Below are 256678 nucleotides of genomic sequence, written 5' to 3' on the forward strand. Positions count from 1 at the left end.
AGTGCAACTGGAGTGTTGTGCGATCGTAGAATGCCATTGCGGTTGAAGGGAAAGTTTTATAGGACGACTATTAGGCCCACTTTACTATATAGTACGGAATGTTGGGCTGCCAAGAGACATCATATTCAAAAAATGAGTGTAGCTGAGATGCGTATGCTGAGATGGATGTGTGGAAATACAATAAAAGATAAGATTCGGAACGAGGAGATACGTAAGAAGGTAGGCGTTGCTCCCATTGAAAATAAGATGAGAGAGAATCGTTTACGGTGGTTTGGACATATTCGACGAAGGCCTAATGATGCTCCAGTTAGAAGGATGGAGAAATGGGAAAATATATTAGTTAAAAGAGGTCAGGGTAGGCCTAGGAAAACATGGATGGAGGTGATAAGAAAGGATATGAATGCTTTGAACCTCACCGAGGGCATGGCATTGGATAGAAATGAATGGAGGAGAAGGATTCATGTGGAAGACCCATAATGATTTTCTTTGTTGGTTCATATCGCCGACCCCAATTGTTTTGAGATGAAGGCGTTGTTGTTGTTGTTGTTGTAATGTGATTCCAAATCAAATAAAAAACCTAAATTTGATATTTTGGTGTAAAATGTTTGCCTAAAATATCAAAGCAAAAGAAAAACCGATAATGCAACAATCTGTATACCCTACCAATTAAAATGTGACACATGTACCAACAGGCTTCGCTCGTCGGGTAAGAGCCGCTAGTGCACGTCACCTTGTGTTGGGACCTTTCAGGTTCAAAACCCAGTAATATAGCGTAACTGGATGGGGTCTTTGGGAAAAAAAATGCAACACCTGCACTTATTTGGTTTTAATAAGATTAAGTAGACCCTACCAATTATGCAACAATCTGTATACCCTTAACCCCTTAGGCCTTAGGTATTGTCAACAGGTAGGGTTTGGTTCGGACCCAAGTGAAACTAGACTTGGACCAGATTTTTTAGTATGATATCGGGTTCAAACTCGGGTCTAATCGGATCCACTAATGAAAAACTATAACCAGACCTGATAATAACTACATGAACCAAACCCGGTAAAATCATATTTTTTGTCATGTTTACATTAAAAAATTCTGAATCTTAATCAGAACTTGGGTCGGGTCCAGGTCGGGTATACAATTTCATAAACTATACCGAGGTCCATGTATTAATAGGACCTTCGGGTCAGGACCTGGGTCTTCTTATTGATCACCATACCCGGACCCTATAGAGTTTGGTTCAGGTCGGGTCCGGATAAACCAGGCCCGTTGGCACCCCTAGGTACGAGGGAAGCCCTTCACACCTTGAAAACTTTCAACAAGGACCACACATTGCGTGATCTGGGTGCTGGTGTTTGACGGTCAGGATTAGTATATAATAAAGCCCATCATATGCCATATGATCTGGCAGTTTTTTGTTTTTTAAAAGAAGAAGCCAGCAGTTGATTTCTAGCTACGCAATTACACCGGAATAAATTAAAGTCACTACTTTTTTGTTTTTCTTTTTTGGGCTCTGTGCGCCTTTTGCCGATGCTTTAATATGGAGTGATGACATGTTGGTCTTATTTTTACCTTTTTTTTTTTTTAATTAACGCCACAAGTTGTTTAATTTTGTGCAAGTGACAACAATAAATAACGAAGACCTCAAACTATGTCACAGACACATAGACACGAGGACGCGTGACACTAGTTAGACTCACAAGTTGATTTTTTTTTAAAACAAGACACGAGGGCATTAAATTTTTATGTTTTTTAATCAATAAGAATTTTTTTTTATATTTTAATGTTAAAGATATATTTATGTTGAAATAAAACCTTTAAGAAATTATACATGCGCATCCTGTCCACATCTACGTGTCCGACCATGTCTGCATGTGTCACCAAGGACATACCACCAAAAAGGCGTGTCCTTGTGACGGTTTTTTTTTAAATGGTCACGTAAGAACCTACTTTGACCTGCACTTACCCTCATCTAACCTATGTTAATTATTTTAAAGTACTCAGAAAACCCATCTACTTTATCCTCCACTAATTAACTTAAGTTAATATATTTAAATACTTTAGTTAAATATATTTATCCTGAATCTGATCAAGATGCTCTCAACAGAATGAAAACTGATACAAATTCATCAAGTAGGTGAGATATTGAAATCTCTCTCAAAAAAAAAAAAATTATATATATATATATATATATATATAGAGAGAGAGAGAGAGAGAGAGAGAAATGGGTAGGTGGCCGAGACTGTCGAGCTCTGGAAAGATTGTTTATGTTTTTTTTAAATCTGACCATACAGATGTTATCTACATGCTTAATTTTAAGGGAATTGACGTTCGGATTGTTCGGTTCCAATACAAAGTTAGGTTTTAATTGTTGGGATAAACCACCGTGAGTGGTGGTGGGTTACCCACGATGTGGATAACATCCCCACAAAAGATGCTCCTTCCGATAAACTTGCACAGAATTAGGGGGAACGATTACGCAAACAGTTCCTACTCTGTACCTATAAAAGGAGTATCATGAGCGACCTCCAAATACGATGAAACTCAGTGTGAAAAATAGAAAAACAGGAGAGAATCAAGGGTTGTATCCCTTACCTTTCTATTCGGGGGTTTTCCATTCGGTGAGAGAACAAATCCTGCTCACCGAGTGCATTCAGTAGCCTGCGCTCGTGGAGGGCAGCAATCCAACTGAGGAGAAGCTTTCTCCTGCTCCAGCCACCACCAGCAGCTTCCCCTGCTCCAGCCACCGCCAACCATCGATCTCGGTTCAACGATGGCGACTTCAGGTATGCTACTGCCCCTGCAGCTTTTTGCATAGTTTACTGTTTATGTTGTTTGTGCGCAGGCTGCCTGATTCACCCAACAATGAGTTATGGGCCCACACTTGCACTGTTGCGCCTATGCTGGTGAGACCGGAGTTTTTCCTGCGGGATTGTTGGCTGATGTCTACCCAGCAAACCCCTTTTTCCCTTATTGTCGACCTTGATAGGGTCGACCTTTTTTTTGGGGCTGAAAGGGGGTAATGCCTCCAGTGGGTCCAGGCTGGCGATCCGTCGACATTCCTTCTGGTGATGCCGGTTGTGTCACCTTTTTCTTCCCGAAAATGCAAAAAAAAAATCTTACCTTTGTTTTTGGGCATTCAGTCGAGAAGGACGTCGCCGACTGTTTTCCTTCCTTCTACGTCAGGGCGCTGCAGAGCCGTCGTCGGCGACTGTCGAGTCGCCGAACCTCTGCATTTTTGCTGCGGTTGTTGTCGCCCCACCTTCGAAAGCCAGTGACCATTGGACCACTGACGGTGGTGACTGCCACCTCCTTGCCACCGGGGTCGTCGACGATCAGCCGATTGTCGGACCGTTGAGGCCGACAACGGTGATCTGCTTCAAGGGAGAAGAAGAAGAGGCAAAATAGGGTTTTTTGAAAACCCTATTTCTCGTTTTGGGTTTTCTTTTTACACCGTCTTCGGGTCAGGTCCAAGTTTGGATCCAGACCTGCCCCACCTGAACCGATCCATAAGGTTATCTAGATCGGATCCAGGATTCAAGTGGAGGACCCAGTTCTGTAAGGATTCATGACCCGTAGAGATTTGGGTACGGATCGGGTCCATAACTGGATCCAATCCATATTACCCGATCTAATCCATAAAAGCCTCTTTGGATCGGATCCGGTTCTCGGGTAATGGATCCAAAAACCATTTGACCCTGACCCGTTATGATTTTGGATTCAGGTCGGGTCTGTGAAATCCGTTTTGGATTTCTGGAATCTTACCCGATCCACTAAGTTCTTTTGGATCGGGTTACGGTTCAAACCAGATCTGTTGACCCGTACTGACCCATGATATTGATTTGGGTTGGATCCGAATACAGATCTTCGAGTCTCAGATTCCAAATCCAAAAATCAATCTCTGGATCGGATCTGGGTAAGTCAGACCCATTTTTTTTAGTGACAGATCCAGAATTCGGTTAAAACCGGATTATACGGTTTTGGATCTGTCAGCCTGATAGAACTGGATTCGAATAGTCTGTAACATAGCCTGAACTGGCTCAGCCGATTCAACCTGTTTCTGAACCGATTCGGGTCTCTATGAAACCGGTTCTCAAACAACTGAGACCGGTTCACTGTAACATAGACCGATTCAGAGTGTTACAGACCCGACTCAGTGTATTCTAAACCGATTTAGAGCTTGTTTTGACCGGTTCATCCAGTTTTGGAATCGGTTCAGGGGTCATTTGACTGGTTCATCCAGTTTTAGAATCGGTTCGGGGTCATTTGATCGATTCATCCAGTTTTGGAACCGGTTCAGGGGTCATTTGATTGGTTCATCCAGTTTTGAGACCGGTTTGAGGGTCCTTTTGACTGGTTCTTTGCATTTTGAGACCGATTCAAGGGATTATGTCACCGGTTCAGAGCTTTTATAGTCGGTTCATAAGGATTGAGAACCGATTCAATAAATTGGTGACCGGTTCAAGCTTTCATTTCATCGATTTATCAATTTTTTGATATGGATATTGATTTTTTTCTTCGGTCTATGGGCATGAGCATTAAGTTACATCATGTTTAAAGTGTTATTTCATTATTTTATGAATATTCAATATTCGCATTAAGGATAGTTAGATGATTTAGTGCATTCACGTCACCAAAGTGACTGAATACACGTATGTTGTCGAAATTTTTTTAATACTATCATACAGTTTTAGCCAATATAAACATTGTACTTAGATTCGTGAAACAATGAAAGACTCAAATGAAGTTTTATCGTGTTTGAAATTTAAGTAGGGTAAAATAAAGTAAATGTGTCGAGATACATCGCACATGTGTATCCAAAAGTACCTTATGTTGATGGTCTAACTTCACAAGAACCTTAGTTTTACCAAATATGGTCGGTAGGCAAAGTGATCACGTGTATTGGAGTTCTTACCAAAGTAAGGCTTTAATGACTCTCTACACTCGCCTGAAAATAAGCATATTAAGGACCTATATTCATTTGCTTTTTTCATTAAGTTTTGACTCGTACGAATGCCTTTTGATATATGTCTTTTGTCGTGCAGTTTTTAGTCCTATGATTTTAGATGGCTCTAGCTGTATTCTCTTTCTAGATGGATCGAACTTTAGTGATTGGAAAGAAATTGTTCTCTTTACATTAGGGTATATGAATTTAGATCTGGCTCTAAGGATAGATGAACCCGCTGCCCTGACTAATCAAAGCTCTGCTGATCAAAAGAGTACTTTTGAGAAGTGAGAGCGTTCAAATAAGCTTAGCCTGTTGCTTCTGCAATCTAAGGTGGCTAAGAATATTCGAAGTGCCATCCCGCAATGCAGGATAGTGAGAGAATTTTTGAGTGCTATTGAAGCACAATTCGTGAGTTCAAATAAGGCCAGAGCCAGTACCCTGAAGTCAAAGCTCATATCTATGAAATATACTGGAGGGAGAAAAATTTGCCAACACATTTTGAAGATGAGAAACATAGCGTCTCAGCTAAATGACATGAAGTTGACCATTTCTGATTCTTTCCTATTGCATTTAGTTCTAGTGTCCTTACCCTTAGAGTACAGACCTTTCAAAATCTCTTACAACATACATAATGATGAATGAACGTTTAATGAACTTATGTCCAAGTGTGTTGAAGAAGAAGAAAGATTGAAATGAGAGAAGGTGCAGAGTGCACGTATGACTTCTCATGCTCCAAAGATAGGACTGAAGAAGAATGCATTAAAGAGAAATGCTAAGAAGAAGCCAACAGAGGATAAGACATCCCAAGGCAAACAATCCGACTCTGCTCCCACAAAGTGCTTCTTTTGCAAGAAGAAGGGATACAAAAAGGCAGATTGCATAAAGTACATGAAGTGGTTGGAAAAGAAAGGTAATTTGTCATTTGTTTCTCATGAATATAATTTATTACAAATTCCTGAAAATAGTTGGTGGATTGATTCTGGTGCTATTGTTCATATTCCCATCTGTCTACTGTTGTTCCTGAGCAGAAGAGAACTAACAAAGCATGAGAAGAACATCTATTCGGGAAACAAGATGTGTTTACATGTGAAGGGTGTTGGGACTTGCAGGATTACTTTAGATACAGGCGTAGATTTGGATCTTCATGATCTCTTTTATATTTCATCATATAGTAGAAACTTGGTTTCAATTTCAAAATTGGATAAATTTGGATATTGTTTTAAGTTTGAAAATTCCAAATTATTCATTTATAGAAATTCAATTAAAATTGGTTCTACATCAGTTTATGATGGTTTGTATAAATTGAACGTAAAGATCCAAACTCAGGAGTCTTTGACTTCTGAATACGCATTGGTTGGGAATAAACGTAGCATACGTAATGATAAATCTTACATGCTTTGGCATCGAAGGTTGGGTTATATCTCTGAAAAGAGAATAAAGAGACTCGTAAATGAAGGGATCTTGAAATCTCTAGATTTTACCGACAATGACCCATGTGTTGATTGCATAAAGGCTAAGCATACAAACACATATACAGAGGGTGCCAAACGCAGTAGTGAGATATTAGAGATAGTCCACATAGATGTATATGGACTATTTACCCCCTGTTACACAGGCAAAAAATATTTTGTCACTTTTATTAATGACTATTTACGGTATTTGTATCTCTACTTGATCTTTAAAAAATTTGATATTTTTCAGATGTTCAAGGAATTTAAGAAAGAAGTAGAGAAACAAACCGATAAAATTATTAAAATAGTAAGGTCTGATAGAGGTGATAAATATTATAGTAGGTTTACTGAGATGGGGCAAAGAGAATGACTATTAGCGTAATTCTTAAAAAGGAAGGCATTGTGCCTCAATATACCATGCCTGGTAGTGCCTATCAGAATGGTGTAGCTGAAAGAAGAAATTATACGCTTAAAGAAATGGTCAGGGCCATATTGAATTATTGAACACTTCTCATGAAGTTGTGGGGTGAAGCCTTAAGGACTGCTGTGCATATTTTGAATAAGGTTCCTACGAAATCTGTACCTAAAACTCCCTACGAGTTGTGGACAGGTAGAAAACCATCTTTGTCTTATATGCACATATGGGGATGTCCTGCAGAGGCTAAGTTGTATAACCCCCACATTAAAGCCCTTGATCCAAGAACAACCAGTGGATATTTTATTGGTTATCCAGAAAGATCAAAATGATACAGGTTTTATTGCCCTTCTCACTCACCATAGATTGTTGAAACGGATAAGGCAAAATTCTTAGAAGATGGTTCAGTAGGATTAAGTGCAATTCAAACCCTTGGTTTTGAGGAAGTACATGATCCAGTTTCATCACTTGTTAAAGAAAATACCAAAATATACCACATTATTATTCCTAATGATGATGTGGTTGATCACCCAGTTGTTGATGCACAAATCTAAAGTGAACCTATTGTGGACAATGCAAAAGAGCATGAACATGATGATCAAGTTCAATTTGAGCCTGAAGAACAACCTGTTTGGAGATCCACAAGAATTAGGAGATCTGCCATACATCGTGATTATGTGGTGTACCTTCAGGAGCCTGGTGATTTCATAGATATAGATGATGACCCATTGACCTTTATGGAAGCTGTGGAAAGCAAACAATCTACACACTGGATAGAAGCCATGAAAGAAGAGTTAGACTCTATGGCTAAGAATCAAGTGTGAGATCTTGTCGAGTTACCTAAGGGAGTAAAACTCGTAGGGTGTAAATGAGTCTTTAAGACCAAAAAGGTAACATAGAGAAACATAAGGCAAGATTGGTTGCTAAAGGGTTCACCTAGATGAAGAGCATTGTCTATAATGAGACATTTTCTCCTGTCTAAACTAAAGAGTCAATGAGAATAATTTTGGCCATCGTAGCTCATTATGACTTGGAGCTACATCAGATGGATGTGAAAACAACATTCCTCAACGAGGATCTGAATGAAGAGGTATACATGGATCAACCTCTTGGTTTCTCTGAAAATGATCGTCTGGTTTGCAAGCTCAATAAATCTATATATGGACTTAAACAGGCCTCCCGACAATGGTATATTAAATTTTTCTAAGTCATTATGACTTTCGGGTTTACAGAAAATATTATTGATTAATGTATATACCTTAAGGAAAGTGGGAGTAAGTTCATTATATTGATGTTGTATGTGGATGACATTTTGCTTGCAACCAACAATATAAAGTTGCTTTCAAAGACAAAACAGTTTCTTGCATCACATTTTGATATGAAAGATATGGGTGATGCTGCTTATGTACTTGGCATTGAGATCCGTCAAGACAGAGCAAAAGGTTTTCTAGGCATCTCTCAAAAATCCTATATAAATAATGTGTTAAAGCGATATGGGATGGGGAATTATTGTCTTAGTTCAACACCCATATCAAAAGGTGACAAGTTGAGCCTAAAGGATTGTCCACAGAATGATGTTGACAAAGCACAGATGAGTACTTACCCATATGCATCAGTTGTTGGCAGCTTGCAATACGCGCAGACTTGTTCTTGTCCAGATATCTCTTTCGCAATAGGGGTTGCTTGGTAGATTTCAGTATAACCCAGACATACCCCATTGGAAGGCTGCCAAGAAAGTCTTGCGGTATTTGCAAGGGACAAAAGACTATATGTTGACGTATCATAAAGTTGATCACCTCGAAAGTCATTGGCTACTCAGATGCGGACTTATGAGGATGCCTTGATAGTAGAAAGTCTACTACTGAGTACATCTTCTTACTTGCTAGGGGCTCAATCTCTTAGAGGAGTGGGAAGCAGACGATCACTGTTGTTCACACTATGAAGGCAGAATTCACAACATTGTACGAGACTACCTCGCAGGCCATATGGTTGAAGAACTTCATATCACAGTTAAATGTGATCAATTCCATTGAGAAGCCACTGAAGGTCTACTGTGATAATGAAACTGCGGTGTCCTTTTCGAACAACAATAAAAGTACTACGTCATGCAAGCATATGAAGTTAAAATATTTTGTTGTTAAAGAAAGGACAAAGAATCACCTAGTGCATATTGTTAATATTGATATCAAAGAGATGATTGTTAATCCTCTTACTAAAGGGCTAGCACTAGGTAGGGGTGGCAAAATCTAACACGACCCGCCAACTCGCTTCTTAGGCGGGTTCGGGTTTGGCTTAAACGGGTTTGTCTCATAAATGTGTCGACCCGCCTAACCCGTTTATTAAACGGGTCGGGTTCGTGTTAGAGGTATGCCAACCCGACTGACCCGTTTAATAAACGGGTTAGGCGGGCGGGTCAACCCGTTTACCCGAACCTGACCCGCCAACCCGTTTACCCGACCCCGACCCGCCCGTCAATCGGGCCGCTAACCCGCCAACCTGCCCGCTAACACGAACCCGACCCACCAACCCGCCCGCTAACCTGCCAACCCGCCCGCTAACCCGCCAACCCGCCAACTTGTTTACTTGACCTGACCTGTTTATTAAATGGGTTAACCGTGTTATGTTGGGTTACCCGTTTAATAAATGGGTCGGGTTCGTGTTGAGGTATGCTGACCCGCCAACACGACCCGATTGCCACCCCTAGCACCAGGATTATATTCTGAACATGTATTGAGGATGGGCCTGTTAAACTCTTTTTGACATATGCATATGAATAAAGTGATCATATTCAGTTCATTGATTCTCGTTATTACTTGTTTGTTGTTAATCTCATAAGGATTAGAGATTCAATTAAGAATCTACAAAATAGATAATAAAGGCCAATCTATTCATCAAGTCATTCCCATAAAGTTTTCTGGTTTATTGTCGGAATAAGTGAGAGAATGTTGGGATAAACCATCGTGAGTGGTGGTGGTTACCCACGATGTGGATAACATCCCCATGGAAGATGCTCCTTCTGATAAACTTGCACAGAATCAAGGGGAACAGTTACGCAAACCGTTCCCACTTTGTGCCTATAAAAGGGGTATCATGAGCGACCCCCAAATACGGTGAAACACTGTGAAAAATGAAAAAACAGGAGAGAATCAGGGGTCGCATCCCTTACCTTTTCATTCCGGGTTTTTCCATCCGGTGAGGGAACAAATCCTGCTCATCGACTGCATTCAGCAGCCTACGCTCATGGAGGGCAGCAGTCTGACTAAGGAGAAGCTTTCCCCTGCTCCAGCCACCACCACCAACTTCCCTTGCTCTAACCACCACCAGCCACAGATCCCGGTTCAGTGATGGTGGCTTTAGGTATGCTACTACCCCTACAGCTTTTTGCACAGTTTACTGTTTCTGTTGTTTGTGCGTAGGATGCCCGATTCACCCAACATTAATAAGATTCAAAATTCAATAGTTTATAATTTTAAAAAATATTCAATGCTTAAAAAATCATCTTTTTTTTTAAAAGACATGATCCAAGTGTGATTTTCTAGCAAATCGATCATGCGGAACACATTTATAGGGTCAGATTTTTGAAATACAATATCCATTGGTTGTAGGTAACCATTAGGTACAAAAATCTGACAGTTACCTATATATATTAATAGGTAAATGTCATACTATTTTTGTACCTAGGTATATGGGTGGGTGCTTGATGTTTTTTGTGTCTACCGAGCTTGGATAGGGTTTTCAGGTTGTTTTTCAAAAATTTGATCCTAAAGGTGTGTAATGCATGATCAATTTGATAGAAAATCACACTTGGATCATGTTTTTTGAGAAAAAAAATGATTTTTTAAGCATTAAATATTTTTTTAAATTGTAAAACATTGATTTTTGAATCTTATAAAAACCTAACTTGGTGTTGGAATTGAATGATTCAAAAGTTGACTCACACAAAATCAAGCATGTAGACCACATCTGTATGGTCAAATTTTAAAAGAAATAGAAACAATATTTCCAAATCTTGGAAGGCACAAAAAAGTGCCAAGCACCTACCCATCACAATATATATATATATATATATATATATATATATATATATATATATATGAAAAATGAAAACCTACAAAATACAAAACCTACTAAATAAGACATGCTATTGGATTTTCATGAATTTCTGGTGCTTTTTCAAAATTTTGACCATGCAATTGTGATCTATGTGCTTGATTTTATAGGAATCACTTCTTGGAACATTTGATTGTGATGAAAATCAACAACCCAATTTTCATAATTTGTTGATACTCCAAATACTATTTTTTTCCATCTAAAATGCATGATCCAAGTGTCGATTTCTCGTAAATCAATCGTGTTGAACATATCTATGGGATTGGAATTTCAAAAAAAATACCAAAAATTGACTATCATGTTATAGTAATGATTGCATTATGTACAAAAGCCTATAGATCTCCCATGTGCCTATTGTTTTGATCCAACCCGACCACATGGATGAATTAAGCATGTTGAATATAGTGGAAGCCAACTTTTAGATTATCTTTTTTTATGAAAAACATGATTTTATAACTCGAGGGATAAGGTATATAAGGAGGTTTATGACAAGTTGGATACCAAAGAGGGTGAGAAGGATATTTATAGGCTTGCAAAGATGAGAGATAGGAAATCGAGGAATCTGGGTATGGTTAGATGTATCAAAGATGAAACGCAAAGGGTTTTAGTCAAAGATGAGGAGATTAAGGAGAGATGGAAAGATTATTTTGATAAGCTATTTAATGATAGTCATGCTCAAGATCTTGGAGACTTCTCCATTCCTTTTCATGAGATAAATCGTGACTTCATGCGCAAGATTCAAAAGAAAGAAATTGCAGAGGCTTTGAAGAAAATGAAATCAAGAAGGGCAGTTGGCCCAGATGGTATACCTATCGAGGCTTGGAAATGCTTGGGAGAGAAAGGTTTAGAATGGTTGACAAAGCTTTTTAACAAGATTTGGCGGACAAATAAGATGCCTAACGAGTGGAGGAAGAGTACTTTGGTGCCTCTATATAAGAATAAGGGTGATATACAAGATTGCACAAACTATCGTGGTATAAAACTCATGAGTCATACTATGAAACTTTGAGAGAGGGTGATTGAGTCTAAGTTGAGGAAGATTGTCATGATATCGGAGAATCAATTTGGTTTTATGCCTAGAAGATCAACTATGAAAGCTATACATCTTCTTAGACAACTTATTGAGAGAAATAGAGAGAGGAACAAAGATTTGCATATGGTTTTTATTGATTTGGAGAAGGCTTACGATAGAGTACCTAGGGACGTTCTCTGGTGGACAATGATGAAGAAAGGTGTTTCTCTCAAGTACATTAGTATAATTAAAGATATGTATGAAGGAGTAGTAACCAATGTCCGCACTTGTGGAGGGGTGACAACCAATTTTCCTATAACGGCTGAGTTATATCAAGGATCTGCTTTAAGCCCTTTCTCATTTGCTATAGTGATGGATGAGCTTACGAGATCAATTCAAGAAAATGTGTCGTGGTGTATGTTGTTTGGTGATGATATTGTTTTGATTGATGAGTCTAGAGCTGGGGTTAATGCTAAGTTAGAATTATGGAGACAGACATTGGAAGCAAGAGGTTTTAAGTTGAGTAAGAGTAAGACAGAATACATGGAATGTCGATTTAGTAAGCAACGAAGTAGTGATGGGAGTGTAGTGAAGCTTGGTGAACACGAAATACCAGTGGATGATTCTTTCAAATATTTGGGATCTATCATTCAAAAGTATGGAGAAATTGATGGAGATGTAAATCATAGGATAAAGGTTGGGTGGATGAAATGGAAGAGTGCAACTGGAGTGTTGTGCGATCGTAGAATGCCATTGCGGTTGAAAGCAAAGTTTTATAGGACGACTATTAGGCCCGCTTTACTATATAGTACGGAATGTTGGGCTGCCAAGAGACATCATATTCAAAAAATGAGTGTAGCTGAGATGCGTATGCTGAGATGGATGTGTGGAAATACAATAAAAGATAAGATTCGAAATGAGGAGATACGTAAGAAGGTAGGCGTTGCACCCATTGAAAATAAGATGAGAGAGAATCGTTTACGGTGGTTTGGACATATTCGACGAAGGCCTAATGATGCTCCAGTTAGAAGGATGGAGAAATGGGAAAATATATTAGTTAAAAGAGGTCGGGGTAGGCCTAGGAAGACATGGATGGAGGTGATAAGAAAGGATATGAATGCTTTGAACCTCACCGAGGACATGGCATTGGATAGAAATGAATGGAGGAGAAGGATTCATGTGGAAGACCCATAATGATTTTCTTTGTTGGTTCATATCGCCGACCCCAATTGTTTTGGGATGAAGGCGTAGTTGTTGTTGTTGTTGTATGATTTTATAACTCGAGAAAGTATCACACATTATGCAAACAATGATCATATTGTACAAAAAAAATGATGCATTTTTTGAAATATCCTATAATTTTTGAAATCCACCTTATATTTAAATTCACAATTTTTTTGCTATAAAATAACCTCTTTACCCTTCACACAAGTTAATTTCTTCCATATATGCAAACTTCCTTCCAAATATCTTAAATATGAGAATTTTCTTTCAAATATGTAAATTTTATCTTAAATATGTGATTTTTCTCTTAAATATGATTATATTTGTAAATGTCTTTTATGTGCCATTTTTTTTACCAAGGTTTACAATGGTTGAGGACATTCACAAATGTTAGAGTATTTAGTAAAAGGAGGTTTACACATTTTGGGGACATTCACAACAAAAAAAAGTATGGTTATTTAAATTATATATATAATAAGTGGTAGTTGCCTACCATTCACCTAGCGAGATGAGAGTGGACTCATGCACGCTAAAATGCAAAAGGCCTTTAGGGGTAATTTTGTAGATATCAAGAAAGAGGCCTTTTATGCTTTTGAAGTGTCGCTAAACACTTTAACAATACTTTTGAAATGTCATTAAAGGATTTTTTTTAACCTTTAGCGCAAATATTAGGCACAATGCCATATCCTGACATTCATAAATATAATACGACATTCACAACCATGAGTTGATAAGGTTCCCAAAATGCACAAACTCCTATTACTAAAACAACATAAGGGACACAAGCAGGAGGATGCTTGCAAGTGTGTGAGGACTTTTGCATGCTAAGGCTAGAACATTCACAAATGTTGACGTATTTAGTTGAGAAAAGTGTGCACATTTGGGGGACTTAACTCATGATTGTGAATGTCCTCAAAATGTGTGTCTCCTTATAATAAAAATCACATAAAAGGCACAAGCACGGGGACATTAGCAAATGTGTGAAAAAATTCATATATTTAAGAAAAAATTTACATATTTGAAAAAAAATTCACATATTTATTTGGAGAAAATTCATTTTTACAAAGAGTAAAAAAAATCTTTTTAAAACTGAAAATTTGTGAATTTTAACATCAGAAGGATTTCAAAAATTGCAGAACATTTACCAAAATACATCTTTTTTTGTTGTACAATACGGTTATTTTCCACAAAATCCTGCTTACATGTTATAATCGGACTATTCAAAGAGCTGATTCTCACTAAGTGCATGCATAACACATCAGTAATCAAAAAATGAAAAAAAGAGGAGGCATTCGGTAACATAGGCCATATATATATATATATATATATATATATATATATATATATATATATATATATATATATATATATATATATATACAACCATGCACTAGTGCAATTGAAATCCGGTTTATCACCTGGATTCTTTTCTGCAAGTTTTGCAATGTGTTTATTGTTTGTCTGTGGCACTTGGCAGGTCTGTTTTCCATAATTTAGCGTAAGTCATAGCCTGTGCGTCTTGGGGTTACCTGTGAGTCATGTCAAGGTCTTAATGAGTTTGGTTATGGTCGCAGGCTCGCAGCAGAAATAGATCCAAAAGAGCAGCCACCTGATTGGGAGTTTGTTGGTTCCAGTGTTGTGAGAGGCGTACGCCTCAGTACCTGAAGCGTATGCCTCAGAGGCGAGGCACACGCTCAAGGTACTGAGGCTTGCTGTGATGTGCAAATTGCCCCTCATCAACCTCCAGAATCCCCTCCTTCATCCCCAAGTCTTCCTTCTCCGCCCTATTCGCCGGCTGTGCTAACCCCAAGTGCCGGTGGATCCACCGCCATGTGCCGGCCAACTGCTCCTCCGCCACTCCCTGCCTCCCCTCCCACCACTTCACTTCCATACCAGTTGTGAGAGACGTACGCCTCAGAGGCGAAGCGCAGACTCAACGCCTCGCTTCGCCTCATCGCATTTAACAACCTTGGTTGGTTCATCTCCATAAGGTCATGAACACGTGATTCCATAAATTTTGTGACTATACCAAAGAGCAGTTCCTTAAGAACCATGAGGGCTCGGCTCATCTGGTAAGAGTGACTTGTGAATGTCATCAAACTGAAGGAGCTTCATGAATTCGAAACCCAGGGATTTGTTTGAAGGGAGGTTGAAGCTAGGTGTACTCCTTCACCCACAAATGAGACTTGGGTTTTTTTTGCGCTAATGAGCTGGTGAGTGAGTTATGCACTAATATATTTGTTATGGTTCTAACTAGGGTGTTTACCGGGACCCGACTCGGACCAAACCTTATGGGGTTCAGGTATGGTGACAAATCAGAAGACCCAATTAAGACCCTGGTTCGGAGCCTACGGTCCAATTGATACATGGACCCGGGTATAGTTTGTGAAATTTTATACCAGACCCGAGCCCAACCAAAGTTCCGATTAAAACCCACAATTTTATAATATAAAAATAATAAAAAATAGTATTTTACCATGTATAGTATGAGTCTGGATCATGTAGTTCTTATCGGGTTCAGGTATGGTTTCTCTTATAGTAGACCCGATTAGTCTCGGGTTCGAACAAGATACTATACCCGAAAATCTGGCCCATGTTTGGTTTCACCTCAGTCAAAACCAAACCTGACCCATTGACACTCCTAGTTGGGCTTAGACTGTCAAACAGACAACTGAGATTTGAATTATAAAGACATTAAAGTACCAACGAGTGCTCATATTGTTTGGTAGGAGCAGCTAGTGCACATCATCTTGTGTTGGGACGGTGCAAGTTCAAATCCCAATGGTACCGTTGTATAACTTGTAGGGGTCTGCCTAATCCCACCTTGCCTTTTAAAATATATATAACCTTAGGAGTGATGGCCTTAGACTCGAAGTTTTATCCTTTGATGTTCGATCTGTGACCTACTTACCACCAAGACCAGAGTTTCTCTGTAATCCAGGTGGAAAACCTAACCTGGTTTTGGGTTGGGTGCTAAACCAGGGTTTGGGTCAACCTGGTTCGGTTTTACAAAACAGGTCAACACCCTCTCCCCCTGTTTTTTTCAACCAGGTTTATCGAAGGGAGCTGTTTCCCAGCCCCTAACCCCCTCTATCCCCCTTCTTTCTCATGGAACCTCTACCCTCATATGTGTCCAGTCATTTCTGGCTGACCGCTGTCCGGAAAAAGTTGTTTTTTACATTTTTTGAAAAAAAATAATGACCAAACACTGACCAAAAACATTCAAACGAGTTGGCTAGTCACCAACAGGGAAATGGTTGGGTCAGTGTCTCCTACACCAAGCGACACTGGCCCTGCCATTTCCCAGCCGATGGATTGGCCGGAAAATGGCCAGCCATAGTTTGTTTTTTTTCTTCTTCTTTTTTTGGTTTAATTTTTGCACATGAAAGGCCATTTTTGGCACAGTCACCTGCCGGGAAATGGCTTGACCGATGTTACCAGGCAAGGGGCAACATCGGCCAATGGCTAACCGAGAAATGGCTGACTATTTTTTTTTTTTTTGGGTTTTCCAAGTTTTTGATCACCCAAGCAATTTTGTTCATGTTCTTTTGACAAACCAGGTTTGAGGCAAAACCCAAGTCTTAGCTCCTGTCATCCAAACAAGGCTTAAAAACAATTAGACTTTCCATTTCAGCTTGCATTCAAACCAAGTTTAAATGCCACACCTCACTCTCATCTACTCGCCCTCTCTCTTAATTCGACAACAAATCCAACCGGCCTCTCTCTCTCTCTCTCTCTCTCTCTCTCTCTCTCGTGAGGCCTTGACCAGAAAGAGTGATGGTATAAGAAGAGGAAACGAAGGAGCCTGTATTGTTGGTTGCCTTCTAAGGATGGCCAAGAGAGAGAAAACCTGCGTATATCGCTCCCACATCCTCCTCTCTGTCATCGCTCTGCTCTCCATAGAGCTCCTCTCCTGCAGGGCGTCCCCTCAATTCGAAGGTTTCGGCGAAGAAGACGAGGACCCAATCGACGAGTTGGAAGGACTCGACGAAGCCATCCGTTTCATCTCCACCCCACGTCCCCCCATTACCCATTCATCCGATTTCGAGCCCCTTGAAACAATCGACTCAACACAACAAGAACAGCATCATCATCATCAACAACAAGAACAACAACCACCACTGTCTCCGGTTGCGTCGACGTTCGAATACTGGGATGAAGACGAATTTGAAGGTATTCCCGTCCCCCACCAGCCCACCAAGGAAGAAGAGCCGCAGCCACCTTCAGAAACCCCGAAAAATCACACCGCCGAAGAGTCCCCAATTCCTCCTTCCGGCAATCGACGGCCCTCATACCACGTCGAGGTGATCTGCATCAGCTTCCTGATCGCCTTCTCCATCAATTACTTCACGGGGAAGCGGGAAAACGAGAACATCGCGTTGGCGTGGGCGACGCACTTCGCGACCAAGGATTCGATCTTTGAGAAGAATTTCAGCCTCTTGGGTATCGGCGACGGCAAGGACAACCCTCTGCTGTTGAAGGAAGGGCAGAATGTCTTCAAATTCTACGCGAGCGGGCGGAGGTTTTGCCAGGGCCTCCTGGCGACCATGGAGTTGCAGAACCGGCACGACGTCATCTCGAGGCTCTACAATTTGGTCATCCCTTGCAGGGACGAGATCACCTTCCAGGTCTTCATGAACGATGATAGCATGGATCAGGTGGTGTTCGCGTTGGCGAGTAAGAAGGCGGCGAAGGCGATGCACAAGGAGAACAGGGATCTGCAGAGGTTTGCTTCCTTGCTCTCACCACCCGCAAACCGGAAGTGGGTGCCGGATGATTTGGTTGTCGTATCGGAGTCGAGAGAGGTCGCTTCAGATCTGATCAATGATTCTGTGCTCGATCAGGTAATCTGATTAGTTATTATCAGAATACTTGATTCTCTGGTGCATTTGATGTTGTCATGTTTGGTTTTGCTCTTTGTTTCTCTCTCACTTTCATACATTTAGATTGGTGCAAGTTGAGTGTTCCTTGTGATGCTTTCAGTTTGGTACGTCTAGCTTTTATTGTTCAACTTTTTCTTCTTTGTTCATCTGGTTTGCTATTGTTTTTACATTCAGTTATTTTTTTTCTCTTTTTTCTAATAAATGCTTCGTCTAGGTGAAACGATGGTTAGTGCTTTAGAGTGAGCAAAATTTTAGACTGTGATTCATTTACATGCCTTACCAAATAAATATACGAGTGAAAGGAAGCAAATTCACTGATTTTTCTTTGGAAAGATGTGCTAGAAAGTACTAAGGAACAAAACTGGCTAGAGAACCCAATATAGAATTCAAATACTTTTCTTGAATTATGGCAGATTTGGGCTTATCAACAGTGTATTGGAGATGAAATCCAATCAGCGTGGTGCTTGCCCCAAAGGGGTTTGGTGCAGTGGGATTGAGCCTAGGCAGCTAGATGGGTGATCTGGGTTCAAATCTCACGGGCGTCAGCCCCTTGCACATTAAGCCGAAGCAAGGCGACACCCTGGGGGCGAGGGGTGCGCTACTGTTTTACACCACCAGAGAAGAGATCCCAGATTTGACAGGCATAAGTCCAGCACGGCCTGGTCTCTTACTCCAGGGGTGGTTTCTCCATCTTTCATGGCAAAAACAGCATGGTGCTTTTCCTTTTTCTTTTTTTTTCTCCTCCAAGTTCTGTGGTGGAATGTGGAAAGCAAGCTAATTGTAAAATTAGATCAATGCTTTCTTTGATTGTTTTAATTACAATTGAGACTTCAGAGTATCATGGCTCTCTCTGTTGGCTTGCTGCTTGTTTTGTAGGATATATGAGATCTTATGAGTTACACTTTTCCTTTACTTCCTTACACATTTTTTAATGTGTTCTGTATCAGGAGTGTGTTTGGGTGCGCACATGTGTATGTGTTGTCAATTGCGTTAGAGAGTGTTTAAGGTACATGCAGCTAAATCAACTTTAAATGTGAAAACTGCAGGTGAACTAATTTTATCCTTAAGGATATAAGAATCCATATTTGGATCATACAGAAGAATGACATTCTGATTTTGTGATTTTTTTCTGTGAAACCTTAAAAAAAGAAGAAGAAAAGAAAGCCACCATCCTACTTTGAAGCAATTTAACATGAATGCATCTAGATGTAAGTGGGTCTGCTAGGTAGAATGTATGTAACAGAAGCATAGAGAGATATAAAGCACATATGGTCACAAAGGGTTACAAACATGGTTTAGCAAGTTTAAGTATAATGCCATCATTTGCATTGTCATTTGATTAGTCATTTTATCAATTAGATGTCAAGAATATGTTTCTGCATGGAGAGTTAAAAGGGATGTGTATGGAACAGTCAATTTGATTTTAGCAAGCCAATCCTAAGAAATACATGTGCAAGCTTAATCAATCTATATAACTTAACAAGCTTCAAGGATGTGGTTTCAAAGTTTCTTCAATGCAATCAAACATTGATTCATTAAGATAGTAGTTGGTAATCCACCTTTTCTATATCATGGATTACATGGTATGATTGGACCTTATACAATGAATAGTCCACTGCTTGAGATGTGACCAGAGTTCAGTCTGCATAATTGTGAACCATTAGATACACCACCAACAGTAGTTATTAAAGAAATTATCATCACATGATGGAGATCTTTGTCGTGAGCTTGAGGAATTCAGAAGCATGGCTGGTGCTTTATAGTATCTAATTATAACAAGAACAGACATAGCATACACTATAAATCAAATTTGTCACTTTATGCATCTTATATGCACATGGTGAGGCATGTTAAAAGAAACACTAAATCACAGTTTAGTTTATCATAAAAAATGATTGCATGAGCATTCAAATGTAACATGTATTTAGTTTTTCTGACACAGATTGGGCTGAAGATTCAGATCAAAGAAAAATTGTACCAGGTTATTGTATATATCTTGTTAAAGATTTGATTTTGATTTCATGGAAAGCATGAAACATAAAACCATTGCTAGATCAAGCATGACAACAGAGTATAAAACCCTTGCAAGTGTAGTGGATAAAATATTTTGGATTGGAAGACCCATGAATATGTTGGAAATGAAGAACGAAAGATCAGTGATTTATTGCAATAACAAGTGGATAGTTGCACTGACTTTTGTTTTAGCATTACATGATCGTTGAAAATATTTTCAGATTGATTATCATTCCATTTGGAAAAGAGTTGAATTTGAAAAGATTGGTATGAAGTTCATTGCTTTGGATCATCATATAGCTGACATATTAGATAAACGGTTATCTAGAATGAGGCATAATCAGTGACAAGTTATGCATGTTTAACCACTGCGTACAACTTGAGGGGGAGTGTTAACATGAGATATGTCATTCCTATGCCCAATAAGAGTAATTTTGAATTCGAGTCAAAATATAATTGATTGTGACATTTTATTTTGTGTTATTTTGTTACTGTACATTTGGGGGTGATGCTTATTGTGGCATACATTGTATTGTACTTGTTATGGTTGTTCGTGTCTACCCGGATTAGGGTTCTTTGGTACAAATTAAAACTTGATAGGTGTAGCCCCTCGCATAAGAGGAATACTAGGGGCCAAGAACCAGCTGCTTCTTTCTTTGTTTTTTTCCTCATTTTCTTCAGCTACTAATTTAAGATACCAAGGGTTTTATAGGATCTGCATGCTACATTCAAATTCTATTCCTTACACAAGTCACACATACTCGAGGCTTAAGCACATCCCAAGCAGGTCATAATCTTTTCAGAATCTTGAAACTAGAAAACCAGAACAAGCCCAAGGTCATGATATTGAAAAGAAAAAAAATGCAACGTGTTGTACAGCCCTGAACCATGTGGTAAAAGGCTTCAAAAATCTCTAGAATCAGGTTCTTTCAGTTGCATATTAACTAGGGTTACCGGAAGTGCCTATAGGAGTTGGGAAACGTGCTCCCCCAAAATGTGCTTCGAAAGCACGAAACACAGCACTATTCCCAAGATTTAAATAGGAAGTGAGCTTCCCCAGGAGAAGGAAGAAGAAGAAAAAGAAAGAGGAGGAGAAGGAAGAAGAAGAAAAAAAAAGAAAGAGAAGGAAGAAAGCCGTGGTGTATGTTGTTTGCTGATGATATTGTTTTGATTGATGAGTCTAGAGTTGGGGTTAATGCTAAGTTAGAATTATGGAGACAGACATTGGAAGCAAGAGGTTTTAAGTTGAGTAAGAGTAAGGCAGAATACATGGAATGTCGATTTAGTAAGCAACGAAGTAGTGATGGGAGTGTAGTGAAGCTTGGTGAGCACGAAATACCGGTGGATGATTCTTTCAAATATTTGGGATCTATCATTCAAAAGTATGGAGAAATTGATGGAGATGTAAATCATAGGATAAAGGTTGGGTGGATGAAATGGAAGAGTGCAACTGGAGTGTTGTGCGATCGTAGAATGCCATTGCGGTTGAAGGGAAAGTTTTATAGGACGACTATTAGGCCCGCTTTACTATATAGTACGGAATGTTGGGCTGCCAAGAGACATCATATTCAAAAAATGAGTGTAGCTGAGATGCGTATGCTGAGATGGATGTGTGGAAATACAATAAAAGATAAGATTCGGAACGAGGAGATACGTAAGAAGGTAGGCGTTGCACCCATTGAAAATAAGATGAGAGAGAATCGTTTACGGTGGTTTGGACATATTCGACGAAGGCCTAATGATGCTCCCGTTAGAAGGGTGGAGAAATGGAAAAATATATTAGTTAAAAGAGGTCGGGGTAGGCCTAGGAAGACATGGATGGAGGTGATAAGAAAGGATATGAATGCTTTGAACCTCACCGAGGACATGGCATTGGATAGAAATGAATGGAGGAGAAGGATTTATGTGGAAGATCCATATTGATTTTCTTTATTGGTTCATATCGCCGACCCCAATTGTTTTGGGATGAAGGCGTAGTTGTTGTTGTTGTTGTTGAGGAGAAGGAAGAAGAAGAAAAAAAAGAAAGAGGAGAAGGAAGAAGAAGACAAAAGAGGAAGAAGACAAGAGAGAGAGAGAGAGAGAGAGAGAGAGAGAGAGAGAGAGAGAGAGAGAGAGAGAGAGAGAGAGAGAGAGAGAGAGAGAGAGAGACACGGTGGGGCTAGGTCCTCACTTAGCCCCTTCTTCTTCTTCTTCTTTGTCTTCTGGTTCTCCTTCGTGGAGCGAGAGAGATGGTGGGGAAAGGGGTTATTCGTAGTTGCTTCCCCTTTTATATATAAAGAGAGAGAGACGAAAGAGTTTGGGTTTGGATCATATGTGGATCCAGACTCAAACTCTCTCTCTCTCTCTCTCTCTCTCTATATATATATATATATATATATATATATCATACCCTCTGTACCCTTACCCAGTTGACATATTTTAGCCTTTAAAAATATAAATTTTACTAAAAAATTAAAAGAAATACCCTTTTTTCCTTCTTTTTTCTGTTTTTCCTTTTTTTCTTCTCCATGTTTTTTCCTTTTCTTTTCTTTTTTCCATTTTTTCTTCTTCCTGTTTTTCCTTTTTCTTCCTATTTTTTTCTTCTTATTCCTATTTCTCTCTCTCGGTCTTCCTGTTTTTGTTATAGTTTATGTTTTTCAGTTATATATATAACTGATAATCTTGTGTTTCAGTTATATTATATATTCTGTATTTCAGTTATTATAATATGTATATTATATATATTCTGTGTTTGCATGTTTTATATATATATATATATATATATATATATATATATATATATATATATATATATATATATATATATATATATGTGTGTGTGTGTGTGTGTGTGTGTGTGTGTGTGTGTGTGTGTGTGTGTGTAATTCATATATAATCTGTTTGACTGTTTCTGAGTTTTATAATAAAAATCTTATATTTTGGTAAATTAGGAAAAATATAATTACATTTTTGCTTCCCACTTGAATTCTAGGTCTTTTCCTTCGTTTTCTTTTTTAATCTTGGTTCGCTTCCGGTTTGCTTCCTAGGTCGCTTAGTGTTTGCTTCCCTTCTCGCTTCTGAGATGATTCCTGATTTGCTTCTAAGTCGTCCCGTGCTTCCCGCTTCCTAAAATTTTAGAAGTGCCTCGCTTCCCACTTGCACTTCCCATTCATGCTTCCTCGACTGTCAACCCTGATATTAACACCTTTCATTCTCTCCCTTAGGTTGGTCATTCAATTTTGGGGTGGCATCAACTATATATATATATATATATATATATATATATACTAAACTTGATAACTTTAGGGTGATTGTGGCTTTGGTACCATTCTACATATTCTGTAAGGGTTTACATTTTGAACAACAATACAATAATGAAATGAAGTGAAGATGGATGAGAAAGTGAGAGAGGAGAAGCAGCTGGTATACTCTCATTCTATTCACTATCTTAATACTAGAGGTACTTACGGCATACCTTTGGTTACAAATAATACTTCATGTATGTCAAAGATGTAGAAGTCTCTTCATGAGCAGTTAAAAAGACAAAATACCCTTGTACCCTTCATCACAAAATTTGTTGAGAGGTCATGACATGAGGGTGGTGATACTAAAATTTTCAGATATCGTACAAGTGAAATGACATTTCTTTCCATTGAGTGCTCCTCGAGGATCCATAATAAGTTCTAGACTATCAAAGATGAAATGCATGCTCAAATCTCTCTCGAGTCTCTCCATCTGATGCAAGTAGTGCAATTGATGACATCATTCAACAATATTTGACTCATTTGACTGAAAATGAATGATTTTTCCTCTTGACAAATCCCATGATCTCTTCTCCTGTTTGTGTCCCTTTGTGTGCTTTCATATTTGTTACTTATCTCCCCCTCTTCATATGGTCTACCTTCATTTTTCTTAGTAGTGTTCCTTGCACAAAGGATTCTGCTAGCCTTGTCATGGGCATCTTCACATTTCTTCTCATCTTCCATATTGTTTTTTTAGGACTCTTTGAGCGTTGCACTCCTCCATGCAAGACATTTGGGCCGCTACATTGAAACAAAAATCTTGATGTTTATATTTGACAGTGATGAAACCACATAAATTATTCATATTTTAGCATTATATTGGATTCGGCTTCTAGGGCTGAAACTTGAAAGAAAAGTTGACCGTGAATTGCCAATGTAGTGACAATTCTTCATGGTCAATATTTGCTTAATGGGACCAGACTGTGAAAATTATTGGACATATATCTATGTTAGTTGAGGTCCAACTCTGTTGAAGAAATCATTTCGGGCTTGACCACCCCATCATGCAGATTTTCTAATGGACATCTCAGTGTAGGGAATCATCCTCAAATGGCAGTGGGGGCACTTGTACCTAGGGGTTGCTTCGTCTTAGTCAAGGACATGTGTCTAATCTGTGAAGGATTAAGATACCTTTGGAGAAACTAAAGCTTTATTACAAGAGCCCATTTGGGGCTTGACCACTCCATGCAGATTTTTCCAATGATTCATCCTAGTGTAGGGGACCCATCAACCTCAAATGGCAGGAGAGGCACCTGTACTCAGTAGTGCCTTCTCTCAATTAACTTGACATGAGTCACCTGTTACCTTGACATTTCTGGTGGGCCAAGATATCAGTGTTGGATACTTCAAGAGTCTAGACACCAACATTCTTTAGACAGCGCGGAGTTTACATTTTTCAACAGAAAAGTATCCCTGAAAAAGTGGACACTCAGTGTCATGCTTCTCACACTTTTGAATTTCTTAGACATGAAGTTTCTGGCATCGAAATACCCCAAGGTGTCGAAGAGTTAAGCTTGGCCATGGAATCTTGCTCTAGGTCCCATAACCATGTACTTATAGATTTCTCCTTCTTCTTATTATGTTGGGTCTCTCTCTCTCTCTCTCTCTCTCTCTCTCTCTCTCGTAGGGTCTCAACCCAAGGAATGGGTGTCAGTAGGTTCGCCAACCCAAGAAACTAATGCTCCATCACAATCAGTTCTAAAGAATGTTGGAGCCTGCAAGCAATAATGTTGTCTTTTCATTGGCCATCACTCAAAGTCATGTTTGATTGGCAAAAATACATGTATCTAATGAAACAGTGTGCCACCATTGAGCACTAAAAGTGGCTAACTCAGTTCTTTTACAGGAGTTGTCCATTTGTCCAAGGACCATCCATCACTTTTCAGGGCACCACTAGCCCCTTGGCCATCACTAAGGTAAACAACATATTAGTAAAATAATAATCTTACTATTCATGCCATATGACACCCTGTCATCCTAATTTCAGGTTGGAGTCATATGCATATCTACTTCTACTAGGGGACCCTAAGGCTACGAGAGAGAGCGTTGCTCTCTAACTGAAAAGTTCTTGCATTTAGCCACCTCAACTTGGGGAGGGAGAGGTGGAAGGGGATTTCTGTTAATACATGTAAATATATATACATATATGTGTGTGTATTGTACACATATATGTATGTATGTGTAGTGTATATATATGTACATATGTATTTTCATTTTTAGAATGTATTTAGAATATAAGTGTAATTTTATTTCCTTTTATTTTTTTTGTTTTTTCTGCTCAAGGGCATTCTGGTCTTTTGACAAGTCTAACCATTGGGTGCTCCCAGTAGCCTTCCTCTCTTTTGTATCTTCAATGCATTTTTGAGCATTTTATAGTTAATAAAAAATAATTCTTTATTTGTGTGCCCATAATGGCTTGTGCTTTTGCCCATAATTGGCTCTTGTGTGTGTGTGTGTGTGCCCTCCGTGTCATTGTGATCTCGATCCTTGAAGACTCCCTCATTACAATTTCAAGGTATGTGGGAATTGGGGGATGGGTCAGATATTCCACGTCTTGCATATCCTCTTGTTCTTTCGTTACATGTTTCTGAACAACTTGCTAGTTTCTTGCATGTAAACTGGCTACCAATGAGAGAGAGAGAGTATTATGTAAATATTTGTTATTTTGTTATTTCATGTCGCTGGTTTTGCAAGCTAGGCTCTTTTCCTGAATTTCTTTTGTTTCTGCTTCATGTTCTTTTGTCACTCCACGTTGCACTTTACAATAGTTGAGGTGATTTCAGTCTAAATTGAAGCCAACTCCTAGCCTGTCCAGTATATACCAATTATCAGGATCTTATATTGCTGCATGCAGGTTTTTGGTGAAAAGGCATTTAAAAAATTTGGAAAAAGTTTCATTTCATTACATTTTTCTGATCAATATCCCGGTAGTCAAAGGAAAATGCTGGTTTTCAAGTTCGTCCTTCCTCAAGCAAACAGAATGGCTGATATGACAAGATTGGTTCTCCTTGTACCATACTATATTGATTTAATCGGGCGTTATAAGCTTAGTTCGCAGGTCAGTTGTTCACCTGCTGCTTTTATCTCTGGTAAATAAAGCATTTAGTAGGCAGATGCGGCCATTGGACTTTATTTATTGGTTATGCTTCATTAGTATATTTTCTATATTTCTTTCTTGCAGGCTCGTTCTAAGATAGACTCCGCTCGAGCCAAACTAGCTCAGGATCTGTATAAAGAGCTTCAAAATGCTAGGCAGGAAGCTATACAGAAAAAGAAGGCGGAGCGTAGGAAATTGATGGAGGAAGTTGAGGCTAAGCTCAGTGCAGAGGTAATTCGTAAGAAAGAAGAGAAAGAGCGTGCTCGGCAACTGAAAAAAACAATGCCAAAGGTCAAGATGACTCGTGCCCACTAGCCTGCATCTTGACTCTCATGATGTTTGAAGCATAATCTCATATTCATCACTTCAAATCCCATCAGCCAAGCTTCGTATCTTATCTTCTTGCCATGGACCCATCAATCTCAATAGTTTGTTACCTTCTCTGAATTATTTCTGTTTTCCACCTCTGTTCGCATGCCACATGGTGTGGAATAGGTGCTGATAACAAGAAGATTTTGGTTTTCCATTTCTTTGTGATTGCGTTGGAGGCCTTAGTTCTGCTACTTCTACATGTTAAATGAGGGAGTACTTGCACTCTTGCAGCATTCATGTGCACGATGATACACTGAATTATGTAGATCATGGTCAATATTTTCCTGCAGGCACAATCAGTTACAAGCTATGTACTTTTAGTTTGTTTCTTTGGAGATAGACTGGAATTATGCAACTTCAATCCAACCGAAATTAGGCTGTGTTTGGGAGGAAGGTGTCGGAGGAGATGAGATGGTGTTTAAGATAGTTATCTGAGTTGTACCACTCCAAGAAAATTTGGATGATGTTTGGGAGAAGGAAATGAAGGGAGGCATGAAGTTCGGCTAAGAATCCGCCAAACCCAAATCCCGTAAAACCTCAATTTCAGCTCCCTCTGTGGGGAGGAGGTATTTACGACTCCCTGGATGAGGTGGAGTCCGGCGGGTGCCTGATTTGTTGGTTTGTGGAAAACTGAATAACTGCTTTGTCACGTTTTACACTGTGCTTTTATAAATATTCATATTAGCCCTATCTAACTAAATGTGGTTGTGCAAGTGGAGGTATTACAGGTGAAATGTAGCAATATTTTTTATAATATCATTTTGAACTACCAAAAAGTGTATTGACATGATATTTGACTCCTTTTCTCCAACACCTTGATGAGTTCTCTCTTGTTTAAATAGGTGGTCACACGCACCATTGGTTCATTAACTTCTATTATATTCTTATTTTGTGGTTGATTATTTTAGGATGTTTAATTTTGATATTTTAATAGATTTACTTAAATTTTCAATTCAACTTTTAATTGCACTTATGCATTTATTACTATTTTTTGGGTATTTTTTTATTGAAGGTGAATGCTTCAATAAAACCTGGTAGATTTTAATCAAATATAAATTTTTCTATATATTAAATCTTATGGAACTCTAGTCAAATCCCATTTTACATTAAATTGCTTTCCATGGTAAGGAATTAGAAGCAATTTAAAAGCCTGAATCCTTCAAGGATTTACTAGTGTTTCCAAATAATAGTAGTTTAAAACTCCCTTGAAAACCATTTCCATTGAAATCCAGTATTTGTACTTTTTTCAACTCCTTGCAGCTCCCCCCAAGTGCCTTCTCCCAAACAGAGCCTTATAGGGTTTGATTAGATTGTCTTGTATATTGCTTCATTATCTGAATTGGCAGTTTGTTACCCTGCTGGATTAAACAAAGCTAGTAACATGGTTATCCTGACCAAGTTTTTTATGTTTAGGCATGTGGTCACTTATGTAGTGAAACATTTTATTCAAACTTACAGAAGATCATGACTTTTTTCTGTTTGACTTACCCTGATGAATCTTTGGAAAAAGGAGAACCTACTAATGAATTCTCTAAAAATGCATGATACATGTCAAACAGATGGTGTTGAGCCCATCCAGTGAGAATTTAAGGCTCCATGAAAGTCCTCAACGTAATGGGATTATATAAACGCCTATTATTTAAGTTTTTTTTTTGTTTAAAATAAAAACATTCTTCATTTATTTTTGAATAATCGACGATGCCTCGCACATCCAGTTTATCAGGTAATCTTTACCCACAAAGGAATACACTCAGCTTCAGCCTTGCAGCATGGGACATGCACCCCTTAAGACATCTCTCATCAACTTGATGATGTTCACAAGTCTTTACCGCGCCCTCATTGCATAAATGTGCTAATGCAATAAATCCCCATCAAAATTTTGAAGTTAAGCATGCTTGAGCAAGAGTAGCACTGAGATAAAAATTCTATTGCTGGGACAAATTTGTACATGAATTTTTGGCATCGGCCGATACTTATCATACCGGCAGAAAATCGATACGATACTAACCTAAATCGGTCATTTTTAATAAATATAAAAAATACTTAAAATTAATTTTTAATATTATTTTAGTGGTTTTAACACGTGATTGATACAAAATATTTTTTAATTATTTTTTAGTCGATTCAGTATGATTCACTTTAGAATTGGTATAGCTATTCACCTAAAGAATGAAAAGTGTTTGTGAATGTGTGCAAACAATGATGGTTACATACAGCCTTTGTGACTCATTTGTCTCTTGAGATTTTAGAGAACCACTTATTAACCCAAAGAGGTGAACATTGATGGTTATGACGATATTAACATCAAGGTGGCACAATGGCTTGAAATTAACGTCTTGCATTTTTTTTTTTAAAAGAGGCTTTTGAAATTGGTATTTAATTTTTCAGCATAATAAAAAAAATCACCAATGTTTTGAAAATTTAAGAATGCACCTAAACTTGTTAGAAGGGATTATCAAGTAGTCGGGTATTCATGGCGACTCTGTGGAGGCAAGGGGTAAGCCCACAGAGTTTTATGCTGTCAGGACAGTGATCGTAAGTATGACAAGCAGAGTCAATGCTGCTAGGTGTCTGATCTTAGAGGTGGTTTCTCCGTGTAAATATAAAAAAAAAGGCCAGTAGGTGCTTGGTTTTTCAAAAAAATATACTTACTAAGTGCTTTGGTCAATTGCCTACGAGGGCTTGCCTTCCTGGTTAGGGGTGATGGTGGTTTGTCACCTGACATGGGACGAACATGGTTTGAAAACAATAGCATGATTGACAAGCTGGAATAAAAATGAGAGAGAGAGAGAGAGAGAGAGAGAGAGAGAGAGAGAGAGAGAGAGAGAGAGAGAGAGAGAGAGAGAGAGAGTCCTCTGTCAAGTAGATAGATGGGCAGAAAGTTTTATAAACTCTCATGACATCTAAGTCTAACACCCCTTTTTTTAGCTAATGCCTTGGTCAAGAAATCATTTTCCTTGTGTACATGGTAACCCAAGCTCAAGTGTCAATCTAAACCCCAAGTAAGATTCATAGCTTTACAACTACCCACATATCCTTGACTAAATCTTTATCATTTAGGGTTCATTTGAATGCCAAGGATTTCAAAATCAGAGATCCACCGATCCACCGATCCGATCACCCATCAAATGTAAGAAATCCTTAAACCTAAGATCCCAAATACAACTGAAATCCAAGGATTTCCAGTTCAACGGGAGGAAGTCTGACTAGAAACCCATGAATCCAAGATCCTAGACCTCATACTTGCATGCATCAAACACACCCTTAACAATTATTCAGTTGATACAGCCCCAAAGGGGTTAGCGTAGTTGGAGCAGGCCTCGGCAGTCAAACGGGCAGTTGGGGTTCGATTCCTACAGATGTTACCCCTTTGCATGAGCCGAAGCCCAGTATAAGCCCTTGGGACAAGGGTCCTAACCACAGAGTTTTACCCTTTGAGGGTTGGCCTATGATCTATCGGCTATCAGGGCTTGGGTTTCTCTGTGTGATAAATAAATAAAAAAATTCATTTGATAACCTTTTTGGGGGTGGGTGGAAACTCTCCATCACCGGTCACACATTGGTAGGACTCCAAGGTACACCTAGCTTCGACCTTGCAACAAAAAACACCTCCAATGAGTTTCGAACTTGTGATGTTTCATCAACTTGGTGATATTTGATCATGCATAATTTTTACGCATAATTTCATACATTTTCATGCATGATCATGTGCGATAATTGATTAATAATGCTTGTTTGCAAATGTTTTCATAGTTTTTATAAAAAATATAATTTGAGTAAACTGAGCTTTTTTGGAGTAATTTGGGAAGAATAATTAAGTTTTTAAAAATTACTTTTTGAAAAAGAGGTCTTTTAAAAATATTGAAAATTCATTGAACTCTTTTTGAAATAATCTCTCAAAACCTAATTAACTAATATAAATAGATCTTTTGAGGCTAGGAGAAAATGTTTTTCCCTTTTGTAGCCTGCATCCCTTCTCTCTCTCCACTCTACCTCTCCTTCTTTTCTCTCCCTTGTTCGATCGACCAGTTGCCTACTCTGCACTTCTTGCTCACTCTTTCTTCTAAACCTTTTCGTTGTCGGTTCTTCTCATCCCCTCTCTCAAAGAGAGAGCGGAGTTCGTATGATTGCAATGGAAAAACCACATTCTTCTTCTCAACCCTTCCATCGAAGGTAAGCCACAAGGTATACTTCTCCTTCTCTGTAGTCTTTAGAATCATGGCATGCATTGTTTTTAATTCTTATTCACCCTCACCGCATATAGCATGATTCAACTTTTGCTTTATTTTATTTGCAGCATATTGCATATAGAATAATCTAGTTTTTTTATATATAGTCGCTTTTTTTTCTTGCTTTCTGCTTAATAAGCTAGATTAAATTTCTTTATAGAATTTTGTAGTTTCGATTTTAGAGTAGTTCTTAAACTTGTTTTTCTTTAGAAAACACAACACTATTCTTCTTCTTTTAAAGGTTAAGAGCTGACCCATGCAGCCACATACATTAGTAGGTTAAAACATTAACTGACTACCATAACGTTGCAGTATCTGGTTATATATTTCTGGGCGTCTGATCAGATCACGTACCTCATCAACATGAGTTGATCAGACTGTTCACATTGATCAAGATCTATCTAGCGCTATCATCGAATACATTGTGACCCAAATGCAACAAGTCATCAATCCCGATTTGCATAGGATGACCTAGTCAGTGTTGAAGTTTTCTCTTTGTTGATGCTGCATGTGAACTACTTGCTGTAGGAAAATATTTTAGTTAGTAGCTAATTCATTGTTTGGAGGTGCAGTTTTGCTTAGTAGTTTAACATAGCATGTTAGTTAATAGTTAGTTTTGATTTAGTATTATAAGTTGGTTAACATTAGATTCACTAATTGTTAATTAGTTAATTAGTATTTTATTTGATTAGCATAATACATTAGTTTTATTAGTTCTTAACGTTATTCACGTTTTCTTCTTGGTAGTTAATTAATTTAGTTTATTTCTTTTATTTGATCTTAGTTTGTTTCTTGTTCATTAGTTAGTTTGTTTGTTTTGCTAATTTGTCTTGTAATAATTTATTTAATAACTTAGTTCATGTTAGTTATAGAGTTAGGTATGCTATTTTGTATTGTAGTGTAGTGTTATTCCATAGCTTATTTAGTATTTTTGTGATTTTTCATCATACTAACCTTTGATTTTCTCATAATTTTTTTGTATTTTTGTGTTCTGTGTTTTTGTTTTTACAGAAGAGCATTTAGACGTGCGGTGAACCCCAAAATGAGCCGTCAAAGAGCCCTCTGGGGTCCAAAAAAGTCTCCTCAAAAGGCCCTCAAGGATCAATAAAGAAGGAGTAGAAAGATCACAACAACTATCAAATAAAGAACTAGAGCTCGGAGCACTGAAGACTTTTCCTTATTTTTTAGCTTAGGCTTTTATTTTATTTCAATTAATTTGGGTTTGTAATAAGGCACTTATTATTATTTTTATTTGTTTAAGCCCTTCGCAGAGAGCCATATTTTTTTGTTTAGATTAATTAATTAATTATTTCTATGTTATTTGGCAATAAAGAGTAGCTTAGTTATTTTTGAAATACAAAGTATTTTTTCCGTTCCCTGAGATCGACTCAGACTCCACCATTCGTGCGAGCCAGTTTTTATTTATTTGGTGTCTGGCTTTCACATTTTTTTTACATAAAATATCTTTTAAAAATCTATTTCATAAAACTTATACCAAATTTTTGGTGTCATTGCCGAGGAACGACGATTAAAATATGAGTATTCACTTTATTGTCATTGTGTGTTCTCATTTACTTAGGTTGCTAGTTTCTTTTTTGTTCTTTGCTTAGGATTGCTAGTTTATTTTCATGTTTAATTGTTTAGGATTGTTAGTTTTTTTTTTCAGTACTTAGGATCTAAAATCACGTGTTTGCAAACCCTAGATGCCATCTTACCTTTCTTGCACAACCCACCTATTAGGCTTCCTCTAGGAGGTGACTGCACACGATTGGTACCATGATCATAGTTTATTTTCGAAAGATATCTGTTGGGTGCAAGTGTGTGATGTATTTATTGCTTTTTAGTTTTTTTTTCTTTACCTTCTTTGTGGTTTATTGTAGTTTGGTCGCTCTGCATGTTAGGTAGATAGAAAATCAATTCTTTAGAATGGTTGTTGTACCGATCTACCCTCAGGTGCATGCAAGGATGACGCTCGCTTGACTTCGAGCTTGCTGAGTTAGTTGAGGACCTCGAGTCCCTTATTAGGAGAGCCCGTCGATCCGGCCTTATGGCAGAGGATCAACAGTTCACCCGTCCTTTGAGTGGGTATTTCATTCCTAATAAATATACTCCTGCCTCCTGCATCACTAGACTAGTTGTAGGAGCCTCTCATTTTGAGACCAAGGCCAGTATCATCCAAATGCTATCATCCTTTTATAACCTGAGCAACAAAGACCCCTATCGTCATCTCGATGATTTCTTCAAGAACTACTCTACAGTGCGGATCAACAATTTTGAGGATGACATGTTAAGGTTAACGTTGTTTACTTTCTCCCTCAAAGATAAATCCAAGCACTGCCTGAAGGCTCTAGATATAGTTCAGATTACCACTTGAGAACACATGTAAAGAGAGTTTCACCAGAAATACTTTCTGATTGGTAAAATGAACCAATATAAAAAAACCATCACAAACTTTTTGTAAATTAAGAAAGATGTTTTATGAGACATGGGAGAGGATGAAAGATCTTCTCTAGAAGTGTCCCCACCATCAGGTGCCCCATTGGCAACTGGTGCAATATTTTTATGATGAGTTGACCAAGAAGAACTGTCAAATAGTTGATGCTGCCTGTGGGGCACTTTCATGCTAAAGAGTGAGTATGAGGCATGGGCCCTGTTTGAGACCCTAAGTGGGAATTCGATGCACCACGCTTCAGCTTCACGGTCTAAGAGGGTTACACCTGCCCCTATTGGAGCCAAGAAGGTTGGTATCCTTGAATTAGGAACAAACCTCGAGTTGCATAACAAGGTCGACCTGCTGACCTAGAAATTAGATCAGTTGTTGTCGAATCCCTCCCCAGCCATGCAGGTGTATGCGTTGTGTGCTAGACCAACACACCATATCTTTGACTGCCTTGTGGCATCACATCACCCTGAATTTGTCTAGGAGCAAGCTCAAATGGTGCAAGGTTTCGCCAACCAGCACCCAACTTATTTTTCAACACCTATAATCTAGGTTGGCGTAACCATCCCAATTTCTCATGAAAAATTCCACAAGTCCAACCCCCTCCCTTCTCAAAACCAACCCAGGCAAGACGGCTATGCATATGGTTTTCAGATATCTAGCTACCCCGCAGCCAGCCTTCCTATAGTCAGCCTCTGTCCTAGGAGTCTGCTTCTAGCAAGTCCTTCGAGGACAAGATGCTACATGCCTTCTTGGATCTCAAGGCGAACTTGAGTTTCTACACGCAGTCTATTGCCAAACTTGAAACGCAGATAGGACAACTCGCCAATGCGCTTAGCAGGCAAAGAGAGGGAGCATTACCTAGCCAGTCGTTGGTTAACCCTAGAGGTAAGGAGTTAATGCATGACCTGCACATGACAAAAGCCATCAAGAGCAGGCTTAAGTGGTTATAACCCTTAGGAACATGAAGTAATATAGAACGATGGAGGCTGCAAAAGAAAGTGAGTGATCTAGTGAAAAACAGTCAGTCTCTACTGTCATACCTTAAGAAAGTGAGAATACTTCCCTATCTGAGCCTTCCAAATCCTATATCCTTAAAACCCCATTTCCTAAGGCATTAGAGAGCCGAAGTCATTCGGCAAGCAGAGAATGAACATGCAAGAGATGCTTGAATATTTCAAGTACATTCAGATAAACCTTCTCTTGCTAGATGTCATCCAACAAGTCCCTGCATATGCAAAGTTCGTGAAGGAGCTTTGTATGTAGAAGAGGAAGTTGAGGTTCCATGTGCTGAAGATTTATCTGACTAAGTAGGTGGGTGTGGTGTTATAGCACAAAACCCCATCTAAGCTCAAGGACCCAGGAACTCTCATTATTTTATGTGTCATAGGAGACATCACTGTTGAGCGTGCCTTGCTTGACCTTAGGGCAAGTGTGAATATTTTGTCAGGTTACTTTTATGACAAGTTCATACTAAAGGAGATGAAGCTGACACCTATGACTTTACAGCTGACAGACAGATCAATCAAGGTCCCGTGAGAGATTCTTGAAGATGTTCTAGTCAAGGTGGAAGACTTCTACTTCCATGTTGACTTTATCATCTTGGATATGGAGAGAGTGGATGATATGAGGCAGACCCCCATTATTTTAGATCGCCCCTTCCTGGACACTGCCAATGCGTGCATCAATTATCGCACAGGCAGAATGGATGTTTTATTCGACAACAGAAAGATGAGGCTGAATATTTTTCACGCTGCGATGGGCCCTACAGGTGATGAGGCTTCTTTCGAGGTAAATCTCATTCTGGACCTCAAAGAAGCGGAGCATGTTTGGACGTTGAGTGATCCACCTCAGAAGGAGGTTGATGGATCACTCAAGGGAGAGAGCCTTGGATTGATTGACAGACGATCCAGTGAGCTGAATTGGACTTGGCACTTCGATCCACTCTCTGAGTTGGTAGAGAAGCCTGCCCGACCTTCCATTGAGAGTCCACCTGAACTTGAGTTAAATCCTTTATCAGATTCGCTTAAGTATACTTTTTTAGACAAGGATCAGACTTTCTCTATCATCATTTTCGCAGATCTGACTGACACACATGCGTGTCAGCTTCTTCAAGTTCTGTATGCGCATAAAGAGGTGATTGGATGGTCGATGGCATATCTGAAGGGGATAGAGTCCTCCTTTTGCATGCATCAGATTATCAAAGATGAGGGTGCCAAGCCCTCTAGAGAGATGCAAAAGAGGTTGAATCTCTACATGAAGGAGGTGGTGAAGAAGGAGGTAGTCAAATGGTTGGACGCAAAGATTATTTATCTCATCTTCGATAGTCAGTGGGTGAACCCCACCCAGGTTGTTCCCAAAAATTCTGGGCTCACCGTTACGGTTAATGAGAAAGGACAAAGTGTCTCCATGAGGACTACCATGGGGTAGTGAGTGTGCATCGACTATAGAAAGTTGAACAGTGCAACACAGAAGGATCACTTCCCGTTGTCGTTCATCGATTAGATTTTGGAGAAACTCGTCGGCCAACATTATTTCTATTTTCTGGATGGGTATTCAGGTTACAATCAGGTGGTCGTTCACCCTAAGGATCAAGAGAAGATGATGTTCACCTGTTCATATGACACCTTTGCATTTAGGAGAATGTCGTTTGGGCTTTGCAATGCCCCAAAAACTTTTTAGAGATGCATGATGGCCATTCTCTCCCATATGATCGATGACATCCTTAAGATATTTATGGATGATTTTTTGGTATATGACTCTTCATTTGATGATTGTCTCTAAAAGTTATTGAGAGTGTTGATTCATTGTATGGAGATAAATCTCGTACTTAGCTGGGAAAAGAGCTATTTCATAGAACAACAGAGGATTGTTCTTGGTCATATTGTGTCCGAGAAAGGGATCGATGTCGATAAGACTAAAGTGGAGTCTATTGCAAAATTATCTCCAACGACCTCAGTACGGCAAGTGAGATCATTCTTAGGGCATGCAGTTTTCTATCAGTGATTTATCAAGGATTTTAGCAAGATTTCTAGATCGTTATATAACTTGTCAAAAGATCAACCATTTTATTTTGATTATACCTGTCTGAAGGCATTTCTATCTTTAAAGGAGGCCCTGACCATAACTCACATTCTTTGTTCTCCCGATTGGTCAGTACCATTTAAGATCATGTGCAACGCTTTTGATTACGCGGTAGTAGCCATTCTGGGCCAGAAGATCGAGCGACAATCGCATGCCATTTATTATGCTAGCAGGACCCTCTCCACTGCTCAAATGAAATATACGACTACTGAGAAGGAACTGCTAGCTGTAGTATTTGCCCTTGAGAAGTTTCACTCATATTTATTGGGCTCCAAAGTTATCGTTTACTCTGATTATACCGCTTTACGGTACTTGATGAGTAAAAATGATGCTAAACTATGTCTTATCTGTTGGATCCTCTTGCTATAAAAATTTGATCTTGAGATTCGAGATAAGAGTGGATGTGAGAACTTTATAGCAGACCATCTGTCCAGACTGACAATGGAGACATCCACTGCTCAGGGACCAATTGATGATTCATTCTCAGATGAGCAACTTCTTCATGTCAAGTGTTTGTCCTGGTTTGCGGACATCATCAACTATCTAGTGATCGGTCAGTTCCCTACGCATTGGGCCAAGTGTAAAACCCACATAAAAAAATTCAGACCCGGGTCGGATCCAGACCTGTCCTAGGCACGAAGGGGCGAGGGATTCTTTTAAACCTTCTTCTCCGCCCCGTGTGTCGCACTCCCCCCTTACAAAAAAAAGGAAAACCCTTTGAGGGTTTTCTGAATCTTACCTCCCCCTGAGCTTTTTAAGAGCAACGCAGAGGAGAGGGAGGACTCACATCGCATGTGCCTCCCTCCTCTTCTCCTCCCGACGTCTCTCTCTCTCTCTCATTGAGGTTTTTGGCAAGCCCCGATATTGCTGCCTGCTTCTTATTTCGATCATTGTCACCAGCGACTTTGCAGGTACCCACTTCCTCCCTGTCTTCTTCTTCCCTTGTCTTCCTCTCCCTCTCTGACGACCTGTCACAACTATCACCAACCACTCCACAAGGGAGCCCGACATCGACGTCGCCTCCTCTTTCTCTCTCGTTCCTCGCTTTCTGTGTGCGATGACACTGACCCTCTCTTAGGTAAGCATCATCTCTCTCTCTCTCTCTCTCTTTCTTCTTTTGTTCCTTCATTCTCCCATCTTCTTCTCCGATCCTGTTATCGAAGGGTCGACAGGAGACCGAGCCCCCCTGTCGTGCTCTCCCTTTCTATTGCTAGCAGGCAGAGGCTCGTCCCCTGCTGCCTCTCCAATTTCGGCAGACTGGGGCTTGCCCCCTATCACTTCTCTATTTTGGGCAGGCAGGGGACACCCCTGTCGTCTCTCTGTTTGCGGTAGGTAGGGGCTCACTCCCTACCGCCCCTTTGATTTCAGCAAGCAGGGACACGCCCCTGCCACCTCTCTTTTCCGGTCGGTAGACATGGGTGATGCCCTTGCCCGATTCCCTTTTTTTGGTAGAACCAGATGGGTCTCCGATTGTTGGTAGGAGTTGTTCAGTGCATGTCACCATGGGATGAGACATTGTTTATCCAAAACCTATGGTGTTGAATTTCGGGTTGGGGTCAACCCCAACTTGGTCGACGCTTGCGGGGTGTTAATAACCATGTTTGTTTGTTTGCAGTTCGTACGACAGATTTCGCTCGTGCTCCGCGGCCTGAACCCCGCATCACCTATACTTGTAGGCGCACATAGCATCGCAGTCTCTCGAAGTAAGGAAAAATTGCATGAGGACTTTGGATGAATTAAATAAAGATTTAAGAAATTGTGATAATGACAGATGATACTTATATGACTCATGATTTATTGTTCCTTGCTTGTCTTTATATTCCTGAAATTATATGCTTCCTATAGCCGACATATTTTGCATGCTTATTTAGTTCTGTAGTTAATTCTTATCGTTAATTTTCTTCACTTGCTTCTTGTTGTCGTTACACTGCATGCGATTAGATTTGTTATTACATTTCTGTTCTACCTGCCACCCCCAGGCAAGCCTCGCGGGGCGTGCAGGTGCACATACCATATTTTATGCCTTTAAGAAAGGTGCAAAATTATGTACAGGCGCTACAAGCTCGAGAAGGGGATCTTCCTTGTTCAAGGCTCGATTTCTCGAGTATAAAATCCTGTTTATAAATCTTGTGTTCCATCTGTACATTGCTCGATGCAACTAATTGTACCCCGAGTCGGTTACTCAGAAGAAATGATTGGATCCACGATGATCCCAAGACTTGTTTGAGATTTCTGGTTTCGTATTGATTAAGCATGTCAAGTATATTACTGCTTTTAAGTCATACGAAACACTGGGGTTATCCTTCAAGAAACCCATGATCTACTGTCATCGCCTGACTTTTTTTTGATAGGTACGGTATATTCACTACAATGAGTACTATGAGAGATCGTTGAACACCTCGAGCTATGCAATAAGCACTCTGTTGAAATAAATATAGATAATAATATTCGCCTCCACAGGCCAAATGCTCAAAGTGCTATGCATGTCAAGATTGAACCAAATAAAGTGCAACATATTGAATGTTCTCCTTTTGTCATAGTTATACTTTCAGAAAGGTACGATCGTACTTTTAGACAAGTATGCCACACTGGTGTTACGATGCTTGAGATGTTGAGGTTGTGGCAACCTCAATGCATGCAAATAATACAATATTGAGATCACATAAATGGTGATGATTTTCCTTCACAGGCAAGATGCTCCAGTTGGTTGAAAGACCAGAGCATGTAAAATGGGTCTTCAGTTAACCAACACCTGACATACCCATTCGAACTGCTGACTCCTGTCAAAAGAGAGGACGAAAAGGTACAAAAACTTTGATGGACAGACCATTAATGGTAGTTACGGGCAAAAGACTCGGCTTCCTCAGTCATCTGAGTTAGGAAAAATATGCTACAAAAGATAGCTTTAAGGCACTTCTATAGAAGTTGGATGCATCCATTGGAACAAGTGGCCTTTGAGAAATTCTCTCTCGGTTACCGACCGTCCCCTTAGGAGCGGACTCAAATAACTATTTGGGGTATTGAAAATACATGGCATAATAGACCCCCGAACTAGTCTCAGTTGTTTTTATGATTCATGCATTGTTCGTACCCGCAAGGCCAATTAATATCAAAACATAAATTAATCTGTTCTCATTGCTAGTTGAATTATTCATGCCTGTTGTGACATTACACTTGTTAGTTAAACTACTTATATAGTTCTTTACTTATATTAATTAGCTAACCATGCTAGTTAATTGCACATAATATTGCTTACATCTTGTGTTATCTCTTTTCTTTAGTTTAAATGTTCTTTGCATATGTTGTTCAAATTTAATTTCTTGTAATTACAAATGCTACTACTGCTTTCAATAAAATAAACTGCTTATCTTGTGATATCTTATTTTATTTATTTTACATTGTCTATTTGTGCACCTACTAGTTTGTTATGAAACTGACCCATTTCATGGGCAGGTGGCAAATATGACTTTACAGACGGCTGATGGCACGATGCAGTATGGCTCGAGATCACCCTCTTTCTGTTGGCGTCCTGACTATTCTTTGTGGATAAGATTGGTTTATAAGCTAACATGCCTAAATTTGTCAACTTATTTTTCTTTCTAAAAAGAAATTGCTTCTAGTGAAGTCTTTAAAACAAAATCTTGAAATTTAAAAGGTTTTCTCTAAATATTTTCAAAATTTACAAGTTGAAATTTTGGGGCGTTACACCAAGAATGAGCGAAATTATTTTCTAGTGCAGTTGAAACATTATTTCTGGAAGGATCCAGAGTTTTTTTTATTATGTCCCGATCAAGTGATCCGAAGGTGCGTTCCTGAGGAGGAGTACAATTTGATTCTATCTTTCTGTCATTCCCTGGCCTGTGGAGGTCACTTTTTTAGTCGAAAGACCACTGCGAAGGTTCTCTAGTCTAGATTTTGGTAGCCAACACTTCATAGAGATGCTCATGATTTTTGTAGGAGATGCCTACGCTGTCAACAGACAAGTAGCATTTCTAAGCGTGATATGATGTCTCTTTTGCCCATTCTTATCGTAGAGATTTTTAATGTCTGGGGCATCAATTTTATGGGTCTCTTGCTGCCATCGTTTGGTTTTGTATACATTTTAGTGGCAGTCGATTATGTGTCCAAGTGGGTCGAGGCTGTGGTCACCCAGACCAATGATCATAAAGAGGTGATTTGATTTATAAAGCACAATATCTTTAGTCGGTTCGATGTTTCGAGAGCGATGATTAGTGATAGAGGTACGCACCTCCGGAATGTACATGTTGCTTCCTTACTTAGAAAGTATTATGTGCATCATCAGATTGTCACACCATACCATCCACAGACGAGTGACCAGGTCGAGGTCTCCAATAAGGAGATCAAGTGAATTCTTGAAAAGACAGTCTGACCATACCGAAAGGACTGGTCCCAATGCCTTGACGATGCGTTATGGGCATATCAGACATTTTTCAAGACTCCAATTGGCATGCCCCCTTACTAATTGATTTTTGGAAAGTCATGTCATCTCTCTGTTGAATTGAAGCATAGGGCGTATTAGGCTATCAAAAAGTTCAATTTTGATATGGTCCAAGCTGGCGCAAAGAGGAGATTGCAGATGAATGAGCTAGAGGAATTGCAAAATGATGCGTATGAGAGCACCAAAATCTACAAGGCTCGAGCCAAGCATTTTCATGATAATCATATTATGCGAAAACAGTTCAAGCCTGAGCAGAGGGTTTGACTTTATAATTCGTGACTCCATTTTTTTCAGGGAAGCTGAAGTCTAGGTGGGATGGTTCGTTCATAGTCCAGAGAGTTTCCCCGCATTATGCTACTGAGATTTTAGATCCACGAACAGGTGACATGTTCAAGGTTAATGGGCAACGGCTGAAGCCCTATATTTCTGATGTTGTGGTTAGTCAGGACATTGAGGTCATTGATCTCGTTGATGAGTGAGGAAGTGCACAGTGTTTGTATGTTGTATTTTTAGGGTTAGATTTTTGGGTTCTTTCATAGTTTTCTTAGGATGCGTTTGGTTATGTCTTTGTTCATGAGCATGAATTTTAGATCACGTATGTATTATATTTTATACATTTTTATGAGTTATGGACATTGAGACAAGTGGAATCTCTACAGAGCCAGTACAGAACAACATTAGGTAAGATTCCATAGTGCAAATCAGGTGACTTCTACTACTTTTCTCTTATTTTTTCTGTTTCTCATGTGCATTCATCTAGTTTCATGCAAGCATGTGGGAGTGTCACTGAGGACAGTGTCATTCAAGCACGAAAAAGTGTGTAGTTTGTACACCCAAATCTTTTTATATCTATGTAGTTTCATATTGATGAAAACTCATAAAATTTGGGCTTTTAAGGAATGAGTTTGACTTTATATGAATGTTTTACAAAATCTAATGTTTTTAGAGAATTTTTAAGCCCCACAATTTTTTTTCTAACATTGATATAGAAAAATATGGTCATTTATGTAGATTTCAAAGAAATGGCGATAGATGCATGTTAGAGTTTATTTTGAATCACAAGTATAAATATGCATAATTTTATTTTTTTTTAAATTAAACAAACGAACAACATTGAAAATAAGAGCTCACAAAGTGAAAAAGAGCATATGTTTAATTGTTGATGTCTTCGTAGTCCCCAATAGCTAGGCTCAGATACAAGTTGAAGTGTTTGATTCCCATGTCAAAAAGGATAATAAAGAAAATCACTTCTATATCTAAGTTAATATTTGTTGCCTATTTGGTTTGAGCAAGTAGAGCCTGAGGGGTGTTTACACCTGGTGCCCTAAAATCATCTGGTTTGGTAGCCACCGGCCCAAAAGCCTATTACATGGACTTTATAGAGAGCCCAATGGATGTTGACATTGCACATAACAAGAAGCAAGCTATACGCAAACTATGAGAATTGAAGGTCTAGTGACTCGAGCAATTAAGTTTGAGGGATACTTTATATCTGGTGCCCTAAGGTTGTCTTGCCTAGGAGTCACTAACCTAAAGCTCATTACACGGGTCACGAAAACTGAAAATTTAAAATAGTGCTCAATAAAAAAAAAGTGTGAAAAATTAAAAAATCTGGAAAAAGAAAAAAGAAAGAAAATTAAGAGCAACGAAGAAAAAGTTCACTGCTTAGTAATAAATATTGATAAAACCTGTACATAAAATATATGAGTAAGGATAAGTAAACAATGACATGTGTGTATTTGATTTTTCGAGAATAAAGCATAAATGATTATGATATTTAGAAAAGTAGAAGGAAATATTTTATTCTGTGGTAGCCTGTAAAAGACCCTAATTATGTTTTGAAAGTATAATAACATGAAATATTTAAGAAAACAAATTCCTTAGTTACTTATTGCTTCTTCAATTGAAATCTTTATGCATACATGATAGAGATGTTTGTGGGTAGCATCACTGCAAACGCTCATGAGACCTTACTCATCACTGGGGTAACTCAGGGGTTTAAAGGGCTAGTTGCATATGTTAAATGCAACCATGATTTTTACGAAAGCGAGTTAGGTTCTTGCTTTGTTAGTTTTCTTTTTTTGTTTAGGGTCAGTTTACTCGAGTACCAGCAAACGATAAGCATGTAGAATGTGATCATGCATAATTTTTATGCATAATTTCATACATTTTCATGCATGATCATGCACGATAATTGATTAAAAAGGCTTGTTTGCAAAGGATTTTATGGTTTTTATAAAAAATATAATTTGAGTAAACTGAGCCTTTTTGGAGTAATTTGAGAAAAATAATTATGTTTTTAGAAATTACTTTTTGAAAGAGAGGTCTTTTGCAAATACTAAAAAATCATTGGACTCTTTTTGAAATAATCTCTCAAAACCTAATTAACTAATATAAATAAATCTTTTGAGGCTAGGAGAAAATGTTTTTCCTATTTGAAGCCTGCGTCCCTTCTCTCTCTCCTTCTTTTCTCCCCCTTGTTCGATCGACTGGTTGCCTACCCTGCTCTTCTTGCTTCTTTTTCTTGCTCACTCATTCTTCTAAACCTCATCATCGTCGGTTCTTCTCATCTCCTCTGTCGGAGAGAGAGCAGAGTTCATATGATTGCAATAGAAAATACACCTTCTCAACCCTTCCATCGGAGGTAAGCCGCAAGGTATACTTCTTCTCCCCCTTCTCCGTAGTCTTTAGAATCATGGCATGCATTATTTTTAATTCTTATTCACCCTCATTGCATATAGCATGATTGAGCTTTTGCTTTATTTTATTTGTAGCATATTGCATATAGAATAATCTAGTTTTTTTTTTATATAGAGTCTCTTTCTTTTCTTGCTTTCTGCTTAATAAGCTAGATTAGATTTCTTTATAGAATTTTGTAGTTTCAATTTTAGAGTAGATCTTAAATTTATTTTTCTTTAGAAAACACAACACTATTATTCTTCTTTTAAAGGTTAAGAGCTGACCCATGCAGCCACGTACATTAGTAGGTTAAAACATTAACTGGCTACCATAACGTTGCAGCATCCGGTTATATATTTCTGGGCGTCTGATCAGATCACATACCTCATCAACGTGAGCTGATCAAATCGTTCACATTGACCAAGATCTATCCAACGTTGTCATCGAATACATTGTGACCCAAACGCAGCAAGTCATCAATCCCGATTTGCATAGGATGGCTTGGTCGGAGTTGAAGTTTTCTCTTTGTTGATGCTGCGCGTGAACTGGCTATCTGATTAGACCTACATTTGATTACTTGCTTCAGGAAAATATTTTAGTTAGTAGCTAATTCATTTTTTTGAGGTGCAATTTTGCTTAGTAGTTTAACATAGCATGTCAGTTAATAGTTAGTTTTGATTTAGTATTATAAGTCGGTTAACATTATATTCACTAATTGTTAATTAATATTTTATTTGATTAGCATAATACATTGGTTTTATTAGTTCTTAATGTTATTCACGTTTTCTTCTTGGTAGTTAATTAATTTAGTTTGTTTTTTTTATTTGATCTTAGTTTGTTTCTTGTTCATTAGTTAGTTAGTTTGTTTTGCTAATTTGTTTTGTAATAATTTGTTTAATAACTTAGTTCATGTTAGTTATAGAGTTAGTTATGCTATTTTGTACTGTAATGTAGTTTTATTTCATAGCTTGTTTAGTGTTTTTATAAATTTTTATCATACTAACCTTTGATTTTCTCGTAGTTTTTTTTTCGTATTTTTATATTCTGTGTTTTTCTTTTTACAGGAGAGCGTTTAGACGTACGGTGAGCCTCAAAATGAGCCATCGAAGAGCCTTCTGAGGTCCCAAAAAGGTCTTCTCAAAAGGCCCTTCAGAGAGCCCTCAAGGATCAATAAAGGAGAAGTAGAAAGATCACAACAACTATCAAATAAGGAACTAGAGCTCAGAGCACTAAAAACCTTTTCTTATTTTTTTAGCTTAGGCTTTTATTTTATTTCAATTAATTTGAGTTTGTAATAAGGCACTTATTATTATTTTTATTTGTTTAAGATTCTGCAGAGTGCCACACTTTTTTGTTTAGATTAATTAATTAATTAATTCTATGTTATTTGGCAATAAAAGGTAGCTTAGTTATTTGTGAAATACAAAGTATTTTTTCCGTTCCCTGAGATCGACTCAGATTCACATTACTTTTACATAAAATATCTTTTATAAATTTATTTCATAAAACTTACACCAACATTCAAAAGTCTGCTCTTACCAAATGAGGATAGGCGGGTTTCATGTATAATCGATAAAATGAAAAAGAGGAAAAAAAGAGAGCTCTCAACGTCTTGTATCTAAGTCATGCTTAACAACCAATTCATTTATACATTAATAGTTGATTTTGGTGCTATAAATAACGCATACACTTTCTCTAATAAGTCTATCCAAGCTTACTCAAACCAAGCTGAGTCTGACCTGGTTCAACCTTGGCTCATCAAACCTAGTCAACTATTTTATGAAGTCAGACGAGTGTTTTTTGTCGAGCCAAACCGAGTCAATTTACAGGTGATTTGGTTCATTTACTAGTCTTACTACTTTTCATATTTAATAGAGGAGGCGTCCGTTTTTAACGGAAAAAAAATAAACAAAAAGTTTTATAAATAACACGCCCGGTGGGACTCGAACCCACAATCGCCTGATTAGAAGTCAGACGCCTTATCCATTAGGCCACGGGCGCTTGTTATTCATTTGGTATCGTAACAATATTTTATACCCATTATTATCCCCCTTGGCCCCCTCCACCATCCCGTCTTTTAAGTATCCGTTTTTCTTTCTTTTTTTATCCTTTTTCTTGCGAGGGGATTACCTGCCATTTTTTCTTGATGCCCACCAGACTTGTCATTTCAGCTACAAGTTTATTGCTAGGACAAGAGTCACAAGATGACCAGTTTTTTTTTTGTTTTTAATTGGTAAAAAATATTTTTTTGGCCTTTTATCTATATAAAATAGCTATTAAAATAATGTAAAATTTATTATAACTGGCCACAAAACCATCGCCACCTGTCACTAGATACAGCGACCTGAATAATGTGTCCCTGTGACAGCTGATGGTCAGCTGGCCCCGACGGCCCGGTTGCAGGCCTACCATCGTTTGGAGACTGGGTGCATGCCCAATATTTTTAATAGTGTTTTATATTTTTAAGATATTTATATTAATAAATAGATTCTTATGTATTAAAATATCATACATATATCATATTATCAATTAAAAGTAAAATATTCGTGTTTCCAAGAAATTTATGTATTGGTGTCTCGAACTTGTACCGAGTCCTTATCAGAGTCAGTATCCCTGTTAATGAAAAGCAGTTTTCAACCTTCTTTTCCTAGAAATCATTTACTTTGAACCATAACAAACCACTTTAAGGGATAAAAAGAAAAGGCAATTTACGTATAAGCGCCTAACATATGGAATATTTATGTTTAACGTCTTCATCGTTCAAATACTTAAAGATAAAGGCCTACCTTTTCAACAAATTGCTCCCCTTGAGTTCCTTTTTATGCCACCTAACTCTAAATAACTCGTTAAGATGACACCTTTAACCTATTTTTCTTTAAGTTATTGAGTATCATTTTTATAGTTCCTCAAGTTTGCAGCTGCAATTAAGGCCAAATATGTAATTTTAAGGAGTAAAAGCATAGTGACAAATATCGCGAGATTTATGAAAATCTCACGATAATATCATGAGAAATTGCTTGGAAGTTTAAATCAACAATTTCTCTCTCGATTTTCAAAATATCACTAGATTTATGAAAAAACATAAATGCCATGATTTAAATGTGATATTTACATTTCAAATGGCTATTTATCATGAAAATTTGCGTATTTTTATTTTTAAATAATTTTTATTTTTAAATAATTTTTATTTATATTTTCTTATAAAAAATAATTTTTATATTATTTATTTATTTATTACAGAGATTTTGCTGAAAAAAATGTGAGATTTATGAAAAAATTCCAATTTCTAATGAGTTTTTGAAAAATGAGATTTTGCCGATAAAAAATGTTTGTCACTATGAGTAAAAGTCATCCCATCAGCCATCTGAGCAATTTTTGGAAAAGGTTGGCATTTGTCTTATATATGTAAAAACTGAGGCAGTTGGAGGTAATTTTCCATAGGTTAGGTGTCTATATGTAAATTGCCCGAAAGAAAGGAATAAAAGAAAAGATAAGAGAATTTGAGACTTGTTACATTTACTGTAAACAACTCCGCCTGTGTAGTTATACACTGCCGGTCCCAAGCCCGGATAAAGGAGGAGGGTTGCGGTAGGCCTGTGACAGCCAGCATAAAAACTGTCATATCCTATGAAAATGAACCAATATGAGAATCAATGTGGAATAAGATAGCGGGTGGTATGAGGAGGATTCAGAATCAATGTGGAATAAGATAGCGGGTGGTATGAGAAAAGTAGCTAAGGAGGTATTGGGTGAGTCTAAAGGCGGTGCACCACTAGGTAAGGATACATCATGGTGGAACGAGGATGTCAAATTAGCTATTAAGGTTAAAAGAGAGTGTTATAGAAATCTAAGTAAGAGTCGTGATAATGAGAATTTGGAGAAGTATATGATAGCAAAGAAGGAAGCTAAAAAAGTTGTTCGAAACGCGAGGGCTAAGGTATATAAGGAGGTTTATGACAAGTTGGATACCAAAGAAGGCGAGAAGGATATTTATAGGCTTGCAAAGATGAGAGATAGGAAATCGAAGGATTTGGGTATGGTTAGATGTATCAAAGATGAAACGCAAAGGGTTTTAGTCAAAGATGAGGAGATTAAGGAGAGATGGAAAGATTATTTTGATAAGCTATTTAATGATAGTCATGCTCAAGATCTTGGAGACTTCTCCATTCCTTTTCATGAGATAAATCGTGACTTCATGCGCAAGATTCAAAAGAAAGAAATTGCAGAGGCTTTGAAGAAAATGAAATCAAGAAGGGCAGTTGGCCCAGATGGTATACCTATCGAGGCTTGGAAATGCTTGGGAGAGAAAGGTTTAGAATGGTTGACAAATCTTTTTAACTTGATTTGGCGAACAAATAAGATGCCTAATGAGTGGAGGAAGAGTACTTTGGTGCCTTTATATAAGAATAAGGGTGATATACAAGATTGCACAAACTATCGTGGTATAAAACTCATGAGTCATACTATGAAACTTTGGGAGAGGGTGATTGAGTCTAGGTTGAGGAAGGTTGTCATGATATCGGAGAATCAATTTGGTTTTATGCCTGGAAGATCAACTATGGAAGCTATACATCTTCTTAGACAACTTATTGAAAGATATAGAGAGAGGAACAAAGATTTGCATATGGTTTTTATTGATTTAGAGAAGGCATACGATAGAGTACCTAGGGACGTTCTCTGGTGGACAATGATGAAGAAAGGTGTTTCTCTCAAGTACATTAGTATAATTAAAGATATGTATGAAGGAGTAGTAACCAATGTCCGCACTTGTGGAGGGGTGACAACCAATTTTCCGATAACGGTTGGGTTACATCAAGGATCTGCTTTAAGCCCTTTCCTATTTGCGATAGTGATGGATGAGCTTACGAGATCAATTCAAGAAAATGTACCGTGGTGTATGTTGTTTGCTGATGATATTGTTTTGATTGATGAGTCTAGAGTTGGGGTTAATGCTAAGTTAGAATTATGGAGACAGACATTGGAAGCTAGAGGTTTTAAGTTGAGTAAGAGTAAGACTGAATATATGGAATGTCGGTTTAGTAAGCAACGAAGTAGTGATGGGAGTGTAGTGAAGCTTGGTGAGCAAGATATACCGGTGAATGATTATTTCAAATATTTGGGATCCATCATTCAAAAGTATGGAGAAATTGATGGAGATGTAAATCATAGGATAAAGGTTGGGTGGATGAAATGGAAAAGTGCTACTGAAGTGCTGTGCGATCGTAGAATGCCATTGCGGTTGAAGGGAAAGTTTTATAGGACGACTATTAGACCCGCTTTACTATATGGTACGGAATGTTGGGCTGCCAAGAGACATCATATTCAAAAAATGAGTGTAGCTGAGATGCGGATGCTTAGATGGATGTGTGGAAATACAATAAAAGATAAGATTCGGAACGAAGAGATACGTAAGAAGGTAGGTGTTGCACCCATTGAAAATAAGATGCGAGAGAATCGTTTACGGTGGTTTGGACATATTCGGCGAAGGCCTAATGATGCTCCAGTTAGAAGGTTGGAGAAATGGGAAAATATATTAGTTAAAAGAGGTCGGGGTAGGCCTAGGAAGACTTGGATGGAGATGATAGGAAAGGATATGAATGCTTTGAACCTCACCGAGGACATGGCGTTGGATAGAAATGATTGGAGGAAAAGGATTCATGTGGAAGACCCAAAATGAATTTCTTTTTTGGTTCATATCGCTGACCCCAATTGTTTTGGGATGAAGGCGTAGTTGTTGTTGTTGTTGTTACATTTACTGTAAACCTCTTCTTCACATTTAACTGCTCAGATTTTTACCTGTCATGTAAAACACACCTATATATATATATATATATATATATATATATATATATATATATATATATATATATATTTTGGATAATCCAAGGAACCCCGCCCCCCCGCCCCCCCCCCCACAAAAAAAAATATTACCGACTGCACATTGGCTGGCTTCCGGTTGGTAAAACCTTGAGGTCCCTCGTATCCACCGAGTGCACCTAGCTTCTACCTTGTGGCAAGGAATGCTGTCCGAGGAGTACACCTAGCTTCGACCTTGTGGCAAGGAATGCTGTCCATAGGTTTCAAACTGTTATGTTTAGTCAACTTGGATGCATTCACAAGTCGCTCCTACCATATGTCTCTTGTGGCCATTAGACACACCCATAGTTAGCTACATGTCAAATGGAAAAAAAAATTAAATAATAACTAGATTGTTTGAAAGGTTCTGCATTAAAAAAGATGGCCTATAAAAACGATTTAAAAAAAAATTGAGTTGAAAAAAATAGAAATACAACACATACAGATTTAATTTGCTTTTAATCCTATAAAAGGAGCTCAAAAGACAAATGTATGTATGAGATTTTTCCTTGAAAATCAAGTTGAGGTACAGGAACCATGAGATTCAGATTCAAGAATCATCATGATCCGAACCTAAGATCCAATTCAATTATATCTATAATTGAGCTTTTTCAAAAGTATTTTTAAAATAATTTTTTGTTCTAAATGTTTTTCTCAAAAGAACGCATTTTTTGCTGATTTTTTTAAAAGAGCAGAGTTTCATTTTTTTTCTTATTTGTAAAGTTTTACTGAAAAGGACGTGTTTTAAACAGTTTTGCTAACTAGAACACACCTGTATCTTAGTTCAGCCAGTTGAGCTTGATTAAATCAAGTGGCTAAAGTACGGCCCCAAAGGGGTTTATCGTACTTGGAGCGGGCCTTGGCTGTCATACAAGCAGTCGGAGTTCGATTCTTGCAGGCGTAGCCAATGATACCACCTTGCATAAGCCAATGATATCCAACAATTGTTTCCTTTTTCTTTACAAATTGTGAAAAGAAAGAAGCACAGCAAATTGTACATAACTGTTCAGTACTTGGCAATGGACTCATACAATACAATCTGTGAACTACCAGAGCTCCTACCATTTACAAATTGTGAAGGAAAGAAAAAACGTACAAACATGTGCAAAGTTATATGCATGGGCACTCCATAAAGGCTTAGAAGCAGATCTGACTGCACAAATCGCTCATTCTCGTTACCGATACGTCAGTGTATGGAAAAGTTCTGAACTTGCCATTTGCCTGACAAGTCAGTGTCAGGCGACCACTACTTACTGAAGTCTGAAAGATTACATATGAACATATCACGAGGAAGCATAATTCATCGTCTTAGCACTAATAATGTAAACACCTTTGACACAAAGAAGAAGATAAATAAAAAAGCATTTGCACCAGTTTGTTTTTTGGTATATTTTGCTGTATCAAATTTTGTTAAGAGGACCTTCCCTAGTAGTTATCTTAGTTATATTCAGTAGCACAGAAATGTTGGTCATACTGAGTAGCATAGAAATCTTGGCAGTATCACTCTAAGTCTAATGGTTTTTGATAAAATGAAATTAAATACACAAAGCATAAGTTTCAATAGTTCATATAAGAGAACCATGCATAACGATTTATTTTAACTTGCTGAAACAGACCATGAGAATCTTACCACTGCTGGTGACTTACATACCTCACAAAGGACTTCTTTCTCATTGCAGGTCCAGCCTCTGATGGGAGCACAATTGAGATAATGGAACCAGCCACAGTACTTGTTTGCATTTACACCATATAGGACAGCGAGAAGAACTCCAGTAAGACTGCAAACATGTATAAGCCCCAGACCAACAGATCAAACCAAATGGGTTCACTTGCATGATACTTACCAAAGAAAGAATACAACTATGGCAACAATCCTTGATATTGGTCTATCAAATTTGGAAATTAACTTGGGCAACACATCCCCATCATTGCAATACATTCCTTTTTTCCTGTCAATCTGCCTGCTTTTGGGATCAAAGGCAAGCACTAATCCAAGAAGAGTTCCAGATACAAGGGCTCCCATGTTTGCGAAGTTGTCCACATGAGGTAGCAACCCAAGCATGAAATTTATTATTGCTACGAAGGACTTCACACCCAATGCTTCTAACTGTGATCATGTGTAAAGCATTCTTTTAATTGTAAGTTAATAAAACTATCCGAGTGAGAAATCAAGGTCCAGGTACATTGCCTTATTATCATATCTCATACATCTTTGAATTAGTCCAGAAAACATGGCTCCTAGTAATCCAAATAGTGGACTAGATGCACCAACAGCTGGACTATTCTGTAGAAACAATGCTGAAAGCAGGCTACCAACAAATGAAGAAAGCAGGTAGATGGTCATGGTCCTCCCTGTAAACAAAAGATATCATTTTGAAAATGCTGAGAAAAGAGGCCTATCAGTGTAAATTTTTTTTTCAGAACCAATTGACATAATAAATAATTTAAGAAGAAAAATAGGAGTTCTGGAAGAGACTTTATAGAATAAGTTAGGTGTGGCAACTCGTACAATTGGTGGCAGAACACTTTATAGAATATGACAGATTTGAATTGGCACCACAGCCTTTCTGTGTAAGCAATCCATCCATTAGTTCGGTAATATGCGGTGTCTAAACAGTAGTCTCACTAGCATTAGCCAAGGGTCTTGATTTGATCTATCAGGCACTATGCTTTTCTGTCAAACATATAAAATAAGTTTTGGAAATATTGAAAAATGAGATACTTACATGGCCCAAAATCCTGTGCTAAACGTATCCCTATGAATAACATGCTCAAAATATTGATAACCAGATGAATTACTCCTCCATGCAGCCATGTGAATGTCACCATGCGCCATTTTTGGTTCGGTGCACTTGTCTTGGTACCCCTTAGAGCACCCATCGCATCCAACCTGTGACAAAAAAAAGCAATGGAACATCTGGTTACAGGAAATCTTTGCCCCCATGCATATGTTGCATAAATTGCAATCATCACCGTTGCATTGGCTTAACTTGCATTTTGTCTGAATAACTAAATGTTTCAACAATGAAATAAAGTACATTGCCAATTAGTGTGCACAAATATTGCAATTGAACAAGTAACTACAGTTGAATGTGTGATTCTAGAACTTTAGCTTGATTGACAGTTAGACATAGTAGGAGAAATAGTTTGATACAAGAGAACGAAACAAAATGCCACATGTTATCACAAAGCAAAAAGAATGGACCTTCAGAATGGTCTCTAACTAGTAATCATTTATATGATGATTAATAATGGTAGAGAACATCGCTCAGGAGGTTATTAGTCCATGAACAAAAGAAATATGCTGACAGCCTGACACTATGCATGGGATGGAGGAAACCCATAACTGAGCTAGAAAAACTCTAGGACTAAAAACTCACCATGATATGAAAAATATAGTTTCATTTTCATTTTCCAAGTGCAACTGAATGCTATCTAGTTGAGTACATAACGTGTTTGGCATTGATATATGGATTGAGTGATGCACCTTAGACTTAAGCAAACAAAAATAGATAAACCTAGAACAAAGATTTGCCTGTAACTGTGACATACGACGTCCACAAATCACATTGTTCAAACATAGAGTTTTCCAATCAGGTTATGCAATTTCACAGTGCTGCCATGTTGCAAGAGAATTTTCATAGTATGGTAACTGTAATGAAATAAGCGGAAGAAGCCAAGAATGCTAAAGCATTCACTATGTCCCACACGGACAAGTGCAACAAGCACAAGAGAGGAAATCCACTAAGGGATATACAAAGGGCCTTATAAAAAGGCTACACACATGAAAAATAATATCACTATTATTGAAGAGGAGCTCTCAAGAGCAATACAACATACATGGGGGGTTCCCCCTATTTATAAGAAAAGGAGACCAAAGGGGCTCCCAATAGAGTCGTTGGGAGCCCCCAACGGTCACATATGTGACCGTTGGGGGCCCCAACGACTCCATTGTGGGCCCCCTTTTCGGTATCCAAAAAATACATATTAAAAAATAAAAAGAAAAATAAAAAACAGTAAAATAAGAGAAACAAAATAAGTACCCCTATGGGGTACTTTGTGAAATGACCATAATACCCCTATCGGGTATTATGGTATTATTACATATGTTTTAACACCCCCCCTCAAACTTTACGGGGGAATGACCGAAAGTTTGCCAAGAAGGAACAAGAAGCGAGGAGCAGGCAGGGCTTTGGTAAAGAAATCTGCAAGTTGATATTCTGAAGTGACATATGGCAGTGTAACTGTCCCACGAAGATATTCATCACGTACATAATGACAGTCCATCTCAATATGTTTAGTCCTTTCATGAAAGGTGTGGTTGCTGGCAATATAGATGGCACTTTTGTTGTCGCAACAAAGCTTCAAAGCACCGGTAATTTCGACTCCCATATCTTCAAGAAGACTTCGAAGCCATACAAGCTCCATTGTAGTGGTTGCCATAGCCCTGTATTCTGCTTCAGTAGAGGACAACGAGACTTTCTGCTGTTTCTTGCACCTCCAAGCAATTAGCGAATCTCCTAGAAAAACACAAAAGCCAGTAGTTGAGATTCGATCATTTGGGTTTCCTCCCCAGTCAGCATCAATATAAGCCAGTAAGTCTAAGGAAGAGATTGAGGATAGGAATAGCCCTTTAGTCAAAGTATTTTTGATGTATCGAATGATCCGGAGCACAACACTCATATGCACAGATGTAGGAGCATGCTGAAATTGACTTGCAGAGTGCACAGCATGAGCAATATCCGGCCTGGTGATAGTCAAATAGGTGAGGGAGCCTATGAGTTGCCTGTAGGGCGTAGGATCATCCAACAGAACTCCATCATCCAGTTGTAGTTTAGCATTGATAACCTCGGGAGTCTCCACCTTTTTGTCATCTGAAATCCCAGATTTGGAACATATGTCTGCAGCAAGCTTCATCTGTGACAGTATATACCCTCGAGGAGAGTATGCTACTTCTATACCAAGAAAGTACCTGAGAAAACCCAGATCAGACATATCAAAATTATGTTTTAACATTAAGAATACCACTTTCATCATTGCCAGTGATGATCATATCATCAACATAAAGCAGAAGGATGATGATACTATTACCTGCACGTTTAACAAAGAGAGCAGTGTCAGTATAACATGAACGAAATCCCAATTTTAACATGATAGCACTAAATCTATCATACCAAGCCTTAGGAGCTTGTTTAAGACCATATAAAGCTTTTAATAACCGAAGAGTTTGACCTTGGTTAACATTAATTCCCGGCGGAGGGTCCATATATACTTCTTCATTCAACTCACCATTAAGAAAGGCATTTTTAACATCTAATTGAAATATAGGCCATTTCTTAGATGATGCTACTGCTATTAGAGTTCTAACACTTGTCATGCGAGCCACGGGGGCAAAAGTCTCCTCATAATCGATGCCATATTCTTGTGAATATCCCTTAGCAACTAATCTAGCTTTATAACGTTCTAGGGAACCATCACTTTTTGTTTTGACTTTGTAGACCCATCGACATCCTATAGCTTTTTTATTTGGAGGAAGATGAACTATTTCCCAAGTTTTAGCCTTATTTAAAGCATCTAGTTCAACTTTCATTGCTTCAACCCAATGAGGAATATTTTTTGCTTGATTATAGTGGGAAGGTTCATAGTAAGAATGCAAGGCAATTAGACAAGCTCTATATTTAGGTGAGAGAGTTTTATATGAGACAAACCTATTTGGTGGAATGGATTCTCTAGAAGAACGCCTAAGAGAGGTTTCTTCTAGGGGTTCATTAAGCCACAAGAATTTTTCTAAAGCACTAATAGGTTGTGCTTCCTCACGCCGAGTGTATACTTGGAGATTGTCACCATTAGTTGGTGATACATCATTATCATGAGTATTTTCTAAAGATTCCGGATGACTCAAAAGATCATCATTTGAGTCTTCTAAAAGATCATTGATAAACATATAATCAATTTCATTTGTTTTTTCCAAAATTTCAAATCCATTTTCATCTTCTAAAAACGTCACATCTTTGGAAACAAATAATTTATTGTTCTTATAGTCAAAGCATCTATAGCCCTTTTGATTTTCACCATATCCTAAAAATACACATTCTATTGCTTTAGGTGACAATTTATCTCTTTTATGCAAAAGAACAAAGCATTTACACCCGAAAATACGAAGACGATTGTAGTCGGGTGTCATATTGAAAAGTTTTTCATAAGGAGAGATATTATTCAATTTTGAAGATGGCATCCTATTGATTAAATAGGTGGAGGTCAACACGGCTTCGGCCCAAAAATTTTTAGGAATATTTTTATAAATGAGTAAGGATCTAGTGGTTTCTAAAATATGTCTATGTTTTCTCTCCGCTAGACCGTTTTGTTGAGGAGTCCTTGGGCAAGATTTTTGATGACAAATGCCATGTTGTTTTAGATATGATTGAAAATCATTTGATAAGTACTCTCCACCCGAATCGGATTTAAGAATGGATATTTGACTTTGAAATTGATTTTGAACTTTTGCATGAAATTCTTTGAAGAAGTTAAAAACTTCTGATTTAGCATTAAGAAAATAAATCCATATGTATCTAGTATAATCATCAATAAACGTAACATAATACGAATAACCACCTTTGGATAAAACCGGAGATGGCCCCCATACATCGGAATGCACCAATTCAAAAGGTCTTGTTGTCACAAAAGTTCTAATAGGAAAAGGAGTAGACTTCATTTTTCCAAAAATGCAATCTTTGCAATTGATATCTTTTTCTTTACAGAACTTGTTTCCAAAAGGAAAAAGATACATTTTAGAGTAACTTGGATGTCCAAGTCTTTTATGCCAAGTTTCAATATTTTTGCCTTGGACATAAGTACAAAATGAGGTATTTGGAAGTGTTAAGTTATCCATAAAATAAAGGTCTCCCTTCCTATGGCCTTGCCCAATCCGCTTCCCGGACCGGAGATCCTGCACAAAGCACCCTTGGGATGAGAAAGATATTTCACATCCATGGTCGGCTATTTGAGAAACAGAAAAGAGGTTAAGATTTAATTTAGGAACTATTCTAACTTTTGGAACAAGAAAATTTTGAATATTTTTAGAATCAAGAGTTCCAATACCATTTATTTTGAGAAAAGTTCCATCGGCCGTAGAGACACAAGATAATTTTGAATTGGCGTGCACATTGGTTAATGCATTTTCATGAGGAGTCATGTGAAAAGAGGCTCCAGAATCTAAAATCTAAGAGTACGTACCGGGAGGTGATGATGAGGCAATGGCGGCACCGGAGGTGGAAGAAGTGACCTTTAGAATTTGTTGAAGAGCCAAGGAGATTTGTCCAAGAGTATCTTTGAGATCCCCGTTCTTGCCGTCATCTTCTTGGGTGGTGGATTCTTCAACGGAAGCCACCTTTGGCTTGAATGCCCCATTTAGCTTTGGGCAAACGGGTTTAATATGTCCCGGCTCATAACAATGGTGACATATAATCATTTTTCTTCCACCACTCCCTTGCTTACCAAAATGAGGTGGTTTGTATGTTTTAACATGATTGCCGGGTTTAGATACGGCAAGAACTTCCTCTATGCTTTTACCCATGCTATGCCTAGTCTCTTCTTGAGTAATCTCGGCAATAGCTTCTTCTAAGGAAGGAAACGTGGATCTATGGAGAAGTGAGGATCTCACTTGTTCAAATTCGGGACGAAGCCCAAATAAAAATTGAAACAATCTATCTTGTTCCATTCGTTTTTGTCTTAGAACCACATCCTCCATAGATACCCATTTAGGCTCTAAAAGAGCCAATTCATCCCACAAAGGATTTAGAGCACTATAGTAATCTTGTATGCTCATGTCACCTTGTTTTGTGGTTCTTACTTTTTCTTGCAAGAAATAAGCTCTTGCAAGATCCTTTTGGGTAAACATACCCTTCATAAAAAACCAAGCTTCATTTGCCCGGCGGAATTTTGCAATATTTGCACATACCTTGAGTTCGACATTATTCATAAACCATGCTAGGATTTTTGCATGGTTGTTCTCCCAATCTTCCATTTGATGATTATAATCTTCAATGGCCTTGAGACGAGCATCGCCTTCAAGTGCTTTCTCTTGATCTCCTTCCATCTTTGTGAGCTTAAGTTGGGGTTCCGGAACGGTTCCCATTACATAACCCCAAAGCTTCTTGCCTTTGAGATTATTCTCCATTGCGGATGCCCACATCATGTAATTTTTTCCATTGAGTTTGAATGATAGATCGATCTTGACTTCCATTGCTACACAATGAAGATGTGAGAAAGAAAGGAAGTAGAGAGAGACAAGATTTTACCTTTAGAAGATCGTATGGCTCTGATACCATGTAATGAAATAAGCGGAAGAAGCCAAGAATGCTAAAGCATTCACTATGTCCCACACGGACAAGTGCAACAAGCACAAGAGAGGAAATCCACTAAGGGATATACAAAGGGCCTTATAAAAAGGCTACACACATGAAAAATAATATCACTATTATTGAAGAGGAGCTCTCAAGAGCAATACAACATACATGGGGGATTCCCCCTATTTATAAGAAAAGGAGACCAAAGGGGCTCCCAATAGAGTCGTTGGGAGCCCCCAACGACTCCATTGTGGGGCCCCTTTTCGGTATCCAAAAAATACATATTAAAAAATAAAAAGAAAAATAAAAAACAGTAAAATAAGAGAAACAAAATAAGTACCCCTATGGGGTACTTTGTGAAATGACCATAATACCCCTATCGGGTATTATGGTATTATTACATATGTTTTAACAGGTAACATCATCCAAAAGTAATACAACAACAAAAACTACGCCTTCATCCCAAAACAATTGGGGTCGGCGATATGAACCAACAAAGAAAATCATTACGGGTCTTCCACATGAATCCTTCTCCTCCATTCATTTTTATCCAATGTCATGTCCTCGGTGAGGTTCAAAGCATTCATATCCTTTCTTATCACCTTCATCCATGTCTTCCTAGGCCTACCAAAACCTCTTTTAACTAATATATTTTCCCATTTCTCCATCCTTCTAACTGGAGCATCATTAGGCCTGCGTCGAATATGTCCAAACCACCGTAAACGATTCTATCTCATCTTATTTTCAATGGGTGCAACGCCTACCTTCTTACGTATCTTCTCGTTCCGAATCTTATCTTTTATTGTATTTCCACACATCCATCTCAGCATACGCATCTCAACTACACTCATTTTTTGAATATGATGTCTCTTGGCAGCCCAACATTCCGTACTATATAGTAAAGCGGGCCTAATAGTCGTCCTATAAAACTTTCCCTTCAACCGCAATGGCATTCTACGATCGCACAATACTCCAGTTGCACTCTTCCATTTCATCCACCCAACCTTTATCCTATGATTTACATTTCCATCAATTTCTCCATACTTTTAAATGATAAATCCCAAATATTTGAAAGAATCATCCACTGGTATTTCGTGCTCACCAAGCTTCACTACACTCCCATCACTACTTCGTTGTTTACTAAATCGACATTCCATGTATTCTGTCTTACTCTTACTCAACTTAAAACTTCTTGCTTCCAATGTCTGTCTCCACAATTCTAACTTAGCATTAACCCCAGCTCTAGACTCATCAATCAAAACAATATCATCAGCAAACAACATACACCACAGCACATTTTCTTGAATTGATCTCGTAAGCTCATCCATCACTATAGCAAATAGGAAAGGGCTTAAAGCAGATCCTTGATGTAACCCAACCGTTATAGGAAAATTGGTTGTCACCCCTCCACAAGTGCGGACATTGGTTACTACTCCTTCATACATATCTTTAATTATACTAATATACTTGAGAGAAACACCTTTCTTCATCATTGTCCACCAGAGAACGTCCCTAGGTACTCTATCGTAAGCCTTCTCCAAATCAATAAAAACCATATGCAAATCTTTGTTTCTCTCTCTATTTCTCTCAATAAGTTGTCTAAGAAGATGTATAGCTTCCATAGTTGATCTTCCAAGCATAAAACCAAATTGATTCTCCGATATCATTGTTAGAAAGTGAGTTGGAATCAGTGTTATTAAAAACGCGCCTCAAGGCGCAAAAAGCGCGCCTCGCCTCAAGGCGAGGGGCTTTGTGCCTTGAGGCGCAGGCATAAGGCGCAAAAGCCCTGAGGCGCACGCCTCATACGCCTTGAGGCGTACGCCTCAGAGCGAGGCGCGCCTCAAGGTGAGGCGCGCCTCAAGGTGAGGCGTACGCGCCTCAAGGTGAGGCTTTTAATAACACTGGTTTTGTCCTATTGAATTTTCTCTCCAACTTTTTCTAACTTTTATGCAGTGGGAGTCTAACTCAAACACCAATCTTTTGCAAGTTGTATGAAAACAGTAAACCCCCTTATGAAATTAAGAACTAAGTGTTAATTAACTTTATCCTATGTCATTAGCAAATTATACTCTCCAACAGCTAGCATATGCCATCTGAATCTCTCTATATATAATCCATAGATACATGCCTATCGAAGAAGGAAATTATATAATTGATTTTCATGCCCACTTTTCCCCTTCAATAAAGTGATCACTTATATGTTCATCATATCCACATTCACCCTTTTACACAGAATTAATACCAGGATTCTCTTATCGATCTATTATTATCTCCACTCCAAAGTGCTCCCTGTGGTGTGTCTGTTCATATGTGCTTTGTGAGAATCTTTGTATAGGTTTAATCGTTCAACTTTAATTAGTTTGTCCTGGAATTTACTATTCAAGTCATAAGCAATAAGTTAGATTCACTTTTAGTAAGATTAGAAGTGTAGTAGACTATTATACAAGAATTTAAAGATGGGCCAACAATAGGCCAATTTTCTGCTCAGACTTAAATCTTATTCTACAAAAATAATGGATATATATAGGTATATATATAGAAACATCATCCCTAGGATTAGTTAAATAACTAGATCTTAGAAAAGGGTGTCACGTTAATGAAAGTGTCACGGTTGTTTCACTGCAGTTTATACAACTGTAACAGTTGAACTGTTCTTGCTTTCTCAATAGCATCCACACTGGGAGTGTTGTATTTTGCACGCTGTCTCATAAAAAGATGCAAATCACAGTTGGATCAGTAAAGAGAACCATAGTTTCACTGGTTACTTAGCTTATAGAAACGTAGTTTTCAACACATAATTTGACAAGTATAACTAATTCAGGAATCAAATCCAATAGTCTAACTTCAAGCACATGGTATAGGTTTGGGAATATATAGGATTCTGGCTAATTGTATTGGTTCACTTCTTATGTCATAAAAAAATATCAGATCTCTTTTCATGTTGGGGATCCCTCTCATGTCTTCTTTACCCTTTTACTTTACTTTATTTAGAGTTTCCATTCATTGGCCAGAACACTGTGTGCACATGCAAACAAACTTATTTTATGGTATAATAATGTAAATGCTCTTGATACTAAGTATTTAATCAATTTTATCAATCTTTAATTATTCCACAATACAATAACTAAGTTGTTTGTGGCTAAATTTACTTCTACTGCCATGGTTTGATGTTAGGTGTATGATATACTGTCATGGTTTGATGTTAGGTTTTATACGTTAATCTCATATTTTTAGAATAATCTCATATATTTTAATTTCTTTTAGTTAATCTCATATATTTTCCAGTTATGTAATCAATTTTTTAGTTACTTTTATATGTTAATCTCATATTTTTTAGAATAATCTCATATATTTTAACTTTTATAGGTTAATCCCATATATTTTAACTTTTGTAGGCTAATCTCATATATTTTTTAGTTATGTAATCAGGTTTTAGTTACTTTTATATGTTAATCTTATATTTTTTAGTACTTATTTGACATTTTCTATTTCTTATTGGTTGTCAATTTCATCAATAACGCATTTCTTTATTTATTTGTATTTTTAGATATTTTTTTATAATTTTTTAAAAGTTTTCAAAAATTTTTTTTGAGGCTTACGCTTTACGCCTCAAGGCTTACGCCTCGCCTCGGTTTTTGGTTGAGCGCCTCGCTACGCCTCAACGCTTTTCACAACACTGGTTGGAATACATTGGGTTCAATAATGAACCCATACTTATGCACGTGAAGTGCAAATATACCCATTAAAGGAAAACAACACAAGCACATAATGTGCTAACCCATAAAACCCATAAAAAGGGAAAAATATGACATAAAGTCATAAGTTGCATATCATTGAAGAAACAATGGACAAGGGGTAAAAACCCCATTACAATGGAGCATAAGCTCCCTCAAGAATGCAAAATACAAAGGGGAAATCCCCTATTTATAAGCATGAAAAGGGACCACCTTGGGGGCTCCCAAAGGGGACGTTGGAGAGCCCCCAACGGTCACATTTGTGACCGTTGGGGGCTCCCAACGTCACTTTTGGGAGGCCCCCAATGTGGTACGAAACCCAAAAATATAAAAAACAAAAAATAAAAATAAAACAAAAATTACAATGCATATTCCAATTGGAATATGCGTAAAATGCTTATTTACAAGAATACCCTTGAGGGTATTTTAGGAAGATAATATATATATATTTATATATATAAATAGAGATATGTATATATGTATACGTATCTTTATATATATATATATAAATATATATATGTACATTTAAGGATCAACATATTTTAACACCCCCCCTCAATCTTTGCGGGGAAACGAAAAGATTGAACAAAGGGCAAGACTCCAAGAGGCTCCGGCAATGATGCAATGGAACTTTAAAAAGGCCTTCCTCCTATTGTCTTCAAATTTCCCGAACTATCCAGGGTACTTCTCTGTCCTATCTCCAAGATCCTGTGAAATAACAACAAAGAAACAAGTAAAACAAATCTTTGTACTTTTATTCAAATGGAACATTTCTAACTAGCACAGGTTAAAAGAGATGCAAATTATGCAAAAATGACCCTAAAGTTTCAAAATCATATATCATGTTTAAAACAAAATGAGCGGAAGCAAATTATGCAGAAATAAATTACAAGAATGCATAATGCATTCATAAGGTCCAACGTTGGACAAATATAACCCCATAATGGGGAATAACAAAATGGTCCACTAAGGGACACCACAATAAGCCTACGAAGAGGCATGATATACATAAACATTATTGAATGAGGGCCCAAAAAGGCCATAAAGAGCATATGCATATATTTATCATGAAATGAATTAATACTCAAAGAACTCATTAATGAACATGCTTCAAACATGTAAAGAGAAACAAAGTCTCCAAGCATACTTTAGGCAAAATAAACCCAAGAGTTCACAAGGTTTTAAAATCATTTATGAAAGACATACTTAATACACATTTTGCATATAAGGGTGGCAAAAACCATAAGCACTTAATATATAGATTAAATGCTAAGAAATCAACTTGATATGCATATCAAAATTATGATTTGCTTGAAAAACACAAGTCATGAATGAAATTTTGCAAATTTCAACAATAGTTTATCCATTACAAACATCTTCCTCATTAGTCCTCCAAAACCCATAAATCAAGTGTATAAGCTACTAGATCAAGAATATAAAGCCATTAAAGGCCAAAGACACACACAAAGGTGTGTAAAAGAACCTCTTGTCTACATATAATAATACTTGAAATAAGTGCATCTACGACAAGAACAAGAGAATACATGCCAACATGGACTAAAAAGTATCTCTTGTCTACGTAAAAAAATACACTTAAAACCAAGTATGTTCAGCTACTAGAACAAGAGTAATAAGCCAACCATGGGCTAAAACATAATACATCTCTTGTCTACATATGATAGCACTTGAAATGAGTGAAATAAGCCAACCATGGGCATACATCTTAAGCGACTAGAACAAGGCCACAAACGCCAACATAGGCTAAAAATCACACACCATAGTGTGAATCAACGTGCCTTGTCTACATATAAGATCACTCAAGACAAGTGTGTTCAGCTACTAGACCAAGAGAGCAAAAGCCAACAAAGGGCTAAAAACACACGAAGGTGTAATAAAATTCTTGTCTACATATGATGACACTTAGATAATGGGCATAAAAGGAAAAGACTTTTGAGGCAATAAACTTGTAATGAAAATAAACCTCGAATGAAACAATATTCCTTTTAAAAAAGAATACTCATAATAACATTTTGGAATAAATGCAAGTAAAACGTATCTTCAACAAGATACTACAACCGATAAAATAATATTCTTTAGAACAAATGTGTGAACATACACACCAAGAAGACTTGTGAAAAAACACAAGAACACATGTGCACAACAAGCACAACATACGGAATCACAAATGTGCAAATGCACTCATAAAATTTATAAACAAATAAAAGGTTGGGCTATAATCCCAAAATATCTTGATTTTAAAAGTACCTTAAAACATTTAAGGTTTCAAATACCATATGTCCATCACATTTACATAGAAGCATCCATAATATCAATGGCACAAGAGAAAAAATGAGTGTCACACTCATAATTAGAGATCAAATAACAAATCATTTTAGAGTCCCAAGGTGCCCATAACTCACCTCAACAACCATCTATAATATGGAAGGTGGACAATCTAAAAATGATACAACACGAGGTGCCCATAACTCACCTCGACAAACATCTCTAATATAACAATACTAAGGCCAAATAAATGATGCATTAAATAACATGTGATGGACAAACATAAATGCCACAAAAGGGCAATAAGCACATAAGGAATCATTTTCCAAATAAAAGTTTTTACAAAGAGGACCGATTAACAAATTGAATCAAAGGTCCAATATAATCCATTAAAACAATTTTGCATAAACACGAATTATGCTTAATCTTCAAAAGAAGTCTTGTACACCAAAAAAAGGCTTACTATGCAACATAACATGAAATATTAAGCAACATCATGTGTATGAACCGATTTGGAACAAACAAGCCTTAACTATGAAAGACATAAGGTGCAATTAAACGGTGAAGTTGGTGAAAAAATAACAAACTTAGGCCAATATAGGCATTCTTAAAGATGGTAAAGTTCGAAAAACTTATGAAATCTACTATTGCAACTTAAAAATGATAAACAATCATGAAATCTTCATAAAAGAGTATATACTCACAAGAAGATTATAAGGACTGAAAGGCTCCTTAAGGAGAGTTGGAACAAAAAAACATATACAACTCCCAAAGAAGGAGAAAACTCCATTAAAGTGGAAGAAATCCCAACAAAATAGATTCATTAACAAAACCTTATGATAAATAAGATTGTACTATGGCTTAAATAAAAAGTAAACATTTATTGAGGAAAAATTTAACACTCTTAAGTTTTATCAAAAAACATGACTTAATAGATTATTACCTACTCCTAATGAAATAAGTACACAATAAACATTAGTGAAGACCATAACTTTTGTAATGAAATATGCGGAAAAACAAAAGACTGCATTAAGCACTTACAACATTCACTAATGAACAAACAAAAGGGAAAACACCAAAACCCACAAGAGACAATCACAACATAAAAATAAAAATGTCTCTTATTGAAAAGAGAGAGAACTCTCTAAATGTTGAAAACATCCTTAAGAGTGTAAAGATGGAAAGAAAATCACCATATTCCATAAGACCATTTTAAAACTTAATTCAACTGGTATTATAAAAAAAAACTTTCTTAATTAAATGTTGCTCATATAAAACGGACACATAATATGGAATTTTTCATATATGCCAAACATTTTTCAAAAAACTACATTTCACAAGCATTTTAATCTTAACATACCTTTCTTTAAAGACTAAACATTTATATAAAGGTATTTTCATAAACAAGGTTAGGTTTAAAATGTAAATTCAAAGTTTTTACCGACCCATTAAAGCAAGTTTTGAGCAATCATATATCTAATTTTTCGCCAAACAAGTTATCATTTAAAGTTTTTCAAAGAAAAACATACGAAAACGATTCAATAAGTAACTCAAAAAAGACATAATGACAAAAAGCACACATAAAGAAAAGAACATATTACATTCTTCATACAATACTCAAAGAAATAGAATGCATACCAAATAACTATAAGAAAGACAATAGAGAGAAACGAATACTTCACCATTTTTCTTTAACAAATTCTTGAATACCACGCTTCCCGATGCACCAAAGAGCAACTCGATCTCAACCTTGCTCTGATACCATGTTAGAAAGTGAGTTGGAATACATTGGGTTCAATAATGAACCCATACTTATGCACGTGAAGTGCAAATATACCCATTAAAGGGAAACAACACAAGCACATAATGTGCTAACCCATAAAACCCACAAAAAGGGAAAAATATGACATAAAGTCATAAGTTGCATATCATTGAAGAAACAATGGACAAGGGGTAAAAACCCCATTACAATGGAGCATAAGCTCCCTCAAGAATGCAAAATACAAAGGGGAAATCCCCTATTTATAAGCATGAAAAGGGACCACCTTGGGGGCTCCCAAAGGGGACGTTGGAGAGCCCCCAACGGTCACATTTGTGACCGTTGGGGGCTCCCAACGTCACTTTTGGGAGGCCCCCAATGTGGTACGAAACCCAAAAATATAAAAAACAAAAAATAAAAATAAAACAAAAATTACAATGCATATTCCAATTGGAATATGCGTAAAATGCTTATTTACAAGAATACCCTTGAGGGTATTTTAGGAAGATAAAATATATATATTTATATATATATATATATAAATATATATATGTACATTTAAGGATCAACATATTTTAACAATCATGACAATCTTCCTCAACCTAGACTCAATCACCCTCTCCCAAAGTTTCATAGTATGACTCATGAGTTTTATACCACGATAGTTTGTGCAATCTTGTATATCACCTTTATTCTTATATAGAGGCACCAAAGTACTCTTCCTCCACTCATTAGGCATCTTATTTGTCCGCCAAATCTTGTTAAAAAGATTTGTCAACCATTCTAAACCTTTCTCTCCCAAGCATTTCCAAGCCTCGGTAGGTATACCATCTAGGCCAACTGCCCTTCTTGATTTCATTTTCTTCAAAGCCTCTGCAATTTCTTTCTTTTGAATCTTGCGCATGAAGTCACGATTCATCTCATGAAAAGGAATTGAAAAGTCTCCAAGATCCCGAGCATGACTTTCATTAAATAGCTTATCAAAATAATCTTTCCATCTCTCCTTAATCTCCTCATCTTTGACTAAAACCCTTTGCGTTTCATCTTTGATACATCTAACCATACCCAGATCCCTCAATTTCCTATCTCTCATCTTTGCAAGCCTATAAATATCCTTCTCACCCTCTTTGGTATCCAACTTGTCATAAACCTCCTTATATACCTTATCCCTCGCGTTCCGAACTACTTTTTTAGCTTCCTTCTTTGCTATCATATACTTCTCCAAATTCTCATTATCACGATTTTTACTTAGATTTCTATAACACTCTCTTTTAACCTTAATAGCTAATTTGACATCCTCGTTCCACCACGATGTATCCTTACCTAGCGGTGCACCGCCTTTAGACTCACCCAATACCTCCTTAGCCACCTTTCTCATGCCACCCGCTATCTTATTCCACATAGATTCTGAATCCTCCTCGAGACACCAATCAACTTCCTTAACTACCCGCTCTACAAACATTCCTTGTTTAGCTTCTTTCAGTGCCCACCACTTAATTCTAGGATCTATCATATGTCTATCCCTTTTGCGGTATTGTCTAATTCTAAGATCTAAAATTAAGACTATATGTTGTGTAGCTACACTTTCTCCCGGTATAACCTTACAATCGATGCAACAACCCCTATCTCTCTTTCTAAGTAGGAAAAAATCTATCTGACTCGTATTAACCCCACTTTTAAATGTTACTAGGTGAGACTCCCTCTTCCTAAACCAAGTGTTTGCTAAGATCATATCATAGGACAAACCAAAATCTAAAATCCTTTCTCCACTTTCGTTTCTTTCTCCTATACCATAGCCTCCATGGATACTCTCAAATCCATCCCTACTAATGCCTACATGCCCATTAAGGTCACCGCCGATGAAAAGCCTTTCTCCATAAGATATCCCTTGTACTACTCCATCTAAATCTTTCCAAAATTGACGCTTAATGGAATCATCTAAACCTACTTGGGGTGCATAAACACTAATAATATTAATAATATTCGTACCTAATACTAATTTAATAAGTAAAATCCTATCACCCTTCCTACGGACCTCAACTACATTATCTATAAACTCACGACTCATAACAATCCCTACTCCATTCATATTCCTATTTATTCCTGTATACCAAATCTTATATCCCCAAGGTTCTATCACTTTTGCTTTCTCACCTACCCATTTGGTCTCTTGTAGACATAAAATATCAATCTTTCTCCTACACATAACATCTACTAACTCTACCAACTTACCAGTTAAAGATCCTATGTTCCAAGTGGCTAACCTAATTTTATGGTCTTGGACTAACTTCTTTACCCCCACCCGTCCAACAAAGTGAGGGAATCCTTGCCTATTTGACACCACACCCGGGCGCCGGTGTGACGCGTCGCTTCCGGGCGACGACCTAGCAACCCTTAATGCTGGTCATGATTTCAAGCCCAAATTCAACAATAGATTATAGTTATACTGCTCCTGTACTGTCCTCATCGATAGGGCAAACAAGAACAGATAATACTGAACCATCTTTAGAATTTCATGGATGGTATCAATAATGGAAAGAGTATGTAGATCGCACTTTTGGTAATAGTTAGCAACCAAAGCGCCAAACAGTTGAGGAATAGAGCAAGGAGACCAAGACCATCCGAACTCCGAAACTCAATTTGCCTTGTCAACGTATAAGCCTAACACCAATCTTCGGTCCATTTGAAAGGGAATTGGTGAAATTCATACCAAGATATTTGGTCATGAAACTTCCACCTCCTTTATCAGTCCATGGTACTCAAACCCATGTCCCAAAATATTCAGATAACAAATGGTGAGTCCCACTAGAACTAGTTGCCCAAAAGCATTCGAGATATGTTGCATCAGATGCAAAATCTAGAACATCTTTTGAGCATTAGAAAAAGAAGAAACAACGTACGCTCTTGAACATTTGATAAATTGAAGCATTAGCAGCTCTGAAAGAGAAGGGAAGTGTTTCTTGTGCTTTTAGAGGATCTTGGTCGAGATGCAAATTGAGAGAGAGAGAGAGAGAGAGAGAGAGAGAGAGAGAGAGAGAGAGAGAGAGAGTAAACCAAGGCAAGATCAAAGAGTAGATGAAACAAGACTCACGTCGAGGAAGAGGGTCCGAGCAGAGGATTCTCCCTGAGTGGTTGAAACGAGAATCTGCGTAGGGACCTCAAAACGCAGTCACTGTGGGAGTGCTTCGGGCAATCGTTGATGAACATCGCCACGAGGAATACCACCAACTTGAGAACCACAAAGAGGGATATCACCCACTTATTCTCCGTGTGGTCGAACCTCGACCCGAAGAAGGGGATCTTCTCTTCTGCGTCCTCGATGGGATCTTCCAACCCCTTTGTGGGTTTCCCGTCCCAAGAACCACCAATTTCGATACCAAGATGGCTTCCTGACTCCGCCATCGCTGGCGCATCAGAAGGCCCGAGAATGGATGGCATGAAGAAGAGAAGCACAGTCACCCTTCTTTTTCTGGGGTTTCTTGGGTACGAGAGAGAGAGAGAGAGAGAGAGAGAGAGATTCAAATCAGGGAGCCGTTATGTGTGTAACGGATTCGGATTTTATCCAATATCCGACCGAATCCAACTCTGGTTAGTTGGGTTCGTCAGAGGAAGTCCAATCAGATTAATATTTGGATTCAAATGCAGTTTAGGATTTTACAACCAAGACAATGTGGTAGCTTCTAACCACTTTTATAGTTAACCACCGGCTAACCAGAGTTAAATCCGAACTATCATTGTACAGTTAAATCTGAGTTTTGAACTTATCTTCTCAACTTTAAGCAAAGCAGGTTGAACTCCAACAATTAAGAGAAGAATAAAAGACAGACTGAGAAGAACAGGAGTGAGAAAGAATAGAAAGGGAGCGACAAAGACAAGAAATGAAGCAAGAGGGAGAAGAAGCTTAGAAATTCAAAGAATAGATGCATGCCTTCGTGAATGCACACAGCCAATAAACATCTTAGACCATCGATTTTTAAATCTTATAAGATCAAAATCAAATGATCCAAAAGAGTGGAATCCTATAAAACCAAACAGGTAGAATACACCTGTACGGTCAGATTTAAGGAAAACATAAAAAAAAAACCTTAAAAAGTCTGCTTAGCTAGTGGTTAGTTACAAAGTGGTTAGCAGGTATCACCTTCTCTTACAACCAAAACCCACAAGCATTCGATTATGATGGAATTCGAATCTGAATACATGAGATTAGTCAGATTTGCTGCTACACTTCTCCATATGAATCAGACTCCCAACTCCAAATTCAATTAACCAACATGCCATTAGTTGGATATGGTATGGGCTACATCCAACCTGAATCTGATCCGTTTATATTCCTAGATCTGAACAGTCTGAACCTTCTTGGGCCAGGGCTAAACCAAACCATAGTGACCAAAGTTTTTATCGGCAATTTCTCGTTTTTCAAAAACTCATGAGAAATTGAAAAAATTCCATAAAATCTCGCATTTTTTTGGCAAAATCTTGGCAATAAAAAAATAATTAAAGAATACAAAAAATATTTTTTATAAGAGAATATTAATAAAATTTATTTAAAAATAAAAATATAGGATTTTTTTGCCATAAATAGCCGTTTAAAACGTAAATATCGAGTTTAAATCATGATATTTATGTATTTTCATAAATCTTGCGATATTATGAAATTCTTGCGAGAAATTGCCGTTTTAAACTTTCAGGCAATTTCTCACGAGATTTTCATAAATCTCGTGATATTTGTCACACTGAACCAAACTACCAAGGTTCAGATTTTGGATCATAATAGATCCTGTACATATGCAGATGCCATAGATTCACATCTGCTCTTGTTGCCATATCGGACGACCAAGAAGAAATTTGGTTGAAAATCTCAGGATATGACTGCTTCTAGATTAACTGATTCTGAATCCAGGTCTGGTTCAGAACCTGTATTGTCAAATCCAGGTCACAGTCCACGTGCAGATCCAGGTTTGGAGGCATCCATCGAGGTAGAACCAAATCCAGATTGGTGTAGCAAAGAGTTCATCAGTATCTGATCACCAATTGGGTCTGATTGGGTCCTTGTAATCCAACTATAGACCAAACTGGTTCATTTCAAATAGATTCAACCATTCCTCACATTTACAAAGCTATAGCACTTTTTTTTTTTGTTGATAGTCCAAACTCCACATAAAAAACCCCATCACCGACCAGACATTAGCTGGTCTCCAATTGGTAAAACCTTTGAGATCCTTCCTACCCACCAGGGAGTACAGCCAGCTTTGACCTTGCAGCAAGGGACCCCACATGTGGATTTTAAACTTGTGATGTCACGTCAACTTGCTGACATTCACAAGCTACACCCACCAGATGAGCAGAGCCCAAGCCTTTATGGGCTACAAAGCTATAGAACTATCAACACTGAATTTGACCGAAATGGTGTCATTTTTCAAGCTAGTACAAAGTCCACACTAACTAAATCTCTTAGGCGGCATTTGAAAGCCATGGATCTTAGATCTGAAAATCTGAGGTGACACAGGCCCCATGACAAGATCCAAGGCCTCTCGAACACAAGGTCTCAAGTCGAAGATTTGAGATCTCTCTTATAACAAGGAATGAGAGAGTTATGGCGAATCCGAGAATTGATGGAGGGGAGGGAGCAAATCTGTAACGACCCCAACTCATATGCCTTGAAAAATGCGTTTTTTTTAAACAAGTGCGGAAACAATCTCAGAAACCAGGGGCCTTTATAGTTCCACTCTCAATTGGATAACCAAACACCACAATAGATCTTACACTTATCATCCATACCAAACCAAACCATTATTCATTTATTTGAAAGAAAGAATGTTTAAGCAACAATTGTAAGAGACATGTCAGAGTTATTTAAATGACATAAAAGTAAATAATGAAAAACTAAGCCACATTGTTCCTCTGTGAACCGTCCAACAAGAATGTGACACTCGTAACTCTCTCAAAAACCAGTCGCTTCACTGCTTACCTGCAACTGCGAAAAACCATAGAAGTAGGGTGTTGAAACCGAAATCTTAAGCACAAGTACATCTAATGAAACAAGTGAGCATAACGAATACAAATAAGATTTCATGCAATCATTTAGAGGAAAACAATTATGACAAATTCATAATTTCAATTAAGCATTCATGCAACAAAGAATAATTTCTAAGCATGAGAAAACTTTAAGCAATATCAGGGATCACAATTTAAGTAAGCAAGACATTTAGTATGCATTAGAAATTAAACATCATGCATTCACCATCATGTAATAATTAAAGGAACAGATAACATATGCATGTTCTAATGCATAGCAGAAATATGTATGATTTATGTGCAATGCATGAACACTTTATTATCTTTCTTTAAAGTTTTCGTTTTCTATATGCATGCCCTATCAAATGCATACAATTTAAGTTTCTCTTTTTAATTATCGTTGCCCGCGGATACACCAAACGAGTATAAGCTTCGAGGTCAAGTTAGGTTCCCAGGGTAGCTTAACACAAAATTTGTATTTTATTACTGGGTTTCAAACTTAGTCCTCGACCGATATCAGGAAACAACATCATCCATCAAAATATTAGACCTCCACATCTAATGTCGGGGACACCCCACACCCACAAGTGTCACTTTCATAGTACCAAAACAACAGTTGTGTCAAACACACCACCTTCAGGTAAAGTGATGAACTCTCTCTAAAATCGTGGTCAGGAGAAGGAACCTCTATATCGGGTTCAGGGGGACAAATAAAGCACACAGAGTTTTTGTATCCTCACAGTCTCCCCAAGACTGAAACTCTAAGATCTTGATTCTCTAGATAGAAGATCCTAGAAAGTATATTACACTCTTCTTAATTATTATCTTTTTATTTAAAAGTAAATCATTGAGTTTTGTAATTCAGCATGCAAAAATAAGGTAAAAGATCACATCTACCCCTGCGAGATCTATCACGGGACTCCCCCCATGGAAACACATAAAATAGTGCAATATAATACAATAAAAATAAATATGATTTTTTTGATGCATTTAAACAATTAACGAAAGAGCAAACAAAGCTTAAGGCTCTCCAGGCCTGTGATGATTCATTTAGACCATTAATTCATTCATATGCAAAAATCTTAAGGAACATGCCAATGCATTCTGTTCATATCACATGTCTTTCGATGCATAATCATGAATGTCAATTTAGAGATATGCATGGAATAATAATAAACCTATGCATGTGCATGAGTTCACAATTTCGTATTCATCACATGTTTCCATTTGATTTACATTCATGTCAATTGCATGACTTCAGTCAATACATTTATTCACGACAAATGCATACATAAATTTACATGTTCATGTCTCATGCAAGCTTTCATTTGCGAACCCATTTGATTTAACATGTGAGCATTCCTACCACTATCTTCATGTAAAACATCTTACTTTCACATGTGCACTAGCATAGAGAACAACTATACAATAACACTAAGAACATGCAAGTCATAAACGGTCTAGGCATGTGTTCAGAGTCATTCCTTATGGCTCAACATATCATGAGTGAGAAAATCTGGAAGTTTGCATGCTTGATAGATCGTCACACAAGCTCAAGTAGGCACTGACAACATGCATAAGGTAGGAAAACAGTCAAGTGTCAAAACGTGAAATCCATTGAGCAGCAAAACTAATCATATGCATATAACACAATTTTTATGTTCATTGCATGAGCAATACCTGTACATCAAATCCCATTAGGTTTGAGAGAAACATAACACATATAACACAATTTTTTTGAGATACATGACCCATCCGCACCCAGCCAACTCAGCCACTGGGTTTCCAAACATGCCCAGCCGACCCTGGTCGGCTGAGTTTGTCTGGACTGAACCCAGGCCTGAACATACCCAAACAGGCCCATACACAGGCCCAGCCCGGGCTTGTGTGCACGCTGTCAGGGCTAGCTAACAGCCCCACAACTACAAATTTTCTCTGTTGTTCCCCACATAACCTTCCTCAGAAGAAGTTCCAACAATATCTAACTGGTCATAGAATGATTTTGATTGTGAACGCTCTTTCTTACTTTGTAGAAAGTTCATAAGATCTACCTCTATCCGAGGAGTGTAATGCTTGAGTGCTCTATTCATTGCATTTTGTTCCTCCACAGATAAGCCAATAATAAAATTTAAGACAGCAGCAGAATCAAAATGGGTATAAACTGATATACTACCAGCTATAGTTGTCTCTTTAAGTTTCGAGTTCTTGTCATTAACCAGAGGTGCCAACTTAACAAGCCGCAATTTCAACAATCCACCATCACTAGAACCATCAGGATTTGTTGCATGTGCATTGAAGGAATTAATAGCAAATTCAATTACGGCAACTTTGGCTTTTGGTGACCGCTGCTCATCCAGTGAACGAAGAAAAGCAGGAAGCAATGAATTTATACCATGTGTTACCAACTATTTTCGAGGTTGTTGAACAAGACTGCCTAACAAGCTCCTTTAAATCTATTAACCGTGAGAAAACATGAGGCAAGATCCTCTCAAGAATACTTTCAAAAGGTTTTCTGAACGCTGGAATCATCTCAGTCACTGTTGTAAAAGTTGCTTGAGCTACTTTATGATGCGGGTAATCTAAGTGCTGAAAAAAATAGCTTCATAGTTTTTCTCAAAATTCTGGGTAACTTCTTGCATTTCTTTAGGACCTTGCTGTACTAAACTGTGGATAAAATTAAAAGCAGAAATCCTTACTGACCAATTGAAACTAAGACTCAGTCCCTCAGTTAGAGCTTCATTCAATGACATTTCTCCAATTTGAAGATGACTTTCCTCAAAACTATTTCTTCCACTTAAAGAGACCCTTCCAGGAGTATGCTTTCTCAAAAGTGGTCTATGGAAATTCGGGATATAATTATTCTGGAGGTCTTTGGATCTTTATAAGGTGTATCTAGGTACTGCCTATCATATTGCATATACGGAAACCTCCTGGTTGATTTAATATCAACAATGCCCTCATGTGAAGACATAGTAACCCCTTTTGGCCGTGCGAGTGAGAGACAGGGTTGACAAGTGATAAAACACGATGTACTACAAGAAACAATGAATGAAGCTACATGAAACCCGTGTCTCACCTTATTTGCATATAGATACATTTGAGAACGATAAAGGAATATATGCACACGGCAGTCCATTATCTATATCAGTCATGGGATCCCATATTTATCAAAAGAAACATTAAAAGAAAACACTTCTACTATTACTAAAATTTCTGTTTTAGAAGGTACAAAAATTCTCTTTTGAAATTGTGAAAAGAATAAAAAATAACACATATGAAAGAGGATCCTCATCCATATATCATAGAGTGAACATATGGATTCACTCTTTAATCGTGGATTCACACCAAATATTGCATGGAAAATTGAATTGGCATTCGATTTCTCACTCGATCCAAAAGAAAGAACCCATACCTCAAAATCGATGCGGGGGCAAGCGTGCTCTGTTGCGCAAATATGCGAAAGTGTGAAAACTTATAAGGTTGTATTCATATTAAAGAACAGAAAGGGACAGGGGTACAACCCCGATCCGCCTAACACTACTAAGCGAAGAGACAGGGGCATAGCCCTTGCCCGCCATACTACTAGTAACCCTAAGAAGAGGACAGTGGCAGGGCCTGCCCTGCCAACGGAGAGTAAGAGCGGCTGGGGCAGAGGCCCCTGTCATATCGAATCTGACGAATGACGGGAGGCTAAGGCCCCTGCTTATCAGAGAACAATGAACGGCAAGGGCCCAAGGGCCCTGCTTGACAAACCTCGAATGGTAGGGGTTGAGGCCCCTGCCTAACAAAACTAAATTGACGGCAAGGGCCAAGGCCCCTGCCTGACAGACTTCAAATGATAGGGGCCTTGGCCCCTGCCTGACAGTAGCGGACGGCAAGAGCCGAGGCCCCTGCCTGTCGGACATCGAATGGCAGGGGGGCTCGGCCCCTGCCTGAACAAGACAAACAGCAAGGGCCTTGGCCCCTGCAGAAGGACCTCAAAATTGCAGGGGGCGAGGCCTCTACCTAACAAAAACGATGAAGTGGGAGGAAGAGCATGGCAGGGGCTGCCAACCTTCCGACAACTTAAAGACAAAGACGGGGAAAAAGGTGCGGTAGGGGGCCTCCTGCCGAATTTCCGGCGACCACAAAAAGAAGGGGGGGGGGGGGGGGGGAGGAGCAACGAAGGGTGCGAGAGGGTCGTCAACCTCTTGTCGGCCCTCCGGCAAACATAGGCTAAGAGAGAGGGAGGCAGGGCGATGCAGCCAACCAGAGGCAAGGCCTCGCCCTGCCATCAACGAATCCGAGCGGCAGGGGCGAGACTCTCTGCCAAACAAATATCACGATCGACAAGGGTCCAAGCCCCTGCCGAATGAGAGAAGGAGAAGATAGAGGGAGAGGGTGTGTACCTTCGAGGTCGTCGGCGATGACGTTGATCAGAACGAGAGGGAGGAGGCGACATCAGTCGCGAAGATGTAAGGGTTCTCTCACACACCGGGAGTGAGAGACAAGGAGATGAGCGCAGGGAGGGGAGGAGGAGGAAGGCACAGGCAATGGGTGCCTCCCCTCACTGTGCCTTTAACGAGAATCGGGGAGCCGAAAAGGGAAATCCCCAAAGGGGTTTTCTGTTTTCGCAAAAGGGACAAGGAGCGCATAGGGGAAAAAGAAAGGGTTTTTAAAACCCTAACCTCTGCATTGCGGGTATTAACCCCAATGGGTCCGGGTCCAAGACCCACAAACTTGCCACAAATCAGATGCTTATTAGGGTCCGCAATTTGGACCCATACGGATCCAATTTCAGGTCTGAAATACCTTTTCATAATATATATATATATATATATATTCAATAGGTCTATATGTATACGAGGTTATACGTATATATGGATCCTGGATCCAGAAGGCAGATCCCAGGCCCAAATCAAACCATTTACGTATTAAAAGAATTTCCCATTAATAATAAAAAATGTGGTTATTACAGAATCGATTGGATTTGAGATCTCAAGTGTTCAAACGCACCCTAAGTTTAATGCTTCTTAACTACAGAAAGTTCTGGAGACCACATCTTTTCTATTAGATTTCAGAAACCATTACCATTGATACAAAGGGTATCAAATATAAGCCCCATTTCCACAGCCATTAGGAAATTGAAACCAATTTTTAGGGGACAAACTGTGAAATTCACAATAGGCCCACGATTCACTCGCACCTCCACAGCTAGAGGACCTAAACCCAGGCCTAAGTCTGGGCCTAGGGTTTAACTGCCGTTTGTTAGGACTGCTAAAAGCCCAAGTTCGATCTAATTGTGAAGACTTTCTAAAGTTGATGCATCCCTAGCGGTATAAAATTTATTTTTTAGAAAATATTAAAATTCAGTGTGTCAAATGTAACAAAGATTAGGTTGCTTTATCATAATAAAGGGGTCTCGGGTTAGAATCCACTGGGGTTATCCCCCATTTTGACTATTCGGGGAATTTAAAAAAAGGAACATGAAGCTCTTCAGTACACAAAAAGGGGGAAAAAAGAGCATGAAGAAAATGGTTGTGAACTACAATTCATAGCAATACAACTCAACTGCATGCCAATAGAATTTTCGAACTACTATAAACGGCAATGGATCACAGATTCTGCCAATCGCCATAATATTCCACTCACGTACCAAGAAATTTTAATTACAGGATTGCAAATCTACCAACTAGCAAAAAATGTACAGTGTCGACCCATAATTTCCAAAAAAAAAAAGTCAGCTCATCGTGTGTAAGAATGGCTGGAACCTGAGCTCCAAAATGTCACAAATTGCAAGGCACAAAAGGTAGAAAACTAGAAATAGCAGTGCACTTCTTCAATGTCGATTTGATTCAGATCCTGGACTGAAATGCCACACATTCACCAAAACTTGTTGTGGGATAGAAATTGATAAGATCCTCAGTTGCACTTGCGTCGTTTTGCGTAGGATTGTCCAAGCCAATCAGAACAGTCATCAAAAGTACCAGAAGGATATGCAAGTTGCCATTTGAGTAGTCTTTTTTGCTGCAATTAAGAAAAGCAAGTTAGCATGATAACATGACCCCCCCCCCCCCCCCAAAAAAAAAAAAAAACATTACATGTCATACCCATTCTCCGATCTGAGGACCACCACTTTTAAGTCCTAGAATGCTCATGATAGCTTTTCCGTCCACAAGCCTTTTCATCTCCCATACCTTTTCCAAATCTGTAGTGAATAAGAAAAAAAATCACATTTCCATCATTCTATGAAGCAAAAGATTAAAATGCTGGAAGAAGCATGGAGCTCGGTTATTTCAGTCAGTAGTGCTTCAATAACAGAACAAAGAAGTGTGAAACTCTCTCTCTCTCTCTGGTTGTTTGGTGCCACCAAGTAAGCATGTTTCCACCCCAACTGATTCCAACCACCTTGCAGTCAAAAATTCCCTGAGAACCCAACAAAACCTTTCTAAGGTTTTTCTGGCTGCATTGTCTGAGGAGGTGTGAACTGATTGGAGTGGCAATACCGTTCTTGGCAATTGAAATTGGTCCTGTTTTCAAGCCACTTGTGGTTGAAAGTGGCTTAAATATGGCTTCTTGGGAAATTGCTAGATATGGTAGGCATAGGTTGATGGTCCAAAATATGTCATGCATCTTTTCTTTGTTTGCATATATAAATATATATCCACACACACACACACACACACACCATGCTGCCAGCCGCATGATTAGAAATCACTGAAGTGACTTGAAATTCTAACAGTGTCCACGGATTCTTCTAACAGGGCACCGCACCCTCACCCTTGCGGGTGCGACACTTGGACACGACTTCCTTTGTGTCAAGTGAAGTCAACCACACAGAGGTCCATTTCTGTCGAAAAGTAGATTCAGTTAACCCTAACCAATTCCAGTTTTATCAATATTATATATATAAATGCATAAAAGAACACACATACACGTGTGTGTGTGTGTGTGTGTGTGTGGACCGCACCTCCGCACCAGTGTGGTGTTATTTTTTATTGATGTGCAATAGCAATTGTAGATTGTTAATTTGATTTATTGCATGAATTTATGCATGATGATATGATAATTGTTTTTATTTTATTAACTTAAAACTGTTATATATATATATATATATAACACCCTCCCCACAACCCCGTACTCATGCTGTAATATCGCGTATTTTCACACTTAATCATTTTGAGATTTTTCGAAAATTTGACTAAGTATAGAAGAAAAATCGTTTGAACCTCGATATTAGACCAATGCTTTTGAGTCTGGGCTTGGCCCAGGTCTTATCAACTAGGTCTAAACGAGCTACTTAAAATGTAAGAAAGAGTTTTATTTTTTATCTTTAAATTCAAGCAAAATTCAGGTTATTTTCGAGCACAATTCGGAATTTATATTCATGTGATATATCGTTGGATGCATCTTGGAATGTTGAACGTAGCGATATGTTACTTTTCCGAATTCGAGTTCCGGTTGCCCCAAAAATCACGTTTTCCTAAAAAAAAGAGCAGTTTATCGGTTTGGATCCGGATTTGGATCGAACTAGATCTGATGGATTTGATCCAAATTAATATAAATCTGGACTCTATCCAAAACCCATATTAATATGGATTTGGTCCAGTCCAAAATTCATTTGGATTTTTGGAGATGGGTTTGGATCTTGGATCTGAATCCAGATCCAAATTCAAGCCCAACACATTTCTAACTTTAAATTCATTTTATACCTTCAATTTGAGGTTATTTAATGTTAAGAAGTCTCTCAAGTTAATTTGTCTATTTTTGGAAACTTTTGAATAATTATTAATTATTTAATAATTAATTAAAATAATTAATTAATTTTATTCAATTCTAAATTTTATTTATATGGATGTTTAGGACTTCTAAATAGAGTCCTTAAACATACCTAAGAAGGCTAAAGAAGGTTTGAGAAGAGACTTTTAAAAATTGAAAACTTTAAAAAATCAACTTAAAAGAAATTTTTTAAATTTTGGAAAGGATGAGAGAGAGAGAGTCCTCAAATGAGGAAACTCGCCATCTCCAGCCCAACTAGAAAGGGCTGGAGAAGGGGGGGGGGGGGGGTCACCCCCCTCTGGGTCTATTTAAACTCAAAAAAAAAAAAGAAAAGAAAGTAAGAGAAAGAAAAGAGAAAGGGAGAGAAAGAGAGGTAGAGGAGGAGGAAGGAAGCTTCTTCTCCACCAATCCAGCTTTTTCCACCATCGTTCTAGTTTTCTTTTTGATTCATGATCAAGGTACCGGTCTTTATTTTGTTCCGAATGAGAAAAAGAGCAAGAATTCGATTTTCATGCAATGTTTTAGTAGAAATCCATGGGTAAGAGTAAATTTGAATATTTACTCTAAGATCCATGGTTAAAATTAATATATTTTCATATTTTTCGAAATTTATTTTGGGGATACGTATGTATATATGTGCTGCTATATATATATATATATATATATATATATATATATATATATATATATATATATATATATATATATATATATATATATTTTTTTTTTTTTTTGATGAACCGCCGATCTAGTGTGCTATTGTTTTTTTTTTTTAAAGAAAATCATATATTGCTATTTGTGGGTCGATAGAACAAATTCTGTGTAAAGTTTATTCCCATGCTAAAACGAAAATTCTATTTTAGATTTGTGTTCATGCTAGAGCAGCATGTATTGCAGCATGTTCTATATAGATGTATCCTTGTTAGATTCATGTGAAAACCTAATGTAGAATTCTGTATGTACATGTGTATTTGCAAGTGAATCTGTGTACATATGCATATCTGCATATTGGTATTTTTGAATAAAAAAAAGGCATATACATACATAGTTGATCTTTTAATATGCATATGTATGCTTACCTGAGTCATACATCTGCATACTCATGCCTATTCGAAAGTGCATGCAGACTTGACAGTCAGACCCAACAAGTACAGTTACTAAGGTCTGAGTCAGAACTGATTGGGATTGTGATAGTCCAATAGATTTTGACTTGTGATATCTTACTAAAGTCTGAGTCAGAACTGTGACAATGAAATCAACGCAAAACCTGGAGGACATGGAGTTATGTCCTCCAACTAGGATACGTGTATCTCCATTTACATTTTCTTTTTTTTTCTCCAACTTATGTAATTAGTATCTTCTTATTCAATTTTTTTTTAAAAGGGGGTTTGTTGGGCAAACTGGCAGCCCAGCTGAATTGGATTCAGCTGACCTGCCAGACTGCCCTGGCAGCTTGCACATAGGCCCGGTCTGGGCATGTGTAGGGGCTGCCAGACTGGCCGACTAAGCTTGGCTGGGCCGTAGCTGAACCCCAGCCGACTGGTTCGGCAAGGTGTAAATAACCTATAAAAAAAATAGGAAACTAATTTTTTTTAACAGATTTATTTTGTTGCTGTTTTTTTATGTCAAGCAAGTGAGGCCCCAGCAGACCCCCTGTCGGCTGAGCTATATTGGCCAGGTCAGCCCCAGCCGACTGGGACGGCTGGGCAGTAGGCTGGGTGAGTTTGTCAGCATACCAGACCCAGTCGACTCGGTCCTTGGTCTACAAAAATAAATTTATGTTAAAAGAGTTTCAAAGTAGATGCTACTTTAATGATTTTGATTAACTGAAATACAGATCTGCCACATATTCAAATATGTTAGTTCATGTTTATGGTTGTTATCATGAAGCTTGATTTGAGTTCAGTTAAGCATGTAAATTTTCAAACTTGCTTATGATAATAGCATTGGTCTGATGCGTGCTAAGCATGAAGTTTCTACTTGTTTGACTTGAATATGCCATGCTTAATTCAAGGTGTTATTACAAAGTCTGTTTCAACTGCATGTGCATACATGTGATAGATATGTTTTGCATGTACATAATTGCATGCATGTTCACATGTTTAGTGAGAATAATTCATGAATGAAAGAATACATGTGACATAAATATGTGTATTGAATGAAAACATATACTTAACGTCAATGTGTGAACTCATGCACATGCATATAAATATTATTGTTTCATTTACGTTGTTAAGTTAGAATATAAGAATGGGCATCGGAAAGCATGTAATATCATTGCATAGATGGCATGTTAGAATTTTTAAATATGATGTATTGATGATCAAAATGAATCATCGTAGGCCTGGCGAGCCTCAAACATGGATTGTTTCTTTTTACTTATTTTTAATGCATCGCAAAAGTCACATTGATATTGTTTCACTATATTACATTGTTCTATATTTTTCACAAGTTGTGGTCCTGTCATGAGCCTCGCATTTAGATATACAAACTTGTGTTACTAATTTGACATACTAAATTGCAAATCAATAGAATGACTATTAATAAACAGATAAAGAAAGAGCAGTGTAATATACGTTCGGAGATATCACGTCGTTAGAATGAGACTTTTAGAGTTGCGGTTTCTCAGGATACAAAAAATCTGTGTACATTGTTGTTACCCCTAAACCTAATATGTAGGTTATTTCTCCTAACCACAGTTTTAAGGAGAATTTGTCACTTTACCTAGGGGTGGTGTGTAGGCATAGTTGTTGTTTTGGTATACCAAGAAAGTGCCACTTGTGGATATGAAGGTCTCTGGTATCTCAACATTAGATGTAAATGCCTAATGTTCTAAAGGTTGATTCGATCGAAGGCTAAGTTTAAAACTCAACAATAAAATACAACTTGTGTGCTAAGTTACCCTGGAAACCTTATTTGACCTTAGAAATTCTTACTCGTTTGGTGTATCCACGAGCAACGATAATAAAAAGAGGAACTTAAATTGTGTGTATTTAACAGGAACATGCATACAAAAAAAATACTCTGATAAAAGATGATAATTTATTCATGCATGTGCATAAAAAATCATGCATATTCCTGCTATGCGTTAGATCATGCATATTTACTTGTTTTCTTGTGATATATAGGTGATTGCATGATACATGGTCTCTATTGCATGATATCATGTCTTTAATGCATAATTAATGTTCTCTAGTTTCATCTTATTTAACGCTTATGTCATGTTGCTTAAATGATTGCTTAAATTATGAATTTATCATAATTGCATCCCTCTAAAATATTGTATGAATCTTATTTATTTTCTTTTTACTTATTTGTTTCGTTAGAGAGATTCGTACACAAAATTTTTGGATTCTGACACCCCTACTTTTTTGCTTTTTGTAGTCTCAGATGCCCAGTGAGGTGACTTGCTCTTGAGAAGCCACGAGGGGAATACACGACTGCTTGACCGACTCTCCTAGACAGCGTGACTTTTTTTTCATTTAATTTTTATACACTCTAATATTTTGCATTTGTCTCATGACTTTATTATTTCTAAATTAATAAAGTTGGCTTACTATGGTTTGAACGATTGATGTAAGACCCCTTGTGGTTATGATTATGGTTATGTTGGAACTATAAGGACCCTTGGTCTCTGAGAGTGTTTTCTGCAATTAAAAAAAAAATGACACTTTTCAACGGGTATGAGATGGGGTCGTCACACCTGCACCTAATTTTTTTTAAAGTGTCGCATCGCCACATCTACACTCGCACCTATGTGACAATAATCATCAAGAACAAGCGGCCTTCTGGCAACCTCCCTTGGCAGGGCATATAGCTCGAAGGCGTTTGAAGAGAAACATGAATAAGAGACATTTATTAAGAGAGAGAATGAACCCCTCGGATCATTTGCTAGCATAAAATGTAGCAGTAGCGAAAAATAATTATAAAAACTGAAGAGCTTGCAAATATCAGAACATTACAACAGTGATGAAGTCAACAAAAAGCAACCACTTAGGTCGATGATTTTAAATCGGTAGCACATAGAAAGATATGCATTAACATCAGGTTCATGATACTAAGATTAGGTATATAATGGAAGTTGGCCTGGAGAAAACTATCAATGAGATTACCTGAACAAATCAGGTGCAATATGATTGCACAAATATTTGTGCATTAAGCACCTGATCACCCTCCATCTTGGGGATAGGGCCTGTCAGGTGTAGGACCCAAAACATGATGGAGGGCGATGAAGTGCTTAATCCACAAAATTTTGTGCAATCATATTGCACCCGATCCGGACTCGGACTATGAGATTACTATCATAGATATTGAAAAAAAAGGATAATAACAATCAATTTTGAGTTGCCTTCATTTTAAGCAGTGATTGTATATACATAAATATATATAGTACATAATTACACATATACAGTTTAACACTCTCCCTCAAACTCACGGTAGAATAACAGAAAGTTTGCCTAGAAAAAAGTAAAATCTAGGAGTAGAGAGAGGTTTGGTGAAGAAGTCTGTCAATTGGTACATTGATGTGACATAAGGCAGATCAATAATCCCTTGAAGTTATTCCTCTTGCACATAGTAGCAATCCATCTCGATGTACTTTGTTCTTTCAAGAAAAGTGTTGTTGCTGGCAATATAGATAGCACTTTTGTTATCACAACATATTTTTGACGCTCCTAGTATAGGGACTCCCATATCAACCAGCAGTCTGCTGTGCCAAACCACTTTCATTATAGTTTCGTCTATAGCCCGGTACTCAGCTTCAGTTGAAGAAAAAGAGACATTTTGTTGCTTTTTGCACCTTCACAAGATTAATGATTCACCTAAAAAATCACAAAAACCCGTGGTTGAGTGCCTATTGTTGGGATCTCCTCCTCAATCTGAATTGCTATATGCAAGTTTAATGTAGACGCAGACGACATACAAAGGCCTCTAAAAATAAAATTTTTAAGATATCTAATAATACGCAAAACAGCTCCCATGTTAACACATAATCTAGCGTGTTGAAACTGACTAGCTGTATACAACGTGTGCTATATCAGGTCTCATAATAGATAAGAAAAACAATAATAAGTTGTCGATAAGAGGCAAGATCATTCAGAGGCTCCCTATTATCGATCTTCATCTTGACATTTGTCATTTCTGGAGTATTAACTTTCTTGTCATCCATGATTCCAGTGTAAACACCAGTAAAAAATAAAAAAATAAATAAAAGAGATCGGACCCGGGTCGGGTCTGGACCCGACCCGGATCCAACCCGTGCCCAACCACTCGAAAACTCCTTTTTCAGAGGGGCTGGCAGCCCACGACAGGGGGCTTCTCCGGCGACACAGGGGGCGGGCCCTGTGTGCGCCCCCTCCCTATTAAAAGACGAGAGTGGAGAGTGGAGGGCTTACGAAGCTCGCGCGACCCCCCCCGACTCTCTCTCTCGTCTCTCCCCTCACTCTCTGCTCTCTCCCCCGACCCCCCGACTCTCTCTCTCATCTCTCCCCTTCACGGCACCACCCTCTCTGGCGACCCCCCCCCCCCCCCTTCACGGCAACCTCCTTCCCTTCACGGCAGCCCAGGTAACCCCCTCCTCCCTCTCTGTGTCTCCCTCTCGATAGCGGCAGGCAGGGGCCAAAGGCCCCTGCGACTCCCCCCCCCCCCCCCCCCCCCCCTCTCTGTTTACCTTTTCGGCAGGGGGCCTTCGGCCCCTGCCCCCCCTTCCTTTCAAATTCCAGTAGGGGCCGATGGGCCCTGCCTTTTTTTTTTATGAACGACAGGGGCCTTTGGCCCCTGCCTCCTCTCCTATTAAGCCGCAGGGGGCCTTTGGCCCCTGCGCTCCCTCCTCCCTACTGCGCTCCCTCCTCCCTACTCGTTCCATTGGCAGGGGCCATCAGCCCCTGCCCCTTTCTCTTTTAAAAACCTGGCAGGAGCCGAAGGCTCCTGCCCCTCCATTTTCTTTTAAAAAAAAAAATCCAACAAGGGCCTCCTAAGGCCCTTGCCCTTTTCTTTTTTTTGAGACCCGACAGGGGCCTCTGGCCCCTGCCCCTTTTCCTGTCAAGCAAAGCTCGGCAGGGGCCATTTGGCCCCTGCCTCATCTTCCGAGGGCCGCAGGTGTGCATTTGGCCCCTGCGACCCCGTCTCTCTCTCTTTTTTCCTTTCGACAGGCCAACATAATGGGGTGGGAAGCCCCCCTTCCTTTCGAGGTTGGAGAAGCCGAGTCTCCTCTCTACCTTTGCTCGTTTATGCCTTCTAAAATCACATTTTTTGCAGTTTACGCAACGGAGCCCGTTCGCGCCCCGCGAACTAAACCGACGATCACCTACGTTCGTAGACGGCTTCATTCTCGCAATACCCCAAGGTAGGAGAAGTTGCACAAAGACTTAAATAATTAAATCAAGCTTAAATAATTAATGATCGAAAGGACTTAATGATATATTTATATACTTATACGTATATAAGTACACTTTTAAATCAAGGACGCGGTTTCGCGATCCTTGTCCTTTGCTTTCGCATTTCCTATTTCAGTTTGTCGTTGCGCTTTGCGCCCAGGCTTTTACTTTCGTATTTACTGCTTACTGTCTTTTAATTTAAGGACGCGGTTTCGCGGTCCTTGTCCTTTGCTTGCGCACTTCTTGTTTCTGTTGCCGTCGCGCTTTGTGCCCAGGCTTTTGCTTTCGTATTTACTACTTACTGTCTTTTAATTTAAGGACGCGGTTTCGCGATCCTTGTCCCTTGCTTTCGCAGTTCCTGTTTGCCGTCGCGCTTCGCGCCCAGGCACTTCCTTTTCGCATTATTGTCTTTCGTTTTTGCCTTGCCTTTGACTCAGCGTATTCGAGAGGAATACCTATTCCTCTTTTTACCTGATATGTTTTGGGAAAACCCTTGATCTGAGGCAAGATCAAGTTGTTGGGTGATGGGTTCATTTGTGAAGCCCATTTACCAAAACCAGTGTCGTGACTTACATAGCACCCATACATTGCGTCATCGGATGTCAGATTCGAGAAAATCACATGCCATATGTTGGCAAATTGTGTGTCGTTTTGAAAGATTTGAAATGTTAAAATAGCTTTTTAAAAAACATTATAGCTTTGCGAAACACACTCCCGAGGCTCCTATTAAGGACCTGTATCCCTTTTCTCGTAAGTGTACTTCTTGAACATGCGAGACATGTTAGTACTACGACGATTGGATGAGAGAGTCTTATGACCTCGATTGATGCTTAGTGCACGTTGTTGAAAACACATATAAAAAAAATGGGATCGCCTTCATAGGCAAGATGCTCGTTTCGGTCTAATGGACCAGAGCATGAAGAATGAGGCAACGACTAAGAAACCCCGTCGCGCTCAATTCAACTTGGCTTCGTCAAGAGAGAGGACGAAGGGTACCAACTACGATGGACAGACCATTTATGGCTTTTTAAAAGGGCAAAAGACCCGTTTTTCCCCAGTCATCGGAGGTTAGGGGGGAAGGATAGGGGCTACATAAGTTAGCCTAACACTTCTGCAGAAGTTGGGTGCATCCCTATCAGGCCTTGGGGATTTACTCTCTCGACCATCGGTCGTCTCCATAGGAATAGGATTCAGTCAGACAACCGAGGTATATTAAAATACTTAACATAATGAACACTCGGCTTGGACTCGACTGTTTCGACTCACGTGCCATGTATGTACCCGCATGGCCGGTTATCAAGTAATAACTAAATTGAGCATGCACACCCTTTTCAGTTTGTTGTACTTAGCTTATTCCTCCAGTCTATCTGCTTAGTTTGCTCGTTACTACTGAAAAGAAGTCATCACGGTGTATATGTCTGACCCGATCCATTTATATATTGGATCGGGTCCAGACCCAATTAGTGTACATGTATATTAACATGTTCAAAGGGGTATTTTCGTACCCTAGTTTTTACTTTCTTAATACATTAAATAGAACGATAGGGTCAGCCGATGATTGACTAAACCCCTTTCTCTAAAACCTCTCTCTTCTCTTTCTCTCCCTCTCTCTCCTCCATCTCTTTCTCTGTGACAGGCAAGGTGAGATCGAAGGCTCCTCGAAGGCTCCTTTCTTTTATGGTATCAGAGCAGCGTGACGACTGTGCTTGAAGAACTGTTTTCGTTTCACGGTGGCTCGATCTCACGGTAAAAGACAAAAGCTTTTCACGGTGAGTTCGTGATTTTAAATCGACCCTCTTCAGGGTGAGTTCGTGATATCGACCCTCTTCACGGTGAGTTCGTGATTTTAAATCGACCCTCTCTGGAAATATTCACGGTGAGTTCGTGATTCTGAAACTGCTGCTTCGTGGGTTCTGGAAATCGACCCTTTCTGGAAGCATTCACGCTGAGTTCGTGATTCTGAAAAAGGATATTTCTGAGTTCGTGATTCTGAAATTGTTGTTTCGTGGCTTCTGGAAGTATTCCTGCTGTGTGAATTTTTTTTTTCCTCTGAGTTCGTGATTCTGAAATATATGTCTCTGAGTTCGTGATTCTGAAATTGCTGCTTTGTGGCTTCTGGAAATCGACCTTTTCTGGAAGTATTCACGCCGAGTGCCCTGTCAGCCGAGATCTCGGCTGTGATAAAAAAAAAAATCTGTTCGTGATTCTAAAACTAGTGTTTTCGTGGATTCTGGAACTGCTGTATCTCCCATTTCTACTGTTGTTTTCGTGAGTTCTGGAACTGCTGTATCTCCCATTTCTGTTGATCTATAGCTAAGTGTCAGTCCAGGTTTCCATGGATTCCTCTTATGGACAGTCATGCCTGTCCTCAAGCTTTCTCGGTCAGCTAGTCTCTAAAAAATTGAATAACTCCAATTTCTTAACCTAGAAAAGACATATCATTCCATTTATAAAGAGTCAGGACCTCTCTGGTCATCTGGATGGATCTGTTCCACCGCCTCCGAAATTCCTCTCACAGGAAAAGGCGGACGATAAAGGAGAACAATCTGTTGTTCTTCTTAAGAACCCAACATATGTTACTTGGATGAAGATGGATCAATCGTTAGTAGCCTACATCACTTCAACTCTCTCACAGGAAGTCCTCATTGCTCTTCCTGATGATTGTTCGGCCAAGGAACTGTGGGATGAGTTAGTTCAGACATATTCACAAATTTCTGAGGCAAGAATTATGTATCTTAAGCGAGAGTTCCAAATGCTGAAGAAAGATTCCATGTCTGTTATGGAATACTTAAACAAAATGAAAGGCATCACGGACCAGCTGACTGTTGTTGCGTGTCTTGTCAGTGAAAAGGATAAAGTACAACAAACCTTGAGTGGATTGGGGTCAGACTATCATGTTATGACGACTATCTTATTATGTTTACCAGAACTTCCAAAGTTTGAAGATCTTCGTGCGAAATTATTGCAATATGAGATGACTCTGAAAGGATCTTCTGAAGAATCTCATGGGAATTCAGGAACACAAGATGTGCTGGCCATGGGAATGAATTATGGCCGAGGAAGAGGAAGTTCTTTTCGAGGAAAAGGAGGCCAAGGGAGAAACACCTATGGAGGTCGTGGCATACTTCCGACACCCAATATACAAGGACAAAGACCCATTCCCACTTGTTTTCTATGCAACAAGAAAGGACACATTAAAGCAAATTGTTGGTTTAATCCTCAAAACAAAGGGAAAACTCCACAAGCAGAGTCTAGGAAGGATGGCGAAGTAAAGGAGTTGCTGTTGGCAGCCTTGGCAGGATTGAATATGAAGCAAAATGATAAAGGAATTTGGTATGTCGACTCTGGAGCAGCCACTCATGTCACAGGTGATGCAGGTAAACTCTTGACTCTTACTCCTTATGTTGGTAAGAATAGCATAGTCACAGGAGACGGATCTCATCACTCAATCTCACATACTGGAAATGCCATTATACCAATGTCAAAGTCGTCTCTTAAACTTCCAAGTGTCATCCATGCACCTAATATTCAAAAGAACATTGTTTCTGTTTCAAAACTTGTTGATGATGCCAATGCTTCAGTTGAATTTACTCTCTCTTCTGTTTATGTCAAGGATCTTCGCACGAGGAAGACATTCGCTGAAGGAAAACGATGGGGCAACATGTATATCTTTCAAGAAGATCCTTCCTCCATTCATTCCGACTATTCATCCTTGAAGCCTCACCAACGTGAATTTGTTGATTCTGATTTCATATTTAATATTTCTGAATGTAATAAGCCAAGACTTTGACATAGTCGTCTTGGCCATTGTGGTCGTCATTTTATTGAAAAACTTGTCTTGAATAATTTTATTCCTAAGTCCAGTCTCAGTTCAGAGGTCGTTGATATAAAGTGTTCCAGTTGTCTTTTATGTAAGAGTCATGTCTTACCATTTGCTTCCATTAATAAAAGAGCTTCAAGGCCATTTGAGGTCATTTGTTCAGATGTATGGGGTCCTGCCCCAATTACTTCCCTCTCTGGCAGTAAATACTATCTTATTTTCATTGATAGTTACTCACGTTATACTTGGATATTTTTTATGAAGCACAAATCAGAAGTTTTTGGATTGTTCCAAAGATTTCATTCTTTTGTTCAAAATCATTTCTCTACCAACATTCTCAATTTCCAGTGTGATGGAGGAGGTGAATTCTCCTCGAATGACTTTGTTGGTTTCCTTCAACATAATGGGATAAAGAGAAGAGTGTCTTGCCCGCATACACCTCAACAAAATGGGATTGCTGAGAGGAAGCATCGACATATTATAGAGACTGCAATGAGCATGATGCACGGGAGCAATCTTCCTGTATCATTATGGACTGAGGCCTTTCACTCCACAGTCCATGTGATAAATCGATTGCCCATGAGTATCTTAGAAAATAAGTCACCATATTTCTCTCTTTTTGGCATACAACCTGATTACCATGCATTACGTGTGTTTGGGTCTGTTTGCTATGTTCACATTGACAGCTCGCTCAGACACAAGTTCCAAGATAAAGCCTTAAAATGCAGGTTTATAGGATATGCAGAAGACTACAAAGGGTACAGGTGCTATGATCCTCTGAGTAGGCGTGTCAAGGTATCAAGGAATGCAATTTTCGATGAGATGAACTTTGATGCTCAGGATGCTAATTCAACCCTTCATACTGATAACTCAAGCCCCAACATTGAGATATACTACCCATGGTTAAATTCAGAACTTTTTTCAAATGGTAAAGTAGACCGTCCAGAAAATTGCAGTCAGAAGGAAACCCATGAGGAATCAGCAAATGGAACTCAAACGGAAGAAATTGTTCCACATGTCTTGGAACCAGCAAGGTATAAAGGTATTGTGTACACCCGGCGAGAGAAAGAGCCCTCATTCATCTCTTGTACGAGTACAGATCCATCTTCACAGACAATGGATATCAGAAGATCCTCACGGATTCGACATCCACTTGACAGGTGAATAAGTTATAAAAAAAATTCATTGGATTTTCAGTTGTTCTTGACATCCATAAGTAAAGAGGAAGAGCCCCCCATGTTCTATCAAGTTGCGAGTTCTAGAAGATGGGTAGAAGCCATGAATGAAGAAATGGAAGCTCTACATGAATGTGGAACATGGGAGATTGTACCCAGGCCACAAAACAAAAATGTTGTTGGGTCAAAATGGGTGTACAAGATAAAGTATAAACCAGACGGGAGCATTGAAAGATACAAGGCTAGACTTGTAGCCAAGGGATTTACACAAGAGGAAGGCCAAGACTTCGATGAAACTTTCAGTCCTGTAGTTAAAATGGGGACCATTCGCATTGTGTTGGGTCTAGCCATTAAATATGGATGGACCTTGAGCCAACTGGATGTAAAAAATGCTTTTCTGCACCGGGATTTAAAAGAAGAAGTTTACACGGAACAACCCACTGGATATGCAGAACGAGAAGCCAAAGAATATGTATGCAAGTTAAAGAGAGCATTCTATGGTTTGAAACAAGCCTCTCGTTCCTGGTTCGACAGTTTTTCTCTAGAGATACAACGGCATGGCTTCTCTCGGTCCCTTCTGGTGTAATGAAAAGAGGCGAAAGCACCAATAGAGCAAAAGTCACTCCTTAAGAGTGACTACAAGAGCCAAGAACACAAACACCAAATGTGCACACACAAAACTCACAAATATAGGAAATGACTTAAAGTCATAAGTTGGATTTATTGAAGAAAGGAAGAGAAGGGTGTAAAAACCCATACATTTACAAGGGGGAACCTCCTCTTTAAATAGAGGAGGGAAGCACTAAAGAGGACCCATAAAGGGGGCTCCCTTCTAGTCGTTGGGAGCCCCAACGGTCATAAATATGACTGTTGGGGCCCCAACGACTAGATGGGTGGGGCCCCTTTATGATCCCAAAAAGTAAAAAGAAATAAAAAAGAAAAAAGAAAAAAGGGAAAAAGAGAAAAATAAAAAAGTACATTTGGGATTTACCAAAATACCCCTATCGGGTTTTTGGTTTATACAAAACAGAAAAAGAAAAAATAATTATGTATATATACATATATACGTATATATACTTATATATATATATACTAATGTATATATATATAAGTATATGTATATATATATTTATATATACATAATTTAACACGCCCCCTCAAACTTTACGGGGAGAAGACCGAAAGTTTGCCAAGAAGAAACATGAATCGTGGAGTTGGGAGCGCCTTGGTGAAGAAGTCAGCTAGTTGATACTCTGAAGTGACATATGGCAATGTGATGGTTCCTTTGAGATATTCGTCTCGAACATAATGACAATCCATTTCGATATGCTTGGTCCGCTCATGAAAAGTGTGATTGCTGGCAATGTATATCGCACTCTTGTTATCACAACAGAGCTTGGTGGGAGTGGAAATGTTGACGCCCATGTCACTAAGAAGACTTCTGAGCCACACAATCTCCATAGTTGTCATTGCCATAGCTCGATATTCAGCTTCAGTAGATGATAAGGAGACCTTCTGTTGCTTCTTGCATCTCCACGAGATGAGAGATTCACCTAAAAAAATGCAAAGACCCGTAATTGAGATCCGATCATTGGGATTTCCTCCCCAGTCAGCATCAGTAAAAGCAGTTAATTCAAGAGATGAGGAAGAGGATAAGAAGAGTCCCTTGGAGATGGTATTTTTGATATATCGCACAATTCTCATTATGGCCGCCATATGGACCGTAGTAGGAGCGTGCTGAAATTGGCTCGCTGCATGAACCGCATGAGCTATATCTGGACGTGTGATGGATAGATAGGTGAGGGATCCAATTAATTGGCGGTAGGGAGTTGGATCTTCAAGAGGAACACCATCTTCAAGTCTTAGTTTCGCATTGATAACTTCAGGGGTCTCCACTTTCTTTTCATCAGATATTCCTGACTTGGTACAAATTTCCGCAGCTAACTTCATTTGAGATAAGATGTACCCTCGTGCTGAATAGGCCACTTCAATTCCTAAAAAATATCTCAAATAACCAAGGTCAGACATATCAAAAGTATCTTTTAATATAAACTTAACATCATTTACTCCCTTTTTGTCATTCCCAGTGATGATCATATCATCAACATACAGTAGAAGCATAATAATGGAGTCACCTGTTCTTTTGACAAAAAGAGTAGTGTCAGTATAACAAGAAGAAAAACCTAAATTGATTAATACAGTACTAAACCTGTCATACCAAGCTTTAGGAGCTTGCTTAAGTCCATATAAAGCCTTTTTTAATTTTAAAACTTTTCCATTTAAATTCATACCTGGAGATGGTTCCATATAAACTTCTTCATTTAAATTACCATTCAAGAAAGCATTTTTAACATCAAGTTGAAAGATGGGCCATTTTTTGACAGAAGCTATAGCAATAAGGGCTCGAACACTAATCATTCGAGCAACCGGGGCAAAAGTTTCATCATAGTCTACCCCATACTCTTGGGCATAACCTTTGGCTACCAACCTAGCCTTATATCTTTCTAATGAACCATCACTCTTAGTTTTTACTTTAAACACCCATCTACATCCAATGGGTTTCTTGCCATTGGGAGGATCAATGACTTCCCAAGTTTGTGCCTTTTTAAGGGCATTAAGTTCAAGCTCCATAGCTTCATTCCAATGATCATATTGTTTAGCATCATTGTAATGTGATGGTTCATGAAATGAGTGAAGAGCAAGAAGACATGCTCGATAATTAGGGGAAAAAGAGTCATAAGAAACAAATCTATTTGGAATCTTAGGAATGCGATTTGATCTTCTTTGAGAGGTTTCTTCTATCGACTCATTTTGAGAAAATCTTTCAAGGGCACATGGAGGATTTCTTTCATTCCTTCTAGAGTAGACTTGTATTTGTCTTGAAGCACTCTCTTCTAAGTTTTGATCATTATTTGGATGTTCAACAAGATCTTCAAGAGGTTCATTAAGATCAATATGATCGTCTATGATGTTTTCTTGAGGTAACAAGTCAAATAAAAAGGAATAGTCAATATTTTCATTTGGTTGATGCGAAAAACCATTTTCTTCTTCGAGGAATGTGACATCTTTTGAGATATAAAGTTTATTATTAAGGATGTCAAAACATCGATATCCTTTTTGTTTTTCGCCATATCCCAAAAAAATACATTCAATAGCTCTAGGAGAAAGTTTATCATTTTTGCGAGTTAAAACAAAGCATTTACATCCAAAAATTCTTAATCTTTTATAATCGGGAGACATATTGTAAAGTTTTTCAAATGGAGAAAGATTTTTCAAAGAGGATGAAGGGATTCTATTGATGAGATATGTTGAAGTTAGAACCGCTTCGGCCCAAAAGGATTTTGGGATATTTTTTGAAATCAATAATGTTCTTGTAGTTTCTATTATGTGCCTATGCTTTCTTTCCGCAAGACCATTTTGTTGCGGAGTGTTGGGACAAGAACGTTGATGACAAATTCCATTTTCTTTTAAGTAAGTTTGAAAATCATTAGACATATATTCACCTCCCGAATCGGACCTAAGAATAGATAGATTTCCCAAAAATTGATTTTTAACCATAGCAAGAAATTCTTTAAAGAACGAGAAGACATCAGATTTGCGACTTAAGAAGTATATCCATGTAAATCTAGTGAAGTCATCAATAAATACCACATAATACGAAAAGCCTCCTTTAGATAAAATAGGGGAAGGTCCCCACACATCGGAATGAACAAGTTCAAATGGCCGAGTGGCAAAATAACTTCTTTGAGGAAACGGAATAGCTTTAGATTTCCCAAAAATGCAATCTTTACAAGTCATGTGATTGTCTTTACAAGTATTGTTCAAAAAAAGGAAAAGAGACATTTTTACAAAATTTGGATGACCAAGTCTCTCATGCCAAATTCCAATACTTTATCTTTAACAAGATTACAAGATGACTTAGATGAAAGCGTCAAAAAGTCCATAAAATAGAGATCACCCCTTCTATGGCCTTGCCCAATCAGCTTCCCTGACTGGAGATCCTGCACGATGCAATCTTTAGGTGAGAAAGAGACTTGACATCTATGGTCGGTGATTTGGGAAACGGAAAAAAATTTAAATTAATTTTTGGAACAACTCTTACTTTAGGAACAAAGAAATTTTGAGAATTTTTGAAGTCAAGTGTTCCAATACTTTCAATTTTTAAGGACGTTCCATCGGCCGTTGAGACATAGGAGGACATAGGTTCGGAAAAAACATTGGAAAGGGAGTTTTTATGAGATGTCATATGGAAAGAAGCACCAGAGTCTAGTATCCACATACCTGGAGGTGATGAAGAGTAGGCGATGGCGGCTCCGGATGTTGAAGGAGAAGACTTGAGAAGGTGTTGGAGAACTTCGGAGATATGATTAAGAGTTTCTTTGATATCTCCTTCTTTGGTACTTTCTTCCTTCTTTGGAGAATTTTCTCCAACCGCGGCAACCTTTCCTTTAAGCTTAGGACAAACCGGTCTAATGTGTCCCGGTTCATTACAATAGTGGCATATGATCCCCTTTCTAGGCCCATTGATATTTTTGTTAAAGTGGGGAGGCCTATATGCTTTAACATTAGAACCGGGCCTATTAACGGCCAAAACTTCATCATTCCTAATGCTCAAGCCAAGTCGAGTTTCTTCTTGACATACCTCGGCAAGAGCATCTTCAATAGGTAGGGCTTTGCTTTTATGGAGAAGAGATGCCCTCACTTGTTCGAATTCCGGGCGAAGTCCATTAAGGAATTGAAAAAAGTGCTCATTTTCAATTTGTTCCCTTCTTAGTTCAATGTCTTGTGGAGCAACCCATTTGGGCTCAAGGACAAGCTCATCCCAAAGAGGAGTTAGAGAGCTAAAATAGTCCCGGACACTCATATCCATTTGTTTGGTGGAACGAATTTTTTCTTGGCAAAAGAATTGCCGAGCAAGATCCTTTTGGGTATACATACCCTTAAGAAAAAACCAAGCCTCATTGCTCTTCTAAACTTGGCAATATTGGCACAATTTTTAAGATCTACGTTGTTCATAAACCATGCCAAGATTTTGGCATGGTTGCTTTCCCAATCCTCGATTTTGGATTGATGTTCATTAATGGCTTTGATGCGCTCATCGCCATCTAAAGCCTTTTCAACTTCATTTTCAATTTTGGTAAGAATAAGAGAGGGTTCGGGAGTAGTCCCCATAACAAAACCCCAAAGTTTCTTACCTCTTAGATGATTTTTCATAGCGGAGGCCCACATGAGATAGTTGGACCCATTTAGCTTGAAAGAGAGCTCCACTTTAGAGTCACGTTCCATCGGCACCAAATATACTTCCTTTCTTCAAAACTTTGAGAGGCACGCTTTCCAAGATGTCAAAAAGAGAAGCCCAATCACCAACCGAGCTTTGATACCATGTAATGAAAAGAGGCGGAAGCACCAATAGAGCAAAAGTCACTCCTTAAGAGTGACTACAAGAGCCAAGAACACAAACACCAAATGTGCACACACAAAACTCACAAATATAGGAAATGACTTAAAGTCATAAGTTGGATTTATTGAAGAAAGGAAGAGAAGGGTGTAAAAACCCATACATTTACAAGGGGGAACCTCCTCTTTAAATAGAGGAGGGAAGCACTAAAGAGGACCCATAAAGGGGGCTCCCTTCTAGTCGTTGGGAGCCCCAACGGTCATAAATATGACTGTTGGGGCCCCAACGACTAGATGGGTGGGGCCCCTTTATGATCCCAAAAAGTAAAAAGAAGAAATAAAAAAGAAAAAAGAAAAAAGGGAAAAAGAGAAAAAAGTGAAAAAAGTGAAAAATAAAAAAGTACATTTGGGATTTACCAAAATACCCCTATCAGGTTTTTGGTTTATACAAAACAGAAAAAGAAAAAATAATTATGTATATATACATATATACATATATATATACTTATATATATATATACTAATGTATATATATATATAAGTATATGTATATATATATTTATATATACATAATTTAACATCTGGATCACTCATTATTTATTCACAATGAACAAGGAGTCACTACTTTACTATTAATATATGTAGATGACATCATCATCACAGGGAACTGTAAAAGTCACATTGAGCAGGTGAAGAAGTTATTAAATCAGAGATTTAAGATGAAAGATTTGGGAGAGCTGCGATATTTTCTTGGGGTAGAAGTTGATAAAAGAAATGATACACTCACCCTTACTCAGCACAAATACACGTTGGACGTTCTCAGCAGAGCAGGCATGACGGATTGTAAGTCGTTGACAACTCCAAGTGTCATTCATCAGAAACTGAGTTCAAAAGAAGGGGACATATATGAAGATCCCACTAAGTATCGCAGTTTAGTTGGCATGTTGCAATATCTGACTTTTACTAGACCTGATATAGTATATTCGGTTAATCAGGTATCCTAGTTTATGCATGAACCTCATATGTCACATATGGAGGCAGTCAAACGTATACTTCGTTACCTGAAGGGTACAATTGGTGATGGGCTGGTATACAAGAAAAGGGAATTAGATCCAGGCGGGGGCCATGAGATCGTCACCTATGCTGATGCTGATTGGGCGGGTGATCCAGACGAACGACGATCAGTATCCGGTTATTGCAGCTTCATTGGGCCAAACTTGATATCCTGGAGCAGTAGAAAACAAAAGGCGGTTGCTAGATCGAGCACTGAGGCTGAATACAGATCCATGGCCACTGCCACGGCCGAGGCTACATGGATAAGACATCTCCTGACAGAAATGGGAGAACCGATTGCTCGGTCACTGTTGTTGTGTGACAATCAAAGTGCCATCAACATGTCCTTCAATCCCATCCACCATAGTCGAGCAAAGCACATTGAAATAGATCAACATTTTATTAGAAAAAAGGTTGAAGATAAAGAGATTGAGCCTATGTATGTGCCAACTGAAAAACAAGTTGCTGACATTCTCACTAAAGGGTTGACGAAGAACAGATTTTGGTTTCTGAAAAGCAAGTTGTACATGGTTCAACACCATGCACAACTTGAGGGAGGCTGAAAAGAAGTCATCACGGTGTATATGTCTGACCCGATCCATTTATATATTGGATCGGGTCCAGACCCAATTAGTGTATATGTATATTAACATGTTCAAAGGGGTATTTTCGTACCCTAGTTTTTACTTTCTTAATACATTAAATAGAACGATAGGGTCAGTCGATGATTGACTGAACCCCTTTCTCTAAAACCTCTCTCTCTTCTCTTTCTCTCCCTCTCTCTCCTCCATCTCTTTCTCTGTGACAGGCACGGTGAGATCGAAGGCTCCTCGAAGGCTCCTTTCTTTCAACTACCTGTTGCATAAATTATCTATGCCTAATTTAGTTCTTTCTGTCTTTGTACTCTCCTGCTAGTTTTTCGCAAAACTAACCCATTTCATGGGTACAGGTGACGATTAGGTGCATCAGGCGATGGCGCGACTGCAAGATGATTTAAGGATCCACTGTTTCTGCTCGTAGTTCTTCTCCTGGACATTTTGGTTTTTGATACGGTTTTCCCTTGAGGAAACCCAAATTTTGTACAAACTTGATACTCTCTTTAAATAGAAGAAATGGTTTCCTAAGTATTATTACATATCGTCCATGGTAAATCTTTGTTTTCTCGTTAATGTGCCCAAGGTTGTCAAATCTGTCCTTTTACTTTTAAAAGAAATCGTTTCCGCTGATTTTAGAAATAAACTCTGTAAAGAAAAGGAATTTTCCAACTATTTCAAGGAAATTACAAGGTTCGAAATTTTAGGGCGTTACTGTGAAATTGTCTACGAAGAGACAATACATAAACAAGCATAAAACCATATAAAAGAAGTGCACGAAAGCACTCTCACAACACTTGAACAAAATACACAAAAAGTGTATAAATAATAAACATGCAATAATGCATGTATTTCAATATATAAAAGCAAATGCTTGAGACTCTCAAGCTTAGAGAATTACAAGGGGGAACACCCCTATTTATACAAGAAATGAGAGGTGCAAGGGGGCTCCCCAAAGGAGTCGTTGGGGAGCTCCCAACGGTCACAATTGTGACCGTTGGGGGCTCCCCAACGACTACATTGGGGAGACCCCCAAGGTACCTTTTTGAAATTACAAAAAGGAGAAAAATAAAAACTAAAAGAAATTAAAAAATAAAGGAAAATATACAACATATTCCAAGTGGAATATGCGCAAAATGTAAAAGGACTAAAATACCCTTTTCGGGTAAAAAAGGAAAAAATGTATAAATATATATACTTATATGTAGAGATACGTATACATATAACATATGTATACGTATCTCTATGTTTATAAGTATATATATTTATACTTACAATAATGTTTTTGAGATACATTTTAACAGTTACAACTTGGTATCAGAGCAGATCGAAACAGTGATTCTTGGCCATCGAGCATCCGCATCGCGCTGTAAGTAATTTAATTTCTTTTTTTTTTATACTATTAGACTAGAGTGTACCTTACATGAGTATTTGGGGTTTTTCTTGTTCAAAGAAAATGAACCCTCCGAATGGTGAGAGATTGGGACGCAGAAGAGGCGCAAGAAGAACACGCTGTCATTCTGTAAGGGACAGAAGTTCTGTGGTAGGAAGACTTGAGCGTTCGACTACCGGTTCAGATCATTGGACCATTAGGCCGCCCCCTCCCACTTTTGCGGATTCGTGGGGCTTTACGCTTCCAGATGCCTACCAAGCACCGCTAGCCGCGACATGGGCAGCAGTGCACTTTCGGGAAGGAAGTCGTATACCGAACCATGTCCTAGTTAATCGGCACACTTCTCAAGAATCCTCTGAAGCAGAATCCCCCTGGCAAGCCCAGATGGGGTGCGAATTCTGTGGTGAAGAAGGACATACGATAGATAATTGTCAACTCAAGAAAGCATACGATAGAAGGGCAACTGCAACACAAGATCTGGAGGACAAAACATCATCAGTCCAGGGTACTTATGATACACCATCGTGTGATGAACAAATATTATCCCTAGAGAGTGCTTAGGACGTCGCTCCACCCACTCATATGCCTTCCCCCAACTCACCAATATACACACCAACCCCAGACTCACCGCAGTACATATCAGATACCCGGTAAACACTCCAGCTTCACCGCAATACATAACAAATTCTCCGGTGTACACTCCGACTTCGCCGCCCTATGCACCGGATGCCTCGCCACATTACTCCCCCACTACTCCTCTTCACAGGCAAGGAGTCTCGAATGAGGATTTGCATCATTTTCCCCCTCTACGCGGGTTAAGGCGCACGGGTATCGCAAGAGAGTACTTGAGGAAGTACTTTCATCATCCTTAAAGGATATAAAACTCGTTGGTTTTTGTACCCGTGGACAGCTTTTTGTTTTTGACTTTTTGTAAGTGCCCTCTTATACCAGCACTGTTGGGCTTTTGTAATCTCTATTACTCAGAAATACGATAAACTTTTTGATATTATTCTTCTCCTTCAAGTATTGACTTATGTATCATCTGGGTATTTTAAGGATGATTCGAGGGTCGAACGAGGGTTCGTCTGACGAATGGTCAGATCAACGGGGATTCATCATGGATTCCTTAAGCGCATTGACTAGCGCCATGCGAAATCAAACACACAACCAAGTACCTACCCCAGAACCAAGCCACCTTGCGGCAGTATCATATGAAAAGTTCTTAAAGCTCGATCCTCCAACCTTCACAGGCAAGCCCGACCCCGATGTAGTTGAAAACTGGATTTTGGAAGTAGAGCGAGTTTTCCAAGTTTTGACAGTCTCAGAAGACAAGAAGACTATTTTCGGTACTTTCAGACTTTTGGGTGCCGCCCGCCATTGGTGGGACACGACTTGGAACATCCAGTTCTCAACAGATTCGCTTATTCCTTAGGAGTCCTTCAAAAAGGCTTTCTTAGAGAACTATTTTCCTCCTCATGCTTGGAAGAGGAAAAAGGTGGAGTTCTTGGAACTTTGCCAAGGCACGTCAAGTCTGGTGGACTACATCTCCAGGTTCCAGGAGTTGGAGCGTCATTGCCCCAACTTATTCGCAGATGATCGGGAGCGGGCGGGGAAATTCATCTGCGGATTAAAGGAAGGACTCCGACCAAGGGTCCTAAACAGCATGCCATTGACTCTCTCCGCAGCTGTTGCTGCAGCCACTCTCCTGACCGAGGATTGGGAACGCTCCAAGAGCACCCCAAGCAAGAAGCTACCCATTGCGGGTAGCGATCAAAAGAAATATCCCTCTGGCGGTCAAACCAAGCGACCACCCTTTTTCGTAAACAAGGAAGGTGGAAGAAAGTCATATCCTCCTTCAAAACGTCAGCGACCTCAGGGCAACCCTCCTGCCCGGCAGCAGGCGGGCGATGTCTGCCCCAAATGCGGACGACCTCACCCCGGGCAAGCATGCCCTCTTCTTACAGGCGGATGCCTGTACTGTGGCAAGATGGGCCACTTTGCACGCGAGTGCCGCAAAAAGGCGGCTGACGACCTCAGACGAAATAGTGGAGCACCTCTGCTCCCTCGACCACTGCCGCAACCGCAACAACAGCAACATTCTTACCAGGCGCAACAACCACAGTCCAGCGGCCAGAAGAAAGCACCAGGACGCATTTACACTGCCACGGTCGAACAGTTGACCAAAGGCGAGCTTGTGCAAGGTACCATCTTGATTGCTAACCAAGCAGCTTTCGTACTCTTTGATTGCGGTGCCACTCATTCTTTTATTTCTGTAAAATTTGCTGAACTCTTGCACGTACCTGTAAGTTCGTTAGATAATGCTCTCAACGTCTATAACCCGATTGGGAAGAGCACTATTTGTGCGACCTACGTGCCAGCTTTGGACGTAGTCTTGGCAGGTCGACATTATCCGGCCTGCACTATCCTTCTAGATATGACCGAATTTGACGTCATCCTAGGCATGGATTGGCTGCACAAGTACCATGCCAAAATCTTTTGCCATGAAAGCAAGATTGTGTTATCTCCACCAGGGATGCCTAAGGTGGAATTCAAGTTCGTGAAGGCGGTCTGTGCAAGCAAGATGATTTCTTCGCTAAAGGCACAACATTACCTGAGAAGGGGATGCACTGCCTTTTTAGTCAGTGTCGTCCAGTCCGAGCCAACGCAAGTTTCGATTAGAGATCTGGAGGTGGTTCGGGATTTTTCGGACGTCTTCCCAGAGGAGCTGCCAGGACTTCCCCCACCAACCGAGCTCGAGGTATTGCGCCAATTTCTAAAGCTCCATACCGTATGGCACCAACCGAGCTCGAGGAACTCAAGAAGCAGCTACAGGAGTTGATGGATTTAGGATTCATTCGCCCCAGTGTCTCGCCTTGGGGAGCTCCTATTTTATTCGTTAAAAAGAAAGATGGATCATTGCGGTTGTGCATCGATTATCGAATGCTCAACCAGGCCACGATAAAGAATAAGTATCTGTTACCGCATATCGAAGATTTGTTCGATCAACTGCAGAATGCCAAGATTTTCTCAAAGATCGACCTTAGGTCAGTATACCATCAACTCAGGATTAAGGGAGATGATATCTCCAAGACGGCTTTTTGAACCAGGTATGGGCATTTCGAGTTTACTGTCATGCCTTTCGGACTCACCAACGCTCTTGCAGCCTTCATGGACCTCATGAACTGTGTGTTTAAACCCTTTTTAGACACCTTCGTCATCGTGTTCATCGATGACATCTTGGTGTACTCGGAGACCTGGGATCAACATCGCAAACACCTGATCATCATTTTGGAAACCTTGCGGAAGGAGCGTTTGTTTGCTAAATTCTCGAAAAGCGAGTTTTGGCTCAAGGAGGTTATGTTTTTGGGACATGTTATATCCGAAAAAGGCGTATCCGTAGATCCTGCCAAGGTGGAGGCCGTACTAAATTGGCATCAACCGAGGAATGTTCGTGACATCAGAAGTTTCCTTGGATTAGCTAGATATTATCGAAGATTTATCCAAGACTTTTCCAAAATCTCTCTTCCTATGACAAAGCTGCTAAAGAAGGAGGCTAAGTTCGTGTGGGACAATTCGTGCGAAAACAGTTTTCAGTTGCTGAAGGAACGACTTACTACCGCTCCTATCTTGGCCTTGCCTTCAGGTCAAGGCGGCTTTGTAATTTATACTGATGCTTCCGGGACAGGCTTGGGCTGCGTCCTAATGCAGAATGGTAAAGTAATCGCCTACGCATCGCGTCAACTTAAGATTCATGAGAAGAATTATCCGACTCATGACTTGGAATTAGCGGTTGTGGTGTTCGCATTAAAGATTTGGCGACACTACTTGTACGGGGAACAATTCGAGGCTTTTACGGATCATAAGAGCCTCAAGTACTTGTTTTCACAGAAGGAGCTAAATATGAGGAAACGACGGTGGCTAGAATTTCTCAAGGATTACGATTTCACCCTTTCCTACCATCCAGGAAAGGCGAACGTGGTAGTTGATGCTCTCAGCCGTAAGGCTTCTAGCATTTCCGTCAACCTATTATACGTTGGTTGGAAGTTGATTGAGGATTTGGTTTCATGGAAACCGTTTGCAGTCTCATCAAATTCTATCAGTCTTTCTAATCTGATAGCTCAACCTGAGCTATTAGCCAAGATCCTTGCTGGGCAAAAGACTGATGCGCAGTACGAGAAGCTGAAGGCTCGTACACAACAAACCGATACTCCTTTCCGACTTAAGGACGATGGAAGCATTTGGCTCAAAAATCGTCTTTGGATCCCTGATGATCCTGTTTTGAGAGACGAGATTCTCGTAGAGGCCCATAAATCCAAATAAATGATTCACCCGGGAGGCAGGAAGATGTTCAAAGACTTGCAACGCAGATATTGGTGGAGCGGGATGAAGCGAGACGTGGCCGAATACATCTCCAAGTGTTTGACTTGCCAGTAGATTAAGATCGAGCATCAACGACCTGGCAGAGTAATGCAGCAGATGAAAATCCCACAATGGAAGTGGGAAGACATCACTATGGACTTTAGCGTCGGTTTGCCAAAGACACGAAGAAAGAACGATGTGATTTGGGTGATCGTTAACCGACTCACCAAATCGGCTCATTTCCTCCCTATCCGTATTAGTCAGTCCTTAGACAGTTTGGCGGATCTCTACATTCGTGAGATTGTGAGGTTGCACGGTGTTCCGGTATCTATCATCTCCGATCGTGATCCGAGGTTTACCTCGAGGTTTTGGGGACAACTTCAAATTGCTTTGGGTACGAATTTAAACTTCAGCACCGCTTTTCACCCTCAGACTGACGGACAGTCTGAACGCACAATTCAGACTTTGGAGGACATGCTGCGTGTGTGCATGATGGACTGGAAGGGAGAATGGGATTCTTATACCAGTCTCGCCGAATTCGCGTACAACAACAGTTATCACGCTAGCATCGGGATGGCCCCTTACGAGGCCTTGTATAAAAAGCCATGTCGTTCGCCTCTCTACTGGGACGAGGTTGGCGAGCGAAGGATGGAATCTCCTGTAGTGCTACAACACTACACTCAGCAGGTGCAGATGATACGAGAGCGACTCTGTACTGCACAGAGTCGGCAGAAAAGTTACGCGGATCGTCGTCGTCGAGAGCTCACCTTCTCGATAGGAGATATGGTTTTTGTTAAGGTATCTCCCACGAAGAGCGTTTTTCGTTTTGGGAAAAAAGGAAAGTTAAGCCCTAGATTTGTCGAACCGTTCGAGATCCTGGAACGTATTGGTGAAGCAGCTTATCGTGTGGCTTTACCTCCTCAGTACGCTCAGATCCATAATGTTTTTCACGTATCCATGCTTCGGAAATACGTTCACGACCCATCACACATCATCCATTATGATGATGTAGACATTCAGAAGGATTTGCCTTTCGAGGAAAGACCAATCGAGATCGTTGATCATCGAGATCAAGTGCTTAGATCTAAGACGATATCTCTTGTAAAGGTGTGTTGGAAGCACCATGGAATAGAGGAATGTACTTGGGAGCCTGACTCTGCTATTAGGGAGAAATACCCTGACTTGTACTTTGATCGTTAAGTTCAATTTAATTTCGAGGACGAAATTATTTTAAGGAGGGTTCGATGTAAAAACCAGTAAAAAAAATTAAAAGAGATCGGACCCGGGTCAGGTCCAGACCCGACCCGGATCCAACCCGTGCCCAGCCACTCGAAAACTCCTTTTTCAGAGGGGCTGGCAGCCCACGGCAGGGGGCTTCTCCGGCGACACAGGGGGCGGGCCCTGTGTGCGCCCCCTCCCAATTAAAAGACGAGAGGGGAGGGCTTACGAAGCTCCCCCGACCCCCCCCCCCCCGACTCTCTCTCTCTCTCATCTCTCGTCTCTCCCCTCACTCTCTGCTCTCTCCCCCGACCCCCCGACTCTCTCTCTCATCTCTCGTCTCTACCCTTCACGGCACCACCCTCTCCGGCGACCCCCCCCCCCTTCACGGCAACCACCTTCCCTTCACGGCAGCCCAGGTAACCCCCTCCTCCCTCTCTGTGTCTCCCTCTCGATAGCGGCAGGCAGGGGCCAAAGGCCCCTGCGACTCCCCCCCCCCCCCCCACCCCCTCTTTGTTTACCTTTTCGGCAGGGGGCCTTCGGCCACTACCCCTTTTCTCTTTTAAAAAGGGGCCTTTGGCCCCTGCGCTCCCTCCTCCCTACTCGTTCCATTGGCAGGGGCCATCGGCCCCTGCCCCTTTCTCTTTTAAAAACCTGGCAGGAGCCGAAGGCTCCTGCCCCTCCATTTTCTTTTAAAAAAAAAATCCAACAAGGGCCTCCTAAGGCCCTTGCCCTTTTCTTTTTTTTGAGACCCGACATGGGCCTCTGGCCCCTGCCCCTTTTCCTGTCAAGCAAAGCTCGGCAGGGGCCATTTGGCCCCTGCCTCATCTTCCGAGGGCCGCAAGTGTGCATTTGGCCCCTGCGACCCCGTCTCTCTCTCTTTTTTCCTTTCGACAGGCCAACATAATGGGGTGGGAAGCCCCCCTTCCTTTCGAGATTGGAGAAGCCGAGTCTCCTCTCTACCTTTGCTCGTTTATGCCTTCTAAAATCACATTTTTTGCAGTTTACGCAACGGAGCCCGTTCGCGCCCCGCGAACTAAACCGACGATCACCTACGTTCGTAGACGGCTTCATTCTCGCAATACCCCAAGGTAGGAGAAGTTGCACAAAGACTTAAATAATTAAATCAAGCTTAAATAATTAATGATCGAAAGGACTTAATGATATATTTATATACTTATACGTATATAAGTACACTTTTAAATCAAGGACGCGGTTTCGCGATCCTTGTCCTTTGATTTCGCATTTCCTATTTCAGTTTGTCGTCGCGCTTTGCGCCAAGGCTTTTACTTTCGTATTTACTGCTTACGGTCTTTTAATTCAAGGACGCGGTTTCGCAGTCCTTGTCCTTTGCTTGCACACTTCTTGTTTCTGTTGCCGTCGCGCTTTGCGCCCAGGCTTTTGCTTTCGTATTTACTACTTACTGTCTTTTAATTCAAGGACGCGGTTTCGCGATCCTTGTCCCTTGCTTTCGCAGTTCCTGTTTGCCGTCGCGCTTCGCGCCCAGGCATTTCCTTTTCGCATTATTGTCTTTCGTTTTTGCCTTGCCTTTGACTCAGCGTATTCGGGAGGAATACCTATTCCTTTTTTTACCCGATATGTTTTGGGAAAACCCTTGATCTAAGGCAAGATCAAGTTGTTGGGTGATGGGTTCATTTGTGAAGCTCATTTACCAAAACCAGTGTCGTGACTTACATAGCACCCATACACTGCGTCATCGGATGTCAGATTCGAGAAAATCACATGCCATATGTTGGCAAGTTGTGTGTCGTTTCGAAAGATTTGAAATGTTAAAATAGCTTTTTAAAAAACATTATAGCTTTGCGAAACACACTCCCGAGGCTCCTATTAAGGACCTGTATCCTTTTTCTCGTAAGTGTACTTCTTGAACATGCGAGACATGTTAGTACTACGACGATTGGATGAGAGTCTTATGACCTCGATTGATGCTTAGTGCACGTTGTTGAAAACACATAAAAAAAATGGGATCGCCTTCATAGGCAAGATGCTCGTTTCGGTCTAATGGACCAGAGCATGAAGAATGAGGCAACGGCTAAGAAACCCCGTCGCGGTCAATTCAACTTGGCTTCGTCAAGAGAGAGGACAAAGGGTACCAACTACGATGGACAGACCATTTATGGCTTTTTAAAAGGGCAAAAGACCCGTTTTTCCCCAGTCATTGGAGGTTAGGGGGGAAGGATAGGGGCTACATAAGTTAGCCTAACACTTCTGCAGAAGTTGGATGCATCCCTATCAGGCCTTGGGACTTACTCTCTCGACCATCGGTCGTCTCCATAGGAATAGGATTCAATCAGACAACCGAGGTATATTAAAATACTTAACATAATGAACACTCGGCTTGGACTCGACTGTTTCGACTCACGTGCTATGTATGTACCCGCATGGCCGGTTATCAAGTAATAACTAAATTGAGCATGCACACCCTTTTCAGTTTGTTGTACTTAACTTATTGCTCCAGTCTATCTGCTTAGTTTGCTCGTTACTACCTGGTGCATAAATTATTTATACCTAATTTAGTTCTTTCTGTCTTTATACTCTCCTGCTAGTTTTTCGCAAAACTAACTCATTTCATGGGTACAGGTGACGATTAGGTGCATCAGGCGATGGCGCGACTACGAGATGATTTAAGGATCCACTGTTTCTGCTCGTAGTTCTTCTCCTGGACATTTTGGTTTTTGATACGGTTTTCCCTTGAGAAAACCCAAATTTTGTACAAACTTGATACTCTATTTAAATAGAAGAAATGGTTCCCTAAGTATTATTGCAGATCGTCCATGGTAAATCTTTGTTTTCTCGCTAACGTGCCCAAGGTTGTCAAACCTGTCCTTTTTCTTTTAAAAGAAATCGTTTCCGCTGATTTTAGAAATAAACTCTGTAAAGAAAAGGAATTTTCCAACTATTTTAAGGAAATTATAAGGTTCAAAATTTTGGGGCGTTACATCCAGACCTGTGAATAATATCATAAGCAAATTTAGATTGCTCTCTAAGAGAATAAGCGACTTCTATACCCCAAAAATATCGTAAAAAACCCAAGTCAGTCATTTCAAAATTAGTTTTAAGAATCTTTTTAATATTTTGAATTTCCTGTTTGTCGCCTCCAGTGATTATCATATCATCTACATCAAGCAATAAAATAACAACACCTGTATTAGAATCCTTAACAAACAAAGCAGTGTCAATCAAGCAAGATCTAAAACCAATATCAAACATAACTTTGTTGAATCTATCATATCAGGCTTTTAGGTGCCTCTTTCAACTAGTGCCTTTTGTAAGTAAAGTCTTTCCTTGAGGTTATATAACTTTGTTTTATTTCCTTCGGTTGACCCTCATCAAAGAAATTTTCTTTTTTCAAGAAGGTTACATTTCGAGAGAGGTATAATTTCTCATTTTTAGAATCATAACACCTATATTCTTTTTTGTTATCGGCATAACCAAAGAAGGCACAAGTAATAGCTCTAGGAGAAAATCTGCCATTCTTATTGGTAAAAATAAAATATTTGCAACCAAAAGTTTGTAATCTTGAATAATCAGAAGTGGATTTAAAGAATTTTTCAACCGGTGAGATATTGCGCAAAACAGATGTCATTCTGGTTATAAGATAAACAACAGTCAGCCCAGAAAACCTTAGGCTTGTAGCTAACAATAAGTAAAGTCCTTGAAGTTTCAATAATGTGTCTATGTTTTCTCTCAACTAAGTCATTTTGCTGTGGTGAAATGTCATGTGAGTGGAGATAATTTTTAAATTCATTTGATTCTTCCCTTGAATCAATACGAAATATAGAAATATCAATTTCAAATCTAGTTTTTACCATCTTATGAAAATTTTGAAAATAAGAAAATACTTCAGATTTGTGCTTAAGGAATTAAATCCAAGTATGTCTAGTAAAGTCATCCACAAAAATAACATAATATGCATATATACCTTTAGACACAACAGGTGCTAGACCCCAAACATTCGAACGAACCAACTCAAATGGTCTAGATGAAACAAAAGTTCTAACTTTAAATGACATTTTTTTCATTTTTCCAAGAACATAATCTTCACAAGTGAAATCATTAATATTAAAAAAAAATCAAACTTAGAGAAAATTGGATTTTAGATACACTACGATGTCCTAATCTTCTATGCCACAAGTTTAAATCCATTTTTTGAACATTACAACAAAATACATCTTTCTATATCTTCAAAAAACAATATAGTAAAGACCTCCCTTTCTATGGTCTTGCCCAATCAACTTCCATAACTGGCGATCCTACACCAAACATTCATTTGAAGAAAATGAGATATTACAACCATAATCAGATATTTGAGACATGGATAAAAGATTTTTATTTATGAATGTATCTAATTTTTGGAAGGAGAAATTTTTTGGAGTTTGAAAGATTCTTTTCAAAACTTCCTATTCATTTGATTTCAAGAAACGTACCATCTGCTATGAAATTTTTTGACACACTTGAGTTGCTATAACATTCGGATAAAATATCATAATTTGGGGTCATGTGAAAAGATGCACCAGAATCAATAAGTCAAGGAATCTTACCTGGGTCCAAATAAGATGATATCACAACCCCAGTTGAGGAAAATGATCCTCTAAGAAGAGGTTGAAGGGCTTTCACTAATTGAGCTAGAGACATGCTTCCAATAGATGATTCTTGGGGTGTGAGAATATCATTATCCTTTGACTCTTGTGGAAAGCCAACTGAAGCAACCTTATTTTCAAATATCTCTTTTAGTTTAGGACATAGAGGCTTAATAAGTCCCGGTTCATGACAATAATAACAAATTATTTTTTTTCTCTCATAGTCATTTCCTTATCTTCTATAGTGTGGTGGCTTATATGCACAAACATAGTTTTTCAGTCTAAAAATAGCCAAGAGCAAGTCATCTTCACTTTTGCTCACATGCTTTTTCAATCTATTTTCTTTCATACTTAACTCTTCTATAGTATCTTCAATAGAGATAACTTTTCCTCTACGGAGAAGAATAGAATTTGTATAATCAAATTTTGGTCTTAGACTGCTAATGAATTGGTAAAAATGTTCCGCATCTATTTGTCTTTGGTGGAGTTCTATATCTTTGGAACAATACCATTTTGGCTCTAGAAGAGTCAATTCTTCCTAAAGTTCGGATAGGTCATTATAGTATTCTCTAATAATTTTATCCCTTTGGACCATAATCTAAACTTTATCTTACACATTGCATATATGTGTAATATCTTTAAGAGAATACATTCTCTTAAGATAATGTAATGAAACAAGGTACAATAGAACAATAGGGAAACAAACACAATGCCAACAAAGGGCTTTAATAAACTCACTTAAAGTTGGTCACTAATGGACCAAATACAATCTCAAAAGAGATAAAAATACCAAACAACACAAGAGGCATACAAGCCTATAAGATGGGAAAAAACTCTAGAGAAAACCCTCAAATGCTTCTAAAAGCATTGAGGAATAACAAGGGAGTGAGGCTCTATTTATAGAGCCTCACTCCAACACATGGGAGGCAGTCCAGCTCTTTGGACTGCCTTCCAACAGTCATTATTATGACTGTTGGGTGGCAGTCCAACGTCTAGTTGGACTGCTGCCCAACAGTCATATTTTGACTGTTGTGCACAACAATCATATTTTTTACTGTTGTGCACAACAGTCATATTTTTTACTGTTATGCACAACAGTCATAAATATGACTGTTGACTGTATGACAGTTTATTTATTTATTTATAATGTTAAATTACATTTCAGTCCCTAGTGGACTGTACTATATGATAAAAGACAAAAATACCCTTATTGGGTATTTGGATACAATTTTATTTTTAACACTCCTCAAACTTATGGGAAAATCACCGAAAGTTTGCTAAGATACAAAAATTGAGGTAGTGGAAGAGCTTTGGTGAAGAAGTCTGCAATCTGAAATTCGGACTGGACATATGGCAATGTAATGGTCCCCTTCAAATATTCTTCGCGAACATAGTGACAATCCATCTCAATGTGTTTTGTTCGCTCGTGAAATGTGTGATTGCTGGCTATATAGATGGCACTTTTATTATCACAGCATAGCTTTGAAGGTTCTGAGACATCAACACCCATATCGGAAAGTAGTGCTCTCATCCACAACTTCAGTGGTTGTGGTAGCCATTGCCCTGTACTCAGCTTCCGTAGAGGATAAAGACACTTTCTGTTGTTTTTTGCATCGCCAAGAAATGAGAGAATCACCTAAAAATACACAAAAGCCAGTAGTTGAGTGACGGTTATTGGGATCTCCTCCCCAGTCAGAATCAGTGTAAGAAATAAGACTTAAAGATGAGGAAGAGGATAAGAATAGTCTTTTAGATATAGTTTTCTTGATATATCGAACTATTCTTAATACTGCACTCATGTGGACGGTTGTGGGCGCATGTTCAAATTGACTTGCAGAATGTACGGCTTGCGCAATATTTGGCCTTGTAATGGACAGGTACATCAATGATCCAATAAGTTGTCGATAAGGGGTTGGATCATCTAATAATACTCCATCTTCAGCTCGCATTTTCGCATTTATTACTTCAGGAGTATCAGCATATTTTGTGTCCGTGATTCCTGAACGCTCAACAATATCAGCTGCAAACTTGATTTGAGATAAAATATATCCTCTTGGTGAGTAGGCTACTTCAATTCCTAAAAAAAATCTCAAAAAACCAAGATCAGTCATATCAAAAGATTTTTTAAGCAAAATTTTAATATCTTCAATTTTCTTTTGATCATTCCCTGTGATGATCATATCATCAACATACAAAAGAAGAATGATCAATGAGGTACCTGTAGATCTCACAAAAAGAGCAGTGTCAGTGTAACAAGATTTAAATCCAAGTTTTAATATCGTACCACTGAACCGATCATACCATGCTTTAGGGGCTTGTTTAAGCCCGTATAGGGCTTTTTCAATAGACAGACCAGGGGGAGGATCCATATATACTTCTTCATTTAAGTTTCCGTTCAAAAATGCATTTTTAACATCTAACTGATATATCGGCCATTTTCGAATGGATGCTATAGCAACTAGAGTTCTAACTGTAGTCATACGAGCTACTGGGGCAAAGGTTTCTTCATAATCTATACCATATTCTTGAGAATATCCTTTTGCAACAAGTCTTGCTTTATATCTCTCAAGAGACCCGTCACTTTTTGTTTTAATTTTAAACACTCATCTATACCCTATTGTCTTCTTTCCGATAGGAAGAGGTTGAATTGCCCAAGTGTGAGCCTTGTGTAATGCATCTAATTCAATTTTCATGGCTTCAACCCATTCGTTTATATTTTTGGCGTCGTTATAGTTGGATGGTTCATGATAGGAATGAATGGCTAGAAGACATGCCCTGTAGTTTGGTAAGAAGGATTCATATGAGACAAACCTACTTGGAGGCCTATGTGTTCGTTCTGACCTTCTAACACTAGTTTCTTCAGTATTTGTTAATTGATTATATCTGTCAAGGGCACATGGATGCTCCCCAGTATTTCGTCTAGAGTATTGAAGAAGATCTTGAGATGGTTCACTACTTGAGTCATTAATAGACTCGAAGGTTTCAATATCATTACTAATACCTTTATTGGGTAACAAATCAAATAAGAAAGCATACTCGGATTCTTTTTTAGGAACTTCAAAATCAAATCCATTGTCATTTTCTAGAAAGGTAACATTTCTAGAAACATAGAGTTTATCATTTGTTTTATCATAACATCGATATCCTTTTTTATTATCAGCATAACCAAGAAAGACACATTTTATGGCTTTAGGAGAGAGTTTGCTATATTTTTCAAGAAGCACGAAGCATTTACAACCAAATACCCTTAGCCTTTTTAAATCAGGAGAAATTTTAAAGAGTTTTTCAATAGGAGACTTGTTTTCCAAAGTTTGAGAAGGAATTCTATTTATCAGATAGACTGCGGTTAGGGCAGCTTCAGCCCAAAATTGCTTTGGAATTTCTTTTGAAATAAGTAGGGTTCTAGTAGTTTCAATGATATGACGATGTTTTCTTTCATAAATCCCATTTTGTTGAGGTGTCCTAGGGCATGATTTTTTATGCACAATTCCATGATTTTTTAGATATAATTGAAATTCATTTGAAAGAAACTCTCCCCCAGAGTCAGAGCGGAAGACTTTAATATTTGTTTTAAATTGATTTTTAACTAGATTATGAAAGTTTCTAAAACATGAAAAAACTTCGGATTTGAGTTTTAGAAAGTAAATCCAAGTATGTCTACTAAAATCATCTATAAATGTAACGTAGTATGAATAACCACCTTTTGACATAACAGGGGCGGGACCCCACACATCCGAATGCACTAATTCAAAAATTTTATGTGTCACAGAGGTTCTAGACCCAAAAGGTATCATTTGCATTTTTCCAAGTATACAATCTTCACATACAAAATTTTTATCTTTACAAAATTTTTCCAAAAATGGAAAAAGAGATAATTTGGATATACTTGGGTGTCCTAATCTTTTATGCCAAAGATCTATATTAATGTCTTTGACATGATTACAAAACGAGTATTTTGGTAAACACAGGAAATCCATGTAGTAAAGGTCTCCTCGTCTATGGCCTTGCCCAATCAGCTTCCCTGACTGGAGATCCTGCACCCAACACGCCTTAGATGAGAAGAATACTTTACAACCATAGTCAACAATTTGAGAGACCGAAAAAAGATTCAAATCCAGTTTGGGAATGACTCACTTTTGAAACAAATAATTTTTTTGAAATATCATCAAGGTTTCCTAAGCTTTTGACTTTTAAAGAGGTACCATCGGCAGTTGACACACATGAAAAATATGATTTAGTGCAATCAGATAATAGAGACTCATTATGAGTCATGTGGAAAGAAGCACCTGAGTCTAGAATCCAAGAGGTCTTACCTGGAGGAGACGAGGAAGAGATGGCAGCTCCGGATGTAGAAGGTGCAGCCTTAAGAAGTTGTGAGACGGCTTCTGCTATTTGAGCAAGATTTAATTCATTGAAGCTACCCCCTTTCCTTGATTCTTGAGGTTCTTCACTTAAGGCGGCCATCTTTTTAAATTTGGGACATTCTGGCCTTATATGTCCGGGTTCCTTACAATGATGACAAATAATTTTTCCTTTGTATCCTCCTCCATTGTGTCCTTCTCCATTGAACTTCTTCTCAAAGTGAGGTGGTTTATATGTTTTCACAAAATTTCCGGGCCTTGCCATGGCAAGGACCTCATCATTAGACTTGTGCATTCCAAGTCTTGTCTCTTCTTGACAAATTTGAGCAAGGGCCTCACTTATAGAAGGAGAAGTGGTCCTATGAAGTAAGGAAGATCTTACTTGCTCAAATTCCGGTCGAAGGCCATAAAGAAAGGAGAAAAGATTTTCTCTTTCGATTTGGGTCCTTCTCATTGTTAGAAAGTGACTTGGAATACATTGGGTTCAATAATGAACCCATACTTATGCACGTGGAGTGCAAATATACTCATTAAAGGGAAACAACATAAGCACATAATGTGCTAACACATAAAACCCATAAAAAGAGAAAAATATGACATAAAGTCATAAGTTGCATATCATTGAAGAATAATGGAGAAGGGGTAAAAACCCCATTACAATGGAGCATAAGCTCCCTCAAAAATTAAGAAAATACAAAGGGGAGAGCCCCTATTTATAAGCAAGAAAAGGAGCCACAAAGGGGGCTCCCAAGAGAGTCGTTGGGAGCCCCCAACGGTCACATATGTGACCGTTGGATGCTCCCCAACGACTCTTTGGGGAGCCTCCCCATGTGGCACAAAAGCCGAAAATAAAAAAGGGAAAAATAAGAAAAATAAAAAATAAAAATGGTAAATTACAAGCAATATTCCAAAGTGGAATATGCGCAAAACAGGAATTTACAGAAATACCCTTTTGGGTGAATAAAGAATATATATTTATATTCATATATATATATATATATATAGATATATATACATATATATATATGTATATGTATCTATATATATATGAATATAAATATATACGAGATTACAAATGACGATAATACACATTTTAACATCCCCCCTCAAACTTTGCGGGGAAAAACCCGAAAGTTTGGAAAAACAAAGGGAAGTCTTGAGACGAAGTCCAATTCTTCAAAAGGCTTTAAGGAAAAACTCCATCTTCATGACAGTTTGAGCTAGATCTTCAAGTCCAATTCCCCATCAATCGAATCCATGATGTATCTAATGTTCCACATCTTAGCGATCCTGTAGAAAATCAACAAAGAAACAAGTAAAACATATCTTTGCACTTTTACTCAAATGGACCATTTCTAACTAGCATAATTATGGATGACACATGTTAGAAATTATGCAAATTATGCAGAAATGACACTAAAGTTTCAAAATCATACATCATGTTAAAACAAACTGAGCGGAAGTAAATTATGCAAAAATAAATTGCAAGAATGCATAATGCATTCATAAGGTCCAACATTGGACAAATATAACCCCATAATGGGGAATAACAAAATGATCCACGAAGGGATACCACAAGAAGCCTACGAAGAGGCATAAAATACATATGATTTATTGAATGAGAGCCCAAAAAAGGCCATAAAGAGCATATGCATATACTTATCATTAAATGAATTAATACTCAAAGAACTCATTAATGATCATGCTTCAAACATGTAATGAAGTGCCAAACAAGAGAAACGAAATCTCCAAACATACTTTAGGCAAAATAAACTCAAGAGTTCACAAGGTTTTAAAATCATTTATGAAAGTCATACTTAATTGACAAAATACACATTTTGCATATAAGGGTGGCAAAAACCATAAGCACTTAATATATAGATTAAATGCTAAGAAATCAACTTGATATGCATATCAAAAATATGATTTACTTGAAAAACACAAGTCATGGATGAAATTTTGCAAATTTCAACAATAGTTTATCCATTACAAACAACTTTCTCATTAGTCCTCCAAAACCCATAAATCAAGTGTATAAGCTACTAGATCAAGAATATAAAGCCATTAAAGGCCAAAGACACACAAAGGTGTGTAAAAGAATCTCTTGTCTATATATAATAATACTTGAAATAAGTACATCTACGATAAGAACAAGAGAATACATGCCAACATGGACTAAAAAGTATCTCTTGTCTACGTAAAAAATACACGTAAAACCAAGTATGTTCAGCTACTAGAACAAGAGAAATAAGCCAACCATGGGCTAAAACATAATACATCTCTTGTCTACATAAGATGGCACTTGAAATGAGTGAAATAAGCCAACCATGGGCATACATCTAAGCGACTAGAACAAGAACACAAACGCCAACATGGACTAAGATCACACACGATGGTGTGAATCAACGTGTCTTGTCTACATATAAGATCACTCAAGACAAGTGTGTTCAGCTACTAGACCAAGAGAGCAAAAGCCAACAAAGGGCTAAAAACACACGAAGGTGTAATAAAATTTTTGTCTACATATGATGACACTTAGATAATGGGCATAAAAGGAAAAGACTTTTGAGGCAATAAACTTGTAATGAAAATAAACCTCGAATAAAACAATACTCCTTTTAAAATGAATTCTCATAACAATAACATGCATGTAAAAAATATCTTCAACAAGATACTATAATCGATAAAATAAAATTCTTGAGAACAAATGTGTGAACATACACACACCAAGAACACTTAGAATACTTGTGCAAAATCACAAGAACACATGTGCACAATGAGCACAACATACGGAATCACAAATGTGCAAATGCACTCATAAGATTCATAAACAAATAAAAGGTTGGGCTATAATAGCAAAAACATCTTGATTTTAAATGTACCTTAAAACATTTAAGGTTTCAAATACCATATGTCCATCACATTTACTTAGAAGCATCCATAATATCAATGGCACAAGAACAAACTAGTGACACACTCATATATCAAATCATTCTAGAGTCCCAAGGTGCCCATAACTCACCTCAACCACCATTTATAATATGGTAAGTGGACAATCTAAAAAGACATAACAACGAGTGTCACACTCATAATTAGAGATCATATACCAAATCATTCTAGAGTCCCAAGGTGCCCATAACTCACCTCAACCACCATCTATAATATGGCAATTTGGACAACCTAAAATGATATAACACGAGGTGCCCATAACTCACCTCAACAAACATCTCTAATAAAACAATAAAAAGGCCAAAACAATGATGCATTAAATAACATGTGATGGACAAACATAAATGCCACAAAAGGGCAATAAACACATAAGGAATCATTTTCCAAATAAAATTTTTTTACAAAGAGGACCGATTAACAAATTGAATCAAAGGTCCAATATAATCCATCAAAACAATTTTGCATAACCACGAATTATGCTTAATCTTCAAAAGAAGTCTTGTACACCAAAAAAAAAAAGCTTACTATACAACATAACATGAAATATTAACCAACATCATGTGTATGAACCGATTTGGAACAAACAAGCCTTAACTATGAAAGACATAAGGTGCAATTAAACGGTGAAGTTGGTGAAGTTCAAAAATAACAAACTTAGGCCAATATAGGCATTCATAAAGATGGTGAATTTCGAAAAACTTATGAAATCTACTATTTCAACTCAAAAATGATAAACAATCATGAAATCTTCATAAAAGAGTATATACTCACAAGAAGATTATAAGGACCGAAAGGCTCCTTAAGGAGAGTTTGAACAAACAAACATATACAACTCCCAAAGAAGGAGAAAACTCCATTAAAGTGGAAGAAATCCCAACAAAATAGATTCATTAACAAAACCTTATGATAAATAAGATTGTACTATGGCTTAAATAAAAAGTAAACATTTATTGAGGAAAAATTTAACACTCTTAAGTTTTATCGAAAAACATGACTTAATAGATTATTACCTACTCCTAATGAAATAAGTACACAATAAACATTAGTGAAGACCATAACTTTTGTAATAAAATATGCGGAAAAGCAAAAGAGTGCATTAAGCACTTACAACATTCACTAATGAACAAACAAAAGGGCAAACACCAAAACCCACAAGAGACAATCACAACATAAAAATATAAATGTCTCTTATTGAAAAGAGAGAGAACTCTCTAAATGTTGAAAACATCCTTAAGAGTGTAAAGATAGAAAGAAAATCACCATATTCCATAAGACCATTTTAAAACTTAATTCAACCGGTATTAAAAAAAAAACTTTCTTAATTAAATGTTGCTCATATAAAACGGACACATAATATGGAATTTTTCATATATGCCAAACATTTTTCAAAAAACTATATTTCACAAGCATTTTAATCTTAACATACCTTTCTTTAAAGACTAAATATTCATATAAAGGTATTTTCATAAAAAAGGTTAGGTTTAAAATGTAAATTCAAAGTTCCAACGGCCATAAATTTTTACCGACCCATTAAAGCAAGTTTTGAGCAATCATATATCTAATTTTTCGCCAAACAAGTTATCATTTAAAGTTTTTCAAAGAAAAACATACGAAAACGATTCAATGGAGTAGCAAGAAACTCAAAAAAGACATAATGACAAAAATCACACACAAAGAAAAGAACATATTCCATTCTTCATACAATACTCAAAGAAATAGAATGCATACCGAATAACTATAAGAAAGACAATAGAGAGAAATGAATACTTCACCATTTTTCTTTAACAAATTCTTGAATACCACGCTTCCCGATGCACCAAAGAGCAACTCAATCTCAACCTTGCTCTGATACCATGTTGGAAAGTGACTTGGAATACATTGGGTTCAATAATGAACCCATACTTATGCACGTGGAGTGCAAATATACCCATTAAAGGGAAACAACATAAGCACATAATGTGCTAACACATAAAACCCATAAAAAGGGAAAAATATGACATAAAGTCATAAGTTGCATATCATTGAAGAATAATGGAGAAGGGGTAAAAACCCCATTACAATGGAGCATAAGCTCCCTCAAGAATTAAGAAAATACAAAGGGGAGAGCCCCTATTTATAAGCAAGAAAAGGAGCCACAAAGGGGGCTCCCAAGAGAGTCGTTGGGAGCCCCCAACGGTCACATATGTGACCGTTGGAGGCTCCCCAACGACTCTTTGGGGAGCCTCCCCATGTGGCACAAAAGCCGAAACTAAAAAAGGGAAAAATAAGAAAAATAAAAAATAAAAATGGTAAATTACAAGCAATATTCCAAAGTGGAATATGCGCAAAACAGGAATTTACAGAAATACCCTTTTGGGTGAATAAAGAATATATATTTATATTCATATATATATATATATATATATATATGAATATAAATATATACGAGATTACAAATGACGATAATACACATTTTAACACTCATATCAATAGCCGAACCTTCCCATTTTGGTTCCAACATGGCTAATTCATCCCAAATAGGAGATAAAATACCGTAAAAATCTCTTACACTTTTATCTCCTTGTTTTGAATTACGTACCTTATCTTGGAGATAATAAAGTCTAGCCATATCCTTTTGGATAAAAGTACTTCTTAGAAAGCCCCATGCGTCACATGCCTTCTTGAATTTGATGATATTGGTGGCGATCTTGAACTCCATGGTATTCATAAACCATGAGAGTATTTGTGCATTGCTTGCCTCCCAATCTTCCAATTTATTTTGAAATTCTTCTAAGGCTTTTTCTTTTTCTTCTTCGGACAAGGCTTTGACTTGATCTCCTTCTCTTCTAGTCAATTTGAGTTGTGGTTCACTAGTAGAACCACTAACAAAACCCCACAATTTTTTTCCTTTGATATGATTCTCCATAGCCGTCGCCCACATCAAATAGTTGTTTTCATTGAGTTTGTAGGTGATGACGGTGGCGAACTCTCTTTCTCCCATAATGAATACTTGAGTTTAGACTAGAGAAGATAGGGAATGATCAATGATCGAAGAACACTTCCTTCACGAGATTCTCCTTCTTTCAAGAACCTCGCTCTGATACCATGTAATGAAACAAGGTACAATAGAACAATAGGGAAACAAACACAATGCCAACAAAGGGCTTTAATAAACTCACTTAAAGTTGGTCACTAATGGACCAAATACAATCTCAAAAGAGATAAAAATACCAAACACAAGAGGCATACAAGCCTATAAGATGGGAAAAAACTCTAGAGAAAACCCTCAAATGCTTCTAAAAGCAATGAGGAATAACAAGGGAGTGAGGCTCTATTTATAGAGCCTCACTCCAACACATGGGAGGCAGTCCAACTCTTTGGACTGCCTTCCAATAGTCATTATTATGACTGTTGGGTGGCAGTCCAACGTCTAGTTGGACTGCTGCCCAACAGTCATATTTTGACTGTTGTGCACAACAGTCATATTTTTTACTGTTGTGCCCAACAGTCATATTTTGACTGTTGTGCACAACAGTCATATTTTTGACTGTTGTGCACAACAGTCATAAATATGACTGTTGACTGTATGACAGTTTATTTATTTATAATGTTAAATTACATTTCAGTCCCTAGTGGACTGTACTATATGATAAAAGACAAAAATACCCTTATTGGATATTTGGATACAATTTTATTTTTAACAGATAATCCCAAGCCTTGTTAGCATGCTCAAATTTGGCAAGCCTTGAACATTTTTTTAAGTCCATACTACTAATACGCTAAGAAATGATCTTGACATGTCCCATCCTCCATTCCTTCTACTTCATCTCATAATTGGTTATAGCCTTAGCTTTCTCATTTTCAGTTAGAACTACGTCTTTCTCACCCTCTACCTTAGTGAGAACTAGCTTGGGTTCTGGATCGGATCTATCTACTAGTCCTCACAACCCTTTTCCTCAAATAAGGTGCTTCATGTAGAAGCCCATGTTACCGAATTAAAATCATTGACTTTTATGGGTTTAATGATAACATTATCATTGTCATCCATTTTTTAGAAGAACTAAAAGAGGAGAGAGAGAGAAAAGAGAAGAGGAGGAGAAAGGAGAGGCAATATGAGGAACACGAGCACTCATCCACCAATGATTTACATGATCACTTGAACACTTGCAAGATCACCAACACTTCGAAGAAGTCTTCAAATGAGTTTTAATACTTTCAAGCTCTGATACTGATGCAGTGAGAAAAAACCGAAGGTATTCACGAAAAGGTTGCCGACGTGATTACTTCTTAATCAGCGAATGAACCGACGCTGTCACGCTACAGATTGACGTTGGAAAGGTCCTTTCAACGCACGACTGTGCAATACTCGGTATCCAATGGCACGTGGCACGTAGAAGAGGAAAAGCTCGGATCAATGGATCTGAGCAACAACGTATTAACAGGCTGATGTCGTGCTAACTGACGGTGATAATAATAAAGAAAACAATAGCTAATAGGAAATAAACAGGATGCTGGAATAAATAAAATGCCAATAGCCTGCTGTAGGCTGAGACAAACAATGGGGAGAAAGGCTGCAAAATAACTGACGTGAAACAACAAAGAAACAATAATAAAGAAAAGAAGTAAGGACAAAAGCAATAATGGACTGACAGGAAAGTATTAAAGAAAACCAAAAGGAATGACAAAGTCTGCTGAAAAGAAAGAAAAACTGCAGGGAACCCCAAAAAGAAAAGAGCTGCGTTAATTCCAATCTTCATCGTCCGTGCTGCACACAACCCTAAGATGGGTATTTAACGTGTGCAGCTGGATCCGGGTCTCAGGTCCGGGTCTGGCCCTGGACCCGAGTCGACTTTTGTTTGCCGCTGGATCTGGGACGTCTGTGCTCTGCATCATTCTCCCCTGGTTGGGAAAAAGTCAGCTCTGACGACTTATTGTCACCACGGTATGCGTATAAACCAGACACATTGAAGATAGGCGAAATGTGCCAATCCTGCATATCACTATGCCTTGCATTGCTGGTCATAAGCCCAATCAGATGTCCTTTAGAATTCAAAACACCGCCACCACTTCCACCCGGATGCTCTGCAGCCGCTGTTTCAAGCATTGCAGCTATACATTTCCCCTCTATATCAGCACTCATAGTTTCAGAAGCCTTAAGAGGACCCTGGGTCTTAACAACTCTTGATACTACACCAGAACTAACAGATGGACAAAGGTTTGATTGAGGTCCCAAAAGACCATGTCCTATCACAAATGCTTTAGACCCAGGTTGTGGACAAACAACGCCTGGATTGACGGGGCAAATACTATTTGGAACAAGATCTATTTGCAGCAGGGCAATATCCAATGGGCCTCTCGAAATATATACTGCTCTTGCATCATGCCATATCTTTTGGTTGATACGATCCAACCTAACATGTATTCTTCCATAACCCTGGTAAATAGGATCTTGCACAGATGCCATTACATCATCCCCAGAGTTAGGGACTTTGGCAGACACAGGCAGCAAATTCTGTTTGTTCATAATGCCATCACTTGTTGGGCCCCCATGACTCTTCAATAGCAAAGGAGGTTTTTCTTCATGACCAACTTGATATAAATGATTGACTGGTGGATAGAAATACACATATGCCTTTTGGTCAGGGACCTTAGTAGGGAACTCGATAATCTCTGGTGTGCTTAGGCATGCTTTGTATTCCAAACTAGGATGGAAGGATGACCACGCTGTAGAAAAGTCAACAACTTTGGAACAATTTTCATCTAAAGTCACTTTGCCTATTGATAATGGCAGGGTGGAAGAGGCACCCTCTATGCACAAGTACCTGCCCTTTGCAATAACAGTTCTGATGTCTGTGAATGGGATATCCAAAAAACTGAGAGAGCCCTGAATAATATCCAGCATGCCAAAATATGATCTTCCCCTCTGCCTGTAACTGCAAGCCAGATAGGTATTCTCTCCATTTTTCTGCACCAAATCATAAGATTTGATGTCAAAAATCCATAATGGACTTGTGAACTCTGCATCCAATGCATAAACTGCTTGCATCTCATTGCTGGATTCTATCTCTTTTGTTCCAGTAAGGATGGGAAATGTCCATTGTTTGTTTGAAGTCGGTCCACTAGCTTGAGGCACTTCTCTAAACCTCCACGGCTCTAAAAGGTGAGCATTTGTAAGTATCAGACCCTCAGAGTTTAGAACAATACCAGAAGCCCAAGTTCTATCTCCAACCATCACAAGCACGACAAACGCCACAACCTTCTGGAGTTGAAATAAAGGGGAATTGGCTGCAACAGAAACATCTGGGGATAACATTAAGGAGTCGTTGGTAATAGTTGTTGGGTGTTCACTATGTGAAACGATATTCCTGGACGACTCCAAATTATAGCTTGTAGATTGGTTTCGAAGTTGACCACCTATACCATCTGGTATGACATCCCATGGAAGCACAAGCTGAATTTCTGTCCCTCCAGCACGTGGTCTTAGGGGTCTGGCTAGAATACCAACAAGACAAACATGCTTATCAAAAACTGGACCACCTTCTCCAGCTCGCTGGTGGGTTGCGATCGAGCCCCCACGAGCGGTTTTTAGGGGGGGAAACAAGTCTGTCATGTCTCCTGCCATTGGCACATTGCTCGCAGCTCGACCCACCGTCAGGTTTGGGTCCTGCAGGCCATTTCTGGCCTGCGAAACCTTTACCACAGGTTGTGGCCAAGGCTGCGTGCTCGAGCCTACGTTAGGAAACCTCTTGACGAACCTATGGGGCAGTGGGTAGGCACCACAGATCTGGTTCATTGCATCTACCGAGACAGAGTTCAGAAACGGTACCGTCTGTTGGTTGGTTGCACGACCGGCATCCCTGAGCAGGCCCGCTTCAATGCCATCCGGTTGCACGGCAGCTTGTTGGACATTCGGTTGGACTGGTTCAATCGCCATCGCACCCGTGGGACCAACAACATTGACGCCCAATCCACCACTCGTTTTCAGCATGGGAGTTGTGTGCGTCTCCACCGACGACTCGAGGACCACGATCCGATCTTCGAGTCCATCCAGTCGTTTCGATATGCCAGCAACATCCTCGCTTAAGCGTAGCATGTCTTCTTGCATCTCCGTCACCATGTCGAGCATCCGCTTCATGATCTTCTCTCGTGTCTTTCTGTTTGTAGGACCGTTCCTCGCCCCTTGAGTCATGCCGTTGACGAAGGAGGAGGGGCTGGGCTCTGATACCATATTGATGCAGTGAGAAAAAACCGAAGGTATTCACGAAAAGGTTGCCGACGTGATTACTTCTTAATCAGCGAATGAACCGACGCTGTCACGCTACAGATTGACGTTGGAAAGGTCCTTTCAACGCACGACTGTGCAATACTCGGTATCCAATGGCACGTGGCACATAGAAGAGGAAAGGCTCGGATCAATGGATCCGAGCAACAACGTATTAACAGGCTGATGTCGTGCTAACTGACGGTGATAATAATAAAGAAAACAATAGCTAATAGGAAATAAACAAGATGCTGGAATAAATAAAATGCCAATAGCCTGCTGTAGGCTGAGACAAACAATGGGGAGAAAGGCTGCAAAATAACTGACGTGAAACAACAAAGAAACAATAATAAAGAAAAGAAGTAAGGACAAAAGCAATAATGGACTGACAGGAAAGTATTAAAGAAAACCAAAAGGAATGACAAAGTCTGCTGAAAAGAAAGAAAAACTGCAGGGAACCCCAAAAAGAAAAGAGTTGCGTTAATTCCAATCTTCATCGTCCGTGCTGCACACAACCCTAAGATGGGTATTTAACGTGTGCAGCTGGATCCGGGTCTCGGGTCCGGGTCTGGCCCTGGACCCGAGTCGACTCTTGTTTGCCGCTGGATCTGGGACGTCTGTGCTCTGCATCAGATACCATATAAAGATTCAAGGAGGCGTCAATCACGAACCAAAAGTCCACCAATTAATCTTCAACTTGATGAGATAACAAAAGTGTTCTCTAAGGAACACACAACACCCACAAAGGGAACCACAAAATGTTCTAAAAGAACACATTCACAAATCCTACAAAAGGGATACACAATAAGACAATATAAAAACATATATTTTATTCAATGGAAAGAGTGTGCAAAAGCATACATTACAAGGAGGAGAAGACCCCTAATATATACACATTCATAAAAGAGGAGTTAGAAGGAAGAAGACAAAGAAAGGGAAGAAGGCCAGTTCCCAACGGCTAGAAATCTAGCCGTTGGGGGCTGGGGGGCTTAGTCAAACTTAGTTTGACCAAGTCCAAAACAGTCCCAAAAATAACTAATAAAAAAATAAAATGTACATATATATATATATATATATATATGTGTGTGTGTGTGTGTATATATACATATTATTGTATATACATAAATATATATAGTACATAATTACACGTACAGTTTAACAAACCAATACAGGTAACCATACGATACTTACAACCTTGATATATACCATTAACCAAGAGAATTTCTTGAGGCTAGGTTGGATTCTTTATCCAGCCATTGCTAGTAATTCTTCAAACCAGAACATATATCAATTTTATGCCTCATTGTGACCATTTTGTCGATCAATTCAGGAGACTCCAGCCCTCTCAGTTTCAGCCAGGACAGGCTAAAACAGTTTGCCAAACATGCATCTACCAACTTGATTCTTAATCATGTATAGTGGTCAATTCCACCACAAGGTGAGGTTCATTAACTTGCATTCTGTGATGTTCTTCAACATCACGAGTGGGTTCACCCTTTACTCATTGAGCAACATGATATATAAGATATTCTTGAAATACATAACATAAAAGGACAAATTACTTTCACCTAATTTGTTCCTGCCAGTTTTATGACCTGCTCATCAAAATTTCAGTCTACACAAAATAATATACATTCACAATGTGTACATTGCAAAATAAACTATTTTCTACAAATCTTGACATATGTAGCTTGAACTAAGCAGTAAAATAATAATTACTTTCTAGGTTTATCAATTCCATTGCTGATACAACAAATTGGCCAAGTCAAAGGATGCGTACTGAAACCCTGATCGATACTATCATTTAATGACCAAATGCACTTAAAAATGGAATCATTAAGCAAACAACTTCAAAATGAAGAAAAGGCAACTTTGAATTGAACAAAAATTATCAGTTCTAAAAGTATAAGGATATCAAAATAGGGAAAAAACAAAAGGATAAGGGCAGCAAATGTTACGCATATCAAGGATTGATTTCTCCACTCTTTTGAATAATTTGACTCTTTGAATCAAGCTTCCATTTAAGTCTTCAGCAGGATCGGTGCTGGGTGATAACAAAGTAGATATCAACAAAGAAACCCGCCACAGCTCTTTGATTTCCATCAAAAGCAACCCTGATCATATAAAAAAATGTTAGACAACACGGTAATAATGTGTGAACAAAATTTAACAGGCCAGAAAATAGTTTAACTAATGATGAAGAAAGGTGTTTCTCTCAAGTATATTAGTATAATTAAAGATATGTATGAAGGAGTAGTAACCAATATCCGCACTTGTGGAGGGGTGACAACCAATTTTCCTATAACGGTTGGGTTACATCAAGGATCTGCTTTAAGCCCTTTCCATTTGCTATAGTGATGGATGAGCTTACGAGATCAATTCAAGAAAATGTGTCGTGGTGTATGTTGTTTGTTGATGATATTGTTTTGATTGATGAGTCTAGAGTTGGGGTTAATGCTAAGTTAGAATTATGGAGACAGACATTGGAAGTAAGAGGTTTTAAGTTGAGTAAGAATAAGACAGAATATATGGAATGTCGGTTTAGTAAGCAACGAAGTAGTGATGGGAGTGTAGTGAAGCTTGGTGAGCAAGAAATATCGGTGGATGATTGTTTCAAATATTTGGGATCTATCATTCAAAAGTATGGAGAAATTGATGGAGATGTAAATCATAGGATAAAAGTTGGGTGGATGAAATGAAAAAGTGCAACTGGAGTGTTGTGCGATCGTAGAATACCATTGCGGTTGAAGGGAAAGTTTTATAAGACGACTATTAGGCCCGCTTTACTATATGGTACGGAATGTTGGGCTGCCAAGAGACATCATATTCAAAAAATGAGTGTAGCTGAGATGCGTATGCTAAGATGGATGTGTGGAAATACAATAAAAGATAAGATTCGGAATGAGGAGATACGTAAGAAGGTAGGCGTTGCACCCATTGAAAATAAGATGAGAGAGAATCGTTTACGGTGGTTTGGACATATTCGGCGAAGGCCTAATGATGCTCCAGTTAGAAGGATGGAGAAATGGGAAAATATATTAGTTAAAAGAGGTCGGGGTAGGCCTAGGAAGACATGGACGGAGATGATAGGAAAGGATATGAATGCTTTGAACCTCACCGAGGACATGGCATTGGATAGAAATGATTGGAGGAGAAGGATTCATGTGGAAGACCCAGAATGATTTTCTTTTTTGGTTCATATCGCCGACCCCAATTGTTTTGGGATGAAGGCGTAGTTGTTGTTGTTGTTACAGAATCCTTTAAAAATACATAACTGATCAATTTAGCTGATGTGCAAGTGTCAATCATCCACGTGTGCTTTTGTGTGTGCTTGTCTCAGTGTGCAAGTGTGTGTGCACGGGCTCACATGCATGAATGGGTGTCTACCTACATATGCATAGGGAAGCAAGAGGAGTAGCACCATTGGTATCAAAACCCACTGAAAAAACCTTTGGTTATGATAGTTTATCTACTCTAAAATCAATTAAAACTCCAAAATGCCTTAGATAAGGCACATTTGGGTTGAGCGTAAATAGAAATCATGCCTTTAAAGCCTCAATTGGGGTTCCACACTGGGCAAGAATCCTTGTTTCCACCTTAGGATTGTCACGTTTTTGGGAGATTGACAATACATATTCATTTTTCAAATAAACTATGTGAAATCTGGGCCTAAGGACAATTCTCTCTAATGAGAACTCTCGCCAGTGGTACCCAGGTGCACAAATTTTGAAAAAAATAAATTATACAGGAGATATATCAAATTGATACACTAATCCTTGCATATGATGTTAAATAAGTTAGAACAGAAGACAGATAGTGGACCACTCTCAATAGCTTCAAGTCATAAACTCTCTTTTCTTTTTCACGAAAGAGTTGCACCAAGTTAATTATTAAGATTTAATCCAACAAATGTAACTGTTGATTACAGGATCTACTTACGACATGTCGTGCAGGATAAGATATCTCACAATGATGGTGGCTGAATGTGTGTGCATGTCTGTCTGACTGTCTATGTGTCTTGATTTTAAGTTTCATACCCTTAAATGGACGTTAACAAGTTAACCAAACCTTCCTGCCCATGAAAGATTTTGAAATATAATGGTGATTCTATACGTTCAATGCAGCTGCTATGGGCAATTAAATAATTTTAGACCATCAGATTATCTATTTCTACTTTGAGAATGCACATTATTATAAATTACTAAAATACCCTTATAAACTCTAATAAGAAAAGTGTATGAAAAGACTTTCCCAACTGTACTAAACATTTTCAGTTGTTGGGTAACTGATCTAAAAGCACAGGGAAGATGATTAACAAGATGTACTGCATGAACAAGAGGTTTAGTTGTCACCAAGAAAATGAGGGTTGCAATGGGTCCACAAGTGACAACATCAACAGAGTAAAGTTTCAGATAAGCTGCAGGTAAATATCAATTCACTTAGTACCATCTGCAACCCTTGCTTGGGTAACCAATTTTATAAGCTAGGGCAATTAGCCCTTAGCTAATCACTTGTATAGCATGTTAGTTTTGCAATCTCCAGTCCGTTCCACGTTGGAGCTGCAAAACAGAGAGAGGTAGAGGAAGGGAGAGAGAGGTTTGGGGAAAACCGATACCCTGCTGTACATGGGTCGGCTGCTGTGTATTACTTTATGTTAACATCAGATTACAAACAAAATTAGGGTACTAGAATACCCTTTTTACAATAATCAATATTACATAATGCCATTAATGAGGAAGTGGGTGTCACGGGTCTGGATCTTCAGATCCATGACCCGTAACCAGAGAAAACACTTCTTTTCACCCTCCCTCAAGTTGTGCATGATCTTGAATCATGAACAACTTGCCTTTTAACGTCCAAAATCTGTCTTTAGTCAATCCTTTTGTAAATATATCCGCCACTTGATCTGTAGTTCTAACAAATTCAGGCTCAATCTCTTTCTCTTCTACCTTTTGTCTCACAAAATGCTGGTCTATTTCAATATGCTTGGCACGACTGTGATGAATTGGATTAAAAGACATACTAATGGCACTCTGGTTGTCACACAAAAGAAGTGAACGAGATATCGATTCTCCTACTTCTGTCAGTAGATGTCTAACCCAAGTAGCCTCAGCAGTGGCGGCTGCCATTGACCTGTATTCAGCCTCTGTACTGGATCTGGCAACAGCCTTTTGTTTCTTACTACTCCAAGAAACCAAATTCATCCCAATAAATACACAATAGCCGGATACTGATCTGCGTTCATCTGGATCTCCCGCCTAGTCCGCATCAGAATAAATAGTGATCTCATGTGCACTTTGCCCATTTGTCTTTCGTTTATATATGAGACCATCCCCAACCGTTCCCTTCAGATATCGTAGTATCCGTTTAACTGCTTCCATATGCCCTTCACATGGGGCATGCATAAACTGAGAAACTTGATTCACCGAGTATACTATATCAGGGCGAGTAAAAGTGAGGTATTGTAACATACCCACTATGCTACGGTACTGTGTGGGATTATCAAATGGATCTCCATCTTGAGAGCTAAGCCTTTGATGAAGAACGCTAGGAGTGCTTAAGGGCTTGCAGTCTTTCATACCCGCTTTATTGAGAACATCAATAGTATACTTATGTTGAGTGAGAGTCATTTCTTCAGAGGAACTGTCAACTTCAACTCCAAGAAAGTACCGTAGTTTGCCAAGGTCCTTCATTTTGAACCTCTGATTCAAGAGATGTTTGACTTCTTCAATGTGGTCATTGGAACTGCCAGTAATGATGATATCATCCACATATATCAACAACAGAGTAATTATGTCTTGGTCCTTAAATATAAATAAGGAGTGGTCAAGAAGAGATTTCTTAAAACCATATTTTTGTATTTCAAGAGAAAAGCTGTCAAACCAAGATCGAGATGCCTGCTTCAATCCATATATCGCCCTTTTTAGTCTGCAGACATATTTTGTAGGATTACCTTCTGCGTAACCAGTGGGTTGTTCCATGTAAACTTCTTCTCTCAAATCTCCATAAAGAAAGGCATTCTTCACATCAAGTTGGCTAATGGTCCATTGGTGTTCAATAGCTAAAGAAAGTATGACTCGGATTGTCCCCATCCTCACCACTGGACTAAAGGTTTCATCATAGTCCTGTCCTTGCTCTTGTGTAAAACCTTTGGCTACAAGTCTCGCCTTGTATCGCTCTATAGTCCCATCTGGTTTATACTTTATTTTGTACACCCATTTCGAACCAACAACATTTTTGTCAGGTGGTCTTGATACGACATCCCACGTACCACATTCATGTAGAGCTTCCATCTCCTCATTCATAGCTTCAATCCATCTTCTGGAATTTGATGCTTGAGAGAACGTTGTGGGTTCATCTTCTTTATTCAAGGCTGTTAGAAAGAGTTGAAAATCTAATGAGAAATTTTCATAACTGACCCACCTTTCAATTTGATGGCGAGGACGTGTGGATCTTCTAGTATCAACAATGTTGGATGTTGAGGATGTGTCCATGTCTGAATCAACTATAGTGGGTGACTCTCTTTCTCATCGAGTATAGACAAAGCCTCTATATCTTCCTGGATTCAAAGTTGAGTCTGTATTTTCATGATCAATCATCCCATCAGTAGACACAGGTATCTTATCCTTTTGAGTGCAATTTGAGCAAGCATCACTAGCTCCTGCGAGAAGTTCATAATTCAACCAAGGATAATAAGCCTGAACTTTATGTTTTGATTCTGAAGAACTAGTACATTGACAATCAAAATTCAATTCATAGAAGATGACATTTCTTGATATTTTGATGTGCTTGCTCACCGGATCATAGCACCTGTACCCTTTATAGTCATCGGCATAACCCACAAACCTGCACTTCAAAGCCTTGTCCTGAAACTTATGTCTCCTTGAACTGTCAACATGAACATAGCATAAACAGCCAAACACATGCAAATCATAGTAGTTGGGGTGGATACCAAAAAGAGACAAGGAGACTTGTTTTCCAAAATAGTCATGGGCAATCGATTTATCACATGAACTGCAGAATGAAAAACCTCTGTCCATAAAGTGATCGGAAGATCACTATCATGCATCATGCTCATCGCACTCTCAACAATATGGCGATGCTTTCTTTCAGCAATCCCATTCTGCTGAGGTGTGTGCGGGCAAGACACCTTTTTCCTTATCCCATTACTTTGAAGAAAGTTAGTAAAGTCAATGGAAGAGAATTCACCTCCTCCGTCACATTGGAAACTTAGGATGTTTTCAGAAAATTGGTTTCTGACAAAGGAATGGAAGTTACGGAACAACTTGAAAGTCTCAGATTTATGTTTCATGAAAAATATCCAGGAATAGCGAGAATAACTGTCAACAAATAAAAGATAGTATCTAGTTCCAGACATAGAAACAACTGGAGCAGGCCCCCAAACATCAGAACAAATAGTCTCAAAAGGTCTTGAAGCTCTTTTATTGATAGAATGAAATGGTAAAACATGACTCTTACATAAGAGACAACTAGAACATTTGTTGTCAATTACATTTATTCCTAAACTTGACTTGGGAATGAGGTTACTTGAAACAAGCTTCTCAATGAAATTATTGCTGCAGTGACCTAGACGACCATGCCAAAGATTTGGCTTATTTATTTCAGAGACACTAAAAACGCAGGTAGGATTTTCAGAAGACAATGGTGATTGGAGCTTCAAGTTTGGGTCTGCAGAGCGAATATGTGCTGAAGGATCTTCTTGAAAAACATACATATTGCCTTGCCGTTTCCCTCTAGCGAACGTCTCCTTCGTGCAGAGATCCTTAACAAGAACAGAAGAGGGAGTAAATTCAACTGAGGCTTTGATATCATCAACAAGTTTAGAAACTGAAACAATGTTTTTCTTGATATTAGGGGCATAAAGAACATTTGAAAGATTGATGGAAGATTCAGGTAAGGGTATGATGGAGTTTCCAATATGCGAAACAGAGTGGTGTGATCCATCTCCAGTAACTATACTACTTCTACCAATGTAAGGAACAAGTTTTAGGAGCTTACCTGCATCACCAGTAACATGAGTCGCTGCGCCAGAATCCACGTACCAAGTGCCTTGTTCATTCTGTTTCAGATTCAATTCTGCTAAGGCTGACAATAACAACTCTTTTACTTCTCCGTTGGTCCTTGTATTGTCTGTGCCTCTTTTTGCTTCAGTTTGTGTTGGTTTTCCTTTATTTAGGGGATTGAACCAGCAGTTAGCTTTGATATGCCCCCTTTTATTACACAGAAAGCAAGTAGGAATTGGCCTCTGTCTTTGTGGGTTGGTATATGAGTTGGGGTTAGGCAATAATCCACGACCTCCATGACCACTTCTACCTTGTGCTCCTTTTCCCTTGATATCATAGTTTCCTCGTCCTCGTGCATAAGTAACCCTGTAGCAAGAACTTCTTGTGCCCCAGTATGCATAGATGATTCTTCAGAAAATCCCTTTAGATTCATCTCATATTGTAACAATTTTGCACGCAGATCTTCAAAATTGGGCAGCTCAGGTAAACATAACAGAGAAGTGACAATCATATGATAGTCGTGTCCCAATCCACTGAGGGTTTGCTGTACCAAATCTTTATCAGAAACTGTACTTCCAACAACTGCTAGCTGATCTGTGATGACCTTCATTTTGTTCAAATATTCCATGATGGTCATGGACTCCTTTCTTAACATTTGAAATTCTCTTTTAAGAAACATAATCCTGGCCTGAGTATGTCTGAACAAGTCTGTTCCAAAGTTGCATGGCAGTGTAGTCATCTGGAATGGCTACAAGAACCTCTTGTGAGAGTGTTGATGTAATATAAGCAACAAGCGCTTGGTCTCTTTTCATCCAAGCCACAAATTCAGGATTTCTAACATATACGGTAGTAGATTCCCTTTTGCTGTCCCTTTCTTCTTGTGATATGAACTCAGGAGGAACTGGAATGGATCCATCCAGATGTCCAGAAAGATCCTGACTCCTAATGAAAGGTATGATTTGCCTCTTCCAAGTCAAGAAATTACCATTATTTAATTTTTCAGACACAAGTTGGCTGAGGAAACTTGAAGAAAGAACTGACTGGTTAGGAAGAGAATTCATGTTTCACAGAATGAAGAATGTATTCAGCACAATCTGCTTACACCTGCAGTTCTGTAATTTTTCCCTTTTTTTTTTCAGGAACTAATTCAGATTGCTGATACGAAACAGAAATTTAAAGACAATCAGATTTCTGATTTGTATATGAAATGGAATATCGGATATGAAAATCCAAAAAAAAATGTGCATATGTATTCCTAATGTCGGCTTGTTAATGGCTGAATGAGGGAATCTGGGCTGAAGCACTCAAGAGATAAAAATAAACAGTGGCGAAACCAAGGTTCGGCCACAACCAACGTAGGAGAAAAGGAAACTGTAGGAAGAAAATTTGAGAAAAGAAGAGGATGAATAAGACGTGAATCCAAAGTTGGCTGGGTGAGAAAAGAAGGGGTGAATAAGACGTGAATCCAAGGAGAACATAATTAGTTGGGTCAGTCGTGATTCCAGAAAGAAATAGGAAACAGGTGTAGGATCTGCTGAGACTGATTGGGTCAGTCGTGATTCCAGAAAGAAATAGGAAACAGGTGTAGGATCTTCAGACTTTGGAATGAAACTGACAAGGTCAGTCGTGAATCCAAAAAGAAAAGAAAACAAGAACAGCCGTACCTTTTTTTTTTTATTGATTTTCAGACTTTGGAAGAGGAAATAGAGGAGAAAAGGATCTTCAGACGTGTCTTTTGAATCGATCCCAGTTTCAGCTGAAGCGTGGCTCTGATACCATGTTAGTTTTGCAACCTCCAGTCCGTTCCACGTTGGAGCTGCAAAACAGAGAGAGGTAGAGGAAGGGAGAGAGAGGTTTGGGGAAAACCGATACCCTGCTGTACATGGGTCGGCTGCTGTGTATTACTTTATGTTAACATCAGATTACAAACAAAATTAGGGTACTAGAATACCCTTTTTACAATAATCAATATTACATAATGCCATTAATGAGGAAGTGGGTGTCACGGGTCTGGATCTTCAGATCCATGACCCGTAACCAGAGAAAACACTTCTTTTCACAGCATACAAAAGAACCATCTATTCATGTTTAATCTCGTAAAACCATTTGGATCAAATAACAATCATTTTTTTCCTAAGAACAACATTTCATATGTCCATGAATGCATTCTATACATTCTATTATGTGAAATAAGCTCTTCCATCATAGTCTGTTGGACTAAAATAGATTGTCTGTAAAACCCATTAAATTTCAAAAAAAAAAACTTTCGGATCCAGGTTGAATCCGACCAGATACGGACCCGAGCATCACCCCATGCTTATAAATAAGTATGTGGGGGTTCCCCTTTTACGCAGAAAAAGGGAACCCCCTCTCGCTCTCTCCCCCTCCCGTTTTCTCTCTCCCCGATCCCCCGCTCTCCTCCTTCTCGCTCTCTCCCCCTCTGCGTGACCTCCAACCATCGCTGGAACCCTCACTGCGCCGACGACCTCCCACTCCCTCCTGTTACCCCCCCCCCTGCTCTCTTCCCCCTTCTCCCCATCTCTCGGTTCTCCCTGTGAAGGCACCGACCCTCATGCCTCACTCCTCCCTACACTCTCTCTCGCTCTCTGTCTTTTTAGCAAGGGAGGGACACCTCTCTCTCTCTCTCTCTCTCTCTCTCTCTCTCTCTCCTCTCTCTCTCTCTCTCTCTCTCTCTCTCAGCTGGTTTAGCAGGGGAGGGGCGCTGCCCCCTCCCTGTGTAATATCGTATAATTTCACACTTAGATAAATTTGAGATTTTCAAAAATTTGGCTAAGTATAGAAGAAAATCGGCAGAACCTCGATTTTTAGCTGATGTTCTTTGAGTATGGGATTGGCCCAAGTCTCATCGACGAGGTCTAGATGAGCCAATCAAAAGGTGATAAGAAGTTTTATTTTCAACCTTTAAATTCAAGCAAAATTCGAGTTTTATATCGTTTGATGCGTCTTAAAATTCTTAGCATGATGATATCTTACTTTTCTGAATTCGGTCTACGGTTGGCCCGAAAATTGCATTTTTTCGAAAAAGGACCGCCTCGACGGACCAGATTTTGATTGGATTGGATCCAATGCATTTGATCCAAATTAATATGGATATGGACTCTATCGAAGACCCATATTAATTAAAAAATGATCCAAGCCAGGATATAATTAGAGTTTGGATATGGATTTGGATCTAGATTCAAGTCCAAAACCCATACCCAATGAAAATACAACTTTAAATTCAATTTTTATATTTAAATTGAAGATAACTAGAGTTAAAAAGACTCCAAAAGGGATAAGGTTGTTAAATTGTAATTCATACGACAATATATTTTCTATATATATTTTATATATATAAAAGAAGATACAACAACAACAACTACGCCTTCATCCCAAAACAATTGGGGTCAGCGATATGAACCAAAAAAAAATTCATTTTGGGTCTTCCACATGAATCCTTTTCCTCCAATCATTTCTATCCAACGCCATGTCCTCGGTGAGGTTCAAAGCATTCATATCCTTTCCTATCATCTCCATCCAAGTCTTCCTAGGCCTACCCCGACCTCTTTTAACTAATATATTTTCCCATTTCTCCAACCTTCTAACTGGAGCATCATTAGGCCTTCGCCGAATATGTCCAAACCACCGTAAACGATTCTCTCGCATCTTATTTTCAATGGATGCAACACCTACCTTCTTACGTATCTCTTCGTTCCGAATCTTATCTTTTATTGTATTTCCACACATCCATCTAAGCATCCGCATCTCAGCTACACTCATTTTTTGAATATGATGTCTCTTGGCAGCCCAACATTCTGTACCATATAGTAAAGCGGGTCTAATAGTCGTCCTATAAAACTTTCCCTTCAACCGCAATGGCATTCTAAGATCGCACAGCACTCCAGTAGCACTTTTCCATTTCATCCACCCAACCTTTATCCTATGATTTACATCTTCATCAATTTCTCCATACTTTTGAATGATGGATCCCAAATATTTGAAATAATCATTCACCGGTATATCTGGCTCACCAAGCTTCACTACACTCCCATCACTACTTCGTTGCTTACTAAACCGACATTCCATATATTCAGTCTTACTCTTACTCAACTTAAAACCTCTAGCTTCCAATGTCTGTCTCCATAATTCTAACTTAGCATTAACCCCAGCTCTAGACTCATCAATCAAAACAATATCATCAGCAAACAACATACACCACAGTACATTTTCTTGAATTGATCTCGTAAGCTCATCCATCACTATCGCAAATAGGAAAGGGCTTAAAGCAGATCCTTGATGTAACCCAACCGTTATCGGAAAAATGGTTGTCACCCCTCCACAAGTGCGGACATTGGTTACTACTCCTTCATACATATCTTTAATTATACTAATGTACTTGAGAGAAACACCTTTCTTCATCATTGTCCACCAGAGAACGTCCCTAGGTACTCTATCGTATGCCTTCTCTAAATCAATAAAAACCATATGCAAATCTTTGTTCCTCTCTCTATATCTTTCAATAAGTTGTCTAAGAAGATGTATAGCTTCCATAGTTGATCTTCCAGGCATAAAACCAAATTGATTCTCCGATATCATGACAACCTTCCTCAACCTAGACTCAATCACCCTCTCCCAAAGTTTCATAGTATGACTCATGAGTTTTATACCACGATAGTTTGTGCAATCTTGTATATCACCCTTATTCTTATATAAAGGCACCAAAGTACTCTTCCTCCACTCATTAGGCATCTTATTTGTTCGCCAAATCAAGTTAAAAAGATTTGTCAACCATTCTAGACCTTTCTCTCCCAAGCATTTCCAAGCCTCGATAGGTATGAAATGAAATGGGGATCTTCGAAACACGAGCTTTGATTAACAAGAGCAAGTGTCAAGAATGACACTAAAGCATAACCCTTAAAAAGGGTATAACTGGAAACAAAATAAAAATAAAAAATGTATTCTTTATTGATATGAAAAACCAATTGCTTAAGAAGCATTGGAGTAAAATACAAGAGGGGCTGCACCCCTTTATATACACAGCTGAAAGAGGACTCAATAGAGCTGTTGGGCACAGTCCAACAGCTCTATTTAGAGCTGTTGGAATGTGTCAGTCCAACAGCTCTATTAAGAGCTGTTGGACTGTGTCAGTCCAACAGCTCTATTGCTAGTCAAGTCTGGACAGGACTTGACTAGCAACAGTCATTCTAGTTCAAACTGAACTAGATGACATAAAAACAAAAAATAAAAATAAAGGAAAAAAAATACAGAAAAGAAAGAAATTAAAAATGTATTTATATATATATATAATAATATAATATTATTATATATACATATATGTACAGTTTTACATTTTAACACTCCCCCTCAAACTTACGGTACAATGAGCGAAAGTTTGTCTAAGAGAAAGTGAAATCGGGGAGCAGCGAGAGGCTTTGTAAAGAAGTCTGCTAACTGATATTCTGAAGTGACATATGGCAGATCAATTATCCCGTGTAGATATTCCTCTCTGACGTAGTGACAATCCATTTCGATGTGTTTGGTGCGTTCGTGGAATGTTCTGTTACTGGCAATGTAGATCGCACTTTTGTTGTCACAACACATTTGTGAAGCCTTTGTTGCTTCAACTCCCATGTCAGCAAGCAGTCGTCGGAGCCAAACTACTTCCATGGTCGTGGTTGCCATGGCTCTGTATTCAGCTTCGGTGGATGAGAGAGATACCTTCTGCTGCTTTTTACACCTCCACGAGATTAATGATTCCCCTAAAAAGACACAAAAGCCAGTGGTTGAGTGTCTGTTATTGGGATCACCTCCCCAATCAGCATCAGTATATGCAATTAAATCAAGAGAAGAGGAGGAAGATAAGAAAAGTCCTCGTGAAAGAGAGGACTTGATGTATCTGATAATACGCATGACTGCTCCCATATGAACAGAAGTAGGAGCATGTTGAAATTGACTTGCTGTATGAACAGCATGTGCTATATCTGGTCTGGTAATGGATAGATAGGAAAGTGCCCCGACAAGCTGTCTGTAAGGAGTAGGGTCTGCAAGAAGTTCTCCATCATCAATCTTCATTTTAACATTAACAACTTCTGGAGTGTCAACTTTCTTATCATCAGTAATACCAGACCTGAAAACAATATCAAAAGCAAATTTAGTCTGAGATAATAAATATCCTCTAGGAGAATAAGCAACTTCAATGCCTAAAAAATATCTCAACAAGCCCAAATCAGTCATTTCAAAATGAGATTTAAGAAGTGTTTTGATTGTTGCAACTCCCTGTTTATCGCTTCCGGTGATGATCATATCATCCACATAGAGAAGAAGCACAATGATCCCTGCATCAGAATTCTTAATAAACAAAGCAGTGTCAGTTAAACAGAATTGAAAACCAATATCAATCATAACACGACTAAACCTATCATACCAAGCTTTTGGTGCTTGTTTAAGTCCATAAAGAGCTTTTTCTAAGCGAAGGACTTTACCCTTAGGAATACTTAGACCAGGAGGGGGTTCCATATATACTTCTTCAACTAGCTTTCCATTTAAAAAAGCATTTTTGACATCCATTTGAAAAATAGACCATTTTTTGATAGAAGCTAAGGCAATTAATGTTCGGACAGTAGTCATACGAGCCACCGGAGCAAAGGTTTCTTCATAATCAATCCCATATTCTTGGGCATAACCTTTGGCTACTAAACGGGCTTTATATCTTTCAAGAGTACCATCACTCTTGGTTTTAATTTTATAAACCCATCGACATCCTATAGTTTTCTTCCCTGGAGGAAGATCTTGAATATTCCATGTAGAAGCCTTTTCAAGTGCATCTAATTCAGCTTTCATGGCTTCTATCCATTTGATATCATTTTTTGCTTGAAAATATGTGGATGGTTCTTCATATGAGTGAATTAATGCAATAACTGCCCTATATGTGGGTGAGAAAGACTCGTATGATACAAACTTTTCTGGAGGCCTCGAGATTCGGGATGATTGTCTAGTTGGAATGTTAGAATATTTCTCAAGTGCAAATGGAGTATTAGACTCTTGTAGCCTGGAATATTGAATACTAGTATCTCTATGAACTTCTTCATTTTCAACATTAAGATCAATAATTCTGTGATCATCATCAAAGTTACAATCAAGGTCATATTCATCAGATGTTGATGTTAGATCTAGCAAAAAGGAGTACTCAGTGACGTCTTTTAATTTTCTAAAATCAAAGAAGCTCTCCTTTTCAAGAAAGGAAACATTTCTAGACACATATAGTTTATTATTTTTGAAGTCAAAACATCTATAACCTTTCTGGTTTTCAGCATATCCTAAAAAGGCACAGGGAATCGCACGAGGGGAAAGTTTATCATTTTTGTCAGTAAATATGAAACATTTGCACCCAAATATTCTTAATCTAGAGTAGTCTGGAGAAATGTTCATAAGTTTTTCAATGGGAGTGATATTTTGTAACGAAGAAGATGGCATCCTATTAATGAGATAGGTGGCAGTTAAGGCAGCTTCTGCCCAAAAGTCTTTAGGGACTTGATTTGCTATTAATAAAGTTCTAGTGGTTTCTATAATATGGCGATGTTTTCGTTCTGCCAGTCCATTTTGTTGAGGTGTATAAGGACAAGATCTTTGATGTGTGATGCCATGCAATTTAAGATAATTTTGAAAATCTGTGGATAAAAACTCTCCCCCTGAATCTGTGCGAAAAATAGTAATATCATTTTGAAACTTGTTTTTAACCATATTATGAAAAGTTTGAAAGTATGAAAATACTTCAGACTTATGTTTGAGAAAGTACATCCACGTATGTCGGGAGAAATCATCGACAAAAATAACATAGTAAACAAATCCTCCTTTAGAAATTACTGGTGCAGGACCCCAAACATCCGAGTGTATTAATTCAAGTGGTCTTGAAGAGAAAAAGGTTCTGTTCTGAAATGGTAATTTTTTCATTTTGCCGAGAATACAATCTTTACAATCAAATGATTCAGAGTTACAAAATTTCCCTAGATTTGGAAAATGTTGGATTTTGGCTATATGTGGGTGACCAAGTCTCTTATGCCACAGTTCCAACTCTATTTTTTGAATATTATAACAAAAAGCTTTCTTCGGCATTTCCAAAAAATCCATGTAATAGAGCCCTCCTTCTCTATGGCCTTCCCCAATCAGCTTGCCTGACTGGCGATCCTGTACCCAACAACCATGAGAAGAAAAAGAAATATTACACCCATAATCAGAAATTTGAGATACAGATAAAAGATTTAAATTTAATTTGGGAACATGTCTAATTTCTGGAATAAAAAAATTTTTTGTTTTATAAATTTTTTCAAAATTTCCTATTCCTTCTATTTCAAGAGAAGTCCCATCAGCAGTAAAGACCTTTGACACACTTGTTTTATTTTTAACACATTTGGATAGACTTTGATTATTTGGGGTCATATGAAAAGATGCACCAGAGTCAAGAAGCCAAGAAATTTTACCTAAATCAAAAAAAGATGAGGCTGCTGCGCCGGTTGAAGCTTCAGATGAGGAAGAGGCACCTTTGATGAGAGGCTGAAGAATCTCCATTAGTTGGGCCAGGGAAACTGGTGCATCCTGATCTTTAGGCTCCGATCCAGCAATTGCAGCTCTTTTTTCTCTCAGTTCCTTAAGTTTGGGACATTGTGGCCTGTAGTGTCCCGGTTCATGACAGTGATGACAAATAACTTTCTTCTTATCATAGTCACCATTTTGTCGGTTAAAGTGAGGAGGCCTATATGATCGAACATGATTCCCTGGTCTAGACACGGCTAAAACAGAATCATCTTCAATTTTTAAAGAACCTTTCCGGAGACGATTTTCTTCCATTGTTAACTCTTCAATAGTTTCAACAATAGAAGGAATTTTTCCCCTGTGAAGTAGGGCCGATTTAGTGGTTTCAAATTCCGGCCTTAATCCAGTGATAAACTGGTAAAAATGTTCAGCATCGAGTTGTTTCTGACGAAGCTCGATGTCTTCGGCACAATGCCACTTTGGTTCTAAAAGGGAAAGTTCTTCCCAAAGTTCGGACAACCCATTGTAATATTCACGAATAGTTTTGTCTCCTTGTGTCATCATTCGAACTTTTTCTTGGAGGTTGCACACGTGTGCAATATCTTTAAGGGAATACATATTCTTAAGGTATTCCCATGCCTTATCGGCATGATCAAATTTGGCAAGACTTGAGCATTTTTTAATGTCAACGCTATTGATAAGCCATGACATTATCTTCGCATGAGATATTCTCCATTCTTTCCATTTCTTCTCGTATGAGGCAATAGCCTTGATTTTCTCTTCTTCCGATAGAGGGACCTCTTTATCTCCCTCCTTTTTAGTAAGAGATAGCTTAGGTTCCGAATCGGAACCATCCACAATCCCCCATAAGCCTTTTCCCCATATATGGTGCTTCATGATTGAAGCCCATGTTACATAGTTCGTATCGCTTAGTTTCATAGGCATGATGGTGACTTTATCATTGTCATCCATCGATTACAAGGAGAGAAAGAATAGGGATAGAAGAGAAACAAGAAGAAAAATGAGAAAGAAAGAAAAAAAAAAAAACAATACAACAAGATGTGAAATCTTCTCCAATGAAGTGATAAAACACTTCTCTTCAAGTGGCGAACACTTTTGCAAACGGGCACGGAAACCGAGGCAGCTTTTCCTCAAGATTTAGTACTTCCGCGGCTCTGATACCATGAAATGAAATGGGGATCTTCGAAACACGAGCTTTGATTAACAAGAGCAAGTGTCAAGAATGACACTAAAGCATAACCCTTAAAAAGGGTATAACTGGAAACAAAATAAAAATAAAAAATGTATTCTTTATTGATATGAAAAACCAATTGCTTAAGAAGCATTGGAGTAAAATACAAGAGGGGCTGCACCCCTTTATATACACAGCTGAAAGAGGACTCAATAGAGCTGTTGGGCACAGTCCAACAGCTCTATTTAGAGCTGTTGGAATGTGTCAGTCCAACAGCTCTATTAAGAGCTGTTGGACTGTGTCAGTCCAACAGCTCTATTGCTAGTCAAGTCTGGACAGGACTTGACTAGCAACAGTCATTCTAGTTCAAACTGAACTAGATGACATAAAAACAAAAAATAAAAATAAAGGAAAAAAAATACAGAAAAGAAAGAAATTAAAAATGTATTTATATATATATATAATAATATAATATTATTATATATACATATATGTACAGTTTTACATTTTAACAAGGTATACCATCTGGGCCAACTGCCCTTCTTGATTTCATTTTCTTCAAAGCCTCTGCAATTTCTTTCTTTTGAATCTTGCGCATGAAGTCACGATTTATCTCATGAAAAGGAATGGAGAAGTCTCCAAGATCTTGAGCATGACTATCATTAAATAGCTTATCAAAATAATCTTTCCATCTCTCCTTAATCTCCTCATCTTTGACTAAAACCCTTTGTGTTTCATCTTTGATACATCTAACCATACCCAAATCCTTCGATTTCCTATCTCTCATCTTTGCAAGCCTATAAATATTCTTCTCGCCTTCTTTGGTATCCAACTTGTCATAAACCTCCTTATATACCTTAGCCCTCGTGTTTCGAACAACTTTTTTAGCTTCCTTCTTTGCTATCATATATATGTACATGTATCCATTTACTTATATATATAAAATATATATTTCTTTAGTTGTAGGGGTATTTTAGTTATTTCTACATTTTATGCATATTCATGTTTTTTAATATGAATGTAATTCCTCCTTTTTATTTTTTCGTATTTTTGTAATTTTTTTCATTTCTTATTTTTGTTCTTTTATGTAATATTTTTGTACACAGTCAGTGGCTAGACTCTTTTATGTGATATTTTATGTAATATTCTTTTATGTAAGATTTGAAGATTTTGGAAGCTAGACTCTGTCAGGGTGGGGTCTGAGCCCCAGCCGACTAAGTCGACTGGGATCAGATCTGAACCCATTAATTAAAAAAATAAAAATGGTTTTCAGTTGGGCTGGCTGGCTGCCCAGCCTAACCAGGTTCGGTTGGGCTGGTACGGGACCTGTCAGGCCCAGCCGAACCTGTTTCGGCTGGGGCTGGGCCAGGTGCCTGCAAACGAAAAAAAAAAAAAAAGACCATGTGCCATAATAAGCCACTGGCTTGATCTGCTAACGCTGACCCTGGATGTGAATGCGCATGGAGTTATGGTTGAGAGTGTCCCGGCTTTCACGAGGACCCATTCTTTTGCTTCATGACTGGGTTAAACTATACATGCCTAGTGAATTATTTGTTGTTCTTATTCTTGTTCTGTAACTATTTGTATAATACATTATGAAACATTTCTCTACTTGGGCCATTTCAGTAACCATGAGTTTTATCCTCTCCCTGCAAGTGTAAATTGTATTTTTTATTCATATAATATTAGCAGGATGTGTTTCCGAGGTGGCTTCTTAAGGAAACCTATGTTACAGGGGCTAGCAGGGTGCCGCACCCGCGTCGACGCGACTCGACGCGGGTGCAGGTGCGGTCAACCCGACCCTGGGTGCGTTGACGCTACTGCTGTATGACAGAAAAACTTTATGGACTGTGCATGTAGGGGTTGCTGTGGAGGGCAACTGATATAGATACTGTGAATATGGCTGTACAAGCAGGAAAACTCAAACACATGCTTATGCGCAGGTGTTCCAAACGCTTACCGTTAAGGCAGGCTCTTGAAACAATAGTCAATGCAGTTTATAGTTCATAGACAACTCGGTTTAGCCATTAGTTCTATTGGATACAAATTAACAGAGAAACGAGAAATCAAAGGGGGGGCCATACTAAACATACTAAGAATGCATCTATACTGACTGATGATATAAAGTTCAAAGAAGAAAGGAAAAAAAACATGCTGTGAAATGATGATATACTGACTGATGATATATATCTGTCTCCATTGTTTCTCTCTCATCACTCTCTCTCTTCTTTCTCTCAGACATGCTGTGATCTAGAGATTGGCTTTGGGACAGAGATTGGGATTGGGATGACAGTTGAGGACAAGGTTGGGAATAGGCTAGTCTAAGGGCAAAAACAATGAATCAGGCTCCGCAATCATCTTTGGGGACAACCATATAAGATAAAAAAATGGTAAAAAGTAAGTTGGGCATAAATTTCATGGACCTTAACAGCTACCATACATTCATACATATACACTATACATGATAATATATATATATATATATATATTTACATTTTTGCCCCTGCCGCACCCCCGCACCCGGGTTTTTTGGAAGTGCCGAATCCCTGCACCCACACCCATGTGACATAGAAGGAAACTGTACTGACTAGAACTCATGTTTTCGGTCAAACTTAGTGTTTGTATCCCTATAATAGGGAGAAGTCTTGTACTATAATAAATCTGAATGCACGCAAAGTGCCTTGCATTGCCATTACTGCTGGTTTCTCGCAACGACAGTAGCACGCCACCTTATAAGGCGCGGCAGGCTGGAGTCTGCCTGACACTTTTCCTTCCTTTCAGGTGACAAGCAGGGCGTGCCACCCTGCTGGTACGTTTCAGGCCCTGATAAGTGGTGTGTTGTATAACTGATAGGGGTCTGCCACAGCCCAGCTTGCCTTTAAAATATATATATCAGGTAAGCAACACCAAGGGGCTCCGTGTGGCTATAGGAGCTGTCAGTGCACGTCTCCCTGTGCTGGGACATTGGAGGTACAAAGTTCAAACCCCACCCAGTGGTATGTTGAAAATATTAATTGGTGGGGCCTTTCTAACCCCAACTTGCCTTTAGAAAAAACTAGGCAGTTTGTCAGGCTCACAGAGAAAAAAAAGTGTGTGAATATGGGTCGAATGCCTATCAAGAAAAAAAATGAAAGGGTGTATAGTGGACCCAGCCAACTGTTGGCTGGGCAACCACTTGTATGGTTAAGCCCAGCCGACTGTTGGCTGGGCAACACTATCAAAGTGGCGGATCTCTTTATCAGCCAAAGAGAAAGAAAAAAAATATTTTTGTTATGGGCAGAGTGTGAACAAAAAAGAAATAAATTAAATAAAGATCAACACTGGGCAGATCTGCAACATAGAAAAAAAAAATGGTACAGGCTAGACAGATTCACATTCTGTCAGGAATCATAGAAACAGAAAATTTTCCGAGAAGATTCTAGAAAAATTTTCTAAGGTCCAGATTTGCAAGATCTTGTGTATAACCAGAACTAAATGTAAATTCAGATTTACACTATTATGTATGTTCTGGTGTAGATATATACTCGGACTTACATGTATGATTAGAATTACATGTTCATGTGCATGTTTTAAATTCACTTGTTTACGTGTATAAATTTATTGTTCATGTTTAGACATGATATGTTCAGATTCATACATGTTAAATGCCCTACAATTATGTCTAGATTCGCACATGTGAAGTTCCATGTTACTTCCAGATTTACTTATGTTAAAAGTTTAGTTTTCATGCATGTAAATGAATGAATTTATGCATACATTATATACAGTTTTACATGACTGTACATGTGCAGAAATTTGCATGATCGTTACCGCACTGTTATGCATGTTTTCATGAAGATATTTGAATGTGTTCTTCTACCTACTAATGTTGTCCCGTGTGCGGGCAGCATGGGTTGGGCTCAGTGGGTATGTGTGTTGTACCCCAAGCTTACCAAAATCGCAAAAAAGAATTTTGGTTATGCGTGATTGGATATATAAATGTTGTTTACATATGTATGCATAGAATAAACATGTAAATACTGAAATTTGGGTTTTTGTTGTGCGCATGATCACATGTATGGCTGCATATTGAGCATGAGATGAATCATGAAAATAAATATGTATCTTTGCAATCACATGATCATATGCATGTGAAATTGGTTATTCATGTACATTCTTTTTTATCATACGTGAATGTGCATTTGAAAGCATGTGAAATGAATGCATAAGTGACACGTTCATTATGGTTTTTGCATTAGATGCATCGGTGGTCAAAAGTGGATTATCGTAGATCGTGTGGGCCTTGAGTAGGTGTTACTCAATGTTTAGTTTTCTTATGCACCGCAAAAATCAACTTAATGTTTATTGAACTAATTGCATTGTTCCATGTTGCCACGGGTTGTGGTCCCGTAATGACTTTCGCATGTTGATTTGCGAAACGTATAATGTTGGTTTGCATGTTGATTTGTAAAATAAAAAAAAATGAAATAAATAAAAAGATAAAAAAGAGAATAGTATAATCCACGCTTTCTGAATGTCCCTTCTTTATTGTGAGAATCTTAGACTTGCAGTTTTGGAGGATCGTGAGGATACTAAAACTTCGTGTGCGTTGCTGTGCCCCTGAAGCCAACTAGGCGGTTCACCTCCCGGGCACGATTTTAGAAAAATTTCATCACTTTGCCTGAGGGTAGTGTGTAGACACAGTTGTTTTTTGTATACAAAAAAAGTGGCATTAGTGAATGTTGATTTTTATATAATGTCCCGACATTAGATGTTGATTTTTAATGTTTCGATGAATGGTGTTGATTCCTGATATCGGTTGAGGGCTGGGTGTGAAACCTAGTAATAAAATACAAATTATGTGTTAAGCTACAATTGTGAATCTAACTTGACCTCAAGAATTTTTACCTGTTTTGAGTATCCGCAAACAACGGTAATAAAAGGAGAAACTAAAAGTTTGTGTGCATTTAATAGGGACATACAAATAAAAGAAAATTCTGATAAAAGATAAATAATTTATTCATGCATGTAAACTGAAATCATGCATATTCCTATTATGCATTAGATCGTATATATTTACTTATTCTCTTGTGTTAAATTAATGATTGCATGATATTTGTTCTCTACTGTATGAAAAATGTTCCTTATTGCTTAATTGGTGTTCCCTATTATCAATAATTGTTCCCTCTTGCTTAACAATTGTTTCCTAATGTATGAATGGTTAATTGGATTATAAGTTTGTCATAGTTGTATTCCTCTAAAATGTTGCATAAATCTTATTTGTGTTCTTTTTACTTATTTGATTCATTAGAGAGACCTGCACGCACGATCTTTGATTCTAACACCTTTACTTTTATGTTTTTCACAATCTCTGAGGCCCAGTAAGAGAAACTGTTATTGTGAGTGTAACGCCCCAAAAATCGAGGACTTGTAACTTTTTAGAATAGTTCAGAAAGCTTTGAAATCATACAATAATCAGAGTTTAAATAATACTTCAGCGGAAAATGATATTTTTAAAACCCCAAGTCAATGGACCTTGAGCGCATTACAGCGTAAACTTTCCTTTTGTCAAATCTCGCACAACCATTGAAATCAAATGGTTTAGAAACGGAGTTTACAAACGACGACTCCCAGGGTCGATAGCCACCAATAATGGGCACTAGTATATATATAATCAATGAGCATCACATCACTTCATCTGGTATTCAATTCATAAAATCACCCATTTCACCAATAAGGTTCCATGAACCATAGCTCACTTAAACATATAACGCATACTTTCAAAATTTCAGATCACATGTATTTCAATCATATCATACAAAAGCATAGTATCTTATGCATTATATCATTGCCACCAGGAGCATTGCATTTTCAAAATCTGACCTCAAAGCATGAGTTTTATACAATGTGATCATGTATATATCAAGAATCTTACTAAACCTCAAGATACGTAACTTGCACACAGGATTCAAATCATATATGCATCTAAGACATCCAAATCATGGCACCATCATATGCATATATATTTTTACCTCAAAGCACATCACATTCGACCATATCAGTGTGAAACACACGCAAAGATCTACAAGACATTTTAGTCCAATATGATATTCATCAATCATGCTATACAGGTATGATATATTCTCACAAACAATCATAATGCAACACCCTGCAACACCGCTACGTAGGCGTGATGTATCATAAAAACTAAGTGTTTGTAGTCGTGAGGTGTCATTCCTCTAAATAGTCTAACTAATGATTTGTAGGCGTATAAGTCAACCACCTAAAAGTTAATCATTTGTAGGCGTAACAAGTCAACTACTCAAAAACTAATCAGTTGTAAGCGTAACATGTCATTTACCTGCATAAGCATCATAATCATAAGGGTCTGGGTTAGACAAAATTCATACGTAATTTCATTAATAAACTTTTACTACAAGATCCGTACTGGAAAATGAAAAGTCTTACTCGAACTTATTAAAGTGTCTATTTGCTAATTCTCTACCTAACCCGTCATGACGAAAATAAATATGGTTCTCTACTTTCATTGCTACTAGTGAGGCAGCTTGGGTTGTTGCTGGCTTTCCTTCGCGGTTCGCTTCTTCAGATCTGCTTCCTTCTTGCGACAAACTCTGGCGAAATGCCCCATCTTTCCGCAATAGAAACAACCTCCAGTGTCTCGAGTGTAAAACCCGCAATTTAAAAAAAAAATTGTTTGGACCCGGGTCGGGTCCGGACCCGACCCGGGCCCCTTTTTTTTTATTTAGGGTTTTAAGTAACTCGAGCTCACCCGAGCTTTCAGGCGCCGCAACCCCCCCCCCCCTTTTTATTTCCCTTTAGTTTTCGGGTGGAGTAGGGAAACCCACCGAGGTTTCCCCTTTCATCACCCCTGGTGCCTTTAAGTGAGGCGTTGGAGGGCGAAGGGAAGGGAGTCACGCCTCCCTCTCGCAGCCCTCGCCCCCCCCCCCCCCCCCTCGCGCTGGTCTCCTCCCCTGCTGCACACGTCGCCGGCCACCGCTCCCAGGTACGCCATCCTCCCTCTTCTCTTCCTCACCCCCCCTCTCTGTCACCTCGCCGGGAGGCCGACAGGCGGCGCACGGCCCCTGCCGCGCCCTCCCACGTCCCTTGTGCCCTTCGGAGGGTCGACAGGGAGCCCTCAGGCCCCTGTCACCATTCTTCCCCCCCCCCCTTTTTTCTAGTGGGATTGTCGAAGGGCCGGCAGGGGGACAGTCACCCCTGCGGCACCTTTTTGTCTGTCATCGTTTTGGGGTCGCCGTGACTCGGTCTGGCAGGGGCTGAGGCCCCTGCCATTCGTTGACTCTACCAGGCAGGGGCCGAGGCCCTGCCACCTCACCGCCATCGGCAGGGGCTGGGCACCTGCCGTCTCGTGTCTGTCGGCAGGGGCTCAGCCCCTGCCACGTAATTGTTGCTGGCAGGGGCTCAGCCCCTGCCACTTAATTGTTGCTGGCAGGGGCTCAACCCCTGCCACTTAATCGTTGCTGGCAAGGGCTCAGTCCCTGCCACTTTGTTGTTGCTGGCAGGGGCTCAACCCCTGCCACTTTGTTGTTGCTGGCAGGGGCTCAGCCCCTGCCACTTTGTTGTTGCTGGCAGGGGCTCAGCCCCTGCCACCTAATCGTTTCTGGCAAAGGCCCAGCCCCTACCACTTGACTGTGTTGGCAGAGGCTCAGCCTCTGCCACTTGATTGTTCTGGCAAAGGCTCAGCCCTGCCACTTTAGCATCTCTGGCAGGGGCTCAGCCCCTGCCGCTTCTTTGCGTTTGGCAAGGGCTGACCCCCCTGCCACCTCGGTATTTTTTTCGACAGAGGGCTCATCCCCTGTCACCCCGCGGCTGTCTGCAGGCAAGGGCTCGCCCCTTGTCGTTTTTCTGATTTCGGCCAGCAGGGGCACACCCCTGCTGCCTCTCTCTTTTCCTATCGGCAGGTTTGTTTTTTTTCTAATTCTCCGCATAATAATTAACGTAGCACTGTTGCAGACCTCGCATCGGACCCCCGCTCTGGCTCTGCGGCCCGAGCCTCGTATCATCTACACGCGTAGACGCACGCAGCTGCACGACATCCCGAGGTAGGGGAAAGTCGCACGAAGGGTTTGTATGAATGAAATAAAATTATAAGGATTCTGTGATAGAATAGTTTATTTGGCATGCATTCTCACTCGTAGAATTTCCTAACTGGTGATTGTCTGTGTTGTGTTTCTGCATCCGTATTCTTTTGAAATTACATGCTTATTGTTGAGCTCAACGAGTAGACTCATTGCTAGAAAGACCTTATTACTGTATTTTCGCCTTGCTCACTGTTATAAGTTACTATGGATGCCTTATTGATTATTGCCTGATGAATCTTGGATGCGACTTCTTGATTCTTAGTATTTGAGCATGCCAAGTATAATACAGACATTTATAAAACGTTGTGATGGGTTATCTATCGAGAACCCACAAATTTACTTTCGTAATTAGACCTGAAGACAAGTATGATACAAATAGTACGAGAGGTCATTGAGTACCGCGAAGTGATTAAGAAACTCCTTATTGATATCCATGAGATAATACCGGCCTCCACAGGCTCATTTGCTCAGAGAGCAATACATGTCATGCATGAACCAAAAGAATCATAAAACATTATGTTGCCCTCTCATCGTAGTTGTACCTCTAGGAAGGTACGATCGTACTTTTGGACAAGTACGTCCCATGTGGGTTACGATGGTGGGATGATGAGGTTGTAGCAACCTCGATGACTGCAATTAGCACAATGCTGAGATCACATAAATGGTGACCATTCGCCTTCACAGGCAAGATGCTCGAGTGGGTCTAATGGACCAGAGCATGTAGAATGGGGCGGCGGTTAAGAAACCCCTGTCGTACCCATCCGATCTTCACGGTTCATCAAGGGAGAGGATGGATGGTACAAAGACTCTGATGGACAGGTTGTTAACAACCACCCCACGGGCAAAAGACTCGGTTTCCCCAGTCATCGGAGTTAGGGGAATTGGGATTACCATAAATTATCCTAGGTGGTAACTCCCAAGCACTTCTGCAGAAGTTGGATGCGTCCATGGGCCACGAATGCCTTTGGGGATTTACTCTCTTGGTCACTGACCGTCCCCTTAGGAGCGGACTCAGTCAGCCATCCGGGTTAATGAAAACACCTGACATAATAAACCCCCGGATCGGTCTCGGCTGTTTCTACGTTTCGCTTCTGTGCGTACCCACAGGCCAGTTAATATCAGAACTCAAAGAATATCTTCATGAATAGTTGTAGATGATTGAGACTTACACTGCTTCAACTAACAGCTCTTTGCACATATTACATTTGTTAGAATAGACTACAATTGTATTAATTGCTTAAATATCATAACTGCTTATCTCATGAATATCCTGTTTTATTTTCATTCTACTTATCTGTTCGTGCACCTACTGGTTTGTTATGAAACTGACCCTTTCATGGGCAGGTGAGGAGTAGGACTTCACTGGCGGCCAATGTCGTGGTGCAATATGGATCAAGATTTATCTTCTTTCTGCTGGCGGCTTGGCTCTGAGTCTTTTTTTGGAGTCTTCTTTAGATTTATTGAACTTTGGAACAAAATGCTCATTTTGTAATAAACTGCAGATTTTTAATCTATTGTCTTATTTCTTCAATTCCTTTAAGTTGTTGTACATGTGAATGATGGTTTTTCAGCTAACGTACCCAGGATTGTCGACTTGTGTTCCTTTCTAAATATCTTTCGCTGTCGTTTTTAAAAGTTAAAACTTGAAATCTTTGAAAGGTTTTTCGATAAGGTTTTCGAAATCACAAGTCAAAATTTTGGGGCGTTACATCGAGGGCATAGTTGTCCCGGATGACCATAATTACACTTCGAGCATTTACGACTAGACGATCGATGTAGCTTGATTCTTTTGCCTTGCTTTTGTTTCTTAGATGGGGATCCCTGCATTATATCATTGGCAAGTCTGCATTTGCTAACTTCCTTACTACCAACTGACTTTTTGTTCTGAATATCTTTAACCTGCTTCCCTTGCTCCAAGCCTTGTGTGGCCAGATGCCACCTATTGTACTTTCGCTTATTGCGGCATTCTTTCCCTGAATGGTCCACCTTACCACAGAAAGAGCAAACAATAGAATTTCGGGGGTACAATAGATTAGGGGTAACTTGATGGTTATCCATTTGTTTATCGCACTGACCCTGGAAGGTGTTTTCGCCAGTCACACTATGACTCAAGTTCTTAACCATAGATTGAAGATGCATAACGGCTCCAGTCAAAACATTTATTGCCTCGCTCATCTCATTATACGACATCTAAATCGAAGCAAAATATTTTAATCAAATTAAGTACAAAACAACAAAATCGATAGTACTTACTGTGCGATGCAGATGTCGGATGGTCAAGAATCACTATTTTCCCTGTCGCTCTGATACCAAGTTGTAATGCCCCAAGAATCCAGGACTTGTAACTTTTTAGAATAGTTCAGCAAGCTTTGAAATCATACAATAATAAGAGTTTAAATAATACTTCAGCGGAAAATGATATTTTTAAAACCCCAAGTCAATGGACCTTGAGAGCATTACAGCGTAAACTTTCCTTTTGTCAAATCCCGCACAACCATCAAATGGTTTAGAAACGGAGTTTCAATAATTTAGAATTCGTTTGTTGAAACCAAGAAGAAGCTTACTAAAACAGTTTTATTAACTCACGGTTTAATAAAAGAGAAATTTTGAAACACACTTTATACCAAATTTACCAACATGTAGGCAGGAGCGAAACGTCAGGGAAAGAGCTCTATATTGACCTCATCACACCATCGTGTCATCGTAGATTGTATTACCTATCCAAAACCTGCCCATAAAATGGGTCAGTTTCACTAAAAACTGATAGGTGCACAGACAGGACAATATTGAACATAATTAAGCAGAATAATTTAATATGTCAAGTAGAAAGGCAATTATATAGCAATTTAATTTCAACAGATTCACAGAGCAACTATAATAAGCACAATACTAAAATTATTACAAGCATTTTACTGGCACAAGTAGGCTAACTATTACAAGCAAAGCACTGCGCAAGAAAGTTAACTAGCAAAATACAATGCTTCATCAACCACACACACAATTCCATAAGTATTGAACCTGTTGTACCCTATAACTTTCATACGTGCATAATTGAACACATTGTGTGATCGGATTTAAATTATGTTTCGATATTAACTGGCCAAGCGGGTACGCACAAGGCACGACTCTAGAAACAGCCTAGACTGATCCGGGGGTTTATTATGCTATGTATTTTAGGATAACCCGGATAGCTGACTGAGTCCGCACCTAAGGGGACGGTCGGTGACCAAGAGAGAAATCCCCAAAGCAGCATAAACAATAGATGCATCCCAAACATGGAGAGCTACCACCTAAGATAATTATGGTAGTCCCATTCCCCTAACTTCGATGACTGGGAAAGCCGAGTCTTTTGCTCGTAACTGCCATTAATGGCCTGTCCATCGAAGTTTTCTACCTTCCTGTCCTCTCTCCTGACAGGAGTCAGCGATTCGAATGAGTACATCAGGGGTAGTTAACTGAAGACCCATTCTACATACTCTGGTCTTTCGACCAACTCGAGTATCTTGACGGTGAAGGCGAAAACATCACTTATTTAGGTGAACACAACATTTTGTTATTTGCACTCATCGATGTTGCCACAACCTACTCATCCAATCATCGCAACGTAAGAAGACGTACTTGTCAAAAAGTACGGTCGTACTTGTCAAAAGTAAGACTACGATGAAAGGAAAATGGTTCCACAAAAGAAACCCCAACAGATCTTATCTGCTAAAGAATTAATACAACACAGCCTGGCAAGATAAGTCTTGAATTCAATTCAACAACATTTTTCATATTTCATGATGCAAGGTCATCTCGGATCTCTCGTCCGATCAACAAAGTACTTAACATGTTGTGCATGTCTAAAAGTACGCTATACTGAACCAGGGAGGTGTGTAGGCTTCTCAAAAGGAACACCAACACACAACTTCATAACGATCCAAAGAATAAAGGAGTGCTCATTTGACACGATTCATCCTTAAAAGCCATAATGCCACATTAAGTCATTCACGCAAGGCACAACACTATCAAACTCGCATCCAAAATTTATCTTAGTATCGACATGTGACACTAGATTGATAAATAAAGAATGGGTCCTTCAATAGAACTCCACTCATTCATATGCTCATGCCCCTGATCGGGGTTATTCGAATTGGGTCGCAACTCAAATCGGGGTTATAAAATATTTCTCCCAAGTGTGCGGACTTGGGAGGACTCAAATGCAACTTCGAAATCCTGCGAGGATTAAAACTTAACTTTGCAAAAGTTGTGCCATTTAAAGAGCACTGGGTTCGCAGGAGGAAACCCTCTTTTAAAAGAACTATAGCGCACAAGTGCAACTTCTAGTGTTTTGAAAACAAGTGATAACAGGATTGGCACAAGACTACATTTATGTAAGTAAATATTTACCATACATGTGAGCATATGCAGGTTATAACATGATAACAAGCAACTCTCGACTTGCGATGCCGCACATCGAGCGAAAAGCACATAAGTAACACACGAGGTGCCAAAACCATACTTTGACCACTTAGATAGGCAAACACATAAGGTCATAAGTAATTCATGAGACACGACGTCGTACCTCACTCAAAGAAAACGTGCAGGCAAAAATATATGCAAGCAAACGAGAGCATAGGTATTGCACGAAGTACGAAACCACACCTCAAACTCATAAGCAACTATGCAAAATAATGATCGAATAATGAAATTGTGCATCGACCCATGAGCATACAAACATGATAATACGCAATGCAGAAGCAATGTAACTCTAAGCATATCTAGCATGGCATCTTAATCATTTCAACTTAAATACGTTCATCAATTGCCCTTTGTGCGACTTTACCCTACCTTGGGATGTCGTGCCGCTGCGTACGCCTACGCGTGAGGATAATATGAGGGTTGAGCTGCGGAGCACGATCGGGACCTGTTGCGTAAATATGCAAGTGTTAAATATTCCATTATGCTAATATAATTAATGGTGCGACTGAGGCATTGGTAGAATTAGGCGACAGGGGACCTCGGCCCCTTCCTGACCGAACAACAATTGGCAGGGGCCTCGGCCCCTACCCGACAACAACTGACAAGGAGTAAAACTCTGATTGTTGATGACAGCGAAGCGGCAGGGGACGAGCCCCTGCCGACGGCACTAAGGCGGCAGGGGATAAGCCCCTGCCGACAGCAGCGAAGCGACAGGGGGAATAACCCCTGCCATCGGCAGCGAATCGACAAGGGGGACTGCCCTGACGATAGCAACGAAGCGGCAGGGGAAATAGCCCCTGCCATCGACAGCGAATCGACAGGGGGGACAGCCCCTGCCGATAGCAACGAAGCGGCAAGGGTCGCGCCCCTGCCGACGGCAGCGAATCGGCAGGGGTCGAGCCCCTGCCGACGACAGCGAATCGGTAGTGGTCGAGCCCCTGCCGACGGCGGCGGATCGGCAAGGGTCGAGCCTCTGTCGACAGCAGATCGGCAGGGGTCGAGCCCCTGCCGACACCGGCGAATCGGCAAGGGTCGAGCCCCTTGCCGTCAGCACAGAAGCGGTAGGGGTCACGCCCCTGAAGACATTACCGAGGTGGCAGGGGGCTAGCCCCTGCCAAATAGAGAGGAATCGGGGCGGCAGGAGCCATCAGCCTCCTGCTGACCCCTATGCAGGTCATGGCAGAGGGGAAAGTGACAGGGGGACGACCGACCTCCTGTCGGTCGCCCGATCTCCCACAAGGAAGAAAAAGGGGGTCCGCAGGGGCCATTGGCCCCTGCCGGCACTCCGGTGCACCCCAAAAGAGAGAAGGGGACGACAGGGGCCCTATAGGCCCCCTGTCGAGTCTCCAATGGGCAAGGAGGGAGGTGGGAGGGCACGACAGGGGTCGTGCGCCGCCTGCCGGCGTCCTGGCGAGGTGACAGAGAGGGAGATGGGAGGGGGAGGAGGAGGTGTAGTGGCGTACCTGGGAGGCGGTGGCCGGCGTCGGCGCGGGGCGCAACAACGGCAGCGGTGGCGAGCGCAGAGAAGGAGGAGGCGGGGTCGTCGCGAGGGGATCGAGGGCAGCGCTGGTGGCGTGCGCAGGGAAGGAGGAGGCGGCACAGGGGGGCAAAGGGTTGTGTGCCTTCCCCCGCCCCCCTGTAGTGCTTTTAAAAACCTCAGGGGGGGCGACGAATGGGGAAACCCCGATGGGTTTCCCTAATTCTTCCGAAAACGAAGGTGGAAGGGGGGGGGGGGCGCTCGGGAAGAGGATTTAAAATCCTCTTCCTGAGTCGGGTTATTAAAACCCTAATGAAGAGGGGCCCGGGTCGGGTTCGGACTCGTCCCGGCCCGGGTCCAAATTTTTTTTTTTTTAAAAGCGGGTTTTACAGTGAGGGGCTACACGACTACTTGACGTATTCTTTTAGGGACAACGTGACTCCATATTTTGCTTTATTTATATTCTCTTGCATATGTTTTCAGACTGTATGATTTTAATTAATGAAGTTGGTTTGGTTTGGATCAAAGTTATCAGTCGAGGAAGCAGGAGCGGGAAAAGATACGAGAAGCGGGAGCGAGAAGCGAGGCACTTTCAAAAATTTATGAAGCGGGGAAGCGTGGGACCACTTAGAAGAAATCTTTGAACCGTCTCGGAAGCGACCTAGGAAGCGAACCGGAAGTGAAAGGGAAGCGAAAAAAATGGGGAAGTGTGCTTCCCATAAAAGGGAAGCGTGCTTCCCAAAAAAGGGGGACGCTTCCCCTCAAACTTCGGAAGCGCGACGTTTCGCGCTTCGGGAAAACACGCTTCCCCTTTTACCTAGGTGCTTCTGGTAACTCTGGTTTGGATAATGGTAGTATAAGATCCCGTGTGGTTGTAGATGTGTTATAACTGTAAAGGCCTCGGGTCTCTTGGAATATTTCCTCAATTGTTTAAAAAAAAAATTGTCACTTTTTAACGAATATGAGTTGGGTTCGTTACACCCTACCTCTCCTTTTTCATTTAGTAGGGGAAAAGCGTCACCCCTCCCTACTTCCTCTGCTATAGCAAGGGAGGGGTGCTCCCCTCCCTGCTCTCTCTTTTTCTGGATGACAGGGGTGACGCCCCTACTTCCTCCTTTTTAGGCCTGTCGACAGGGGCGACGCCCCCTACCTCCACCTCTCTCCTCTCGCGACTAGTCGGGATCAGCCGAGCCTGGCTAACCTCGGGCCCCTACGACACGAACATGATACCAAACACATGCTTTTAAAATGATTTCTTATGTACTATTTACGCAATACGATGAACCCTTTAACGCATCCAATCGGTGCAATAAATTCTACGTGTGCCCCGAGGCACGAGTCACTTATCACCTATGCCCGGAAACGTCAGCAAAGCCGACATTCTTCAAGGTAAGGGAAAGTTGCACAAAGGACAATGGACGGACAAATCTTAAAACTTGTTAATTAAATATATATATATATATACGTATATATATATGTATATATATATATACATATATATACATTACGCATTTAATTCAAAGACGCAGTTTTGTGATCCTTATCCTCTTTCCTTTATATCATTTACTTTGTCGTTGCACTATCACGTGCACAGGCTATTGCTTACACATTTATTTAACCGAGGTACAGTTTTGTACCTCATGCACTGCTTACGCAAGTTATTTAACTTGATGTGTGGTTTTGCACATCAAGTACTACTTTATGTCATTTACTTTGTTGTCGCGCTATCGTGCACAAGCTACTGCTTACGCATTTATTTAGTCAAGGTACAGCTTCGTACCTCGTGCACTGCTTACATATTTATTTAGCTCGATGTGCGGTTTCGCACATCAAGTCTTGATTTATATATTGTCGTCGTGCTATAATGTGTATGGGCCTGCATTATGTAATATATGTATTATTAGTACATATATGCAACCTCGTAAGATACGCAATTATGTATTCCTTTCTACCATGTAGCATGCTTGCACTTTTACAAAAAAACATGAATTTTTGCATGGGCGCTAAAACTTTAAAGAAAAAGGTTTTCTTGCAAGAATCCAGCATTTAAATATGCATGGTTTTGAAAAGCAAATTCGAGCACTTTGAAGGTTGCCTAATTGCAACCAAGTTTTTCCCAAACCGGCACAATAGGAGGAAATGTTTTAACTTCGGTTTAATATCCAATATGACCCGGATATCCCCGGTTGGGAGCATGGAAATGTATTTGGTTGGGGTTTCTTCTGAGAAACCCATACCCTTTTTATCGTAAGCAGTATCGTGAGACATGCGCAGCATGTTGATACTATGATAACTGGATGAGAGATTCATAGCGATCTCGTATCGTGCAAATTGCACAATGATATAAAAGTAGTTGAAAAGACCAAATCATGTCAAACTAAATTAAAATGGTTACATTGTTTCTTTCACGAAACATTGGAGTTGAGGTTTCTTTTGAGAAATTGATACCCCTCTCATCGTAGCAGTACTATCGGAGATGCACGGCATGTTAGCACTACGGTGATTGGGTGAGAGGTTTACTGTAACCTCGAAGCATGCAAAAAGCACATTGTTGAAATCACATAACGGTGATAATCGCCTTTACAGGCAAGATGCTCGAGCTGGTTTGAAAGACCAGAGCATATAGAATGGGTCTTCAACAGGGTTACCGGAAGCGCCTAGCTAAAAGGGGAAGCGTGCTTCCCCGAAGCGCGCTTCGGAAGCGCGAAACGTCGCGCTTCCGAAGCGTGGGGGAAAGCGCCCCCCTTTTTTGGGAAGCGCGTTTCCCTTTAATGGGGGACATGTTTCCCTTTAATGGGGGACGCGCTTCCCTTTAATGGGAAGCGCGCTTCCCCCTCGCTTCCCCTGTTTTTTTCAATTTTTTGTATTTTTTATTTTTTATTTTTATTTTTTTCGCTTCCCCCTCGCTTCCGAGACGCTTCCTAGGTCCTAAGTGGTCCCACGCTTCGCTGCTTCCTAAAATTTTGAAAGTGCCTCGCTTCCTGTAACGCCCCAAAAATCCAGGACTTGTAACTTTTAAAATAATTTAGAAAGCTTTGAAATCATACAATAATCAGAGTTTAAATAATACTTCAGCGGAAAATGATATTTTTAAAACCACAAGTCAATGGACCCTGAGCGCATTACATCGTAAACTTTCCTTTGTCAAATCCCGCACAACCATTGAAATCAAATGGTTTAGAAATGGAGTTTCAATAATTGAGAATTCGTTTGTTGAAACCAAGAAGAAGCTTACTAAAACAGTTTTATTAACTCACGGTTTAATAAAAGAGAAATTTTTGAAACACACTTTATACCAAATTTACCAACATGTCCTCAGGAGCAAAACGTCAGGGAAAGAGCTTTATCTTGATCTCATCACGCCATCGTGCCATCGCAGACTGTATTACCTATCCATTACCTGCCCATAAAATGGGTCAGTTTCGCTAAAAACTGGTAGGTGCACAGACATGACAATATTAAACATAATTAAGCAGAATAATTTAATGTCAAGTAGACAGGCAATTATATAGCAATTTAATTTCAACAGATTCACAGAGCAACTATCATGAACACAATGCTAAAATTTTTACACGCATTTTACTGTCACAAGCAGGCTAACTATTACAAGCAAAGCACTGCACAAGAAAGTTAACTAGCAAAATACAATACTTCATCAACAACACACACAATTCCATAAGTATTGAACCTTGTGTACCCTATAGCTTTCATATGGGCATAACTCAACAAATTGTGTGATCAGATTTAAATTATGTTTCGATATTAACTGGTCAGGCGGGTACGCGCAAGGCACGAAACATGGAAACAATCGAGACCAGTCCAGGGGTTTATTATGCTATGTGTTTTAGATAACCCGGATGGCTGACTGAGTCCGCTCCTAAGGGGATGGTCAGTGACCAAGAGAGTAAATCCCCAAAGGCATAGGTGGTCTGTGGATGCATCCAACTGTAAGTTACCATTTGTAGCCCATTTCCCCTAACTCCGAGGACTGGGGAATCCGAGTCTTTTGCCCGTAACTGCCATTAAAGGACCTGTCCATCGGAGTTTTGTACCATCCGTCCTCTCTCTTGACGAACCATGTCGAATGAGCACGACGGGGTTTTTTTAACCGCCGCCCCATTCTACATGCTCTGGTCTTTCGACCTACTCGAGCATCTTGCCTGCGAAGGCGAAACCATCACCATTATGTGTGTTATACGCGCCATTGCACGTTCGAGGTAAACATGGACCCCTCATCCTACTCATCGTAATACACAACATACATGTTCAAAAGTACAATCACGATGAGAGGGGAATGGATTTCTCATATGAAATCCCCAACACATCTGCTTTGAAAAAGTACATAGTACAATCATTCAATTTCATATTTGTCATGCTCTAGTCCTTTAGACCCTCACGAGCCTCTTGCCTGTTAGGCGATCATCAACATTACATGATTGCAATAAGGTGCCAAACACGTTTCGAGGTTACCATCTACCTCTCAATCGATCATCGTAACACCGACATGACGTACCTGTCCAAAGGTATGGCCATACCTATTAAAAGATACAACTACGATAAACGGGGGAAACGGTTTCTCAAAAGGAACCCCAACATTTATCCTTTATAAGAGAAGTGATACAATAATTATTTTGTTTCATAAGATCAAGTCTTTTAATTTATATTAACACAATGGCATGTTGTACGATACGAGATTTGCCTCGAATCACTCTTTTGAAGTGACGATACACATTGCATGCAGGAGATCGTTGAGAGTCTAGCTTCCATTCTCCAAAGACACGGCAATTTGAGAGACTTACTTGATATATATTGAAACTCCCAAAACCTTCGAGCTTGCTTTGCAAGGTTGCACCCTTGATAAGTTGTGACCCCTTTTCAGAGTTTCTGAATCATATTAAAATATCCCATTATAGTTGTAAAACATTTTATTCGAAAGTATTGTGTTGAAAAACTTAGTCGCACTTTCGCAACCTGCAAGACTTCCAATTTTCGCCTTTGCAAAACGGTGCATCTGAAAACTGGATTCGCATAAGGAATCCTTTTAAAAGGAACTGTGTGCACAAGCGTAACTCGCATCCTTCAAAAATTAGCAAGGACCGGATATATAGAAGGCTGCATCGACTTGTATACCATAACTGCGAGCATGAGAACATTATAGTGTGATAGCAAAGTACTAAGCAATACTCGACATGCAAAATCGCACATTGAGCGAAAGAAGTATAAGCAAACCGCACGAGGTATAAATTTGTACATCGATTGAATACCTAAACAAGCAAGTAACTATGCAAACAAGGCATGAGGTACGAAACCATACATCAGTCACATATCTAAGCAAGCAAGTAAATGTGCAAATATGGAACATGGTACGAATCCATATCTCAACCAATAAGCGTGCAAGCAAGTAAATATGCAAATATGGAACATGGTACGAATCCATATCTCAACCAATAAGCGTGCAAGCAAGTAAATGTGCAAATATGGAACATGGTACGAATCCATATCTCAACCAATAAGCGTGCAAGCAAGTAAATACGCAAGGCAGATAAGTACAGGAAGGAAATAAAGTATGACTTAGGCATATCTAGCGTGACTGTTTTAGTTATTTCAACTTAATTCAGTTCATATACTGCCCTTTTTGCGCAACTTTCCCGTACCTTGAGGGTCTCAGGGTTGCACGCATCATTGAACATAGTAATGTACATCTCGAGCCGCGGGACGCGAGGGTGATCCGTCGTACAAATCTGTGAAGAACAAATAAATAGCAACTCGAATAAGAAAAAGAAGGGGCTTGGTGGACTCAGTTGTGATCCTGATCCAACCCGATATTAAACAAGGGATGTCGGTCCGCTAGGGCACTTGGCGGTGACAGAAGGTGGTAGGGGCCTGGCCCTCCACCCATCTTCTGACATCGCGGACAGGGGCAAAGGGCTAGGTTGTTGCCTGCCAGAAGTCAGAAAACTGCAGAGCTTAGATCCTGCGAAAAGTTGGAAGTCATAGGAGGTAGTAAGGGTTCAACCCCTATCGACCCACCGAAAGGACTCAGTCGGCAGGGACTCAGCCCCTGTCGATCTGCCAGAGAGTGAGTGGCAGGGGCAAAGCCCACTGCCGAAAGGGGGTGCATGGCAGGGGTCGAGGCCCTTGCTCGCTAGAAACATCAAACGACATGGGCTGAGGCCCCTGCCTGCCGAAACAACAAACGGCAGGGATCTCGGCCCCTACCTGCCAAAACAACAAACGGCAGGGGTCTAGGCCCCTGCCTAACGAAAGAATATAAATGGCAGGGGACGAGGCCCCTACCTCGCGGAAACAACCAACGACAGGGGTCTCGGCCCCTGTCTGCCAAAACAACAAACGGCAGGGGCCTAGGCCCCTGCCTAACGAAAGAAATAAATGGCAGGGACTTGGGTCCCTGCCTGACAATATTGGACTACAGGGGCCTCGGCCCCTGCAAAACAAAGAATGGCAGGGGCTTCAGTCCCTGCCAGACAAAACAGAACTGGCAGGGGCCTCGGCCCCTGCCTGACGAAACGAGAAAAAAAAATGGCAGGGGACCCGACCCCTGCCTGACGAAACAGCGGCGAAACAAGGGGGAAGGTGCGGAGGGGGTGTGTCAGTCCCCTGCCACCCTTCTGGTAGGCATAGAGGGAAAAAAAAAAGGGCACGACACAAGCGGTATGTCGTCTGTCGGCCTCTCGGCAAGCCCTCAAGGAGAGGAAAAGAAGGGAGGAGAGGTGCCGCAGGGGTGACTGGCCCCCTGCAGGCTCACCTGCAACCTCAAGAGAGAGGGGGAGGCGACAGGGGCCCCGTAGGCCCCCTGTCGGGCCTCCGATGGGCACAGGAGAGGCGGGAGGGCGCGGCAGGGCCGTGCGCCGCCTGTCGGCCTCCCGGCGAGGTGACAGAGAGGGAGGGTGAGGAGGAGAAGAGGGAGGAAACGGCGTACCTGGAAGGTGCGGATCGCCGGCGGTGGTTGCAGCGGCGGCGGCGATCGGACCAGCAGAAGGAGGCGTAGGTAGGCTTGCCGGCGAGGTTGTCGCCTGCAGGGAACGAGAAGGGGGGTGGGGCATCGATCCTCCCCTCCCGCAACGCTCTTAAAGAGCTCGGGGAGGGGCGACAAAAGGGGAAACCCCGATGGGTTTCCCTTCACGGGTCGTTGGCGCGATGAGGGGGGGTGCGGCGCACAGGAGAAAGATCTCCTGTGTCGGGTTTTTTTTTTTAAAACCCTAACGGCGATGGGCTCGTGTCGGGTCCGGATCCGGCCCGGGTCCGATTTTTTTTTTTTTTGTAAAACGCGGGTTTTACATCCTACCCCTCTTAAAAGAATTTCGTCCGCGAAATATCATTAAAAGATTATCTGCAACAATCTGGTTCTTAGTTAATCGTTGTTAATGAGGATGCACTATATGTGTGAGTGATCCGAAACACGTATGCTATTAAAGTAGTCAGGACAACACATAATAAATTCCTGAGAAAGGTTCGAAGCCAACAACTCGATCGAACAAAATGTGAGTGATTTTGTTAATAATTTATGTCTTTGCAAGAGTTTATTTGGAGCTACATCAAGGGTTTGGCAGAAGACTGAAAGAATGTTTATTCGTCACCTTCTAGTAGATCCGATACGAACGAAGAGACACAACAAGACATTGCTCTAGTTTGTTTATGTTCCTTGAACGAAGTTTCTGTACTAAATCATAATCAGGTTGTCGTTCGTTACCCTTACTATTTCTTAACAGATTCTTAGTCCGGAAAAGCCTTAATTAATGCCCATATTTCAAGGCCTTACATGGTCAGTTGTCTTATCTTCGCTTAAGTTATCATTCGTAGAATGGCCTTAACTTTCATAGAAGACAAAAACATAACCTCGTATCAAGATCTAGAATCAGCAAGGATCCGATTCTCTAATCTAAAACCAGTATATAATCATGCTACAATAGAAAGCCAAATTTAAAGATTCATAACTGACTATATCAAATGCTCTCAAAAGAGCATCAAAACACACCATAATTTTCTACGAAATCAAAATCTATAAGTTCCACGCTGGATCACCTGGTCTGGGAAATGTACGACCTCACAAGGAATTACCGCCCTAGATGGTTTACCTGGTCTTGGACAAATATACTTCCTCATAGGAATTTGCCGTCTTTGCGGTTACCCGATCTTGGACAGTGTACTTCCTCACAGAGATTCCCCACTAGTCGGATTACATGATCTTGATCATACATACCCTCACAGATAATCCTTTGCGGACAAGGTCCTCAACAGTTACCGAAATCAATGATACATGCATCAAACAAACGACCACTCACAGGGTCGATAGCCACCAATAATGGGCACAGGCATATATATCCTCAATGAGCATCACATTACTTCATATGGCACATACATCAAAAATCACACCTTTCACCAATAAGGTTCCATACTTTCAAAGTTTGAGGTCACATGCATTTCAATCATATCATACCAAAGCATATTAGCTTATGCACTATATCATTGCCACCAGGAGCATTGCATTATCTAAATCTAATCTCAAAGCGTGAGTTCTATACAATGTGATCCGATATATATCAAGAATCAACTAAACCTCAAGATACGAAATTTCTACGCAGTTCGAGTTATGCACATAGGATTCAAGTCATATATGCATCTAAGACATTCAGATCATTGCATCATCTTCATAAGCATTCACAATTTATTTATTTATTTATTTATTTATTTATTTATTTATTTATTTTTACATCAAATCACATTCGACTATATTCAGCATGAAACACACGCACGAATCTTCAAAACATCTTAGTCCAATGTGATATCCATCAATCATGCTATACAGGTATGATATATTCTCACAAACAATCGTAATGCAACTCCCTGCAACACCGCTACGTAGGCGTGATGTATCATAAAAACTAAGTATTTGTAGTCGTGAGGTGTCATTCCTCTAAATAATCTAAACTAATAATTTGTAGGCGTATAAGTCAACCACCTAAAAGTTAATCATTTGTAGGCGTAACAAGTCAACTACTCAAAAACTAATCAGTTGTAGGCGTAACATGTCATTTACCAGCATAAGCATCATAATCATAAGGGTCTGGGTTGGACAAAATTCATAGATAATTTCATTAATAAACTTTTACTTGACAAGATCCGTATTGGAAAATAAAAATTCTTACCCAAACTTAATAAAGTGTTTATTCACTAATTCCCTACCTAACTCGTCATGATGAAAATAAACACGGTTCCCTACTTTCATTGCTACTAGTGAGGCAGCTTGGGTTGTTGTTGGCTTTCCTTCGCGGTTCACTTCTTCAGATCTGCTTCCTTTTTGCGACAAACTCTGACGAAATGCCCCATCTTTCCGCAATAGAAACAACCTCCAGTGTCTCGAGGGCATAGTTGTCCCGAATGACCATAATTACACTTTGAGCATTTTCGACTAGACGATCGATGTAGCTTGATTCCTTTGCCTTGCTTTTGTTTCTTAGATGGGGATCCCTGCATTCTATCATTGGCAAGTCGGCATTTGCTAACTTCCTTACTACCAACTGACTTTTTGTTCTGAATATCTTTAACCAACTTTCCTTGCTCCAAGCCTTGTGTGGTCAGTTGCCACCCATCGTACTTTCGCTTATGGCGGCATTCTTTCACTGAATGGTCCACCTTACCACAGAAAGAGCAAACAATAGAATTTCAGGGGTACAATAGATTAGGGATAGCTTGATGGTTATCTATCTGTTTATCGCACTGACCCTGGAAGGTGTTTTCGCCAGTCACACTATGACTCAAGTTCTGAACCATAGATTGGAGATGCATAACAGCTCCAGTCAAAACATTTATTGCCTCGCTCATCTCATTATACAACATCTAAATCGAAGCAAAATATTTTAATCAAATTAAGTACAAAACAACAAAATCGATAGTACTTACTGTACGATGCAGATGTCGGATGGTCAAGAATCACTATTTAACCTGGCTCTGATACCAAGTTGTAACGCCCCAAAAATCCAGGACTTGTAACTTTTAAAATAGTTTAGAAAGCTTTGAAATCATACAATAATCAGAGTTTAAATAATACTTCAGCGGAAAATGATATTTTTAAAACCACAAGTCAATGGACCCTGAGCGCATTACATCGTAAACTTTCCTTTGTCAAATCCCGCACAACCATTGAAATCAAATGGTTTAGAAATGGAGTTTCAATAATTGAGAATTCGTTTGTTGAAACCAAGAAGAAGCTTACTAAAACAGTTTTATTAACTCACGGTTTAATAAAAGAGAAATTTTTGAAACACACTTTATACCAAATTTACCAACATGTCCTCAGGAGCAAAACGTCAGGGAAAGAGCTTTATCTTGATCTCATCACGCCATCGTGCCATCGCAGACTGTATTACCTATCCATTACCTGCCCATAAAATGGGTCAGTTTCGCTAAAAACTGGTAGGTGCACAGACATGACAATATTAAACATAATTAAGCAGAATAATTTAATGTCAAGTAGACAGGCAATTATATAGCAATTTAATTTCAACAGATTCACAGAGCAACTATCATGAACACAATGCTAAAATTTTTACACGCATTTTACTGTCACAAGCAGGCTAACTATTACAAGCAAAGCACTGCACAAGAAAGTTAACTAGCAAAATACAATACTTCATCAACAACACACACAATTCCATAAGTATTGAACCTTGTGTACCCTATAGCTTTCATATGGGCATAACTCAACAAATTGTGTGATCAGATTTAAATTATGTTTCGATATTAACTGGTCAGGCGGGTACGCGCAAGGCACGAAACATGGAAACAATCGAGACCAGTCCAGGGGTTTATTATGCTATGTGTTTTAGATAACCCGGATGGCTGACTGAGTCCGCTCCTAAGGGGATGGTCAGTGACCAAGAGAGTAAATCCCCAAAGGCATAGGTGGTCTGTGGATGCATCCAACTGTAAGTTACCATTTGTAGCCCATTTCCCCTAACTCCGAGGACTGGGGAATCCGAGTCTTTTGCCCGTAACTGCCATTAAAGGACCTGTCCATCGGAGTTTTGTACCATCCGTCCTCTCTCTTGACGAACCATGTCGAATGAGCACGACGGGGTTTTTTTAACCGCCGCCCCATTCTACATGCTCTGGTCTTTCGACCTACTCGAGCATCTTGCCTGCGAAGGCGAAACCATCACCATTATGTGTGTTATACGCGCCATTGCACGTTCGAGGTAAACATGGACCCCTCATCCTACTCATCGTAATACACAACATACATGTTCAAAAGTACAATCACGATGAGAGGGGAATGGATTTCTCATATGAAATCCCCAACACATCTGCTTTGAAAAAGTACATAGTACAATCATTCAATTTCATATTTGTCATGCTCTAGTCCTTTAGACCCTCACGAGCCTCTTGCCTGTTAGGCGATCATCAACATTACATGATTGCAATAAGGTGCCAAACACGTTTCGAGGTTACCATCTACCTCTCAATCGATCATCGTAACACCGACATGACGTACCTGTCCAAAGGTATGGCCATACCTATTAAAAGATACAACTACGATAAACGGGGGAAACGGTTTCTCAAAAGGAACCCCAACATTTATCCTTTATAAGAGAAGTGATACAATAATTATTTTGTTTCATAAGATCAAGTCTTTTAATTTATATTAACACAATGGCATGTTGTACGATACGAGATTTGCCTCGAATCACTCTTTTGAAGTGACGATACACATTGCATGCAGGAGATCGTTGAGAGTCTAGCTTCCATTCTCCAAAGACACGGCAATTTGAGAGACTTACTTGATATATATTGAAACTCCCAAAACCTTCGAGCTTGCTTTGCAAGGTTGCACCCTTGATAAGTTGTGACCCCTTTTCAGAGTTTCTGAATCATATTAAAATATCCCATTATAGTTGTAAAACATTTTATTCGAAAGTATTGTGTTGAAAAACTTAGTCGCACTTTCGCAACCTGCAAGACTTCCAATTTTCGCCTTTGCAAAACGGTGCATCTGAAAACTGGATTCGCATAAGGAATCCTTTTAAAAGGAACTGTGTGCACAAGCGTAACTCGCATCCTTCAAAAATTAGCAAGGACCGGATATATAGAAGGCTGCATCGACTTGTATACCATAACTGCGAGCATGAGAACATTATAGTGTGATAGCAAAGTACTAAGCAATACTCGACATGCAAAATCGCACATTGAGCGAAAGAAGTATAAGCAAACCGCACGAGGTATAAATTTGTACATCGATTGAATACCTAAACAAGCAAGTAACTATGCAAACAAGGCATGAGGTACGAAACCATACATCAGTCACATATCTAAGCAAGCAAGTAAATGTGCAAATATGGAACATGGTACGAATCCATATCTCAACCAATAAGCGTGCAAGCAAGTAAATATGCAAATATGGAACATGGTACGAATCCATATCTCAACCAATAAGCGTGCAAGCAAGTAAATGTGCAAATATGGAACATGGTACGAATCCATATCTCAACCAATAAGCGTGCAAGCAAGTAAATACGCAAGGCAGATAAGTACAGGAAGGAAATAAAGTATGACTTAGGCATATCTAGCGTGACTGTTTTAGTTATTTCAACTTAATTCAGTTCATATACTGCCCTTTTTGCGCAACTTTCCCGTACCTTGAGGGTCTCAGGGTTGCACGCATCATTGAACATAGTAATGTACATCTCGAGCCGCGGGACGCGAGGGTGATCCGTCGTACAAATCTGTGAAGAACAAATAAATAGCAACTCGAATAAGAAAAAGAAGGGGCTTGGTGGACTCAGTTGTGATCCTGATCCAACCCGATATTAAACAAGGGATGTCGGTCCGCTAGGGCACTTGGCGGTGACAGAAGGTGGTAGGGGCCTGGCCCTCCACCCATCTTCTGACATCGCGGACAGGGGCAAAGGGCTAGGTTGTTGCCTGCCAGAAGTCAGAAAACTGCAGAGCTTAGATCCTGCGAAAAGTTGGAAGTCATAGGAGGTAGTAAGGGTTCAACCCCTATCGACCCACCGAAAGGACTCAGTCGGCAGGGACTCAGCCCCTGTCGATCTGCCAGAGAGTGAGTGGCAGGGGCAAAGCCCACTGCCGAAAGGGGGTGCATGGCAGGGGTCGAGGCCCTTGCTCGCTAGAAACATCAAACGACATGGGCTGAGGCCCCTGCCTGCCGAAACAACAAACGGCAGGGATCTCGTCCCCTGCCTGCCAAAACAACAAACGGCAGGGGTCTAGGCCCCTGCCTAACGAAAGAATATAAATGGCAGGGGACGAGGCCCCTACCTCGCGGAAACAACCAACGACAGGGGTCTCGGCCCCTGTCTGCCAAAACAACAAACGGCAGGGGCCTAGGCCCCTGCCTAACGAAAGAAATAAATGGCAGGGACTTGGGTCCCTGCCTGACAATATTGGACTACAGGGGCCTCGGCCCCTGCAAAACAAAGAATGGCAGGGGCTTCAGTCCCTGCCAGACAAAACAGAACTGGCAGGGGCCTCGGCCCCTGCCTGACGAAACGAGAAAAAAAAATGGCAGGGGACCCGACCCCTGCCTGACGAAACGGCGGCGAAACAAGGGGGAAGGTGCGGAGGGGGTGTGTCAGTCCCCTGCCACCCTTCTGGTAGGCATAGAGGGAAAAAAAAAAAGGCACGACACAAGCGGTATGTCGTCTGTCGGCCTCTCGGCAAGCCCTCAAGGAGAGGAAAAGAAGGGAGGAGAGGTGCCGCAGGGGTGACTGGCCCCCTGCAGGCTCACCTGCAACCTCAAGAGAGAGGGGGAGGCGACAGGGGCCCCGTAGGCCCCCTGTCGGGCCTCCGATGGGCACAGGAGAGGCGGGAGGGCGCGGCAGGGCCGTGCGCCGCCTGTCGGCCTCCCGGCGAGGTGACAGAGAGGGAGGGTGAGGAGGAGAAGAGGGAGGAAACGGCGTACCTGGAAGGGGCGGATCGCCGGCGGTGGTTGCAGCGGCGGCGACGATCGGACCAGCAGAAGGAGGCGTCGGTAGGCTTGCCGGCGAGGTTGTCGCCTGCAGGGAACGAGAAGGGGGGTGGGGCATCGATCCTCCCCTCCCGCAACGCTCTTAAAGAGCTCGGGGAGGGGCGACAAAAGGGGAAACCCCGATGGGTTTCCCTTCACGGGTCGTTGGCGCGATGAGGGGGGGTGCGGCGCACAGGAGAAAGATCTCCTGTGTCGGGTTTTTTTTTTTAAAACCCTAACGGCGATGGGCTCGTGTCGGGTCCGGATCCGGCCCGGGTCCGATTTTTTTTTTTTTTGTAAAACGCGGGTTTTACATCCTACCCCTCTTAAAAGAATTTCGTCCGCGAAATATCATTAAAAGATTATCTGCAACAATCTGGTTCTTAGTTAATCGTTGTTAATGAGGATGCACTATATGTGTGAGTGATCCGAAACACGTATGCTATTAAAGTAGTCAGGACAACACATAATAAATTCCTGAGAAAGGTTCGAAGCCAACAACTCGATCGAACAAAATGTGAGTGATTTTGTTAATAATTTATGTCTTTGCAAGAGTTTATTTAGAGCTACATCAAGGGTTTGGCAGAAGACTGAAAGAATGTTTATTCGTCACCTTCTAGTAGATCCGATACGAACGAAGAGACACAACAAGACATTGCTCTAGTTTGTTTATGTTCCTTGAACGAAGTTTCTGTACTAAATCATAATCAGGTTGTCGTTCGTTACCCTTACTATTTCTTAACAGATTCTTAGTCCGGAAAAGCCTTAATTAATGCCCATATTTCAAGGCCTTACATGGTCAGTTGTCTTATCTTCGCTTAAGTTATCATTCGTAGAATGGCCTTAACTTTCATAGAAGACAAAAACATAACCTCGTATCAAGATCTAGAATCAGCAAGGATCCGATTCTCTAATCTAAAACCAGTATATAATCATGCTACAATAGAAAGCCAAATTTAAAGATTCATAACTGACTATATCAAATGCTCTCAAAAGAGCATCAAAACACACCATAATTTTCTACGAAATCAAAATCTATAAGTTCCACGCTGGATCACCTGGTCTGGGAAATGTACGACCTCACAAGGAATTACCGCCCTAGATGGTTTACCTGGTCTTGGACAAATATACTTCCTCATAGGAATTTGCCGTCTTTGCGGTTACCCGATCTTGGACAGTGTACTTCCTCACAGAGATTCCCCACTAGTCGGATTACCTGATCTTGATCATACATACCCTCACAGATAATCCTTTGCGGACAAGGTCCTCAACAGTTACCGAAATCAATGATACATGCATCAAACAAACGACCACTCACAGGGTCGATAGCCACCAATAATGGGCACAGGCATATATATCCTCAATGAGCATCACATTACTTCATATGGCACATACATCAAAAATCACACCTTTCACCAATAAGGTTCCATACTTTCAAAGTTTGAGGTCACATGCATTTCAATCATATCATACCAAAGCATATTAGCTTATGCACTATATCATTGCCACCAGGAGCATTGCATTATCTAAATCTAATCTCAAAGCGTGAGTTCTATACAATGTGATCCGATATATATCAAGAATCAACTAAACCTCAAGATACGAAATTTCTACGCAGTTCGAGTTATGCACATAGGATTCAAGTCATATATGCATCTAAGACATTCAGATCATTGCATCATCTTCATAAGCATTCACAATTTATTTATTTATTTATTTATTTATTTATTTATTTATTTTTACATCAAATCACATTCGACTATATTCAGCATGAAACACACGCACGAATCTTCAAAACATCTTAGTCCAATGTGATATCCATCAATCATGCTATACAGGTATGATATATTCTCACAAACAATCGTAATGCAACTCCCTGCAACACCGCTACGTAGGCGTGATGTATCATAAAAACTAAGTATTTGTAGTCGTGAGGTGTCATTCCTCTAAATAATCTAAACTAATAATTTGTAGGCGTATAAGTCAACCACCTAAAAGTTAATCATTTGTAGGCGTAACAAGTCAACTACTCAAAAACTAATCAGTTGTAGGCGTAACATGTCATTTACCAGCATAAGCATCATAATCATAAGGGTCTGGGTTGGACAAAATTCATAGATAATTTCATTAATAAACTTTTACTTGACAAGATCCGTATTGGAAAATAAAAATTCTTACCCAAACTTAATAAAGTGTTTATTCACTAATTCCCTACCTAACTCGTCATGATGAAAATAAACACGGTTCCCTACTTTCATTGCTACTAGTGAGGCAGCTTGGGTTGTTGTTGGCTTTCCTTCGCGGTTCACTTCTTCAGATCTGCTTCCTTTTTGCGACAAACTCTGACGAAATGCCCCATCTTTCCGCAATAGAAACAACCTCCAGTGTCTCGAGGGCATAGTTGTCCCGAATGACCATAATTACACTTTGAGCATTTTCGACTAGACGATCGATGTAGCTTGATTCCTTTGCCTTGCTTTTGTTTCTTAGATGGGGATCCCTGCATTCTATCATTGGCAAGTCGGCATTTGCTAACTTCCTTACTACCAACTGACTTTTTGTTCTGAATATCTTTAACCAACTTTCCTTGCTCCAAGCCTTGTGTGGTCAGTTGCCACCCATCGTACTTTCGCTTATGGCGGCATTCTTTCACTGAATGGTCCACCTTACCACAGAAAGAGCAAACAATAGAATTTCAGGGGTACAATAGATTAGGGATAGCTTGATGGTTATCTATCTGTTTATCGCACTGACCCTGGAAGGTGTTTTCGCCAGTCACACTATGACTCAAGTTCTGAACCATAGATTGGAGATGCATAACAGCTCCAGTCAAAACATTTATTGCCTCGCTCATCTCATTATACAACATCTAAATCGAAGCAAAATATTTTAATCAAATTAAGTACAAAACAACAAAATCGATAGTACTTACTGTACGATGCAGATGTCGGATGGTCAAGAATCACTATTTAACCTGGCTCTGATACCAAGTTGTAACGCCCCAAAAATCCAGGACTTGTAACTTTTAAAATAGTTTAGAAAGCTTTGAAATCATACAATAATCAGAGTTTAAATAATACTTCAGCGGAAAATGATATTTTTAAAACCACAAGTCAATGGACCCTGAGCGCATTACATCGTAAACTTTCCTTTGTCAAATCCCGCACAACCATTGAAATCAAATGGTTTAGAAATGGAGTTTCAATAATTGAGAATTCGTTTGTTGAAACCAAGAAGAAGCTTACTAAAACAGTTTTATTAACTCACGGTTTAATAAAAGAGAAATTTTTGAAACACACTTTATACCAAATTTACCAACATGTCCTCAGGAGCAAAACGTCAGGGAAAGAGCTTTATCTTGATCTCATCACGCCATCGTGCCATCGCAGACTGTATTACCTATCCATTACCTGCCCATAAAATGGGTCAGTTTCGCTAAAAACTGGTAGGTGCACAGACATGACAATATTAAACATAATTAAGCAGAATAATTTAATGTCAAGTAGACAGGCAATTATATAGCAATTTAATTTCAACAGATTCACAGAGCAACTATCATGAACACAATGCTAAAATTTTTACACGCATTTTACTGTCACAAGCAGGCTAACTATTACAAGCAAAGCACTGCACAAGAAAGTTAACTAGCAAAATACAATACTTCATCAACAACACACACAATTCCATAAGTATTGAACCTTGTGTACCCTATAGCTTTCATATGGGCATAACTCAACAAATTGTGTGATCAGATTTAAATTATGTTTCGATATTAACTGGTCAGGCGGGTACGCGCAAGGCACGAAACATGGAAACAATCGAGACCAGTCCAGGGGTTTATTATGCTATGTGTTTTAGATAACCCGGATGGCTGACTGAGTCCGCTCCTAAGGGGATGGTCAGTGACCAAGAGAGTAAATCCCCAAAGGCATAGGTGGTCTGTGGATGCATCCAACTGTAAGTTACCATTTGTAGCCCATTTCCCCTAACTCCGAGGACTGGGGAATCCGAGTCTTTTGCCCGTAACTGCCATTAAAGGACCTGTCCATCGGAGTTTTGTACCATCCGTCCTCTCTCTTGACGAACCATGTCGAATGAGCACGACGGGGGTTTCTTAACCGCCGCCCCATTCTACATGCTCTGGTCTTTCGACCTACTCGAGCATCTTGCCTGCGAAGGCGAAACCATCACCATTATGTGTGTTATACGCGCCATTGCACGTTCGAGGTAAACATGGACCCCTCATCCTACTCATCGTAATACACAACGTACATGTTCAAAAGTACAATCACGATGAGAGGGGAATGGATTTCTCATATGAAATCCCCAACACATCTGCTTTGAAAAAGTACATAGTACAATCATTCAATTTCATATTTGTCATGCTCTAGTCCTTTAGACCCTCACGAGCCTCTTGCCTGTTAGGCGATCATCAACATTACATGATTGCAATAAGGTGCCAAACACGTTTCGAGGTTACCATCTACCTCTCAATCGATCATCGTAACACCGACATGACGTACCTGTCCAAAGGTACGGCCATACCTATTAAAAGATACAACTACGATAAACGGGGGAAACGGTTTCTCAAAAGGAACCCCAACATTTATCCTTTATAAGAGAAGTGATACAATAATTATTTTGTTTCATAAGATCAAGTCTTTTAATTTATATTAACACAATGGCATGTTGTACGATACGAGATTTGCCTCGAATCACTCTTTTGAAGTGACGATACACATTGCATGCAGGAGATCGTTGAGAGTCTAGCTTCCATTCTCCAAAGACACGGCAATTTGAGAGACTTACTTGATATATATTGAAACTCCCAAAACCTTCGAGCTTGCTTTGCAAGGTTGCACCCTTGATAAGTTGTGACCCCTTTTCAGAGTTTCTGAATCATATTAAAATATCCCATTATAGTTGTAAAACATTTTATTCGAAAGTATTGTGTTGAAAAACTTAGTCGCACTTTCGCAACCTGCAAGACTTCCAATTTTCGCCTTTGCAAAACGGTGCATCTGAAAACCGGATTCGCATAAGGAATCCTTTTAAAAGGAACTGCTGTGCACAAGCGTAACTCGCATCCTTCAAAAATTAGCAAGGACCGGATATATAGAAGGTTGCATCGACTTGTATACCATAACTGCGAGCATGAGAACATTATAGTGTGATAGCAAAGTACTAAGCAATACTCGACATGCAAAATCGCACATTGAGCGAAAGAAGTATAAGCAAACCGCACGAGGTATAAATTTGTACATCGATTGAATATCTAAACAAGCAAGTAACTATGCAAACAAGGCATGAGGTACGAAACCATACATCAGTCACATATCTAAGCAAGCAAGTAAATGTGCAAATATGGAACATGGTACGAATCCATATCTCAACCAATAAGCGTGCAAGCAAGTAAATGTGCAAATATGGAACACGGTACGAATCCATATCTCAACCAATAAGCGTGCAAGCAAGTAAATGTGCAAATATGGAACATGGTACGAATCCATATCTCAACCAATAAGCGTGCAAGCAAGTAAATACGCAAGGCAGATAAGTACAGGAAGGAAATAAAGTATGACTTAGGCATATCTAGCGTGACTGTTTTAGTTATTTCAACTTAATTCAGTTCATATACTGCCCTTTTTGCGCAACTTTCCCGTACCTTGAGGGTCTCAGGGTTGCACGCATCATTGAACATAGTAATGTACATCTCGAGCTGCGGGACGCGAGGGTGCTCCGTCGTACAAATCTGTGAAGAACAAATAAATAGCAACTCGAATAAGAAAAAGAAGGGGCTTGGTGGACTCAGTTGTGATCCTGATCCAACCCGATATTAAACAAGGGATGTCGGTCCGCTAGGGCACTTGGCGGTGACAGAAGGTGGTAGGGGCCTGGCCCTCCACCCATCTTCTGACATCGCGGACAGGGGCAAAGGGCAAGGTTGTTGCCTGCCAGAAGTCAGAAAACTGCAGAGCTTAGATCCTGCGAAAAGTTGGAAGTCATAGGAGGTAGTAAGGGTTCAACCCCTATCGACCCACCGAAAGGACTCAGTCGGCAGGGACTCAGCCCCTGTCGATCTGCCAGAGAGTGAATGGCAGGGGCAAAGCCCACTGCCGAAAGGGGGTGCATGGCAGGGGTCGAGGCCCCTGCTCGCTAGAAACATCAAACGACATGGGCCGAGGCCCCTGCCTGCCGAAACAACAAACGGCAGGGATCTCGGCCCCTGCCTGCCAAAACAACAAACGGCAGGGGTCTAGGCCCCTGCCTAACGAAAGAATATAAATGGCAGGGGACGAGGCCCCTACCTCGCGGAAACAACCAACGACAGGGGTCTCGGCCCCTGTCTGCCAAAACAACAAACGGCAGGGGCCTAGGCCCCTGCCTAACGAAAGAAATAAATGGCAGGGACTTGGGTCCCTGCCTGACAATATTGGACTACAGGGGCCTCGGCCCCTGCAAAACAAAGAATGGCAGGGGCTTCAGTCCCTGCCAGACAAAACAGAACTGGCAGGGGCCTCGGCCCCTGCCTGACGAAACGAGAAAAAAAAATGGCAGGGGACCCGACCTCTGCCTGACGAAACAGCGGCGAAACAAGGGGGAAGGTGCGGAGGGGGTGTGTCAGTCCCCTGCCACCCTTCTGGTAGGCATAGAGGGAAAAAAAAAAGGGCACGACACAGGCGGTATGCCGTCTGTCGGCCTCTCGGCAAGCCCTCAAGGAGAGGGAAAGAAGGGAGGAGAGGTGCCGCAGGGGTGACTGGCCCCCTGCAGGCTCACCTGCAACCTCAAGAGAGAGGGGGAGGCGACAGGGGCCCCGTAGGCCCCCTGTCGGGCCTCCGATGGGCACAGGAGAGGCGGGAGGGCGCGGCAGGGCCGTGCGCCGCCTGTCGGCCTCCCGGCGAGGTGACAGAGAGGGAGGGTGAGGAGGAGAAGAGGGAGGAAACGGCGTACCTGGAAGGGGCGGATCGTCGGCGGTGGTTACAGCGGCGGCGGCGATCGGACCAGCAGAAGGAGGCGTCGGTAGGCTTGCCGGCGAGGTTGTCGCCTGCAGGGAACGAGAAGGGGGGTGGGGCATCGATCCTCCCCTCCCGCAACGCTCTTAAAGAGCTCGGGGAGGGGCGACAAAAGGGGAAACCCCGATGGGTTTCCCTTCACGGGTCGTTGGCGCGATGAGGGGGGGTGCGGCACACAGGAGAAAGACCTCCTGTGTCGGGTTTTTTTTTTTAAAACCCTAACGGCGATGGGCTCGGGTCGGGTCCGGACCCGGCCCGGGTCTGATTTTTTTTTTTTTTGTAAAACACGGGTTTTACACTTCCAGCTCCCGCTTCCCGTATCGCTTCCCGCTCCCGCTCCCGCTTCCTCAACTGGCAACCATGGTCTTCAATTAAATAAAACCTCACGTACCCATTCGCCTATTTGTTCCAGTCAAAGGAGAGGATGGGATAATACAAAAACTCTGATGAACATGTTAACAACCACCCCTCGAGCAAATGACTCGGTCGCCTCAGTTATCGGAGTTAGGAGACGGGACTACCAAAAATTATCTTAGGTGGTAGATCCCATGGACTTCTGCAGAAGTTGGATGCATCATTTGCCACGAATGACTTTGGGGAATCCTCTCTCAGTCGCCGACCGTCCCCTTAGAAACGGACTCAACTAGTTGTCCGGGGTATCAAAAATACATAGCATAACAAACCCCCGGAAAGTCTCGGTTGTTTCTACGTTTCGCTCATGTTCGTACTCGCAGGACCACTAATATCGAAATAAAGTTATCTTGTTCACTTATGTTGAATTGTATATCATGTATGAAATAAATGCATATGTTAGATTTGTTCTAAATGGTTACTTGTGCACCTACTAGTTTTTCATGAAATTGACCCATCTTATGGGTACAGACAATGTCGTGATTGCAAGATGGCATCAAGATCTCACTGTTTCTTCTGACTTTCCGCGTCTTAGATACATCTTTTGGGGTTTTTTTAATTTTGTATAAAGGTTTACTCAGGATATCCTATTTTGTACAAACTTGAAATTATCTTTTAATAGATATGGTTTTTAAATGTTGTTACGGAGATGCAAATCCATTGTGAAATGAAAGTTTTTCGGTAATGCGCCCAAGGTTTGTCGACTTGTCATTTCGAAAATCATTTTCGTTGATTTGCTAAAACAAAAACTCTGAAAATAAAGGATTTTCTACTCTTTCAAGTTTTTCTAAAAGTTTACAAGTTTGAAATTTTGGGGTGTTACATTGTCTCCTTGTAAGTTAGTGGCTGAACACAAGAATTTACCAAAGCATTAAAAGAAGGATGAGAAAATGACTCATATGAAATTGTTCGGCTTCATTCTAGAAGTCGCTTTTACTGAAACATGTGTATTCATGTTTCCTTAAGAGTACACTGTGGCATTTTGAAGTTCGGGATGTATTCTATATCCTCTGAACTGGTTTATTCCCTATGTCCCCATTTACAGATTGGGCAATAAGTTCACAGAATGCAACTTCAAATTCATCACACAGAGCATGAGCCAAAGTAGAGTAAAAAAACAAAAAATCTATAAGGATGAACCTGCACATATTCTTTTTCTTGAAGAAAATGACACATCCAGACAATCTTCCTCAAATGTTGTTTCAATATTTTCTTGTTCGACATTTGATATGATGAAAGGAATCAAGGTAACAAACTTCTCTGCTGCTCTATGCAATGCTATGACCTGTTGGACATTTGCCAAGAAGATTTCTAACATAAGAAAAAGCAATTGAGAAAGGAGTCTATTTAAGTGGTTATGAGTAAATTGATAATGTCCTACGAGAATCATTACTTTGAGAATATTGCCAACAGAGACTAACCGTGTCAGCATCACTTGCTTTCAGCTTGAGGGAGTTTCGAAAAATACTGTTTACAACAGGAACCTGTACAACAAGTACAAATCTAATAAATTTCAAAAAAAAAAAAGATGGAAGACAATATGCATTGTACATAACAGGCACAGTGCAGAGGTAGAGCAATCACCTTCACGGTTACAAATAAATAGATAGATAAAGACACTAGAAAGAGTGTTTCCCAAAGAAGTAACAAGCTCACACAGATTTTAATACCTAAGGAAAAAGAAGCCTGATACGTTGCAAGACTCCAACAATACCTCCACTTTTAAGTACATATAAAATCATTCTGGAACCTTTAGTTGATAAGGGTAAAACTACACGTTATATCTTACAATAGTTGGCTTTCATCAAAGAGATATAAATAATGGAGCAGCAATTTGGCAATTCAAAACAAAATATCAAACTGATCAACTTGAAGACCATTATCAGGAAGACTTGTTTATTGGCTTAAGGATTTCACCTACTGCTAGAGGAGAAGATTGGGTTAGCCATCACTTGGAGCAAAATGGGCATGTATGAACTCAGATTCACCTGAAGTTTGTATCGATGGTACACTAGGAAGAAGTTTTCACACCTAAGCGAGATCTGAAGCAAAGGGTATCCTCCTGCAACTTCATTTTGACTTGGGAAGGGGAATTAAGCATTATTTTGAGAAATGAAGCTGGGCCTGCTTTTCATCAATGGTTGCAATCATACTCGGTCTTCTCCATCACACAATTATGATATGCAAGAAATGAGCTGGCCTTCGGATATGGCGCAGCACAAGAAGATTGACTAACTTGGCTAGCCACCAAAGACTCCAGATAGAAGATTGGACCAAAAGTAAAAAAAAAGGTGAATGCAGCATGCGCACTGTTGTGCCTTTTCCATAACATGACCATGAATAGAAGCTCTGATAAGATATTAAGCTGTTAAGTCAGTTTGCTACCAATGAAATATCTGAACCATAGTCACAGATATCAACAATATTTTCAAAATATCGAAATAATATCACTGTAAAATCAGCAACAATATTAATGGAAAATATTGCAGTATCTTGAAATTATTAAAATTTAAATGTCGTGATATTTTCATGAAAATATCATGGTAGTATCAATTATTTTTACTTATTTATTTATTTTCTACATCTTAAATATGTTTTTATTCTTTTTTTTGCATTTTTTACTCATTTCTTTTATTATAAGTACATTTTATTGTCTAAAGTCAGTGCTTCTCCAGTTCTCCTAAAAGAATAAAATCATTCATGTTCCCCATCTTATTTTCTCCATTTGTATCAATATTTACTTTTTCTAAAATACTTTTTTCCTGAGACTTTCCAAGAAGAATGTCCATTTTCAAATGTTACAGAAATTACATGCAAATAAATTGCAAATATCAATATCGCAAGGTTAAAAATTTATCTACAACAAAATGAAGAAAGAATTGCTCAAATTCTGATGTTGCCATCTTGTATAAGGTTATGCATCAAAAGCAGTACATTTTCTTGCACCAGTAGCTTCCAAGTTCTGCTGACTAATAACTTCCTCACCTGTGGCAGCAATTTAAGGACAGTTTGACTATGCCATAAAATCCATTTTATGTTCATAAAAATATATCTAAAATAAAATTAATTTCAACAGTGAAAAAACATGACCTGATAAGAAAAAAGTTCAATCCCCTTATATACAAAAATCCCCCACCTTACCATCTAATTCCAACAAAGTCAATTTTCATATTGGTATTCCCAAACCACCCTTTATTTCAGCTTGCCTGCAAGAAGCTCCCACAACATTCTACAAGATACAATAAAAAAATACTGACCATAATGGGCATGATTTATTTAAAAAAAAAAGTAATAACAACAATTTTATAATACGGTTGTTCTAGGCATAAACCCACAAAAAACAAAAAGAAGGTTCATTTGGTTTAAAGGAACATTTGTAGATAAATGCGAGATTAAGGAAAAAGATAAAAAAGTTCACCACTAAAAGAACCAAACATCATTAAAGCATTAATAACCATCTGAGTCATTTAAAACTCAAAAAGGAAAACTTAAGATACGATGAGAACAAAAGAAAGATGGAAGTCACCTTCTTTCCTTTAGAGTCTGTGTAATTTGATTTCATGAGTGGAACAAACAGAGCACTGTATAAGTAGAGGCGCCTTTGATCATCCTAAAAAGAAATTGTCAACAAAGCAGTAATCATCTATTTGATAATAAATTCAAATGTGAAAGGAAATGATCTAACATTGTTTCGGATTGCAAGTTTGTTCCCATTACAGATAGAGAAAAATAAAACTATAAAGAAAATTAGACTAACAAAAAAGAACCTGTTCAGTTCCCGTGTGAGAAAACCAAATTTTGGATAAAGTAAGACAACCTCAGGGTGCTAAGAAAAATTAGTACTCCATGTAGAATAGACCCAAACGCACCACTGTGAATCCCCAACACAACCAATTAACAATACATAGTTATAACACCAACAACCTACAGCACCCTCCAAAAGATATAATTAATAAATGACTAAATTGAATATAAGCTCAAATCTGCATAGTTCCTTCCAAAACCAAATGTCAGTACTCTAGAGGAAACCTTAGCTGCTCAGAGTGCCAGACCTTATACCAGTTTACACCACAAAAAATTTAGCCTTGACTTGGATGCACAAATGCAATTAGTAAATTTCTTCACCAGTAGAAGAATCCGATCCAGAGAAGAAACAACCAATTATGCATCTAAGAAAATAGGCCACCAAGAGAGAGAGAGATTGATTCTTGGTAGGTCGGTACCCTTAAACCTAATAACTTAATCAACAGACGTCAAAACACTATAGAGAATGATATAGACAGGTAAACAAATATAAACTTACTGTTCTACCACTGCAACAACTTAAAAAGAAAAATTACAAAAATGTGTTTAAATTTAAAAATGCCTTCATACAATGTGTCTATACACATGCATACATCATTGTAACCCACCACCTTTATTTTGAGAAATTCTTAAACACTACCAACCACACACATTATGATAGATGAAGCCACAAGAAAGTTTACAAATTGTATAGGGAACATCTAATGAAGTAAAAGGGAACCACCAAGGAATGCAACAGAGAATTTGATAGAAAGTGAGAAAATCGAGCAGAATTGGACCAAGCAATTCCTGAAGATGGGAAGCTTGATCTCATTAACTGGAAAGATGATTAATTTGGAGTTGAAAGGATGCTTCCTATTGTGAACATAATCATTTTTTGTGAGGTTAGACATAACACTAGCTAGCATGCTTCACACTTTGAATGTACCAGAATTCATGCTTGGGAAGTGCACTTCTTGAACTCTAGAAACAATAAATGTGGACCTCATTAGTTAACAGATGTCACCTAATGATAGCGTTTAAAGATTGTTGTAAAAAAAATCAAGTAAAAATATATGCAGGAAAAAAGTAAAATAACAAGGCTATCATTGAAAATGTACCTAAATTAAATATGGTTCGTTGAATCTAAACTGAAAGTAACTCAAAAGTGGGTAAAAAAATAAGCGTGTAGACAAATAATTAACAATACAACACATGCCAAGCACATAAAGTAGGATTATTCAAACATGCAACAGATACACTTGCTAAAATCCAAAATTGAAGCAATTTTCCTTTTTCTTTAGAACTAAATGCACATTGACATTTTGGCAATAAGATGAAAAGCAATACCAAAAGAAACAGAACTATTACATGTATTCCTTTCAGATGGACCAGCAGGATTTTATCAAACAATGCACTCATGGTTTAGAAACTGTAAACTACAAACACCATAATCATATGTTTTATGCATGGTGGAGGTAGCAAGCAACAGTTACCTTGAGACAAATATCTAATGTAGTGTATTAAGGAAAGAAATGTAGGACATAGACAAGAATCATGAGAAAATATGAAGCAGACCAGGCATGAAGTTCTATTAATACTTCATTCTTAAAAAGAAAGCAAGGCAAGATGTAAATAAAGAAACCACAATCAGGAATCTTAAACTCACATTAAATGTTGAATATCCAATCTCTTCCAAAATATTTGATGCACCATCCATATAAGAAACACATATCCTGTACCAATGTTAAATTAGATCAGCATCTTGGAGACAAACACAATTTCGTCCACCTTCAATCATTAGTAAAGCAAACAAAAGGTAATAAGATGTACAAAACTCTGTTTCTGAAACAACAGCACAACAGCTACCAGACTTTACTAAACAAAGCAATGCTGCCAACCTTATGACTATAGCCAACTACCAATATAAATAACTGAGTTGGCAGCACATCATGATTACAATATATAAACTACAACCAATGATTATACCATACCAAATATCTTGTAATAATTACAGTGGCATTTTGAACTATGACAAAAGAACCACCACAACTATCATCACTTCTATGATCCCCACCTACTTATCAGCACTAGCATCATGTAGTCAACATCATCATCCACTGACAGCTACTTATCAGCCCTTAGCATTTCTCTAATCAAGACCAACTTCAAGCAAACCTAGCTCTTATCATAAAATTAAAAAATAAAAAGGGCACTAATAAGCAAAACAATCTTAAAAGTGAGTTGCGAGAAAATGGCTATAGGAATTTGTCGAACCTTCAAAACCTTTGACATGTATTTATGGCTGGTTGAACTTGTTCAACAAATGGTAGTGTCACTTAACATGAAACCTGTGCAGTACATTTTATGGATGTTTTCGTTCACATGGATGAATTGCTATTATTTACACACATACATGTTCATACTAACTTTTTCAGCTGAGCTTGATAGGATGGATAGGACGCCATTTGCCATGGTCTCAACTGAGACAAGTATAAACTTGGTCTACCTTTAAGATGGTAAAACCACATCAGTGAAATACCTCATATAAATAATTTCATGTATATCAATCATAGGCACATCTATCCCATATAGGGTTCGTGTTTAACTTGAAGTGCACATACACATTATTCAAAGAACCAGACAGAATGAGATTGGGCAGATCCTTTTTCAGTTTCAATTGAGTCAAGAGTGTTAAGATGGATGCGTTAATATATATATATATATATATATATATATATATATATAATATTTATTATTACTGTTTTGTAATATGTCTTGCCCACCAGGGGCAATTTTGTCTTTTCACTCAATGGTAGTTTTGTAATTAGGTTGTCTATTTTTCTGTTTTTTTACTTTTTCTATTTTTTGTATTTAGTAATCTTTGTAAGGGCTTTGATGTAATTATCCCACATATAGATGTTGGGACTGCTCCCAACAGTGATAATTATGACCGTTGGGAGCCTCCCAATGTCCATATGGAGGCTCCCTAAGGCCTATCCTGTGTACAAATAAGGGGTGCAGCCCCTTCTTGTTGCTATGCTCCTTAGAGATATTCATTAATAAAAGATTATATATTTTATACTGTTCTTGTCTCTTTTGAGATTTATTGAATCTCTTGTATGTGATGTGCCTTAGTGCACTTGTTCTTTGTGTGGTGATTATGCGATTTTGGCGATTCCATCATCTTTTGGAGAACATTCGTACTTTGTTACATGGTATCAGAGCTAGGTGGAGTAGAGTTTGATGGTGGCACCGAATCTCATCTAAACTCCTTAGTTAAGTGTGTGAATGGGTGATCTCCCAAGAAGTTCAAATAGCCTGATGGTGCTCATCTAACTCCATAGATAAGCGTGCGGATGGGTGACCTCCCGGGAAGTTGAATGCTTCATTGCAATTCTTGGTGATTCTTGGAGCTTGTGAAAGTGTGCTTTGTGCCTCAATAAGCGTGACACCCTTCTATTGCCTTGGGGCTCATTACGTGAAGAGTGAATGGTGTTCTCCTTGCGAGAGTGTTTTTTTTGAGGTACATCCTTTCGGTGAAATGTTTCTTATCTCATTGCGTTTAGAGTGAGTGGTGTTCTCCTTCTTGTGGGAGTGTGTTTTTTGAGGTGCATCCTTTCAGTGAAGTGTTTCTTATCTCCTTTCTTTCAAGCTCAATGGAAGTAATCATGTGGGTTGCGGCAATGGAAAATCGTCTTAAGGGCAAAAAAAATTATGGGGATATGTTATGGGAACCATTGCCGAACCCGAACTAAAGCTTATGAAGGTGGTGGGTAGTGCTGAAAAGTCTCTTGAAGGAGGAGAGCATACAAAAGCTATTAATGAATACAATGCTAGATTTGAAGATGGGGAAAGCAACGATGCAAAAATATTTGCATGATTTATGAACAATGTTGATATAAAAATTTGTGCAAAGATAGCCAAATTTAGAAAAACCAATGAAGCATGGTCATTCTTAAAGAGAATGTATACCCAAAAAGATCTTGCAAGAATATTTCTTGCAAGAAAAGATTATGACAACAAAACAAGATGACGTGTGTCCGTGATTACTATAGTACTCTATCTCCTCTTTGGGATGAGTTTGCTCTTTTAGAGCCTAAGTGGGTTGTTATTGAAGATATCAAACTTAGGCGAGAACAAATGAAAAAGGAGTATCTTTTTCAATTTTTACATGGGTTGAAACTAAAATTTGAGAAAGTATGGTCTTCTTTGCTTCATAGATGATCTTTCATGCCTCTTGAAGATGCATTGGTCAGGATTTATCAAGAAGAAAGTCGGCTAAATTTGCACACTACAAAAACTAATGATGAAGTTTTGACCGTATTTATACCCGGAAATAATGTCAAACCTTATAGACCACCTTATTTTGTAAAGCAATTTAATGGAGGACCAAGAAATGTCATTTGTTATTATTGCAATGAGTCGGGTTACATTAAGCCCATTTGTCCTAAGTTGAAGGACAAGGTTACTTTCGTTCAAGGGTCCATCTTAAAGAAGGAAGAAACAATAATGGAGATCTTAAAAATTCAATTAGTCAACTAACAATGGCGCTTCATCAGTTCCTTAAAATTTCATCAACTTCAGGAGTCGCCATTACCTCTATCTCCTCCAGGTATGGATTCTTGAATCCTTGATTCTGGAGCTTCTTTTGATATGACAACAAATGAGAATTTTCTATCTGATATATGCAGTAGTTTAAAAACATCATTTGTTTCTATTGTCGATGGAACTTCTTTGAAAATTGAAAGCATTGAGACCTTTAAATCTAAGAACTCTGAAAATTTTTAGGTTCCACAAAAATAGAGTAGTTCCAAAATTGAATTTAAACATTTTTTCTGTATATTAAATTTATGATCATGTATGTAAAATTTCCTTTTCTAAGGGTTGCTCCGTGCAGGATTTTTGGTCCGACAAGCTAAATGGGCAAAGCCATAGGAGAGATCTTTACTTCATGGACTCTTTGAATCTTTCATCCAATAATTTAATTATGTCCAAGAAAATGATATTGAAACTTGGTATAAAAGACTTGGACATCCGAGTTTTTCTAAGATGTACTTATTTTCATTTGTGATTTTTTTTAAAGAAAAAAATATTACATATAAAGACTGCACTTTGGGGAAAATGAAATCCATCCCTTTCCCTGAAAGGAGTTTTGTTTCAAAAAGACCCTTTGAGTTAGTGCACTCAGATTCATACTATGTTACCTTCATTGGAATTGATTTGAAACTTTTTTTTTTCAAATCGGTTATGTGATATGAACTCACCCTTGTGGAAATTGATTTTTATAAGTATTTATTGTCTTCTTATGGCATTGATTTTGTCAATCACAGAATTTTATATGATGCATCATTTCTCTTGGCCTTGTTATTCTTAAATCAGAGATGTTTATCGGGGTAAGTTGTGTGCACCTCGTTTTATGTCAGTTTAGATTGTCAACTTATGATTTGACTCTAACTGACAGTTGTTTGATCTCTAGATCTGTGAGTGTGTTGTATCACTCATTTGTTTTTAGTCATTGTTATTATTATGAATGCTTATAATTCTATTTATCTGAGATGACTATCTATTTTTGAAACCATGGTGTTTCGAAAGATTGTTAAAATTGATATTCTTATTGATGACATTAGTGTGTTTCCATTACAAGCTTTCTTATCTCGAGTGCCTTCTCCTTTTTATGTTTTTTATCTAAGTATCATTATATGTAAACAAATATTTATTCACACCTTTGTGTGTGTTGTTAACCCATTAGTGGTACCCTTGTTATACTCTTGATCTAGTTGTTGATACACTTGTTTTGAGTGTCATTATATGTAGACAAGAGATATTTATTCACGCTTTCGTGTGTGTTTTTAGCCCATTAATGGCATTGTAATTATACTCTTAATCTAGTCATTGATACACTTGTTTTGAGTGTCATTATATGTAGACAAGAGATGTTTATTTACGCTTTCATGTGTGTTTGTAACCCATTAGTGGCATTGTAATTATGCTCTTGATCTAGTCGTTGATACGCTTGTTTTGAGTATCATTATATGTAGACAAGAGATGATTATTCACAGATTTGTGTGTTTTTAGCTCATTAGTAGTATTATGATTATGCTCTTGTTCTAGTCGCTGATACATTTGATTTGTTTATCTTTGAAGGTCTAATGAGGGATTGCTTGTGATGGTTAAATTAGTGTTAAGATTTGCTAAAATCATTCATTGTTTTATATGAGATCTTTAAAATTTCTTCGTAATTTTTCTAATCTCATTCTCTTGTATGAGAAATGGTTGTTGAAATATTTTCATGCATTTTGCATTGAATATGCTTTAGTTGCATGAGTTATTCAATGATTGATTGTCTTGCATAATTCGCATAAGTTTAATTAATGCTTTTCTAAAGCATTTCATTAGTGGAATTTCTTATATGTTGTATTGTGTATGCCCATAGTGGCTATTGTGTGCTTGGCCATCTACTCTCCATAATATATATATATATATATATATATATATATATATATATATATATATATATATATATATATTTCTTGTTAGATTGTTCTTGTTTTGCTCTCTTTACAGGTTCTCAAAATGTTGACGATATTGATGATTCTAAAGACATTTCAAACATATCAAGGAAGATCTAGAAGCCCCTTCAAGAATTTGTATTATGAAGAACATATTAATATCTTGTGTAATGGGATTTATTTTGTAATTGCAAACTTGACTCACTGCAAGTTTGAGGGGGGGTTAAGATGGGTGTTAATATATATATATATATATATATATATATATATATATATATATATATATATATTATTACTATTTTGTAATATGTCTTGCCCACCAGGGGCAATTTTGTCTTTTCACTCAATGGTAGTTTCATAATTAGGTTCTCTTTTCCTGTTTTTTTACGTTTTCTATTTTTTGTTTTTAGTAATCTTTGTAAGGGCTTTGATGTAATTATCCCACATATAGACGTTGGGACTGTTAAAATATTATGTCTCTTTTAACTGTAAACTGAAATACCCATCAGGGGTATTTCAGTCCTTTTACTCAATAGGTGTCAGCCACCCTAATGGGCTAACATTTTGACTTTTTCTTTTTTTATTTACTTTTGCCTTTTACACCTTTTTCTTTTTACACTTTTTTTCTTTTTGACTGTTGTGAAAGGGACAGCTCCATATAGCTGTTGGAGCTGCCCCAACAGTCACAAATGTGACCGTTGGGTGCAGCTCCAACAGTCATATTGAGCTGCACCCTGTGGCTTCTTTTTGCATTATAAATAGGCCTTAGTGGCCCTTGTAAACTTATCCTTTTTTGTGAGTGCATATGCAATAACAATGCTTTTGTAAAGCCCCTCTTGGGAACTTATGAATTGAAGTTCATTTTGTTTCATGCTTTTGTGCATGTGTATCTGTGCCTTTGTGCACTTGTGAGTGTTCTCCTTTGTGCCTTTGTGCACTCTTTGTATTTCTTGTATTGTGGTGTTACACACAATCTCTTTTTGTAGAGATTTTCACATGGTATCAAAGCAAGGTTGTTTGGAGAAAGAAATTGTTGTGATTCTTCTCAATATCAAGTGCCTCGGAAAATGTGCCTTCAACTTTTTGGTGATTGGAGTGGAGACACTTCTTCATTCAATATTTTAGAAGATTACTACAACAAGAAAGATTTAAAATCTTATTGTGGTACGTATTTTTTTCTTTCTTCTTTCCTCCCTAATGGGTGAGAAAGACTCCCATTTTTCTCTTGGTTTCAAGCTAAATGGCTCAAATTATCACGTGTGAGCCAGAAATATGGAAGCTCACATCAAAGGGAAAGGGCTTTGGGGTTACATTCAAGGCTCGATTAGGAACCAGAGCCTAAAATTACTTTGGTTAACGAAGGGGAAATCAAAATCCTTGAGGAAAATGAAAGAACTAATGCTCTTGAGGAATATAGTAGGAAACATGAGGAATGGGAAATGAAGAATTTCAAGATCTTGTCTTGGATTTTCTCTTCCGTTGAGACAAGGATTAATGCCAACATTATAAAGTTTAAAAAGGCTTCTCAAGCATCGGAGTATCTTGAGAAGATGTATACTTCTAGGGACTTGTCCCATAAGTATTATCTTCAAAAGAGAGCGTTAACTCTTGTTCAAAGTGATACGTCTATAAGAGAGTATTTTGCGGAATTCTCTTCAATTTGGGATGAGCTTGCCATGCTTGAACCCAAGTGGAGTAGAGAAGCCATAGAGCTTCGTCATAAGCAATTAGAAGAAGACTGATTCTTCAATTTTTTGAATGGGCTAAGGCCTGAGTTTAAGCAAATAAGATCTTCTCTCCTATCCTCTTTTACCTCTTCCTCTCTTGAAGATGTCTTAACTAAATTAAGTGGAGAGGAAACCCGTATGGGCATTAGCAAGCAAAATCCTAGTGTGCTTGCAATGTCCACAAATCAAGAAGAATGTGATGGTGTTAATGCCGTTTCTAGACCCGGTAACAATTTAAGAACATATAGACCTCCTCATTTTAAGAATCAAAATCAAGGTAATCAAGGAGGAAGAAGATATTATAGCAAAATCTCGTGTCACTTTTGCAAAGAACCGAGTCATATCAAACCGGTTTGCCCAAAATGGAAGAAACTTTTAGCAATGACAACTACATCTCAACCATCCAAAGAGGAATCTTCAAAAGAAGCTCTATCTCTCAATCAAATTGTGAAGGCTCTTCAACCTCTTCTAAAGGGAGCTATTTTCGGTGCCGCCGTATCCACCTCTTCTCCTCCAGATAAAACTTCTTGGCTCTTAGATTCGGGTGCATCCTTTCATATGACCCCAAACATTTCATCTTTTTCCGAGTATTCTAAAAATGTGTCACCTTCTTTTGTTTCGACCGCGGATGGTACTTCTCTCGAAATTAAGGGAATTGGAAATTTTAAAACCCAAAACTTCTTTATTCCAAAAATTAGACTTATACCAAAATTAAATTTAAACTTGTTTTTCGTTTCTCAACTCACGGACCTTAGGTGTAACATTCAATTCTCATCTAATAAATGTTTAATACAGGATCACTGGTTCGGGAGATTGATTGGGGAAGGCTCTAGGAAAGTAGACTTGTACTATTTGGACTTTCTTCAAATTCCTAAAAACACCTTTTGTAATGTGGCCCAACATAAAGACATAAATGTTTGGCACAAGAGACTTGGTCATCCCAACATTACCAAGTTATCCTATCTACATTTTGTTAAAGATCTTTGTAAAAATACTTTCTCTTGTAATGATTATATTCTTGGAAAAATGAGAAGTATACCTTTTGAACCAAGAACTATGTTTAGTACTAAACCTTTTGAAATTATTCACTCAGATGTTTGGAGACCGGCACCTGTCATATCCAAAGGTGGTTTTGCTTACTATGTGATTTTTGTAGATGATTTCTCACGATATTGTTGGATATATTTTCTCAAACATAAACATGAAGTTTTTTCATGTTTTAAAACATATCATATGATGATAAAAATCAATTTAATAGTAATTTAAAGATATTTAGAACCGATTCCGGAGGTGAATATCTCTCTAATGAGTTTAAGAAATATCTTGAGGATTGTGGCATTGTCCATCAAAGATCGTGTCCTAAGACCCCACAACAAAATGGTTTGGCCGAAAGAAAGCATAGGCATATCATTGAAACCACTAGAACCCTTCTCATTTCCCAAAATATTCTTAAAAATTTTTGGGCCAAAGCGGCTCTTGCTTCCGTCTATCTTATCAACCGACTTCCATCCAAAAATTTAGATAAAATTTCTACCTTTGAGATTCTATATGAAAAAGAACCCGATTACAATAGGTTGAGAGTTTTTTGTTGTAAGTGTTTTGTTCTTACCGATAAAAATGATAAACTCTTACCAAAAGTCATTCATTGTGCTTTCCTTGGCTATTCGGAAACTCAAAAAGGATTTCGATGTTATGACTCTAAGAATGATAAATTATATGTTTCAAGGAATGTAATTTTTTTGGAAAATGATAGTGGTTTTGAAAAAAATGAATCTCATTTAGAAAATGGCGATTACTCCTTTCTTTTTGACCTTTTATCTAAGAATGATGATATCTCTAGTGATGATAAATCAACATATAATAGTGAAAATGAAATGGTTGTGATCAACAATAACTCTAACCCTTCTACCCCTCAAGAAGAAAATGTATCTAGAGAACCCATCACTTATTCTCATAGAGATAGAAGCACCTTTAGGAGTGCTAATGAACTATATAGTGAACCTAGTGAGACTATTTTCACTCATGATTCTCATCCTAGGAGAACTGAAAGAACTAGAAGGACTCCCTCTAGATTCGTATCTTTTGATTTTTTCTCTCCTAAATATCGAGCTTATTTGAGTGTCATTCACTCTTATTTTGAACCAAAAAATTTTGGAGAAGCCAAACAATGTACTGAATGGAGAGAAGCCATGGAGAGTGAACTCAAAGCTCTTAAGAAAGCTAACACTTGGGAATTTCAATCTCATCCCAATGGCAAGAAAACTATAGGATGTCGATGGGTGTTCAAGGTCAAGACTAACAATGTTCCATGTAATATTTACTAACCATCTTAAGCCTCTGTTTATTTAGTTATAGTATTGCATTCAGATCTTGGATCAATGGAACATGATTTGTTGAAAAAACATAGGACTCACAAAGACTATACAGGTCACATTACAGGTGTAAAAGATTACCTTATGACTGGAGTTAGGCTGGTCGCAAACATGATGGTGATTCCTAGCCCAACATAACTCAGACATGGGTTTATATTTTCCAAGCCTAAAAACCATGATCTTAACCACAACTCCAGAGGATCATGGCTGGTAAATTTATGGGGATTAGATCCATGTTGATCTCCATTAGACCCTAAGTTGGGTCCACCTAGTCCACATGGGTATTTGCTTTTTATGGGTTTTGTAGGTTTAAGTCTAACCTAGGGGTGGCAATCGTGTCGGGTTGGCGGGTCGACCCGACGGGTTGGCGGGTCAGCATACCTCAACCCGAACCCGACCCGTTTATTAAACGGGTCGGATGTGGCAAACACGAACCCGGCCCGTTTAATAAACGGGTAACCCGACACGACCCGCCAACCCATTTAATAAATGGGTTGGGTCGGGTAAACGGGTTCTCGGGTTGGCGGGTTGGGGGGTCGGGTTGGCAGGTTGGCATACCCCCAACCCGAACCCGACCCGTTTAATAAACGGGTTAGGCGGGTCGACCCGTTTATTAAACGGGTTGGCTTAAGCCCAACCCGAACCCGCCTAAGAGGCGGGTTGGCGGGTCGTGTGAGGTTTTGCCACCCCTAATCTAACCCACTATTGCACATTACCCCCACTACCCTTGTGTTTACACTACAAGAAAAACCCTAATTAGGGACGAACCTTTGCGACAGAAAAATCCGTCGTAAAGTGCAGACAAATTAGCGAGCGAACGATATTCGTCGCTAAAATATCGATTATATGCGATTTTAGCGACGGAAAGTATTTTGTCGATAATCCGTCGCAAAGTAGCGATGGGATTTATTTCGTCGCCATATCCTTTGCACATTAGCGACAGATCAACGACATAACTATTTCGTCGTTACGTAGTCGCCCAATAGTGACAACTTAGCGACGAAAATAGGCCGTCGCTAATTTTCCCGTAAATCCCTAATTTTTTTCCCTTTCTTTCTCTTTTTCTGTTTCCTCCTCCCGTCGTCGCTCGGCCCCTGGCTGGCCTCCAGTTGCCCCCCGGCCCTCTCTCTCTCTCTCTCTCTCTCTCTCTCTCTCTCTCTCCTCTCTCTCTCTCTCTACTATATTTTTTTACCACCACCACCTCCTCCCGTCGGCCCCTGTCTGGTGACCCCTCAGGTGGAGACCCCCCCCCCTCTCTCTATTTTTCTTCTTCCTATTCGCTCCTCCAGTCCAACAAGGGCCTCTGCCCTACCGTTCGGGATTTTCGGCAGGCAAGGCCCTTTGCCTCCTCCTGTCAAGCAGGGGCCTCAGCCCCTGCCGCTCGGGTCTTTCCAGCAGGCAGGGCAAGGCACTGTCTCTTCCCATCTGGCGGGGGCTTCGGCCCTGCCGTTCAGGATTTTCGACAGGCAGAGCGACGCCCGACAGGGGCCTCGGCCCCTGCCGCTCGTGTTTTCGACAAGCAAGGGGCGAAGCCCCCCTGCATCTGTGTGTTTCTGACAAGCAGTGGGGGCTCTGCCCCCTGCCTCTTTGTTTTTTGGCAGGCCGGGACCTTTGCCTCCTCCCGTCAGGCAGGGGCCGAGGCCCTTGCCGCTCGGGTTTTTCGATAGGCAAGGGGCGAAGCCCCCCTGCCTATGTGTGTTTCTGACAGGCAGGGGGGCTATGCCCCCTGCCTCTTTGTTTTTTGGCAAGCAGGGGCCTTTTTCCCCCTCTACCTTTGTGTTTTCATGTAGGCCGGCAGGGGCCAAGCCCCTGTCGATTAGGCTTTTGTGGGTCGGCAGGGGCTTGTTTTGTTTTGTTTTGTTTTGATTTTCTACTTTATTTATAGCATTCAACTAAGTTTTTGGTATGATTTTCAGCAGGTTTTACTGTTCTTCAGTAAATATAAGAAGCTTTGAGCACTGTCTTGTAAAGGATTTCGGGTAAAAAACAATTCAAATGGGGTAAATACCCATGGTGAGTAAGTGATGCAAGCGCATCACATGTTATTTAATTTTTTAGATACAACACTTTTCTGTTCACACGCTCACTTAGTTGTTGATATCTAAGACTGTTTTGGTGGAGTTTGAAGATCATGCAGAGCATGATTTTAATGTATGTGAATAGAAGTGTTCTTATTTTTGGATTTCATGCTAGGCGTGGTAATAGTTAGCGGGATATTAGAGTGTGTTTGTTGTAGTTACATGTTTGACTTTTTTTTATATGAATGATTTGGATCTATTACAATGTTTGATGTGATTGTATCCATGCTTGAATTAGTTACTTTAAATTTGATTATGACTTCCATGTGAAATTGTATAATGAAAGCATGCTTCAAATGAATGTATCGTGTTATAAATAGTTTGCACATGAAAATATTAAGTTATCAATACATGCATCATAGTTCTTGTGATTGTATGACATTATATATATTTATATTATATATATATATGTGTGTGTGAGTGTGATATATATATCAAATATATAGCATGCATTATATATTGCATGATAAATTTGATATTTTCTTCGTCATAGCATTTTGATGATTCTCTTTTAATTGGTTAGGATACTATTCGTAACATCATACGATAAAATGACTGCAAACCATGGATGGATGTACCGTAGGATAGTTGACAATGAGGTACCGCATGAATATATGGATGGTGTTGAAAGTTTTATTGAATTTGCAATGACAAGTGTCAGTACAGTGGATCCCACAGGTCGGATTAAGTGTCCCTGCAAAATTTGTAAGAACAATCGATTTGTAGAACCGTATGACGTTAGACATCACCTATACATGAAGGGTTTTGTGAGTGATTATCAAAATTGGACCTTTCACGATGAAGACTTTAAGAACAATTTTGACGCACGGGTGGATGTGGTGCACAATAATCCATATATGGATTTGATATTTGATGTTGCAGGAACAGAACTGGGTTCTGCTATGGGTCTTAGTGTTGTAACAATTGAGGTAGAGGAAGAAGCACCAAACGATGCAGCTAGTAAATTTTATGATTTACTTAGAGATGCTGATGAGCCACTTTGGAATGGTTGCGAGAGTCGCCACTATCTTGTCTGCAGTTCTTTAACTACTGAATTTGAAGTTCGAGTATAATTTGAGTCAATCATGTTTTGATCGTTTGTGCATGATAGTGAAGAGTATGTTGCCCAAAGATGAGAAATTGTCACAAAATTTGTATCGTGCGAAGGTAGATGATTGTCTAAATCACTGCATGTTGTATTTAAAGGATCTAGAAAACAGCATATCATGCCCGTCATGTGAGCATCATCGGTTCAAGCCAAAGACAAGAGTCAATGGTAGCACGAGATCAAAAGAAGTTTCATACAAGTCGCTCTGCTACTTTCCTATCACTCTTAGATTGCAACGATTGTATATGTCTTCAAGGACAGCTAAACACATGCGATGACATGCAAATAAAATTCAATATGATAAAGACAAGATCACGCATCTTGTTGACGCAGAAGCTTGAAAGCACTTTGATCGTACTCATCAGAACTTCGCAATGGAAGTGAGAAATGTTAAACTTGGTCTATGTACAGATGGATTTAATCCATTTGGGGGTAGATCAACTCCATACTCATGTTGGCCAGTATTTGTAACTCCATACAACCTTCCACCAAGCTTGTGTATGAAGCGTCAGAATCTTTTCTTGTCTCTATTGATCCCTGGTCCGACCTCACCTGGCCAAAATCTTATGTATATTTAAGGTCATTGATTGATGAACTAAAAGTACTGTGGGATGACGACGTTATCACGTTCGATGCCCACAAAAAATAAAATTTCAATATGAAGGCCACTGTTGTATGGACAATCAGTGACTTTCCTGCATATGGTATGTTATCTGGTTGGAGCACACATGGGAGGTTGGCATGTCTGTACTGCATGGAGGACACAAAATCATTTAGATTAACGCATATAAGGAAGTCGTGCTGGTTTGAATGACATCGGTGATTTCTATCCAACGACCATCCGTTCTAAAAGAATGTGTTTCGAGCAAGCACAATTGAAATGAAAGGTTTACCGACAAGATTGTCTGGCATAGAGATTTTAAGAAGATTGTGATACTTTTCAGATGTATTAACAGATGCCCGTAGTCCGACGCCCTTCCTTGGATTTGGGAAGGATCACAATTGGACAAAGAAATCTATATTTTGGGAACTACCATATTGGTCGACCTTATTAATACGACATAATTTGGATGTGATGCATGTGGAGAAAAATGTGTTTGATAATGTGCTCAATACAGTAATGAATGTTAAAAGAAAAACGAAGGATAATCCGAAGGCCCGTATGGATTTAAAAGTAATATGTAAAAGACCAAAATTGAAACTCAAAGAGTATAATGGAAAAGTACTAAAACCAAAGGCAAAATACGTGCTTCGACCTGATCAAATAAAGCAGGTATGTCAATGGTTGAGACAGTTGAGATTTTCAGATGGATACGTCTCTAACATTGCTCAAGCTGTGAAGATCGACGATGGACAGTTATATGGGTTGAAGAGCCATGATTATCATATCTTTATGCAACGATTGATACCCCTAGCATTCCATGATATATTAGACAAACCTATATGGGGGGTATTATCTGAGTTGAGTAGATTTTTTAGAACATTATGTGCATCGAAAGTCGTAGTATCTGAGGTAAAGAATCTCAAGGATTCTGTCATTACTACTATTTGTCAGCTAGAGAATATATTTTTGCTATCATTTTTCGATGTTATGGAACATTTGATGATACATTTGCCATATGAACTAAGGGTTGGTGGTCTTGTGCAATATCAGTGGATGTACCAATTTGAAAGGTATATTTTTTCTTATATTTTTCTTTTCAATGACAGATATTTCAAATTTGAGATGTATATTTTTGACAGATGCATGTTTGACCTCAAAAAAAAAAGGTTCAGAATAAAGCAAGAGTAGAAGGCTCTATTTGTGAGGCGTACACTTTAGAAGAGATTTCAAATTTCTCATCTATGTACTTTGAACCTCACATTCTAACACGTTACACATGCCCACCTCGTAACGATGATGGAGAACAATTTACTGTAGCTGACAAACTGTCGATATTTCAACCACTTGGGCATGCATTTGGTAGTTGTTAGTCAAAACTCTTGGCAAAAGGAACAAGATGCAGCACAAATCTATATTCTTTTTAATTGCTCAGCGATCGACTCATACATCGAGTAAGTACATATAGACGCAACACAAATCTAAATCCTTTTATGTTCTATATGTGCATACATGGTTCGGTAATATGAATATTTGTTAAGTGCAAACGATTTGATCTAGAGTTGCGAAGAGAAGTTTCACATCTCACTGATGCAGAAGTGCAAAAAGAACGTGAAACTAAGTTTATGGAGTAGTTGAAAGAGTTGGTAAGGACGATGACATAAATTGTCTACGTGTAAACAACACAAAGTTACTTAATTGGTTGTGATCATAAATTGTCTTCTTCATTGTTTATGTTTGTAGATTCGCCGTGGTGATGTTAAAGATCAAGGAATATGTGATTTACAAAATGGTCCGACCAAAGTTGTGCAATGTTACAACGGGTACATCGTAAATGGTTATCGATTCCATACAAAAAAACTACGGTATAAACAAATCAATGATGAATAGTAGAGTGTATGTTAAGGGTAGCAGTTACGGTGAAAATGAACATGATTACTATAGTGTTATAGAGAAAATAATGGAGTTGACTTACATAGGCATAAATAATAGGGGAGTTTTATTCAAGTGTCATTGGTTTGATCCAACTGCAACAAGAGTTGACAAAGCCTCAGGCATTGTAGAGGTGAATCATAAATCAAGGTTTAGAACATATGAACCATTCATATTAGCCTCGCAAGCTCAACAAGTTTACTATACTTCATATCCGAGTACAAAGAAGTCAGATAGAAATGAATGGTGGGCAGTTTGCAAGGTAAAGTCCAAATTATACCCTGAGTATGATCAGTTACAGGAAGATAAGTTAACTGAAGAGAGTGATTACTATCAATCAGATGATATCTATGACTTCTCTTATGGTCACGATGTCACGCGTGATATGCATGTCATATCTCCATTGGTCGATACTTCATTCATAGAAGAATGTGATCCAAATGATATACCAAGTGGATGGGCAAACAATGAAGAAGAAGAAGAAGAAGAAGAGGAGGAAGAGGAAGAATATGAAAGTCAAACAAGTGATGAGGAAGAATTCTCGAGCTAGTGAGCAAAATCTTGTAATACAAACCTCTATTGAATGTATTGTAACGTCTTTGAATGATTAGAATGTATTGCAATACTTGATGTGAATGATTGGAATTATTTGAATGTATTGAAATATATCGCAATATTGTGAATGATTTGAAGGTATTCCAATGTTTGAATGTTATACAAAATTATTTTTTATTCTATGATTATGTATCTTCGATTCGTATCGAGTTATGATTTGAATGTATTGTAACGTGTTTGAATAATTTTGATGTATTGCAATACTTGATGTGAATGATTTCAAATTATTTGAATGTATTGCATGACATTTTTTATTTGTTAGAATATGGTTCGTAGAGGTTACAGTGGTCGTTCATCCAGTGTTAGCCAGTCTCAGCCTTCATCTTCACGGGCTGCTTTGATAGGTATATCATTTAACTAATTATATACTTGATTAGTTTAAATCAGAGTTACCAGTCGAGGAAGCGGGAGCGGGAAGCGATACGGGAAGCGGGAGTGGGAAGCGAGGCACTTTCAAAAATTTAGGAAGCGGGGAAGCGTGGGACCACTTAGAAGAAAATTTTGAACCGTCTCGAAAGCGACCTAGGAAGCGAGGGGGAAGCGGAAAAAATGAAAAAAATGGGGAAGCGTGGGGGAAGCACGCTTCCCATTTATGGGAAGCGCGTTTCCCAAAAAAGGGGGACGCTTCCCCTCACGCTTCGGAAGCGCGACGTTTCGCACTTCTCCTTTTGCCTAGGCGCTTCCGGTAACTCTGGTTTAAATGCACATTTTGAGAATTTATGACACATTTTTCTATAGATGATGTTTCGCCTATACATGACACACCTACACCAGTTGTTCATACAAGTCACGAGCCAACGCAGGATGCAGGGTCTTCTCAGTCTGACACAAGAATACTCATTCAAATAGTGTATATCGATAATTGACCGTAAATATTTTATTTTCACTTATTATTTATTTTATAAATATTGTATATTGATAGTTAATGTATACCAATTCATGTGCAGCACGAGGTTCGAGTCATAAGAAGTAATACGAGATATTAGAAATTCACTACTTCAACATCTACCAGGACCAGTCGCTCAATGAAAAGAGTACTCGAAGGAGGTGTTGGACAGATTGTGGTCCTCATTCACGGTATACAATTGTTTTTTATAGTTAATGTGTTTCATATTTAATTGTTTGTTATAGTCATGTCTACTAACTTTCTGAAAATATTTGTAGGCTTCAAATCACTTCGCGACTACGATGAAGGAACAGGATGCAAGAAAGGTGTGGCAGAAAGTGGTTGTCAATCGATTTGCAGACATGCTGCACAATATGAAGACTGCAACAAGAAAAAATATCTGACGGGATAAATGATCCACTGCAATGGAAGGGTCATGGACCTCCTACTATCAGGTCAGATGTTTGGGATGAAATGTGCGACAAGTAGGCGGAGCATGAATTTTGAAACCGCTCAGCGAAGGCTGCACAAAACTGAGCGAAAATGCCTAATGCCCGTCTACACACAGGTGGATCTAAGACTTTTGGGAGTCACCTGAAGAAAATGGTAACGCATCAATATATATATTGTCAATTTTATAAGTATTATTGCAAACCTGTTAAATAATTTTTTTATCATTTAACTTCACAAGAAGCAGAAAAAGGAAGTATTGTGCCATACAAGGATGTGTTTGTTGAAACATATAAACGTAAGACCACAGGAGAGTTCGTATCAGAGAAGGCGATAACAACAACGGTATGTATTTATTGTATTAATAATCATTGTAATATACAAGTTATCATAGACATTGTAATTCTTAATTATTAATTGAAATTGTAATTATTACTTTGTAGGAGTCATATGAGCAACAGATGATAGAGCGATATGGCGATGACTCCACTCAGCATCCACCTTTTGATCCTGCAACATGGGTGGCTGCAACAGGTAAACCCAAAAAGGGTCGTGTGTTCGGGTTTGGGAGTAATATGAACACTTCACCAGTCGTTGCTTCCTCCAGTCACTGCTCACAGAGTTCTCCCGTCAGCATCAGCTCCAAGCATCCGACTGACTTGCCTAATTCTTGGGCTGGTATATGTCAGCTCGTTAAGGATACAATGCATGACTACTTACATGAAGCAATTTTCAACGTTGCCCATAATGAGTTAAGCAGTTTTTTTCAGAACAGAAGAACTTTGTCTGCAGGTGAATCTCAGGTATGAAAGTTTCATGTTATGTATTGTATGTCGTTAGATTTCATGTTACTTTGATTGCCTTAACTTAGGTGCATTGCATATAATTTATTTCAGTATATTTTGTTTATCAATACTGACCTTTCTTTTCTCTTATAGGTTGTTGGCGCTAATCAGCGTAGTGGAGCTGAAGGCGCAGATCGAGACAATGAAGAAGAGAACGCATAGAATCTGGGCGATTATTAGATTCATGTGTTGTATTTGTTGCACCTTCTTTTTGTTTAAAAAATTTAATTGTTCAATTGTAAATAATTAGAACTTGCGAATTTTATAGGGGATTGATTAATTGTTTTAGTTTCCTTTTATATGTGTTTTGATGTGTACTTTGTATTTTATTCACAGGAAATATAAATTGTACAAGAAATACAAATTGTATTACGAGAATTTTTTTTCTCGACATTTATGTTTTAAATATTTTTTTTATTTTTTTTTATTTTTTTGCGACGGATTAGCGACGAAAATATCCGTCGCTATTTGGTACCGGCATGCAATTTAGCGACGGATTAGGGACGGATTTTAATTCGTCGCTATTTACTAGCTGGTCATTGTTTTTGCGACGGATCTTAATTCGTCGTTGGGTTCGCCGCTATATTAGCGACGACATTAGCGACGGATATTAATCTGTCGCAAAACCAAAATCTTCGTATAATAACGACGGCTTTGCGACGGAACTTGTCGTTCGCTAATTCATCGCAAATTAGCGACGGAACTGGCGACAGATAGTTTCCGTCGCTAATTAGCGACTATAATTTTGCGATGAAAGCCATCCGTCGTTACTCCGACGCTAATCCGTCGCTAAACACGTTAGCGACGAAGTAGGGTCGTCGCTAATTCACTGATTTCTTGTAGTGTTATGTATTTAACTATATTTATTTCAGTTCCATATGTTTATATTTTCACAACAAATGCTACACAGTCTGCAACTGTATGCAATGGATTTTCACTAGAGTGCACACTGGATGAGTTAGCAAAATTCTTCTAGAAATCCTAGGTCCCTCTACATGTGCTCTTAGAGGAGACGTCAGTTCACCCCTCATCCTACTGTATCACGATGATTATGAATTCCCTGCAATAAATAAGAGAATATTCATGTGTTTCATTCCTAAGAGTCTGTACAGCATAGATAGTTGAAGACATGAAAGTTTCAGCAATATATCTTCATTTTTTTTAATTTCCACATCAAAGTATCTGAGAGAAGCAGCATTAGAGAGTTTCTCATATGCAAAAACATTTAGAACAAGGTAGGTCAGATACAAACTTTTTCCTATTCTGTTCCATCTCTTATTTGCAAATAACGTGCAAAAACTTTTATTCTTCTGAATAATTATATCATTTCATGGACATGGTTTGACATTAAAATCATGTTATTGAAACTGCCTCTAATTTGTATAAAGTTCTCAGTAGATTGCGCTTTTCATCTATTGAAACTTCCTTTAATTTGTATAAATTAAAGTTCTCTCTCATCAAGCAGGATTTAGGTAGGTAAACAAGGTAAATCCAAAGTTGATGGATCTATTGAGAAGTAAAACCTTACTTGTGATAAATGTCTATACCAGTAGTTTGGAACAGATTTGCATATAACTTTGCATGTGCTGCTCAAGTAACCATCATTCAAACTCTTATTACAGTAGCAGCGGTTGAGCAATAAACACTATAGCAGTTGGACATGAAAAATGTGTTTCTTAATAGAGGTTTTATGGAATAAGTTTATAAGCAATTGACCACAAGTACCCCAAACGTAAATGAAAGTGTATTGGTTTCAACAAGTTCTATGGGGACAAAAGTAGGCTCATAGAGCATGGTTTGAAAAATTCAACTCCATAGTTACATTGTTACATTACTAGGATTTCTTCAAAAGTTACCACCAACCCACCTTGATATATCACTACAGATGATGGTGAACAAACTACTTGCAATACAAAAACATGTCTTAACATGTTTGATGTGACAGATTTGAAGCGTTGAAGCATTTTCTTGGTTTAGATATTGCTTATTCCAAAAAAAAAAGGAAACTTATTGTTGCAACTCAAGCATGCTGCAAAGTTGGTATTTTGGGCATGCCTTGATGAGGGCATAAAAAAGGTGGGTGCCTCCATGACCTAATAGTAAACTTGAAATGACAGATGGTTAGTTGCTTAAAAATCTAACTATTTATAGATAGTTAGTGGGCAGTTAAATTTATCTGATTATTTTTTTACTAGTATAATCTGCATCATGTATATTATAAATCATACATGAGTGCTCAAAAAACAGTGCACACGGCAGCAGTCTTAAGGATCATACAATAAGAATGGGCAGCATGCATTTGGCATTATTCTTTTCTTGCACTATGAAACTAGAGCTCTTAGCTACAGTGATTCTAACTATGTATGATGTGCATGTGATAAATGTTCTAGTATTGGCTTTCTGATTTTCCTTGGCACCTTGCATAATAGACGGTATAATAAGAAGCAACACAGGATGTCTCAATCTCAGGCTCAGAGACACTATATAGCATAAACCTCTCATGTCCGAACTGAATTCGGCCTGTTTACATCAGTACTCATAAAACTATAAATTTTTTCCTCTTTATTTCTCAACCTTATAAAACTATAAATGTTTCCTCTTGCATTATCCATAAGAGCTATGTCAGCTCTAACAAAGCTTTTTGTTCATAATAGCAATCTAATCAAGGTCACCAAAAGTATACCACGAAAAATACAAGTAAATCAAAAACCACAATCTCCTTTATTTATTTTCAGTCATAAAAAGAAGGAAATATCATGAACCAAACTAGCACCTCCAGAAATTAATCCATAAAATTGACATTCCTAAACCATGCTTGATAATACCAAAAAACAAAGCAATCTTGCAAAAGGCATGCAGAAGAAGAAACAAGAAGTGCATTGTGCTCTAAAATGACAGATAGGTCATATTCTTTAATAAAAGAAACAGGGGTACTAAATGTAGGGATGGACAAGATAAGTAGCATTACCGGTCACAGCCATCACTGGTAGCAGGCTCAGTGCCTTGAGGAAGATCAAACACTGTCCAGAAAAGTTGCAAGTTGCAAATATAGGTCATAGCTTTTACAGGTTGATTGCCAGATACCATGAGATCAATCTGCAGAAACAGTAGCATGAAATAAAAAGATTATTGAATAAAGAAAAGCAGTCATGAATGAGCAGAAAACAATAATCCAGCACGGTGCCAAGTAAAAACACATCAAATTATTTTCAAACCATTATATAAATATTTGCAAAAAATATTACACCAAATATGCAAAAGACAAGACATTACTTCATGGCCTATCCGCTCTTTGCTAATTTTATCAGATATTGCAGCTTTAACTTCGGCATCATAAGAAGCCTTTTTTAGCTCATCATGCAGTTGGAATCCAAATCTTGCACCTAAAGGATCAAACAGAATAAAAATCTTAGTAGCACCAGAGGATGATGGCATCAATTGTCTCAATCCCTAAACCAAACAGTCAGAGCATAAAGCTGACAGTAATTAAGATCAATGCCACATTCAGAAACGTATTAGCTCCATTATATTGTTAGATTTTCATTTGTACCTGCATTGAGAGAGAAAACAGAGAAAAAGAGGAAGAGAGATAGAGAGACGAGAAGAGGAATCCAAAAGTCGACTGCGGCTGTCACGATTTCTTCATTACAGAAATCGTGACCTAATGCCTGTATTAATACACTTAAGTGTACACAGTGGGTCGGGTCAGGTCTGGTGTAATATCCGAACCCGGATATAAATAAAAAAAAAATAGGCTTATACACTTATACAGGAATGAACTCGGGTTTGGGCTAATGCATGAGTGAATTTGGGTCTGGTACAGGATCCAGACCCGAAACACTAATCACCTTTTTCACCCCCCCCCCTCAAGTTGACCATGCACAACTTGCCTTTAAGCGTCCAAAAACGATCCTTTGTTAACCCTTTCGTAAATAGGTCCGCAACTTGTCTTTCAGTATTGACGAACTCAGGCTCAATATCTTTTTCTTCAATTTTCTGTCTCACAAAGTGTTGGTCAATCTCAATGTGCTTAGCACGACTGTGAATAGAAGCCCTCATGAAAAGGATTAATAAGGTTAGTTTTCTTTCTTTTTTCCTTCATTTTCCATGCCCTTTAGGGTTTCTTCCTCCTTCTTGGGTTCAATAAAGGCCTTCACGTGATTCTAAAGGGTGTATAAAGCCCTTATCTAGCTGGTAGAAGGTGTGGATTGGTCAGATTATGTAAAAGGAATCGTCGGATCCTACGAAAAATATTTTTATGACAAGAGAAAAGTGACTTATGCTTTTCTTGCAAGAATAGAGTTTTTGGCATATATTTTAATGACATTTCATGAGTTTAGACCATGATCAGACCCTCCTAACCATGGGTTAGACTTAGATATAAAGATCAATGGAAAAATAACATTTTCCCCAAAAGAAAACCTTCTTTGAAATCAAGTTTTTCATAAAAACTGGTTTCTCAGAAAAGAAATCTGTAAAATTTATAAATATTCAATTTATTCCATGATTTTCCTACAAGTATCAATTTGTATTGGTAGAATATGTTATTGTAGACCTTCTGTAAAAATCATAAGAATTTCTATGATCAAAATCTTAAGATATTGCAATTTTACCAATATCAGGCTTTTCAGAAAAGAAATCGGTAAATTTAGAAAGAAAGTAGATTTTGTGGTTGGATTCATGCATGATTTGATGGTTTTAGATAGATTATGATTTGTTAGATATTCTGTGAAGTTTGTGGATTCTTCTAAATTTTATTTCATAAATATTACATATTTTAGTTAATTTATTGCATATTCTTCCAAATTAATTCTTGAGAAAATAAAGATATGCATATCGGGCATATTTTTTCGACCAAAAGGTTAAGGAAAAATATGATCTATCTCAGATAAAATATATTAGATTTAACTATGTATTTTATTCTGATTTTTATTTAAAATATGCAAGAAAAATCATGGGTGTACGGATTCGGGTGGCCCGATTTGGCCCAACCCGAATGCATATACCCGGAATTACAGTTTTTCAGTGAGACCCTCGACCAGTAAAATGCTTGTATCTTTCTCGTTCAAAAGAGTTTTGACAAACAGTTTATTGCATTGGAAAGATAACAAAATTTTGCATCTATTATGCAATTTTGGGCTTTGTTCATGGATTGAACATGACTCTATGGTAGTCGAAACAGAATATGGCATGTCTACAGTAAAACATTCATAAATTTCCCATACAAAAAAATTGTTATGAACGGTTTATGAATACAAAATCTAACAAAAAATTCTTTGTACTGTGAAAATATCAGCTCTGTTCACTGAACATAAATTTTTTTGTTAGCTCTGTAATAGTCTGGCAGAGTTATTGGTTTCGTAAATCAAGATTGGTCTTTGGACCGAGGGTCGACCTATGCATAATTCACATATTTTTTGTAAATTTCTTTATTTCAAATAGCATACAATATGTGAATAAGTATGCAGGTTTGATCCTATGCAAAAGCTTATATGAATATGCCTATGACCTGAATAGTTAATAAAGCCTACATATTAAGATCAAGGATCAAAGGGTCCAATGAATGCAAGTTTATGTTTTAAATTTTGAATATGTGTTGGCTGCAAGTATGCTTATGCTATGATGATGATATGAATGTTTCATTGAGATGAATGCTCATATTCATATTCTTTATTGCATTGGCTATGTATATGCATGTGTCAGCTGAAGTATGAAATGAATAAGATTTTCATTTACGTATATTCTCAAGTTTATGTTAACAATATGAATTTTTCAATGCTTTATAAGAATGCATTCATGACCCATAAAGTGACTCAAGTTTTGATGTTGCATGAAAAAAATAAGTATGTAATCAAGTAATCATGTGACATTAAAACTCAAGATACTTGCTGGGAGAGTGACAAGTGGTACAAAACTTCGTGGGGTAAGTTTGTTTCGAGTACGAAGGGTTGCTCCTCCCCTCCCACAATTTCATGGGGAAACCCCTGCATTAGATTGCAATGTAAAGGATACAAGGTACTCATGAGAAAAGCTGGTGCATCGGGTTGAAAGGTGTTGGGAATCTCTCTCGTATTAACGTCCCTCACCCCGTCCTGGTGAATGAACCTGACCAGGCTAAAGCCACCCCTGTATGTAAAACACGTCATGAGCCATTGTTTTAATCTAGAAAGATAAGTCTGTGTCGTATCAACATGGCTAAGAAGTGATAACTTAAGATGTATGTGCATTAGTTAGGCATTGCATGTATCATTTAAGAAAGAAAATATAATTAAAGATTCACGATCTGGATTCACGTGAATCACAGATTCACAAAGGGAAAACTCACGTGAGGTATGAGTACACAGGAAGTTTCAGAAAGAGGGACAGACAGAAAAAAAGGAGACGAAGGAGAACAAAAAGAGAGAGAGAAAGGAAAACCTCAAATTCCTGATCGTTGTCACGAGCCAGAAATTTTTTTTTGCCTCTAGATGGATCTACGCTCTGATACCATGTTAGATTTTTATTTGTACCTGCGTTGAGAGAGAAAACAGAGAAAAAGAGGGAGAGAGAGAGAGAGACAAGAAGAGGAATCCAAAAGTCGACTGCGGCTGTCACGATTTCTTCATTACAGAAATCGTGACCTAATGCCTCTATTAATACACTTAAGTGTATAGAGTGGATCGGGTCGGGTCTGGTGTAATATCCGAACCCTGATACAAATAAAAAAAACAAACTTATACACTTATACAGGAATGAACTCGGGTCTGGGCTAATGCATGAGTGAATTCGGGTCAGGATCCAGACCCGAAACACTATTCACCTTTTTCATATATCTCTGAGAAACCAGAAGAAACCGCTTTTACCAAATTAAATAACATGACACCATAAGTTGTAAAATGAAATCTTTTTGTGAAGGTAAAGAGAGTAAATCTTGTTAAAGACGGAAAGCAGATCAGGTCATGCTGAAAATGAGCGTTTTTGCTCATGCGGACATCGTGGCCGTCTGTTTGCATTTTGGATGAATGCCACGTGGTTTTGTTGACTTTTGAGCTTTTTAAAATGCAAATCGGATGGCCAAGATGTCAGCATGAGCAAAAACGCTCATTTTCAGCATGACCTGATCTGCTTCCGTTAAAGACATGCTGCCAACATAAAATACACATTATCCAAAAAAGGAAAGTAAAGAAAAGAGGTTGGGGAAATAAAAGATATCCACATGGAAATTGTCATCATCAAATTAAAAAGAACAGAGAAAAATAAAGGCCATGACAGATCATTCAGCTTAGATGGATACACTGATAAAGGAGACACCCTGTATCCACTCCTATGCAATTTGACGATGCAAGTGCTATTTATATAGCCAAGAATCAGAATTATATCTCCCTTACTTTATGTTGCCATGAGATACAAATGAATCTGGGTCCAGTTTGTGCTCTGATTATTTATATGCCCTTTTACAAATAGATCTAGTAGACATCCATAAATAACCTCCCTCCGACAATGCATGGACCATGTTGTTCATACAGTTTGATTGTTTAATACTTGTTGCAACATCATACATCAATACCTACACTCACCAAGCCCTTTTGATGTTGCATTATACATTGATATCAATTTGAAATCCAAACAGTAACTTGGTCGTTGGTCCTTTATGTTAGCAAGCACTACATGACATACGGTAGCAAACCTACAAACAAATACATTGTTGCTTGTAACAGGGTGACATAAAAATTATTTTACATGGATTTCCAAATCATTGTTCAATACCATGTATGCAAGTGAAGAATATGCTATTAGAAAAATTACAATGGCATTGACAAAATTGGTGGGAACGCATGGCTGGAAAAGTTGGCAATTGCAAACTAATGTGAATATAGAGATGCTTCAACAAATGATCAAGAACTACTTGGAGAAAAAGAAAAACATAATGGGAAATTGGATATTCAATGACCACATTGTCATCAAAACACCATTTTGGAAAAACATTAAGAGTTTATTGTCCAACACTAAACTGATTCCATAAAAATGTTTTATATTGAACTCTCTTTGAGACAGAATCCACAGAAAAATATGATTATCAAAATGTCAGCCAAAAAAAAAAACTAGCATACTATTGTGCACAGGATTATAATAATTACACGTTCAAACCTAAGGAAATTAATTTATGAAAAAAGTAGAAATAAACTAGCCTCAGAAGCAATACCATATTCATGACGCGCTATTAACCTAACAAGGAACTAGGAAAGAATCAAATATCAATTATCAAAGATTTTAAACTAGCAATAGCTAGGATGAGATGTACTTGAGAAATCATAAACAAAAAATTCATTGCAGTTATGGCGTGCATGCTAATCTATATTATTGGCCATAACTAAGAACAGATAAGCCACAGTCACAAATATCAGTATCGGCTATATCTTGGCGAGGCTATTTCTCCTTATATTATCGGTTTGGTGACAAATCTCGGAAAAATCTTGGGAAAATCTCAGGGCATAAAAAAATAAAATATATATATATATATATAATAACAAAATTAAGTAAGAAAATATCATGTTTAGATAATAAAATACATATATACTAAAAGAAATAAGTAAAAAGTACAAAATAAATAAGAAAAAGTGAAAACACCTTTAAGATGTAGAAAATAAGTAAAAACAGTAATAGTTGATAATATTGCAATATTTTACCTATAATATTATTTGATGAATATAACGTGATGATATCGCGATATTTGTGACTATGAGATAAACTACTGTCCAAACATGTATGCTTATCTGCTTTCTGTTTGACCAAAAGTCACCAACTTTTCTATCCTTGTATTACAGTGATGTAAAAGATGAAACTGATAAGGGTAAGACTGGAACAGTACCAAATCGAATGGCTCGTAGAACTCGAAGGGGATCATCCAAGAAGGTAGCCTTTGGGGGTAAAGGAGTAGCAATAATTCCTTCTTTTAAATCTTTTATGCCTGAAACAAAGATATTGTAACTGGATCAGTGACTGAATATAAAATATAAAATGTAGGAATCAGGACAAAATTTAGAAGATCATTTTGAAGCATTACCTCGACCAGTCAAATCCTCAACTGAATCAGTATTTATATTGTAGAACAAGCTGCCGAAACAGAAATTAAAAAATCACTTGTTTTGCAAGCAATAAAGCATTATCAAATCAATATAAACTGCTTTGATCAGTTCTCATTACATGAGCTTTTCAGACTCTTCATAGTAAAGCCGGATAGTGAGGCAGTAGTAGAACCTATTTTAACATAAAAATTGGAAAGACATGCTATATAAGACAGGTTATGTGTGACAGATGGACAGGTAGAGTTGCACTATCTTAACCAAATGGGTCAGGCTCTAATCCATCAGTAGATATCCCCCAGCTCAGCCATCAAAAAAAAAAACAAACTATTAAAAAAATAAAGACAAACCAACAACATGCAAAAATTGCAGCCAACATTTATGGCCTACTATATTCATTTCTAATATCCTGATTTGAGTTTATATTGTGTCATATATAGTTGTTGCTATGCGCACACACGAAATCAATATATGCTTTTGTATATGGCCTAAGTGTTACATGTGGCTTCATGTGTGCAAAAGAATGATATTGTACACAGGCTTAGACTGCATGGTCATGGTATTTAATGCATTGTTGTTTCCTAGGCATGTGCATACATGAAATAGATATGTTTGGCATGTATATGATGACTTGAATGTTCACATGCTTAGTTGAACGGATTCGTGATTAAGAGCATGCATTGGTGCACCTGTTTACTTGAAATGGTTCATGAATGGAAGCATGCTTTGAATATGGTTACGTGAATGCATACATCTGAGTACGAATACATGCTTTATAGTCATTGGCATGCATGGTTGTGCATTAAAAAGCAGGTGACATGAAATGAATGCATTAGCATGTTCTTAATGATTTTTGCATACGAATGCATGAATGATCAAAGGGGATCATCATGGGCAGTGGAATGCCTTGAGCAGGTATGCTCACTGCTTTAGTTGTTTATGCATTTCAAAAGTCATATGTGCTATTGTGGTTTTAATTGCACTGTTCTGCATTTTTTCATGGGCTGAAGTCCTGGGATAAGCCTCGCATTTGGAAATGCGAATTTGTGATATTAATTTGGCATGCTGAATTGTAAATTAATGAAATAACTATTAATAATAACTTAAAGAAAAAAAACAGTATAATGTACCTTCTGAGATGTCTCGTCGAGACTGTTAGACTCTTGGAGTTGCGGTTTTGAGAAAACCGAAAGAATACAAAAACTTCGTGAGCATTATTGTTGCCCATGAACTCAATATTAAGGTTCTTTCTCATTGCCATAATTTAGGGAGAATCTGTCACTTAGCCTGAGGGTGGTGTATAGACACAACTGTTGTTTTGGCATACCAAGAAAAGTGACACTTGTGGATGGGTGGTCCCTGGTGTTCCGACATTAGATGGATGATCTAATGTTCTGAAGGCTGTTTCGATCGAGGGCTAAGTTTGGAACCCAAAAATAAAATACAACTTATATGCTAAGTCACCCTAAGAACTCTACTTGACTTCGGGAATTCTTACTCGTTTAGTGTATCCGCAGGCAACTATAATAAAAAGAACTTAAATTCTGTGCATCTTAATAGGAACATGTATATAATAAGAGAACTTGATAAAAATAATAATTTATTCATGCATGTGCACTGACGTCATGCATCTTCCTGTTATGCATTAGATCATGCATATTTATTTATGTTTCTTACTTATGATGCATGGTTGAATTTAATGATATTGCATCATGTTGCATGATGAATGTCATTACTGCTTATGAAATTATGAAAAGTGTTCTATTAGCATCCCTCTTAATTATTACATGAATCCTATCTGTATTCTTTATGCTCATTTATTTCATTAAAGGGATTCGTGCGCAGAATTCTTTGGATTTTGATACCCAACGTTTGGTATTTTTTCGCAGCCTTAGATACCCAGTGAGGCGACTTGCTCATGAGAGGAATTACGAGGGGATCACATGACTGTTTGACAGACTTTTATGGACAGCAAGGCTCTTTCTTTTTATTTTCCTTTTTGCACTATGATGTTCTTATTTATTTGTCTCATGACTCTATCATTTCTTAAACAATAAAGTTGATTCAGTTTGGGTTTGGATTGAAAGATGGAGTGTAAGATCTCTTGTGGTGTGTTGAGTTATCCAGTTGGGAATGGAACTGTAAAGGCCCCGAGTCTCTGGAAAGATTTTCGCAATTGATTTAAAAAAAATCACGCTTCTTAAGGGTATGAGTTGGGGTCGTTACACTAATGAAAACTTGGAAAAAAGCAGTTAAATGTGACATGAAAGATTGTAAAGTGACCGAAGTTTTAGCTTTAGATAGACGGTAATGGAGAAACAAGACTTGTAAAGCCAACCCAAGTAGTTGGGATAGGGCTTGATGATGATGATTTATGACCTACTTGTAATATTGTGTACTTTCATACTTAGTTGAATTCATAAATTGTTGAAATTTTGGTTAAGTGTTGTAGAAATATCGGTAGAACACTCGATGATAGGTTATGATTTTTGAGTCTAGGCTTGGCCCAGGTCTCATTGACAAGACCTAAATGAGCCAAACAAGACATAATAAAAACTTTTACTTTTGACATTTAAATTCAAGCGAAATTTGAATTAAATTCAGGCGAAATGCAAGTTATATACCGTTAGATGTGCCTCGAAATTCTGAGTTTAACTATATTTTATTTTTCTAAATTCAGGCTATGGTTGCCCTGAAAATCACAACTTTTCAAAAAAAGCCCGCCTCGACAAGGCCAGGTCTGGATTTGATCGAACTGGATCTGATCCATGTGATCCAAATTAATATGGATCTGGACTCAATCAAAGACCCATATTAATTAGGATCCAATGCAGCTTAGGATCCAAATGGATTTTGGATCATGGATTTGGATCTAGATCTAAAATCCATATCTAATGAAAATAAAGTTTTAAATTTAAAATACAGGTTTAAATTAAGTAAATATAAGGTTTAAAAGACTCCCAGAGAGATAAGATACCCTCTGAAATTTTTTGAGAATTTAATAAATAATAAATAAATATTAATTTTTTATGTTATTATTAAAATAAGTAAATTCCAAAACTGATTGGAGGAGATAGTTAGCTGATTAGGGTTTCTAGAAGGACTCACTAGCTAATTAAAAGGAAGCAAAACAAACAAAAAGGTAAAAAGTAAAAAGAAACAAAAGAGGTTTGAAAAGTCAAATAAAAATCTAATGGATTAGGAAGGGAAGTTGGAGATAGAAACCCATAAAGGAACTTCTATCTCCAACACACATTAGAAAGCCCTAAAAGGGTGGGGGGCACCCCCTATGGCCTCTAATATAAAAACTAAAAAAAGAGGAAAAGAGAGAGAGAAAGGAAGGAGAAGAAGAAAAAGAGGAGGATCTACTCTCCTTTCCGATCGTCCGACAAGTTTTTCGGTCTCTTTCAAACTTCAAAACAAGGTACAAGTTTTCCTTTTGATTCAGATGGGAAAAAAGAGCCTAAATCAGATTTAGGTGATATTTTTGAAGGAACCCATGAAATCTGATTTGGTTTCTTCTTTTCATTCTTTTTGTTCCATAGGTATCGATTTTATGAAAAAAAATTGGTGCTTTATGGCTCGTATGATTGCTTTGGTTTATGATCCTACACGATTGATGATTATGGCGATTTGATTGGTTCGATGTTGTCAGGAATATATTGTTTCTCTGTCTTGTTTTCGTAACCATAGTCCGATATGAGGAATCACGTTGTCAAATTTAACCCTCTAGAAGGGCGGCATCTTTGTGATATGATACTGGCAAGAAAATCGTTGAATTTTTTGCCAGTACCATTAGGTACAACCTATGACCGATTTGTGAAAATCTCTATAAAAAGAGATCTTGAGTAGAAACACAATGCTAGAAACACGAAGTGTGCACAAAGGCACAAAGGAGAACTCTCACAAGTGCACAAAGGCACAAATACACATGCACAAAAGCATAAAATATCAACTTCAATATATGGGAACCCAAAGGGGTCTTTACAAAAGCATGTTAGAACTAAAGGGGGATCACCCTTATTTATACAACATGAGAGGCCATGGAGGGGGGGGGATCACCCTTATTTATACAACATGAGAGGCCATGGAGGGGCTCCCAATATGATCGTTGGGACCCCTCCAACGGTTATAATTATAACCGTTGGAGGGCCCAACGATCATGTTGGGTGGGCCCCTCCATATGCTAAAAGTACAAGAATTAAAAAAAATAGAAAAGCAAAAATACAAGCATATTTGTAAAATGAATATGTGCAAGAATGGTGAAATGACTAAACTACCCCTATGGCTAATAATAAAGAAATATATATTTTATATATATAATTAGGTAGATACATATACACATATATAGTATATGTATATGTATATGTATTACCTTTTATATATATAAAATATATATAAGATTACAATATTTGATATATAATTTAACACCCCCCTCAACCTTGGGGCAGGATGACCAAAAGTTTGCCAAGGAGAAAGTTGAATCGCGGAGCACAAAGCTTTGGTGAAGAAGTCTGCCAACTGATATTCTGAAATAACATATAGAAGATCGATGAGTCTTTCTGATAGGCTTCACGAACATAGTGACAATCCATTTCAATGTGCTTAGTCCGCTCATGAAAAGTATGATTTTTAGCAATATAAATTGCACTCTTGTTATCACAACATAGTTTGGTAGGCCCTTCTAATAAGATCCCCATGTCTTCTAGCAGCTGATGAATCCAAACGATTTCCATGGTAGTAGTTGTCATGGAACGATATTCAGCTTCAGTTGAGGATAAAGACATTTTTTGTTGCTTCTTGCATCTCCATGAGATCAGCAAATCTCCTAAAAACACAAAAAAACAGTAGTGGAGTGATGGTTATTTGGGTCACCTCCCAGTCAGAATCAGTATAAGCAATTAATTTTAATTCAGAAGAAGAAGATAAGAATACTCCTTTATTTAGTGTACCCTTTATGTATCTTACGACCCCCGCAGGATTGCAATCATGTGAATCGATATTGGTGCATGCTGAAACTGGCTTACAGTATGAACTTTTATATCTAGTCTAGTAATACTAGATACATTAATGATCTCACAAGTTGTCTGTAGGGGGTGGGATCAGAGAGAGGAATATCATCATCAATTTTCATTTTGGCTCCCACTATAGCGAGAGTTTCACAAACTGTATCATTCGTAATACTTGACCTGTCAATAATCTCAGAGACATGTTTAGTTTGAAATAAAAAATACCCGCTATGAGAGTATGCTACTTCAATACCTAAAAAATAAGTTAGAAAACCTAAATAAGACATTTTAAATCTATCTTTTAAGATTGATTTTATACTTTTAACCCCTTTAGAATCACTTTCAGTTATAAGCATATCATCCACGTATAAAAGCAGAATGACAATCCTTACATTGGTTTTTCTTACAAACAAGGCAGTGTCAGTGAAACAGGAAGAAAAGTCATTTTCTAACATTACGAAGCTAAACCTATCATACCAAGCCTTAGGGGCTTGCTTTAAACCATAAAGTGTCTTGCGAAGGCGAAGCACTTTTCCTTTGGGAGTTTTCATTCCTGGTGGAGCATCCATATATACCTCTTCATTCAGATCACCATTTAGGAAGGCGTTTTTAGCATCAATTTGATAGATGTTTCATTTGTTGATTGAAGCAACGGTGATGAGACACCGAACAGTGACCATTTAGGTTACAGGGACAAAAGTTTCTTCATAGTCAATCCCATATTCTTGATTGTATCCCTTTACAACTAATCGCGCCTTATATCTCTCAAGAGATCCATCGCTCTTAGTTTTTACCTTAAATACCCATCTACATCCTATTGTTTTCTTACCCTTAGGAACATCTTGAAAATCCCAAGTCTTGGCTCTTCTCAGAGCACCGAGTTCATTCCCCATAGCTTCTACCCATTCAGAACATTTTCGTGCTTCCTCAAAATTTCTAAGTTCTATGTAAGAATGAATGGCAATAAGACGTGGCCTATATTTAGGTGAGAAAGAGTCATATGAGATAAACCTAGAGGGAGCTTTCCTATGTCTTTCAGTCCTTTGTAGGTTCTCCTCTCTTGGAGGAATAGTCCTACTGGTAGCATCATATAGCTAACATTTTAAATAAAAAAGAATAATCCACATTCTCATCATGAGATACAAGACTTTCGAAACCACTAAGTTTTTTCAAAAAACTCACATTTCTGGAAACATACAATTTGTCATTTTTAACATCATAACACCGAAAACCCTTTTGAGTTTCTGAATAACCAAGAAAGGCGCAAGGAATGGCCTTTGGAGAAAGCTTATCATTTTTATACGTAAGGACAAAACATTTACATCCAAACACCCTTAATCTGCTATAGTCAGGTTCCTTCTCGTATAATTTTTCAAAAGAGAAAATTTTGTTCAAATTTTTTGATGAAAGTCTATTTATGAGATAGACTGATGTAAGGGTTACCTCAGCCCAGAGTTTTTTTTGAAATGTTTTGCGAAATAAGCAAAGTTCGAGTTGTTTCAATAATATATCTATGCTTTCGTTCGGCTAATCCATTTTGTTGAAAGGTTTTAAGACAAGATTTTTGATGGAGAATACCACAACTTTCAAGATAACTCTTGAATTCGTTTGATAGGTATTCTCCTCCAGAGTCGGATCTAAGGATTTTTAAGTTCCCATTGAATTGATTTAAGATCATATGAAAAGTTTTGAAAGTCGAAAAAACCTCATGCTTATGTTTGAAAAAGTATATCCAACAATACCTAGTGTAATCATCAACAAAAATCACATAATATGAGAATCCTCATTTAGATATCACAAGAGTCGGACCTCATACATCGGAATGAACGATTTCAAAAGGTTTTGTTGTAAACATGAATATTTGATAAAAGGGTAAACTTTTCATTTTCCCAAGAATACATTCATTACATGTAAAATCTCCTTTACAAAAATGTTTAACAAAAGTTAAATATGAAATTTTCACAATATTGGGATGTCCAAGTCTCTTATGTCACACATGAATATCTTTATTTTGGACAACATTACAAAATTGATTCTTGAGAACTTGAAGAAAGTCGGCATAGTAGAGATCTCTTTTTCTAGAGAGTCCCTCTTGCCTATATAAAGGGGATCTCCCTTATGTTGAATTATGCATGTCTCAAGCATTTTAACCTCGATAAATCTTATATTTTTTTACGTTGTATTCTAGCCCTTAAGTAGCTTTTGTCCTTGTTATGTTCTAGCCCCTAAGTGGATCTTGTACTTGTGTTCTTGTATTTGACCTATAAGTGGTCCTTGGTTGCACACATGCTAATGTGTTTGTAAGCCCATAAGAAGCATCTACTTGTATTTTTTTATTTTCATTACATGGTATCGGAGCCTTGGTGATCTTAAAGTGAAGGAGCATGGTGAACAAGATTGGGTAGAGGTAGATCGAGTGATCAGGGACTCTCTAGCTTTGGAAAGCTCACCATCAACATTTTTCTCCATCTATGTTCTTTTTCTCTCCTCTTTTTCATCTCCCCCTTTTCAATGGGGGATAAAGAAATTGTAATAGTTGTTCTGATGGACCAACTACAGTATGAGGGTCACCACGATAAAAAGAATATTGGTTGGAAAAGATTTGTGGCAATATGTTGATGGTTCCTTAACGAAATCTCAACCTATTCTCACTAAATCTATTTTGGGTGAAAATGGGAAGACCAAAGAAGAAACCCTTAAGAGTAATGAGAGAGAGAAGGCTCTTTTAAAATATAAGAAAGCCTTGGAAGAGTGGGAAGTTGGACATGCCAAAGTTTTATCCTTTTTAATGGAAAGTATGTGTGAAGAGCTATGTGAGAATATTTTTGAATTCGAAAGAGCCGATGAAGCATGGGTCTTCATCAAGCAAACCTACACGCAAAAGGATGGTGCACACAAATGGGATTTGCGTGATAAAATCCATAATTGTAAACAAGGTGATAAAGGTATTAGAGAAAACTATGGAACTCTCAAAAGGCTATGGGACCAAATGGTCAAAATGGAGACTATTCACACCCAACGATGCTAGAATAAGGAAAAATCAAATACTTTAAGAGAAAATTTCTCAATTTATGAAGGGTCTTAGACCCGAATTTGAGCAAGTGTGTCATCCACCGTAAGGAGGATCTCCCACATTTGCACGAGATTTTGGTCGAGGTGGTTATGGAAGAAACTAGATTGAAAACCATGTATGAATCTGTCACCTGGGTACGGGTACAATACGACAATTTCAAAAAATGAGGGTACAAGGACACGGCTATATATATATATATATATATATATATATATATATATATATATATATATATATATATATATATATATATATATATATATATATATTGAGAGAGAGAGAGAGAGTAATGCACTCCTACCCACCTTCTCATTTTGCCCTCTAAAAATTGCATTTTTTGGTATTTTGTCTCGCATCTAACACCATAGATGTGATCTATAGGTTTTGTTTAGTAGAAACCGGCTTTTAGATCACCGAAATCTGACCTATATACAGGTTTTCCCGGTGATCCAAAATCAATGGCTACGAAGGTACTAGTTTTTTCCAGCTCATAAAAACATGTTTTTTAATAATAAAAAAACATGATCCAGGAGTCGATTCCCACTAAATCGAGCAGGCTAAACACATCTAACGGTTTAGATCTATCATAAAACACTTCAAAACCATGGGGCAGAATGAAAAATGAGGCCTAATAGGTTCAATTCTCATATATATATAGAGAGAGAGAGTACTAATTCATGTAGATATAATGTTTTCACCGTCCATGGCTCCTCTCGACATAAAAGGAATTAGGAATTTCAAAGACTTCAAACTTTTCTATTCCTAAAATTATATTTGTTCCAAAACTTAATTTAAATTTTCTTTAAATTTCTCAAATAATCTATCATGGATTCATGGTTGTAGTATTTGTTTCTCATCGAACTGATGCTTAGTGCAAGATCTCCAGATCAGGAAGCAGATTGGGGAAAGGCATGTAGAAAGAGACCGCTACTACAAAGATGGATTGATTATTCCTAAAAACACATTTTGTTATAATATACAAAATTTGGATATACTTTGTGGCATCTAAGGCTAGGACATCCTAGCATATCTTTATTCAATGTACCTTGTTTGAGAAAGTTTTGTAATGAATTTTTTTATTGCACTGATTGCATTCATGGAAAGATGAAAGTTATTCTTTTTAAGGAGGACCTTTTTTACTACTAAACCGCTTGAATTAATACACTTGGATGTATGGGGTCCAACACATATTACTTTAAAGGGTGGTTATGTTATGTTTATTATGTGATCTTTATGGATGATTATTCTCAATATACGTGGATTTATTTTCTTAGGTACAAATATAAAGTGTTTGAAATTTTCAAAACTTCTCACAATCTAATTAAAAACTTATTCAAAACCAATATATCTATCTGTCGCTCTGATTCGGGGGAAGATTTTATGTCAAATGATTTCAAAAAGTATTAGGAAATCAATGATATTGTACACAAAAGATCTTGTGTTAATACCCCTCAACAAAATGGATTGGCCGAAAGAAAACATAGATATATAATAGAAACCACTAAAACCCTACTCATTTCAAAAAATGCTCCAAAAAATTTTGGGTCAAAGTTTCACTTACCATTGTTTATCTTATTAACCAAATGCCTTCTATTAAACTTCAAAATATCTCACCTTTCAAAAAACTTTACAAAATCCCCTTTGACTATTCAAGATTGAGGCTCTTTGGATGTAAATGTTTTATTCTTACAAAAAAAATGACAAATTGTCATCAAGAACAATACCTTGTGTTTTTCTCAGACTTTAGATGCTATGATTTTAAAAATGATAAACTTTATATTTTTAGGAACGTGACAATTTTAGAAAAAGAAAATTTATTTTATCAAAATGAGCCTAAGAAAGCTAATGATTATTTCTTTTTATTATAAATGCTTCTTAAAAGCAATGATGAGCCTTTGAGCTTTGACACTCTTGATGAAGAACCTCAACCAAATATTCCTGGTGGTGTAAATGATGAGATGGATAGAGATAAACCTCTAGTTATTCAATATAATAGAAGAGGCAATGATAGACAACCTAGTGCTTTAGAAAGGTATTCTAACCTTGAAACACATGAACCTAATACCCTTAGAAGATTTAATAGAGCACCTTGACAACCAGATATACGTGTATTATATCATGAATCATTTTTCCTATAGACCATGCCTAGCCAAAATGTTCCCTTATTTTGAACCCACTACATATAATCAAGCCAAAATTATTTGAATGGATAGGTGCCACAAAAGATGAGCTAGAAGACTTAGAAAAATCCAAAACCTAGGAATTAGAAGACCTCACAAAAGGGAAAAAGACCATATAATGCAGATGGGTGTACTAAGTAAAAACCCAAAGTGATGATTCTCTAGTAGCCAAGAGCTATTCCAAATAATATAGCATAGACAATGATGAAACCTTTGCACATGTAGCTAGGATGACTTAAGTTAGAAGTCTCAGAGTTGTAGTTGCTATTAAGAATTAGCTCATCTATCAAATGGACGTTTAAAATGTCTTTTTAAATGGTGAATTAAAAAAGTTTATATGGATCCTCCACCAAGATATGAAACTCCATCTCCATCTGGAAAAGTTCTTCACCTTAGGAAAGCTTTGTATGGTTTGAAATAGACTCATAAAGCCTGTTATGATATATTTAGTTTTGTTATGATTAAGCTTAGATATAAATCTTGTTATACTGACACAGCTATGTTTGTTAAGAAATTTGATGCAAGTATAGTTATTATGCTCCTTTATGTCGATGACATGATCACTACTATAGGAGATAAACAAGGATTTCGTTATATTAAAAGTATCCTTAAACAAAATTTTGAAATGGCTAATCTAAGGTTTCTTCGATTCATTTTAGGGATTGAGGTAGCATATTTTGCACGCGGTTTTTTTACTAACTCATCCAAGTTTGCCTCTGAGATTATTGATGGGTATGGAAATATAGATGAAAAGAGGGTGGATACCTCTGAAGTAATCAATGCAAAGATGAAGATAAATGACAGAATACCCTTAGAAGGCCCCACTCCCTATCATCCGATGATTGAAACCCTTAGCTATTTAACAAACCGACCTGACATTTTTCATGGCGTGTATACAACTAGTCAATTTCAACACTCTCGTACTACTATGCACATGAGTGTTATGCGAATTATTTAATATTTGCAAAATTCTATTTCTAAAGGACCGTCATTATCTTACTCCTCTCCACTTGAATTAATTACATATACTGATTGGGAAGAGATCCTAATAATAGACGCTCAACTACTGGGTTTTTTGTGTTTATAGGTGATTCGGTGATATCCTGAAAATGTAAGCAGCAGAAAGTGTCTCTATCATCAACATAAGTTGAATATCGTGTCATGGCTACCACGACATCAGAAATAGTGTGGTTGAGAAGATTATTGAAAGACATGGGGGTGTATTTACAATCACCCTCAAAGTTATGTTGTGACAAAAAAAGTGCTAACTACATAGATGACAATCACACATTTCATGAGAGAAACAATCATATCGAGATGGACTGTCACTATGTTCATGAAGGCCATCATCTTGCTCTATGTAGCATCGAAATTTCTGTTGGTCGATTTCTTTACAAAAGCGCTTCCTTCTCCCCGGTTTCATTTCTTACTTGACGAACTTTCGGTAATCACACCGTAAGTTTGAGCGAGTGTTAAAGTTGTATATATATATATAGGTGTATATACATAGTTATATATACCTATATAATATATACGTATATATATATATATATATACATATAAATATGTACATATATATATATATATATATTTTATATTGTTGTAATAGGTAATACCCATTAGGGGTATTTTTATCATTTCACTTTATGTAATAGGTTGTGCCCATTAGGGAAACTTTAAACCTTTTATATTTTCTTTTATTTTTTTCTTTATTTTTTCCATTTATTTCCATCTAAAGGCATTATTGTCCTTAGCCCTAAGAGCCTTCGGGGGTGCTCCCAATGGCTCTTTGAGCCCTCTCTAGTCCATATAAAGGGGATTAATCCCCTTCTTGTATAATGCTTTTCTCAAGCATTTTGATATATATAATTTGTTATTTTTATGTGTTTGCTTTGCACATAAGTGGCTTTTGTATTGATTGCATTGGCCCATAAGAGACCTTTGTTAGTCGGAACTTCTTGTAAGCCCATAAGTGGCAACCACTTGTGCACTATTTTATTTCATTAGAGATATACATTTCCAATTAGTTACCAGCAAAATGCATTCTTCACATTCAATTGACAACATGGCCATGAAAACCACTGATGTAGAAGAAGACAATTGAAGAGTTTGTTAAATTATGTAATCTAATCATGCAATGTAATATATATATTTTATATATATAAGGTAATACACATATATATATGTATATGTATCTACTTATTATATATATATAAAATATATATTCTAACTGTTTAGCCGTAGGGGTAGTTTAGTCTTTTTACAACATATACTTTTTAGAATATGTTTTTGTAATTTTCTCTTATTCTTTTTCTTTTTTATTTTTGTTGCTTTTTGTAAAAGGTGGAAAGCACCTTGGAGGGGCCCACCATCTAGTCGTTGGGCCCCTTTCAACTGTCACATTTGTGACCATTGGAAGGGGCTCCAACGGCTAGAGGTGGAGCCTCTCCAAGGACTCCACCTCCTCGATTTAAAGGGGCTCTCCCCTTGTGTATTCTTCATGCTTTTGAGATTATAGCCCAAGCACATTTTCAATCTTATGACTCTTGGGTATGCTTTTGAGCATTTGTGAGTTTGTGTTGTGCTTTTTGTGCACAAGTGTTTCAAGTGTTCTTGTTGTGCGTATGTGTACGCGTTTGTTTCCAAGAATATTGTAATACTGTTATTAGTATCTTGTTGAAGATACTTTTACATGGTATCAGAACTTGGTTGAAGAAGGAGGTTCGTGCTTTGATTTATTTTTTGAGTGCCTCGAAAAACGTGCCTTCAAGCTATTGGCATTTGAAGTGGATAACCTTCTTCGGGCAATATTTTGAGAGTCTCTTTTGTTAAGGAAGGCGTGAAAGTTTCTTGAGGTACGTATTATTTTTCAACTTCTATCCTCTCTAATGGGCGAAAAAGACTCATTTCTCTTTTGGCTTCAAATTGAATGACTCAAACTATCATGTTTGGGCCGGGAACATGGAAGCTCAAATAAAAGGTAAGGGTCTTTGGGGATATGTTCTTGGTTATATACCGGAACCCGAACCAAGGATTACTTTGGTAGAGAAAGGCGAAATCAAAATTCTCGAAGGAGAAGAGAGGAACAAAGCTCTTGAGGAATACTCCAAGAAACATGAAGAATGGGAAATAAAAAATTTCAAGATTCTTTCTTGGATGTTTTCATCAGTTGAAACAAAGATAAATGCCAACATTATTAAATTCAAGAAAGCATCGGAAGCTTGGCATTATCTAGAAAAAATGTACACGTCAAGAGACTTGTCACACAAGTATTATCTCCAAAAAAGGGCTTTGACCCTTCAACAAAATGAGATGTTCATAAGAGAATACTTTGCGGAATTGTCGTCCATATGGGATGAACTCGCAATACTTGAGCCTAAGTGGAGTAGAGAAGCTATTGAGCTTAGATACAAACAATTGGAAGAGGACCATTTTTTTAATTTTTTTAATGACCTTAGACCTGAGTTCGAGCGAATTCGGTCCTCTCTCCTTTCCTCCTTCGTTTTCCCCTCTCTTGAAGATGTCATTACAAAGCTAAGTGGGGAGGAAACTCGTATGAACTTTAGCAAAAACAATTCAAGTATTCTTGCTACTTCAAGTAATGAAGAAAATGAAGGCGCTAATGTCGTATCAAGACCGGGGAGCAATTTGAAAACTTATAAGCCTCCTCACTTCAAGAATCAAAATTCAATTGATCAAGGTGTAAAGAAGGACTATAGCAAGCTTACATGTTATTTTTGTAAAGAACCGGGGCACATTAAACCTATATGCCCAAAATAGAAGAAAATACTTGCTATGGCCATGACATCTCAACAAGAAGAACGATCATCATCGTTAAATGGGTCTCTTTCTCTTCATCAAATTGTAGAAGCTTTGCAACCTCTTCTCAAGGGAGGAACTTCCGGAGCTGCTATGTCTAACTCTTCACCTTCCGGTAAGATATCTTGGCTTTTAAATTCCGGCGCATCTTTTCATATGACTCCAAGTGTTTGCTCCCTTTCCGAATTTTCTAAAAATCCTCTTCCATCTTTTGTCTCAACGGCGGATGGAACACCTCTTGAAATTAAAGGAATAGGAAATTTTGAAAAACAAGATTTTTTTATCCCTAAAATTCGTCCTATACCAAAATTAAATTTAAATTTACTTTCGGTCTCTTAACACTCGGATCATGGTTGCAATGTAAAATTCACTTCTGATAAATGTTGGATTCAGGATCGCCAGTTCGGGAGATTGATTGGGGAAGGCTCTAGAAGAGGTGAACTCTACTACGTTGACTTTCTTCAAGTTCCCAAGAATCAATTTTGTAATGTTGTTCAAAACAAAGATATTCATGTATGGCATAAAAGACTAGGGCATCCCAACATTGTTAAAATCTCTTATTTGCCTTTTATTAAACATCTTTGTAAAGGAGATTTTGTTTATAATGATTGTATTCTTGGGAAAATGAAAAGTCTACCTTTTTCTCAAAGATCCATGTTTTCAACAAAGCCCTTTGAAATTGTTCATTCCGATGTATGGAGACCCGCTCCTGTGATATCTAAAGGAGGATTCTCGTATTATGTTATTTTCGTGGATGATTACACTAGGTTTTGTTGGATATACTTTCTTAAACATAAACATGAAGTTTTTTCAATGTTTAAAACGTTTTATATGATGATTTTAAATCAATTTAATGGAAGTTTAAAAATTCTTAGGTGTGACTCTGGTGGTGAATACCTTTCAAATGAATTCAAGAGTTACCTTGAAAGTCATGGTATTATCCATCAGAAATCTTGCCCGAAAGCCCCACAACAAAATGGGTTAGCCGAAAGGAAGCAATTGGCATATTATTGAAACAACTAGAACCTTGCTCATTTCGCAAAACATTCCAAAGAAACTATGGGTTGAAGCCGCCGTTACCTCGGTATATCTCATAAACAGACTTCCATCGAAGAATTTGAGTAAAATTTCTCCTTTTGAAAAGTTGTATGAAAAATAACCTGATTACAGCAGGTTAAGGGTGTTTGGATGTAAGTGCTTTGTCATTACAGATAAAAATGATAAGCTTTCTCCAAAGGCCATTCTGTGTGCCTTTCGTGGTTATTCCGAAACCCATAAGGGTTGTCGATGTTATGACATTAAAAATGACAAACTTTATGTTTCCAGAAATATGAGTTTTTTGGAAAATCTTAGTGGTTTTGAAAGTCCAAAATTACATAATGAAAATGTTGATTATTCTTTTTTTTTGAACTATTAGCCAAAGATGATGATTCTAGTGATGATGAGTCAAATCAGAATGACTCAAGTGATATTGATATTGAGGAAATCATTTCTCCGCGTTACTCCTCTCACCAATCTATTGATGAAGGGCCATCTAGAGATCCCATCACCTATACTCATAGAGATAGAAGCACTTTTAGAAGTGTTCTTGAAAGATATGATGATAGTCAGACTATTCCTCAAGGTGAGAAAAATCTTCGCAAAACCGAAAGACACAGAAAAGCTCCCTCTAGGTTCATATCATATGATTCTTTTTCACCTAGATATAGAGCATGTCTTAGTGCCATTCACTCTTACGTAGAACCTAGAAACTTTGCGGAAGCTAGTAAAAGTCATGAATGAATAGTTGCAATGGAAAGTGAACTCGGAGCTATGAAAAAAGCTAAAACATGGGAATTTCAAGTTCTTCCTAAGGGTAAGAAAACAATAGGGTATAGATGGGTTTTTAAAGTTAAAACTAAGAGCAATGAATCTCTTGAGAGATATAAGGCTCGATTGGTTGCCAAGAGTTATAGTCAAGAGTATGGGATTAACTATGAAAAAACTTTTGCGCATGTGGCCCGAATAGTCATTGTTCAATGTCTCATCACTCTTGCATCAATTAACAACTGAAACATCTATCAAATGGATGTTAAGAATGCCTTCCTGAATGGTGATTTGAATGAGGAAGTTTATATGGATGCTCCACCTGGAATGGAGACTCCCAAAGAAAAAGTGTTTTGTCTTAGGAAAGCGTTTTATGGCCTAAAACAAGCCCCTAAGGCTTGGTATGATAGGTTTAACTCAGTAATGTTGGAAAATGGTTTTTCTTCTTGCTTTAGTGACACTTTTTGTTTGTTAGAAAATTCAATGCAGGGATTGTGATTTTGCTGTTGTATGTGAATGATATGCTTATCACCGGAAGTGATTCTAATGGGGTTAAGGGTATAAAATCAATTTTAAAAGATAAATTTGAAATGTCTGACTTGGGTTTTCTAACTTATTTTTTGGGAATTGAAGTAGCATACTCTCATAGAGGGTATTTCTTATCTCAAACTAAGCTTGCTTCTGAGGTCATTGACAGGTCAGGTATTACAGATGAAAAGGTTTGTGAAATTCCTCCCATAGTAGGAAATAAAATGAAGATTGATGATGGTGCTCCTCTTTCGGATCCTACTCCCTACAGACAGCTTGTAGGATCATTGATGTATCTGAGTATTACCAGACCAAATATCTCTCATGCAGTGCATACTGCAAGTTAGTTTTAGCATGCACCAATATCCGTCCATATGAGTGTTATCTTACGAGTCGTAAGATACATTAAGGGTACTCTAATCAAGAGAGTTTTTCTATCATTTTCGTCTGATTTAAAGTTAATTACTTATACTGACTCTGATTGAGGAGGTGACCCAAATAACCGTCACTCTACCACTGGTTTTTGTGTGTTCTTAGGAGATTCGCTAATTTCATGGAGATGCAAGAAGCAGCAAAAAGTGTCTCTATCATCAACTGAAGTCGAATATCGTGTCATGGCAACTACTACCATGAAAATTGTATGGATTCATCAGTTGCTGGAAGATATGAGGATCACAATCGAAGGACCTACCAAGCTATGCTGTGACAACAAAAGTGCAATTTATATTGCTAAGAATCACACTTTTCATGAGCGGACAAAACACATAGAAATGGATTGTCACTATGTTCGTGAGGTGTATCTCAAAGGAGTCATTGACCTTCCATATGTCACGTCAGAATATCAGTTGGCAGATTTCTTCACCAAAGCTTTGTGTGTTCCGCGCTTCAACTTCCTTCTTAGCAAACTCTCAGTTATACTGCCCTAAGTTTGAGGGGGAGTGTTAAATTATGTAATCTAATCATGCAATGTAATATATATATTTTATATATATAAGGTAATACATATATTAATATATATGTATATGTATCTACTTATTATATATATAAAATAAATATTTCTAACTGTTTAGCCGTAGGGGTAGTTTAGTCTTTTTACAATATATTCTTTTTAGAATATGGTTTTATAATTTCCTCTTATTCTTTTTCTTTCTTATTTTTGTTGTTTTTTGTAACAGGTGGAAAGCACCTTGGAGGGGCCCACCATCTAGTCGTTGGGCCCCTTCCAACGGTCACATTTGTGACCATTGGAAGGGGCTCCAACGGCTAGAGGTGGAGCCTCTCCAAGGACTCCACCTCCTCTATTTAAAGGGGATCTCCTCTTGTGTATTCTTCATGCTTTTGGGATTATAGTCCAAGCACATTTTCAATCTTATGACTCTTGGGTATGCTTTTGCGCATTTGTGAGTTTGTGTTGTGTTTTTTGTGCACAAGTGTTTCAAGTGTTCTTGTTGTGCGTATGTGTATGCATTTGTTTTCAAGAATATTGTAATATTGCTATTAATATCTTGTTGAAGATACTTTTACAGAGTTTATGTATCAAAAGTGCCTAAATCAGGAGACATAGGAGCATTAGGCATAAATTTATTCCACTCTGGTCTAAAATATGCCTTTAGTCCCTTCCCATTTTTTGACCCTATTCTTTTTTAGTAATGTAGCCGGGTCACAAAGAAGAGTGGTAAGCCATGCATCTATCCTTTACTGATATTTATGCCTAAGGATTTAGGAACCCTCATTCTACATAGATGTTGAACAATTAATGTCGCCTTTTTGCTTTCAACAAAGCGAATTTTGCAGCTAGGTGCATGGACATCTGGGATCTAGTATCATGTTTTACAGGATTTATGCTCCCAATATTGGAATGCAATACCTTTTACAGAAACATGCTCACATGCTATTATGATGCTTCAATTACTTTATGCAACATAGGAGGGCCAACATTTTAATTAAAAAAATTTAGAACTCCTAGTACTGTGCTAGTAGGAAATGAGGGTGGACATTAGGGATGGCAGTGGACCGGGGGAAAGTGGGGCCCCGCCTCGCCCCGTTTGGACCGGGGATGAAGGGTATGAAACGGGGATGGAGGCGGGGGTGGAGGATAAAATCCATCCCCGCCGCGGAGGCGGGGCGGGGGTGGACGTGCACTTTTCCCCGCCCCGCCCCGTCGCCGCCACGATCCCCGCCTAATCCCCGCCCCGACCACTTTTCCCCGCAATATCCCCGCCCCATCCCCGTTTGGACCGGGGATGAAGGGTATGAAACGGGGATGGAGGCGGGGGTGGAGGATAAAATCCATCCCCGCCGCGGAGGCAGGGCGGGGGTGGAGGATAAAATTTTGAGGCGGGGTGGGGGTGGAAACCTTGTCCCCCGCCCCACTGCCATCCCTAGTGGACATTGCATAGCCACTTGGGTACAGCTCATGCTGGATCAATCCAGTATCCGAACAACTTTTTGGACATTGTATCTACATCTTAGAGAAATGAATATTTGATATTTCCTAACCTCAGATGCCAAAGGCTTCCACGAAACTAACCTCGCAAACAAGTTAACAAAAAGGCAATGAGTCTTCAGAAGCATTCGTGAAGACAAAGATTCTACACCTATATTAAGATAAACTAAATTAAATAAAATGAATAAAGGTCGTGTAAGTGAAACCACAAGACTCAAACATTTTTTCTAGAGTTAATTACCTGTTAATAGTTAAATCTCTCCTATAGGCATCTTCCTCAGCAGTACCGAACTTCTGCAAAGTTGTATAAACAGAATACAAAACAGACAACCAAATAAACACCCTGCCCAGAAGTAAAAACAATTCAACTAGCTTTTAAGGCTTTAAGAAAAATTGACAATGGAACAAATACCATATTAAAGCCTTTAACTTTTAAACGTTACAAATCCAGTAAGCATGAAATGTGACCCTTCTAGTGATTGCTAAACAGAACCTCAATAATGCAGATATTTTTAGCATCTCAATTTATATTCATAAATAACCACTAATCAAAACCAATTTCATATACAAGACATGCAAAGCTGAAAAACTAATTCATTAAAATTATTTATAGCAAAAACCTAATGATAAACAAACAATATGGGAATCTTTGAGATACACTTCCCCTTCACATTTTAAACATGTTAGCGCTCTAGGCTTGCAAATTTTTAGGTACTCTTTATATTCTCATTGTTTTTATTACTTTGTAAAATTGGCATTACAGCAATTTACATTTTTTTATGATACAATATGACATGATACTAGATTTGGCATTCATTCTAGTAGTTACATTATGCATTCTACAACCTTGGTGCAAATTCTTATTCATAAATATGTAAGGGTAAACCTCAAATTGCTTACATTGTTTTACACTAGTTACATTATGAAGTTTACAACCTTGGATCAAATTCTTATTCACAAACATGTAAGGTTAAACCTCAAACTGCATCCACTACCCACCCACCCACTCATATAAAGTTGCCTATAATGTTTATAGCAGGTGCATATACACATTAATGTTCAAACGTTTCTATAAATCATGAGTAAATTTCAACACATAATGCAGCATGAGGGAAAAAAAAGAGATGCATACCATGGCTGGAATGCGACTATGCTCAGCATAGGTTTCTGATCTCAAGTTAACAAAGTCAATCCACACATCAAATATACGCATCCTTGCAGTTTCCAAGTGCTTTGATTGGTCAGGATTGCTGCAGTATAAATATATCAGCTGCATATGTATATCAACAATATAATAAACATTCCTATATCCAAAACAACCATAAAACATGAGAATTTGCAAGGATTAAAAAGGCATTTGCCTTTCACTTAGAATATATAAAGTAGTAGAATAACATGGAACTATGAAAAATCATATAACATTATTAATATTGTAGAATGCTATGTACTATACTACATAATCATTATTATATTGACATATGACAATAGTATGGCGAACTTTAATATTGATAGTAATAGTTGTAGTATGCATAATAAGAAAATTGAATTGGTGAACATTTCAATAGACAAAGCATAAGAATAAATAAAAAAGAAACTGAAGATACTGATAGAATATTAATTGTACACAAGAATAACCAATTAGTTAGGGAGGAAAATTATCCTTGTCATTTCATAACATGGTATCAATTGATCTACTCATCTCTCAAAAGAAGTTAAAACTACGGTAAGTGTACTTTCTATATGACAAAGAAGAAATAAGTCAAAAGGCAAAAAGTTTTAAAAAGCAGAAGTATGACATCCCTCTCCCACCTTTGATTTTCTGCTGAAAATAAAGGAGAACCTCACATAGTAAGCGAATGCCAGGGCTTGTTGATCAGGTGCCTGTAATGTGGAATAGATGACAACTGGCAAGGAGGTGAGGAAGCTAGAAATATATATATATATATATATGTGTGTGTGTGTTATTTATTTATTTAAACTGCATTAGAACAAGGGAGTCACCACCATTAAAAGTTGTGAAGGTAACAGCTCTTATATGCCACCCGGGTATGGGTACGGAGTAAGACACGGTAATTTCAAAAAATGTGGGTATGGGGACACGACTATATATATATCAAATAAATTCAAAATAAACTGAATATAATCTAAATATATATGTTATATCTTACATACTGAAAATATGAAGTTATAAACTGAAAATATAATTATAAATTATAAATTGAATACAAACTTGTATGTATGGAGGGTAAAATGGTGTGTCTGGGTGTCAACACGCGGCGTGTCGACACGGATACGGAGGGAAAAATGGAGTGTCCGGGTACCATAGTCTTACCAGAAAGTGAAGATGGCATCTTTTTACTTGAATCATCCTTGACCCAGGCTCTCATACTTGACAAAGAAGCTTTCCAATGAAGGCATAAAAAATTATATTTTCATAAACGCTTCATAAAGTAGTACCTATTCAAAAATAACTAAGGACTTCACAATTTACTAAGGCTTTGTTTGTTTCGCCCATTTTACACATGAAAATGGTGGTTTACATATGAAACCCCCAATTTTCGTATGCAAGTGAAACAAACATGCCAACTTTATTTTCCTGTGGGGCCCACAGTCAACAAGGGTTTCTTTTCACATTAACCACGCATTTTACATGTAGATCCATTCATACCACCTCCCCCGGCCCCCACAACGAATGGATTTACATATGGATTTTTTCACACATGGGATGGCCTTCCCGTCATGGGATGCCTTTCCCATGGGCGTCTTTTCTTAATTAGTGGGAATGAAACAAACAAAGCCTAAGTGAAAAAATAATGCAAGGGATGTGAAACTAGGGTAAAGAATGATATGTTGCTCCAAAATTAAAATTTAAAAAAAATACATATATTGGAACGCTTCAAAAGTGAAAGATGAAATTCAAGGGTTTTGTCGAGAGAAATAACTCTACATAATCCTAAGTTTCTAGCTGTTCTTCATGATATAATGCCCAAACATAGCTGAGCCAATCACCAGGCTACAACTTGGCACAAAACAATGGCTTACATGCTCAAACTTGAGCTAGGCCGCAAAATCATGTTTTCAATCAGATTGCTTGAGATAAGCAGTGGTCAAGTCGGTATGATGTGTTGAACAATGTTTACTAAGCAATGTAAGCTTTTTCTAAACAATTAAACAAGCAATCTAAACCAACCAATACAAAAAAAGGATGACAGCCTTGTGTGTGTATGTATAAATACATATATACATACATATATATACACATACATGCAAACACATATAGTTTAACTAACTTTAAACTTTAAAATCTTTTGTTTAAAATTACGAGTGTTTGAAACTTAAATACCAAAATGGTAATTGTAGTCCACAATAAAGGTATGCCTATGAAAGGATTGGGTTTGGCCTGATTATGACCTATATTTGGTTTAACAAACTCAAGTTTGAAACCAATGAAATATATCAGATTAGTTGCTTGTGTTGGATTCATTGGATCTGAGCAGTATATGAGCCTAGATCTTATTTGTGAAATTCCAAACAGTATTGGATAGATGGACTCAATGGTTAAGTTGTTTGTTCCAGATGCCTACTTGAATAAATACTCACAAATAATTTATTTTGAACTGTCTCTTTCATGGCTTTGTTCTTCCTTCAGATGTAACTATATCTGATCCATCTATATTTTTAGTACTGCCTGCTTGTGATTGTGCTACAGTTGACCAGAACTAAAAGGCAGATGGGAGTATTTGAATTCAATGAGATCGTGCAAGCCAAAAATTTGTACACGCCCTGTTTCTAACTTTCATTGAGATTCACCTGCGAAAGGGGTTTATGATGTTTTTGTAATTGTCTTTTATAGACATATGGTATGGTGGGAGTTCTACTACGGTCATATTTCTGTGTAAAACCCGCTTTAAAAAAAAATTTGACCCGGGCCGGGCCGGGTCGGGTTCATTAAGGTTTTAATAACCCGACTCAGGAAGAGGATTTCCCGAGCGCCCCCCCCCCCCCCCCCCTTCCACCTTCGTTTTCGGAAGAATTAGGGAAACCCATCGGGGTTTCCCCATTCGTCGCCCCCCCTGAGGCTTTTAAAAGCACTGCAGGGGGGGGGGGGGGAGGCACACAGCCCTTTGCCCCCCTGTGCTGCCTCCTCCTTCCATGCGCACGCCACCAGCGCCGGATGACTTGATCCCCTCGCGACGACCCCGCCTCCTCCTTCTCTGCGCTCGCCACCGCTGTCGTTGCTGCACCCCGCGCCGACGCCGGCCACCACCTCCCAAGTACGCCACTCCACCTTCTCCTCCTCCTCCTCCCCCTCCCATCTCCCTCTTTGTCACCTCGCCAGGACGCCGACAGGCGGCGCACGGCCCCTGCCGTGCCGTCCCACGTCCCTCCTTGCCCATTGGAGACCCGACAAGGGGCCTACAGGGCCCCTGTCGTCCCCTTCTCTGTTTTGGGGTGCGCCGGAGTGCCGGCAGGGGCCAATGGCCCCTGCAGACCCCCTTTCTCTTCCTTGTGGGAGATCGGGCGACCGACAGGAGGTCGGTCGTCCCCCTATCACTTTCCCCTCTGTCATGACCTGCGTAGGGGTCGGCAGGAGGCTGATGGCTCCTGCCGCCCCGATTCCTCTCTCTTTGGCAGGGCTAGCCCCCTGCCACCTCGGTGATGTCGGCAGGGGCGTGACCCCTGCCGCTTCTGTGCTGACGGCAAGGGGCTCGACCCTTGCCGATCCGCTGCCGTCGGCAGGGGCTCGACCCCTGCCGATCAGCTGCCGTCGGCAGAGGCTCGACCCCTGCCGATCAGCTGCCGTCGGCAGAGGCTCGACCCCTGTCGATCCGCCGTCAGCAGAGGCTCGACCCCTGCCGATCCGCCGCCGTCGGCAGGGGCGCGACCCCTGCCGCTTTGTTGCTATCGGCAGGGGCTCGACCCCTGCCGATTCGCTACCGTCGGCAGGGGCGCGACCCCTGCCGCTTCGTTGCTATCGACAGGGGCTCGACCCCTGCCGATTCGCTGCCGTCGACAAGGGCGCGACCCCTGCCGCTTCGTTGCTATCGGCAGGGGCTGTCCCCCTGGTCGATTCGCTGCCGATGGCAGGGGTTATTTCCCCTATCGCTTCGCTGCTGTCGGCAGGGGCTTGCCCCCTGCCGCCTTAGTGCCGTCGACAGGAGCTCGTCCCCTGCCGCCTCGCTGACATCAACAATCAGGGTTTTACTCCCTGTCAGTTGTTGTCGGGTAGGGGCCGAGGCCCCTGCCATTTGTTGTTTGGTCAGGAAAGGGCTGAGGTCCCTTGTCGCCTAATTCTACCAATGCCTCAGTCGCACCATTAATTATATTAGCATAATTGAATATTTCACACTTTTGCAGATTTACACAACGGGTCCAGTTCGCGCTCCACGGCCCGACCCTCGTATCATCTACACCCGTAGACGCACGCAGTTGCACGGCATCCCGAGGTAGGGTAAAGTCGCACAAAGGGCAATTGGTGAACGTAATTAAGTTGAAATAATTAAGATGTCCATGCTAGTTGTACTTATATTTATATTGCTTTTGTGTGGCGTATTATTCTTGTCTGCATTGCGTATTATCATGTTTGTATGCTCATGAGTCGAGGTACAATTTCATTCTCCGATCATTATTTTGCATAATTGCTTATGAGTTTGAGGTGTGGTTTCGTACTTCGTGCAATACATATGCCCTTGTTTGCTTGTATACATTTCTGCCTGCATATTTCCTTTGAGTGAAGTACAATTTCGTGTCTCATGTATTACTTATGACCTTATGGGTTTGCCTGTCTAAGTGGTCAATGTATGGTTTTGGTACCTCGTGTATTACTTATGTGCTTTTTCCTCGATGTGCGGCATCGCAAGTCGAGAGTTGATTGTTGACATGTTATGACCTGCATATGCTCACATGTATGGTAAATATGTACTTACATAAATGTAGTCTTGTGCCAATCCTGTTATCACTTGTTTTCAAAACACTAGAAGTTGCACTTGTGCGCTATAGTTCTTTTAAAAGAGGGTTTCCTCCTGCGAACCCAGTGCTCTTTAAATGGCACAACTTTTGCAAAGTTAAGTTTTAATCCTCGCAGGATTTCGAAGTTGCATTTGAGTCCTCCCAAGTCCGCACACTTGGGAGAAATATTTTATAACCCCGATCAGGGGCATGAGCATATGAATGAGTGGGGTTCTATTGAAGGACCCATTCTTTATTTATCAATCTAGTGTCACATGTCGATACTAAGATAAATTTTGGATGTGAGTTTGATAGTGTTGTGCCTTGCGTGAATGACTTAATGTGGCATTATGGCTTTTAAGGATGAATCGTGTCAAATGAGCACTCCTTTATTCTTTGGATCGTTATGAAGTTGTGTGTTGGTGTTCCTTTTGAGAAGCCCACACACCTCCCTGGTTCAGTATAGCGTACTTTTAGACATGCACAACATGTTAAGTACTTTGTTGATCGGACGAGAGATCCGAGATGACCTTGCATCAAGAAATATGAAAAATGTTGTTGAATTGAATTCAAGACTTATCTTGCCCGGATGTGTTGTATTAATTCTTTTGCAGATAAGATCTGTTGGGGTTTCTTTTGTGGAACCATTTTCCTTTCATCGTAGTCGTACTTTTGACAAGTACGACCGTACTTTTGACAAGTACGTCTTCTTACGTTGCGATGATTCGATGAGTAGGTTGTGGCAACATCGATGAATGCAAATAACAAAATGTTGTGATCACCTAAATAAGTGATGTTTTCGCCTTCACCGGCATGATACTCGAGTTGGTCGAAAGACCAGAGTATGTAGAATGGGTCTTCAGTTAACTACCCCTGATGTACTCATTCGAATCGCTGACTCCTGTCAGGAGAGAGGACAGGAAGGTACAAAACTTCGATGGACAGGCCATTAATGGCAGTTACGAGCAAAAGACTCGGCTTCCCCAGTCATCGGAGTTAGGGGAATGGGACTACCATAATTATCCTAGGTGGTAGCTCTTCATGTTTGGGATGCATCCATTGTTTATTGCTGCTTTGGGGATTTCTCTCTTGGTCACTAACCGTCCCCTTAGGTGCGGACTCAGTCAGCTATTCGGGGTATCATAAAATACATAGCATAATAAACCCCCGGATCAGTCTAGGTTGTTTCTAGAGTCGTGTCTTGTGCGTACCCGCTTGGCCAGTTAATATCGAAACATAATTTAAATCCGATCACACAATGTGTTCAATTATGCACGTATGAAAGTTATAGGGTACAACAGGTTCAATACTTATGGAATTGTGTGTGTGGTTGATGAAGCATTGTATTTTGCTAGTTAACTTTCTTGTGCAGTGCTTTGCTTGTAATAGTTAGCCTACTTGTGCCAGTAAAATGCTGGTAATAATTTTAGCATTTTGCTCATGATAGTTGCTCTGTGAATCTGTTGAAATTAAATTGCTATATAATTGTCTGTCTACTTGACATATTAAATTATTCTGCTTAATTATGTTCAATATTGTCATGTCTGTGCACCTACCAGTTTTTAGCGAAACTGACCCATTTTATGGCAGGTTTTGGATAGGTAATACAGTCTACGATGGCGTGATGAGATCAAGATAGAGCTCTTTCCCTGACGTTTCGCTCCTGAGGACATGTTGGTAAATTTGGTATAAAGTGTATTCCAAAATTTCTCTTTTTATTAAACCTTGAGTTACTAAAGTTGTTTTAGTAAACTTCTTCTCGGTTTCAACAAACAAATTCTAAATCATTGAAATTGCATTTTAAAACCCATGATTTCAATAGTTGTGCAAAATTCGGTAAAGGAAAGTTTACGTTGTAATGTGCTCAAGGTCCATTGACTTGTGGTTTTAAAAATATCATTTTTCGCTGAAGTACTATTTAAACTTTGATTATTGTATGATTTCAAAGCTTTCTAAACTATTCTAAAAGTTACAAGTCCTGGATTTTTGGGGCTTTACATTCTGAGCTGCAGAGGTTTGCAAGACGGGACAATTGTGTACTCAAGGATCGATAATCCCTTCGAAGGGCTTTATTTATAAACTCGAGAAGGGAACCATCAATAGCTGACTCAGGGATCGATAATCCCTTCGTATAGTCCCCCACCCTTCAGGCTCTATTTCTCCTCCTCGGTTGGATGAAAAAAGGATTCTCCCCACATTCAGAGGAGGTGACGCTGGTAGGGGGGGGGGCACGGTCCTCCATTCTTACCAACCTCTAGTGTGTAATCGACATATTGCTAGCTTATTCTCAGTCGAATAAAAAGAAATTGGAAGTCTCTGCTGTCATTTTCTTATTCATTCAGGGCGCTCAGCCAGTGCTGCTTTCTCAAACCAGAACAACTCTGAACCTTAGGGAAGATAAGGGAAGACCACAGGAGCGAACCAACCAAAGGAACATTACTTATCTGAACCGAACGTTAGCAATTTAAGCTAAGAAGCCTATCACGAGCTGAGTCACTGCTTGATCGGCGGGGAGAAGGGGTGGAGGTTCTGAAAGAAATGGCTTGATGAACCGCTCCATTCGCCACTCACTGGCCCCATTCACTTGCTTCTCACAGAGGCTGTAAGTACACAACGCCCTACAACTATCAAAGTCTAGACTCAATATAGACACGAAATACAGATACACAATTTTTTGAAAATTCAGATGGAATTTTCATTTTTAATTGATAAAAATGTTTTTAGATATTTTAAAATATACAAAATTGTATTTATTAATGAAAAATATTATTACAGTTATTCAAAATAATATTGAAAAAAAATATTATTACAGTTATCAAAACATTGAATTTCCATATGTCGTGTTGTGTTGCCTAGACACAAAGCCTCATATAGTGTGTCCCTACGAAATAGATACTATCATTATCCCATATCTACCAATTTAAAGAGAAAGAAGTTAAATTTGTCTTTTTGCTACTTATTTATATCATCATCTAGAAATCTACACGGCTTCTTGGGGTTGACTTCCATGTTATATATCATGAACCTAAGATCCATGCATACATACATATATATAACATGAAAAATGTATACTTAGGCTACATGTTATAAATTGCACTAGATGTGAAGTTATGAACTAAAGTGTTAAGGATGTCAAAGGTATATGGTTAGCTAACATAAATATAAAATTAACAGTAAACAGTTCTGAGTCAAGCATAAGCTACACATTGATTGAAACATAAAAGTAGATGAAATGGTTTGAGTTCAGTTCAAAAGCCAATTGACCCGTAACCAAGAGTACCTAGCACCAGTACGGGTGTCGACACCCTGGTAGAAGTACTTGTTACATAAACAAAGACTCTTTTTGCCAAATAAATGGTAGAAGTACTTGTTACATAAACAAGACTCTTTTTGCCAAATAAACTTAAAACTAACAAAATTAGTAGCACCTACCACTGTATGACACCAACTCCTTGCTTTTCTTCCCCAACGCACACCAAAAAGTCATTCACCTTTTCACAGAATTCTCTGCCAAGCATGTTATCCAACGCAATGTCTATGTCATAGCAATCTTTGCTCAGAAGCTGAAAAGCAATGAGAAAATGAGACACCAGGTTTAAAACTTGAATATTTGCACTCCTGTACAGCAAGAACCATTAGAATATTTTGAGCCGAGACCCTTATATAGTTATACTCTATTTGCCTTCCAAGAAGTAAGTGCTCCTGTGAGAAAGGTTGATATGGTACAAGTAGAAGGAACTAGGAAAAGAGGAAGACCATGGAAGGAGGCAGTTAGAGGTGACACGAAGGATTGGAAAGTGATGGAAGTTGTCGCTTTAGATAGACAGGAATGGAGAAATAGGACCCACAAAGCCACCCCATATAGTTGGATAAGGCTCGATTATGATGACGCCCTCAGAAAAGTTACCACCACTATCTACCCAAGAGATCTACCCCAGAGAAATATAACCCATTTGGGTTTCAGATTTTGTGATTGGGTATGTGAAAAGAGCTCGTAATTGCCTCTGTTTGCTAATCGTTTCATCCGACATTGCTGTTTTTTCTCCGTTTCTTCTCAGTATTTGTCTGTTTTGTTTTTTTAAGTTGGTTTCGTATTGTTTTCAAACTGTAATCTTGCAAGGTGATTACCCATCACCTTATGCTTGTGCTTAATCCTTCCCATCTGATAACGAATCTCTTTCCATTATTTCAACAAAAGAAAAGAGAAGCACAACCCATCAGTCACCAAACCCAACTAGCAAACACATGGTTCGTTTTCGCCCAAAGCTTCTCTCCGAGGAAATCGCTTCAGACCACAAGGGCACCGTATCCTGTCCTGTCCGAGGACAGCCTTCGACAAGGACACCCAATGACACTTTTTTTGTTTTTTTAAGGTGTTCAGGGGTGTCCTGTCCTCCCCTGTTCCAAGGGGAAGGGCGGAACTCCCCCGAACACCAAAACGCGTCCCAAAAGGACGCGCGGGAAACCCAAAAGGGGTGCAGAGGAAAGAGGAGGTACCTTGTCGCGAACCCAGCCGCCGGCGACCCTGAGCTCGGTCTTGAGATCGAAGTAGCGGAGGACTTGGAGGAGGCGGCCGAAGATCTTCCGCTCCTTGTGGGTGAGCTCGATTCGGTCCCTCACCTGAACGCCGGCGGATAAGGCCATCGCCGCCGTCCTCCGACTGATCCGGCCGGCGACGACGAATCGGGAGAGGAGGAGGCGGGTCGGCGGAGCGAATTGGCGGGCGAATAGCGACACCGCCTCCATCGTCCCGTCGCCGACTTTATAACGGAACCTTGGCTTTTAGAAGGGCGCCAATGCCCTTGTTTGAGTCTGTGACCTCGGCTTTCGGCTCGGCTTATTTTACCTTTTTTTTAAGAAAAAATTACAAAAATACGCTCAAGCTTTAACCTATTTGCAAAAGAAGACTAACCTTTCAAAAGTTACAAATCATCATCAACATCCATCATCCCACGCCTCATCAAATGTTCATCATCCCCCCATCGATCTCCAGAGATGAACATTTGATCTTGGGTTTAAACATTTCTAAATGATTGATCGGTGCAAAAAAATGGCGAAATTCCAGTGAGACTTAAGATTGTGAGATCCCTTTCTATTCTCCGTCTTCTCCCCCCATCTTTCTTTGTTTCAAAACCCTAATTTCACCCTACCCCTCTCATCCTTGATTAGCGTCTACGACCAAGCTGGATGTGATCCTTCGATCATAGAAGATGGACTATGGATCGATTGAGGGCACAATTCAGCTCCGGTGAGAGGGTGTTGAGAGAGAGAGAGAGAGACTTCGTTTGACCCCAATTTGGTAGTCTCATCATGCCAAACCAATGCTAAAGTCAATTGAGTTAAGAGAGGCTTGCTTTTGAGAATTACCTTCTTAACTCCGGCATGTATTCGTAAATATTCAATGGTAAGGCTTATTTTGTAAATATGGCAAAACTTAGGCCTGTTTTTGTAAATTTTTCTTTTTTTAAAAATTGTTAAGGTCGATTTAGGAAGGGAACCGAATCGGGTACTTTGTAAATAGGTGGATGGCTTATTCTGATCGAATCGACCGATTGAGATCCACTTTAATAACATTGCATGTTGCATGTGACTGTCCAAATGCGATTGGGTAAGTTTGGTTTGCTAGACCACATGTGATTACAAATTAAATTGGATTTGAAGTTAGAGAATCAGAAGGCTCCTTGTGCCATCATTCTCATGTTAAATAGTAAAGGGACTCCCTTTTGTCCCAAGCCCGGATAACGGAGGAGGGTTGTGGTAGGCCAGTGACAGTAAAAATTTAGTCACACCCAATGAATATAAACCAATATGCGAATTTTGTTGGGGCGTTCCCTACTAAGCGACGCTCTGTACTCTATAGGCTCGGAGACAGTGATAAGTGGGCTAAGGTAGCTAGGACATTGCCCAGAAGCGATGCGTCAAACCGACGCTCGAGGGTGGGGTCAAATAGGCAAGGGTTCCCGCACTTTGTTGGACGGGTGAGGGTAAAAAAGATAGTTCAAGACCATACAATTAGGTTAGCCACTTGGAACATAGGGTCTTTAACTGGTAAGTTCGTAGAGTTAGTAGATGTTATGTGTAGGAGAAAGATTGATATTTTATGTTTACAAGAGACCAAATAGGTAGGTGAGAAAGCAAAAGTGATACAACCTTGGGGATATAAGATTTGGTATACAGGAATACATAGGAATATGAAGGGAGTTGGGATTGTTATTAGTCGTGAGTTTATAAATAATATAGTTGAGGTCTGTAGGAAGGGGGATAGGATTATACTTATTAGATTAGTAGTAGGTACGGATATTATTAATTTTATTAGTGTTTATGCACCTCAAGTCGGTTTAGATGATTCCATTAAGCGTCAATTTTGGGAGGATTTAGACGGAGTAGTATAAGGAATATCTCATAGTGAAAAGATTTTCATCGATGGAGACCTTAATGGACATGTAGGCATTAGTAGGGATGGATTAGAGAGTATCCATGGAGGCTATGGTATAGGAGAAAGAAACGAAAGTGGAGAAAGGATTTTAGATTTTGGTTTGTCCTATGATTTGATCTTAGCCAACACGTGGTTTAGGAAGAGGGAGTCTCACCTAGTAACATTTAAAAGCAGAGTTAATAAGAGTCAGATAGATTTTTTCCTACTCAGAAAGAGAAATAGGGGTTGTTGCATCGATTGTGAGGTTATACCGGGAGAAAGTGTAGCTACACAGCATAGAATCTTAATTTTAGATCTTAAAATTATAAAATGCCACATTAGGGATAGACATAGGATAAATCCTAGAATTAAGTGGTGGGCACTGAAAGGAGCTAAAGAAGGAATGTTTGTAGAACAGGTAGCTAAGGAAGCTAATTGGTGTCTCGAGGAGGATGCAAAATCAATGTGGAATAAGATAGTGGGTTGCATGCGAAAGGTGGCGAAGGAGGTTTTGGGTGAGTTTAAAGGCGGTGCACCGCTTGGTAAGGATACATCATGGTGGAACGAAGATGTCAAATTAGCTATTAAGGTTAAAAGAGAGTGTTATAGAAATCTAAGTAAGAGTCGTGATAATGAGAATTTGGAGAAGTATATGGTAGCAAAGAAGGAAGCTAAAAAAGTAATTCGAAACGCGAGGGATAAGGTATATAAGGAGGTTTATGACAAGTTGGATACCAAGAAGGGCGAAAAGGATATTTATAGCCTTGCAAAGATGAGAGATATGAAATCGAGGGATCTGGGTATGGTTAGATGTATCGAAGATGAAACACAAAGGGTTTTAGTTAAAGATGAGGAGATTAAGGAGAGATAAAAATATTATTTTGATAAGCTATTTAATGGAAGGCATGCCCAAGATCTTGGAGACTTCTCCATTCCTTTTCATGAGATGAATCGTGACTTCATGCGCAAGATTCAAAAGAAAGAAATTGCAGAGGCTTTGAAGAAAATGCAATCCAGAAAGGCAGTTGTCTCAGATGGTATACTTATCGAGGCTTGGAAATGCTTGGGGGAGAAATGTTTAATATGGTTGGCAAATCTTTTTAACAAGATTTGACGGACAAATAAGATGCCTAATGAGTGGAGGAAGAGTACTTTCACTACAAGAAAAATGCCAAGTAGCGACAAACTCTATCCGTCGCTAATCTGTCACCAATTCTGTCGCTAACATGTTTAGCAATGGATTCACGACAGATAGCGTCTGTCGCATAATTCTAGTCGCTAAATTCTGGCAGAATTTATCTATTGCGAGGTCGTCGCTAATTAGTGGCAGATTTGCGATGGCTTATTTTCATCGCAAATCAGTCGCTAATTAGCAGCGGACTTGCGACAGAGTATATCTGGATAAATTTAGTCGCTAAATTTTGATCGGCAAGTTAGCGACGGAATACAATCTGTCGCAAAACATATCATCACTGAATATTAGTGACGAATAATACTTGTCGCTAATCCGCCGCAAAATTTTAAAAAAAAAATAAAAAGAGCCCCAAGGCGTGCGCCTTGAGATGCGCCTCAAGTCGAGGCGTGTACACTCATACGCCTTGAGGCGCGCCTCATGTACCTTTCTCAGGGTTTTTTCAGATCTCAAGTCCAGAGTTTTGCCACCAGAGTTTTTCCAAATCTCAGGTCCAGTTGTCTCATAATGAATCTGCAAACATACCAAGTTTCTGGTCATTGAAAACCAGCACATTCTGCATAACATTTTTTTTAGAGATTAACAAAAAAAAATGCTATTTTGTACCTTTGGGTTAGCAGGATTTTCAAACTGTTGAAGCATGTAAGAATTAGGAGTCTTTGCTTGCAACTCTTCAGCCTTCTGACAGCACCTTTCATGCCTTTAGCTGGGTCTGTGAGCACTAGTTCAGCTTCAAAAGCAGGCATGGTGATTATAAGCTTGTAACCTTTGACTGTTGCGATGAATGCCAACCCAATGCCAGTGTTGCCGCTAGTGGGCTCGATCAAGACACTCTTTGGTGTTCACAAGAACACAAAGGTTGCACATGTTACACACACAAAAGCAATAAAATCGAGTCAGTTCAAACCCATATTTAGATCAATTACTAGCATCTATTAGCTATGAATTTTCATGACAGAAGACTCACCTTTGACATTATAAGCCATGGTACCGCGCCCAAGCCTATAGAAAATGACCTATATACACCTGATTTTGACACAAATAAACACACAAAAAAGAGGGGATGAAAATCAATAACCATAGATAAGCTAAACATTAGATTCCAGATAAAGTGTATGAAATTTTTCTTCTTTTTGTTTTTTTTTTGTTGTTTTTTTTGTTTTTTCTTTTTTAGGTTTCACATAATCTTACCAGTATGCCAGCAAGAGCTAGTATTGGGGCAATGCCTCTTGATGAGTCATGAACCTGTAAAGAGAAAGTAACATTTTCCTAAAATGCATTTCAAGTAGTAAATAGGAGAAAAAGAGGCTCGATTAGGTGCAATCACATTGAATATTTTTTATGTGCCACTGCACCTGAGCGCGTGCCCACCATCTACTATTGGCCACAGCTCACAGAACTCTCAAGACTTGGGGTTGGGGTTTCATACTTTTGGGGGTGATTGGGCACCGCATTGCAGGTGTAGTCAAGGACCCGAATCAACCCGAGGTTCTGGAGTTTTCCCGACTGAACTTCAAAGGCGATTGACGTCAGGAGCATCACCTTCATCTTTGTCAACCCATCGTTCACCATAAATCTGCAAATGCACATCAATCATCACATAATCTGAAGAGAGACAATGAATATGAAACAAGAGGATGTCCTCATAAACTGGGAACCCCAAAAAAATAAGACAACACCACATAGTATGAATTCGTAAGAGGGGAATGGAGGCACTTACGTGAATCAGGTGTTGTTGTTTCCAACAAGCTTGAGATCAATGACCCAGTTGGGGTTTCATACTTTTCGGGGTGATTGGGCGCACCTCGTTCCATCTTAAGTGGCCTTCTCAGGGTTGTCGTCATCGCCGTCGCCATCATCGTCGTTGTCGCCGTCGTCGGAGATGACGCGGATGACAACGGAGTCGACCTGGGAGAGGAGGGAGGCGAAGCACCCTAAGCGTAATGAGAGAGAGAGACAGAGGGAGGGAGAATTTAGCGTCCTAATTTGGTAGCTTTAAACGAAAATTAGTGACAGATTTAGCGAAAGAAATATTTTGTCGCAAATTCGTTGCTAATTAGCGACGGATTTCCGATAAAATATTTCTCTTGCTAAATTTGTTGCTAAGTGAAGCTTGGTGAGCAACAAATAGCGGTGGATGACTGTATCAAATATTTGGGATCTATCACTCAAAAGTATGGAGAAATTGATGGAGATGTAAATCATAGGATTAAGGTTGGGTGGATGAAATGGAAAAGTGCAACTGGAGTGTTGTGCGATCGTAGAATGCCATTGCGGTTGAAGGGAAAGTTTTATAGGACAACAATTAGACCCGCTTTACTATATGGTACAGAATGTTGGGCTGCCAAGAGACATCATTTTCAAAAAATGAGTGTAACTGAGATAAGTATGCTTCGATGGATGTGTGAAAATACACTAAAAGATAAGATTCGGAACGAGAAAATACGTAAGAAGGTAGGCGTTGCATCCATTGAAAATAAGATGAGTGAGAATCGTTTGTAATGGTTTGGGCATATTCGGCGAAGGCCTAATGATGCTCCGGTTAGAAGAATGGAAAATGGGAAAATCTATTAGCTAAAAGAGGTCGGGGTAGGCCTAAGAAGACTTGGATGGAGATGATAAGAAAGGATATGAATGCTTTGAACCTCACCGAGGACATGACATTAGATAGAAATGATTGGAGGAGAAGGATTCACATGGAGGACCCAAAATGATTTTCTTTTTGGTTCATATCGCCGACCCCAATTGTTTGAGATGAAGGCGTTGTTGTTGTTGTTGTTGTTGTTGTTGTTGTTGTTGTAGGGACTCCCATTTTTAAAAGGCAACTGAGAGTCTATTTAGCCCCAAGGAGGTTGACATAGTGGGGTGGGACCTTAGCTGCTAGACGGACAGTCAAGGTTTGATTCTCATGGGTGTTGTCCCTCCACGCAAGCTAATGTAGCATAATCCCCAAGAGCAAGAGTTCTAACCTTGAATTTTACGTTGTTGACACGACGACCATAGGTATTGCAAGTTGAGCCATCAAGACCAGGTCTTCATATTGGATGCAGTTTCTTCGGGTTATAAATTTAATAAAAAATGAAAGTTCATTTCTCACCACTCATTTTTTGATGTTTTTTTTAGTTTATCGGTATCGGCCTATACAGCTGAATCGGTGGCCAAACGATTCAGTGCCAATAACGATACTAACAACATTGGGTCTATGAAATCGTTCTCTTGGATGGTCTACAAAGTCCACTGAAGCCTTGAATTTTGATGGTTGACATGGTAGTTCTCTTGTTGCAGTCATCATGAACTTTTGTTTCTTTGAAACATCATTATTTTTTCTCTTGCTTTTGAATTGATTTCATACTGGTTTTGTTGAACATCCCTTGTGTATTTCTTTTGTACTTGAAAAGAATCAAGAGATGGGATTACTTATACTTTTTAAATGTCGTTTGGAAACTTACTACTTTCTAAACAAAGCTTTATCTCTTGTTGATTGTGGGAGAAAATTTTGCGTTTCTTTTGTCAATGGGGTTTCAAGAATGGATGGGAGGAAGTCAATATTCCAATTGCTCTCTAGCTTTTTTCTTTTTCAATTATCATGATTTTATTCTATATATGTTAGAATAATTCTTATAAAGTTTTTTTTCTTATTGTTTAATCATGAAATATTTTTCTCTGCCATTAGTTGTTGATTGGATGAAAGTAGGCAATTTCTTCTTTTGTTAGACAATTTCATATTCTCTAAATTGACCATACATTGTGTGGTTTTGTCAAGCTCTTGTTTTTCTTCTATTTTCATTAGTAAAATTTTGTTTTTTTTAAGTAATTATGATAAGATAATTTCATAAAACAAAATTTTAGATTACTTTAGGAGGTTTTTTTATAAAAAATTTAGCTATTAAGAAATACAGTAGCATAAGAAAGTGTTTTATTTTTTAATCAATTTGACAACTCAAAGCCTCTTTCTTTCCCTCAAAAGCTTGATTCAAGCTTTCTATCTTTCTTTTGCTTTTGGAGTTGTTATGAATTTTGAAGAGAAAACCATGCTTTCCATTGTGAGTATTGTTTTAGATAAAAAAATTTAAATACGTGATAGATTATGAATTGTTGGTATGTCCATTATCTTGTCGAATTCATTTCTATGATATTGTTGAGAAACTAATCATTGATAAAAAAAGAGAATAACAGAAAAAAAAACTGCACAAGGAAACATTTGTTGCACAACTAAATATTTCTTATAATTGATAATTAACCTTCTATTATGGTATTAATATCTAAATATGTGAAAGTGAACTTTGTTTTAAAAAAGTTTCATGTGATTATTTTATGAATTTCAAAAATATTTATCCTTTTATACATATGATAATGATGTTAGATCTTCCATAAAAAGCATTAACTTCATCATAGATATTCAAAAAAGGAATTTTCTCACACAATATAACATGATCATGAATAAAAGTAGAAGGGAAAGTGAGGAGATATGTCATTATTTTTTCAGTTGAGAGGATACATGCCATTATTTTTTAGAAGTATTATTAAAAAATGTCTTGCCTTGGTGTGCGCTAGAAAAGGCTCATGGCAATTTAGATTGTGATAATTAATAGCAACAATGACAATATATGTTAAATTTTTATTGGATCATTGATAATTATATAGCTTGGCGGCCCACAAGAGACATAAGTATGTACAAGATACATTATATTGAAGGAATTATTAGAGGATGTTAATTGTGTAAATCAACTAATTAAGAATGACTAGTGAACCCTTCTTTAACCCTTGTCACCTGTTGCATGTGAAAAAACTACTTTCATACTCAAGACATGTTATGTTGAAAGAATAAGTTGTGATGTTTTTTACATACTATTAGCACAATGTTCTAAATCGTGTGATTAGTGGATGTTTACTTAGATCTTGAGAAATAATTAGCACACATTTTCATATAGTATTGAATGATGTATTGAAATTATATTCAGATTTTTTAAAGCAACATTAACAATATCATATAAAACCAATCCATGTTTTATGATAAATTAATTTTCTCAATAAGTTGTTATATAATAGAAGATGATTGTTTTTAATGTTAAATATGATATATTTGTTGGTTAATATAGGATTGTGTTGGTGTCATTGATGGGACTCATATTCTCGCATTTGTTTCAAGACGTGATCAACATAAACAGAAAGACAAGAACATTATCATTACTCAAAATGCTTTTGTTGTTGTGTCATTCAATGCAAAATTTCAATATGTTCTAGCTGGTTGAGAAGGATATGTGTATCATGCTAAAGTGTTAGCAAATGCTCTACGAAGGCAAATAAATACTCATTGTCTCTTGTGGTAAGTATAAACATGTTGAGTGTTTATTTTAGCAACACATTCGTAAAATTAATCAATGGTTAAATTAACTTGATAGCTATATGTGTAGGGATGGCAATGGATCGGGGAAGAAACAGGGATCCATCCAAACCCGCCCCATTTAGACCGGGGACGAAGGACATAAAATGGAAAATGAATCAAGGATGAAGGTGAAAATCAAAACTCGTATGGGAATGAAGGTGGGGATGGACTTACTCTTGCCCCTGCCCCATATCATACCCGTCCCTAATCTCGTTAATGAAATTGTTAATATATCTTTATATAATATAAAATCTCTGTATATATACATATATTCCTAACCATAAACCCTTCATCTCCTTCTTATTTTTCTTCTTGTTCGTCTTTAAATAGAAATAAAGTTATTTTGAGATGGGGACGGGGATGGAAACAAAGATGAGGATGGGGACGGAGGGCAAAATTTTGAGACACGGCGGGGGTAGAGACCTTGCCCCCCGCACCCACCCCAGTCTACTGCCATCCTTATATATGTGTCATCAAATAAATTCTAATGGCTAAAACATTTATTGTAGGAAAATATTACATAATAGATACTAGTTTTCTAAATGTACCGGGGTTCTTGGGTCCACATCATGATTTTAGTTATTATTTGAGTGTGCATCAATGGTGGTACAAAAAAAGAATATGAATAAACTTTTAACCATTGTTATGCCCAACGACATAATGTAGTTGAATGTAATTTTGGTGTATTAAAATAAAGATGCAGTATTTTATGCCTAGCTCCACAATTTTAAATTAGAACTCAAGTCAAGATTGTTTTAGGACGTTGTATCTTACACAACTTTATTAGAAGCATAGGAGGTGATTCACTTGAAAAAGATGTTGATATATTTGAAAGTGTACCTAATAATGAACCAAATGTGAATGGGGATGAAATATGGAGTCCATTAAAGTGTGTTTGATCATGCGTCCTGCTTTAGAGACAATCTTACATAACAAATGTTGGATGATGAGCATTCAGCTAGTTAGATATTGATTATAATATATATGGATTATTTTATTTTTTTTAAGAGGACCAAATTGATAGATTATCATGTTGTTATATATGCTCTAAATATAAACATTGCTATTATTTAATTAAACACTTTGATAGATTATAATATGATTGTCATGTTTATTGCATTATTTATGTATTTATAAAACAAATTCTTTAGTAAACTTTTATCTTTACCTTTAATAATTGTTTTTATATAGGAAAAGCTTAGTTTCATGGATGCCAATATGAGCAAAGGTCAATGAACTAAAGATAAGAACAAAGATTTAAAACCATAATTTTGTTAGGGTACACATAAAATAGTTGATGCCTTACCCGTGGAGCTATGTTTGCAAGCATTTCATCAAGGACAAAAGCTTCATAAAAATTTTAAAAAATCAACTATGGATAAAATGGTTAATGAGATTAGCAAAAAGCTAAGCATTGAGGTTACGAGTGAAAATGTTCAATCTTGGTTGAAGACATAGACAAAGAAATGCAATCATATAAAAGAGCTTATGAATGTTTTGGAGGTATATTCCGATAATTGAATTAAACCTTGATATTGTTTGTTACTCTTAGAAAAGCTTATATGTAATACAACTATTTTGTTAAATTTTTAAGCAAAACCTGACCTAAGAAGGGAAAGACATTTTCAATTTTACATAACTCAACATCATTATGGGTAACAGTCATGCTAATGGGCAGGCATCAATTACGGTTGTCAATGTTGTGGCTGATGAATGTGAAAATCAAAACTATGAAGATTACTATTATATTTCAGATTCTTCACAATATGATGCCTAAGACAATGAAGATGTTATTGGTGATAAATAATCTCTAACACCACCCACTTCAAAGTGGATTGTTCAACTTATTTCAATAAAAGTTGTCCTAAAGCCAATCAAAATGAAAGACCATGCAAAAAAGAGAAAATTGTTGATTTGCTAAAAAAAGTATTGACACCCTTGTCATCATCCATCAAGTTCCTTATAGAAATCATGGCCAATGAACCGAATTGACAACATAATGCCTTGTTACAAAGGAATTTCAAAGATGTCAAATTTAAACAAATGATGAATTTTGACAATGTTACATGGTCTGCATAATTAGTAAACTATTAGTTGAAAGATGAAAAGTATTTTGTTTTGGTGATTAGAGAAGACTATGGGCTTCCATTTTGCCTTTTGTTTTTTATTTAAACTTACAAAGTGATAGAAAAAGTTAAGCATAATTGTGAAATTTATGTATGCAACCCTATTTTGTTGGAAGGGTTGCCTATTATACATAACATTTTTAGTGAAAACTTGTATATGTTAATTGCAACAAATATAATTTATTTGTTATCATTTAACTTGTGTATGTTAATTGATGGTATTTTATATGTTAATACTAAGGTTATGCTAGTATGTGTTAATGTTCAAGTTATGTTGCAATTTTGTGTGTTAATGCCTATGTTATGTAGGTATTTTATTGTTAATGTCAGGTTATGCTTGTCGTGAATTGGTGAATGGTGAGAAAGTGGTTTGTTTTGATTGGTGATTTTTAAATTTATGTTAAGTGATTGGTGATTGTTGCTGTTTTTGCATTAATGCCCAAGTTATGCTCCTATTTTGTGTTTATGCATAGGTTACAATGTTTAGTGTGTTAATGTCCAGGTTATGCTTGTTGTGCATTGGTGATCGGGGTTTTAATTGATGATTGGTGAGAAAGTGGTTTCATTTTGAATGTCGATTGGGGTTTTGATTGTTGATTGATGATTAGGGATTGGGGTTTTGATTGTTGATTGGCTTAAACAGATTAATGATTTTTAAGGTTAGCTTGTATACATTCTATGATGAATTGATGTAGGGACGAACCAAGATTACCTAGATCCAAAAGATTAAGAGGGAACAAGTACTCAAGATCCAGCATGGCAAGCTGACTCAAATTCCCATGTTTATTTTATGTCAGATCCAACACGGGGTCGAGAAGAATCAACCATGCATAAATCTATGAGGAAAACGAGGAGGCAAACCCAAGCAGGTAAAGATCTGTTCCATTGCAGATTCAGAGTTTCCCTATAAATTCAATAGGGACCCCAGAAAGACCCTAGATTGGTTGTGATCTCCCTTTCCTTTCCTCAAACCCTAAACCTTATTTCTTTTTACTTATTATTTACATTGTTACTATTCGTCTTCATTTATTCCATTGAATTTCCAGCTTTCTTTAATTTAAATTATAGCATAGTTATGCATTCTCGAATTGAGGGTACATCATGAATTCAGAACAATTGGAAGATGAATGTAAAACCCAAGACTCATTTTGACGGCATCAAAACCGATTATCTACATGATCAAATTGGTGATAATTTGAGCATTTTATTATTGATCGAAGTTTATGCATAATTATAGGTCAAAAATTAATATTTTTCGATATCAACTAATTTTTTTTGACAATCTGTATGAGTACGATTAAATCTAATAAATCATAAAGATCTACATTTTGAGGGCTATCAAATCGACTATTTAAACATCCAATTCTGATGAGTCGTTGGGTCAGTAGCTAGATCTCCCAGAAGGTTACTATGTGATTAGAGTCCAAGCTAGAGTAAAAAGTTTCTACTTTTCTTTTATAGCTTAAGTAATTTTGAAATTCAATTAACTAGGTTCCATAATTTATTTTATTATTTTATTAATAAAAGAAATTAATAAATATTAACTTCTTATATTAGAGATGAGACTCTTGTTTAAGCCCATCTATAAATAGAAACCCTCATGAAAAGGATTAATAAGGTTAGTTTTCTCTTATTTTTTCCTCCATTTTCCATGCCCTTTAGGGTTTCTTCCTCCTTCTTGGGTTCAATAAAGGCCTTCACGTGATTCTAAAGGGTGTATAAAGCCTTTCTTTAGCTGGTAGAAGGTGTGGATTGGTCAGATTGTGTAAAAAGAATCGTCGAATCCTACAGAAAATATTTTTATGACAAGAGAAAAGTGACTTATGCTTTTCTTGCAAGAATAGAGTTTTTGGCATGTATTTTAATGACATTTCATGAGTTTAGACCATGATCAGACCCACCTAAACATGGGTTAGACTTAGATATAAAGATCAATGGAAAAATAACATTTTTCCCAAAATAAAACCCTCTTTGAAATCAAGTTTTTCATAAAAACTGGTTTCTTAGAAAAGAAATCTGTAAAATTTATAAATATTCAATTTATTCCATGATTTTCCTACAAGTATCAATTTGTATTGGTAGAATATGTTATTGTAGACCTTCTGTAAAAATCATAAGAATTTCTATGGTCAAAATCTTAAGATATTGCAATTTTACAAATATCGGGTTTTTCAGAAAAGAAATCGGTAAATTTAGAAAGAAAGTAGATTTTGTGGTTGGATTCATGCAGGATTTGATGGTTTTAGATAGATTATGATTTGTTAGATATTCTGTGAAGTTTGTGGATTCTTTTAAATTTTATTTCATAAATATTACATATTTTAGTTAATTTATTGCATATTCTTCCAAATTAATTCTTGAGAAAATAAAGATATGCATATCGGGCATATTTTTTCGGCCAAAAGGTTAAGGAAAAATATGATCTATCTCAGATAAAATATATTAGATTTAACTATGTACTTTATTCTGATTTTTATTTAAAATATGCAAGAAAAATCATGGGTGTACGGATTCGGGTGGCCCGATTTGGCCCAACCCGAATGCATATACCCGAAATTACAGTTTTTTAGCGAGACCCTCGACCAGTAAAATGCTTGTATCTTTCTCGTTCAAAAAAGTTTTGACAAATAATTTATTGCATTAGAAAGATAACAAAATTTTGCATCTATTATGCAATTTTGGGCTTTGTTCATGGATTGAACATGACTCTATGGTAGTCGAAATAGAATATGGCATGTCTGCAGTAAAACGTTCATAACTTTCCCATACAAAAAAAATTTTATGAACGGTTTATGGATACGAAATCTAACAAAAAATTCTTTGTACTGTGAAAATATCAGCTTTGTTCACTGAACATAATTTTTTTTGTTAGCTCTGTAATAGTCTGACAGAGTTATTGGTTTCGTAAATCAAGACTGGTCTTTGGACTGAGGGTTGACCTATGCATAGTTCACATATTTTTTGTAAATTTCTTTATTTCAAATAACATACAATATGTGAATAAGTATGCAGGTTTGTTCATATGCAAAAGCTTATATGAATATGCCTATGACCTGAATAGTTAGTAAAGCCTACATATTAAGATCAATGATCAAAGGGTCCAATGAATACAAGTTTATGTTTTAAATTTTGAATATGTGTTGGCTGCAAGTATGCTTATGTTATGATGATGATATGAATGTTTCATTGAGATGAATGCTCATATTCATATTCTTTATTGCATTGTCTATGTATATGCATGTGTCAGCTGAAGTATGAAATGAATAAGATTTTCATTTACGCATATTCTCAAGTTTATGTTAACAATATGATTAAGTGAATTTTTCAATGCTTTATAAGAATGCATTCATGACCCATAAAGTGACTCAAGTTTTGATGTTGCATGAAAAAATAAGTATGTAATCAAGTAATCATGTGACATTAAAACTCAAGATACTTGCTGGGAGAGTGACAAGTGGTACAAAACTTCGTGGGGTAAGTTTGTTTCGAGTACGAAGGGTTGCTCCTTCCCTCCCATAATTTCATGGGGAAACCTCTGCATTAGGTTGCAATGTAAAGGATACAAGGTACTCATGAGAAAAGCTGGTGCATCAGGTTGAAAGGTGTTGGGAATCTCTCTCGTATTAACGTCCCTCACCCCGTCCTGGCGAATGAACCTGACCAGGCTAAAGCTACCCCTGTATGTAAAACACGTCCTGAGCCATTGTTCTAATCTAGGAAGATAAGTCTGTGTCGTATCAACATGGCTAAGAAGTGATAACTTAAGATGTATGTGCATTAGTTAGGCATTGCATGTATCATTTAAAAAAGAAAATATAATTAAAGATAAGAATATATACACGCTTTGAAGGGCTTTTGCATATGGTAAGTCATGCATATTAACTACTCATGCATTTTATTTCTTGAATGTATGAATTAATGCTCTCTTGTTAAATTTGTAAATTTTGAACATGCAAGATTAGTTGTGTAATTGTTTCAGTTAATTCCAAATGCTAAACTATGTTTTTTTTTTGAAATTCCTGCTTTGAATTTCTGTCTTATAAGCTTAGCATATTTTAGTCTACTGAGACATGTTTTGTCTGACCCTATATGGTTTAATATTTTTTAGATAATAAGAAATAGCTTACATACAAAGGTGGAAGGTTACAATGAGAACCGAGTCTACCTTCTTCTTGTATTTACAAGATTTTCATACTCTGGTTTATTATTTAATTTTTATGACACTGGATAATTTAATTAATATTTTGCATGATTGTCAACATTGATTTATTTTATGCAAGATGAGATCTATTTCTTTTGAGTTTCTATAATCGTATGGTTATGCATGAATACGAAAAGTTGCACACCAACTTTTAGACCCGATGACTTTTTTCGTTGTTATGTGTTAAATGATTTAAAGTTTAAAAAAAATCACCATTTTCAGGTGATAAAAAATGGGGTGTTACAAAATGGTATCAGAGCTTAAGGAAAGAATGACTCGAATCTCATCCAACCGACCACCATCACTGTAAGTATATTTCATTTTAGTTTAGTTTGATGGTATGTTATGCTTAAAAATTATTTCCTTTATTGATTATTGTAAGATTTACGTAGTCAATGTTTTGTATACACTTAGAGCATGTATGTTTTGATTATTTGAATTTTCAGGAACTTTAAATATATTCTTGATCTGTTCTACATGCTTTCTTGGTGGAAGAAATCATTTCTTGAATCAAAAAATATAAATATTGCATTTTTTCCAAAAATAATTTTGAGAAACATGTAAAATTTGGGCTTTGTTATTATTTCATATTAGATTCAATCATAATATGATTCTTTATGATATTATTCATTTATTAATATGTATTAAGTTAGATTAATCAAAAAATAATTATATTCTAAAGGTTTTATAATATAAAAAAGGGATTTTACAAAATCATTTTCTAAGAAACCTAAAGCTATGATGTCTGATAAATTCTTTTCTACCAAATTTAGAAAAAATTGATAAATTTATGAATACAGATCTAAAAAATCTAAATAAAATCACTGCGTAAAAAGGGTTTTATCAAAAACATTTTAAAACTTTTTTGAGAAATACCTTAATCTAATTAAAATCCTGCAAATTAGAGATTTGGACCGAAACTCCATGAGAATAGGGTTTGATAAATTTTTTTTTAATTATTTATGTATTTATTATTTTTTTGAATGGTTTATTTGGTTGTATTCTTGACAGAAACAGGTAACTACAATAAAAATATCATGATTTTATCACATTGTACTATTCTTGACGAATTTTATAAAATTGGGTTACCAGAGATCTGAATTTGTTTTACCAACTTATACTTGGCTTACATGGTCGAACTTTTTCATTGGTGGATTTGGTTTGGGAATGATACGTTCTATCAAATTTACATTCAGATGCTGATAAATTGAATTTATGCACCTTTTACATGTAAAAATAACACTACATTTTAAAGTCTGGATCCAGTTTTAACTCTACTAAGTCAGATTTAGTTTGGTTTTGGATTTGGGTTCACACTTTCTTGCTCAAACAGGAAGATTTGAGTTTGGATCTGCCGTGATCCAAATCTTGGGTTTTACGTGTTGATCTGGTCACCATTTTGAGTGCCAACTGCATGTAAGATTTTAGCTAACAACGTGTATCTTGGTCATTAGGCTCAACCCCACGAGTGCTTCACACTTGGGTAGGTGGGTTGCCTACTGGCATATACGGTCCTTCTTGCAAAGCCAAAGGGAAATTATTATTATTATTATTATTTTTGAAGGCAACCCGGGGTTAGGTGGACCCCTACCAAAACAACAGCTGCCTCTGTGCCCCCATGTGGCAAAGGGATTCGATCCTCACTTACCACATGGGATACCACCTTGGTGGTGCCAAAGGGAAACTATCCTCAGTTAGTTGGGGAAACTATTCATAGAGTTTTTACACTGCAGGTATCCAAACAGGGCCATGGTCAACGTTGGTATCTCAGCCCATAATGGCCGGTCAAACCGAGCCCAAGCCCATAATGATAGGTCAAAACAAACCTTTTCTAGACTAAGCCCAAGTCAAATAAGGGCAAATGCATTTTGCAACATTTGTAATATCTCTTTAGAAACATGTAATTAGAGAAGGAATTACTAAATCCACATGTCATCTCAAACAATGGATTTGCAAAGTGTTGGCCGGATTCATGGGAAGCAGATCAGGTCATGCTGAACATGAGCGTTTTTGCTCATGCCGATATCGTGGCGGTCTGTTTGCATCTTGGATGAATGCCACATGATTTTGCTGACTTTTGAGTTTTTTAAAATGCGAATCGAATGGCCACGATGTCAGCATGAGAAAAAACGCTCATGTTCAACATGACCTGATCTGCTTCCGGATTCATGATGGTGCCCTCATACACTAGGTTAGGAAGTGTCAAATCCATAGAATTTGTGGATTCCATAGTTCCTTTCCCCAACTACCTTGCCCAAGACCTTTCTAAAAAGATTGGCATGCTATAATAAACCTTGGCCAGATTCTGGTGCTCTCAGACACTAGGTCAGAAGCGTCAAGTCCATAGAATTTGTGGATTCTACAACTACCTTGCATTGCATTGCTAGTTTCCAAACAAGACCTTTCTAAAAGGATTGACATGCTATAATAAACTTTTTTTTTTAGATAATTAAAGAAAAACTACCTTGCTCACAGAGCTAATTGACATAAGTCCCTTTGTTTTTTTTAAAAGGCAAGATGGGGTTAGGCAGACTCCTACCAGATATCTCTTAAGCCCCCATGTGGCAGAGGGATTCGAACCTGGGCCTTCAGCTTGGCACAGGACCCCGCTTACCACATGGGATGCCACTGGGTGGTGACATAAGTTACTTTGACAACCAAGAAACACAACCATGCCCTGCGGAAGATGCACAATAATACGGTTCTTTGTCAATAAAAAAATAAAATTAAACATTTGTTGAATTTCTGCTTGATGTCCACCAAGTTATTCATCAATTAAAACGGTAATATTTTTGCAAATAAGTCTGCAAGCTTTTTTTTTTAAGCCATGTCTGGGCAGATTTGGTTCGAACAATGTCCCAGGCCGGTTCCAAGTGAGTTGAATGGCATTACTGCAAATTTATTATTACACGTCCTTTTAAGTGAAAACCTTCTACGGTTCTACCTATCTTCTCCTCCTTCCTTCCACGGCAGCCATCGACCTTCTCTCTAAGTGTATTATTTTTTTCTCTTTCTTTATATATATATATATATATATATTTTCTTTGGATCCTTTTTCTTCCTCTTTTACTCATTATTTTTTTCTTTTATTATATTTTTATTTATTTTTTCTTTCTTCCTCTTCCTCCTTTCCTACACTTGATCTTCATCTTTTTTTTTTTCTTATCATCTTTAGTTTTCTTTTTTTTGTTTGTACACACATCTCTTGTTGTTTGACTAATAATCACCGTTTCTTTGTTACATCATTTAAATTATTGTGCTATAGTTGGTGTTTGAAATTGACATGTTAATTTATTTTAAATTCTTTAATTGTGATCCAATTATTCGTTATTGATTCATAAATAATGCATTGTTTATTTTGTGTTATATATATATTATCACCATACTTTATAGGGTTTGGTTCCGTTTCGGATAA

General features: G+C 38.5%; 3 protein-coding genes and 1 non-coding gene across 8 annotated transcripts; 1 reads left to right on the plus strand and 3 right to left on the minus strand.

The window, feature by feature from the left end:
• The first annotated feature begins 16791 nt into the window (after positions 1 to 16791).
• Positions 16792 to 27585, plus strand: LOC149817123 (uncharacterized protein At5g49945-like). The gene is made up of 3 exons (XM_089987870.1): positions 16792 to 17996; positions 26184 to 26387; positions 26511 to 27585. Exons 1-3 carry the CDS (start codon positions 16809 to 16811, stop codon positions 26739 to 26741), a joined length of 1623 nt encoding a protein of 540 aa, XP_089843996.1. The 5' UTR covers positions 16792 to 16808; the 3' UTR covers positions 26742 to 27585.
• Positions 27586 to 45617: 18032 nt separating this feature from the next.
• TRNAR-UCU (transfer RNA arginine (anticodon UCU)) lies at positions 45618 to 45690 on the minus strand. Its single transcript has one exon. It is a non-coding gene; the product is annotated as a tRNA-Arg (tRNA).
• A 4791-nt stretch (positions 45691 to 50481) lies between these two features.
• Positions 50482 to 76286, minus strand: LOC149817125 (RHOMBOID-like protein 2). 4 transcript variants are annotated; one of them, XR_016427725.1, is made up of 5 exons: positions 76070 to 76286; positions 75094 to 75122; positions 52272 to 52435; positions 51197 to 51323; positions 50482 to 50805 (listed from the first exon to the last, which is right to left on the minus strand). XR_016427725.1 is itself a non-coding variant. In XM_089987871.1 (3 exons), exons 1-3 carry the CDS (start codon positions 76120 to 76122, stop codon positions 51698 to 51700), a joined length of 417 nt encoding a protein of 138 aa, XP_089843997.1. In that variant the 5' UTR covers positions 76123 to 76286; the 3' UTR covers positions 51356 to 51697. The 4 variants fall into 4 exon arrangements, 1 of the variants encoding a protein (XP_089843997.1); XR_016427726.1 differs by lacking the exons at positions 50482 to 50805; positions 51197 to 51323 and adding exons at positions 51356 to 51897; positions 52055 to 52112; XR_016427724.1 differs by lacking the exons at positions 50482 to 50805; positions 51197 to 51323 and adding an exon at positions 51356 to 51897.
• Positions 76287 to 77286: 1000 nt separating this feature from the next.
• On the minus strand, positions 77287 to 238749 carry LOC149817126 (tRNA nucleotidyltransferase cca2-like). 2 transcript variants are annotated; one of them, XR_016427727.1, is made up of 15 exons: positions 238441 to 238749; positions 237376 to 237506; positions 229127 to 229244; positions 228236 to 228288; positions 209115 to 209164; positions 208920 to 209018; positions 203345 to 203454; positions 203040 to 203167; positions 182615 to 182681; positions 180689 to 180772; positions 178556 to 178646; positions 178303 to 178447; positions 125931 to 126086; positions 77771 to 77868; positions 77287 to 77687 (listed from the first exon to the last, which is right to left on the minus strand). XR_016427727.1 is itself a non-coding variant. In XM_089987872.1 (15 exons), the coding sequence occupies exons 1-15, from the start codon at positions 238687 to 238689 to the stop codon at positions 77583 to 77585; spliced, it is 1656 nt and encodes a 551-aa protein (XP_089843998.1). In that variant the 5' UTR covers positions 238690 to 238749; the 3' UTR covers positions 77287 to 77582. The 2 variants fall into 2 exon arrangements, 1 of the variants encoding a protein (XP_089843998.1); XM_089987872.1 differs by having other exon boundaries at positions 178584 to 178646.
• Between the last annotated feature and the right edge of the window lie 17929 nt (positions 238750 to 256678).

The sequence above is a fragment of the Nuphar pumila genome, chromosome 14 (assembly GCF_984573655.1).
Source record: "Nuphar pumila chromosome 14, dmNupPumi1.hap1.1, whole genome shotgun sequence".
Classification (NCBI taxonomy): domain Eukaryota; kingdom Viridiplantae; phylum Streptophyta; class Magnoliopsida; order Nymphaeales; family Nymphaeaceae; genus Nuphar; species Nuphar pumila.

Bases quoted from the DNA above. Each gene is read 5' to 3' on its own strand.
- LOC149817123 (XM_089987870.1), top strand. From the start codon at position 16,809: ATGCCACACCTCACTCTCATCTACTCGCCCTCTCTCTTAATTCGACAA. The intron at 17,997-26,183 runs GTAATCTGATTA...TGCTGCATGCAG, and splicing joins ATGATTCTGTGCTCGATCAG to GTTTTTGGTGAAAAGGCATT. The intron at 26,388-26,510 runs GTCAGTTGTTCA...TCTTTCTTGCAG, and splicing joins GTTATAAGCTTAGTTCGCAG to GCTCGTTCTAAGATAGACTC.
- LOC149817126 (XM_089987872.1), bottom strand. From the start codon at position 238,689: ATGGAGGCGGTGTCGCTATTCGCCCGCCAATTCGCTCCGCCGACCCGC. The intron at 237,507-238,440 runs GTACCTCCTCTT...ATTGCTTTTCAG, and splicing joins GCGGCTGGGTTCGCGACAAG to CTTCTGAGCAAAGATTGCTA. The intron at 178,448-178,583 runs GTTAGTCTCTGT...AATGTCCAACAG, and splicing joins AAGCAAGTGATGCTGACACG to GTCATAGCATTGCATAGAGC.
- LOC149817125 (XM_089987871.1), bottom strand. From the start codon at position 76,122: ATGTCGCCTCCTCCCTCTCGTTCTGATCAACGTCATCGCCGACGACCT. The intron at 52,436-76,069 runs GTACACACCCTC...TTTTTGTCACAG, and splicing joins CATCGCCGACGACCTCGAAG to GTTGGATGCGATGGGTGCTC. The intron at 51,898-52,271 runs GTAAGTATCTCA...TTTTGTTTACAG, and splicing joins AGCACAGGATTTTGGGCCAT to GGAGGACCATGACCATCTAC.